Genomic DNA, 288,358 nt, shown 5'->3' on the forward strand with positions numbered 1-288,358 from the left:
CGTCTTCCCCATGTCCTTTCAGCATCCTTCTCTCCCCTCTCTTCCCATGTCCTTTCAGCATCCTTCCCCCCGTCTTCCCCATGTCCTTTCAGCATCCTTCTCCCCCCTCTGTCTTCCCCATGTCCTTTCAGCGTCCTTCTCCACCCCTTTGTCTTCTCCATGTGCTTTCAGCTCCTTCTCCCCCTCTGTCTTCCCCATGTCCTTTCAGCATCCTTCTCCCCCCTCTGTCATCCCCATGACCTTTCAGTGTCCTTCTCCCCCGTCTTCCCCATGTACTTTCAGCGTTCTTCTCCACCCATCTGTCTTCCCCATGTCCTTTCAGCATCCTTCTCCCCCTCCTCTTACCCATGTCCTTTCAGCATCCTTCTCCCCCTCTGTCTTCCCCATGTCCTTTCAGAATCCTTCTCCACCCCTTTGTCTTCCCCTGTGCTTTCAGCTCCTTCTCCCCCACCGTCTTCCCCATGTGCTTTCAGCATCCTTCTCCCCCTTCTGTCTTCCCCATGTCCTTTCAGCATCCTTCTCCCCCTTCTGTTTTCCCCATGACCTTTCAGCGTCCTTCTCCCCCCGTCTTCCCCATGTCCTGTCAGCATCCTTCTCCTTCCTGTCTTCTCCATGCGCTTTCCGTATCCTTCTCCCCCTCTGTCTTCCCCATGTCCTTTCAGCATCCTTCTCCCCCCTCTGTCTTCCCCTTGTCTTTTCAGCGTTCTTCTCCCCCCACCGTCTTCCCCATGTCCTTTCAGCATCCTTCTCCCCCCTCTGTCTTCCCAATGTCCTTTCAGCGTCCTTCTCCACCCCGTCTTCCCCATGTCCTTTCAGCGTCCTTCTCCACTCCTTTGTCTTCCCCATGTCCTTTCAGCATCCTTCTCCCCCCTCTGTCTTCCCCATGTCCTTTCAGCATTCTTCTCCCCCCTCTGTCTTACCCATGTACTTTCAGCGTCCTTCTCCCCCGTCTTCCCCATGTCCTTTCAGCATCCTTCTCCCCCTCTGTCTTCCCCATGTCCTTTCAGCGTCCTTCTCCCCCCGTCTTCCCCATGTGCTTTTAGCATCCTTTTCCCCCCGTCTTCCCCATGTCCTTTCAGCATCTTTCTCCCCCGTCTTCCCCATGTCCTTTCAGCATCCTTCCCCCCGTCTTACCCATGTCCTTTCAGCGTCCTTCTTCCCCGTCTTTCCCATGTGCTTTCAGCGTCCTTCTCCACCCCTTTGTCTTCCCCATGTGCTTTCAAAGTCCTTCTCCCCCCCAGTCTTCCCCATGTCCTTTCAGCGTCCTTCTCCACCCCTTTGTCTTCCCCAGTGCTTTCAGTGTCCTTCTCCCCCCTCAGTTTTACCCATTTCCCCTAAGCGTCTTTTTTTCTCCACTCCACCTTTCCTCCCTTTCTCCCTCCCTGCCCCTTACCTTCGTGGCGCTTCCCCGCCTGCCCGACAACAGAACAGGCCCGGTCCAACAAACCTCCCTGCCCTGAATCCAGCTGCTGTAAGAAGGTAATTTAGATTTGCGGCTACAGGGCAGGGAGTTTTATCAAGTTTATTATAACATTTGATTAATTGCTTATTCCGAATTCTAAGCGATGTACAAAGTGATAAAATTACAAAATATAGGAAGACAAACATAAAAGAGATGTACTATAACTTCTAATACATTGTAGTAAATAACATTACAAACATAAAACGACAAGTTTCATAACTACTAATACATAATAATAAATTAAATTACACATACATTAATAAAAACATAGGGAAAACTCGGGATGAAATACAATCTAGTTATAAAAGTAGAACAATTAAGGTTAAAAACAATAGGAAGGGGAATAAAAAACAATCAAAGTAGTTAAAATGGATTAAGAGCCAAAAGCAGTTCAATTAAACATTGAATGCATCTTGAAAAAGAAGACTCTTTAGTTTGCTCTTAAATTTTTCAAGATTCTTTTCATCTCTCAGATGAATTGGAAGAGAATAGTCTGCCGCCGCTTATTAATAACTTTAAGAGAAGGGATGACCAACAAATTTTGGTCACTTGACCTCAAGAGTCTAGGGCCTGTTGTCGGTCGGTCGGGGGTAAGCGCCACAAAAGTAAGGGTATCTGGCTGGCTCTGCACCCCCCTAAGGCTGCCCTGGGGTGGAGCGCCCCCCCTTGGTACGCCACTGCCTTGAGTTTTTCCTACCTGCCCTGCCGCAGCACACAGCCGACCGGAAGTCTTCCCGATGTCAACGCTGACGTCGGAGGGAGGGAAGGCTTTGCTTAAGACTTCCGGTCAGCTGTGTGCTGCAGCAGGACAGGTAGGGAAAAGAAGATGAGCCTCGCGGCTCAAGTACATCAGAACCCCGCAGGAATCCCCCGACCCTAGGTGGCATCCCCACAGGATCCCCGCGACCCTAGGGGGGTGTCCCCACGGGATCCCCATGACCCGAAGGGGGAACCCGGAGGATCCCCGTGTGTCCCGCGGGATTCCCATCGTCCCTGTTCCCGTGCAGCTCTCTAGATTGGAACATTTCGTTGAAGAAGAGCGTTGATGCTTTGAAGAAGTGGATCAACTTTTTGATGGAGAACGTCAATCTCGGAGAAGATCCAATGAGATGTAGCGTGATGCTCTGATGGATAGTTGACATCGGTATCTTGAAACCTCATAGCACTATGCTTGCGGGAGTTGATGCTAGCAGCAGCATTTTGTGCAAATTAAGCATATTACCGAACTCCCTCCGGAATAATTCATGGAATGTCTCCCAGAAAACATGCACTGGTACCAATGGTTCAACAGGAAGTACCTTTGATGCAGCAGGTTGCCTCGGAAAGGTTGCCTTGATGAGTGCACAGTGTGGAGAAACAACCTGTAAATGAAGAACGATGACATTGCTGTTTGGTCTGCATCAAAAGACTCAATGCCATTTAGACCTACGATGCCTTAAAAGAATGCACAAGTACTTATGGTTCAACAGCTGATACCATCGGTGCAGCAGGGTATCTCGGAGTGGATGACCTCAATGAGGATGCATACCATGAGGGAGAGACAACCTGTGAAGATGGAGAGCGGTGGCATTGTCAATTGGTCTGCATCAAGAGACTCGATGCTATAGAAACCTATGACGCTTGTTGGGGAGTGGATGCTTCTGAGCTGGCTCCCCTGATACTGGATGTTTGAAGTTGATATCGATGCCAGTGCCGAAGCTGTAGTTGTCGATGGCTAAGAAGATCTGGCGAGGTCTATGGTCACACCAAAGAACTGCTCTTGCTAAGTTCGACGGGCCTTAAGAGAGCGCAATTTTAAAGAGGAACACAGAATAGAAGCCTCGATGTGGAGTCCAGGGTTTAAACTCTGAAGCCACCCGTTATGAGGGTCAGTTACAGAAATGGACTGCTGGCACGTACTGCCTTTCTTAAAACCTGTGAAAGGTTTTGACATGGATGGAAAAATTCTTTATGCTATGAAACAATTTCAAAGCACCAAACTCACCGAGGAAAATAACCTGAGATACGGAAAAAAATGACAAAGATTTCTCTTCTTTCTTATCTGTAATGAAAGGAAATAAAAACAAATGAAAAAAGAAGAAAATTTCACAAAGCAGGAAGCCAACGCTGACTGATCAGAGTTCAGTCAAAAAGATACTTCTTTGCTTCACGGAAAAGAAGAACTGAGGTACCTCGAGCCTCTTTGGGCGGGAAGGCAGTCGCGCATGCGCAGTGCAGGTAGTCGTGAAGCTCTTAAAATGTAAAGTGACAGTTCACTTTTCAGACTGTCCATACCGGGCTCCGTGGATGATGTCGCCCATATGTGAGAATATGCTGCCTGCTTGTTCTAGGATAACAATTATACCCCAAGCTCGGTATTCAAGGCTGAAAAAGAGGCTTACATTGAGATGAGGCAAAATAAATAAATAAATAAATTTCTAAGCAACAGGATATATAGATTTTAACTGAAAATAAATTGAGGCACTGAGGTGACTGTGATGCAAAAACAGGTCCAATAGCGCCATGGCAAAGATTACACTCCGGAGATCACACACAACAAAGCGGATTTAGTTTTATTTATTCAATTTTCTATATCGTTCTCCCAGGAGAGCTCAGAACGGTTTACATGCGTTTATTCAGGTACTCAAGCATATTTTTCCATTCTGTCCCAGCAGGCTCACAATCTATCTAATGTACCTGGGGCAATGGGGGATTAAGTGACTTGCCCAGGGTCACAAGGAGCAGCATGGGTTTGAACCAATCCCAGGGTGCTGAGGCTGTAGCTTTAACCACTGCACCACACTCTGAACACAGACACACAAACACAATGAAATGGCCCAAATTTTTCTAGAAAAGTTGCTGGGGTACTATTTTCCACACCAGGTGCCATTGGTGACATTACCCATATGTGAGGATTCACAGCCCTGCTGGTCCCAAGAGAAACAAAAATGGAAGAGAACCTCAAGACAACGGAGTTAAAGCATTCAGTACAATCACTGTTTTATAGCAACTGTTCCAAAGTCCTTGAACAAACAAATACATTTATTTAGAAAAATTTCTATGCAGATACAAATATGTCCTAAGACATTCATCTGCAGCTCAAAGTTGCAAAAATAACCCACATCCCAATGATCTTCTGCTTACAACCAACTCTAACTGTGACATTTTGGAACCAGCTGCATGGAGAAGATTGTTCATCTTTGAGCTGCAGCTAAGAGTCCAACATTGCATTATATATTTTTATAGGTACAGAAATTTTTCTAAACAAATATAGACTTAAAAAAAAAGACTTTGGACCAATGGGATATTGGAGTTGCCTTTTTGCAGTTATTGAACTGAGTGCTTTAATGCCATTCTGCGGAGGTCTATTTTCTGCAAGTTTATTTTGGCTGTCATTTGTGATACTTTTTTGTGATTTGTCATTTGTGATATTTTTCTGTCACCATTTAAATGTAATGATATACAGTATAATATGGAGATGAATTATATTTTCAGTTATTGCTATAACACACTTGATAATATCAACTCTACTAGACTAATATAAAGATGGTAATAAAGTCTTTAGGCTGAACAAAACATTTCTAGGCTTATAGGCTTAAGCCTTTTAAGCACAAGCATTTAAATCACAAGTTGCATAAAATAGTCCAATTACTGTAACACACGTACTCTGTAGTTAAGGTTACTATGTGATAATAGTAACTCAATATTTTGGCCTAGAGTGTTTTAGTACTGCTGGTAGCTAGTTAGCTAAAGCATCATAAAGTCAACATATTATTTTACAAGGTTAAATAACAATAGACAAATTTGTGCTAGAACAGAAAAAAAAAAAAAAAAAAAGTGCTTAACTAAATTTTGTGACAGACCGTTGGAAAGTGCTGTAATTCTGAGACACTTGAGTGTCATCAGAGGAGGAAATTGGTAGAAAAATAATCCCTCTAGTGAGGTGAAGAGCTTTTTGAACAAGCTTACTTGGATAATGATGCTTGAGGGCAAAGTACAAGAGTAAATGAAATAACACCTCACAGCCTCAAGGTAGCAAGTGAAACAACTCACAAAGCACTTTACTAAGCAAGCGGAAGAGACATATGAACAGTCAAGGATATCTTTCACAATAGGACATAGCCCTTCTTAGACAGAGAGCGTCTCCAACAGACTGTAACTTTATCTTCCTTATGTCACTATAATTGATGGAATTTTAGGTCAGAGACTGAGGTTTTAAGACTTCACACAGTTCAAAAACTCATTCACCCTATTATTCTTCGTGGTGACTGGATATGAATGTGTCACATCTCAGATGGCAGGGTGCCATTTTTCCGTTATTAATCACATGTGGATTGGAAATCTAGAAGCGCCATTAAGAAGCTGATGAGACAGATGCTAAATTTTTCAACAAAGATACTTTTGTTCATAGCAGAATTGGTGTTTAGGGGTTTGTAGAAGTGGGGGAGGGTGGAAGTTTGCATCATCCCAATCATATTTTTTTGAAAGTGAAATTAAGTACCTTCTTTTTAAAGATAATAATTACAAAATAAAATAAGAAGGATCAGAAATGAAGAAAAAAATAAGAGAAAAAAAAGAAAATCACATCCCTCAGTCATATCATATATAATCTAGGAGAAGAGACAAAAGGTCTGCAAAACAAGTAAAATTCAAACATAACAACAGTGTATCGCAAACTGTGTGCCTCCTGAGATTTCAGCTGTGCTGAGAGACGCTGAGGAGGAGAGGTGCCAGCTGCCTTCAGGATGTGCCTCTCAAGGCTAGAGGCACATCCTGTAGGCAATCAGCTGGCGCCTTTCTCTTCCACACATCTTCCCTGCCGGCACCCCCCACTGGTGGCTCAGGGCCCATCTGGAGGGCCTTCGTGCATGCTCGGATGTTGATGTGATGACATCATCATGTCGACGTCCGCGCACTTCCAGATGCCTCAAGCCGTGGCCACTTCAGAGGATCTCTTCCTGCCTGTCTGAACACCCACCACACCCCCAAAGCCTACCCTGATACTTCATTGGAGCCAGACTCGCTCCCTCCTCCAGCAGCACTCCGTGCAGGGACGTAGCCAGCGACTCACATGCTGCGGAGCTGACCTGCAACATTCTGACGTCAGAAGGAAGGATTATAGGCTAGCCACGTGCAGCGTGTGAATGGTTGCACGTGCCGTTCGTGCACGGAGTTGCTGCTGGGAGAGGATGGAGTGAATTCGGCTCCAACAAAGTAACAGAGACCACTTCGGGGGAGGTGCAGCGGGCAGGCACACAGGCAGGGATACCCGGCAGCTTCTGTGGATGGGTCTCTGGGGGGCAGGCAGAAATCCCCAGCAGTGCCTGTGGCTTCTGTGGACAGGTCAGCTTCGGGGAAGGGAGGGGTGTGTGTGGATGGTGCAACTTAATTGTGGGACAAAGGCAGGAAGGCAGTGATGGGATGGGCACAAACTCAACAAAGAAAGGAGGCATGAATATGGGACACAGAATGGAGAGAGGAAGGGGGGCACTAATTTGGGAAATAGTGGGGAGGGAACAGAAAGGGAGAATTGTTGGGAATGAGTGTGAGTGAGAAATGGTGCACATGGGGAAAGGAAAATTGGGAATGGAGAGAGATGTGAGGTAGAGATGCATGGGGAATAGAAGGATGAGAGGGAGAAATGTTGGATACGGTGGTGGAGAGGGCCAGATTGAAGGGGATGCAAGGAGGAAGAATGGAGGGAGAGATGTGGCTTGATGTTGGAGAGAGGTGATAAGAAAAATGGGCATGGGGCTGGTGGTGAAAATGCTGCACATGATCTGAGGGATGAGAGAGAAAGAAATGTTGGATGTGGCAGAAGAGGGGATAGGAGATATACCTGGATTTCTCAAGACAGATGGACAGAGAAAGAGAGAGGGAGACTTGTTGCCAATAGGGGTGGAAGAGAGAGGAAGAAAAGTTGGACTCATGGAGGGATAGAGAGAGATGTTGGTTGGGGAATGGAATGAGGTCTGGAGGAGAGGAAGCATGCAGGAGGTAGAAAGAAAGAAATATTGGATGCAGTCAGAAGGAAATGCAACCTGAGACTCATGAAATAACCAAAGGTAGGAAAAATGATTTTATTGTCAATTTAGTGATCAAAATGTGTCAGTTTTGAGAATTTATATCTGATGTCTATATTTTGCACTCTGTCTATTTTTTTTTTTTTTTTTATAGTTGTTAGAGGTGACATTGCATATTTTAAAGTCATCTGCCTTGACCTATTTGAACCCCCCCATACATGATAATTAACATTCTTTACATAGTGTGCCTTGTGTTTTTTTTAATTTTGTGGTTACCATTATGTATATGAAAAATGGATAGAAGAAATTGCATTACAATTAGTACTATTATGGGGGTGGAGTTTGGTGGGTCTGGGGAGGAGCTTGGATGGGGGTACTCAGTTGGTATTTGTTAGGCTTAGGGGGTACTTGTTTTGAATTAGTTGAGAAACACTGCCCTAGGAGATCTAACCACTTTTGACCAGGATAACCCCTAGCCCTGATCACTAAGGCCAGAAGTAGACATCTCTATCCAAGGGTTTCAGACCCTAAGCCTTGTGAATCAGAAAGCAGGCTGGCTTAACAGGTACATCTGGGAGTTGTCCTGTGAGCTGCAGCTTGCCCTTGTGCAGTATGCATTCTCTCCCAGGCAGAGTAGCACCAACAATGGGGTCTTCTGGCAAACTGGAAGAAAAATACCCCAAAATAATTAAAAAAAAACCCCCGAATGGAGCAGATCAGAACACAACTTTTCAGTTTGCTTGCAGAAGGAAAAACTAAAGAGGGAACTATACTTCACTGGTAAAGGAGGAGGAGCTGAAAGATGTGACTGACACCCATCTGCAAGCAGTTTGTGAACAAGGATTGATCCCCTTATAGTTTCCTGTGTTTATGTAACAGAAACTGCTTTGTGAAAAGTATCAAGATGCAATAAAGCAAAAACAAAAGGACTTACTGCTTTGTTTTACACAAAAGAGTGTCTGTGTGTGTGGGGGGAGGGGGCGGCGGCACAGCACATCAGCTACAAGGACAATCAATTTATTAAAAGCATATAAATGGGTAAAACATACAAATAAATAAAGCATATACAGAAAAATAAATAATAATGCAAGCCTCTCAAAGTCTTTTATCCTTTTTGTACTGGACCCCAACATGGGTCTGTTTCGGCTATGAAAGCCTTCCTCAGGGGTGTGCTTATGAAATCTAAAAAGCAAATAAAAAAGAAACAATGTTGTGCCCCAGGATTCTTCTTAAAGCCCACATGCATTATGCACCTTGGCATTTTCACATGGCATGTTTTGTGCACTCATGTTTAAAGTCTTTCTTGCTTTATTCTTATTTCATAGCATTCCTTTGGTCTTTACAAGTATATTGGCGCCATCTACTGAGTATGTTTGGTTTAATTTTCCTTTTATTTACAGTGTTGGTTCTTATGTATGATCTTTTATACATGTTTTCATATATTTTTCATTATGTATGATTTTAATTTATTAAAATGTTTTAATGTATATGAATTCTAATGATGTGCATGTCTATATTTCAATTGATAATATTTTTGTTTTGGCATTTTGTCCTTTATGATAGCCTGGTCATTTTGTATGCCTCTGTTATGCTAAGAGACATCTTTTGATATGATTATATGTATTTTAATGTGAATGTTTAGTCCATTCATGATTATCCTTTCCTTTTTATTCAATGTATGATTTAATATGTTTAGATACATTGGGTTTTTTATTTGCTTTTTAGATTTCATAAGCACACCCCTGAGGAAGGCTTTCATAGCCAAAACACGGACCGTGTTGGGGTCCAGTGCAAAAAGGATAAAAGACTTTGAGAGGCTTGCATTATTATTTATTTTTCTGTATATGCTTTATTTATTTGTATGTTTTACCCATTTATATACTTTTAATAAATCGATTGGCTTTGTAGCTGATGTGCTGTGTCCCTTCCCCACTCTCTTTTTTGTCTTGCATCACTACACGTGGGGCAGTGCTTTCCTTTTTGTTGTGGATTACTGCTTTGCTTTACCACAAAATGATTGAGCAATGTTCAAATGAGAAAATCGTGTTAAGTTAAACCTATTTACTATGAGTCCAACACATTCAAACAAGAAAATGTGACTAGATTAAATTGACAGCAAAGTACCTACCAGTCTTTGAATTCAACAGATCAAAATGGTAGAACCGGAATTAAAAAAAAATTTTTTTTTTACTAAGTATCAATCTCCAATGAGCCATCATAGTTCATGTTACTGCAGATTATTTTAAAAAAAAAAAGCACATACGAAAAGGGAATTATAATAATTTTAAAAAAATTGGGGGGCCTTTGATAACTTATTGTAATGATTAGATGCTTTTTTACACTGAAGTATAATTATGGGAAGGGGTGGTATATAGTTATAACAGGTTTAATCAATATTTATGAATATAACACATGTATGATTTTTTTGATTACAATATTTGTGAGAAGGGTGGGTGGGGGAGGGAGATAATTTATATATTTAAGATGATAATAGAATGAATTTCAAGTGATGTGTATGATTCAGTTGATGTAATATTGTATACTTGATGTAAGATGAAAAATGAATAAAGAATTGGGGGGGGAGGGGAAAAGCACATCTGCTCCACTCTAGTGTATATGATTCTCCAAAGGCAAGCAGTTCTGATTGGCAGAATAAGAGTCTAAAAACAAATATTTTAATATAATTTATCTTTTATAAACATTTTAGTGACTTTTCTCCAGGCATTTTAAAGCAATTATAATATACAATGTACATATTATAGATTACATATTTCAGATAACAAATGTACTATATTACTTTTGTACTGCATCCAGTGGGGTGGGGTGATATTTATAGCAGAGGATTCAGTAGTTGAGCTAAACCAGAGGTGACCAACCTCAGCCCTTGCTAAGTCTGGTTTTCAAGGTATCTGCAATGAATATGCACGAGACCTATTTGCATACAGTGGAAGAATGCATGCAAATAATCTCATGCATATTCATTGAGAAATCCTGAAAACCTGACTAGATTGAGGCTCATGAGGCTAGATACTCCTGTGCTAAACATTAGTGCAATACATACCTGCAACCAAGGTTAATGTGCTCACTGTTTGTGCTAAATGTCACGTCTTGGTCTCCTTCATAGAGTCACCTATAACATTTGCTACTTCTTTTGACTTCTGTATTGATATGAAGAAACTTAAGTTCTGTATCGCTACCACCTTTCTGAAATCTATCCTTCAGAGTTATACACAGACTTACATTATGTAGTGTAAAACTGCAGATTGTATAAAAAAACACTTTTGAGCAAAACAGACTTTGTGATATTTTAAGGCTGAAGCAGAAAAGTTGCAAGTGCAAAATTATACTGAATTTTAGTAAAAGGGACCCTAAGAGGACAGATTACAGTTATTCTCTGGACTAAAATGAAACTTCTTCAAAAGCAAATCAGAGCCTACATTTTGAAAAGCTGTATATAGAGTACTCATTTTTCATATAACCTAAGAAATGAATATTAAACATGTTATTTGGACAGAAACCGATGAGCATTAATAAAGTTTTGAAAATATTCCCTTTATCAAAAGTCTAGCAACCGATGAAAATAAATTGGGCTAATGCTGTGCGGAAAAGAAACAGAAACCTATACAAATAATGTAATCATTAATAGCACAGACAGCTGAAAACCAGATCCCCATTATATCAGTAAAGAGCAGATTTGCATCAAATCCCTACAATGCATAAATATAGACAACTACAGGAAACGATTTTCAAAGGAGGAGGTCCAATGTATAAAGAGTGAAAAATAAAAATGGCAAATGAGATGAAGTAAAACCGATAGCACAAAAATAAAAAATTAAATAAAAAACAATCCAGTTTATCTCCATTTCAAGAATAGGTTTCTAAAAATATTATTTTCAAGCACTTCACAAAAAATTCCTAAAGTAGGATCAAATTCTCTTTAAGACAAATCAACATTAAGAAACACCCTCCCTTACAGAAAAAAAAAAAATAATAATCAAGGGTTCAATTTTCCCCCTAGCACAAGTATGAGATCAGAACTAACAATTTACCAATGAAATTGATTAAGAAGTCACTGTACAGCCTAATGTGCCAGCTTCTTATAATAATCAACCACTGGAATAAAGTTTTTCTAGGGGCTGCTCACATCCTCGGGAAAAGTTAAGAAAAAAGTCCGCACAAGGCAACAAAATCCATGTAAAAGTACAGTTCGCAAATATATATATCACCTCTATACAACTTGTTAAAAATGCACGTTTTATAATTATTTCAAAAGATGCAATTTCAGTGTATGCAGGATCATGCTGGAATCCAATTTCAACCATTATAGGTTCTCCATTGTCAGTACCAATCCACTATACAAAACAAAAAGGGACAATTGGACAGATCATTAATTTGGGACCAAGATGCTACTTTTAACAGTTACATCAGTTAATTTCCCGTTAGGCAATTACAGAACTAAGAAATGAACATATCTGTGCTCTAATAGTAATTGTTTGATATGGAGTGTCTGAGGTTTTGAAAACTAATATACTTACTACTGTGCAAAATTAGGGTGAGGAAACTACCTGTGACATACTATATTCCTAATTAGGGTGGAGCTTCAAAAGGCAAAATGGACTGAGCAACAGTTCAGCTACATTAAAACTTGTTCTAAAAAACACTTAAAATATTTTAATTGATACATTTTTTTTTCCTTGGTGAATATAGTGCTTGCATTTTATATCTCCGTAAAAAAACATGAAGTCAAGTCCCCAGGGCAAGATGTAAACAAACATAGTAGGTGGCAGAGCCTTCCCACTCTGAATGTCCCAGGGCCCAGCGGCTTCCAGAGAAGTTGGGGGTTAAAGCACAAGTTAACGCGCATGCACATACACTGTAGTTCGGGGGCACAGGCGCAAACATGAGGCAAACACACCCAACAAAACCTCCAAAGGAAATGCATAAATAAAAGCTTAGCAGCTCTTACCCATGTTATATTTTTCTTCCTTTTTGGTTGAGTCATTTTGGAGAGCAAGCTCAGCGCCCCCCTTCCTCCCAAAATCTAACCACCATTTTCCTGTCCTTTTGGGAGGGGAATAACTTCTTTGCAGTGTCATGCGATACAGAGTATCACCACCTGGAAGAGGGGGCTGAGGAGAAGGCAATGTTGGAATCCTGCAACCCCCCTCCCCTATTATCCCTGAAAGCATGGGTTGGGGACTACTGCTGTCTATACTTCTGAGAGTTCTCCAGAGTTTTTCAATTGTATAAATCTTTTGCCTGTCTGGATATTGCTGCTGCTTTTCAACTCCAAGTGTTCCTCAGCCCTGTGATAGAATTTTTAGTAGATAATGTGTTTAAATATAAAGAAAGAAAAGAACTATTTACAAAACTTCCATGAAACTCATGAAGGGGATGGCAATGTGCTAAAGGATGAAGCCCCACACTAGGGGGGGGGGGAAGAGAGAGGGGTGGAAGATATTGCCACCTGCCTCTCCCATAGAACAGTGCCTTAAGGGGATTCAGAGAATTTAGAGAATCTCCTGAGGGCAAGCTACTTTTGTCTGATGTAGAGGCTGCCTGCTTAACCAATCAAATTCAGAGTAGTGTAATCAAGGCCTTCAGCGGGCTGGGTGAATCTCCAGCCCAGCTGTGCGTTCTTTTTTACTTTTTGCTGATGCAGTTTGATTGGTTGAGTAGGCAGCTTGCTGCAGGGCTGGGGATTCACTGAAGGACCTGACCGCAAGCCACTGCAAAATCTCCAAAATAAATTCACAGAAATACTATTCAGATTGATTTCCATTTGCAAATTTATCAAATGTTATGCTTCATCAATTTCATATATGTGGCATTCTCTTTAAAAATGGTATAAGGGAGACGCTTTTCTTCAGCTTGGCAAAATTTAGTCAAAGTACAGTATATACATCAAAACTTGCTTTTACTACCCAAATGAACTGCTACACACTGTTAAAGCACTTCAAAACATTTATGTTATTAGGTATGTATAATATACACTAATAACTGCATTTCATACAGCTTCAAATTGCAAGCGAAATACTATAAAATGTTGGAGACTCTCTTGGTTTTGTCAAGCTCCCTTGATGTACACTAGTTGGGTAACTTGCATGATCATTATAGCACATAGAGATGTCTTCAGCAAGCTGGTATTGCCAGCCACAATTGGATGCAGATATTTAATTTGGCTAATAATGTATTTCATGAATGTTTTAATTGATATATCCCATTCATTTTTGGTTGGATCCTGCAAATGTTGCAAATCTAAATTTAATAGACCTTTATTACAGAAAAATACAAGCTGCTTAGTTGACTAGTTTTAACAGAAGCCATGTAATTTGTTTTGTTAGGTACTAACAATATAATGTAACAAAAATGTAATAAAAGGGTTTTTTCCTCTTTTGCTTCCTCTTCTATATGCCTCCAAATGCATTCAGTGGATCATCAAATATACTTTCCGCTTTAACTTCAGAAGCTGATTGAGAAGATCGATCTTTAGGTTTTGGCATTTTCATTTGGTTGCCAGATGTGAAGATATCATCTTTAGAGTAAACAAAGGGTAGATAAGCCTCAATTTAACAACAATCAAAAGATATATAAATACATTATGATTATCATATTACTTTGTTGATACAGGGAATCTCAACATATCAATGATAATGAGCTTTAAAGATAATGTGCTTTAAAAGACTTCAGTGATATCAACTATTATATGTAGTCTGGATATTACATTTAGGAAAAAATCTTTAATTTTTTAAGACGCCTCAGCCCCACCACTCCACCGCAGAAAAGAATCTTTATCACGCGGGAAGCCTAGTGTGGTGCTTCATCATTGGCTGTCTGTATTTGCAGTTATTGATATTACTTATTTCGTATTAGTATACTTTTAAATCCAATAGTGTTAATCTAACATCTATAATATTAGTACTAGTAGTAAAGGTAGTACTTATCTCAGCCTCAGCCAAACCAAGGGAGCCAGACCCGACATGTTTCGCACGGTGAACGTGCTGTATCAAGGGTCTCCCGAGGTCGCCAACGTCATCCGACTCCAAAAGTTAGTAAGTCAAAGATCTTTGACTTACTAACTTTTGGAGTCGGATGACGTTGGCGACCTCGGGAGACCCTTGATACAGCACGTTCACCGTGCGAAACATGTCGGGTCTGGCTCCCTTGGTTTGGCTGAGGCTGAGATAAGTACTACCTTTACTACTAGTACTAATATTATAGATGTTAGATTAACACTATTGGATTTAAAAGTATACTAATACGAAATAAGTAATATCAATAACTGCAAATACAGACAGCCAATGATGAAGCACCACACTAGGCTTCCCGCGTGATAAAGATTCTTTTCTGCGGTGGAGTGGTGGGGCTGAGGCGTCTTAAAAAATTAAAGATTTTTTCCTAAATGTAATATCCAGACTACATATAATAGTTGATATCACTGGTCATTTGTACAGGCTGGATTACTGTTAATAACTATTAGTGGCCATTACAATAGTTGCTTAAAAGACTTCAGTAGCATCACAATGTGCTTTGACCTCTATGTTTCATACATTTAGTGGCATGTTACATAGGCAACATTTCAAAATGTTTGTGGTTATCACACACAATACAAATTACACTCCTTGGACACAATGAAGGAGATTGCTCAATATCAGGGGTGCTTAGCACCCAATGGCACCACAGAGCAGTTTTCCATGCATGTGGCTATCCTATAAAGCATGTGATCAGAGACAAACATGCACTTACCAAGGTCATACCACAAAGTGATCCGATTTTCCAAAGATTACTATTGAACAAAACTGTCCATAACCAACTTCAATTCAGAAATCTAATCTAAAATCAAATATTGAATTTGAGTACAAGGGGTATCAAAATGTGAGTCTGGTATTCAAATTTGAATGAAACTGGATGAACCTAATATCCTTAGGAAGGGTCCCAGCCACACAGTAGTCTAAGATTTTTATAAACAATATTGTTGCAGGGCTGTCAGGTAAGATTTGCCTCTTTGTGGACGATACCAAAATCTGCAATAGAATAGACACCCAGGATGATGTGAACAACATGAAGAAAGACCCGGTAAAGCTTGAAGAATGATCTGAAATTTGGCAGCTAAAATTTAATGCTAAGAAATGTAAGGTCAAGCATTTGGGCTGCAAAAACCTGAGGGAACAGTATAGTTTAAGGGGTGAAGAACTTAAGTGCACGACAGAAGAGCGGGACTTTGGTGTGATTGTATGTGATGATCTTAAGGTGGCCAAATAGGTTGAAAAGATGATGGCGAAAGCTAGAAGGATGCTAGGGTGCATAGGGAGAGGTATGGCCAGTAGGAAAAAGGAGGTATTGATGCCCCTGTATAAGACTCTGGTGAGACCTCATTTAGAGGAAGGCTACTAAAATGGTGCGTGGTCTTCGTCATAAGGCGTATGGAGAGAGACTTAAATATATCAATCTGTATACTTTGGAGGAAGGGCGGGAGAGGGGAAATATGATAAGAGATGTTTAAATACCTATGTGATGTAAATGCGCAAGAGTTGAGTCTCTTTCATTTGAAAGGAAGCTCTGGAATGAGAGGGCGTAGGATGAAGTTAAGAGGCGATAGGCTCAGGAGTAATCTAAGGAAATACTTTTTTACAGAAAGGGTGGTAGATGCGTGGAACAGTCTCCCAGTAAGAAAGCCTGGGATAGTCACGTGGAATCTTTTAGAGGAAGAGATAATGGTTACTGCCAATGGGCAGACTGGATGAGCCATTTGGCCTTTATCTGCCATTATGTTTCTATGAGATGCTTTTCTAATAGGTTCTGTTCTGTGGATGTAGGTGCAAAGTGCACACATGCAGTCAAGAGTATGCAGCTGCTGCTCCTTTGGAGTAGCCTGTGGCTCAGGGTTGAAGGAAGGAAGCACGATAGCTGGATTGATGTGTACGTCCTAAATTAAATATTGTTTCAAAGGTTTCGGTGACTTCATGACCGGTTTTTGTTTTTAAAGAAACGACCCATGCATATTTTGACAGGATATCTATTACCGTTAAGATGTATTTGTAACCGTTGTTATAACGGGCAAAGGCTGACATGTCGACTAAGTCGCTTTGCCACTGTCTGTCAACTTCCGACACAATTGTTTTATTTCTTTTAAAATGGATTCTAGCCGGTCTGTGTAAATTGTATGCGTTTTGACCGGTGATCAAATCCACCACATCTTTTCTCCAGACTGTTATATCACTCTTTATCCCAGGACAAGCAGGCAGCATATTCTTTACGCATGGGTGACGTCACCGACGGAGCCCCGGTACGGACCTTTTTAACTAGAAAGTTCTAGTTGGCCGCACCGCGCGTGCGCGAGTGCCTTCCCGCCCGACGGAGGAGTGCGTGGTCCCCAGTTTCTTCGTTTCCGCGGAGCGAAGAAGACGCGTGTTTTTTCAACGGCCGTTGAAATCTTCCCTTTTGCCTTCCCGCTCGCGAATTTTTCCTGTTATTTTACTTTCTTACCTTCGGGTTCCTTTTTTCTTTTCATTTGCAAAAAAATTACTTTCTTTTTCTTCTTTTTCGAACCAGCCCCGGCGGGGCCTGTTGCCACTATACAGGCCTCCGGGTTTGATTTTGCGAAGGCCGTATTTCCATTCATGCCCCCGCAGCCAGGTTTTAAGAAGTGCCAGCGGTGTGCACGCCCGATCTCCCTCACTGACCCACACAATTGGTGCTTGCAGTGTTTGGGTCCTGAGCATCGGGCGGACTCCTGCACCCGCTGTGCCACTCTTAAAAAACGAACACTTAAAAATCGCCAGATCCAGCAGAACATCCTATTCGGCACCGGGTCTGCGATGGAATCCACGGCGTCGGCGGCGGTACCACCAAAATCGACTCCCACCACTTCGACGATGCCCGATCCGACATCGGCGCAGCTGGTGCCAGGTAAGCCGGCTAAGAAGCCTTCCTCTTCCCTCGAGCGCCCCCCAGCCACAGTGGCGGCACCGACCTTACCGGCTTCACGCCGACCCCGGAAACGCTCCGCCCCGATCTCGGTGAGTGCCTCGTCATCGGCCTCCTCATCGCCAGGGCGTGGAGCGGCACCTATGGAACCGAAACAAAAGAAAGCGGTTCCGGTGCCACCCCTGGATGACCGCATCGCGGCCATCCTCCAGAAGCAATTACAGGAACAGCTGCAGCATCAACTCCAGCACCTGTTACCCACTATCCTGGCACCGCTCCTTTCGGTACCAGACCGGCCCGAGCCCCGCACCGAACAACCGGTATCCACCCTATCGGTGCCACTTAATACATCCATGCCGATTCTCTCAGCTGAACAGCTCCGTGCCCATCCTGTAGTTCCCTCACATACCACTACAGATCCACCTCGGGACCGGGCAGGGCACCGTTCTTCCCGAGACCGGGACCGACACCGATCTTCCTCTCCCGGTACCGTTTCGGTGCGCTCGGGCAAGTCTCTATCTAAGACCCACCATACCGAGCCTTCCACCCCGGTTTCTCGGCATGTGCAACCGGAGGTCCGGGACCCGGACTTATGGGAAGAATCCCCTCCCGGTACCGAGGAGGATGTCTCCTCATCGGACGAGGAACCCTCAGCGCCCGATACCACTTCCAAACCTGAGCAATCCTCATTCTCCAAGTTCCTCAGGGAGATGTCAGCGGCTTTGTAGCTCCCTCTAGAGTCAGACTCCAAAAAATCCCAAGCCTTTCTGGAGGCCCTGGATTTTGAACAACCGCCTAAGGAGTTCCTCAAGTTACCCGTGCATGACATACTACGGGAAACCTTTTATAAAAACTGGGAGAATCCCCTCACAGTCCCCGGGGCCCCCCGTAAGTTAGATAGCCTTTACCGGGTTATCCCTATCCCGGGGTTTGACAAACCTCAATTGCCCCATGAGTCTTTCCTTGTTGAGTCCACCTTGAAGACGACTCAGGGCGCCAGTGTTTATGCCTCCACCCCTCCTGGCAGAGAGGGCAAAACTATGGACAAGTTTGGCAAAAGGCTCTACCAGAATGCCATGCTGGCCAACAGGGCGAACAATTACACCTTCCACTTTTCATTTTACATGAAACACCTGGTCCAACAGCTGTCCGCCCTTCAAAAATATATTCCAGAGAGAAAGATTCCACTTTTTCAGCAACAAATTTCCAGTCTCCTTCAACTGAGGAAATTTATGGTACGCTCTATCTACGATTCTTTTGAGCTGACCTCTCGTGCCTCTGCCATTGCTGTTGCCATGCGCCGCCTGGCTTGGCTAAGAGTATCTGATTTGGACATCAACCACCAAGACCGTCTAGCCAACGCTCCCTGTCTTGGGGATGAACTTTTTGGGGAGTCCCTGGATTCAACCACCCAGAAACTCTCGGCCCATGAGACCAGATGGGACACCCTGGTTAAACCCAAGAAAAAGGCTCCACCTGCTCGACCTTACAGGCCACAGTCCTCATATCAACGCAGGCCGCTCAATCCGCCTTCACAACAACCTAGGCGGCCCCGTCAGCAACAACACCACACCCAGGCTCAGTCTCAGTCCAACCAACCTGCCAAGCCTCTTCCACCTTCCAAGCCCTCTCAGCCCTTTTGACTCTTCTCTCCAGGGCATAGCCAGTCTCCCGCCTTCATTGCCTCTTCCTCAACCAATCGGAGGCCGTCTCCACATCTTTCTCAGCCGTTGGGAGGTCATCACATCGGACCAGTGGGTCCTCAACATCATTCGCCACGGCTACTCTCTCAACTTCCAGACTCTTCCACCGAACAATCCTCCCGTAGAGTCTGCTTCTCACTCCTCCCAAACCCCCCTCCTCCTGAGGGAGGTCCAATCCCTCCTTCTCCTCAATGCCATCGAAGAAGTGCCTCCGGCCCAAAGGGGTCAGGGTTTCTACTCCCGCTACTTCCTGGTTCCCAAGAAGACAGGAGACCTTCGTCCCATCCTCGATCTCAGGGACCTCAACAAGTGTCTGGTCAAGGAGAAGTTCAGAATGCTCTCCCTTGCCACGCTGTACCCTCTTCTCTCTCAACACGACTGGCTATGTTCCCTGGACCTCAAAGAGGCCTACACTCACATCCCAATCAATCCGACTTCACGTCGCTACCTCCGTTTTCAGATACAGCACCGTCACTATCAGTACAAAGTGCTACCTTTTGGCCTCGCTTCATCGCCCAGGGTGTTCACCAAGTGCCTTATTGTGGTGGCGGCCTTCCTCAGGTCTCACAACCTCCAGGTGTTCCCCTACTTGGACGATTGGTTGGTGAAAGCACCTACATCACCACTTGTGCTTCAAGCCACTCATCACACCATCTCTCTCCTCCATCTCCTGGGGTTCGAGATCAACTACCCCGTCGCATCTACTTCCTATGCAGCGACTTCAGTTCATTGAAGCAGTTCTCGACACCACACTAATGAGGGCGTTTCTCCCCTCCGATCGTCAACGGAACCTGCTCCACCTCTGTCGTCAGGTGCTCCTTCATCACTCCATTCCTGCCCGACAGATGATGGTCCTCCTGGGCCACATGGCCTCGACGGTACATGTGCTTCCCCTGGCACAACTCCACCTCAGGACACCCCAATGGACTCTTGCCAACCAATGGTCACAGACCACGGATCTTCTTTTTCATCCCATATCTGTGACATCGTCTCTTCAGCGATCTCTTCAATGGTGGTTGAACTCCTCAAATCTTTCCAGGGGTCTACTCTTTCATCTGCCCCCTCACTCCATGATCATCACCACGGATGCCTCCCCCTATGCGTGGGGAGGTCACCTCGGAGATCTACGCACCCAGGGACTCTGGACCCCTCAGGAGCGTCAACATCACATCAATTTCCTGGAACTCAGAGCCATGTTCTATGCTCTCAAGGCCTTCCAGCACCTTCTCTGCCCTCAGGTTCTTCTCCTGTGCAATCAAGTCGCCATGTACTACATAAACAAGCAAGGCGGCACCGGATCTCGCCTCCTTTGTCAGGAGGCTCTCCGCATCTGGACCTGGGCCATGGCCCGCAATCTCTTCCTCAAGGCTGTCTATATCCAGGGCGAACAGAACTCCCTGGCCGACAATCTCAGCTGCATCCTTCAACCTCACGAGTGGACTCTGGACCCTTCAACACTCCACTCCATCTTTGCTCGCTGGGGCACTCCGCAGGTGGACCTCTTTGCAGCCCCTCACAACCATCAGCTGCCCCAGTTCTGTTCCAGACTCTTCTCTCCTCATCGTCTGACCCCAGACGCATTCCTGCTCGACTGGACGGATCAGTTCCTCTATGCCTTTCCTCCACTACCTCTGATGTTGTGCACGTTGTCCAAACTCCGCAGGGACAGGGCCACCATGATTCTCATCGCTCCTCGGTGGCCTCGCCAACACTGGTTCTCCCTCCTTCTTCAGCTCAGCTCCAGGGAGCCCATTCCTCTTCCTATGTTTCCTACTCTACTTACGCAGCAACGTCAGTCTCTACTGCATCCCAATCTGTCTTCGCTCCACCTGACAGCTTGGTTTCTCTCGGGCTGACCTCGCCAGAGAATCTATCTCAGCCTGTCCATCGCATTTTGGACGCTTCCAGGAAACCGACCACCCTCCAATGTTACCATCAGAAGTGAACCCGGTTCTCCTCTTGGTGTCGACGGCATCATCACGATCCCACCTCATTGGCGGTGGAAACTGTACTGGACTATTTGCTCTCGCTATCCGACGCTGGCCTCAAGTCTACCTCAATCAGAGTCCACCTCAGTGCCATCACTGCGTTTCATCTGCCTATCCTCGGAAAACCTCTGACGGCTCATCCACTGGTTTCCCGGTTCATGAGAGGCCTCTTCAATTTCAAACCACCTCCGAAGCCTCCTCCTGTCGTCTGGGACCTGAATGTGGTTTTATCAGCCCTCATGAAACCTCCTTTTGAGCCTCTTGCCACAACTTCGCTCAAACTTCTAACATGGAAGGTGCTTTTCCTCATTGCCATCACCTCTGCCAGGAGGGTTAGTGAGCTGCATGCACTGGTCGCCGATCCACCGTTCACTGTTTTTCACCATGAGAAGGTGGTTCTGTGTACCCATCCTAAATTCCTTCCCAAGGTGGTCTCGGCTTTTCACCTCAACCAGTCCATTGTGTTGCCTGTCTTTTTCCCTAAGCCCCATTCTCATCCTGGGGAACAGGCGTTGCACACGCTGGACTGTAAGCGTGCCCTTGCATACTACCTTGACCGTACCAGGGCTCACCGCTCGTCCCCTCAGCTCTTTCTGACCTTCGATCCTAACCGTATGGGTCGTCCTGTCTCTAAACGGACGCTTTCCAACTGGCTGGCTGCCTGTATTGCGTTCTGTTATGCTCGGGCCGGTCTATCACTGGAAGGTGCTGTCACGGCCCACAGGGTTAGAGCTATGGCTGCTTCTGTGGCTTTCCTCCGTTCCACGCCCATCGAAGAAATCTGCAAGGCTGCCACTTGGTCCTCAGTTCACTACTCACTACTGTCTGGATGCCTTCTCCAGACGGGATGGGCACTTCGGCCAATCTGTGTTACAAAATTTATTTTCCTAATGGCCAACCATCCCTCCTCCCTCTCTGTTAGCTTGGAGGTCACCCATGTGTAAAGAATATGCTGCCTGCTTGTCCTGGGATAAAGCACAGTTACTTACCGTAACAGGTGTTATCCAGGGACAGCAGGCAGATATTCTTATGTCCCACCCTCCTCCCCGGGTTGGCTTCTTAGCTGGCTTATCCTAACTGGGGACCACACACTCCTCCGTCGGGCGGGAAGGCACTCGCGCACGCACGGTGCGGCCAACTAGAACTTTCTAGTTAAAAAGGTCCGTACTGGGGCTCCGTCGGTGACGTCACCCATGCGTAAAGAATATCTGCCTGCTGTCCCTGGATAACACCTGTTACGGTAAGTAACTGTGCTTTTTAGCCGCTTGAAGTAGAGGGTTAATGCCTCCATAGCTTCCTGCCGCATATGGATCATAATAAGTTTCAAGTTTATTAGGATTTTATATACCGCCTATCAAGGTTATCTAAGTGGTTTTTACAATCAGGTACTAAAGCATCTTCCCTCAAATTTGCTTCAATAAAGATTCCTTCATAGCTCTGCCTTTTTAACAGAGCCCTGTTAGGCGACAGCTGCTTTTGTTTTGATTTTTTTTTCAGATTGTTAAGACAACAGTAGGGGGCCGGGACAAGTTCAGACATGTTTAAACACACCTCCACCTCTCTCCCCCTTGGCTTTATCAGGGGAGGGGTGCTACAAGGGGCTTATCAGCTGTTACCATGACAATAGGGGAGCTGGCCCATTAACCATTAGCTCAGAATTCCTACTGAAAAGTGTGTTAAAAGCAAATGCAACCTTTTCTCGTTTGTTTCTGCCCCTGCTCTGTTTTAAAAGCAGGAAAGATTTTGTGAATGCCTTTTGTTTTGTGATCTGCTCTATCCGTGAGCTCTTAAACCCTGTCTTTTAACTAAAAACTGTTAAAATAAAGACGTTTCTTTTCTGGCCACATCATTTCCGGGTGGGGGTTTTGACTAAGTCTGTTTCCCCTATTTCCGCCTACGTGGTCAGAAAAGCGCATTTCCGCCGCATCATTTACCCTATTTCCGCCTACGTGGTCAGAAAAGCGCATTTCCGTCGCTTCATTTACCCAATTTCCGCCTATGTCATCAGAAAAGCGCATTTCCGGTAGGGGAAGGCACTCCCATTTCCGGTGATGTCATCAGAAAGCGTATTTCCGGGGTCAAACACGCCCCCATTTCCGGTGATGTCATCAAAAAGTGCATTTCCGGGGTGGGACATGAGGGGGCGGGGCAATGGGAGGGGCGGGTCCATGGGCAGGGTCATGGGCGGGGCTACCACCAATCATTCCTATGGGAGGGGAGGGGCCATGGGTGGGGCGGGGCCATGGGCGGGGCTACCACCATTCATTCCTATGGGGGGTGGGGCATGGGCGGAGACTAAGGTGGGACAATGGGCGGGGCTTAACCCAGAAGTGAACGCTGATTGGTCGATCCTTATCTCTGACAGCTGTCAATCATTTTGACATGAGGTGTACCCATTATACTACTGTTATGGAAAGGGAGATGCTGGACTATGGACAGGGGAAGGAGCATGGGTGATGGCTCACCTAGGACATGTTACTCTTGAGTATTTTTTTTTTTTGTGAATTCAAATATTATGGGATAGACAAACTAAAAAGTACTCATTAAGCAAGACCCAGAACTGGACAGTGTTGGGTGTTTTCAGTTATGAGTATACTTTACTGTTCTGACAAATCAGTAGAACCTACCCATTTCATCATCAAATATCGACTTGGCTTCCACTTTTATCTTCTTCTTTTCTTTTGGTTTTACAGTTATGTCAGCAAAAATATCTGTGCCATCACCAAAGAGAGTAGACTTTGCTGTCTTCTCATTTGTTTTCCTCATTAGTTTAGTTGCTTCTGTAGCAAATATATCATCCTTATAAAAGCAGACACAAAGGAAATTGTAAGTATACCAAGTGCCATAAAAGTGCTGAGCAAAATAAGTGATGCAAAAAAATATGTAGATTAAGAATTTTTTTGAATTTTAATTTTCCTTTCAAACACTGAGCTATAATCTCTCACTATATAATCCATTTTAAGGAAAAATTTGGTCTCACCTATTTTCTTTCTTTGATAACCACCAGACAAGTCTAGAACTGATGGGTTATGTCCCTGAGCCAGCAGAAGAACTAATGAGCTGTGAACTCTGCATTATAAGTAACATACAACGAAGAACTATTAAACAAGGATCACAGTGCAATCATAATCCAATTCGACCTAAGCAGCAAATTTAACCTAGCAGAAGGTCTGAGATCTTCAGTGATTTAGGGGCCCAATCCTCTCCTGGTTCCAAGGCTTCCTAATCACGTAAGGATGGACAGTTACCACCTCCCAGTGGGGTCCCCTCCAAGGATCTCCACTTTCACCATCAGTGTTCGACCTTCTAATGCAATCCTTGGGAGACAACCTAGATCTCGCATAAATAAAACATTTTTTCTATGCAAACAATGATCATGCTACTATGAACGACTACATTAACCAACGCCCTCACCACGGTCAAAAAATGTGTCTATATCATTGAAAACTGGACTGCCACCACTGCCTTAAACTAAATAAGAACAAAACCAAATTCCTTTGGCTAGGACCCTCACCTGACCCATGCTCCTTGCCATGGATTACAGTATACAGCATAGACTTTACATTAGAACTACAATCATGAATCTTAGGAGTAGAAATTGATAACCACCTATCCATTAAGAGCCACATACAATCAATAATAAAACAATCTTTCCTTGTGATGAGAAAGCTAAGATCAATCAGAAAATACTTTAAAACAGAGGCTTTCCGAATCTTAGTGAAATCCCTAATCCTAACTCAACTAGACTCATAATGTAATACAGTGGTGCCTCGCATAACGGACGCCTCGCACAGCGAACGCTGCGCACAACGAACTTTATGTCTTGATCCGTACAACGAACTTCGTTTCACACAACGAAGTCGCCCGAGCTGCATCCTTCCGCGCAGGCACTGCGCTTAACTGCCCTCTCTCCGCCTGGTTCCCTCTTGCCCCCCCCCCCGACTCCCCGACACGATCGGGGCAAAAAGGAGCCCAAGCCCTCTTGCCCCGCCGATTCCCCAACTCCCCACACAATATCGGGCCAGGAGGGAGCCCAAGTCCTCCTGGCCACGGCGACCCCCTAACCCCACCCTGCACTACATTACGGGCAGGAGGGATCCCAGGCCCTCCTGCCCTCGACGCAAACCCCCCCCCCCCCCAACGACCGCCCCCCCCCAAGCACCACCGACCGCCCCCCCAGCCGACCCGCGACCCCCCTGGCCGACCCCCACGACACCCCCAACCCCCTTCCCCGTACCTTTCTGTAGTTGGCCGGACAGACGGGAGCCAAACCCGCCTGTCCGGCAGGCAGCCAACGACGGAATGAGGCCGGATTGGCCCATCCGTCCCAAAGCTCCGCCTACTGGTGGGGCCTAAGGCGCCTGGGCCAATCAGAATAGGCCCGGGAGCCTTAGGTCCCTCCTGGGGACGGGGCCTGAGGCACATGGGCCCAACCCGACCATGTGCCTCAGGCCCTGCCCCCAGGAGGGACCTAAGGCTCCCGGGCCTATTCTGATTGGCCCAGGCGCCTTAGGCCCCACCAGTAGGCGGAGCTTTGGGACGGATGGGCCAATCCGGCCTCATTCCGTCGTTGGCTGCCTGCCGGACAGGCGGGTTTGGCTCCCGTCTGTCCGGCCAACTACAGAAAGGTACGGGGAAGGGGGTTGGGGGTGTCGTGGGGGTCGGCCAGGGGGGTCGCGGGTCGGCTGGGGGGGCGGTCGGAGGTTCTTGGGGGGGGCGGTCGTTGGGGGGAGGGGGGGTTTGCGTCGAGGGCAGGAGGGCCTGGGATCCCTCCTGCCCGTAATGTAGTGCAGGGTGGGGTTAGGGGGTCGCCGTGGCCAGGAGGACTTGGGCTCCCTCCTGGCCCGATATTGTCGGGGAGTTGGGGAATCGGCGGGGCAAGAGGGCTTGGGCTCCCTTTTGCCCCGATCGTGTCGGGGAGTCGGGGGGGCAAGAGGGCTTGAGCTCCCTCTTGCCCCGATCGTGTCGGGGAGTCGGGGGGGCAAGAGGGCTTGAGCTCCCTCTTGCCCTGATCGTGTCGGGGAGTCGGGGGGGCAAGAGGGCTTGAGCTCCCTCTTGCCCCGATCGTGTCGGGGAGTCGGGGGGGGGGGGGCAAGAGGGCTTGAGCTCCCTCTTGCCCCGATCGTGTCGGGGAGTCGGGGGGGCAAGAGGGCTTGAGCTCCCTCTTGCCCCGATCGTGTCGGGGGTGCCAGGGACCACACGGAGTCACCCACCGTACCACCCGATTCGGGTAAGCGCAGGTATCGGTGGGTGGCTTATTTGCGGGGGGGTGCCTTATTTTACATTTTTTTCTAAAAAGGGGGGGCTGTCTTATTTGATGGCCCTGCCTTATCATCGGGGAAACACGGTAGAAAAAAAAAAAAAATGAACAGTTAAGTCCCAGTTTTTGCCGCTGAGACTCTGCCCTCTCACTGTAAAATTAGACTCTACTTAGTCTGTCTTTAAATTTAAAAAATGTGTGTTGTTTTAAAAAACAATTATGTTTTTAGATGTATCTAAATAAAAATAATAACCAAAAATTTATCTTTTTTTATGTCATCTTAGCATATTTTATGCTACAGAACGAATTATTTTTTTTAACATGTATTGTTATGGGAAAACGCGTTTCACACAACGAACGTTTCACATAACAAACTTGCTCCTGGAACGGATTAAGTTCGTTGTGTGAGGCACCACTGTACTAGATCTTTATTCTAAAACGTTGTTATCGCGTCTATAACTAGTTCAAAATGCAGCAGTAAGACTCGTATATGGACTATGGAAATTAGAATACCTAGAGCCCTACTATATGAAACTACATTGGCTACCCATAAACCACAAATATCAAGTTTAAATTAGACATCACTGCCTTTAAGATCTTGACTGGCAACGTCCCCAACTACATAACAGTCGGCCATCCTACTCCAGGATGCCTCCAACAAATATTCCACCAGAAATCTTCTACTTAAAATCCCAGCATGCAATAATATAAAGTATACCAGGCAAATTATCTTATCCATCCAATATCAACTAGAAAAATGCTGAAACCAACTACTCCTTACATTACAATCTTGTGACCACTATCTCAGATTCAGAAAACTTTTAAAATAATTTCTATACCAAGACAAGTAGACAACCCTGAAATAACTAAAATGGTAATTATAAAAGCACATTTCTAGACTGTCTAAGACAATGGTGAGCCAATGATGACCTACTTGAACTTTTAACTATATATTTGTAACTATGACCTAACTGTATTAGTAACTATACTGATCTACCTGTACTAGCAACTCTATTGAATGTCTGTGTCAAATTGTCCATTGTAACTTCCTGGATAACTGACCCAACCTCTTGTAATGCAATCTGACTTTGAACTGAATAAGTAAACACGGAATAGAAAATTTAATTAACCAAAGAGCCCATGAGCAGCCGCCATAGCTCAGTATTCTTGAAAGCAAGCAGATAGGACCCTCCTATTTTTCTTCACCTTTATGGTAAAAGAAGGGATCTGATCTCAATCTGGGAACATCCAAAGTCCTATGCCCTTCTGCACTGCAAAGGCTTTTCACTGCTACTGCTGCTAGACATACCCAGAGTTGTACATAAAACATTCAAGTGACAGACCCTGCTCAGCAGAGCTTACAATCTAACCAAGCAGACAAACAGAACAAGTAGGGTGTTAGAGTGTTTCTCAGAGAAGGATAAAATAAGAGTGAGTGCTTTACACATGAGAGGGAATTAAAAACAATCTCGAAAAAGTAGCTTTTAGCCTAGTTTTGAATACTACCAGAGACAGAGCTTGATGTATGGACTCAGGCAGTCTATTCTAGGCATAAGGTACAGCAAGAGACTGCGGGAATTCACAGCAGCCATTCAGTTAGCGACTCTGCAGGAGCATAGGAAGATTGCTCCTGTTCACCACTGGACCACCAAGGATTTAAAAGGTGCACCAGTGAAAGTTTTTAGAGTTGGCTGGGAAAGGAGGCGGGAGGGATCCCTCCTGTCCCAGTCCACCACTGGACCACCAAGTCTTACAGCAGGTCAGGTGGAGGCCTATAAGGCATCGGGAGAGGGGGGAGGTGATGACAACGACAGGGTACAGAGCCTGACAGTGAAAAGGGGGCTGGGTGTAGAGCCTGGCAGGGCATGGTACTTGAATAGTAACTCCCCTTGTTTATATTCTAGTCAACCTTTTTTCCTCCTTTTTTGAAGGAAAAAGGTTGCCTCTGTTTATATTTGGGTCAGTTTATATTAAGAGTATATACGGTATATTGCTTGGTGTTATTGATTTGTACATTCTCCATCCCAGACATGCCCCCTGTGTCAAAAAATATTTTTAGTGTATGGGTAGTGCATGTACATAGCAAAATTACTGTGGTACGTCTCAGTGCGGAATGTAATTTATTTATTTTTTTTGCTATTGCAGCTTTGAACAAGAGTCCCATTTTATTTTGACAATTTTATTTGTGAACCCGTGATACATTTGTTTGATTTATTAGACTACAGCTTGGCAGAGAACTTCCCTCTTTGGCAGGAGTATAGGAGATGACCTACTGAATACAGGAGACTTTGCAGGGAGTTTTGTGGTTATTTGTGAATTACGCAGTTTCTCTCACTACTGCACACTTGCAGAAGTTCAAGAGCACTTAACATATTCAGACCTCATCAATAATTAAGGGTTTAAGTCCTACAATAAGCAAATCTCTCCGAGCATACAACCAATTGATTCATAAGATAGAAATGGTGTATCTGGGGCAAAGAAAACAAACAAACAAGCTAAGTCATCCACCCTCACTATCTCTTTTTTTTTTTTCTTTCTTTATGATTTTTCATTTTAACAATCAAGCATATCACATCTTGAATACAAATCAAACATTTCAAATCAGAAAAATAGTTAAAATAGGAAAATAATTCTATTTAGTTATTTAACATAGAAACATAGAAATTGACGGCAGATAAGGGCCACGGCCCATCCAGTCTGCCCACCCTAATGACCCTCCCCTGCCTTTACTTTGCGAATAGATTCCACGTGTCGATCCCATTTGGCCTTAAAATCAGGCACGCTGCTGGCCTCAATCACCTGAAGTGGAAGACTATTACATTACATTACATTACGGATTTCTATTCCGCCTATACCTTGCAGTTCAAGGCGGATTACAAAAGATTTGACTGGACATTTTCCAGTGAAGATACTTTTTTTTTTTTTTAAACATAGGGAGATAGCTGGATAGAATCATATGGGAACTTAAGGGATGGATATTAAACTGACAGTGCAGAACTGTGAGAAAGAGACAAATGGAATACAGTTAGAGAGGGTAAGATTACAATCTATTTTTGGGGTTTGTTTACTTAGAAGGTGTTTAGGTGATTAATTTGGGGGAGAATTATCTGGAGGTAGGTGAATCTTCTGGAGGTAAGAGAGGAGGGGTTAAGATATTTGGATGTATTTTTTGAAAAGCAGGGTTTTGATTTCTTTTCGGAATGTTTTGAAGTTGTCTGATATTGTCATCAGATTGGAGATGGAATGGTTGAGTTTTGCTGCTTGTGTTGCCAGAAGGTTGTCAAACATTTTCTTGCGTTGTGTGCCTTTGAGTGGAGGGAAGGCGAAAGGGTTCGAGGTTCTTCTGTGTCTTGAGGTGGAGATCTGGTTTAAGCGGTTGTTTAGATAGGAGGGGGAAGAGCCGTGTAACGCTTTGAATACTAGGCAGTGGAATTTAAATTGAATTCGTGCTTGTATGGGTAGCCAGTGAGAGTCTAAGAAGGCAGTTGTTAAGTGATTGTATTTTCTAAGTGAATAGATCAGTCTGAGGGCGGTGTTTTGTATGGTCTGGAATTGTTTTATCATGGTGGCTGGACAAGGAAGATATAGGGAGTTGCAATAATCCAGCAGACCTAAGACTAGGGATTGGACGATTAGTCTGAATTGTGCTTGGTTGAAGAATTTTCTGATTTTACGTAGATTTCTCATGGTTAGAAAAGCTTTCTGGGTCGTCTTGTTGATCTGGGACTGCATTGTGCAACATCTGTCTATCGTAACTCCGAGGAGTTTTAGTTCGGGTTGTATTGGGTATTTGGTATTTTTGATTTTCAGTTCGGTGATGGTAGGAGTTTGGGCCTTTTCGAGCAAAAGGAATTTTGTTTTTTCTGAGTTTAGTTTTAGTTTGTGATCCATCATCCATTTTTCTACTGTATCTAAGGTTGTTTCTAGCTTTGTTGTGGTGGCGGTCTCTGATGGGTCGAAAGGGAGGAGTATGGTGATGTCGTCAGCATAGCTGAAGGATGTGACATCTAGGGTATCAAGAGTGGCTCCTAGGGAGGAGATAAAGAGGTTGAAGAGCGTAGGTGAAAGAGGTGATCCTTGTGGAACTCCGCAGGGATTTGCCCATGGCTCTGATTTGATATCATTGTATTTTACCCTGTAGGTTCTAGATTTGAGGAACCCTTGAAACCATTTGTAGACCTTGCCTAAGATTCCTATGGCGTCGAGAATCTGTAGTAATAAGGTGTGGTCAACTAGGTCAAATGCTGCGGAGAGGTCTAGTTGTATTAATATCATTTTTTTTCCTTTGCTAATGTGTTGCCGGGCTGTATCTAGTAATGTGACAAGTAGAGTTTCTGTACTATGGTTAGTTCGGAATCCTGATTGTGATGGGTGGAGTAGGTTATGTTTTTCCAGGTATTCGGTGAGGAATTGTGCAACTAGGCCTTCTATTATTATAACGTACATTGGTATTGAGGCAATAGGTCTGTAGTTGGAGGGGCTATCTATTGGGCCGATCAACCACCCTTTCGGTGAAAAAGAATTTCCTGGTGTCCCCGTGCAGTTTCCCGCCTCTGATTTTCCACAGATGTCCTCTTGTTGCCGTGGGACCCTTGAAAAAGAAGATATCCTCCTCTGCATCGATGCGGCCCGTGAGATACTTGAAAGTCTCGATCATGTCTCCCCTCTCTCTGCGCTCCTCGAGCGAGTATAGCTGTAATTTATCTAACCGTTCTTCGTACGGGAGATCCTTCAGTCCCGAGACCATCCGGGTGGCCATTCTCTGGACCGACTCCAGCCTCAGCACATCCTTATGGTAATGCGGCCTCCAGAATTGCACACAGTATTCCAGGTGGGGTCTCACCATGGATCTATACAGAGGCATAATGACTTCAGGCTTATGGCTGACGAAACCCCTGCGTATGCAACCTATGATTTGTCTTGCCTTGGAAGAAGCTTGCTCCACTTGATTGGCAGCCTTCATGTCCTCACTGACGATCACCCCTAAGTCCCGTTCTGCTACCGTTCTTGTTAGGATCTCGCCATTAAGGGTATAAGTTCTGCATAGATTTTGGGTACCCAGGTGCATAACTTTGCATTTTTTGGCATTGAAGCTGAGCTGCCATGTCTTAGATCAGGTCTCTAGTAAGAGTAGATCGTGCATCATATTGTCGGGCATTGAATTTTTTTCTATTGTACTTTTGCCCACTACATTGCTTAGTTTGGCGTCATTGGCAAATAATGTTATCTTACCTTGGAGCCCTTCTGCCACAATATGAAGGAAAATCAAAAGGTAATAAAAATTTTGGGGGGGAATTTTCATATAATATTGAAAGCGGCAACACTTATCAATACCTAAAACCGGTACATCAAATTACATATCATTTGTTATGGACATTCCTTTTTCCTTAGATTGAACAAATTCTACCAGCTGTTTGGGTTAAAAAAAGGTAATTCTTGATTTGATAGGTAACAAAACATTTTACTGGAAATTTTAACACAAAAGTTCCTCCCATGGCCAGGAATCTTGGCCTCAAAGCCAAGAATTCCTTTCTCCGTTTCTGGGATTTTTAAGACATATCTGGAAATATACGAATCTTAGAACCCAAAAACTGATCATTTAAGTGCCAGAAATATAATCGTAGTATATAATCCCTATCACTTTCCAAAGCTAAAGTAACTAACAGAGTTCTCCTTTCTGTTACAACCTCCAGCGAGCTCTCCATATCCACCTTTTTATATCCTTGATTTTCATTGGGAGTAGAAACTCATACAGAATTTTTTATCTGACGGTAATTAACTCTGACAATGGGAGGTAAATTTTCTATTGGAATAGATAATACTTCTCTGAAATATTTCCTAACCATCTCTATAGGAGCAATCACTGGAGATTTAGGGAAATTTAAAAGTCTCAGATTATTTCTCCTTAATTGGTTTTCAAAACTCTCCATTTTCCATGAAATATATGATCTCTCCTTCACCAATTCTATGTTTCATTTCAGAGAGTTTTGTCTCCTGTTTCTCTACTTTGTCTGTTAATTGTGTAATATTCAGTCCCTGTTGTTCCACTTTGAAAAAGATAGTCCCATAGTCAATTGATAATGTAGAAAAAGATAGTTTTAAATTGGCATCCATAACAGATATGGCTTGCCATAGTGCTTCCAAATCTATCTTTGCGGGCTTTTCCAACACCCCAAACTGTATGGTGGACCCTCCTGAAGCACCTCTCACCTCTGCACTGGGGCCGAATCTTTGTTGGTCCTTTCCCTGCACTCCTTCTCCTAACGGGACAAGTGCTGGGCTCCCTCCTAAGCCGGGGTCTGAAGATTCCATCTCTGAAGTCGTCAGCTCCAACTTGCTTCCGGGTTGGGGTGGTATCATCTGCTGTTCAGGGCTCAATGACGCAGTCTCTATGTGCACGAGTTCACCCAATGTAGTCTGGTTCTTCCCCGAATTAGGTATTGAAAGGTTGTCCGAGTGGGAAAAAGCCTCCATGATCGTTGTCTGCACCAAACGCTGCTGGGCTACTGCCGCTGAAGGGTTATAACGGAGGACTCTCTTTCTCTTCCCCATCAATCCGCGTCAGCCAGGCAAGGTAATGGAGCTACCCGCTCAGGCATCTGCTTCCGACGCCATCTTGATTTTCCTCCCACCCTCACTATCTTAGATTAAAGGAAACCACTGGAAGAATGTTACTACAGAATAGGGAAAGTGTATGTAGAATTAATAATCTGAATATCTAAATTTCTGACAATTATGCAAGTAGACAAACTCGAATATATAAACAGACAATAAAATTAGACAATTTAAACTTTTCTTGCATAAAATTTTCTTTACCTCAAAAATATCTTGAGTATTTAGTTTCAAATCTTGCTGTATTTTGGATTTTAAATCCTTTTTCTGTGTAGATTCCTGACCACCAAAAGGATAGTTTTCACCTTCCTCAGCCTGGAAAGGAACAGACTTAATTTTTTTTGAAGGCTTGTATTTTGCAGGCTGGAAAAGGTCACCGTCATAGTCTTGTTCATTTAAACCTGAAAGGACTATTTTCTTGCCATCTTTTTTTACTGTCTTGGTTTGTAAACTGTCAGCTGGTCTCTCCTGTGCTGTGTCATTCAGAGTTGATGTTGATACCAAACATTTTGCAAAAAGCTCATCAGAATCAAATATGTCACTGATGCTCGGAGTTAGGGATTTCGTGGAAGAACTTATGCTCATTTCAGGAAATAAGTTGCCAGTGGGTCTCACTGTGGAAACCTTTTGCACTGCATTATTTTTTGCAGTACTTCTTTCAGGCTCTGTAGTCTTAGACTGTGTTACGCTTGGGATCACAGCGGTCACTTTTGACACTGGTACATGTAGATCTCCCACTGGGCTAATTTCATCTGTCTCACTGGAGCTCTGAGAAATTAATCTCCTTCCTGCCCTTGTAGGTGGTCTTCGTTTTCCAGTAACTTTGACTCGATTCTGTAATTAAAAATTAAACTTATTACCTGATAAGAAATATTTAAAATCAAACATGCTTTAAAAGATATGCATTTTAAACCAGTAATATGTTAGCTAAACTGTCCTTTTAATAAGTGTGTAGCACAACTAATGCTGAGTCTTAGAAGATGAAAAAGTAGCATGCATGGTTAATAGCTAGATTATAAAATTATTTATGACCTAGGCTATGTGATCTTGTCTAAAATAGATGGTGATAAGCCAATTATACAGTGCAGAGAAAGTTTATGAAACCCCTAGGATAATTGGCCTTTTAAGCACAATATAGACCCAAATTAGATCCTAACCTAACCCAGAGAAGAGAGGTAGGGCTAGATTCACAAAGCAAACCGATCGTGTACCGATCGGTTTGTGAGCCCTTAGCGAGCAGATTTCTCTCCAGCCCAATTCACTAAAGTGTTTAGCGATCCCCTCCTGATCCATGCATGTAAATGAGGGAAATAGCATGCAAATTTGGGAGGGCTGCGATTCACTAAACACTTTAGCTAACACCGATTGGGCTTGCTGATCAGAAAAGAAGCAACTGCTGAAGACCAGTCGCTTCTATCCTGGCTGACTCTCCTGCCCTTTAAAACCACGGGCTCCCTAAGGAGGTCCATGATTGGCTGAGGCACCGCAGGCCCCTCCCAAGGGAGGAGACCAAGGCACCTCATGCCAATCCAATCTTATCAGCTTCTTTGACTGGGTGACAGGAAAGCTAGACTCGGGAGAGTCTCTGGACATAGTGTACTTGGATTTCAGTAAAGCTTTTGACAGTGTTCCGCACCGTAGACTATTAAACAAGATGAAATCGATGGGGTTAGGTGAGAAACTAACTGCATGGGTCAATGATTGGCTGAGTGGAAGACTTCAGAGAGTGGTGGTCAACTCGGCATCGGAGGTGACTAGCGGAGTGCCGCAAGGATCAGTCCTGGGACCATCCCTTTTCAACATATTCATAAGAGACTTGACCCGGGGGCTTCAGGGTGAAGTAGCACTGTTCGCCGACAACGCCAAACTGTGTAATATAGTAAGTGAAAGCAATCTCAAGGATAGTATAACCCAGGATCTGATCACATTGGAAAACTGGTCCTCGACATGGCAGCTGGGCTTCAACGCTAAGAAGTGTAAGGTCATGCATCTCGGCAGCAGAAATCCATGCAGAACATACACCTTGAATGGAGAAGCACTAGCTAGGACTTCAGAAGAACGGGACTTGGGAGTAATCATCAGTGCAGACATGAAGGCTGCCAAACAAGTAGAGAAGGCCTCATCCAAGGCAAGGCAAATGATGGGATGTATCAAGAGAAGCTTCGTCAGCCGCAAAACTGAAGTCATAATGCCACTTTACAGAACCATGGTGAGACCTCATCTGGAATATTGTGTGCAATTCTGGAGGCCACATTACCGTAAAGATGTGCTTCGAGCCGAGTCGGTCCAGCGGATGGCCACTAGAATGGTCTCCGGACTCAAGGGTCTCTCATACGAAGAAAGACTGGGCAAATTGCAGCTCTATACTCTAGAGGAGCGCAGGGAAAGGGGTGACATGATTGAGACATTTAAATACGTCACAGGTCGTGTCGAGGTGGAAAACGACATATTCGTTCCCAGGGGACCCTCGGTCACAAGGGGGCACCCGCTTAAACTCAGAGGAGGGAAATTTAGTGGTGACACCAGGAAGTACTTCTTCACAGAAAGGGTGGTGGATCACTGGAGCAAACTTCTGGTGCAGGTGATCAAGGCCACCAGCGTGCTCGACTTTAAGAATAAATGGGACATCCACGAGGGATCCCTACGAGGGACGAGCTAAGGAACTAAGTCATCAGCACTCAGACTAATGGGGTGGGTCAGTAGAGTGGGCAGACTTGATGGGCTGTAGCCCTTTTCTGCCGTCATCTTTCTATGTTTCTATGTTAATCAAGGCCTTAGGCCCCACCCCATGCATCACATGGGGTCTAAGGCGTGGTCTAAGGCCTCAGACTTGTCGCGGGAGGCATTGAAACAGGAGGGATTGAGCACCCCTCCTGCTCCGTTAAAGGTATGGGGAGGGGGTGGGGAGACGACCGGGGCTGGGGAGGGGGCGTCCGGGGGTGGGGGATGGCATCAGGGAGTTAGCATCCCTCCTGCTGTTATGTTAGTTTTTGGGTGGGACCGATGGCAGGAGGGAGTGTGAACCCTCCTGCCATAATTTTTTTTAACACGAATGCGGGGCAAATTTTTGGGGGGGTTCGGGGCACTTGTTGGGAGGGGGGGGGTAATTTTTTGCATGTTTAAAACATGTAAAATATCTGCCCGATTAAAAAATAAAAATAAAAAAGCCGGTAGAAGCCCTGACAGAAGGCTGTTTCTCCTGTCACAGCTTTAGCGATCCGCGCAGTCAGTTGGGGGGTGTGCCTCCGATCGCCTCCATTTGCATGCAGATGGTTGGCGAATAGGTCAGCCTGCCTCCAATCGCACACAGATCAGAGGGTTAGTGAATCTAGCCTGTAGTTCATACTAGATATTTTGACTTATTAAACAAAAAAAATCGAATAGTAAGCATCCTTGTGTGAAAAGTGTGTGAACACCTAGCTTCCTTAGCACAATTAATAGGCTAATTAGAATTAAGTATTTAAATGGTCTAACAAGTAACCACTGTGCAAAGTACATCTACACAACTTTTTGGGTATTTTGTTCTGCAATCTCATGAATTAACTGAGCAGCCTAGACTCCAAGGTGGTAAACTGGATTAGAAGTTAGCTGCTTGACAGATTGACAGGTGGTGGTGGTAAAAGGAGGAAATAGATGAGCAGAGAAGTACCTTAAGAATTAATACTGGGACCAATTATTTTCAATATCTTTGTAGGTGATAGTAAAAAGGTTAGAAGGAAAAGTTTGCCTTTTAAACTAAACTAAACTAAACCTTGGGTTTATATACCGCACCATCTCCACGAATGCGGAGCTCGGCACGGTTTACAGGAAGAAGGATGAGAGAGGAACTACAGTGGAGAGATTAAAGAGTTAGGTGTAAAGGGGAAGGTGAGAGGCCTAAGAGGGGGGGAAGTGTTACAGTTTTGAGAATAGCCAGGTTTTTAGGTGTTTGCGGAAGAGTTGGAGGGAGCTTGAGGTTCGGAGTGGGGAGGTGAGGTTATTCCAGATCTCAGTGATTCTAAAGGGGAGGGATGACCCAAGTTTGCCTGCATGGGAAATACCTTTTATGGAAGGGAAGGATAGTTTAAAAATTTGGGAGGATCTGGAGGAAGTAGGGGTTGGGGAGTTCCAGGATAGAGGGATAACGGCAGGAAGGATGCCATGTAGGATCTTGTAGGCCAGACACGCACATTTGAAGTGGATCCTGGGGATTACTGGGAGCCAATGGAGCTTAGACAGGAGTGGTGAGACGCGATCAAATTTGCTTTTCGCGAAAACAAGCTTAGCTGCGGCGTTCTGAATCCGCTGAAGTCTGTGGAGGCTTTTCTTGGTTAGGCTGAGGTAGATAGAATTGCAATAATCCAATCTGGAGAGGATGATGGATTGTACTAGGACTGCGAAGTGTTTTTGGTGAAAATAGGGTCTGACTTTCCTTAGCATGTGAAGGCTGAAGAAGCATTTCTTCACCAGGGATTGGAGATGTTCGTTGAAGGATAGAGAAGAGTCTAAGGTGACACCCAGAACTTTGCTTGAGAACTCGAGCTGTAATGGGGGGCCGGAGGACAATGGGATGGAGGAAGGTAGATGGTCTAATATTGGGCCGAGCCAAAGGAGTTTTGTTTTGGACTCGTTTAGTTTCATATGCATTGTGAATGCCCAGGATTGGAGGTTCTTTATGCATGAGGATATGTTCGTGGAGAGGTTAGTGAGGTTCGAGTCGGTCTCAAGGAGGACGAGGATGTCATCAGCGTAAGTGTAAAGAGTTTCAAGGGGGATAGTTGGAGTAGTTTCAGGGAGGACATGTAAATGTTAAAGAGGATTGGGGAGAGGGGTGAGCCTTGTGGGACACCACAAGTCGGGGTCCAGGGGGAGGAGGAGGTGCCGCTCATGTTAACCATGTAAGAGCGGGAGTGCAAGAATTTGGAGAACCAATCAAGAACTATGGAGCTAATGCCTATCTCGGAGAGTTGGAAAATTAGAATGTCGTGGTGGACAACGTCAAAAGCTGCGGAGAGGTCGAATTGTAGAAGGACAGCAAACTTGTTACGAGAATGCAGTTGCTGAACCTTAGAGATTAGAGAGGCCAATAGGGATTCAGTGCAGAAGTTGGATCTGAAGCCATATTGGTAAGGTAAGAGGATGGAGAATCTTTCTAAGTAGGAAGAGAGCTGGGTAGATATGATAGACACGAGCAGTTTGGTGAGGAGAGGGATATTTGCTATTGGACGGTAGTTGGATGGTATGGAGGGGTCTAGGTCAGCTTTTTTCAGTAAAGGGGTCAATGCGATGTGTCCCATTTCAGTGGAGAATAGGCCTGATAATAGGGCAGAATTTATGAGTTTGGTAAGAGATGTGATGGCCTGTGCAGGGATTTTCTCAAATAGGTAGGAGGGAAATGGGTCCAGGATGCAGTTGCATGATTTTAACTTGAGGCAGAGTTTAAGGGTCTGAGAATCAGATATGAGCTCGAAGACAGTCCAGGATCTGTCGGCAGGGATGGGGTTGAGAGCAGCTAGGGTGGGGTTGGGTTCGGGGGGCACCAGAGAATTGTAGGAGATTGCGGGCGGGAAGGATCTTGCAGCAGAGTGGACATCTGATAGATAATAGACAGCATTAAAAGTGCTTGGCAATGAATCTTTAATATGAAGAAATATAATGTGATATATTTGGGCTGCAGAAATTCCAACGAACTATGTGCAACAGGGGGAGAAAGCCTGACATGGAAAGACCAGGAAAGAAACTTTAGGGAGATGCACAAATTCTGTCCTTAAAGGCTGCAAGCAGGTAATGTTTTGAGAATATACCTAATGAATATGCATACTAAAACTTTCAAATCAGCTATTAATTATTTAGTACAGAAGTGGAATGGAATCTGTTATAACAGAAAATCTGGAATCGTCAGATCAGGGATAGGTATTGATATGGCAGGATATAAGGATGGTGGAAAGGAAGTGAGGTCATGCAGTTTGAATCTCCTGGTAGACAGTGTGTTTCCTGTTTGTCAGCTGATCCCAGTTTGTGCCGAACCCTGGGTCCCCTGCTTGAGTTATGCTAGATTTACTGGTAGGTGACAAGGTTTATTAGAGATTATGGTGGGGTGTGTTGCATACATTATGAATGATAGGGAATGAATGTGAATTATTTTGTATTGTAGGTGAGCGTTTGAAGTTGGTGAGCCTTGCAAGTACAGCTTCTGAAGACGAAATGCGTCGAAACACAGTCTTGTGTTGGGCTGAACACTTTATTTGAAGAGAAGGACAGCTGTGAAGAAAGAAGGGATCGACGGATGGTGATAAAGGAATCGCCATATATATTTGTTGGACTGTTTTGCAATTTCTGGTCTGATACCCCTCGATTCGATTTGATGAGTAACGACTAATGAACTAAAATCCATCTTAGGATAAAAGTGATCACAATGACTGTAGTATGTATATTTGTGAATGGTGTATGAGTTGTTTGATGGGATATAGGTTCACCAATCTATAATAATAAAATGCTAAGCGCGCATGTGCACTCTTAAGCCGTGTTCCCTGAGATCTGATCTGTCGGGAAGTGACCACAAGAGTGCGCATGCGCGCTTTTTACATCACACGTGGCAACTTGGCTCACTCAGGAAAAGCGAAGGGCCCGACATGGTGGAAGAACAGCAGCAGCCCCCGAAGCTCCTCACCAGTCCAATCCCTCTCCAACATCACCGACGATGAAGAAGCTGCAGCTGGGGCAGTCGGAGCCTCCCCCGCCGCGAACAACCCGCTCCCTCTCCTGCAGCTCAGGCACCACAGAAGCCGCAAAATCTACTGAGCTTGAAAGCGTGCAACCCGGTCCCCGCGCCTGCCTACCCCCCACCCCAACACAGCGCATCTAAGCTGCCGCCGCGGCTACTCTCTCGAACCGCACCAGGCGGGGATTGAGAGAGAAGCCGCGGCGTCGGCTTTGAATTAAAAAAGGGAAGCGCGGGGGCGCTAGCGAGCCGGTGAAGAGATGGCAGCATAACTTTTGAGCTCCAGCTGCACCATTAAAGAATCGATAATTAACCCTCTTTTTGACGACAAATTTTGGTGTATTCTTCTCGCGAGGATCTTTAATAAAGATATGGCAACTTCCAAAGTAGGAAAAAGGCACAAGCCTGACCCACCGTCTCCCAAAAAATCAGCTGAAGATGCCAAAGACGAGGAAGGCTCCCAGAACATCATGGCGGAGCTTAAAGCATTGAGATCCATGCTCTCTGATGTGGGAACCGACGTGACTGAAATCAAATCTGAACTAGCTGACATGCGAGAAGATGTCAATCAATTTCAGCAGCGGATTCAGGCTATCGCGGATAAACAATCAATCCAACAGTCCACTATTAAAGAACTCCAGGTACAAGTTAAAAAAATTGCTAATTTGGAGCGTGAGCTTGAGGACGCAAACCTCCGCTCTCGGCGAAATAATCTTAGAATTCTGGGAGTGCCGGAAGGGACAGAGTCAACAGATATGATTAAGTATTTGGAAACTTTTATTCCGAAAATACTAGATCTTAAATTTGACAAACCGCTAGAAATTGATAGGGCACATAGGGTCCCTTCACATAAGCTAACCAATGCCCGTTATCCGCGCCCGATTGTGCTCCGACTGCTAAGATATAGTCAAATCCCTGAAATAATGGCAAGAGCAAGGGTAAAGTCTCCTCTGAAACTTGATGGGTATTCTATTTTATTTGTGCCGGATCTAAGCAAGAAAACTGCACAACTACGGAAACAGTTGTTAGCCTACCGGCCTAAATTAAAAGAACTAAATGCAAAATATGGGATGATGTATCCAGCAAGGATGAGGGTAACACTCAATAACAGCACTAAAGACTTTACAGAACTGACTGCACTAGCGGATTTCATTGAGGAGATGAGCCCTTCCACTATAGATGCAGTATGACTGAAATAATTGAAGTTCTTTTCTTCCTACACGTTTACTGTTATTTACAGAATGAGTGTCCTGTTTAAGACAATGGTGGAACCTACAATGTCTCATTCTGTTGTCAGCGTTTGTGTGCATACACTACTGGAGATAAGGACAAGTCTTGTGCATTGAAAATCTTTCTCATTTGCTATTAACGGTGATTTGCTTACTGATATTTCAAGGAATCAACTCAACAAATATGGCGTTACCTTCTTCTTCTTCTTGAGGATGAACCACGTGGCAAGTGGCGTGAAACTTTCGCGCCTTACAGCGGTAGCGTCATCATGTCAACGTAAGAGTCTGCAGTAAAGTGTTGCATACTTCGCTGCTTAATCCTGGATTGCAAATCCTGAATGTAAATTGGAATCCTGATACAGACTCATAAGCGTGATTGCTGCTTCTCTTAATTCCTAACAGTGCCTACATTCACTTGTCGTGCCTGTTCCAATAGTCGGATGGACAGCGCTACTGTTTACGGGTTATTTCCTCCACAGGATATTAGTTGTTATAATGATTTACAGATGTTTAACATGAGCATAGACGATTAGCGTCAAATAGAGATTTTTATTTTCTGGTATCGACTGTTACATCGGAGTTGTGTAAAGCTCGTTTCTTCTTTCCAGTATTATTTGCAGATTATTATTAGTTAGAATCTGTCAAAACTTCATTTATAGATTGCCTACTTACTTACAGTAGAGGCTATGTTGCACTGATATTCGATCGAGCTTTCCATATCTCACTATTAGTTTGTCATTTACATAGCATTATGCGTTAGCGCAGGATGCACTGATTGTATATGAAGGTATATATTATCAGCTCCCATATTCAAATTCAAACTATTAGTTGTGTTGTTAACTCCTGGAATTATTTCTACTTTATTCACTATTCTGGAGATTAGATGACTGTTTAATCCAGGATTTACATAAGTCATAATTATATAGTACAGACTCCATCTACGTAACGTTAGGGGTATTATTATCACAGTTCATTTCACTGTAAATAAAAGTACATGTCACTCATTCTTTTAGTGCGTCACATGCATTATTACGAATGATGACATAGCTCAGACACTAGTGGATTACTTTACAGCCTACCTCTCACCATTTATATCATTCATTATTCTATTGCCTACATTATTACTCATATCTACTATTACATACAATTACACTGAACTGATGTAATAAGTTTATTCGGTTCATGTTACACTACTCTGAAAATCGACATTTACTTTAGCACACATCACTCCCTTGGTCAATTCATTGTTATACATACAATCATATACACTTGCACTGAATTGTGGTTATAAGTTTATTCAGTTCATGCCCCACTGGTTCAAAAACTTGACATCTACTTTATCATACATTACTTCTATGATTACATTATTGTTACACACTCACCCTTCATATTCCTAGTTAAATCATTGCTACACACACAACCATTTACACCTGCATTGAACTGATGTTATAAGTTTATTCGGTTCATGCTACACTACTTTGAAAACTGACATTTACTTTAACATACATTACTATCTTGTTATACATACAATCACATGCACTCGCATTGAATTGATGTTATAAGTTTATTCAATTCATGCTCCACTGTTTAAAAAAAAAAATAAAAAAAAAAAATTTGACATTTCCTTTATCATATATCATTTCTCTGATTACATTATTGCTATTCACTCATCCGCATACACCAGTATTGACTCAATGTTATAAACTATTTGGTTCATGCTTCATAGTGCTGTACACTGACAGTTTCTATATCATACATATTTCCTTTGGTTAAATTACTGCTATAAGTACATCACATACACTTGCAATGAACTAATAATATAAAACTATATGGGTTATCTTTTATTGTTGTGTACATTGCCATTTATCATATTATGCACTACTTTGTTTGAATCATTGCTACCTACATAATCACATACACCTGCATTGAACTGATGTCATAAGATTTTTCGGTATATGATTTACTGCTCTGAAATTATGGTTTTCTGTATTATATATCACATCCCTAGTTAAATCATTGCTATGCACACAATCATTTACTTATGCATTGAACTGATGTTATAAGTTTCTTCGGTTCATGCTCCTTAGATCTGTAACTTGACATTTCTTAAATGGTGCAATATTCTCTTGGATTAATTATTGCTACACATACAATCACATACACTTCAGTTGAACTGATGTTATAAGTTTATTCGGTTCATGTTCCATTGTTCTGAAAATTGACATTTCCTATATTACACATCATACATCTGGTTGCATCACCACTATACACTCATTCACATATCACTCTTTTGGTTAAGTCATTACAATACATACAATAGCACACATGAGCATTGAATTGATGTTATAAGTTTATTCAGTTCATGCCTCAATGTGCTGCAAAGTGCTATACCTTTATTATACATCACATTGAAATATTGTCATAAGATTATTTGATTCATGTTCCTCAGTTTGTGAATTGACATCTCCTACACTATACATCAAATCCTGGTTAGATGGATTCATTCAGTCCTTAACACAATATTGCATATACTCACATTGATTAGAAGGTATAGATTTAATTTGATCATGTTACCTTGGACTAGACTGATACAGTATGTTTCAGCTTATGTATCTGTTACATTGACATACCCACTTCCGTAAATGGTTGCAATGAACAACTACTATTGGTTTATTCTGTTAACGATATAATAATATGGAACGTGGCACCTCAGGTCACTGTATGCAATACCACATATCACTAATGAGTTTAAGTCATATATACACATAATCTTATAAGCACATGCATTGGAAAGACATTATAGGTTTCTTATGTTCCTTCTATAATGTACTGAAATCTCATAGTTTATCCCAATATGCATGAGAGGAGAGACTGACAATGTCCTTAACTAATTATTCTTATGGGCTTATGTTATACGTTATACATATATATTTGAGTGCTCTTATATTGCTGACTGGAGAGTACATGTTGTGGTTCGTTTTCCACCATGTCTCACGTACTACTTATTGCATTGACACTGTACTCTTCGTAATATGCTTTATTATAGAGGTTAATGTTAAGATATTATGTCACAATTTGCAGCTGGAAAAGGTTGTGCTGCTTCTCACCTGTTCGCTTCCCATAGATATACATACCATATTTTCGTCTATTCCTCTGTTATGGAGACGCAGATATGGTATTTTGGTACAGACGTGGTTTACTTATGTGATACACATTACTTAGAGATGGGGCTTGGTTGGGTTCGCGGGGGCTACAGCAGACTAAAAAACTATGTACTTACACTCCTATGTCATTGAAACTACTCTCTTTGAATGTAAAAGGGTTTAATAATCCAATTAAGAGAAAGAAAATTCTCACCTATGCTTCTCGCAAATCCCCTGATGTTCTTCTATTTCAGATATTGAAAGTCAAAAATTAAAAGTTCCTTGGGCGAATGATGTTTACTATTCGCCAGCGGTAAATAAGAAGAATGGTACCGCAATGTTGATTAGGTCGTGTCAAAATCTAAAAATTCTTGCCCATAAAAATGATATGGAGGGAAGGTGGAATATGGTAAAGATCCAAGTGGTAAACTATACTATTGCTATATTCAATATTTATGCCCCTAACATTGACGACCCGTTATTCTTTGATACTCTTACTTCACTAGCACTGGCAGAACATGCACAAGCATATGTTATAGCTGGAGATTTCAATTTAGCCTTGGAACCCTCACTCGATAGGAAATCTACTGTACCCTATAGAATTACAAAGGCTTGGCATAGCTTACACAATATGTTGTCTCAACTAAATTTAATAGATTCTTGGAGATTTCAGCATCAAATGGAGTTGCAGTACTCTTTCTATTCACCCCCCATAACTCCTACTCTCGAATAGATTATTTCCTCATATGTAAGTGTTTAGCTCCATGCTTATTAAATGCATTGATTAACGAGATATCGATTTCAGATCACGCTGCAATAGAACTGCACTTGGATAATCTATTACCTAGATAGGCTTCCTGCACATGGAGGTTTAATAATACCTTACTTGAGGACCCACAGTTCACCCTTTACATAAGGAATGCCTTAATTGAATATTTCGAGTTGAACACTACTGACCAAGTTGACAGGGTTACATTATGGGACGCATGCAAGGCATATATCAGAGGTTGTATAATTGCCTATCAAGCAAGAATTAAAAGAAACACTCAACAATCTCTCCTTGATCAAACATCAGATATTAGAAATTTGGAGATATTACACCAATCGAATCCAACAAATATGCAGTTTCTACAACATCTTCAGGAAAGTAGATTAAAATATAACTTGACATTAAGTACTCAAGCAGGGAACACGTTATTCATGCAATCCGCATCCTACCATAGCTCAAATAATAGAAGTGGACACCTCTTAGCTCAATATTTGAAGATGCGCGAGGAGAAATCCCATATTTATGCCATTTTAGATGAATCTGGTAACAAACATACTGACCCAAAATGAATTATTCAACATTTCAAAGTATTTTATGATTCTCTATACACTACAGAATTGCCCCACTCTGACTCGACAGAATTCTTGAAGCCCCTACTTCAAAGACCACAATTAAATTTAGAAGATAACATTCCTTTAGAAGAAGAGATTACGGACCGTGACATTATAACGTCTCTGTCTTTAATGGCTAAGAAAAAATCCCCGGGACCGGATGGGTACACGGTTGAATTTTATTCTACCTTTCAAGACATTTTAGCGCCTCAGTTGTGTCAACTGTTTAACTACTATTCTACCACAGGGGATATTAGGGGAACTTTTACAGAAGCGTCCATAATCGTTTTACCCAAACCAGGAAAGGATCCGTTGAAAATACAGAATTATAGACCACTTTCCCTAATCAACGTAGACGCAAAAATATATGCTAAAATATTGGCTAATAGAATTCAAAAAGTACTACCTGCACTGATAGGTAAAGAACAGAATGGATTCATGCAAGGTAGACTCGCCAGTGATAACACCAGATTATTCACCTCAATTATTCAAATTGCCCAGCATTCATTGCATCCTTACCTGGCTTTGGCGTTAGATGCTGAAAAAGCATTCGATTGAGTTGAGTGGGATTTCCTATTTCAGACAATGGCATGGTTTGGGTTCTCTGATAAATTTATATCGATGGTTCGGTTGTTATACACTAACCCTTCTACTACTGTTAGAATAAATGGTTTAATGTCAGGAATGTTTTACCCCACCCGTGGTACTCGTCAGGGATGTCCATTATCTCCGTTATTTAATTTGGCGCTGGAGCCTCTTCTCATCCACATTCGTCAATCTTCTGAAATAATGGGTTTTCGCTGTGGATCAACTGAATTCAAACTTTCTGCGTATGCGGATGAAGTGTTAATTTACACCGATCCAGACTCGTTGTCAAATTTGTTACGAGTGATAAGTTCTTATTCCAAATATTCTGGTTACAAACTTAATACTTCTAAGACAGAACTGCTCCCACTCAATAAACATGTATTGCAACATTCTTTAGCGGACCATAACTTTCAGTGGACTCAAAAGAAACTTAAATATTTAGGTATACACTTCGGATCCACAATAGAGGATACAATAAAATTTGCAATTGAAGATATAGTGTACATGATTACCACGCTTACTGCTAGGTGGAGTCCCTTAAACTTATCATGGTGGGGTCGAATGGAAACAATCAAGATGATGATAGCTCCAAAAATTTTATACCCTCTTAATATGTTACCAGTTTTACTTCCCCCATCATTCTATAAAAGAGTAGACCAATTGTTGACTAAGTTTCTTTGGAATAATAAGACTCCCAGAATAGCTCTAAACAGATTAAAATTACCCAAAAATGAGGGTGGCACTAATTTCCCTAACTTTATGGAATATCATTATGCCTTTTTACTTAGACAAGGCGCTAAATTGATTTTACACAATACTAATGAGATGCCTGTTAGTAATTGGATAACACTAGATGTAGAGACATATAAATGGACGTCACTTTCATCACTGGCTTTCGTTTCATCTTCGGGATTTTTGTCTCATAAAGACTATGTGTTAGAGGCCACTGTGGCTGCTATTCATACAATAGAAAAACTTGTATCTCATAAATGGAACAATTCACTCCATATCCCAATTTGGAACAATCCCCTTATACAAATTCAGAATACTACAGTTAATTGGAAAAGCTGGAAATCGGCAGGGATACAAACTATAGGACATCTATATGATGGAAGCAATTGAATACCTTATGATATACTAAGAACTCGGTATTGTCTTCCCCCATCTACATTTTTTCAGTGGCTGCAACTCAAACACGCTTTTCGCGACCTTATCCGTAATAATACAGACAAATGGGAAGACCCTGACCTTCTGAGTTATTGTACAACATTTACCTTTAAGAAAAAGGAAGCATCTAATTGGTATAAACTGATTCAATCGTATAGATTACCTTCCCAACATTCCACCCAATTCAAATGGCGAGAAGAATTAGGGATACCCATAGATGAAGTAGATTGGACTAAAATGTGGACTGTGAGCTATAAGATGACCAGTTCGGCAGCATTATATCAGACCTTTTTCTTCTTGATTTATCAAGCTTTTTGGACTCCTAGAAAACTATCGAAATTGCAAAAAGAACAGATTGATGGGCTTTGTTGGTCCTGTAAACTCTCCGTAGGGACGTTACAACATATGATTTATGATTGCCCCTTATTACATGATTATTGGCATTCAGTCTGGACACAGATCTGCTCTTTTCTAGAGATTAAGGAACAATTATCATATCCGAAATTACTTATTAGCTTAACTAGCTCACATATGTCAATTCCTTTAGACAAAGTTCCATTACTTCAGTTTCTCTTATTAGTTGCATTGCGCATCATACTTTCTAACTGGAAAGACTTTTCCAAAGTATCGCATATTGAATGGTGGAACACTGTATGTCTCTATGCCAAATATGAAAGAGTGGCTGCTACTCGGAGGGGATTCTTATCTAGATTTGAAAAAATGTGGGCATCATTACTTATTTTTACGGAGTATGGGATGTGAGTCATGAGCTGCTGTGGCCCCTGCGGACCTAACGACTCTAACAACACTAATGACCCTAATGATTACATTGATGACATTGATAATGCTGCTGTAGCTACTGTGTTACTATGATGGTAATGTTACTAAGCTGATTAGTACTTCTCAAACTAGCCTCTGAGATGACATATACAGCCTTATATGTAGAATTTTATTGTACATTCACTACCACGTCTGACCAGTACTATTAGTTCTGGTTTTGTTAGTTGTTCCTGTTACTTCATTGTTATTTTGATTATGCATTGTGGCATGAATGTCAACACACATGCTTTTTGTTGTCACTGTCAGGGATGCTGGCATTCGTGCCTTTGGATGTATATTTTAAAATACTAATAAAGATGATTGAACTTAAAAAAAAAAAAAAAAAGGGAAGCGCATTACTGAAAGGGAAGTGCTAAGGGCTAAGAAGAAACTGACCCCCCCCCCTCGGTATAGCTGGAGTATTTGTGCCTTTTAAAGCTTGAAGTTGCCACATCACCGTTCCTATGCCTGTATCGAGTTTGACTTCCAGTAACACGTTTTAATTCAGCACACTGGAAAGCGATCAGGTAAGAGTTAATCTGTCCCAGCCTCCTTGCATCAGGTCTGCTGACGGCTGAAAGACCCGCCTACTGTAGAGCACAGACAAGACTTGCAACCAGTGCTGGGTCACTGTCATGCGGCAGGGGGAGCAGGAAGAGGTGCTGATGGACAGGGGTGGAAAAAAAGGAAAGGAGGCCTACTGCTGGACAGGGGGAGCAGGAAGAGTTGCTTATGGACAGGGGTAAAAAAAAAGGAAGGGAGGCCTACTGCTGGACAGGGGGAGCAGGAAGAGGTACTGATGGACAGGGGTGGAAAAAAAAGGAAGGGAGGCCTGCTGATGGACAGGGGTGGAAAAAAAGGAAGGGAGGCCTACTGCTGGACAGGGGGAGCAGGAAAAGGTGCTGATGGACAGGGGGGGAGGTAAAACAAAGGGAGAAGGGCTGCTGCTGGATAAGGGGAGCAGTGAAGGGGTGGTGGTGGACCCAGGGGAGGTAAAAAGAAGGGAGAATGGACAGGGGGAGCACGCAAGAGGTGGTGGTGGACAGCTAAAAGAAAGACAGAAAGTAAGAAAGAAAGACAGAAATACAGAAAACGGCTAAGGAGACAGAGAGAGAAAGAAATAAAGACAGACACACACACATATATTCTAGCACCCGTTAATGTAACGGGCTATAAAGCTAGTTGTAGAATATTTATATATCAATTATTTATAACTTGTGAAAATATTATTTACAATTGATTTTAGGTAAGAGGTGATTTGTGGTGTTTGAATTATTGAATTGATTAAAACAACACTGGTTTTGTACTAAATAAATAATAGTTGATTTGAAAGATTTAGTAATTAATTGGCAGCTATTTAATTAAATAGAATACCCCAAGTCTAGGTTTTATGTTAATGAATATGCATGAGATAAATCTGCACATCTGGGAGAAAGGGTGCCTATTGGGGTGGTTCTGGATCACAGGAGGGATGTATAGGTTGTGTCACCTCTGCACCCTAGGTTTTTGGGATTGCACTGGGGCCTACATTACATTATGTGGCAGATCTGTCAGGGCACGTAGCATGGGCTTGTCTAATATATGTCATCCCTGTGCAAGGCAGATGCCCAGCATTTACTACACTATGGTAAACGTGCCCCATTATTTATATTCTGCCTTTAAACAAGGCAGATTACAACCAAACATACACAATTAAAATAACAAAACAATCATGATTTAATGGGACAAAGCCAACATCCATTTTTAAGGCATGCATTAATGTGTAAATAAAGGTAAGCCTGTTTATAGTGAAAATAATCAGATAAAATTCTAATCTTAATCAGAAGAGAATTTCAGACTTGCACAGCTAAATATTGAAAACTGGAAGAGATTATCTTGGAATGAATTCCTTATGGACTAAGAAACTGTAAAAGCAGTGGATTTCTTGATAAAGTATTACCTGACAGAGATGACAAAACAGCAAGACTCTTCACATACAATGGAGCATTACCATGGAGAATTTTAAAATGAAGCCGAGCTTCCACAGGAAACCAATGCAACAAAAGTGTAACCCTTTCAAAATTTATGAACTCTGAACTGTCTAAATTTTTTTCCAATAAAAGCTCAGAGCAGCTCAGATAGACACAATCCAGCTCATTTTCAAAAAAGATAGATGTCCAAAAGAAGAATAAACTGGCACTTGGACATCCTACTAGTCAAAAACGTGCAAGTGGGCATTTTCAAAAGTGATGTCTTTCTGGTTGTTTTGTCTCCAGTGCATCTAAATCTTAAGGGGGCGTGTTTTAGGTGGGCTTAGGACTTGGACATTCTGCAGGGATAATCAAAATTTTTAACAAAATGTCCGGGGCACCATTTAGACGTTTAGGGTTAGATCTGTTTTAAAAATTGAATAAGGATCAAAACGGTGTTCAAACTGACCAGATAACCACTGACGGGATTAAGGCATGACCTCACCTTACTCCCCAAGTGGTCACTGACCCCCCTCTCATCATCTAAAGATGTGAAACCCTCCCCCCAGTACTTTCCAGCCTGTATGACAGATTCACATGGCTCACATACATCTGCACAGTAGAGCCACATTAAAAGTCCCAGGTACAGCTGTCACTACTGTACCTACATAAAGATGACACCTGCAGGCATAAGGGCTATTGCTGCAGTGTACAAGTGGGTATAGTAAGCTTTGAGTGGGTTTTGGAGGGCTCACTATACAATATAAGCAGGTTATAGTGACACCTTGGACTTTTTTATGCGACATTCACTACACTACCTCTTAAGAGTGCCACTACATTCAGATACTAGGGAATCTCAGTGTCCTGAGGTCAGGTATATTAACGCGCTTGGGGTGGGTAAGAAATTTTTGGAGCTAAAATGCTCAGTAATTTATCTTGGAGCATCCTTTCAAGTTTAGATTTCCTTGTAAATCTTCACCATTGAGATTTTTGGGCAAGGTGTTACTTTTTTTTTTTTTTAGTTCTAAATTTTTTTTATTGATTTAGTATATAAAAGTACAATAAATGAATGTTAACATGGCAAGAGACATGCACACTGCATCAATACAAAGAAGGTGTTACTTTTTAATTAATATCTGAGCCCTAAGTGCTTTGTTATTTCAGGACAAATTAATTTTCATCAAGGGTATATAAATATATAAATTTCATTGAAGAATTGTTGGGTGGGGGGAAAGAGTTATAATTTCTACTTTAATGGATTATATGTATAAGAATGTCAAGTGCTGTATATTTTATTAGTAATGTAATGTTTTAATATTAATCACTTGTTTGTCAGTTTTAAAATGAATAATGAATTTAAAAAAAAGAATATATAAATGTTTGTTAATACATTTATAAGCAATTTGTAAAGCACTAAGATCAACATGCTGCTATGTAAGCTTATTGTTCATTAAAAAAAATACAAGATAAGTAGAAAAAGAGGCCGTTAAATTTTTCTAAAGTGGTAGTTCAAAAGCTAAAAAAGAAATGGTTAGTGTTCATAAAACTACAAGCATTTGTAGAAAGAGATTGAACAACTTCAATAACTGGAAAAACTAAGAAAAAGCTGGGAAAGTAGTTACAAGTGTAAAGTTAAAAATATAAATAAAGATACCTAATACAGTAAAAAAAATGGGAGTTTAAAATTTTATATTAGTCTAAACTTTTTGGCGAATAAATTAATGGAATTGCTGTTAAAACAAAGGACAATGCAGTTTTAGGATCTGAGGTAGCATGATTTGAATCATATGCATCTTGACAGTGGAATCAGATCAAGTTTTTTTGATTGGATGACCACTGAGGTGGATTGGGGAGAGTACTAGATGTAATGTCCTTGTATTTCAGCAAACTATTTAACAAAGTTTTGCATAGACGCCATAGATCTCAATGCCCTTAGTATAGGGATGCAACAAATGGTAGTTTTAAGTGGAGTTCAATGTGAGAAAAGAATGTTACAGCAATGTGCCACAAGAATCTGTCCTTGGACTGGTTCTTTTTAATATCGCTGGAATCAATATTGCAGAAGGTCATTAGGAAATATTTGCCTTTTCCCAAAAAAGACCAAAAAGTGTGACTTTGTAGATATCCAAGATGATATGGAACTTTAGGAGTGATCTACAGAAACTAAAGGAATATTCTAGCATCTGGCAATTAAGATTTATGTTAAGTATTATAGGGTCATGCATTTGGGCTGAAAAAACTCAAGTAATATAGGATAGGTGGTGAAATTTTATGCTTGAAACAAGAGCAGAATCTTAGGGTCAGCAAAAGTGACAGCAAAAGCTAGGTTTGGGTGGAGAGAGAAAAGGTCCATAAGATAAAGGAGGTGATAGTCATTGAACAATTCTGGAGATTACACCTGAAAAAGAATTTGAACTGGATGGAGGCAATGCAGATGGAGGCTACTACAATGGTCTTTATCATAAAGCATATGGAAAAAAAACAAAAATATCTAAATGTGTGCAACCTGAAAGAAAGGATGGATAGGGGACTTGTGAGACATTTAAATACCTCCAAGGTGTATATATACACAGGAGTGAGGCTTCCATCTAAAGAAGGACGTGCTGGAATGAGTATAAAAGGGGTAGACCCAGGAGCAATCTAAAAAATATTTCTTTACAGAAAGGTTGGTGGATACATGGAACAGCCTCTCAGTAGATGGAATGACAAGAGTTATCTGAAATCAAAGATTGGGAAAAGCACTGAGAATCCCAGAGAAGAAGAGACAATACGGTTGGGCAGTTGGTATGGAAGGATAGACTAGATAAGCTGTTATGGTCTCTCTCAAATGACACACCACTTTCTGTTAACAAAAATATTTCTCATCACTCAGTCAGGTTGCAATACCTTATTAGCGCTGTGCAAGGTGCCAGCCTGTGGAGGGGTATCGAAGCTCACACCATGCTCTTCTTTCTTACCCACAGCAGATGTCACAGCAATCTGCACATCATCAGGCTGTGATAAGCTGAAATCTGGAATGGCTGACTTTGGTCCAGGAATTTTCAGAACTGCACCAGGTAATAGGGAAGCTGGGTTAATTGCCAAATTAGCCTAGAAAAACAGAAAACCAATTAACCACTGATAAATATATACTTCTTTTAAATGAATAAAGAAAATAGGCATTACCATATGTAGTAGGCTGCTGTCAAAATCAGAAACTGTTAGTGTACAAGAGAAAAAAGAAACATGCTAGAAAGTCAAACAGAGCATGCTAAAGAATATACTACTGAGCACACATTCAACAGAATTGTCATGACAAATGATACTCAAGAGCAAGGATATAAAAGGCAAAAAGAACAGTGCTGGAAAGGTACATAATGGCACCAACACATATTTCAAAACTTGGAAAAGGCTGGGGAAAAATATCAGAATACTAATGATTACAGTTGCACAGAGAAGAAAAACAGCTTGTTCTGATAGCTAATAGTGTTTTGTTTTTTGTAAATAAAATAGTTACTTGTAGTTGTCCAATCCGAGAAGAAGGCTCTTTTGTTTTAACTGGAACTGGGTTTGTGTATTTCTGCACAAAATTATATTATACTAGATTAAGAAAGGTTGAGTAAACAAAAGTAGTATTGACATTGCTTTCTAACAATGCACTAAAAAAAGGTCCACTATAGTATATCTGCAATAAAAATTATTGGAACCTCCTCTCTAGCATGGACAAATGAAGAAACAGATAATTCTCCAGATGCTACATCCCTCTCTTCTAGTTCTACAGTAGAGTTCAGTTAATTGACCTTTGGATTAATTGAAGGTTGATTCACCAGGGGCTGCCCACTTTCCCTCCTGAACTCCCCTCTCCCCCCCAAGTGCCTTCTACCCTGTCTACCCTCCCCAACAGATGCAGCTCCCTGATCTTCCCTTAAGTTTCTCCCCACTCCTCAGCTCAACTACAGCCATTGGGGGGGCGGGGGGAGCAGGAGCAGTTCAGAGAACATCGGTGGACAATCTCTTTGGCTGGTGGGACTTTGGGATCCCCACCAGCCACAGAAGCAGGCACTGAGGGGGTCCAGGCTTCGAGACCCCCACCTCTGTGGATGTAATGGAGCTTGAGAGTGAGGAATTTAAGGGAAATCTGGGAGAAAGGAGCAGCATCGGTTTGGGAGGTGGGCAGGTTGCAAGGTGCAGCAGGAAGGAGAGAGTGCACAGTAGAGTCTCAGATTATCCAATTTTTTCACTCATATGACAATGGGACTGTCCTGTTTACATCAGATAATTGAGACTCTACTGTATTTCTAAAAAAGGTCAATTTATTTGTACAAAAGGATTCTCTAATCTAAAATAATTATAGTAACATAGTAAATGACGGCAGATAAAGACCTGAATAGTCCATCCAGTCTGCCCAACCATACATGTTCCATAAATTAATTTATATGGTCCCTTTTCTTAAGATATTTCTGAGTCAGAAACCCAGAGCCCTGCCCAGTAGTGTGCTTAGGTTATATCTACTGGAGTCTCTATCAAAGCTCACTCAAGCCCATCTTAACCATCAAAGCCCTCCCCAGTCTGTCCTCAACTGAATGTCCATATTCAGGACACAGACCGTGCAAGCCTGCTCAGTACTAAAAAATAGGAGCTCAAATTTGTTTACAAAATTAGATCACACAGATTATTTTATTAGTTTACAGAATGCATCATATGTAAAACTTCATTCAGTTTCAACTGAAAACTACAGAATTATACAGGAATGAAACTGAGCAGACTATAGGGTCCTTACATGCCATTACACTTCTCCCTCCGTATTCGCTGTATAGGGGATTAACAGAACCGCAAATACAGAAAAATTGCAAATAACTTTTTCATATGTTATTTGCTGTTTTCTATTAAAAACTATCGTGAATATAGTGAAACCGCGAATAACATGGTGGGAGACCTGGTCTGTTCCTGAAGGAGAGGCAAAACACGGTGAAGAAAGTGCTGGGAATCAGCGATTTTCTCTGTAAATGCTTGGAATCAGCAATTTCTCTATGCAAGCTGATGTAATTTGGGGAGGGGGGGGAGAAGCCAGCAAGCTAAAAACTGTGAATAATCGAAACCGTGAATGCTGAAACCGCAAATACGGAGGTTGAAGTGTATATTCTATACTACTACCACCCTGTGTCTGGAAGGAGTCAATTAATCAAGGAGCCTGACTATTAATATGCTGTTCATAGAGGCAGTAAGTATACAGCACAAAGACATTTCCATAATGCCTTGAAGTAAACTATAGATGAAATTTCCAGTTATAGAGCTTCTGTGCTTATATCCTTGAATCCGATCAGTTCCCCATTCTATGTGACGACCTGATTCCCTTAAACCATTCAGTTTTAAAGGAGTCAAGTTCTGTGGGCTACAACTACACTGTTGTCTGTTTTTTTTCTGTAAACCGCTTAGAATCCTAACGGAGTTTAGCGGTATATAAGAAATAAATTACATTACATTACATTACTGTTGTCCCCAACAAATTCTTTCATCTGTAAATTTTGCAGTATAAACTGTCCCTGATTTCTGACAAAGTCCCAAGAGGGACCAATTCCTGTATCAGGAACACAAATACTCTGTATCAGGAACACTTAAATCCTCTTCAATTAGGTATTAACAAATTGTCCATTGATAAAATGTTTATATACCATTTCTTAAAAAAAAAAATCTGATTAGCAGTATAATGTTTCAGAAAATACCTAATCTAAAACCAGTTTCTTCCAGAAACCTGCTTCAAGCAAATTTAGGTCAGTCAGTAGGCAGTGGGCTCTGTCAGGCACACACAAGCTAAAATGACACAAAAAGTGGCTACTGGCTAGACAGACTGGCAATCTTCTTACTGGATAGCTCAGAGACATTTCCATGGGAAAAGCAATAATGACAATTAGATATATGATTACAGTAAGATAAGTATAATTAGTTTAATACATGCAATGCTCTGGTTTTGAAAAGTAGATCAACACCTACCTCGTTCACATCTGAGATGGGTATATTTGGGTCATGCTTAATGTTTTCAGGACATTTATTACTATTGTTAGTGTCAGATCCACTTTTTTTAACTGTTTTCTTTTCTGGAGTCTTCTAAAATATATATTAAAAAAATAATTGTTATTAAAATTAGAACAATTACATTCTTCCTCAGGGCTCCAATTCAAACTAGCTGCTAAAACGTGTTAATCTTAGATCTGAGAAGAAAACAAGCAACCCATGTGATTTTTTAGCATACCTCAGTTCATTGAAAGAAGAAAAAGAAAATCTTTCATAGCACCTGATCAGGGGACAAAGGAGGAAAACACAGCTAGGGCCTGCATAAGACACTTATGTAGGTCCAGGATCCTCATATAGGGGTTGGTTGGATCTCTGTAAGTTCTCCTTCCCCTCTCCCTCCCTTCAAGAGCATTGGGCTTTCTCCCAAACAACCCCAAGGGCATTGGTCCTCCATCCCCACCAAGAGTAGCCCCACACCTGGACCCCACCAACCAGTCCTCCCCTTCTCCTGAAGCAATACTCCCTACCACTCTATCCACCTTTTATGTCCTCTAGGCCTACCTTGCGTGGGGGTAGTCCAGGCAGAAGCAATCCCCAGTTGCTCCTGCCTTTGCTGACTGGCCTTAAAATGACTGCTGTATTCTCTAGTGGGCGTCTCATGGTACTATAGTACTGCAAGTCTACTGTTAGAGGTTACAGCAGCCATTCTGAGGCTGGTGCCCAATTTTATTCTGGGGTATGAAGGGTCATCTTAAACTGATACATGTGGTTTTTAGAATAAAAGAGAGGAAGGATTATTTCATAATAATAAAAATGTGGCCACCTTTGGCAGGAATTTAGGGTAAGTATAATGGTCACCTATCAGTCTTACACAAAAGCTTAAAATTTACAGATTCTTTTGGCTGATGTACCAGAAAGAGCACTTCATTACATCTATGTCAGGCCAGTCCAGTCCAGAGCGAATGAGCTATGTCCATCTATCAGTGGATGGAGACAGAGAAAAATAGGCCCAAGAGCTTCTCCTGGATGGTCAGTATTTTTCTCTTTCTCCAAGAGGCCCAAAGATGGGTGGGAGGGCCAGGAATGGCCGCGTGGTCGGCAGTCCCAGTAGAGAGAGGGATGTTCAACCAGTCTCTTCTAGAGAATGACATGGGGACAAATTTTTCTCTGTCCCCACGGGAACTCATTTTTCCTATCCCGTTCCTGTAAGCTCTGTCCTCATCTGCACAAGCCTCAAACACTTTAAAATCATAAGTGTTCAAGACTTATACAGTTAAGGCAGAGCTTACAGGAATGGGGTAAGGACAGGGACAAAACTCACAGGGACGGGATGGAGAAATTAAATTCTGACGGGGAAAAATTTGTCCCCATGTCATTTTCTAGTTTCTTCCTCCTCTCCCTGCTGGGGCTTGGGTGCATTGGTGTCCGGATAGTCCTCCCTGCCTGCTGCCTGTATGTCAGATGCAGATGTTAAGGCAGCAAGTATGTTTCTGGAGTCACCTGGTGGTCAGTGTAAGGAGAGGAGAGGAGCAGAGGACATATTTTTCTCTCAAACTGTGCTGTGGCACTGGTACTGTGAAAGGGGCATGTTTTGGTATAACACCAAGGAAGTTATGTCACTAAACTAACTGCATGCACTTTGTTCAGTACTAGGTTTAAAAAAAAAAATAAAAATAAATTATTTTCCAAATGTAAATTGGTCTTGATGTACTGGGACTGAAGTTAAAAAAAAATTGGCAAAATTTTACAAAGACACGATTCTGAGGGATATAGTGCAATGCTGAATATAACCTGAACAATGGACTAATCAATTCATTCACCTTTACTTAACAGTGCCCAATGAATGAAGAAAAAAAAAACCCCCAAATATTTTACCGGAGGTTTTTTAGATTTAGGTACACTGAAAAGATCTTCTTCTTCTTCATCCCCAAATAATCCAGACCCAGATGATAATTTTTCAAGGCCAGATTTTTCAGTCTGAAATGAAGACAAAAGCCAAGAATTTTATATCATCGTTAAAGCAGACGTGAAACATTGTATGGTCACACCAGGAGTTAAAGATGAATTTGCAGTACAGCCTCCATAACATTTTTCAAGGTTTCTATCTCTCATTAACCACATTTAGCCAATCACATTTTATTTATTCAAAAGGTTCTGTAGTCCCAAAACTGTTCAGATTTCGTTCCAACTCTACAGTTTCTGGGCCTACTTAGGTGGTTTAAAACAGACACAAGATTTATTATTCCATATTTACGCTTTGTATCCCCACTAAAACACAACCACTTCAAACTAGACTAGATTACATATTTACTTGTTCTCTTAAGGCTTCCATTGCTGTCAAGTAAACATGTATCTTGAAAATTTCAGCATCTTACTGACCCTTCCTGCACATCTGGCTGCAATATGGATTTGCATAAATAGCATAGTTACTAACCTGTGGCAAGTGTTATCCAAGGACAGTAGGCAGATATTCTCACATATAGGTGATGTCCTCCACGGAACCCGGCATGGACAGACAAAGAGTGTACTGTCACTTTAAATCTTTAAGACCACACGCATGCTGCCTTCCCGCAAAACATCGGCTTGTGGTACCATCAGTTCAGTAAGAAAGCTAAAAGGCCAACTAGGGGAGGTGGGAAGGTTGTGAGAATATCTGCATGCTGTCCTTGAAAAACACCTGCTACAGGTGAGTAACTGTGCTTGATCCAACGACAAGCAGGCAGCATATTTTCACACATGGGACTCACTAGCTGCCAGGATCATGCATCTGAGAAGAGGGTTATTGACAACTACCATGAGCCTGGCGAAACCAAAAGGGTTGGAGGGAAGTTGGTATCTAAATGGAGAATAAATTTTGAAGAACTACATTACATTAGTGACTTATGTTCCGTCTTAACCTTGCAGTTCTAGGCAGATTACAAAAGAGGTAAGCTGGACATTACCAGGAAAGTTACAGGGTAAGGTACTAATTACAGGAATAGAGATAAATTATGGTACTGCGATAATTTGTCCTGACAAATTTTCTGAACAACAAGGTTTTATTTCCCTTCAGAGGGTTTTGTAATCAGGCATTGTTATCAGTAAGTTGGAGAGGTGGTGGTCAGGTTTCGCTGCCTGAGTTGCTAGAAGGCCATTGTACATCTTCTTGCGCAGTGTGCCTTTGATTGGGGGGGGCGAGTAAATGGAGTCTGAGTTCTTCTTGGCCTGGTTGAGTTGTTACCAGAAGAGGAGATTGTTCAGGTAGGTGGGGGCAGCACCATTTAGGGATTTGAATAGTAGACAATAAAATTTGAATAATATTTGTGCTTTCATTGGGAGCCAGTGTGAGTCTAGGTGTGCAGTGGAGATGTGGTCATATTTATTTAGTGAGTAGATCAGTCTGAGGGCTGTGTTTTGTATGGTCTGCAATTGCTTTATTATGCCTGAGGGCATGGTAGGTAAAAGACATTCCAGTAGTCTAGAAATCCAAGGACCAGGAGTTGGAATTGTTCCGTGTCGAAGAATTGGTTGTGCATGACTGCGAAGGATTTCTGGATGGTCTTGTTAATTTGTAGTTTCATGGTGCAACATCTGCCTTTCATCACCCCAAGAAATTTTAGGGCGGATTGTATGGGATATCTGATGGAGTTTACTTCTATTTAACTTTATGCGCTGGCAGCTAAAATGTTTTTTACTGTCTGTGCTTAGTCTGTATTGTATGCAATGATGTTATAATTGTGTATGTATTTACTGTGATCCTCTTTGTATAACACGGGATACAAATAAATAAGCTATAAACTATTTCTGTTGTGGTTGTTTTGTCTTTTTCGAGCAGTAGGAATTTTGTTTTGTCTATGTTCAGCTTTAGTTTGTGGTCTGTCATCCAATTTTCAACTGTTTATAATTTATTTTGCAGCTTTTTTGGGAGTTGGTTGGTTGAAAGGAAGGAGTATGGTGATGTCATCTGCATAACTGTATGATGTAATGCCTAAATGGTCCAGGCTGGTACCAAGGGAGGCGACATAGAGGTTGAAAGCATTAGAGATACGTTGGTACGTTGCAGGGTTTGGACCAGGATTCTGATTTCTCTCTGTTTGTCTTGACTCCGTAGGTTCTAGATTGCAGGAATCCTTGGAATCATGTGTGTACTCCTACCCGTGATTTCTGTGGCTTCCAGTATTTGTAATAGGATGGCATGATCTACCAGGTCAAATGTTGCGGAGTGTCACCTGCCGGGGTCTTAGTAAAGTTCAGAAGACCTCCGGTAGAGGGTAGCACACTCCTGACGTGGCTCCCAAAGGGGGAGACCTCACTGGTGTCTCACTATCTTGGGCTTTGCTAAAAATAAAGCGCCGTGAGTCAAGTTGAACAAAATAATGTGCAAAGTTTAATTAATCACTTGCCACATAAATCATATCACCAATTATTATAGTCCAAGTTTCCTTTCTCCCCAAACAAGGCAAAAAGAAAGAAAACAGAAAACAAAAAGCCTTTTAACTTTCCCCCAGTCCAGTGAAAGCACAGCAAGCTTGCTATCAATTATACTTCCAGTCCAGGTTTTAGTGCTTGCTCTACCTGATCCCACAGGCTCTGAAAAACACTGTACAATTAGTCTCCTAAGCACTTATCCAGCCTTGAGCTGGAGTCCTGGGCTTACTAACCAACACAGTCCAAAGTTCTTCACCAGGTAAACTTGAAGCAAAAACACAAAAGACAAAAACTGAAGCCTTACTGCAGGCTCCTAAATTTCCAGCCCTGATTAGCTCACAGTTCTTTGGGCTTCTCCTGAGTTCCTGCACAGCTGCAATGTAGCAATCCAATCAAGCTGGTGCAGCACTGCTCTGAGCTTGTCTTTACAGCACAAAACAATCAAACAGTTCTGCCAAAAATCCTCTCCACTATTATTGCTGTACAGCCTTGTACCTGTAGTGTTTAGTGGAAAGTTGCCAAGCTCACATCCATGGCTTCTTCCATATCGGTCTCCAGCATACACCCTTCATCCAGGTCCATGCTTTCTGGTGTCTCCAGCTGCTCTGCTGGTTCCTGAGGCATTGGAGCCTCACACTCCATTGGCTCTGGAGTGAGGTCTGGCCTTCTCCTGGCCCGGAGAACTCTCTCTCCCAGACTCTCTTGGGCAGCCTCCTTTAATGCTCTGGAGAGCTGCTTAACAGGCTTAGGGCCACGCCCTACACTGGGTGATTGTGTGCCTAGCTTGTGTGTTCTTGGGCTCCCCCTCAGGCTACAGGGTAGAATATCACTGGGAGCTTGATTAAATCCCTTAGTGTGACTGGAAGCTTTTCTGGGCCGGGCAGTTAACCTATACTCAGGGCACTGCTCTAGGCTAGAAGGCTCAGGATAGGCAGCTAGGCTTTCAGGATCTTCTTCCTGATACTTCTCAGTGAGAGTCTGGTCTCGAGTAAGAGACTGAGACCGGGGTTTCACTCTGACATGACCGTCTCGGGGAGCGGAAATGTCACAGGAGAGATCAAGTTGTATGACTTAGGTGCTGTCGGGCTGTGTCCAGGAGAGATCCTAGTAGTGTCTCTGTGATGGGGTTGATCCTGAACCCGGATTGTGAGGGATGAAGTAGAATTGCTTGGCCGAATCAACTATCCTGTCTGGAATGATTCTCTAAATAATAATGGGATGTGAAGGTGTGAATTGAGGACTAGGTGGCTACTTTACAGATGTCCTCAATGGGTGTGGAACATAGATGAGCTACTGAAATTGCCATTACCTGAACTTTATGTGCAGTGACACGGCCTTCAAGTATTGGCCCAGGCTGAGCATAGCAAAAGGAGACACAGTCCGCCAGCCATGTGGAGATGGTTCTCTTGGTGACAGGAGCTCCAAGTCTTTAGGATCAAATGATAGAAGCAGCTGAATGAAAGTTCTGTGAGGTTTAGTCCAATCCAAGTAATAAGCAAGAGTACATTTACAGTCCAATGTGTAGAGTGCAGCTTCAACATGGTGAGAATCTGGTCTTGGAAAACAAAAACGGGGAGAACTATAAACTGGTTAAGATGAAATTCTGAGACAACCTTTGTGGGGAATTTCAGATGAGTATGAAGAATTATCCTATCGTGGTACAATGTTGTATAAGGTGGATCTAACACAAAAACCTAAAGTTCACTGACTCAGTGAGCAGATGTAAGAGATATGAGAAATATTACATTACTTTCCAAGTGAGATACTTGAGAGATGTGGTTGAGAGTGGTTCAAATGGAGACTTCATCAGAGTGGAAAGTACCAATTAAGGTCCCACACCACTGGGGGAGGTTTGAGAGATGGCTTGGTATGATAAAAGCCTTAGTGTGGAGCTTGGATGAAGAACAATTTTGCATATAAATTGCTTCAGAGCTGAACACTTCAGGAATACACCAGTGTCCTTTCATGTTTCTCATATGTGCAGAAAGTTGCTGTAAGAGTAGTGAGACTGTTGATCTCTGTCGTTATAATTACTTATGAAAGTGCATTTAAAAGGATGGAATGCTCTTCCGGAGGCAGTCGTAAGGGGAAACACCCTCCAGGGATTCAAGACAAAGTTAGACAAGTTCCTGCTAGACCAGAACGTACACAGGAAAGGCTAGACACAGTTAGGGCTCAGGTCCTTGACCTAGGGCCGCCGCGGGAGCAGACTGCTGGGCACAATGGACCACTGGTCTGACCCAGCAGCGGCAATTCTTATGTTCTTATGAAATCTAGAAACTACTACTACTTATTATTTCTATAGTGCTACCAGATGCACGCAATGCTGTGCATTAAACCAGTGGATGAACAGACAATGGCTTTTTGTCTAGTGATATATGGAAAGCACTGATAGCACCGAGGTGAACTCTGACTGAAGTAGTATTTTTTGAACATTTTTTATTTATACAATATTCATTTTACAATGACAAATCTGTCAAGCAGAAATTATATAATGTTTTCAGAAATCAAATTTCTAAGAACAATATATGTTCTTCCAATTTATAGCAATCAAGGAAAATAAATCCCTACATTGTTAACTATTAGTCCACAATCTTGGGAGAAGGAGTTAAAAGAAAGGCAGAACTATAATATTAAACTAGTAATGATAATGATTTGAGGAAAATAAAGATGGAGATTTTTTTTTAAGGGACTGGGACATGTATTTACATACAGGTTTACTTACAGGTTTACATACAGGTACTTCAAGCATTTTCCATATCTGTCCCGGTGGGCTCACAATCTATCTAATGTATCTGGTGCAGTGGAGGATTATGTGACTTGCCCAGGGTCACAAGAAGCAGTGCGAGGTTTGATCCCACAACCTCAGGGTGCTGAGGCAATAAGCTCTAACCACTGCGCCACAGTTCTGGAAAAATTCCTAGAGCATAATGAAGTCAATTCTCATGGTGTACTTGTTACTACTTATCCTTTACTAGCAATAAATTTAGATAATTGTTGAGGCTCAAAGAAAACATATCTTATCTCAGAATGAGTAACTACACCCTTACAAGGGTATCTCAGGGTAAAAGTAGCTCTCAACTGCACTGAGGCCTTAACAACAAAAATTGCTTCCTTCTCTTTTGGGTTAACCTAGATACGTCTGGATACATTCTTATTTTATGTTTCATAAACAGAGTTTCTCTATGCTTAAAAAAACAATTTAAGCAGCCATTCTCTGTCAGAATCAATAGCAAATTGCACCAAAAGAGTAGCTGGAACTAGTGCCTCTGTATCTGATCTCTCTCGGAAATTTGTTAAATCCAATTATGCAGACAAAATATGCTGGTTAGGACTCCATTTCTTTTTCTTCTCAGGCAAATAATAAATTTTTGAGAGAGGTGGATATGAGACCTCTGGAACATTCAAAATCTCTAATACTTATCTTCTAAACATATCCTGAGCATTAACTGAAAATGCTTTAGGAAAATTTATAATCCTGAGATTACACCTTCGGACAGCATTCTCCTGTTTCAAATGTAGATTCCAACTGTCTTTCACCCATGTTAAAGATTGAGTCTCCAATGAATTCAGCCTAGTCTCATAATCCAAAGATCTATTTTCCAAAGTTAAGAGTCTGTTTTTAATATCTAAGTTTTCTGAGAACCAATGTACAGCAGGAGGAGAGTGTTTGTATCTGATTACCCAACCAAAGTAGCTTTAAGAACAGAGTAGGAAAGGTGCAGGAGATAGTAAAGCACCGATAGTAATAATTATAGCTTTATTTATATCCCATCATACCTTTCAGTTCAAGACGGTTTACAACAAGAGGGACTGCATGAATGCAGCTAAGTTAGTAGAGGGCATGTGATCAGATACAGCAAGTGATGATTACATCAGACTGTGAGGCGAGTCCACTTGAAATGATAGAAGTGCTGAGTTGAAGGTTTTCTAGAAGCTTCAATAATGGTTGACACTGGTGCAGATAGTGGGAAATCATCTACTTGTTGGGAGAGAGATACTATGCTGAGTGCTAATGAATGTAGATTGGGAAGAAGGAGAGAACCCTCGTTCTGTGTCAACAAGGTTGGAAAGATTTGTAATGTAATGGGCTCCCTTTAGAACCACGGTTGACATATCCGCTGAGGTGCTATGAGAATCATGGTGGCCTGTTCTTGATGAAGTTTGAGTAGTTTTCCCGACTAGAGGAATTAGGGGGAAGGCCAGTTGAGGAAAAAGGCATCTGACTCATAAGTCATTGATTAATAGTGAGTTAAAAAGTCTAGAAATTCCAGTGAACAGAATTTGGAATTATTTTGAATATGTAACATATCAAGATGTTCAGAAGTTATTTAAGAAATATGTCAAATCACACTGTATGTTAGACATAGTCATCCTCAAATATTTCAAATTTGTCTCCCTAGCTTTTTAATGGCCCTTAAAGACTGGCTAAATGAGGAATTGCAAATAGGAAAATTTGATGTTTCGTTCAGCAATATTATTTTAATTCCTATACAGGAGTACAGGATACTACAAATTATAGGCCTGTTGCAACTATTCTGTTTTGTACAAAACGTACGGAAGGTTGGGTTACAACCAAATTGACTGAATATTTAGAACATTATAACTTGCTCCACCTAATCCAATCTAGCTTTAGAGCGGGTTATAGTACGGAAACATTGCTTTGCTCTTTAGTATCTAGAGGCAGATCTATTTTAGAGTTTAGGTCAAACCTCAATACTTATTCAATTTGATCTCTCAAGTGCGTTTGATCTTGTTGATCACAAACTATTATTACAGATCTTACAGGATTTGGAAGGTACAGTATTAAACTAGATTAAATGATTTTTATTCCATAGATCATACAGGGTTAAAATGAATAGTGGCTTATCGACCAGTTGGTCATTGGATTGTGGTGTACCTCAGGGCTCTCCCCTATTCTCAATATTGTTTAATATTATGATGCACTCATTAGGTTTAGAATTTGAAAGATATGTTTCCAGTTATATTTATGCTGATGATATACGAATTCTCATTGGAGGATGTTGAAGTGTTTGCACACTACAGTTGAATTGAACAATGGATTATTGCTCATAAATTGAAGATAAATACAGAAAAAAACCAAATTCCTTTGGTTGGGTCCGGCAGGTTTGGCTAGATCAGATCTTTTGTCCTCTTTCTAATCTAATCTAATCTAAACCTTAAGTTTATATATCGCATCATCTCCATGAGAATGGAGCTCGACACGGTTTACAAGCCATAATAGTTATAGGTTCGAAATGCAAACTAGAGTTTTGGGAGTTCAACTAGACCAGTGGTTCCCAAACCTGTCCTGGGGGACCCCCAGCCAGTCTGGGTATACTATAAGCCTCCTAAAGAGATTACAAGCTGTTCAAAATAAGTTATATTCTTGATTCCCAAATATGAAAGGATTACACCTTACTTTGTTCAATTACATTGGCTACCAATTTCTGCTAGGATAACTTATAAGCTCTGTATATTAATGTTTTAATATTTTACATGGCCTAGCTCCTCCTTATTTGCTGGATTTAGTTTCCTTAATGATTGGTAGACAGGGTCATACACAACAAAATCAATTTTGCTTACAATTTCCATTGCCTAAATCAATTAAGCTATTCCGTCAACTTAGTGCTTCTTTTAGTTATCAAGCTCCGATTATTTGGAATAAACTTCCTCTCTAAAAATGAAACTAATTATTTCATTTTTAGAAAGCTTTTAAAAACAGTTTTATTCATGAAATTTTTGAACCGATTGTTTTTATGATTTTTTTCAATATTGCCTATTTAACCGGGTTTGTTTCCGGCAATCTGCTTTATAGTAATCCGCCTGGAACTCTAAGGCTATGGAAGAATATAAAAAACTTTGTAATGTAATGTAATGTGGTTGGGAGTATAGAGTCTGGAACAGAACAGCGGAAATTTGTGGTTGTGTGGGGAAGCAAAGAGATTCACTTCTGGGGTTCCTCAATCCTTGAATATCTGATGTACAACGGTTGAGTTAAATGGCCACTTGTGAGGTTGTTTACTAAGATATTCTAATTCCCTGCTAGGTAGTCTGCTGTCAGAAATATGCTGCACAGAATTACCCAGAACCAGATTTAAATTGCTTCTTGGTAAAGTGTGCGAGACCCTGTACTCACTTGTTTGTTCATGTAGTACATAGCTACTTGATTGCCTGTTCAAATGAGTACTATTTGATTGATAAGGTGATCCTGGAATGAGTATTGAATATGACAAATTGCTCGAAGCTCGAGAAGGTTGATGTGGAGAGTTTTCTTGTGAGGACTCCAGGTTCCTTGGGTATGGAGGCTGTCGAAATGGGCTCCCCAGTTGAACATTGAAACATTGGTTATTAATAACTTCTGATAAGGTGGAATATAGAATAGTAGGCCTCTGGACAGATTGGCTGGCAATAACCACAACTGAAAGAACTGTTGGAGGGTTGAGATCACCTGTAAGCACCTGGGGTTCTCTGAAATGGAGACCGGCAAAAAGAAGTTACGTATAACTGTGGAGGCCACGTGGCAAGAAAGTACAGCATTTGGTGTGCAGTAACTCTTTGAAGAGAGGAGAATGTCTGGTAGATATGAACGAGTGTTGAGTCCCAAGCTTGAGTCATGTGTAGAAATGTCCCAATGAACTCAAAGAGTACGAATGGGTTGTAAATGGAATTTCTCGTAGTTCACTACAAATCAGAGAATCTCTAAGAGACTGTTGCATTCATGGCTTGATGAGCTTGTTAAGGTGTGGGGGCCTTGTTTAACCAGTTGTACAGGTAGGGGAACACATGGAAACTGTATGAGCTAAGGAGTGTAGCTACTACTATTAAGTACTTTGTGAAAACTCTGGGTGCTGAATTAAGACCAAATGGAAGTACCTTTTATTGGCAGTGGTGTGCTCACTCGAAAGCGGAGATATTTCCTATGAGCAGAGTGGATGGAAATATGTGTAAGCCGCCTTGATGTCTAGAGAGCAGAGGCAGTCATTTTTCTCTAAAAGAGGTAAGGGAGCTCACAGGGAGACCATGCAAAACTTCTCCTTCAATAAGTATTTGTTGAGAGCACAGAGGTCCAGAATTGGATGGAGACTCTGGTCTTTTTGGTATGAGGAAATACTCTGAGTAAAACTCTTGACCCCTCTCCTGCAGAGGAACTTGTTCTATGGCATTGAGCTGGAGGAGGGCTGAGAGATCCTGGCAAAGGAGGGTCTTCTGCTATAAGTTGAGAAAAGACTCTTTTGGAGGATGATTTGAAGGTGTTTTCTGTAAATAAAAAGCATAGCCCTGACTCACCACCTGAAGAACCCAATGATCTGATGTTATAATGGACCATTGTTGATAGTAGTGGGTGAGGCAACCTCCAATGGGTAGAGTTGGAGGGAAAGGTTGAGAAATGCTGACCATGTTCTCTAGATTGACGTCAAAAGGACTGCTTTCGAATGAAACTGTGCTTGGAAGTCTTTTGTTGTCTTTGCTGCCTGGGTCACTTCTGATTAGATTCAATAGAAACATGATGGCAGATAAAGGCCAAATGGCCCATCTAGTCTGCCCATCCGCAGTAACCATTATCTCTTTTTCTCTCTGAGAGATCTACATGCCTATTCCAGGCTCTCTTGAATTCAATAGAAACATAGAAACATGATGGCAGATGGCGAGTGGATGTAGATGATTGGAGGTATCTCTGCTTGGAATAGTCGGTAGAGCGCTTTGAGGTATTAGAATATCTCCTGGGTGCCTGAAACTGAGTTGATTTAGTGGAAGACAAGGTGGTCATACAATTGGTATTGCTTTTAATTTTTTTTGTGATCTTTTCTATACAATCCGTGAACAAATAGTCTTCTACACAGGGTATGTTGGAGAGGTGATTCTGAACGCTAGCGTTTAGATCTGAGATTCTAAGCCATGCTTGCAGTACATGGTAACAGAGATCGACAAAGTGCAAGAGGTGATATCAAATGCATCTAAGGCGGAATGGGCCATGTATTTTCTGGATTCTAGGAGATTGTTCATTAAATATTGGTAAGAACCAGGAGTGGTATTACTTGTTGAAATCTTGTTGCCAGTATCTTGGCGTAGATTTTAGCATCCACATTAATCATGGAAAGCGGTCTGTAACTGGTTACAAACTGGGGATCCTTTCCTGGTTTAGGGATAACTATAATGGTCATTGGGAACTCTCTTCTATTCTTTTCACGTATACTTTCAGCTGAAATTATATGTACTGGCCCTGCTGGATTTGGTTGACATGAGACACTGGTTGTATTGACTTATAAATAATACTATCTTCCCGCTTATTAACTGTGATACGTACAACTAGTCTGTTTCATGTTTAAGTTATCTTTTGTATATATGTATATTTGGATATTTATAATAATTATTTGTATATTTATTTTGAAAAATAAAAATTTAAATTAAAAAAAAAAATTGGTAAGAACAGAGATGTTCAGGTGGTATTTACTGATCATAACGAGACATTTTCTGGACGAGAGATTTCATGTAAAATGTCAAGTAAAAGTTGTAGTTTAAAATTCTGTTAGCCAGCATGGAACCCTGGGACACTCTGCGCCCAAACTTACCAAACATCATGTACTTTCTTCCTGGGGGAGTGCTTTTTTCAAGACTGTTTTTAGAACCAAGGTCTGGTGCTATAACTGAGGCCAGTCAAAGCCTTGGCAAGACTGGATGTGGTAAAGTGTGTCCAATTTGCATGAAGCCACTGGGGCAGAGAGTGGAGAGTCCCAGTTTGTTAATAGAGACTTTTCTATGAGGTTATGTAAAGGAACCTTTATGCAGTCCTTGGGACACTCCTTGTAGCTGAGTGCCTTCATAAGCTCAGACTCCATATTTATTGAAGTGTCTGTCTCATTTGTCTTATGAATTTTGTGAATGAAAGGCTTTCTGGGGTTTCCTTCGGGGGTGTTGAGGAACATTGAAATGAATGTCAAGAATAGTATGATGAACTGTGCTCTCTCGACGATGATAGGCACCTCCTTGAGCTGGATGCTCAATGTCACGGTGTCCAAAAACAATGCCCTAATGGAGTCTTAGGGCGGTGCTTGGGCCGATACTGATGTGTGCTTGGAGGGGGGAAACATATTTATGCTTCTTAGCTTTTTATTTTTGAGGTTCCTCTGATGATGGTAGCATCAACAAAGAGGATGTCTGTGTTGATCAATGTTGGACATTGGCATCTGAGTCTCCAGGCATAGTTGATGTTGAAGTTCAACTGAAAAGTTTCTCAAATTGCAACTTTCTGGCCTTAAGCGACCTCTTCTGCATATGAGAGCAGAGGGTGAAGGAAATATCTCGATGGACAAGACCTAGGCACTGGACATACCAGTTATGCGGATCCTTGCCTGAAAAGATCTTGTGGCATCGAGTGCACCTCTTGAAGCCGCTAGGAGACTTGGACATCAAAGGAGAAACTGCTGATGCAAGGTCAAAGGACTTTATGGTCTGGAGATGTTGAATAGATGGTAAACCAAAAAACAAAACAAAACATAAAAATAGGCTGAAGAGAGTTCAAAGGCTCAAAAATGAAAAACAGTAAACTGTAAATATTTTTTTATTGAAGGAAATAAGGATATAAAAGGAAGGCACAAAAATATCAGAAGTTTGACACTTAAGAGAGATTCTAAAGAATAACTTAAGAGCTCTAAGAAAAATGATGGTCCCATGTGCCGATGTTGGGTGGGAAGGCACCAGCAGCACGCATGCGGTATAAGCGTTCTAAAAGATTTAAAGCGACAGTACACTTTTTTATTGTCCGTGCCAGGTCCGTAGATGATGTCACCAATATGTGAGAATATGCTGCTGGCTTGTCCTCGGATAACATACTAATTTATAAATATAATGAACCAAGAGAAAGAGGTGAGAAATATTTGTCTCTTATTCCAAAAGATCCGATCTTATTCGTTTCTTATAGTGTTTTCTCATCTACACTTATCTAACTTAAAAAGGATATCCAGAAATTGAGGAGCTAAAGAATTTTTACTTGTGCATGTCAAAAATTTTCATCAGTCCTATATTTCTAAAAGTCAACTACACAGTACAGAAAACCCAGATTAAAACCTTGAGGCGAAGGCTATATTATCAGCAAGAGCTCAAGCAATAGAATGAAAAATTATTCACTTTACTAAAATTCTCTCATGTAATAATTTAAAATTATTTTTATATTTTTTAGGCATGGTTTTGACAATGTGTGATCTATTTTATGTATGATTCTGTTTTGAAATTTATGAATATACTTTTGTACAACTACTTTGAACTGACATTTGTTAGGATAAGTATAGAAATTTTTGATAACATAAAAGTGGACTTCTTACACTTGGAATTATGCCTCTAGGTATGATAATTTCCAGTAAGCTGTAAAGATACATTTCTACAGTGATTATGCATGCATTCTTCAACATAAGATATAGAAACTCTGGAACTGTATTTCTAATAAACTGGATAAGTATTTTATACTAACCACAGGCTTTATGGTGCTCGCAAAGAGGTCAACATCAGGATCATTGTCTTTCTGCAACTTGTGACTGAAAAGTAGCTCTTCATCTTGAAAAACTCCAGTGCTCTTTGAATAAGTGCTTTTTTCAAAGGACTGGAAAATACAAAAAGAAAAAGAAAAATCTATATATTTCAGTTTACAAGCTTGTACTCATCCAATTTTACCTGTCAATACCAAGCAACTAAAAGTTGCTAATTAATAAATGAGTCAATCTAATTGCAACAAAAGAGACTCAAGTTTGGGAACAACTCAATGAACTGAATATGGACTCCAGCCTCTCATACATCTGCAACTATGAAAAGGGCTGCAAAATCAAGCTCTTCGCATGGAATTCCTATGGCAGATGAAGAACCAACCAGCTGCTCTGTCCTCGGCATCTGGAAGAGCTTCATGTTAAGTTTCACCCTTCTCTATCTGCTATCTATTTTGTTTAATTTTTTCCTTCACGTCTTTATTTTTTTTTAATTTTCATTTTTTAAAAATTTGATCTCAATTATGCATTTTTTTGAGTTGGTTTTATTTTTACTCTTTTGAAATGTACCTTATAGTTCTACTAGCATTTTAGCCCGTTACATTAATGGGTGCTAGAATATATGTCTGTGTCTTTATTTCTGTCTCTCTCTCCCTCCCTCCCGCTATCTGTCTCTCTCCCTGGCCCCCTTTTTCTTCTGTCTTTCTGTGTCTCTCCCTGCCCCTGTGTCTTTCTTCTTTTCTTTCTATCTATCTGTCTCTCTCCCTGCCTCCTATGCAGCACCATTTCTCTCCCACCACTTCCCAATGCAGCAGCCACAGCAGCATTCCCTCCCCCTCCATGTCCCTCCCCCTGCACCACTTTCTTGTGCAGCAGCAGCGTTTTCCCTACCCCCTCTTTCCCTTCCCGTGGTCTGGCCGGCTCCCTTAGTCCCTTACCGCCCCCCCTTTCCCTTCCCGCGGTCCCGACAAACCTTCCGATTCCAGCAGCGTCTGCAGTACTCTACACACGCTGCTTTGGGGCCTTCTACTGCCCAGCAAATCAGGGCAGTAGAAGGCCCCAAAGCAGCGTGTGTATAGTGCTGCAGACGCTGCTTGAATTGGAAGGTTTCAGGACCCGCAGCCCTTGCCGGACCCGAACGAGCTCTGGGGGGTTTTAAGTCCGTTGGGGGAGGGGAGGAGAGCAGCTCCTCTCCCTTCCAGCTCCGTGCTTCTTGGCTTTATCGTTCAGACAGCAAGAGCTGCCGCGGCCGACAGGACAAGACTTCAAGAACGGCGAAACATAAAAGAAAATACAAAGTATTTAACAAAAAGCTGAAAGCTATAGCACTGAAATGAGGTCTTCTATTAGTCAAATTATAGGGCTCGAGGATTTCTTCCATCCAGATGAGACATTGCCACAAAAGTTGTCAATTGAGATGGTTCAAAGAACACATACTTAACAGTACGGTAACACACAATACATTTACACGGATGTCTCAAATAAAAAGTCACCCCCAAAGATATAACCCAAGGTTTCAAAAGAAGAAATTCATGGCGGCGCTTTTGCATCTCCCGTGCTAAATCTGGAAACATCTGTATTTTTTGACCAAGGAAAATTTTTGTCTATTTTTAAAGAAAAGCTTTAACAACGATGTTTTATCAATTGGTAAGGTCACAGTGATAATCATAGTAGCTGACGATGCTAAGTCCTTCTCAGATGTCTCTAAGATTTCTGAAATATTTAAGGGTTCTTGATCTGAGAATTTTTTTCTTTTTATTGTTGATTATGTCCAATCTCAATCATTTTGAACCAGCATCTCATGACGAGCTAACAAAAATAATTACCATGCTATGACCCTCTGGATCCATCCTCGACCCCTGCCTGCCAAATCTCCTGGCGGCCACAAAGGACACCTTCATTGAATCGATCCTACCTCTAATAAATTTTTCTCTGCAATCAGGAGTGGTAAAGCAAAGCTGGAAATCAACAATTGACAGGCCACTCTTTAAAAAACAACAACCTGGTTTCAAACGAACCCAGCAACTACAGACCAGTCTCCAACCTTCCCTTCATCTCCAAAATCCTTGAAAAGGCTGTACTATCCCTACTTTAAGCCTTCATCAACAGATGGAATACCCTCTTCCTCCTACCAATCTGGCTTCAGAAAATTCCATAGCATGGAAATAGCCCTAGTGGACATTATCAATGACTGCTGGAACATACCAGACAAAGGAAATGATGAATTTTTTTTTTTAATTTTATAAATTGTATTTCTACCCTTTACCTATTTGTTCCAGTTTGTATTAATAGAACAAAATGATTAGTCTGTATAACTATGTCTTATTTGTATTTGTCATCCCTGGCTTTTATTGTATATTAGAATTATGTAATACGCATTGAAATACTGGATATTGCGTACAATCAAAATTTATTAAACTTGAAACTTGATTACTGGTCCTTCTATATCTCAGTGCTGCCTCCAAAACCATCTATCACCCCCTGCCTCCTTGCCAGACTCACAAATATTGGAATCGGCAATCAAGCGCTCTGGTGGTTCTCGTCATTCTTGACCCATAGGACCCAAAGCATCCTAAGATCTACCGGGACATATAGGGAAAAATGCTTGAGTACCTGAATAAATTCATGTAAATAGTTCTGCGCTCCCCTGGAAGAATGGTATTGAAAACTGAATGAATAGAAGAAATAAATAATATACTATTGGCCTGATTCTATAAACAGCACCCGAATCGGTAGGTGCTGTGGAAAATGGCACCCAACACATGCCATTCTAGATTAGGCGCCACTTTATAGAATCGTAGTGCTAGGTGTCTCTAACATGGGTACCAGTATATTAGGGCAGCGTTTTCTTGTCCTAAAATACCAGTGCCTAACTCTTTCCACATCCAAACTCCATTCTTAACCCTACCTACTTTTCAGGTAGGGACAGGTAGGAGCCTTGGTGTAAGCGTCTACATGAAAATTAATTTTAAAATTAATTTTTTAAAATAGCGCTGTTCAATTAACAGTACCAATTAAACCAATTAAAAAATTAAGTTAGGCGCCTAGATCAGCTAGGCATGCCAATTTAGGTGCCTCATGGCAGACACTTTTTAATAAAATCAGGGCTTATGTGAACCCATATCAACATTTACATATATATTCACTATATATGTGAAAACCTTATTTACAGAATTACTCCCATGGTGTCCAGTGTTCACTGCACTGTGACATAGGAACATGGATTTGATATACTACCTTCATATAGTACAACCTTAGCAGTTTACATATATTATATTTAGGTACTATCTCTGTCACCAGTGGGCTCACAAACTAAGTTTGTACCAGGGACAGTACAGAGTTAAGTGGGTAATGCAGGGTAACAATGGGATAGCACTAGGCGAACTGTGTCCTCCAGGCTACCAGGCCCTAGCCTGCTCACGCACCACAGGGAGAGGAGACGGAGTGGCCACCATCACCAAGACCGCCGCAAACACCAAAACTGATAAATACTATCAACGCTCCCACCCTAGAAGCTCTTGCATTCACCATGGGCCACAAACACAAAATTGCTTTCATTCTACTCTACAGAGCCCCACACTCCCCAGCAGAAGCCCTAGAGTCCCTCCTCAAATTCATCACCGAGCTATCCATCTCACACAAACATGTGACTATCCTGGAAGACTTCAACTTCCCAGACTATCTCAACACCTCAGGAATGAATGACAGCTTCCTCTCCTCCCTCACCTACCTGGGATTCCACCAAGCTGTAGCCACTCCCACACACTCAGCAGGCAACACTTTAGACTTAATCTTCACCCATGGGGACCTGACTGCAGAGCCTCAACAAACAATCTGCACCACTACACCTGTCCCATGGTCAGACCACCACCTCATTGAGTTCCAACTCCCAAATGAAACTATCCCAGCCCTGCTGAAAGGCCCTATCCCACCCATCCAACGTCGAATCCCCAGTCATGGTCGCAGGCATTCGCAATCTAAACAAAACCTGCACCCAACACCCACACTCCATTGACCTAGCAAGCACTCCAACCTCCAGTCCCTCTATAACAGCCCTGCTCAAACAAAAACAACACGAATAACCACAAACAACACCAGTGACCTCCGATCCATAAAGAGATCACTGAGGAAAGCGGAAAGAACCTGGATCAAACACCCAAATTCAGAATCCAAAACTCATTGGGAAACACAGTCACTACCTACAAATCCGCCATCCTAGAAGCAAAGAAAGCCTACTACTCTCACATCCTAAAGAAAGTCCCAGCTAGGTCCAATCAACTGTTCGCCCTTACAAACCAACTCTTCACCAATGCCCAAGGCAAAAAAACAAAACAATCCAACTGAACTTGATAGTGAGCTCTCTTGGATTTCTTCCAGTCCAAGGTACAAATCATCCGCAATAATCTTGCCACCATCACCAGCATGAACCCCCCCCCCAGCATACCCCCAACCTAACCCCAATACTTCATCCTCTACCACCCTATCCCAATTTCACATGGCCACCCATGCTGAAGTTTTCGAAACCCTGAGAGAACTCAAGCCCTCCAGCACCATCTTCAACCTCTGCCCATCCAGCCTCCTACTATCCACAGAAGACGCCATGGCAGAATCTATCCTTCCCATCATTAACTCCTCCCTCTCCACGGGGACAGTACCACTCAGCTGGAAGTTGGCTAATATCAAACTCACACTCAGGAAACCCACCCTCGATCCTAATGAACCCAGCAACTACAGACCAGTCTCCAAACCTCCCATTTGTCTCCAAACTCCTAGAACAAATAATGCTCTGCCGCTTACATCCTTTCATAGAAGAACAAGCGGCCCCGTCTCCCGCATAATCTGGCTTCTGAAAAGGCCACAGCACAGAGTCAGTACTCCTGGATATCATGGATGACAGTTGGTCAATACTCGACAAAGGCAGCGATGCCCTACTGGTCCTCCTTGACCTCAGCGCTGCCTTTAACACTGTCGACCATCACCTCCTCTTATCCAGACTCTTTGACCTCGAAATCAAGGACTCAGCCCTCCAATGGTTCACCTCCTTCCTTCACCAAAGAACCCAAACAGTCCTACTAGAGCCGACCAAATCTGACCCCAAACCTATCAAATACAGTGTTACCCAAGGCGCCCTTCTATCCCCCTCCTTTTTAACCACTACATCAGACCTGTCCTAGATATAGCCCAAAAGTACATCTTACGCCGATGACATCCAGCTGCTCCTCCCAATAGGCGAAAACCAGTCATCCCAAATTGGTAACCTCTAACTCTGCCTCTCCGACATGAAAACCTGGATGTCAAACAACAAACTACAACTGAACGCCTCCAAAACCAAACTCTTATGGATTAGGGAAAAAAGTACCAAATACACATGCCCAACTATATCATGGGACTCCACCTCACTAACAGCAGCAGAACAGGTACGCAGCTTAGGAGTAACATTAGATGGCCATCTGTCCCTGTCCACCCACATATCTCAAATAGCCTCCACCTCCTTCTACTACCTCCGCCAACTGAGAAGAATCAAACCTTACATCTCTAAACCTGATCTAGCCCAACTCCTCTATGCCTATGTTCTCTCCAGGATGGATTACTGTAACTCCCTATTTAATGGAATGGCCAAAAAAGATCTCAAACGCCTCCAGCGCGTACAAAACGCATCAATCCGTCTCCTATACAACCTCAACTACCATGACCCTATCTCCCCAGCCCTCTGCGCAGAGCACTGGCTCCCGATCAACCAATGCTGTGTTTTCAAGGCCTTGGTGATAGCACATAAAAGAATCTACGCCACCACCCAAGCATACATAGGATCCAAGCTAACCCGGTACACCCCCACCCACCTCCTATGTACCCCCCCCCAAGAAGGTCTCTCCTGTCAAAAACTGCCCGCAAACGCTCCTACAGCCACTTCATCCCACATCTCTGGAACTAAATCCCCCCACAAATCAGACTACAGAACTCTCTGATGACCTTCCAGAAAGCAGTAAAGACCCTCCTCTTTAACTGAAATTCTAACTGCAAACTACCCCTTGACCCCCTTATATTCCCCCTCCTTTCTGCACTCTCCTGTACTTAAGTTGCTGTATAGTCTTGTACTGTCCAAAATGTTTTCCATTATGAATGTTGACTTGTAACCCATTCTGAATTACTGGGAGGATGGGAAAGAAAATCAAAATAAATAAATAAATTAATTAATTGACTTGCCCAGGGTCACAAGGAGCCACAGTGGACATCAAACCCAGTTCCCAAGGTTCTCAGGCCACTGCACTAACCATTAGGCAACTTCTCAGTCAGTTCATCAGCATTGTTTTTCTTAAGCAACAGACTCCTGCATCAGAAAGTTATCTGACTGGATCACCCAGAAGAGATCAGATAATTTGTGATAAAGTTATGGTGGTATTCTGTTAGTCCACTTTAAAGATTACCAATGATATCAGTCATGGTACATGAGCTTGTCATACCTCTGGGGCTTGTGTGAATCTGTGAAGCTGAAAGCTATGCCACCAGTAGTTTCACTACCAGCAGGGCCTCCCAAGGTGGGCAGGTTTCAGCGGAGATGTCAGACTAACGATGTAATACCCATCTGGGTAGCAGCAGTTGGGCAGTGTTGGAGGCAGAGGATTGTATTTAATGCGACAAAGGTGACAACATCGAATTTAAACTGCACAGAAAAAAGACCCGGCAATCTACTTCTGTATTCTGCCATGAACACGAGTCGATGGCATCTAACAATGGTGGTGTTCTGTTAGTCCACTTTAAAAATTAAATGATAGAAAATCAAAACAAACAGAATATACAGTACTTTAACAACTAGACAAACATAATATATGTTTTCACTAGCTTTTGGAGTTTAAACACCTTCTTCCTAAGGTCAGGATTAGTATCTGTAAGAGATTGATGAGAGACTGATGTCAAAATGTGGTGTTTACCCCATGCTCTACTTTGACACTTCAGTCCTGGTCAAAAGATCATGACATTAAAATCTGTTAACCTTCACATATAGCTCTTTATAACATTTTAAAATTTGCATACCTTTCCTTCTTTCTGTGGATTCCTAGTGCTCAGTTGATCTTTAGTAATCTCATCCTCCTCCTCCTCAAAGAGGCTCAGAATATTTTTTGTCTTGCCCTTCATCTCCTTATATAATGGTGGTGAAACTGTAAACAAATCTTTACTCCTAATATCTTCCTGCCCTATGATCTGTATAAAACAAACACCAAAATCAACAACTTTAAAAAAAAAAGTTAATATAAAAAACATGTACAATTTAAACAGCAGCAGCTTAAGAATCAAGATAACCTGGTAATAGTAGTTATGGGTTTGGTAATAATGTCCAGGATCTTACAAATGAATAAAAGAAAATAACATAACGGATCAATAAATAACTTGACCAAAAGAGAAGTAGATCACTAGAAAATAAGAACACGAAAAAAATACAATATTGGAATAGTGATAAAAGCAATAGAAAAGGCACAGATGGAGTATACATATCAGTTCTTCTAATATCACTTAAAAGGTAAAATTATGAGCCCAGATTGCACTTATATATTAGCACCTATTTTCCTTTGCAGAATACTAGCTGGGTACATATGCATCTATAACTTAGGTAGAAGAACTTATGCCAACTACAGAACTGGTAAAAATGCTTCCAATAAACGCTAGAGAAAGCACAGTTACTTAACAGGTGTTATCCAAAAACAGCACGCAGATATTCTCACATGTAGGTGACGTCAACCATGGAGCCCAGTACGGACAGTGCTAAAAGTGTACTGGCACTTTAAGTTTTGCGAAGCTTCGAGACTATCCACACTGCACAGCCGAGCTCGAGGCCTATCCCGCAGGATCCATGGGGCCAAAGAGTTGGAGAATCTTGGCCACCCTCCGACGAAGAGCCCGCGGTTGCAAAGTCACACAACGTGGACACGACTCAGCGCGGTGCTCCGCACTCAGGCACTCCACACACCAACGATGAGGATTGGTGATAGAGATAACCCGGTTGCACTTAGTACAATTTTTAAACCCGGAACGAGGCTGGGACATAAGAAAAAAGACGGCCGCGGTCAAAAATATAAGAACGGAAAAAAAGAAAAATAAAGACGCGGGCACAGCAACTTAACTGAAATAAACCAAATAAGCCGCGGTGAAAGAGGGACAACGAGATCACGTGAAGCAAGGGAGCAGTGCTTCTGGCTCCGCAGAAAACATAGAACTGAGGCCATGCTGAGGAGACGCATACCCAAGGTCGGGCGGAAGGGGCATGCGCGGGCCAATCGCAAGCTTGAAGATCTTCAAGCAAGTCTGCTTGCGAAAACATCCGCTAGGGGGCTCCGTCGGTGACATCACCCACATGTTGAGAATATGCTGCCTGCTTGTCCTGGGATAAAGAGAGATTGTTCACCCTCTCTGAGGTGAAGAGAACCAGAGGGCACTCGCTAAAGTTAAAAAGTAAGAAAGTTTTTCTTCACCCAGAAAGTGGTAGAAACCTGGAACACTCTTCCAGAGGCTGTTATAGGGGAAAGCACACTTCAGGGATTCAAGAAAAGTTTGGATAAGTTCCAGCTGGAACAGAACATACGCAGATAAGGCTAGACTCAAATAGGGCACTGGTCTTTGACCTAATGGCCGCCATGTGAGTGGACTGCTGGGCACGATGGACCACTGGTCTGACCCAGCAGCAGCAAATCTTATGTTCTTATTACATAATACATTGCTACCCGATTTTCTGTATGGACAAGGACTTGGTTGGAGAGGCGTTCCTGAAACGTTTTGAGTGCATAGCATATCGCTTGAAGCTCTAACAGATTGATGTGGGCAGACTTGTCCCAATGAGACCACATACCTTGAGACCATAGACCAGCCAGGCATACATGGAGGCATCCGTGGTTAGTACCTTCCGATGAGGAGGAATGTGAAATAGGAGACCTATGGAGAGATTCGTTGAGAATTCATCACCACCAGAGAGACTGACGGAGAGGTGAAGTGACTCTGATTTGTTGAGACAAGGGATGTGTTGCTTGAGACCATTGAGACGCCTGCGTCCACTGAGTGGTTCATAGACAGAGTTATGCAAAGGGGATGATGTGCACTGTGGATGCCATATGACTACGAGACTCATCATTTGCCTTGTGGAAAATAGGATATATGACTGGAGAGAAGCAACAAGGTATCTTGTCTTTGTTGGGGTAAGAAAGCCCTCTGAAGTTTGGTATTGAGGAGGGCTCCTATGAATTCCAAGACTTGGGAAGTTTGGAGATGAGATTTGGGGAAGTAGACTTCGAAGCCCAAAAGCTGAAGAAAAAGAATTGCCTGTTGTGTTGCAGTGTTTCATCAGTCAATCATTTAGATATGGAAAGACCTGGAACCTGTGTGTTCATAGAGTTGATGCCACTACTACAAGGCACTTAGTGAACACTCTTGGAGAGGAAGCCAGACCAAATGGCAGAATCTTGTATTGAAAATATTGGTGAGCAATCCAGAAACAAAGAAACTTTCTGTGACCAAGATGGATGGATACGTGAGTGTAGGTCTCTTTGAGATCTAGAGAGCAAAGACAATCGTTTTGCTCTAGAAGAGGATAAAGACCTGCCAGCGGAATTCAGGATACCCAGGAGTGTGATCTTGAGGCCCAGCGGAAGACCCCGGCTCCAGAAGCAACGGATCAGCACCCCCCAAGAAGCGCACAGTGGTTGTCATTGAGGACTCTCTGCTGCAGGGCACCGAGGGACCAGTATGTAGACTGGATCTACAATCAAGAGAGGTTTGCTGTCTGCCAGGAGCCAGGATCTGGGATGTGACACCTGCTTAGGAAGACTGATCAAGCCCCAAGACCACTACCCGATGCTCCTCATCCATGTTAGGATGAACGACACTGCCAGGAACACCCCGGAGAAGATACCTGAAGACTTTAAAGCCCTGGGTAAGAAGCTGAAGCAGATGGAGGCGCAGGTGGTCTTCTCCTCCATCCTTCCAGTAAGAGACAAGGGGAGAGCTAGGGAAGAACGTATCCAGAGGACAAACGAGTGGCTATGCGGATGGTGCAAAGAGATGAACTTCGGCTTTCTGGACCACGGAGAGGCACTTCAAGGACTGCAGGAATCAGACGGGCTACACCTGACCAGAAGAGGGAAGAACGTCTTTGGACGACGTCTGGCTCGCCTGCTCCGGAGGGCTTTAAACTAGATAAGCTGAGGGAGGGGACCAACTCTCATCCTGGTAGGGTAAATAACCACCTATGAAACTGTGGATCATTGGGTCTCCTCATTTTTCTTTGTTGTGCTGCACTAGGGTAAATAACCACTCCATCTTTGAGTATGAGGTAAGTATTTGCGTCAAAGACAATATTGAGGGGGACAAACTAACTCGAACGGGAAAATCTCCATGCAGACCAGACAAACATAGAGAATGGATGGCTATGTATGTTAATGCACGTAGTTTGATCCTGGGGCAGCAAAGCATCCCCATACCATCACCACCAAATCTATTAGTATGTTGTTCTTACTGGAACACTTTACTTTGGATAAAATGGAACCTATGTTGTCTAAAAAGTTCCTCTTTTGACTCATCTGTCCATAGAACATTATCCCAAAAGGCTTGGGGATCATTCAAGTATGTTTTTACAGCAGTTTCCATCTTGCTATTCTCCCACGAATCCTGTTTGCTCAGTCTCTTTCTTATTGTGGCGTCATGAACACTGACCTTAGCTGAGGCTAGAAAGGCCTGCAATTCTTTTAGAAGGAGGAAGAGAGCATTGCAGGTTTTGCTCTCTGAAAAGCCCCTGCACCTGGAGCAATTTGGCGACCCCCATCCTGGGATACTTCCAAGGGTGGTTCCTGCCTCAGTCAAGAGTCTTGATGAAACTGGTGCACTTCCTTCTACAAACCACAGCTTTGAAGGGGTGATGTTGAGCCCTGAGGACCACATAGCTCTCTCATGACCTAGAACTGGTGACCTTAGCAGCTGGAGCCACACCAGGGTTAAGAGATGTCTCCTTTGCTGCCCCTAGAGAAGGAGACTTCTGCTTTGGCAACTTCTCTCCTTCAACATGCAGAATTGGAGTCAGGAACCATTGTGAGTTCCTCAGTGGAGGTGGTGAGTATGGGGAAGGATTTACCCAGCATTTCAGGACAGCTAGTGGTAGTGATGCTTAAGGACTCTGGGATGATATGCAGACTCTAAATAACTCCTTTGTTTCTGTGGTTCGAAAGAAGGTGGGTGACATTTCAAGTATTTCAGTTACAGTATCTCATACTCAAGTGCTAGATGAACAAGCTACTATAAGTTCAGGAGGTAGAACAAACTGATTCATGAACAGAAAAGTGTAATGATTAGAGATCTCGTTATGTCCATTGGAAGACTGATAGATAATTACATTCTCAGCACCAAAAGCAAGAAATTCAATACTGAAGGAGCTGCAGCTGGTTGACACATGCTGCTTTGCACTTCTCTCATGTTTACCACATCTGCTATTCACCTTTAGTATTCTTAATTGAAGACTGCAAAGCCAAACATGTGATTACACACAGCCAGTTGACTACCTTTCCTCATAGATTCTTCAAGAGCACCGAAGGCCTGATGTGGAATTTCCAGATGCTAAACCCCATGTGCAGCTAGAGAATGGTGAGAAGTTTGTAAAGCTACCAGCTCTCATAGCAATGTGCCAAACATTTTTGCCCAAGTTTCTATACTATGATCAGTAAGTTCTCACCCACATGCTATGCTAGGTTTCCACAATCTTACAAACATTAGGCTGAACATCAATAACCATACTCCAAACAATTTCTAACTTAGTCTTAATTGAGCAAGCAACAACCCTGAGACAACATAAAGCATGAAAACTCTACATCAGCATAAAACTATTTACTGCAAAATTCAATTAGTACATTAAAACGTTTTTCTTAGCACTTTACATCCACTGCCACAAACCTAATTAAGAAAAGAAGAACGTGGAAATATTTGAAAACTATTTCAGAAATATTAAAAAAAAAAATCAATTTTAAATTTGATAATTCTGAACCATAGTGAATCTAAATGTAAGATGATCTCCTTTAGTTAAGCTGCTTCAAATCCTAGTGGAAGAGGCAGGTTATAAAACCTTGGAATAGAATAGAAAACATGCTTAGGTGAAATCAAAGGATTTTTGTCAACCCAAGACTGATGGGCCATCAGTCTTACTTCATGGCCAGCAAAACTTGCTACAGTAGCAAAAGCCAACTTCCCCTCTCCCTGGACCAAAGTACACATCTACTGCAATCAAGACTAACTTACTGAAATGGGTGAAGGATCTGGCCCCCAATCCTTCTGTTGCAGAATTGAGCATTATGATTTTAGTGACAGGGGTATCCCAAGCATTATTTTAATACAATGAAATATGCCAAATAATGAAGCAAAATATGGGATGTTTCTTTATGTTTGTAAATCTGTCCTCACCTTTCCCTTTTGTTCAGGCATATTAGTTCCACAGAACACCCCACCAGTTCCACCATCATATCCCTCTTCAGAACTTGCTTCTTTTACTGCTGTCGTTTCAGATTTCTCATACTGAAACTGTTTTTCCTTTTTTTCATCTAACAATGCCGGAGCCACTTGATCCTATAAAATGTAATATGCAAACACTTGAAAAATATTCATATTCAGAAAAAAGAAAACTAATAATTTAGCAAGAACTTTTTAGAAAACAATTTTCAAAGAAATTTGTCAGGGTGAATAAAAATTTACCTGAGTAAGTTCCTATCCTTGCCCAACCCGAGGCTGAAAACTGTCCTTTGCCAAAGTAGCTAAAGGAATTATTGCACATACTTTCTGCTGCAGTTAAAAGAATCAGGGCTGGTATAAGCAAAGTGTGTACTTTGAATTTTGTTTGGAAACCCCCAAGTATACTTTCCATCTGCTATACAGTTTGAACTACATTATCAGAGCAAAGAAACATTGAGAGTTCCATTAGAAAAGCTTTTAGGACTGGTGAATCTCCAGGCTAATTACTCTCTCCGAAACGTCGGAAGTGATCAGTGGAGTGCCGCAGGGCTCTGTCTTGGGTCTGATCCTATTTAATATCTTTGTAAGGGACCTGGCTCAGGGGCTTCGAGGTAAAATTACATTATTCGCCGATGACGCCAAACTATGCAACATAGTAGGCAAAAGAACAGTGCCCGACTGTATGACGCAGGACCTACTCTTACTGGAACAATGGTCCATAACTTCCACTGCAGGTAGTTGAGGCCAGCAGCGTGCTAGATTTTAAGAAAAAATGGGATAAGAATGTGGGATCACTTCAAGGAAGAAATTAGGGGGGGTGGGTCATTAGAGTGGGAAGACTTGTTGGGCTGTGGCCTTTTTCTGTCATCATTTCTATGTTTCTATGTCCAGTGGTGAACTGGAGCAGGAGCAGTCATCCTGCACTCCTGCCTTGTATAGAGCCGCTAGAAAATGTCTGCCACGAGTTCATACTGGACTCACTAGCGGTGCTGCACAAGGCAGGAGTGCGGCAGGGTCTTTCCTCAGAAGTGACATGTCAGAGGAAAGGCCCCTATGGGGCTGGCAGCGAGCAACCTGTTTTGAGGCTGTGCTCGGGTAAGGAAGGGAGAGAAGGAGGGAGCAAGGGAATTTGCAGCTCAGGACTGCCGCCTTCTGCCAATTCAGGGCTTGAGGGAGGGAGGGCTTTTCAGCTCAGGACCGCTGCTGCGCTACAGGTTCAAGGTGGGAGGATGGGAATTTGTAGCTGCTTCGGGGCTTGTGGGAGGGAGGGAGGATTTGCAGTTCAGGAAGCTGTCGGGGAACTTTTTTTTTCCCCACCAGCAATTTTTTAGCTGGTTGTGTGAGAATCCCAGTTAACTGAGACCTGGTTAACTGAGATTCTACTGTATACCCCCATTTTATCTGATTTGATGTTATCATGCAATTAGGTATGGATAAGGGAGAGATATAAGAGGGTGGTTGGGGGGAGGAGAATTTGAAACCTTTTTTTTTAATGATGGTTGTGTAAATTTTGGCTGTATTTTCTGTTTTACATACTAATGTTCAATAAAATACTATTTGAGCAAAAAAAAAAATTTTGATGGTTGAACAGAGAAAAAAACCCCAAAACCCCCCAAAACTTACCAATGTTTGGGAGGAAGGGGTATCACTTGGTTTAATGCTAAACCGAGACCCTTCATCATTACTATCCTCTTCAAACAATAGGGAAGCTCTGTGGTGCTTCTTCTGACTACATTATAAAAAAAATGAATATTAATTTTGTAAATCGTATCTACTGTTTATTTAAAAGCACCAATACTCTCCCTTCAATTGACATTGCAAATATGCTGTAAAATAGGGACAGAACTGATTTACTCCTCACTCCCCCTTTTAATCAAAAAGCATTAGGGGTTATCACCAGCCACGGCAGTAAAAACTTCAACACTCATAGGAATTCTATGAGTGTCAGAGTTTTTACCGTCGTGGGTGGCGATAAAAAACACTAATTCAGCTTGATAAAAGGCAAAAAGTTAAAATAAAGCATTAATAGAATAAATTGCAAAAGAACAGGGAAAATTCAAAAACACTAAGGAGTTACCAAATATAATACTTGTGTTAAAATGTAAATGCTAGAAATATTCCATAAGTTAGTAATTGCACCAAATTAATGAAAACCAATTAAAAATGTATGTATAAAGTGCAGAAAGTGCTAAAAAAGTGCTCAGTCACCAACCGATAAGTGCTAGAAAGATTTCATGAACACGGGGGCTATTTAGGGTGATAGCGGAAACAGATATAAGTGCAGGAAATTACATTCTACCGCCTTCTCACTTCATTCTGAAGATAAGTGGTTCATTGATTATATTTTTGTGAACGTAACACTTAAAGCTATTTACATACTGTTTTTGAAGGCTGGATGAGGGACGTTTAACAGTGCCATGATGGTCCCCATATACAACCAGCGCTTGTACTTTTATTAGTATTTTCTAGCACTTATCGATTGATGACTGAGCACTTTATTAGCACTTGCTGCACTTTATACATACATTTTTAATTGTTTTTCATTAATTTGGTGCAATTACTAACTTGTGGAGTATTTCTAGCAGGGAAAATTCAAGCCAGACATTGGGAAGAATATTCCACCAAATCAAATTACTCAAAGAGTGATAAAATCACCATAGCATTTAAACCTGACTGTTCCTCTTGCTTCTCTGGACTTCTAGCTCAGCAGAGCCTATGGCAGTGTGTCTCAAACTTTTTTAGCTCTGGCACACTAAATGGAGCAAATGTTTTTTCGTGGCACATTATAATTGAAATTATAAAATTGCAAAACCAACAAAAAATAAAATTTGAGATTTATTTTTTATTTAATGTTCTTTAAGTTATGTATAGGTAATTGTAACAACAATGAAACTAATGTAGATAGAATAGAATTGCTAATCAATACAATGGATGAGCTTGTTTTTGAGTGCAAATTAACTCAAAACATGGCTGAATAGTCAACAAGCAAACACACATTTCATCATCCACCATCTGCAGTTATTCTCTTTTTTTCAATTTAATTTCTGACAGAGCTGAAAATCCAAGTTCTACAGCGGAAATTTCACCTAAACTCCAAGAAAAAGTCTTCTTGTTTGGCTGACATTGCTGCCTGGATGTCCTGCACTTTTCTCCTCCTCCTTTCTCCATCTCAGTTAATAATACTATCATTGTTCCAATCTCCTCTGCTCACAACCTTGGAGTGGTCTTCAATTCTGACCTCATTTTCTATGTACATTTTCTATGTACATCTATGTACCTGTCACTTTTATCTCTTCAATATCACCAAAATTTGCCCCTTCCACTCTGAACACACTACCCGGACCCTTGTCCAAGCTCTCATAACCTCACGCTTAGATTACTGCAATCTACTTCTAACTGGTATCCCACAGTGTCATCTCTCCCCCTTGCAATCCACTTCTAACTGGTATCCCGCAGTGTCACCTCTCCCCTTTGCAATCTACTTCTAACTGGTATCCCGGAGTGTTGCATCTCCCCCTTACAATCTACTTCTAAATGGTATCCCGCAGTGTCGCTTCTCCCCCTTGCAATTTGTGCAAAACTCTGCTGCTCGACTCATCTTCTACCAACCTCGCTACGCTCATGTCACCTCTCTCAAGTAACTTCACTACTCCCTATCCACCATCACACACAGTTCAAGCTCCTATTGCTGATCTACAAAGTGTGTTTATTTTGCTGCCTCTCAATATTTCTCCTCTCTTCTGATAAACCTTCTAGAGAACTCCGTTCCTCAGATAAGCTGCTCTTATCATTACCCTTCTTCTCTACTGCCAATTTCAGACTTCATTCCTTTCATCTAGCTGCCCCCTATGCCTGGAATAAATTACCCAAGTTTATCCACCAAGCACCTTCCCTTCTTTAAAAGGAGACTAAAAACCCTCCTTTTTGATATAGCCTTCAATCCTTAACCCTACTCCTCTGCCCTCCAACCCAACCAGCTGATTAACCATTCCCCTTAACTGTATCAATGGCATCCTGTTGTCTGTCTTGGCTGTTTAGATTGCAAGCTCTTTCGAGCAGGGACTGTTTTCTTCTTCTTTGTGACTCTGTGCAGTGCTGCATATGTCTGGTAGTGCTATAGAATTAATAGTAGTAGTAGATAAGAAGATCCAAATGGTAACAAAGCCTTGATTGCTTTGTTGCTCAAGTTAGGATAACTACTGCATAAAAAATAAAAATGAAATTATATGCCATTAGTTTTCAAGGACCAATCACATCAAAGAATGATGCTTGTCTATGCAGTTGTATCCTTATGCAGGCAGACACTAATAACATTGACAGACTCTTGCGTACATGATGTACAAGCCATCTATTCTAATGTATACTTATGAAGGGAATTTTTAAAAATAAAGTAAAATTCTGGAATCTCTCACTGTATACCTGGAATCTCGGGGAGACAGTCGTATGTATGCGGTCGGTGTCAGGAGCTGGAAAGCTTGAAGAAGGAAGTCAAGCGACTAGAGGACAAGATACAGGAGCTAGAAGGACTTTACACCACGGAGGACCCAATCAGGACAACTGAAGACTTCATGAGCGAGAGGCACATCGAGGAGGAAGTCAGGGAACTTGAGAAATTCATTGAGGAGGCATACAGAAAGAGGGTGGAAGAGAACGAACTTCAGATGAAAGAAGAAGTTACAGCAACATCGAAGGGAAAGCAAGAAACAGAAGACCACAAAGAAGACACCGCCGGAGGAAAAACGCACGAAGGCGAGAAATTGACCAGTCGATGCCCAGAGGAAGAAAGAGAGAAGCATACCGAGGACATCGACCTGAGTCCGAAGCGAACATTGAAGAAGGGAAGGTCAGCGATCCTAGTGGGGGACTCGATCCTGAGGCATGTGGACAGCCACATAGCAGGAGGGAGAGAGGACCGACTGGTGACCTGCCTCCCGGGAGCGAGAGCCAAGGACATCGTGGACAAAATTGGAAAGATCCTGGAAGGAGCGGAGACGGAAGAGACTACAGTAATGATCCACATCGGGACGAACGATGTCAGCAGGAGGGACTATAGAAGAAACACACTGATAGAACAGTTCAAGATTCTGGGAAGGAAGCTGAAGATGAGGACCCAGAAGATAGCGTTCTCAGAGATCCTACCGGTGCCGAGGGCAGATGTGAAAATGCAAGAGGAACTACAATCAATAAATGCATGGATGAGGAGATGGTGTGAGGAAGAAGGATTCCACTTCGTGAGGAACTGGACGACGTTCTGGGGCAAGAGCAAGCTCTACAGGAGAGATGAACTGCACCTGAGCGCAGCGGGAACTAGACTTCTAACAAACAACATCAAGAGAGGAATAGAACAGGCTTTAAATTAACAAGAAGGGGAAAGCCGACAGTCGACCAAGCGTCGATGATTCGGAAAAAGGTATCTTGTGAAGATACTAAGGAGAAAAAAGGCTGGGATGAAACAAGGGACAAATTACAGGAGTCGACTAACAAAGGAGAGGAGATTAGAAAGATCATAACCAAAGAGAAGAATCTAATGACCGAAGCACAGGGAAAGGAAATGAAGGCAACAAAATTCCAGGAGCTAAATTGCATATATACTAATGCAAGGAGCCTAAGAAACAAAATGGGAGAATTAGAAGCCATGGCCATTGCAGAGAACATAGACATCACTGGAATCTCCGAAACATGGAGGAATGAGGAAAGCAGATGGGATACAGCACTGCCGGGGTACAAACTCTATCGCCAAGACAGATTAGGACAGAAAGGCGGTGGAATAGCACTATACATAAAAGAAAACATACAATCGACAAGAATGGACATAGCAGAGACGGCCAACAAGCTAGAATCGCTATGGGTTAAAATACCAGGAAGGAAAGGGCCTGAAATAAAGATAGGTCTATACTATCGTCCACCCGGACAAACCGGAGAAATCGATGAAGAAATGGAAGCCGAGATGAAGCGAGAATGCAAAAGCGGTAACACAGTTATTATGGGAGACTTCAACTACCCTGGGATAGACTAGAGTCTTGGAAGCTCAAGATGCGCCAGGGAGGCAGACTTTCTGGAGGCTGTACAAGATTGCTTCATGGAGCAGCTTGTTAGAGAACCGACGAAAGGAAATGCCACTCTGGATCTAATCCTAAATGGGCTAAGGGGACCTGCAAAGGAAGTGGAAGTAGTGGGACCGTTGGGAAACAGGGATCATAATATGATCAAGTTCAAGGTGGAAATAGGAATACTGAAAGGAAAGAGAACCATAGCGACAACTTTTAACTTCAGGAAGGGAAACTACGAAGCAATGAGAGGAATGGTAAAGAAGAAACTTAGGAACACTTCCAAAAAATGGCATACGGTAGAACATGCCTGGTCCTTTTTCAAGAATACAGTGAGCGAGGCGCAAAATCTGTATATCCCCAAATTCAGAAAAGGGTGCAACAAGAGTCGAACAAAAGACCCGGCGTGGATAACTAAAATAGTGAAGGAAGCGATAGGCAATAAGAAAAACTCATTCAGAAAATGGAAGAAGGACAAATCTGAGGGAAACTGGAAAGATCACAGAAAGTATCAAAAAGAATGTCACCGTGTGGTTCGAAAAGCCAAAAAAGAGTATGAAGAGAGGCTAGCCAGGGAAGCACGAAATTTCAAGCCGTTCTTTAGATATATTAAAGGGAAACAGCCGGCTAGGGAGGAGGTGGGACCATTGGACGACGGAGACCGGAAGGGAGCGGTGAAGGAAGAGAAAGAGGTCGCAGAAAGACTTAACATGTTCTTTGCATTGGTATTTACAAGCGAAGACACAACCAACATACCGGAACCTGAACAAATCTTCAAGGGAAATCAAGCACAAAAGTTAACATCCATGGAAGTGAGCCTTGATGAAGTGCGCAGGCAGATAGAAAAACTAAAAACTGACAAATCGCCGGGTCCGGATGGAATCTATCCAAGGGTTCTGAAGGAACTAAAGGAGGAAATAGCGGAACTACTGCAGCAAATTTGCAACCTATCTCTGAAAACAGGTGTGATTCCGGAGGATTGGAAGATAGCCAACGTTACGCCCATCTTTAAAAAGGGATCAAGAGGGGACCCGGGAAACTACAGACCGGTGAGTCTGACCTCGGTTCCGGGGAAAATGGCGGAAGCACTGATAAAAGAAAACATCGATGAACATTTTGAAAGAAACGAACTTCTGAAAACCTGCCAACATGGTTTCTGCAGGGGAAGATCGTGCCTGACTAACTTACTGCACTTCTTCGAAGGAATTAACAAACAAATGGACAGAGGAGACCCCATAGACATCATATACCTAGATTTCCAGAAAGCCTTTGACAAGGTGCCTCATGAACGTCTACTCCGGAAACTGAAGAACCATGGGGTGGACGGAGACGTGCATAGATGGATCAGAAACTGGTTAGAAGGTAGGAAACAGAGGGTAGGGGTGAAGGGCCACTACTCAGACTGGAGAAAGGTCACGAGTGGTGTTCCGCAGGGCTCGGTGCTCGGGCCACTGCTTTTTAACATATTCATAAATGATCTAGAAACAGGGACGAAGTGTGAGATAATAAAATTTTCGGACGACACCAAACTATTTAGTAGAGCTCGGACAAAGGAGGACTGCGAAGAATTGCAAAGAGACTTGGACAAACTAGGGGAATGGGCAGAGAGATGGCAGATGAAATTCAATGTTGGGAAGTGTAAAGTATTGCATGTGGGAAGCAAAAACTCGAGGTATAATTATGCGATGGGAGGGATGTTTTTGAATGAGAGTACCCAAGAAAGGGACTTGGGGGTGATGGTGGACATGAAATTGAAGCCGACAGCACAGTGCGCAGCTGCCGCTAAGAGAGCGAATAGAATGCTAGGTATAATCAAGAAAGGTATTACAACCAGAACGAAAGAAGTTATCCTGCCGCTGTATCGGGCAATGGTGCGTCCACATCTTGAGTACTGCGTCCAGTATTGGTCACCGTACCTTAAGAAGGATATGGCATTGCTCGAGAGAGTTCAGAGGAGAGCAACACGACTGATTAAGGGGATGGAAAGCCTTTCATATGCTGAGAGATTGGAAAAACTGGGACTCTTTTCCCTAGAAAAGAGAAGATTAAGAGGGGATATGATAGAGACTTACAAGATCATGAAGGACATAGAGAGAGTAGAGAGGGACAGATTCTTCAAACTTTCAGAAAATAAAAAAACAAGAGGGCATTCGGAAAAGTTGAAAGGAGGCAAATTCAAAACTAATGCTAGGAAGTTCTTCTTTACACAACGTGTGGTGGACACCTGGAATACAATTCCAGAGGAAGTTATAGGGCAGAATACAGTACTGGGGTTTAAGAAAGGTTTGGACAAATTCCTGCTGGAAAAGGGGATAGAGGGGTATAGATAGAAATTTACTGCACAGGTCCTGGACCTGTTGGGCCGCCGCGTTAGCGGACTGCTGGGCGCGATGGACCTCGGGTCTGACCCAGCGGAGGCATTTCTTATGTTCTTATCTCTTCAGGGCACACAATTTGAGAGACACTAGACTATGGCATTCATCTATAACTATACTTTTACTCCTATTTGTATCTCTTGCAACTCATCTAACCCAGTCACTGCAAAGAAAGTCACAAACCAGGGCTCCCTTTGGAACCATTCAAATATAGACCTTAAGTTTAGCCACTAGGTGTCACTGCTGTGCAATGTCTGGGATCTCAAACCCATACAGAGGATTATTTTCGATATGACATCTAAATCCGAGTTTAGACATTTTGGGATGTGTGTCCAAAAATCAGACAAGTGCCACTTTATGCTGTTTTAATGTGTGTCCAAAAATCAGACAAGTGCCACTTTATGCTGTTTTTTGGGGGGGAAATTTATGTTTTGGAAACGAGTCCCATAGTGTGCTAAAGTAGCCACAGCAAAATGCTTCCATCCTCCCCCCCCCCTCAACCCCAACCAGCCTAGAAAATGCTACCCAGAGTCCTGGCCCAGGAAATAAACTTAGGTACCACTGATACTGAGTCACTAGGTTAGCTCCTCTTAATTTCTGCACTCCTTTGTTTGTCCTCCATCTTCGATTCCTCTCCAGACAGCATACTCAGGCTCAAATGCACTAAAACCGTGTTTAATTCCTGTGGGTCGTTGTGGGGCCGACAATTATCCGATTTCAAAATGACGACTAATGTTCAAATGGCATCCTATGCAAATGAATTATGAGAAGGTCTGCCGTAATCTTACTCCATCAGTCATTGGTAAAGTGACTGCGCAGAGACGGCAGAGGAATCTCAAACAGCTGAGTGGCAAGGGAAGCCCCGAAGTAGTCACCTGCCATTGCTCGGGGCAGGAAAATTTTCTTTTTTAATGGGTACAGATGTTGTTCATGTTACCCATGCGCAATATCTGTCCCCATTTTAAAAAAAAAGGTTGTGTTGCTCCCTCCCCTGAAGACAGCCCCCCCCCAAAAAAAAAAAGAGCGAGGCAAGAGGGATGTCCAGTCCCTTCTGCCTCAACCTGGAACCCCTGCCCACAAAATGGCAAGCATTCCCATTCCCAGTGCATTCAAGGTCTAAGGCCTCAACTGGCTCAAGTGCCTATGACAGCTAGGTTTTTGAGTTGATCAGAGCCTTAGGCTCAGATGCTTAAGGCCTCTATCCTTAGCCAATCAAGGGCTTTAGGCCCCTTCCAGTGTATCCCAGGATGTACCAGGAAGGGGAAGGTCTGCCATTTTGGAGAGGCAGGACTACTGGCAGGAGGGACTGGGCATCCCTTCTGCTGTCTTCTTCATTATAAGGTACAGGGGCGGGTTAGGAGATGTGTGTGTGTGTGTGGGGGGGGGGTCTGGGTGGCTGAGGCAGGAGAGAATGGGCATCCCTCCTGCTGACGATCTTGTTGGTGGGGGTGGAGTCCAGGTGGCCATGATCTTTGGAGGGAGAGCATCCCTCCCGACACTCTTTTTTTGGGGGGGGCTGTCATGGCTGACAATAGTGGTGCACAATATGGCAGACCTGTCAGTAATTTCGGGTCATTAGTAGTCGTTGCTAGATTTAGTGCATGCCTAAACGATGTTAGGGCATCAATTGGATGCTTGTTTTAATATTAATGAGTCATAGGCTGCAACAAATGCACGGAAAAGAACAAGGTGATTACTGTGTACATCGATCGGTAAATTACATCCAAAGCTAAACCGGTTCAAATGGTTTAGTGACCATCGTTAGATGCCTGGTAAGTTTTAGTGCATCCAGGCCTCAGAGCTTTGGGGGTTTTTTTTTACTTTCACAATTGACTCTAAGCAGTTATGAGCACACCAAACTAAATGTCTGAGGTTTAAGTAGAGCAGACCTTCTTCAAAATGCTGAGTAACGATGTTCTAATCATGTGCACCTGATGTGATACAACTGTGTATTTTAGCCACTTTATGTGGGAGGATATATGGAGGTGTCCTAATTTATTCCTCAGTTAGAATGCACATTTTCGTGGATATCTTTTATTTCATGAGTAAACCAAGGAAAATTTTAGTTGTTTCCTGCAATTACATCATTTTCTTTTTCAGAGATAATTTTTAAAAAAGATTTGATATCAATATGTGAACATTTCTTAAGAAAGAACTGAATATTTCATGGAGTGACCTAATTTTTTTCACATGACTGTTTGCAGCTCTAGTCTGCATAGAGATGCTGCAATGACTGCTAGAGACTCTGAATACTCATTGTTGATGTGAGGTCAAATGGCAGTGGGCAATACTGGAACTGATATTTCCCTACTCTGAATCTCAGATACTTCCGTGACTTGGATATGCCTGTATATAGATATAGGAAAACTGGTACTACAAAGTTTCACTGAAGGACAGGGAGCATCAAAAACAACAAATTGGAACAGATGACCTGGATGAAGAGATCTTTATTAAACGTATAATATAATCTAGTATTTTTGCTCAAAGAAATAGGATGATACTGGGCCCTAAGTTGTCTGTGTTTCAGCCAGAGGGCTTTATTCAAGGGTCCTTAAACACTGAGATAACATGAAGAATTAGACTTGAGATTTGAAAGAGAAATATAAAAATTATGAATGTTATGAAGTGCACAGGACCGCTTTGGGCTAAATATGTGAAGTGAAAATGTGAATATATCTAAATGATAACTGTGAATGCTTATCAGTAGTGATGAATGAAATTGAAGGAACTGCGACTAATGCATATGCTCAAAAATTATTATTATTTTTTTTTACTGAGCTCCAAAGGCTACTCAGTTTTGGCACTGTAGAATAATGTGACCTAGCTTGCATGGCTGATTAATACTGTTCATCAGTGGGATAAAAAGGTCATATTTCCTTCAGCCCCCTCTCGTCTAGAAAATTTAAATTTAAAGAATGGGGGCAGCACTGTTACTTTAATCCTGTTTAGAAGGAGATCTGCTGCTTTAATCAACATTCACCCTAACAAATGAATTGTGAATAATGTAAATGTTAATTAATCTCTTTTCACCTGTCCTTAGTGATTGCAAATAAATCATCTTCCTCATCTTCACTGAACAGACTTGTCTTTTTCACAACTTTTCCACTCTGATCTTCAGCAATTCCAGCTTTTGTAACCTCCTTTTTCTCTATTTGTTCAGTGGTTGTTTTAGCTTGTTCTGTACTGTTCCAGTGATCCTGCATAAATCACAGAAATTTTCTTAACATTACATTTCTTAAATTTGAGGCAATTACTTTCTTTCATATTTTAACTTTACTAATAAAGCTCTCAGTAACCATTTTGTTGCACCCTTGGTCATCAAAAGAAATGTATATTTCAGGACTCTTGCTCAAATTTAATTCTACACATACAAACCTTTGCTATTTGGCTGTAACCAAGGCATATTACAGTAATAAGAATGGTACGAAATAGAGGCATATTGGAGAAATTCCATAGATGTTCCCAATGCATAAAAGGGCTTCTTATAAAAGTAGCCCTTAGCTCATAGCCCAAAAGTTACATGTTGGTGTTTTTTGAGGTGGAGGTGTGACATTCTTTATAAAATACTTGCAGTCACAAAGATTATACATATGTACAGTTACGCTGCTCTCTGAATGGCCGCTGCCAATTCTTGCGGGATGAGAACTGGCGGCGGTCATTTAGAGAGCAGCGCGGGGCCGAGCAGGAAGCACGAAAAGCTCGGCCCTGTCGGGTGTGCCGCTGGCCACAAAATGGGAACCAGGGACAGAGAGGCTCAGCACGGGGCAGGGCGCGGAAAGATTGTGATGTATCCATGTCCTAAGATGTGGGGCAAACCTCCAGATCTTTTAAAGTTCTATTTGGGGAACATCGTAGCTGTTTATCCTGCATGAAAATGGATGAACCATTGGTACCCCACTGCACATCCTTGAACCATCCTCCTAATGTGTTGAAATGTTTTGTCATTGATCATGTGCCACCGATGACCAGAGTGGGGAATAGGAAACTAGCCCTTCTCAAGAAAGAACAATGGATATACCGCTTACATACAGAGGAACCTAATGGTTTGAACCTCAAGATTGAATGGCAATTCTTTTTTTAATATAGCACAACACACCCAAGCCAATATGAGAAAAATAACAATATCAAAACCACACTCTCATAAAAGTTTTCAGCATAGTAACACAAAAACCATGTGAAACCTACAGAGCTATCCGCAAATGGTGATGGAATTCTTTTTTTAATAACACCATGAACAATAGCCCCTAATTAATCAGGAATTCACGTCTTGATTAGTTTACTCTTGTTTATAATATTATGAACATCAGTTCTTAATTCATTAAGAGTATATATGTTCTGATTAGCACAAATGTTTAATCATTGTGCAAAGTCGGCAGTTAACGCTCTGACTAATAGATTAGCTGAACAGCTGAGCCAGTAATGTCACTTTTTTACACCACTGAAGCTTTTAAAACTGAGACTATGCTGCCGTTGCGGCCATCTTTGCTGCTGTGATTGAGCACTGACGTTGCATGCCGACCAGCAGTAAGTTGAACTTGTACCAGACTGTTACATGAAGTTTAGACCATTACTGAGCTTATTTTTTGGATTTATTATAGAAGAATACGCTTCATCTTCCTATCCTCCCCCTGGCACAGCCAATAGTGAAACGCTGGTCACTATTGTCGGAGAAGGAAGACTTGAATATTCAGCTCTGCACAAGTTAATAAGCTGTATATCCAGAGTTTTATATGAACTGTGACTGTTTTCAAAGCAAAACTGCATATTAAGTTAAGCTAGAGTCTCAAGACGCTTTTTAAGATTTATAAGAACTTACATTAGCTTAACAAGAAGGTTTTTTACAAGCCTTTGTAGTGCTTACCCTTTCTAGTCTTTCAGCAAGACCTGTTCTGGCTGAAGACAGGGATCTGAGCTTTTTTCTCCTTGTAATAAGGATTGCTATGGTACATAATTATTTTTTGTTTTTTGGTGTTTCAATAATTCTAAGAGAATAGAGCAGGTATTTTTTGAAGCATTGAATTGAACCTTCTCAACTGCATAATTTTGATAGGATTAAGTGACTAGACCAAGGGTCACAAGGAGCAGTGTAGGATTTGAACCCACAACCCCAGGAACTGTAGCTCTAACCACTGCACCACACGATCTTTTATATTCAGGGTTTTTTTTTTCCCCAAAGAGGTCAAGGCAGAGGACTTTAAAATATGCAATGTCACCTCAGTAAAAACTATAGAAAAATAGATAAATATAGTACAAAATGTGTAGACAGCAGATATATAAATTCTCAAAACGGACACATTTCAATAACTACCTATTTTTTGCTCCATAAGATGCACTTTTTCCCCCAAAAAAGTGGGTGGAAAAAAAGGGTGGTACTATGGAACAAATACCCAAACATAGAAATAGACGGCAGATAAGGGCCACAGCCCATCTAGTCTGCCCACCCCAATGACCCTCTCCTACCTTTCTCTGTGAATAGATCCCATGTGTCTATCCCATTTGGCCTTAAAATCAGGCACGCTACTGGCCTCAATAACCTGAAGTGGAAGACTATTCCAGCGATCAACCACCCTTTCAGTGAAAAAGAATTTCCTGGTGTCCCCGTGCAGTTTCCCGCTCCTGATTTTCCACGGATGCCCCCTTGTTGCCGCGGGACCCTTGAAAAAGAAGATATCTTCTTCCACCTCAATGCGGCCTGTGAGATACTTGAATGTCTCGATCATGTCACCCCTCTCTCTGCGTTTCTCGAGTGAGTACAGCTGCAACTTATCCAGCCGTTCCTCGTACGGGAGATCCTTGAGTCCCGAGACCATCCGGGTGGCCATTCTCTGGACCGACTCCAGTCTCAGCACATCCTTACGGTAATGCGGCCTCCAGAATTGCACACAGTATTCCAGGTGGGGCCTCACCATGGATCTATACAATGGCATAATGACTTCAGGCTTACGGCTGAATAAACTCCTGCATATGCAACCTATGATTTGCCTTGCCTTGGATGAAGCTTGCTCCACTTGATTGGCAGTCTTCATGTTCTCACTGACGATCACCCCTAAGTCTCGTTCTGCTTCAGTTCTTTTTAGGATCTCGCCATTAAGGGTGTAAGTCTTGCATGGATTTTGGCTGCCCAGGTGCATGACTTTGCATTTTTTGGCATTGAAGCTGAGTTGCCAGGACCTAGACCAGCGCTCCAGTAGGAGTAGGTCGTGCATCATGTTGTCGGACATTGAATTTTTATGTCTGTTGTGCTTTTGCCCACTACATTGCTTAGTTTGGCGTCATCAGCGAATAATGTTATTTTACCTCGTAGCCCTTCTGCCAAGTCTCTTATAAAGATGTTGAATAGGATCGGGCCCAGGACCGAGCCCTGCGGCACTCCACTGATTACCTCCGTCATTTCGGAGGGGGTGCCGTTCACCACTACCCTCTGAAGCCTACCTCCAAGCCAGTTCCCAACCCATTTCGTCATGTGTCGCCCAATCCTATAGAACTCATCTTGCTCAGCAACCTGCGGTGTGGTAGGCTATCGAATGCTTTACTGAAGTCCAGGTATACGATGTCCAGGGATTCCCCAACCCCCCAGCCCCTCCCCGATTACCTTATGTAAATCAGGGTTTCGCAATCGTCGCTACTGTTACTCGTCGCTCACTTGCTGCCACAAGTAGAGGAAGGGAAAGGCCAGGCGGGTGCAGCGATTGCACGCCACTGGCCCAGAAGCCTTACCCTCGACGGACCTTCTCTCCGACGTCAGAACTGACGTCGGGCGTAAGACTTTTGGGCCGATGATGTGCAATCACTGCATCCGCCTAGCCCTTCCTAGCAATCTGTTCCATTCGGAGGGCGTGAAGCGCTGCTGCCTCCCTCGCTCTTGGGCCGCAGTGAGACCATGGCTTGCAGTGCCACGCTAACTGGAGTTTGACCTGCTGCTGAGCCAGGCGTCGTCCCCTGCCTGCTACTGCTGCTTCGTCCCGCCTTGAGCCCTCACCCTTTGGCGACGTGTCTTCACAACAGCGGGAGGTAATTAAATCCAGCAGGTGGGCAGGCTTGGGGGGGCGGGAAGAGGACAAAGGCTGGAAGGCAGTGAGGGGAACATAGGAGGGAGGGAGAAGGGGCAATTTATGGGCCTGAGGAAGGAAAGAAAGAGAGAAAGAAAGAAAGAGATCACCAGACAATTTGGGGGGGGGGGGACTTGGAAGGAAGAGGACAAAGGCTGGAAGTCATTGAGGGGGACATAGGAAGGAGGGAGGAAGGGTCAATTGTTGGGCCTGAGAAAGGAAAGAAAGAAATTACCAGACAACAAAGGCAGGAAAAATGATTTTATTATCAATTTAGTGATCAAAATGTGTCAGTTTTGATAATTTATATCTGCTGTCTATATTTTGCACTATATTTGTCTATTTTTCTATAGTTGTTTGTTACTGAGGTGACATTGCATATTTTAAAAAGTCATCTGCCTTGACATCTGTGCCCTGTCCTTGCCTGCCCTGTCCCTGCCTTGTGCCCTGTCCCAGCCTACCACCAGAGGGGGAATAGGGTACACAGCCTGGCAGGGAGGGGGGGACGGGGTGCAGAGCCTGGCAAGGAGTGTGGGGTTGGATGCAGAGCTTGGCAGGGAGAATTTGGTTCAGAATGGTTTTTTTTCTTGTTTTTCTCCTCTAAATCTAGGGTGCGTCTTATGGAGCGAAAAATACAGTAAATTGAAAATAAAATCATTTTTCCTATCTTTGTTGTCTGGTGATTTCATGAGACTCCATGTGCATCCAATATTTCTTCCTGCCTCCTGCATGCATCATCTCCTGTGGACCTCATTTCCTTCCCCAATCAACATTTCTCTGTCCCTCCATGAGTCCAACTTTTCTTTCTCTCTCCTCCACCCCTATTGGCAACATGTCTCCCTCTCTCTCTCACTCCCACCCTTTCTACTCCCACATCCAACATTTCTCCCTCTCTCATCCCCTGAAGCATATGTGAAATTTTTCACCACTGCCCACCAGCCCCATGCCCATTTCTCCTTTTATCATCCCTCTCCAATATCATGCCATATCTCTGCCTCCATCACTATGTCCAATATTCCTCCACCTTGCATCCCCTTCAATCTGTCCCTCTGTTCCCTCTCCACAACCATATCTAAAATTTCTCCCTTTCATCCTTCTCTCGCCCATTAATCTCTACGCCCAATTTCCCTCTTTCTTCCATTCCCATGTCTTTCCCTCTCACTCCACACTTATATCCAATAATTCTCTTTTCCTGTTCCCACACCCACCGGCAGCATCTCTTTCCCTCCCTTCCTAACCCCCAGCCCATGCAGCATCTGTCCTTCCCACCCACCCCTGCAGCGTCTGTCCTTTCCTTATTCCCAACTCCAGCCCCCACTCCTCTGAAGTGGATCCGATATCTCCCCAGTTACCAATTCCCCTACCTATCAGCTCCCTGCCACTGCATTTTAAAATCTTCAGGCAGCCGGAGGCGCAACAAAGTCAGCCTCCCGCCTACTGCCTCAGATGTATTCTTTCTACAGTGTTCTTCTATATCTATCATTCTAATTATTTTACATCATTATGTTATAACATGCATATTGGGCTCACAAACCATCTTATTTAGATTTATAAAGTGATAAGAAATTAAAAATGGGTGTCAGGTTGATGGAGGTTTGGGAAAGAGAAAGCTGCAGCTCATGAAAAATCACCACAGAAAAAGCAAAACCAACCAAACAAACAAAAAACAACCCAGACTTGTTTTTCCTGTTTAGTTTGGATAGGTATCCTTAAAAACACAGCACACTCAAAATGATTGTAAATCCAAGGCAGACCCCTGACTTCTCATTTACCTCATCATCACTGCTGAACAATACATTTGATGCCAATGGCTTTTTGGCAGACTGTGTCATTTTTTTATCAGGTGGTTTTATATTTGTTAATTGCTTCTTAGCTGGCACAGCATTAAAAAGACTGTCCTGGAAAAAAAAAAAAATCAAATAGCAAGTTAATATAAAATTAAGCTCAAATGTGCTGAGCTACATTAAAGGACTAGATTTAATAAATAATTGGCAGTCGTGAAGTTTCTTAAAACTTAAAAATGACAGCACACTTTTCATGCTGTCCGTACCGGGCTCTGTGGATGACATCACCCATATGTGAGAATATGCTGCCTGCTTGTCCTAGGATAAGAATTTATACATGCTTATCCTCATAGAAAAAAACAACACGCAAATCAATAAAGGGGGAAATTCTATAAACGGTGCCTAAACTTAGGAGCCTGATTTAAATGACAACAAAAAAAATGGGGAGACCCAATGATCCACAGTGAAAACAATCCATCGATGAAATCAAAAACAAAAACTGTGGATACAGATGTTCTGGAGATAATTCATTAAACACTGACATATAAAACCATGAAAATTCAATTAAAAAAGTACAATGATAAAAAATACTGTGATAAAAATCCAACCGGATCCTACACATTTAAATGACAAACACCGTTTCAAATGACAATTAACATTAATTTTAAAGCACCTACTGGCACCTGTGCCTAATGCCACTATGGACGTGACTAACACCGGAAGTGGTGTTAGACGCCATAAAGCACCTATGTAGGCACGATTTATGGCAAATATTGATGTTGGAAATGTAGGCCTAGAAAACTCTGGTCTACATTTCCAGTGCCTATCTTTCCTGGAGGCGTTATTCTTTATACCGTGCCATCGCGTGATTGACACTCAATCAGTAGCCGCTTTTTAGGTGGCTGACAATATTGGCGCAGTATAGAGAATCTGGGCCATAGAGCCTATAATAAGTTCTTCTACTGGAAGCTAGCATTTACCTCTTCATCTTCATCAAAGAGGGAAGGTGTATTTATTGTCCTTGCTGGTAGTAATGACTCATCTTTTGATTTAGGTGCATTTAGTTTTGGAGAAAACAAATCTTGCTGTAATCAAACAGAAAGTGTTTAACAAGACAATACATTATATCAGATTTAGTATAAAACCTGAATATTCACGAATGTGTTTTGCTATTTTTAACATAATAGCAAAAAGAGACAAAATGCTCCCTATCTTATAGAGTGCATCAATTCAAGTGTCATTTATGAGATAAAGCATCAGAGGCTGAAACAGCATATGAATTGTAACTTATCTTCTGGCAGGAAACGTTATGAAGTCCTTCTACTAAAGGGCGTTAAGCCCTAATGCACACTTGCTACAGAAATAAAGCAGACTACCACAAACACATTTTATGTATTTATTGACAATTATGTCATTTTATAATTTAAAGTTTTTATGTGTCCCCTGAAGAAGGCAAATCCCATTGCTGAAACTTGGATCCTTGTTGGGACCTACACAAAGAGTTATTTTAGACTGGAATTGATATCTTTCTTGCCTTTTGTTCTCTGGACTTTGACATTGTATAAGGCAGGGGTCTCAAAGTCCCTCCTTGAGGGCCGCAATCCAGTCGGGATTTCCAGTTCAGGATTTCCCCAAAGAATATGCATGAGATCTATTAGCATGCAATGAAAGCAGTGCATGCAAATAGATCTCATGCATATTCATTGGGGAAATCCTGAAAACCTGACTGGATTGCGGCCCTCGAGGAGGGACTTTGACATCCCTGCTATAAGGCAAGATTTTTCCCTCCTTTCTTCTGGATTTTGCCTGTTTGCACATGATAACTTGCACATTAGCCATTTTTCACCAAAATATTGTTTTGGAGGCATGCCATGAGTGGAGAAAGGCATCAAAGCGTTAACTACCTTTATGGCAAAAAACGTACGGAGCCTAGGAATTACTCTTGACTCAAACCTATCACACTCCAAACACATCTCACAAGTAATCTCTTCATTCTTCTACTACTTCCCCCAGTTCTAAAAGATAAGAAACTACTTCACGGAATAAGACTTCAACCAACTACTCTATGCCTTTGAGCTTACATGCCTGGATTACTGTTAACACTTTATTCAACGATCTTACAGCAAAAAACACAATCAACTACAGTGAGTTCAAAATGCAGCAATAAGACTACTGAAAAACATACAAGCTCATGACCCAGTCTCTCCAGCACTGATATCGGCCCACTAGCTACCCATAACCAAATGCTACATTTTCAAAGGCCTAGTGTTGGCATATAAATCCCTCTATAACATGACACCCAAATAATTCTCAAATTTCCTCTCTACATCCCAAAAAGAATGCTATGTTCCCAGGATGAAATACACCTACATACACCATGAGGACACTCCCTCCAACTCCAGACTATCTGGGAACGATCCTATTCCCATTTCTTACCAAACCTCTAGAACAGCCTACCTCCTCTATCAGAGTCCTTAAAGGACTTAACTTTAGAAAAGCTTTAAAAACCTACCTTTTTGCTTAGTCACTCCCTCAATCCTTCACAGCATAAGTAAGTAATCCTATATGACGATATATTGCAACATACTGTATGTAAACCCTATATTGTAACACTATGCATGTAAACTGTAACCTGTTCTGAGCTCTTTGGGGAGCATGGGAATAAATCTAAATACTGTACAGTTATGCAGAATTCCACCAGGAGTAACAGTGGATTAAAAACTGGCTGGAGCATAGGAAACAGAGAGTGGGGGTAAAAGGACAATATTCGGACTGGAAGAGCATCACTAGTGGGTTACCGCAGGGCTCGGTGCTTGGACCCGTACTCTTTAACATCTTTATAAATGATTTGGACATAGGTATGACGAGCAAGGTGATTAAATTTGTGGACAATACGAAGCTATTCAGAGTAGTGAAGACACAGGGGGATTGCGAAGATCTGCAATGTGACATAATCGGGCTCGAGGAATGGGCATCGACATGGCAGATGAGGTTCAACGTGGATAAATGTAAAGTGATGCATGTCGGTAACAAAAATCTCATGCACAAATACAGGGTGTCTGGGGAGGTACATGGAGAGACCTCCCAGGAAAGAGACTTGGGAGTTCTGATTGACAAGTCGATGAAGCCATCCACACAATGTGTTGCGGCGGTGAAATAAATGCACACTAAAACCCTCACCCCTCACTGGACTCCCTCTTGGCTGTCTTCTCCCCCAACTCACATTCAGACACACACACATTCATTCAAATAAATCACATGCTTGCTCTGCTTTGGGAAAGTCACATGTTTTCCTATACACACACATAATCAGTTATATAACAAAATATCTTTCTGTGCATTAGTAACAAGCATATGTATGGTGTATCTTTCTTCTATCTCTGTAATAACAAGCCTAATCCTATGAAATATACTTTTTAAGCAACCACTTGGCTATTATTGTTATTAATTTTACTTCCCGCTGCTCCTCTGAGGTCTGAACCCAGGACCTCTCGGAACACCCACAAGACTAGCTAAATACATACTTTAAACACAAAAGATTATAAAAAAGATTACATTTCCTAGACTGACATTTGGGGAGCTGCTCGTCAGATTATAGCAGTGTGCTCAGAAAGGAAACTCCAGATTTCAGCAATGTTGTATAGAAAGAATCAACAAGTTTTGGTGGTTTGTTGGATACGTGAAGGATAGAGACAATTCAAAGATGACCCCGAGGTTGTGAGCCGACAAGACAGGGAGGCTGAGACTATCATTCACCAAAACAGAGAATGTGAGAAGAGGCAGATTTAGGAGGAAAGATAAGGAATTCAGTCTTGACCATGGCGGCGAAACATCCATGTAGCAATGTCAGACAGGCAGACCAAGACTTGGGCCTTGATTGCTATAGAAATTTTGGCCATTGAGAAGTAGATTTGCGAATCATCAGCATAGAGATCGTACCGGAAGGCATGGGAGGAGATTAGAGCGCCAAGGGCTGCAGTTTTTGTTTTTTTTTAATTGAAGGGCATAGCCCTGTCTCACTATTTGTAGTACTACTACTACTGCTATTTATTATTTCTATAGAACTACCAGATAAAAGCAGCGCTATACATTAAATACTTAAGAGACTATCCCTGATCAAAAGAGCTTACAATCTAATTAAGATAGACACACAGGACAAACGGTGAATATATGCATACTGTTCAGATAGGGATTTACAAGGGGTCTGATGAGACGGATAGGGTAGGGGACTATAGCGGGAATGGCACAGATATTGGTGTTTTACAAGTTGTTGGGGTTAAGATTTAAATGCAGTTTCCAAAAAGCAGACCTTTCTGGAAAGAACTTTTAAGTTTCAAGCTGCCAGACAGCAAACCTGGCTAGGCAACTTCACCGACAAAGTCAGGCAGACCTATGGCGCCTTTCGGAAAGAAATTAATAGATTTATATCCCAGCCAGATAACCCCCCCCATCCTAAAACCTTTCTCTTTATGCTGATACTACACTTCTTCACAAATGTATTCTGTTCTTCTCTCGACTATTCAGTGTCTTCCTCACCAATTGTACTCTGTAACTCGCTGACCATCCAGCCCCTTTGATGTAAAATGCTTAAGATTATACTGTAACCTATTTGTAACCTGTAAACACTGATTACTCAGCGACCTGTTCTCACCTTGTAATTCGCTGATTGTACAGCTCTCTTTCACTGTAAACTGCCTAGAAGTCGCAAGATTATGGCGGTATAGAAAAAATAAAGTTATTATTATTATTTAACCTGGATTTGAATACTGCCAGGGAGGGAGTCTCACTGAGTCAGGCAGGTTGTTCCAGGCATACATCACAGCAAGGTAGAAGGGATGGAATCGGGAGTTGGCAGTAGAGAAGGGTACCAACAAGAAAGACACCCTACGGCGTTCTCAGGGCGGACTGCAGGAAGAGATAAGAGAGGAGAGGAGCTGCACAGTGAATACACTTGTAGGTCAGTAAGAAGAGTTTGAACCATATGTGGAAATGGACAGGGAGCCAGTGAAGTAACCTGAGAGGGGTAATGTGAGCATAACAACCCTGGTGAAATACAAGACGTGCAGCAGGGCTCTGAACAGATTGAAGGTGAGAGAGATGGCTAAGTGGAAGACCTACGAGAAGCACATTACAGTAACTCGGGATTTTAGCAATGTTGTAAAGAAAGAATTGACAAGTTTTGGCAGTCTGCGAAGAGAGGGAAAGAGATGAGTCGAAGATGACCCTGAGATTGTAAGCTGATGAGACAGGAAGGATGAGAGCATTATCCACTGAAATAGAGAATGGGGAGAGGTAGATTTAGGAGGAAAGATAAGGAGTTCAGTCTTGGACATTTAATTTTAGGTGACGGCAAGACATCCAGGTGGCAATGTCAAACCTGGGCCTGGATTCCTGTAGAAATTTCAGGCATAGAGAGGTAGATTTGCGTGTTGTCTGCATAGAGGTGGTACTGGAATGTTGTGAAAGGAGATTAGAGCACCAAGTGTAGATGAAGAAGTCCTAGGACAGAGCCCTGAGGTACTCCGACTAATAATGGAATAACAGAAGAGGAGGATCTTCCAGAGCTTATGCTAAAAGTGCAATGGGAAAGATAGAACCCAATGATTGATTATTATAAGGGTCCATTGGCTGTAAAAATGAGTGAGATGACCTCCTATAGGGAGAGTGTGAAGGAGAAGGAGAGACATGCTGGCTAGGTTTCCTAGTATAGAGTCAAAAGGATTGCTGGAACTTCTGTTGAGTTTGGGGTTGAATTTTTTTGAGTGCTCTGTTGACTTTTTTCCCACCTAACATAAGTTAATTAATAATAAGACAAACTTATCAGCCAAAGGTATTGCACCGTCTAAGAGTGGGGGATTAGTGTATATATAGTTATTGTTTATTAGTCCGCTTGGTCAGACAAATTCCTATTTATTGCTAGATTTAGAAGGGACCAGGGGGATCTCAGAACAGGGCCAAAATGTATCCAGATTACAGAAACATCAAGTCGTTATCTGGATAAATCAATTCATTTAGAATTACTATTTGTGCAGTATGCTAATTTGATCTGATAGAGTCACCAATATTGGGCATAAATCTGTTCTTTACATTGCTCTGAATACTGCCCTCATAGCATGCATCATAAACAAATTACTTTAACACAATGCTAGTGTTAAAATATGATTTGCACAAGCCTACCTCAGAATCTTCCTCATCAGAGAAGAGACCTCTAGTTTGTTTCACAGGGTTAGGAACAGAGAGAGGTTTGACATGTTGAGGAGCTTGCTCAATCTAAACAAAACAAATACTGCCATCAGTGTTACTGTATCAAAGGTGTCTTTAATCTAAGCTTACTCTGCCATATTAACCAATATAGCGGGAAAGTTACTAACATATTTTAGGGGACTAATACACATTGTTTTGCCAAGCATTGTATATTAAATGACAAAATCATGCATTATTTGCCATTAACCCATGATTTAAAATTTTTTTTTTTTTTTAACCACAACACACATTTACAATGCCGGTTCACGGGAGGAGGGGGGCTGACAGCTGCAGAAGTCTGTCAATTCAAGGAGGGGGGCACCAATGGTGGGAGGGGGCAGTGGAGGATCACTATCGGGAGGGAGAGTGGTAGGAATGCTTGACACTACAGAATGACACAATGATAAAATTCATCACTGTTCCTGTCCACGCAGATAACTACGGGAAACAATTCCGTGTTATTCTTTAGTGTATCTCAACCCCAGTCTTTATACACCAGCATTCTTTACTTGAGGGTCAATGGTTGTGCCCATTCATACTGATTCTTCCCTTTCTCCTTAAAGAATGACATGGAGATGGCTTCCCGTGATTATCCACGGGGACAGGAACAGTGATGAATTTTGTCACCGTGTCATTCTCTACCTGACAACACAGAAAAGGTAAGGTGGAATATAATAAGCCCTCAGTTTATACTCAAGTGGAAGATTAGGGTTGTATCTTTTTGGTTAATCCATGGAGGAGTCTATATAGTAGGTGTTCAATCTGTACCCACAAACTGGATCTTGCAGAAAGCTACACACATTGGTTTTCTGTTCCTCCTACATAGCCGAGGTACACAGAGCCCCCTACAGTTGAGTCCAAAAGCAACTGAACATCACTGCATGTGTTCTGCACTTTCGCCAAAAATTGATACTGGGTGAGATTTTTTGCTCAATTGCTGGACCCACATCGATTCCCCAGCCCTAGAGGACCTGGAGGGGGCGAAGCCCAAAGCTCCCACTCTCTCCCTATTTGTGCCAGCAGTCTGGCATAATCCACACATGAATTCATCTGATCAGAGGCTGAGGAGTCCATCCTTAATGTTTTTTTGCAAAATTGAGGGGTTAAAAAGCAGAAAAAAGAAGCTGTAAAAAAGATCAAGGTCGAGGCTGAGACCGGAGCCGAAGCCAGGGCTGTTCCACAGCAAAAAGTTCAGCCTTGCGGGCCCGACGACTCTGAAAAGCAGGGCACGGTTCTGAAAAGTCGCACACCTGGGACAAGCGTCGGTCGGATGGTCAGCCCCCCAGGCACAAGATACACCACTGAGGCGGGTTGGTGATGGACCGCACTGGGTGCACTTTTTAAATCTGGTAAGAGGCCGGGACATAGGAAAAACAGGCTGCAGCCGATCGAGGCCCAGCGGCCACGGTAACCCAGAAGTCCCCGGATGCCAGGTCCGAACGGATGTTATACTTTTTTTTTTGACGAACAACGAAGGCAAAAAGGCGCACAGCGACTCCCAGTACAAAACAAAGAAGCCGCGGTGCTAGAAAGGCACAGAACACATGGAGAGAAAAACGACAAGGCTTTCTGGCTCCGCGGAAAACTAAGAACTGAAGACCACGAGGAGGGGATGCGCCCTCTAGTGGAGCAGGAAGGCACACACGTGTGGTGCAGCACCAGCAAAGTTGAAATCTTCAATCAAGTTTGCTTGAAAAGCTGTCCGCATCGGGGCTCCGTGGATGACGTCACCCACATGTAGAGAATATGCTGCCTGCTTGTCCTGGGATAAAAATTGTACCAAAAACGGTCCATGGAGACTATTTGAAAAAATTAAAAAACGTTGAAATAGGAGTTTTGGAGGTGGGAGACCTGAACCCTACCCCCAGAAATTGCCAAAAATGATGTTTTTAGAAACCCCCCCTTTTCCCATAGGAAATAATGGGACTGTACTCACAGTCTCAGCCATGTCTGCTTGTCAGCTCTGTCTCTACAGCTGAAGTGAAGGGAAAGGAATTTCTGCCTCAAATTTTATCCAAACAGTCCAATCTTCAGGATCTTCTGGCTGCCAGTTGGACAGGCCCTGACTGAAACCTCCGTCCCCTTGGAACCTCGACACGAAGGTAAAGAATAGGGCAGGTAGTTTCGAAGAGTCAGGAAGAAGATAGGAGGAGTTCGTGATGTTAAGACTTATTCAGGGATTTCTTGAAGAGTATGGTTTCTATTTCTTTTCTGAATAACTTGTAGTCTGTGGTTATTGTCAGTAGTTTGGAGATTTGGTTATCTAGTTTTGCTGCTTGGGTGTCTAGGAGGCCGTCGTAAAGTTTTTTCCATTTAACTTCTTTGATTGGTGGGTGTGTGAATGGGTTGTGAGTTTTTCTATGTCTGGTTGAGGTATTATGGATGAGTTGGTTGTTCAGGTAGGTTGGGCTGTCTCCGTTAATAGTTTTAAATAGTATGCAGTAGAATTTGAATAGTATTCTTTCCTGGATTGGGAGCCAGTGTGAGTTGATGAATGCTTCAGTAATGTGGCTGCAGGAGTCACTTATATAGCAGTACAAAAGGGTTTGGGGGGATGCACATTTTTCACCATGAACGCAGTGATTAGAGTGGCTTATGGGCCTGGGTCCTCCTCTCCATGGTTCACTAACCCACCCCCAAGACCACTTAAGCCACCTCTGTGCAACTCTACTATATGCCAGGCGCTGATGTTCTGGAGGCATATATGTAAAGTTGTTATTATGATTTTTATGGGGGTGGGGGGTGGCAGTGATCACTAGGGCAATGTGTGGGGGTCTGTACTTTGTGTCTGTAGTGCTTATCTGGTCACTTTGGATACTTTCTGTGGACTTAGTCCTGGTTTTAGATGGCCTAAGTCACGATATCCAAGTTCTGTCTTGGCAGTGTTGTAAAACTTTCGGTTATACATGCAGTATAAATAAGTCTTGGACGGCCATCGTCCCGCCCAAATCCCGACCTCAACACTCCTCCTGAAATGCCCTTTTTAGTTCTGGCACAGGAAGCAGATTTTTGGGCACAGGACTTGCTGGTGTCGATGCCGATGCAGAGGCTACACTGGAAGTAAGAGGGTTCAGGTGGGTTGGGGGATCTCAGGTTGCGGCGGGGGGGGGGGGGGGGTGGGGGGTACCCGATGGCGGCGGTGGGGTGCCGGATCGCAGGGGGGAAGGTGCCGGTTCGCGGGGGGGGGGGGGGGGGGGGAGTGTGCTCGTACAGCAAGGCAAGCTCGGTTTACTAGGCACCAAGTTTGCGAATGTTTTGCTCGTCTTGCAAAACACTCGCAAACCGGTGCACTCGTAAACCGAGGTACCGCTGTAAATGTATTTATTTAAATTTAAAAGAATTAATAGTCTGTTTAAAAATTAAGTGGATTACAACTATACATACATAAACTATTAAATAAACATAGTAACATTAAAAGCACAAACAAAAATTTTAAACTGTATGTTGCTGCTTGTCTCTTATTTCCTGCTATATAAGCCTGTAAATCCAGCAACCTAATCCACAATAGGACATTGCCTTCTATTCCATAGCCGTTTAATTTCTTCAAGAGTGTCTCTTGAGGGACTTTTATCACTTTGAACATTGTCTCCAAATTCCTGATCTTTCAAGTCAGTCATTGGATAGGGTTTGTACCCTGATTTCAGCAAGATGAAAAAACAAAAAAATCAATGATGGCAGTGAATGATGAGATCATTCACTTGTGAACCTGACTCAACCCTGCTTGCCAATGGAGCAAAATGATGCTACTAAGTGGTACATTTCATGTTATATTCACATTTTTTATTGCTTGTTGATGGAGATCGAAGTGTCAGAAGACCTGGAAGCAAGTGTTGGCTATTAGAGGGCAAAGAGAAATGGAGGGATAGGGGGAGCTCAAAAGATGTCTCAAATGTTAAGAGCAAAAAAAAAAAAAAAAAAGCCACCTGGAGATCCTTCTTGTTAAAAATTAGTGTGCCTAATACTGCTGATATGCTAAACATTAACCACTAATCCCCAACTTGATGCTAAATTTACCATAGCCCCCTGGACTCACTATTATTTACCCCTTAGATAAGAAAAAAAATTGGATAAAAGCTAAATGAGCCTTTCTGAATGTGTTTGTGCATGCACTTATGACCAATTTCACAAGGTTTCTCACCCATCTAAAAACAGTGAATCAGTTACTATTTAAAAAAGGTAGACTAGGCTGAGAGACCAAGTAGCTATCTATTTTGAAGCTATTCTATAAATATACATAGGTGTCTAGGTATATTTATATAATAGCAGCAAAAAAACTTCCAAAATTATAGTTAAAATGCAGCCACGTATATTTACATCTGTTTTAGAGCTGATGTTAAGTGTACACAGCTGAAATATGTATGCAGAGCATATTTTAGAAGTTACATGCTTACTTTATGACTCCACTCTGGTTCCAAATCTAAACCATACTTGGGTTAATTTTGTATATATACAAGGTTTATACATGAAAACCTTTATAAAATTACCCCTTATAAGACTAACATACAAGCTGTTAGAGAACATTTATTAATCACATCTTAGGCTTTCAAGTTTTGTTGGGAAAAGATTTGCTTTTTTTTTTTTTTTTTTTGATAATTACCTTATTCTTCGTAATATTTTCTTTAGGCCGTTCTCTTTCCTTAGCTGTGTCCTCAAGGGCAGTAGGTGGGACACTGACCCTTCCCTGGAACAAGTTACTATTCGCATCTTCATCCACAAAGAGATCAGCTATGGGGTTATTGTAAGAGGACACACCAATAAATCAAAAGCAAATCTGAGGCAGTACTAAACTGCACTAAAGCATACATTTAGCAAATATGATATTATTACAAGGAAGAACTTTTGACAGCTAGTCTATAAGTGCTCTTGGCTTTTTACATCACCAGGACCAGCACTTGTATGACTTTTCCCCAAACTCTTGTCTCATTTGATTCTAACAAGTTAGGGACTTTTTGTTTCTGAGGAACCGATTTCTCACTGTTTGGTTATCTGTATTTTGTTCTCTTTTTGCTCAACCTGGTCTGTACCTGGTGAGTCAGGTCACAGCCTATACAGTCTGAGCTAGGGCAGTTTTCTGTAGTTTTCCTTGCTTTACTTCTCTTTCGGATTTCTATACAGCTGTCCCTTGGTCCTCAGTTCACCCATTCACCTCTCATTAATGTCTGGAATTTTTACTCCAGACGGGATGAGCGCTTCGGCCAGTTTGTATGATAATATTTATTTTCTTGAAGGCCAACTCTCCCACCATCCCATTCTGGTTAACTTGGAGGTCACCCATGTGTGAGAATATGCTGCCTGCTTGTCCTGTGATAAAGCACAATTACTTACCGTAACAGGTGTTATCCAGGGACAGCAGGCAGATATTCTCACAATCCACCCTCCTCCCCGGGTTGGCTTCTTAGCTAGTTTATCTTAACTGAGGAGACGTGTACCCTGCGTTGGGCGGGAAGGCACTCGCGCATGCAAGATGCGGGCTATCACAAACCTTCTAAAGTTTTAAAGTGGCGAAGCACTTTTAAAGTGGTCCGTACCGGGGCTCCGTCGGTGACATCACCCACGTGTAAGAATATGCTGCTTGCTTGTCCTGGGATAAACCAGGACACTGTTGTCAGCAGTGCGTGTGTGAGCAGTATGGAGTGTTTGTGCCGTACCCCTCCTGAAGAAGCCAGCGGGTGAAACCTAGGTTGGGGGGTCGGTATTGTGAATAAACGGAGGAGCCCGGAACAGTTATGTGTATCATCCACACCATTCAAAGTTAAGTTGCTGTCAAATTTATTATTTTCTTTTCTTCAAGTTTATGTGCTGTTATTTAGTCTTTGTTTGGTGGAGGAGACTGTGAACAACAATGATGGTCTCCTTAATAGCTGCTCCGTGAACTTGTTTCACCGGACCTCAGCTGTGGGTCTGAGTGTTCACTTAACCACATCAACTTGTGTTGTAATTTGTGCTTGAAGTAAAACAAAGGTGATTAGTACAACAATACTAAACGAGTACCATGAGCTGCTGCTAGAGGTTGGGCAGCTGTGCTCTTTTAGCAGCCACAAGGGGCAAGAGCAAATGGTCTTCGCTCCTGCTCGCATCAACCCCACTGGACCAGCATGTATATTAGGGAGGCCTGTGGGAGGGAAAGACAACTGATACAGGGGATGGAAGGAGGTTTGTGACTCATGGGTTGGAGGGAGGGGGAACTTTCTTGGGGGGGATCAGGGAACTTAAAAGTTATTTGGGCCCTGGCTGAATATCGGCTAGGACCCACATAGGCTCCAGCAGCCAGGGCCCTTTCAGTTTTCCCCAGATATTTAGTGCTAGTGCCAGTGAGGGTAGGCATTTAAAAAAAAAAAAAAAGATGACCGCCCCAGGATGAATATCAGTTGGTATGTTTTAAATGGTGTTCCTGTATGTTCTGAAGATGTCCTGTTAGGTGTCTCAAATGTTCTGCTATTCAATGATTTCATGCAGCCTCTCTGGTTTCTAGGTTATTCCTAATATACAAGAAACTGCTACATATGTAAGTCTTATGCACATTCATTCTGGAAACCTTGAAAACATGACTATAAGTAGATTCCTGCCCAGCCAATGGAGAGAAAGCCTTGCCATGAGAAGGAAAGATCTGCTGATTACAGAAGAGACTGCACAAATATAAAAAATCCACAGCTAAAGTGGAATGTACACAACATAACATCCTATAGGCCATACACAAAAAATTACCAGGATTTGAAGTTTTGGTATTTGAGTCACCAAAAATGTCATCATCATCAAAAAGACTGGAACTTCCTGCTTGCTTAGGAACCATGTCATGTTTCCGTGCCACTGGTTTCTTTTTTTCTTTCTCTGCTAGAACTGAAGAAGACCTAAAGACATCCTCACCACCTGTGATAAAAAGGAAAGTAGAAAGTTTTGTGACTATGCAAGGGAACCTTGGCACCCAGATGCTAGTAGAGCTCAGCACGCTGTTATCTAGTCATCTAGCTTGTGGCACCCAGCTACAGAATTGCGACCCGAAAGGGTAATTCTGTAACTGGATGCACACATTTACCTGCCACTTGCACCTATAAATTTACAGAATACTAGCACTTTAGCGGTTAAGCATACACTTGCACATGCTAGCAGGCAATTATGCGCTATTCTGTAAGGGTAAATATTAAATTTTATAGCATGTAAATACAAAGGCTGTACACATAGGCAGTTAATGGATGGGACCCTTATTTTTATATGCAACATATAATATAGCAAGTTATGTGGGCCCTTGCCACATTTATGTATTGGAAGATTAGGTTCTTACCTCATTAATCTTCTTTCTGTTATACTACATAGGATTCTGTGCTGTAACTGTTGCTTCCCTGTAGTTACGAACTTTGCAGAAGGGTGTCACTAAAATCTTCCAACTCCTCTTCAGCGGTGGAGAATAGCGCTCCCTTCAGTTAGTGCCAAAGCAATCAAACTCCACTGAAACAGAGAAGAAAAGGAGGGACATAGGGAGCTTCACCAGCAACAAACCAGATTCTGTTCCATTCTATAACTTAAGACAAGAGAACAATGATTTAACTACAATCAACAATAAACCACAAATTAACCTGAGCAGCAAGGAACCAGCTTGCTAAGTGCACCCAGGAAAACCCCTCAAACCCCCAAAGGATAAAGGGAATAGGTGTCTTCATGTTTCTGTAATTGTCTCTTATGAATCTTAAAGACAGGAGAAGTAGTCTTATAAGGGACACTGGCAATGTCTGAGAAAGAAATCAGGCAAATCAAAAATCTGCATGGGGTGGGCCATACAGAATCCTGTCTTATAACAGAAAGAAGATTAATGAGGTAAGAATCTAATCTTCCATTCTGCTGCAAAGACATAAGATTCTGTACTGTAGATAATGTACCAAAGCAGTGGCAGACGTTTAGGGAAGGACTAACGAGTCTGCCCACAGTACTGAGAACCCAAAAGTGGCATCCTCTTGAATCACCATATCCACTCTAGAACCTCGTAAAGGTGAGGAGAATAGACCAGGTAGTTGCTCTACAGATTCTATCAGGTACAACAACCCATGATTCCACCCAAGAAGCAGCCATGTCTATAGTTGAACGAGCTGCGATAGAAATTGGGGGCCGTTTCCTATAAACAATATAGGAAGAAGAAATTGCCATACGAATCCATTTAGCACTCGATGCCATAGAAGCTGGTTTGCCTTGCCTTGACTGACTGGTTAGCACAAAAAAGGTGGAAGGAGAGCTGGGAATCATTGGTCCTCTCCAGGTAGTGGAGTAGGACTCTTCGCATATCCAATCTCAACAAAATCCAGTCCTGCTTTGCCAAATTGGTGGAGTGAAAGGTAGGTAAAACGAATCTCTTGATTGACAGAAACCACCTTCATCAGAAAGGAAGGTACCGTCCGCAGAGAAACACTGGACTCCATAAACAGAAGAATGTTTCTTTACAGGAGAGAGCTTGTATCTCTGAGATCCGCCTCGTAGAAACAATGGCAACCAAAAACAGATTTGACTGTAAGATTCAAGAGGGATGCATCCAGCAGAGACTCATCTGGAGCCCAAGAGAGACAAACAGAGCAACAACATTAAGATTCCAAAACTAAAGCAGTTGATGCAATGGAGGATGCAAGTTGAGTGCCCTACTCAAGACTCGTGTGACAGCTGGGTGGGACACCAGCAACTGTATAGCCATCTGAACCTTGAGAGATGAGACTGCTAGGCCTTTTTCTAGTCTGACCTGCAGGAATGCTAGAATCACTGGGATGGAAGCCCTATCAGATTCCACTTGCACCTTTGCACACCATAACTGAAAAGCTTTCCAGGACCTGATGCCTGACTGCATCTCCCCGCTTCGGCCCGATAGGCATGCAACGGGACGGGTGGAAGTGAGATGATGTAGCCAGCACCCTTTGAGACACTGACAAGCCTCCTAAGGGTGCCTAATAGCCTGCACTCAACTCCTGCTTAACAGTAGGCGAGACAACTTCAGGGATGGCCATGAGCTCCAAAGAAAACTAAGCAGGCTGGCTAACAGGTACCCACTGGGATTGGCTTATCACCTACAGACTGAAGTTTGTATTCTCAATGCAGGCAAAGCTCACAGCACAAGAATCCCGAAAAATAAGGACTAAAAACACCAAATAAAATAACAAAGAGAGAGCAGAATACCACAACTAGAGAGCACAGTGAAGTATAGCAGAGGCACAGAGAAAAAATTCGGAGTAGATTCCATCTGCAGATGGCATGCGGCCATGGGGGCACTACCCATCTGTCTGAATGTCCCGCCTATTGCACCGGAAATAATTGACTGGGGGCAGTAGAAAGCAGGGAGGAGGAGGGGGAACTGAAAACAGTGATCAGTATTTTGCTGCAATGAAGCAAAGTAGATGGAAAACTCTTGGTTCAGCATACCATCTCTACTGCACTAGAATATTAATTCATTGTAAAAGAGAATTTTGGCTGTACAAAGACCTGAAAGATTTCCATGAGAGGAGTAAGATGTTTGTCTCATTCAGTAGACTTAGGGGTCATTGCCTGAGTGAATGTGAGCCACACTTACTCTTTCCATCTGCTAAAATTATGGACATCCTCATATTATTGCACTTAATTTTAAAATTAATTTAGGGGTCGTGTATTGCACATTACCTGTTGCACGGCACATAGGAATAAAATATAGTCTGAGGCAAACAATGCAAGGCAACAGCATTACCTGGTGCCAACCATTAGTAAAAGACCCCCTTAAAAAGTTTTCTTTAGATTCATTTTTAATTGATTTATCTATACTTAATTATAACAAGCTAGCCTTTAAGTAAAAACTACAGGTAAATGAATCATACCTGGGAAAAGTGACACAGCACCCACAGGCACCTTCTTTAATGGACTGGATGGCTTTTGTTCTTTATCTATTGAAAAATATATATATATTATATACCCATGAATATCTATACAGCTTCTTTCTGAATTTAATTCACTGGTGACTAGCTTGAATATTATATATAACTGTAGTCATTAATATATATTGAGGGCAATTTTGAAACAGACTTTAAGACTTGCAATCAGACCACAATATCATTCTAAAATGAAGCTCCTTCAGCCATTTCTCTCTAAAAATCCACCCAATGTAGAAGTATGAGCATATGAAACAATAAATTGAAATTTTAAGCTAAAACTTTCATGCATACTTTGATCTGTCTAGCAGTTCATACCATGTATATTTTATCCATTGAAGGTGGATTTTCTTTCAAAGGATTTTCTTCTAGATAAACTAATGCTTATCCTTTTCCCTTGGTTCCACAAAATGATTTCTCACCTGCAATTTACTAGTTGACCTTTACTTTCTATACAATTTAGGGTTGTCCAGAAAAACCTAAAGTTGGAAAAACTGTGTGACTTGAAGTTTTTCCTATGAATCTGATTTTGCTTGATCAGAAAATAATTTTAAAAAATTTTTTAAAGCCCATTCTGGGTTTGCTCAAAGCCACTGATTACACAAAGCTCAATTTTTCTTAAAATTTGCTATTTTTGCTTAATGGAGCAAATTTCTTGGTATTATAGCTATAACTTTTATGTTTTCACACTCAGCATTGATGAAAAAAAAAATTTTATGCAAAAACTAGCAGTATTTTATTAAATAACCCTTCAATATCTGCACTTTATTGTGGAATATAACAAAAATTTGACATACTTTGCTAATAATGCTGAGGAGGAGCCAGCTGTCCTGGTACATCTTTTTCCTCTTCCTCCCCCTTTCCTATCCAGTTGTCTTAACATCTCTCTCCTTCCCTCCTACCCCCTCTCATAGTCTGGCATCTCTATCTGCCCCTTCCCTTTCTTCAACTCCTCCATCCCCACGGTCCAGCATCCAGGGCTATGGAGTCGGTAGATAAATGTTTCGACTCCGACTCCTCAGTTTTTTGTACTTCAGACTCCGATTCCGACTCCAGGTACCCAAAATTTCCTCTAACTCTGACTCCTCGACTCAGACTCCACAGCACTGGTTAATTTTCAGATTGTTAAAATGGAATGTCAAGTTGAGAGAAATGAGCATTTTTGACACCACCTTCTTTTTGCTTTTAATCAAGGTTCTAAGGCCGCAGAAGCTGCTCGCAACATTTGTGCTGTGTATATAGTGGGTGCTATAGCTGAAAGAATCGCTCGTGATTGGTATGCCAAGTTCAAAAATGGAGTCGGTAGATAAGTGTTCCTACTCCGACTCCTCAGTTTTTTGTACTTCTGACTCCAACTCCAGGTACCCAAAATTTCCTCCGACTCAGACTCCTCGACTCCGACTCCACAGCCCTGCCAGCATCTGTTACCCTCCCCACCCCAGGATCCAGTGTGTGCTCATACTTCTTCCCGGTGGTGCTGCTCTAATTCTTTGGGCCGCAGGCAGTGTAAGTGAAGTAAACATGCTGCCTCCTGCGACCTGAAAGCTTTCTCTCTGCAACTGCTTCCCACCTATTCAGGGGCAGGAAGCAGTAACAGAGGAAAAGCTTCTGGATCACAGAAGACAGCATGTTTACTTCATTCATGCTGCCTACAGCCGAAAAGATCGAGCAGCACTGCTGGAAGAATGGTGAGCAAGCATTGGATCTCACGGGGGTGGGGGTAAGGGACTCCAGATAGGTGTGCAGGCCTTGCAATGAAGATGAAGGGGGGGGGGAGGGCAGGGCAGGGGGCCTTGCAATGTAGGATTTCCAGATGTCCAGTCTCTCTGGACAAAAATAGCAAAATAGAAAAGTCGCCCAGACTCCCTTCCAAGTCCTCAAAAAGAGAACATGTCCAGGGAAAACCAGACATCTGGTAACACTAGGCATTTGAAAGGGAAGGAAATGAGAGATGTGCTCTGAATAGGCAAAAGAAGAAGAAAGTGTGAAGGGGGGGTTGATTGGCTTCTTGTGAGTGTTTGCTAGTGGCTCCAGGAGGTGGCAATAAACGATACCTAGGACAAATAGAGGCAACTGACACACGGACCAACGAGTAGGAATTAAAAAAACCCACCAACAACAACAAACAACTGCAAGGAAGAAACAGGATAGTAGAAAGGCCATGCCCCATTACCCAAAGAAGAGCTGGAATCACTAAAAGAAGAAACAAAGTGGGTAGTGGTAGGGGTTGTAAGGAACTCAAACCCTGTGGGGTACATGAGGAGAAATGAGCAGCTGCAGTGACATCATGTGAACCATCAACAGTCCCTCACCCCCCTTCCTGCATTGAAAGAGAAAAAGAGCAATCTGGCGATAGGACTCAAGCCTTGCCAGTAGTGAAAGAGGAAATGCATGGTGGCAAAATCAGCTGTGAGCTAACAGTGACTCGAACCTTAGAACCTGAAGATACTTGAATCCTAATCACAAACTACAGCAGGCCCTCAATATTCGCAGGGGGTTAGGTGCAGAGCCGGTCTGCGAATAGGGAAAAACCGCAAATAAGTTTTTGGACCGGCTCTGACCCATCCCAGCCTCCCTCCTGTGTCCCTGACCTTACCTGGTGGTCTAGTGGTGATGAGGGGCAGGAGCGATCTTCCTACGCTCCTGCCCCGTGCAGAGCCATCATGAAAATGGCTGTCGTGAGTTCCCGTTGTAGTCTCGGCAGTCATTTTGATGACGGCTCTGCACGGGGTAGGAGCGTAGGAAGATAGCTCCTGCCCCGTGTCACCGCTAGACCACCAGGTAAGGTCGGGGACACAGGAGGGAAGTAAGATCTGGGGGCAAAAAATCCGGCACAAAAAAAATCACAAATAACCAAATCGGGAGGGGGAGCTGAACTATGCAATTCTATTTTAAAAATGTCTCTTTTCAAACTACCAGTGAAGGCTTTAAAAGAAAAGCGTTAACTAATTCATCCTTACTTTCATTCACTATGAACTTGGCTTCTTTTTCTTTATCATCTTGTTTTGGAGCCTCAGCAAAAAGATCACTCTGGTTAAAATAAAAAAAGGTACAGACAACAGATATGAAACAATTAACTTTTTATAAAGGAATTCAGAGGTACCAATTAGAGCAGATGTTCTCAAACCTGTTTTGAGGAAACCCAGTCAATTAGTTTTCAGAATACCCATAATGAATATGCATGAGAAATATTTGAAGGCAAAAGCAGCAGTGCAGATTTAGGAGCCTCTGAATTAGCATGCAATGACAATTCATCTTTGAAACTTAGGCTTCTTAAGCCTCATTCTGTTATAAGGCTCTGCAGTTTCCTGACTTGGGGCCTGATGCACAACATTCCAGTGCCATGTGAAAAATTACAGTGGCGGGAATTCTTTTTCCCAACAGACAATGCTCAGCACAAATAGCATGAACATGTTATTCATGTGGAACATGCTATTCATGTGGAGCAGTGCCAGTAAAAGGGGGAGGAACTGTGCCCTTGCTTGATCAGAAGAGCAATCGCTAGCACAGCTCCTCATACTTAAAACAACAACAACAAAAAAAAAAAAACCCACCACCCACCACCATTCTCAGCAGCTAACCCAGTTAGGGATAAAACTAGTTAGTTATGCAGATGATTTTACGATCATCATCCCATTTGTTAATTCTATCTCTGAAACTATTCCTAAAGCTTCAGAAGCCATAAACGTGATGGAGCACTGGATGACAACCTTTAGGCTCAAACTTAATTCAGAAAAGACAACTTTCTTCGTTGCTTCGCCACATCCGCTTGACACCAAATCACCACTATGTATCAATAATCTTAATTACCCTATCCAACCTACCATAAAGATACTAGGTGTAACTTTGGATCAGTGCCTAACCATGAGAGACCAGGTGGACTCCTTGATCAAAAAGGGATTTTTCACTCTCTGGAAACTCAGATCCATTAAAGCTTATTTTGATACAGCGGCATTCAGAACCCTAGTCCAATCCCTCGTACAGAGTCTACTTGACTACTGTAACATCACCTATTTAGCAATTTCCCAAAAGAACATGCAGCGTTTACAATTGATGCAAAATGCAGCGGTCAAACTGATCTTTGGGCTGAGGAAGTTTGACCACGTGACACCCTACTACCGGCAGCTGCATTGGCTGTCAATGGAAGCACGCGTAAAGTTTAAATTTGCCTGCTTCTGCTTCAAAGCACTACACGGACTTGCCCCTAAATATATAACTGACCTTTTCGTCTTCTCAGCCAACAGACACAAGAGAAGCTCACATTCCAACTTAGTTTCCCCCCCAGTGAGAGGTTGTAAACTGAAAAAACACCATGAACATCTTCTCTCGCACCAAGCAGTATCATGGGGTAAAGACCTAGAACAATTGCTTTCGCCCACTACTTATGAGGAATTTAGGAAACGTCTGAAAACACACCTGTTCCTAAAGTATCTAGACAACTGATCCTCTCTTCTCTCTCCCCTCTATAGCGATTAACTTGTTCTATTGATCACTCTCTCCTCACAAATGGATTTCCTGTCCTATTAACCCTCTTTCTTCCTCCCCTCTTAAAGTCAATCAATTTGTACCTTTGCTTAATCTTTGTAAACCGCATAGAACTTCACGGTATTGCGGTATATAAGCTGTTATTATTATTATTATTCTCCTTTCTTCTCAGTTGATTTGTGGCTTCCCCTGCAGACTCCGAAGCTGCAATCAGCAGGGCAAGGCCTTAGGCCCATTCCAGTGCATCTCAGGATATTCCAGGAAGGGGAAAGCCTGCCATTTTGAAGAGGCAGGCCTGCTGGCAGGATTGAGTTGGCATCCCTCTGCTAGTCTTCCAAATAAGGTACAGGGGGTGGGGTTGGGGTGTCAGGGGCCATAGAGCCTGCCAGGTGGGAGGGAGGAGGAATGGTCAGTTCCTTAAGCTGGGGGGGGGAACATTTATTTAAGGAGGGGCCAGGTCTTTGAGGGGGGCTTGGTCCATCCAGCCCTCTAGATCAGTGGTATTCAACCCAGTCCTCAGGGACCACCTGGCCAGTCGGATTTTCAAAATCTTTGTCATTCATATTCATTGTGGATATCCTAAAAACCTGACTGCCATGGCATGACGGGGGGGGGGGGGGAGGGGTGAAGAGCAAGCAGAAATTAGTGGGGGAGGGGGATGTTTCCTCCCAGCTGATTCTTGGCTTCCCCTACTGGCAGAGCCCTAATCGGCTTATTGCAGCTCCAGAGTCAGCAGGGGAGCCATGAATCATCTGGGAGGGAAGGAGAATGGCAGCAGGTGTTTGCTTTGTTTTTTAAAGAGGCACAGCTATTGTGCTGCAGAGTAGCCAGAAATTAGTGACCCTAAAAGGGATTCCCTTTTGAGCATCGCTGGGAGAGCTCATTTAAATACTAATGAGCTCCTAACAATGCATTTACTTAGGTTTCTTGGTGGTTGCTACTACGATGGGTAGCAGCCACAGAGAACCCTTTGCAAGTAAGACTGGTTAAAATCAATCTTACTTGCAAGGAAACCTTTTGTGCATCAAGGCCTTGCTCTCTTTCAGCATGTTAGTAATTTCCTAATTTTAACTAAACATTGTTATGATTTTGGAGCAAAAAACCTATATTTTGAATCTGAATATTTGCATCTGTAGTGATCCCATTTTTAGTTTACCAACCTCATTATCATCATCAAATAGTCCTCTCCCTCCACTGAAAAGGCCACCTTTGTCACTGAAGGGTGAGAAATCCTCATCTGTCAGTTTAGGAGGTTTAAACATATCATCATCTTCATCTAGCGGAAAAAAAACCCCAAATGAAATAACCAATATACTCAGTGATTGTAAAACATATCAAAGAAGAGACAAGTTAATCTAATCATGCATTTTTAATGGGTATAACTTATGGGCAGACTGGATGTTCAAGTCTTTATCTGCTGTCATTTACTATGTTACTAAGAGAAAAATCATTGCTTATTTTAATTAAAACTGGATACTTGCATTCCACATTGACCCAAAAAATGAGTTCAAAGCAAATAATAAAAACAAACATATCAAATACAGAGCAATAAAAAAAATGAAAAATAATGAAAAAATAAAACCACTGTTACTCAACAAAATGCATTCCAATATCTCTCCTTGTGATCACTTAATCCTCCAATGCCTTGGATACAAACTTATATTGTAAGCCCTCCAGGAACAGGAAAATACCTACTGTACCTGAATGTAAAATGCCTTTAGCTACTAACAAAAAAGTGTAAGCTAAATCCAAAAATCAAAAAAGAAAGCATATCAAACAAGAAATGCATTAAAAATACAAGTACATGTATACACAAAAAAGCAGATATTCTCATGTGTCTGGGGGTGATGTCATCCGCTGAGCCTGGTATGGATAGTTGGCCGAGACAGGTGGGATCCCTCCTGTCTTTTGTCCAAGCAAACTCTTATCAATTTTTTTTAAAAATCTCCCTGCGTACCTTTTTGAATCCCTGATGGTCCAGCGGTGTACTGGGCATGAGTGAGTTTTCCGCGTTCCTGCCCCACGCTGAGCCCCTTCCTGAATGGCCGCCTCATATTCTGGCGGCCCAGCGGTATACTGGGCAAGAGTGAGCTTTCCTCGCTCCTGCCCGGCAATGAGTCGCTTGCTGAATGGCTGCACAGAGTTCTCGCGGGACTCATGAGAACTTGCAGCAGCCATTTAGTGAGCGGCTCAGTGCCAGGCAGGAGCAAGGAAAACTCGTTCATGCCCGATACACTGCTGGGCCACCAGAATTCAAGGCAGTAATTCAGGGAGGTGCTCGGTGCGGGGCAGGTGTGCACTCCTCCCGGTATACACACTGCTGGACTACCAAGAATTCAAAAAGGTAAGCGGGGGTAGGCGGGAGGGAGGTAAAAAAAAATAAAAATTGGCATAGTCGGATGGGACAGGAGGGAGCCCTCCAGTTCTGGCCTACCAGGTCATATAGCAGGCCAGATGGAGGCCTGCAGGACATCAGGAGAGAGGGGGCGGGCTGGGTGCATAGCCTGGCAGGGAGGGAGAAGGAATAGGGTGGAGAGCCTGGCAGGGAGTGAGGGGGGTTGAGTGCAGAACATGGCAAGGGAGGTAGTGAGGGGGGGCAGAGCACAGATCCTAGCAGGGCACATGAATATTAACCCCCTGTCTTATATTCAAATAAACCTTTTTTCCTCCTTTTTTGGGGGAAAAAGGGTACCTCATCTTATACTCGAGTATATACGGTAAGTATTTCATGAATACTCTTGGTGTAGAAGCCAGCCCAAATGGGAGTACTTTGTATTGGAAATGGCGTGTTCCCACTCAAAAGTTAAGATATTTCCTGTGAGCTGGGAGGATGGGAATGTGCATGTAGGCTTCTTTGAGATCTAGAGAGCAGAACCAGTCATTTTTCTCTAACAGTGTAACAGAGTCCCAGAGAGACCATGCAAAACTTCTCCTTCAAAGTATTTGCTGAGAACACAGAAATCTAGAATTAGACGAAGACCTCTGTTATCTTTTGGTATGAGGAAATACTTTGAGTACAATCTTCGTCCTCTGTCCTGCAATTGTACTTGTTCAATGGAGCTGAGCTGAAGAATGGCTGAGAGCTCCTGGGGGAGGGTGATCTGATGGGAGTTGAAAGAGATGATTTGGAGGTCTTTTCAGTAGGTGAAGGGCATAACCTTGTCTCACTACTTTGAGGACCCAGTGATCTGTTGTTATAAGCGCCCCAGCATTGGTACAAGTGAGTGAGATGACCTCCTACAAGGAGAATCTAAAGGATAGGTTGTATTATGCTGGCTTGGCTCTCTAGGAAGGTCAAAAAGAGTGTTAAGATTTTGGCCGAGTCTACAATTGTTTGGGGCATCTTTGTGGAGGAGCTCTGGAAGACAAAGGGTGGAATATATCTGTGTTTGGGATAGTAAGAGGAGTGTTTATATTGTAAAAATGTTTTAGGCTTGGACAGCTTTGAAGATGCCAGTGTAGTCAAGTCCTCATGCCTTTTGATTTTTTTGGGTTGCCTCCTCTATTTTTACTTCAAATAACTTGTCCCCAAGATATGGAATACAGGCTAAACGCTCTTAGACACTGGCATTTAGGTCAGACACTTAGAGCCATGCTTGCCTTCTCATAGCGATGGATACTGCCAGTGCTCATGAGGTGACATCAAAGACAAGAGCATGCTATATATTTCCTCATTTCCAGAAAATCATTGGAGATATACTGAAATGCATTTAATTGGTCTTCAGGTATGTATTGTTCATAGAGAGACAATTTTTGAACCAGAGATTTCATATAAATGTCATGCAGAAATTACAACTGAGTATTCTACTAGCTAACATGGTATTTTGAAAAACTCTATGTCCAAATTTATCTAAGGTTCTGTCCTCTCTGCCGTAAGGAAGTTCTTTTTCACCCAGAGAGTGGTGGAGATCTGGAATGCTCTTTCTGAGTCTGTTGTAGGGGAAAACACCTTCCAGGGTTTCAAGACTAAACTGGACAAGTTCCTGCTAAACTGGGACGTATACAGGTGAGGCTGGACTCATTTTAGAGCACTAGTCTTTGACCTGGGGGTTGCTGCGTGAGTGGACTGCTGGGCACGATGGACCACTGGTCTGACCCAGCAGCAGCAATTCTTATGGTTCTTGAACTGCTTGCTTTCTTCAATGCAGAATCTACCAGGAGGGATTGGTGCTACAATTAAGGCGTATCAAATTCTGGGCAAGATTGTATTCTATAAAGTGTCCAGCTTGTGTGGAGCCACTGGGATTAGAAGGTGTGCTTCCCAGTTTTTGAACATAGTATCTTTCAAATTATGGAAAGAAAGTTTGAGACAATCCTTTGGCCATTAATCATAGTCTAAAGCATTGAAGAGCTCTGCTCTAGGCTCAGTCTCCAATTCCAATTTTATTGGCAGAGATTGTTCCATCTGCCTAATGAATTTCATAAAAGAGACTTTCGAGTGGTGACCTTCTGCAAGGAGATGGAGGAGATGGATCCAATGGAATTCCATAAGATTCTTCAGCAGATAGGTCCAGGTAATCAGAGAAGGAATAGTGAGATAAATCAGTCATATTTCTCAATGTCTTGCCTCCAAGATGGAGAACATTGAGATAGACATTGAAGTGAATGTCCAAGTTTTCAAGTTTATTCAAAACTGTCTATCCCGCACCAAGAGTAAAAACCATCTGGGTGGCTTACAATCTAAAATCATATTCCAAGATATAAAAGATTCACATGCACCTTGAGAGCTCACTGCCAGGTTCTTCTCCAAACCTTCTTGGAGAAACACAAGAATATCTCGAACGGAAGTTGTGCAGCACAGCATTCCTGAAACGACTTCCAAGCCTTCGCATAAGGAGCCATAGCCATAGCTTAAGTGTAACATGAAAAGGCTGAAGCTTATTCAAAACACAGCAGCCAAACTGATATTTGGTAAGAATCCATGATCACGTTACTCCTTTGTTGAAAGCCTTGCACTGGCTTCCAAATTTATTGGAGAATCCAATTCAAATAAGAACATAAGAAGTTGCCTCCGCTGAGGCAGACCAGAGGTCCATCCTGCACAGCGGTCTGCTCCCACGGCGGCCCATCAGGCCTAATTGCCTGAACAGTGTCCCTGACTAATTTTGTAACTGCCTCTAATCCTGTCCCTATTACCTACCTCTACTCCTATCTGTACCCCTCAATCCCTTTGTCCTCCAGGTACGTGCCCAGACCCTCTTTGAAGCCCTGTAGCGTGCTTCTGCTTATCACATCCTCTGGTAGCGCGTTCCATGTATCCACCACCCTCTGAGTGAAAAAGAACTTCCTGGCGTTTGTTCTAAACCTTTCCCCTTTCAATTTCTCTGAGTGCCCCCTTGTACTTGTGGTTCCCCGTAATTTGAAAAATCTGTCCCTGTCTACTCTTTCTATGCCCTTCATGATCTTGAAGGTTTCTATCATGTCTCCTCTAAGTCTCCGCTTTTCCAGGGAGAAAAGCCCCAGCTTCTTCAGTCTGTCAGTATATGAGAGGTCTTCCATACCCTTTATTAGCTTAGTTGCTCTTCTCTGGGCTCTCTCAAGTACCGCCATGTCCTTCTTGAGGTACGGCGACCAGTACTGGACATAGTACTCCAGGTGCGGGCGCACCATTGCACGATACAGTGGCAGGATGACTTCCTTCATCCTGGTCATGATACCCTTCTTAATGATGCCCAACATTCTGTTTGTCTTCCTTGAGGCTGTGGCGCACTGCGCCGACGCCTTCAATGATGTGTCTACCATCACTCCCAGGTCTCTTTCAAGGTTACTCACCCCTAGCGGTGATCCCCTCATTTTGTAAGTGAACATCGGGTTCTTTTTCCCTACATGCATGACCTTGCATTTTCCTATGTTGAAGCTCATTTGCCACTTTTTGGCCCACTCTTCCAGCGCTGTCAGATCTTTTTGGAGATTTTTGCAGTCCTCCTTGCATTCAACCCTGCTGTATAGTTTGGTGTCATCCGCAAATTTAATAACCTCACATTTTGTTCCTGCCTCCAGGTCGTTAATAAATATATTGAACAGGAGCAGTCCCAGCACCGACCCCTGCGGAACTCCGCTCGTGACCCATTGCCAGTCTGAGTAATGGCCCTTTATTCCAACCCTCTGTTTCCTGTCCGCCAGCCAGTTTTTGATCCATCGATGGACCTCCCCTTGCACCCCGTGGTTCCATAGCTTCCTTAGCAGTCTTTCGTGTGGTACCTTGTCGAAGGCTTTTTGGAAGTCAAGGTAAATGATGTCTATAGATTCCCCTTTATCCACCTGGCTGTTTACCCCCTCAAAGAAGTATAGTAAGTTAGTGAGGCATGACCTGCCCTTGCAGAAGCCATGCTGGCTCGGCTTTAGCTGCCCAGTGTTTTCGATGTGTTCCCAGATGTAGTCTTTAATCAGCGCTTCCATCATCTTTCCCGGGACCGAGGTCAAGCTCACCGGCCTGTAGTTTCCTGGGTCTCCCCTTGAGCCTTTCTTGAAGATGGGCGTGACATTTGCTATTTTCAAGTCTTTCGGAATCTCTCCAGTTTTTAAGGATAGGTTGCATATTTGTCTAAGTGGCTCAGCTATTTCGTTCCTTAGTTCCTTGAGTATCCTTGGGTGAATGCCGTCCGGACCTGGCGATTTGTCGCTCTTTAGCTTGTCTTATCTGCCAGCATAACATTTAAAATTCTATATGGGATTTTTTTCCCCATTGATCGCTCTTTTGTTTAATTCTCAACAGCCTCTGTTTTCCAGGGGAATTCATAAATATAAATTAGCCTTCCCTTCTATTAAGGGAATTAAAGCTTTAGGCAAGATCTGTCAATCTTTTGCCTTCTCCTTTGCAAAAATTTGGAATAATCTTCCTGCTGAAGTTAGATTAGATTAGATTAACTTTTTGGAAAACTTTAAAAATTCATCTATTTCAGAAATTTGAGAGATGCTAAAGAAACATAAGATCAGCCTTACTGGGTCAGACGAATGGTCCATTAAGCCTAGAAGCCTGTTCTCACAGTGGTCAATCCAGGTCACTAGTACCTGGCCAAAGCCCAAAGTGTAAAAAAACATTCCATGCTACTGATCCAGGGCACGCAGAGGCTTCCTCCATGTCTTAACAACAGACTATGGACTTTTCCTCCAGGAATTTGTCCAAACCTTTTAACCAGCTATGCTATCCGCTTTTACCACAACCTCTGGCAATGCATTCCAGAGCTTAACTATTCTCTGACTGAAAAAATATTTCCTCCTATTGGTTTTAAAAGTATTTCCCTAAAGTTTCATCAAGTGTCCCCTGTTCTTTGTAATTTTTGACGGAGTGAAAAATCGATCCACTTGTACCCGTTCTACTCCACTCAGGATTTTGTAGACTTCAATCATCCCAGATCTCCTCTGGAACCCTTTTTAAAAAATCGTACATTGCCTGTTGGATAGTTCGTCTACGTATAGTCCAGCGCTCAGCCTTTAGTCATGTGGCAACCATGAGGTCAGAAACACGGATGCTCCATTGCAAGATTGCAGCATTAAAGAACAATGTGCAGTAGTGTGCTTTCTTTGGGAAGAGGGAGTAAAACCTATAGAAATTCATCATCAGCTATCGACTCAGTATGGACATAGCACCATGAATCAATGAAAGGTTAATGAGTGAGTAAATAAATAAGTTTAAAGCAGGAAGAACAGGTGTAACTGACGAAAGTCAATCTGGTTGCACACACGCGCACATTGGCAGGGCAGATACCTTGATTAAAGAAGACCGATGGATAATGGTGTCTCAATTAGGTACAAATTTGGATATGAGCTATGGATTTGCATTTGACATAATGCATGATGATTTGGGATACAGGAAAGCCTGCACATGATGAGTTCCCAAACAGCTTACTGATCTGCACAAGCAACAGTGTTCAAAGGTTGCGACCTAGTTCCTGAGACAGTATAAAGAAGATCCAAGAATTCTGGAGAGAACAGTCACCGGCAACGAGACACGGGTGCATCACAGCAACCCGGAGAGTAAAAAACGAAGCATGATGAAGTAAAGGAAGTGGTGCTCATCTGGCTTTGGGAGCAGCCAAAAAACTTCTCTGTAGAAATGCAGAAGCTAGATGAATGATACAACAAATGCGTCATCTTCTAAGGTTGAGTGTGTGGAAAAGTGATATGTTCAATTTCTCACAGTTACTTCTATTAAAGTTGTTAAATGTATTTTGTCTTTAATTTTTGATTTGCCCTCTTCTTTACTTTATCATTCTAATATGACTTGGGAGATCTTGATAAAATTTTACTGCCTGGCATGCAAAAGTGAACTGAAAAAGTTAAAATATTTTGTGTTCTCATTCTTTTGTCAGGGTAACTATAAAATATGTTTTGTCCTTTAGCACTCAGTAATCACAACATCTAAATGCCAACAATCAGGCCTACTTAGGGATTAAGCTCAAGGGAACATTTACGCATTTCCTGAAACTGAGGTAGTGTCTAACATTATAATTTTAAAAAATGTTTCAGAATCTGGATTCATGTTTATTCTTGACGGCAATGAAACAGTGTTTTCTAGCCTTGCAGAACTTGTTATATAGAAAACAGTCTTACCATCTGTTGAAAATTTTCTTGCTTCTTTTTTCTCTTTGACTTGCTTTTTAGATTTGCTTTCTGCTTGGAGTACAGCTTGACAGAAATTAGAAATAAAACAAGCAATTACACACCTTTGTGATCACTCTATACATACTGCTAGACTCCTCAAGGTAGCTTCAAATAATGCTGATTTTTTTTATACAGCTGATTTTCTAAGGTGAGCAAAGTTGCTTACCTGTAACAGGTATTCTCAGTAGATAGCAGGTGAATGCAGCCACACTAATTGATGACATTACCATAGGAGCCAACATGCTAAAGTTGTCCTCTAGCTAAGCTAAGCTGAATTTTAGTCCATTATGAGCATGTACAAGGGTTCCTATACTAGAGGAGCCCACCAGTTAGGCCATTTGATCAGGCTGCCCTACAACTGTTGTTACTGAAGATGATGTTTGTCCACAGAGTAGGTGGACAGGAGAATGTGTATGCATTCCCCTGATGTCTACAGCAAACACCTGTTACAGGTACAAACACCTGTTATAGGTAAGCAACTTCACTTTTTTGAGATACACACAAATTTTACTTAGGAAGCATACTATGATATGGACTCATACTTGAAAAAAAGGACTTGCATGCTTTAGTAACATGCATTAGCAGCAGAAAAAAAGAATGCCACACCTGGGTTGATATTAAAATAAATCTTCTACAATTCAATGATACAGTCTGAAATTCAGAAATTGCTTTTTTCTGTTAGTGCTTATTCCCAGAGAAGGAAGAAAGATGTCTACTTTGTTAGCCACTGTTTATCACAGCAAGTGATGCTCAGGGACAATCATGGAAAAGGCATATCCCAGTCCACGGAGCCAGGAAAAGTTCCCCAAACCACCAAAATATGCAGTATAGTGGAAGATTTCTAAAATAAGGGAGATGGGAAAGACAAAGACAACCAGAATAAGGTAGTCTGCTCATCCTCCCCCACCTATTGCAATATCAGGTTCTACCTGATCTTTACTTATACCTTTACTTCCCCAGAGTTAAGGATTCTTTTTGATTGCCCTATACTTTCTTGAAAATGTGTTGATATTAGAGAAGACTTGACTATTACTTTAAGACTGATCATAGCTTTTCAAAGAGCCTAGTACTACTATAGTAATGCATAAGATACACAGAAACTTACATGCTTGGTTCTTATGCTCATTAGGTGCATCTCCTTTGATGCGTGCTGCCAACTCATCAGCAAAAGATGTTGGTCTTATTCTTTTCTACAAAATAAAAGCATTTACGGCAAAGTTCATAGCACTTTTAGCTAAAGCATTTAAGTGTGGTATCTATCAATCAGGTATTTATATTTTCAAAGTTTAGAGCACAAGGAAGCAGAACCAGAAGACTAGAACGAGAGAAAAATAGAATCACCAGAGAACAAAGGCAAGATAAATGATTTTATTTTTAGTTTAGTAAATGGGGAACTGGGATTTGATATACCACCTTTCAATGGGACAATCAAATTGAAATGTGTCAGTTTTGAAAATTTATATCTGCTATCAATATATTGCACTATATGGGAGAAAAAGTGAGGGGGGGCACTTTATGCAATTAAAAATTTTGATCAATTTACAGCCCTAGTTAAAGGATTTGAACCTGGGTCCCTTGGTTTAAAGTCACGAAACTAACTGCTAGGATGCCACTCTGCTCTGAAAAAGTGTCCGTGTAGCCATTCTTCTAAGAATAAAGCCACACAGAAGTCCTTATATCTGCTATTTTTGTCATTTTTGCTGGATATTTCAGTTTGTAAAATGGCTATTTATGCTGGATGTCTTCAGCACGTGGACATCTATTCTTCTCATATATTTTCAAACAAGAAATCCTGACATATTTCCTATTGGAAAATATATGTGAGATAAACATCCATTTTGGACATTATGACCTGGACATTCTTTCGAAAATGCCCCTCTATATAAGCCAAATCAAAAACCAGAAGAGTAAAAATTGGAGTAGGGAATAGTATGATGATAAATGGCTGAAAGCTTGATTCAGACAAAATTATATCTTTTCTGAAGGGTGAATACAAAAAAGAAGATGCACACCTGACTTTATGAGAGTTGATAATCATGAGCTGGGTGGGATATTATAAATTTCAGAAGTGAGAGCTAACATAAAATCCTACTTAAAGAATGCATATTATTATTTTTTTTTGGGGGGGGAGAAGGGAATAAAGAGTAAAGAGGGGAAAACCCATCAGGATAGCTGCAAATAAAAGTATCATGGCACTGCTGATCCCAATAAAGATGTGGATTTGAAAGGTTTTATTGGTTTCAACCATCAACTGAGATTTCTAAACAAAAATATTTACCTACAAGTATTGCAATTTTAAAATTGCTCAATGTAGCTTTATTTGCTCTACTTTAAACATGGGTACCAGGTTTGGTTTTTTGTTTGTTTTACTTCTTCCCAGGTCATAGTATTTTCACAGAAATTCACTCTGACAAACCTTAGCTACTAGGAATCAAAGCTAAATCTCCTATAAGGCAATACAGAGCTGTAACCCACAAGACTACCTTGAAGAGGACACTGGAATACAAAAGAGAAAGGCATTAGCTAAACTTCTGTTTTCTGTCTTATTCTTCAAACACTTACAGACTTTAGATTTTCTTTATATTCTGCCTCATCTTCTTTCTCAGAATCACCAAAAATATCAGAGCCATCATCCTCTTCCTCATCACTTATTGTGGTTCGCTAATTACAGCACATACAAAAAGAAAACCAATATTCTCAAATCAGAATAACTCAAGAAAACAAAGGCAACATTTACAAATTCAACTTTAGCATTCTCACCAGACCAGTCCAAATCCTGTGGGTTATAGCTACTCACCAGCAGATGGAGACAGAGAAGACAAATCTCCATACTTTACCCAATAAGGGCACCGCACAGCTTCAGATTTTCAATATTTCTCCGTCTCCAGTAGTTGGTGGCAGACAGACTGAGGCTTCTGGACTGATGACTGAGGCAGCTCCTGACCTTTATGAAGGTCTTGAGCTCCTTAAAATATATAAAATAAATATGTTTGATGACCTGCAGCGTGAATGAAACTCAGAAGAGTCCAAGTTATTCAACCCTTCCCCCACTGCTTCCTCCTTTTCCCAGAGAGGATTTTTTTTTTAAGTCAGCAAAAGAAGAGAGCTGGTAGCAGTTTATTTCAGTATACAGTACATCAGTAGCAGGTGAGAACTTTCACCCACACAATGATGGGGGAAGGGGCATTGTGAATATCCAATTCTGAGTAAGTTCAGACATTGAGCTGTGAATCTTTACTGGTGTAAACATATTGTTCAACAGTCCTTAAGCCAAAACACTGGTCTTGCTTAGAGAAGCTGCCCATGTGCCTGAGGATCATGTTCAAAATATAAGCCCCTGCAGAGCACGAGTACTACTCAAAATCCTGGCATATGGCTAATTGCAGGTGACAAGGGTTTATATTATTCCAGCAAGCTTGATTTGCCTCAGGCCCTTATACAGAGCCCTTTACTCCCTCACTAGTAGCTTATTTGTATAGTTACTTCATCAGTTGGCCGGCTTAAGTCCTAGCAGCGAAACATAGACCTGTTTTTTAGGTGGATCTACCTGGCTGAACTTAGTCAGTGAGTCACACGACATAGCCAATCATTGGGCTATCTGCAGAATGAGATATTGAGCAAGAGATAGACAATGATCTCCCACTGAATATCAACACATAGCTGCCTAAATAGCATTGAATATTGGACCTTGAATATTTATGGCTGCAGGTTACCCTTATTAAGCAAAGCATGCAAAACTTTCTCCATCTCCATTTACTGGTGGGTGAGCAAAACCCACAGGTTCTGGATTGGTCTAGTACGGTGGGATTAAAGGAAAGAAAAGTTAAGTCCTAATAGCTCCATAAAATATACTGACATTTTACTGTTAGGAATGACTCAATTGTTACTACCATTTTTAACCTATTTTCTCATGTTGAACTTTGATAACAATGCATTTACTTTTTTCAGAGCATGGATTCTTATACAAGAAATTCCTTACATGGCAGCTATTAACAGCTAACCATTTCATTTTCACTTAGTTTTCCATTCAGGTCCTGGTAAAGGATGTTAGAGAACACAATGATATATAGAAATATATATTGGACACAGTGAGTTTTAAAAGAACTGATGATTTCAGAAGGACCGATGCCTGAAGACAATAGCCGAAAAACACAGCATTGAAAAGTTGTTACTGCAGCTAACAGTATAACTTTGATAGTCATTTTCTGTAGTGTTTTAAGACACCAAACATTTTTAAATTGTGGATATTGCTATACATCTGGTTGCATTTTGCTATTAATTAAATATTAGGTTCTTACCTTTGATAATCTTCATTCTGTAAATCCACAGAGGAGTCAGTGTGATACGTTTATCTGTACCCACAAACCGGGTCTTGCAGAAAGCCACACATTATTTTCTGCTCCTCCTATTTAGCAGAGGAACACAGAGCTCCCTATAGTTGAGTTCAAAAGCAAATTATCATCACTGGAATAAAGTAAACACACAACGAGGGCATGAGGAACTTCCCCACAATTATTCTGTTCTGCTCTGGAGTACATATAAGAAATAATTAATAAACAAGAAAAAAAGGCAAGAACATGGCAGCAAAAAGAACCAACCTGTTGTGTGCAACGAACACTAACTGAACATAGCCTGCAACAAAGATATGTACTCACATATGTAAAACATTTCCCTGCAGGGCCTGTCTGCTGGTTGGAAGATACTTAGGCCTGAAAGGAGAAACATCCGAAGCAGAAAATGCAGGCAATACAGAAATAATCAGAGTAGACAGAGGGCAGGCTGTACTGACTCCTTCATGGATTTACAGAATGAAGATTATCAAAGGTAAGAACCTAATCATTCTGTTACATCCATTCACAAGTCAGTATGATATGTGATGTACCAAAGCAATGGCAACATCTAGGCTGGGACAGAAGAGCCTGCTCGCAACACTGAAGCCCAAAAGCAGCGTCAGACTGAGCTGCCACGTCCACTCTTAGAACTTTGTGAAAGTATGAATCAGGTGCCGAGTGCAGAAGGAGGCAGCGTGCTCGTGTAGCCAGATCGAGCAGGGGAGAGCCGGAGAGACAGAGTTTGGAGCAGGAGAAGAAGGCAGGAAGAAGCACAGGGCTCGGGGATGCGGCGAGAGTACACTCCGCCCACCCCCACCGCGTCAGAGGCAGCGTTGGACTCCCCCTTGAAAGGGGGCGGAGCCAACGCGGCGAACACTGAATCGGGTGCCGAGTGCAGGAGAAGAAGGCAGCGTGCTCGTGTAGCCATATCGAGCAGGGGAGAGCCGGAGAAGCAGAGTTTGGAACAGGAGAAGGCAGGAAGAAGCACAGGGCTCGGGGAAGCGGCGAGAGTACGCTCCGCCCACCCCCACCGCGTCAGAGGCAGCGTCGGACTCCCGCTTAAAAGGGGGCGGAGCTAACGGCGCACAGCCATTCGGCGCGCGGCGAAGGCGAACGGCGAAGGCGCTCGCCTTAGCGAGAGCGCCTTTGCAAAGGGCATTTGCGAATGGACAAGGCACTACTATCAAGAACAACGGAGTAAGTCAGAGGGGTAAAGAAGCGACGAGCACAAAAGGAAAGCACAGAAGGTAAGAAAGAGACAGACACAAAGGGCCAAGCCATTCACACAAGTATACCAAGGAGGCAGCAAGCAGGCAGAGGGAGAGAGGACACCAGTGGCTGGTAGAGAGCGAGAGGACACCAGCAGCAGGTAAAGAGAGATACCAATACAGAGCACCAATACAGAGAGAGAGGACACCAGCACAGAGAGAGAGTCAGGGAAGACACCAGCAGCAGATAGGGAGAGAGAAAGGACACAAAGCAGACACAAATCACAAGTAATCTCAAGTCACAAGTAATCTCAACTGGTATCTTAAAGTAGGAACAACAATGGAAGCAGAGGGAAGCCAGAAGATGAGCTTTCCAGTGTTCTGCACAGACTGTCATATGTATGACTATCTCCCCTCGGGGAGACAGTCATATGTATGCAGTCGGTGTCAGGAGCTGAAAAGCTTGAAGAAGGAGGTCAAGCGACTAGAGGACAGGAGCTAGAAGGATTTCACACCACGGAGAGACACATTGAGGAGGGTCAGGGAACTCGAGAGATTCATTGAAGAGGCATACAGGACGAAAGTGGAGGAGAACGAACTTCAGATGAAAGAAGAAGCTACACGGATACCAACATGCAAGGGAGAGCAAGAAGAAGATTACCTCAAAGATGACACCCACAGAGGACCACCGCAAGAGGGGGAGAATTTGGCTAGTCAAGGCCCAGAAGTGGAAAGAGCGAAGCACATTGAAGACATTGACCTGAGATCGAAGCGAAACCTGAAGAAGGGGAAGTCAGCGATCCTAGTGGGAGACTCAATCCTTAGGCATGTGGACAGCCACATAGCAGGAGGGAGAGAGGACCGACTGGTGACCTGCCTTCCAGGAGCAAGAACCAAGGACATCGTGGACAAAATTGGAATGATACTGTAAGGGGTGGAGACAGAAGAGACCGCTGTAGTGATCCACATCGGGATGAATGATGTCAGCAGGAGAGACTACAAAAGAAGCACGCTATTAGAACAGTTCAAGATTCTGGGAAGGAAGCTGAGGATGAGGGCCCAGAAGATAATGTTCTCAGAGATCCTACCAGTACCGAGGGCAGATGTGAAAAGGCAGGAGGAACTACAATCAATAAATGCGTGGATGAGAAGATGGTGCGAGCAAGAAGGTTTCCACTTCGTGAGGAACTGATCGGCGTTTTGGGGCAAGAGCAAGCTCTACAGGAAAGATGGACTCCACTTGAGCGCAGCGGGAACTAGACTCCTAGCAAACAACTTCAAGAGAGGAATAGAACTGGCTTTAAACTAAGAAGAAGGGGAAAGCCAACAGTTGACCTAGGGTCGACGATTCGGAAGACGGTATCCTGTGAAGATACTGAGGGGAAAAATGGCTGGGAAGATACAATGGATAAATTGCAGGAGTCGACTAACCCAGAAGAAGAGGTTACAATGTTTACAGCAAAAGAGAAGAAAATAAGGACCGAAGCACAGGGAAAGGAAAGGAGGGCAACAAAATACCAAGATCTAAAATGCATATATGCTAATGCAAGGAGTCTAAGAAACAAAATGGGGGAACTAGAAGCCGTGGCCAATGCAGAAGACATCGACATCATAGGAATCTCTGAAACATGGTGGAATGAGGAAAGCAAATGGGATACAGCACTGCCGGGATACAAGCTCTATCATCAGGACAGGTCAGGACAAAAAGGAGGTGGAATAGCCCTGTACATAAAAGAAAGCATACAATCCACAAGAATGGACAAAGCAGAGACGACCAACAAGCTGGAATCTCTATGGGTTAAAATACCGGGAAGGAAAGGGCCTGAAATAAAGATGGGCCTATATTATCGCCCACCCGGGCAAACCGGACATATCGATGAGGAAATGGAAGCCAAGATAAGCGAGAATGCAAAAGTGGCAACACGGTTATTATGGGAGACTTCAACTACCCCGGGACAGACTGGAGTCTTGGAAGCTCGAAATGCGCTAGGGAGACAAAATTCCTGGAAGCCACACAAGATTGCTTCATAGAGTAGCTTGTTAGAGAACCGATGAGAGGAAATGCCACTCTGGATCTAATCCTAAATGGGTTAAGAGGACCTTCAAAGGATGTAGAAGTAGTAGGGACGTTGGGAAACAGCGATCATAATATGATCAAGTTCAAGGTTGAGGTAGGAGTATCAAAAGGCAAAAGATCCATAGCGACAACCTTTAACTTCAAGAAAGGAAACTACGAAGCAATGAGGGAATTGGTAAGGAAGAAACTTAGGAACACTTCCAAAACATGGCTAACGGTAAATCATGCCTGGTCCTTCTTCAGGGACATGGTGAGCGAGGTGCAAAATCTGTATATCCCCAGATTCAGAAAGGGGTGCAAAAAGAATCAAACAAAAGACCCGGCGTGGATAACCAAAATAGTGAAGGAAGCGATAGGCAATAAGAAAAATTCATTCAAGAAATGGAAAAAGGACAAATCTGAGGGGAACTGGAAAGAGCACAAGAAGTATCAAAAAGAATGTCACCGTGAGGTTCGGAAAGCTAAAAGAGAGTATGAAGAAAGGCAAGCCAGGGAAGGAAGAAATTTCAAACCGTTCTTCAGATATGTTAAAGGGAAGCAGCCAGCTAGAGAGGAAGTGGGACTGCTGGACGACGGAGACAGGAAGGGAGTGGTGAAGGAGGAGAAGGTAGTGGCAGAAAGGCTTAACATGTTCTTCTCGTCTGAATTTATAATGAAAACACGTCCAACATGCCGGAACCTGAACAATTCTTCAACGGAAGTCAAGCAGAAAAATTAACATTCATAGAAGTGAGCATTGAGGATATTCGCAGGCAGATAGAAAAATTAAAAACTGACAAATCCCCGGGTCCGGATGGCATACATCCAAGGGTTCTGAAGGAATTAAAGGAGGAAATAGCGGAACTACTGTAGCAAATTTGCAACTTATCCCTGAAAACAGGCGAGATCCTGGAGGATTGGAAGATAGCCAACGTTACGCCCATCTTTAAAAAGGGATCAAGAGGTGATCTGGGAAACTACAGGCCGGTGAGCCTGACTTCGGTTCTGGGGAAAATGGCAGAAGCACTGATAAAAGAAAACATTGATCAACATTTTGAAAAACACGAACTTCTGATAGCCAGCCAGCATGGTTTCTGCAAGGGAAGATCGTGCCAAACAAACTTATTGCACTTCTTCGAAGGGATTAACAAACAGATGGACAAAGGAGACCCCCATTGACATCATATATCTAGATTTCCAAAAAGCCTTTGACAAGGTGCCCCATGAATGTCTACTCCGGAAACTGAAGAACCATGGGGTGGAAGGAGACGTACATAGATGGATCAGAAACTGGTTGGAGGGTAGAAAACAAAGGGTAGGAGTGAAGGGCCACTACTCCGACTGAAGGAGGGTCACGAGTGGTGTCCCGCAGGGCTCGGTGCTCGGGCCGCTGCTATTTAATATCTTCATAAATGATCTAGAAACAGGGACGAGGTGCGAGATAATAAAATTTGCAGACGACACTAAACTATTTAATGGAGCTCGGACTACAGAGGAATGCGAAGAATTGCAAAGGGACTTGAACAAACTAGAAGAATGGGCGACGAGATGGCAGATGAAGTTCAACATTGAGAAATGTAAGGTATTACATGTGGGGAGCAGAAACTCGAGGTACAACTATACAATGGGAGGGATATTATTGAATAAGAGTACCCAGGAAAGGGACTTGGGGGCATTGGTGGACATGACAATGAAGCCGACGGCACAGTGTGCAGCGGCCGCTATGAGAGCGAATAGAATGCTTGGTATAATCAAAAAGGGTATTACAGCCAGAACGAAAGAGGTTATCCTGCCGTTGTATCGGGCAATAGTGCGCCCGCATTTGGAGTACTGCGTCCAATATTGGTCGCCGTACCTTAAGAAGGATATGGCGTTAGTCGAGAGGGTTCAGAGGAGAGCAACACGTCTGATAAAAGGTATGGAAAACCTGTCATATGCTGAGAGATTGGAGAAGCTGGGTCTCTTTTCCCTGGAGAAGAGGAGACTTAGAGGGGATATGATAGAGACTTATAAGATCATGAAGGGCATAGAGAGAGTAGAGAGGGACAGATTCTTCAAACTTTCAAACAATAAAAGAACAAGAGGGCACTCGGAAAAGTTGATAGGAGACAGATTCAAAACAAATACTAGGAAGTTCTTTTTTTCCCAACGTGTGGTGGACACCTGGAATGCGCTTCCAGAGGACGTAATTGGGCAGAGTACGGTACTGGGGTTCAAGAAAGGATTAGACAAATTCCTACTTGAAAAGGGGATAGAGGGGTATAGATAGAAGATTACTGCACAGGTCCTGGACCTGTTGGGCCACCGCGTGAGCAGACTGCTGGGCACGATGGACCTCAGGTCTGACCCAGCAGAGGCATTTCTTATGTTTTTATATGAAGGAAAGACCAAATAGCCACTCTACAAATCTCAGCCAGATGAACTGCTTAAGACTCTGTCTACAAAGCTGCAACCTCTCTGGTCGAGTGAGCTTTGAGAGAAACCGATGGCTGCTACGGATCCATCGGGCAAGAGAGGCCTTGGATGCCGGCCTACCCCGCCTGGATTTGCTAGTCAGGACAAAGAGATGGCTAGAAAGATGGAATTAGTTGGTCCTCTCCAAGTAGAAGAGTAAGACTCTCCGCACATCTAGCCTTCATAAGACCTTATCCTTCTGCTCCAACCCCATGGAACAAAAATCAGGCAGACAAACTTCCTGGTTGACATGGAAATCCAAAACCACTTTTGGAAGGAAGGAACTATATGGAGGGAAACCCCAGCTCTGTTATCCGGAGAAAGGGCTCTCTACGAAAAAGAGCCTGCAGCTCAGAAATATGCCTTGCCATCACTATGTTTCCATGTGTTCAAAGATTATTATTGATTAAGGGGGAGGGGGGAAAATAAATTCTAAATTTATTTTTTGCAGATTATTAAGTGTTGTATTTAAGTTAAAAATATTTTTATTTGCTTATACACTTATGTAAGTTATAAAAATGAATAAAGAATTAAAAAAGAAAACAAATATGCCTTGCCGAAACAATCACAACAAGGAACACTGTCTTAACTGTAAGGTCCAGAAAGGATGCATCTTTAAGCAGCTCAAAAACGGCTTCTGCCAGACCCTTCAGCATAAAATTGAGATTCCATATAAGAAAAAGCTGCTGCAGGGGTGGCCGCAAGCGAAGCGACCCCCTGAGAAATCTGGTCACATCTGAATGAACCGAAAACAAACTGGAACCATTGTGTACCCGGAAACAGGAAAGGGCAGAAACTTGTACCTTGAGGGAAGCCACTTCCAGGCCTTTCTCTAGACCGGCCTGAGAAAAGCCAGGACCAGCAGAATGGGAGCATGCTCCAGTTCCACCTGGCCCTTGGTACACCATTGTTGGGAAGTCTTCCAAGTCCTCATGTAAGTTGCCATAGTAGAGGGCTTCTTAGAGCTCAACAGAGTGGCAACAACTACATCAGAGTCACCCCTCCAAATCAAGGCCTGGTGCTCAAGAGCTATGCCATAAGACCAAAGTGGGGGGGATCACCATGGGAACCAGACCATGAGTGAGGAGGTTGCAATGAAGAGGCAGCTCGAGCTTTCTGTCCCAATGAAGACAGACAAGATCCGCATACCATGAACAGTAAGCCCAGTCTGGGCCACCAGGATCACCAGGTCCGGATGAGTTACAATCCTGCAAATGACTCGACCCACCATGGGCCAAGATGTAAACGAGTTCCTGAGATGGCCAGAGCTGAACCAACGTGTCTAAACCTAAGCTTCTTGGCTCTGCTCTGAAACTGAAGAAGCACTTGTCTTTTGAGTTTTTGGTTGAAGTCATCAAGTCTATCTTTGACCTGCCCCAAAGACACACAATGAAGACAAAATGCTCTCCGCAAGAGACACCAATCTCCCAAGGTCCAGGATTTGGCGACTGTGAAAGTCTGCTTGCACTTTTTCCATTCTGACCACGTACACTGTGGAGAGAACCTGAAGGTGCCGCTCTGCCCACTGGAATAGCATCCGAGCCTCCCAACTCCAGTGCACACTTCTGGTGCCTCCTTGTCAATTCAAGTATGTCACTGCTGCGGCACTGTCAGAAAACACCCTTACCGCTTTTCTTTCCAGGGTGTTTTGAAGAGTTATCAAAAGCAATCGAATAGCTCTAAGCTCTAGATGGTTTATCATCCAACCCTTTTCACAGAGAGTTCACTGGCCCTGGATGGAGCCATCTCCACAATGAGCATCCCATCCTGAAAGATTGGTGTTGGTCATGAGAACAATCCAGTCTGGGATTCAAAGAAGCATGACCTGCACCAGAGCTTCTCCTTGAAGCCACCAGTGCAGGCTACTTCATGCTGGCTAAGTCCAAGGAAGGGGCATCTAAAGGGGATGATGCTGAGGGAAGCACAAGTCAGGAAGGACTCTTGTAGAGGCCATTTGTTTACCCTAGCCCAGGGCACAACCTCTAAGGAGGCCGCAATGAACACCAATATTTGAAGGTAATGCCAGGGAGTGGGGTTTAGGTGCGCTAAGAGATCCATGATCTATTTGTGTGGCTCAGGAAGAAAAACACATCCATGAATTGTGTCGAACTGAACTCCCAGATATTCCAAAAGTCTGAGAAGGCGTTACCTGGCTTTTCTTGAAACTGACAATCCAGCCCAAGCACTGTAGAAGAGACACTACCATCTCCACTGCTTGCTCACACTCCAGTCTGGAAGGAGCCTGATCAAACAGTCATCCAGATAGGATGAATTTGGACCCCCATTCTGTGAAGATATGCTGCCACTACCACCACCTTGGTGACGGTGTGGGGTGCTGTCACTAGTCCAAAAGGGAGGGCTGCAAACTGGAAATACTATGGAGAACATGAACTCTCAGATACTTCTGGTGCCCCGGGAATATGAAGATAAACTTCTGTCAGATCTAAAGATGCAAGAAATTCCCTCAGAGCCACTGCTGCGATGACTGAATGCACTATCTCCATTCAAAAGTGCAGAATCCTCAGAAAGGCACTGACTGATTTGAGATCCAGAATGTGTCTCCAGTCCTCTGAGCCTTTCTTTGGCACAATGAAGTATAAGGAGTATCTGTCAGAGCAAGATTTGCTTTTGGGAACTGGCTCCATGGTTTGAATGTGCAAGAGAGATATTGGAGAGTCACTCAGACCTTTAACACCTTCTTCAGCCTTCCCGCTGGAGAATCTAGAAATAAATCTGGAGGGAGACAAATAAGTCTATCCTGTGTCCCTTCCGTATGATGTCCAGCACCCACTGGTCCAAGGATAAACTTCCGACAACCTGCCTCTAATGTGAGGAGGCACGGCTGAAGTCTTGGCGTCACTGGGACTTCTTAGAAGCAGGGCTGGTACGAGAACCCGAAGCCTGTTAGCACCTGGGATTTCTATATGCTATCTGTACCTCTGGGAATATCTCTGGGCAGATGAGCACATGGAATTCTGGAAAAACCTATGTGAGGGATGAAAATTACTATGACGCCCACAAGGAAGACAGCGAGGTGTGCCATCCAGGAAAGACAGGACAGCAGTCTGCCACGCTAGCCATGAGATCATCCCTTGAAGGGGAGCCTGTTTAGAATCACCTTAGAGGCCAAATCTCCAGCCAAGTGGCAGATCCAAAATGCCCTGCAAGCTAACAATGAATAAGCCGAAACCTTGCCTAGAAACCTTATGAGGTCATATAAGGTTTCTACTACATAGTCCATGCCTTCCAGCATCAGCTGGGGGCAGGTGTCCTCCTCCATTGATGGATCCCAGTACAATCTCATGTGACAGGCATGTGCCGCAAACGAGGCAGCTGCTGCAGGCTTAATGCCCAAAGAAATCACTTCAAAAAGAACATATCAATCCTGCGATGCTGGGAATCTTTAAGCATCACTCCTCCTTCACTAGGGAGAGCTGTGCACTTGATAATCTGAGCCACTGCTGAATCCACCTTTGGTTTTTCAAACAGCTGCTGAAACTCCGGCACCATAGGATAAAGCTTAGACATAGCTTTAGTCAGTTTGAAAGAACACTCTGGTGTCTCCCACTGTTCTGTAACCAGAGCAGTGAAATCTGATTTACCGGAAAAAAAGATGTCAGAGCATTAGAACAGCTCATGACTGTACATTGGAACATGGAGGGCTGACCTTCCAACTTCAAGTTTTCTTGGCGTCCGTAATAAAATGGTGGACAAACAGTTGGAGGATGGAGGGATCATCACCAGATCATGGTTCCTCGAGTCATCCTGTACTGTTCCACAAAGGGAATCAGTGTTATCCATGGTGAAGCAGCATCTGGTGATAAAAATGGCACGGTATCAGTGTGCCAACCAAGACAGTCTGGGTCCATAGGTAACTGGGCACTAGGGACCTGTGCAGTGTCCTCCGCAAAGGGATGCACTGGCTTGGAAGCCTACAGCGTGCCCATCGGAAATGCTGCGTGAGTTGGGTCCATAAGATATGCTCTCCACATGAGCTGAACAAATTCTGGGGAAAAGCCACACACCGGGGCCAACACTGGCTCTCAATGGACCCCGGAAAACACTTGCAAGGTGTCCCCAGACTTGACGTGCTTGCGTTTTGCAGTACTGCCAAAAACAGGTACCAGGCAGGATTTTCTGCCTATTTCCCAGACCCACATTGGTTCCCCAGGCCCTAGAGGATCTGGAAGAGGCGGTCCAAAGCTCCCACTCCCCTCCTCACACATGCCACAACATGTGGTACATGGATGCTCCTTCACCAGTAGTCCAGCGCAAACCACACAAGAATTCAGCCAATTAGGGGTTGTGGAGACCATCCCTGATGATTTATTGCAAAATCGAAGGGTTATGAATCAGAAAAAAAAGAAGTTGAAAAAATGTTTGATAAAATCAAAGATGGCTGCCGCCAGTAAATTTGTGTCAAAAACGGCTCATGGAGACGATTTGAAAAAATAAAAAATGCTGCAAAAGGGGTTTTAGAAGTGGAAGACTTTGTCCCTATCTCCAGAAACTGCTAAAATCCACATTTTTAGACAACCCCCCCTTCCTGAATTTCCATAGGCAATAATGGGATTGTGCTCACATTCTACTAAGTGTCCGTCAGCTCTAGCTGTGCAGCTAAAGTGAAGGGAAAGGAATTTCTGCCTTAAATATTCTCTAGTAGAAATAACGTAACGAGGCAAATCAAGTCACATCAGGGTTTGTTTGAAGGGCGCTCAGGAAGCTGAACCTATGTTCACAACTCACAACCAGAATCGTGTGATTATAATATGTGTGAAGGGTGCTCTCAGTGTGAACCATCAGCGATAGGAGTCCAGCTCCGACACTTCAACTCCTATCGCTGATGGTTCACACTGAGAGCACCCTTCACACATATTATAATCACACGATTCTGGTTGTGAGTTGTGAACATAGGTTCAGCTTCCTGAGTGCCCTTCAAACAAACCCTGATGTGACTTGATTTGCCTCGTTACGTTATTTCTACTGTAGGATTTTTGGCAAAAATTGAGTGTATTTGTTGTGTTTAAATATTCTCTAAACAGTCCAATCTTCAGGATCTTTGGGCTGCCAGTCGGATGGACCCTGACTGAAGCTTCTGCCCCTTTGGAACCTCAAACATGCGACCGGGGGTGGAAAAAACACAGCCTGCGCCCTGTACCCAAAGGGCTCTTACTCAGGATGCAATCAGTCTGTGCTTAAACCTCTGACAAGGTCAGAAGGAAAGCTCACTCCCAGAGGGACGGAACCTGAGCTCTGATGGTGGCACATAGCAGGCTTGCTCCATAGGTATACCCGAAGCTTGCCCTGTGAAGCTGCAGCCAAGCCCTGCGAGACTGCTTCCTTTCTCAGGCAGAGAACTCCTGAATAAGAGGTCTCAAGGTACCAAAGCCACTGAAAAGAACGAACACTTCTGCACAGTTCACTTGCCAAAAGAAAAAACTATAGGAGGCTCTATATTCCTCTGCTAAGTAGGAGAAGCAGAAAACAATGTGTGGCTTTCTGCAAGACCCGGTTCATGGGTATAGATAAAACACCTATCATACCGACTCCGGAGTGGACATAACAGAATGATAACCTAAAAGGTTGTATTACAAACAGAGAAAAATGAAGGCAAATAAAGACCATATGGCCTATCTAGTCTGCCTAACCATGTACTATCACCTCCTCTACTTTAGGTAAACATATTTCCCTTACCATTTTTTGTTCATCTTCAGATTGATTTCCAAACTCATCACTACATTCCTATTGCACAAACAAAAACACTCAATATGAAATTGGGTGCACATCTGAAAATAGCACAAAGTCACTGCAGGTAATATAAATATATAGCAACTTTGACTTTCACATTTTAATGGTATTTCTTTTCTTGCGGTAGTAATACCTTGAAACCTGACAAACAACCCTTGCCTTCAAGGACTACAGACAAGCTTAGTTTTTTTAGCATATCTACAGTAAAAATTCAACTGGCATACTTGCTTATGCTTACCAGATTAACTTGCATATTTTGGTTTGTGGGCAAGGACTAGATTTATAGACCTATAAGCCAGATTCATTAGAATACCAACTTGTCATATACTTTATCCTGGCTGATTCTTTCTGATCTGAATCCTAAATAATCTGTTCCAATATATTTTATACTTTTGGATGGGACCAATTAGGTAGGAAGGACCGGGGATTACTCCTGCTCCTCACTAGCCACCACAAACCCATGTTAAGAGATAGGGAGGGGAACAGTGGGAAAGAGTCTTCTTGCTGATTCTGATGTGGATTCACCTATACCAGCACCAGCACCCTAAAGAGACAGCAGACTTAACTTAGGAGGCAGTTATTTGTATTTTAACAATGTAGGTATTTAAATCTCTCTATCACATCTCCCCTCTCCTGCCTTTCCTCCAAAGTATACATATTGAAATCTTTAAATCTGTCCCCATACACCTTATGATGAAGACCACACACCCATTTTAGTAGCCTTCCTCTGAACCGACTCCATCTTTTTTATATCTTTTTGAATTGCACACAATATTCTGAGTGATGGCTCACCAGAGTCTTATAAAGGGGCATCAATACCTCCTTTTTCCTACATGCCATTACCTCTCCCTATGCACCCGAGAATACTTTCAGTTTTGCCGTCACCTTTCTCAACCTGTTTGGCCACCTTAAGATCATCACATACAATCACACCCAAGTCCCGCTTTTCTGTCATGCACATAAGTTCTTCACCCCTTAAACTGTAGTGTTCCCTCTGGTTTTTGAAGCCCAAATGCATGACCTTGCATTTCTTAGCATTAAATTTTAACTGCCAAATTTCAGACCATTCTTCAAGCTTCACTAGGTCTTTCTTCATGTTGTTCACACCATATAGGGTGTCTACTCTATTGCAGATTTTGGTATCATCTGCAAAGAAGCAAATCTTACCCGACAGCCCTTCTGCAATATTGCTTATAAAAATGTTAAAAAGAATAGGCACAAGAACAAAACCTTGAGGCACAACACTAGTAACATCCCTTTACTCAGAGCGATTTCCACTGACCACTACCCTCTCTCATCTTCCACTCAACCAGTTTCTGTCCCAGCCTGTAACTTTGGGGCCCATCCTGAGGGCACTCAGTTTATTAGACACCTGTGTGAACACTGTCAAAGGCTTTGCTAAAATCTAAATACATCACATCTAGCACACTCCCTCTATCAAATTCTCTGGTCACCCAGTCAAAGAAATTGATCAGATTTGTCTGAGAAGACCTACCTATAGTGAATCCATGTTGCCTTTGGTCCTGCAATCTCCCAGATTCCAGAAACTTCACCATTTTCTGTTTTACATGTATTTCCATTAATTTGTTTATCACAGAAGTCAGGCTTACTGGCCTGTAATTCCATACTTCATCCTTCCACTTTTCTGGAGATGGACCATATCCGCCCTTCTCCAGTCTTCCGGTACTGCTCCCAGCTCTAGAGAAGCATTAAAAAGGTCAGTCAGCGAAGCCACCAGAACTTCCCTAAGTTTCCTCAGCACCCTTGGATGTATACCATCCGGCCCCATTGCATTGTCTACCTTTAATTTAGCTAGCTTCTCACAAACAACTCTGAAAATCGATCATGGTTTACCACTGCTCCATCCCTATTTGAGTTTGTCTTCTGCGGTCCTGCTCCCGGCACTTCAGTCATGAGCACAGAACAGAAATATTTGTTACGCAATTCAGCCTTTTTTTTAAATATCAGCTTCTACATATTTCTCCCCTTCGAGTCTCCAATGCCACTTTTGAACTTCTTCCCATCATTGATATATCTAAAAAAAATGTTGTGTCTCCCTGTTTTTAATGTGTCAGCAGTTTTTTCTTCCATTTGCATCTTTGCTTTCCTGACTACTCAACCAGCCTCTCAACTTTCCTAGATATTTTTACCTGCCTTCCTCTTTCTGTGATCCTTTGTAGCTTATGAAAGCTAACTTCTTAAGAACTTAAGAATAGCTTTATTGGGTCAGACCAAAAGGTCCATCAAGCCCAGTAGCCCATTCTCACGGTGACCAATCCAGGTCACTAATACTTGGCCAAAACCCAAAGAGTAGTAACATTCCATGCTACCAATCCAGGGCAAGCAGTGGCTTGCCCCATGTCTTTCTCAATAACAGATTTTGGACTTTTCCTCCAGGAAATTATCCAAACTCTTTTTAAAACCAGCTACGCTATCCACTCTTATGACAACCTCTGGCAATGCATTCCAGAGCTTAATTATTCTTTGAGTGAAAAAATATTTCCTCCTGTTGGTTTTAAAAGTATTTCCCAGTAACTTTGAGTGTCCCACTAGTCCCCTCTTATTCCTTACCTTCTCAGCTACTACTTTTGAGAACCAAAATGGCCGCCTTTTCCTCTTACTTCTACTTACTTGCCTCAAAAGAAGGTCTTGTCACCTTTACAATAACTCAGTTTCTGCTCCTTCCAGACGTTCCCACCCAGACAACTCCTTGACATAATCCCCCATCTGAACAAAGTTAGTTTTTTTTCAAGTCTAGAACCTTTACTTTTGAATAAAGCCTCTCTATAACAGTCTTAATATTAAGCTGTACCATGCAGTGATCACTGGATGCCAGATGATCATCTACTATAGCATCAGAAACACTTTCCCCTTTTGTAAGCACTAAGTCTAGTTTAACCCCATCCCACTGGGTTCCATTACCAACTGTTTGAGCAGTTCTCCTTGTAGAGAAACCAGGATCTCCTTACGTCTAGGACAGGGGGAGGCAATTCCGGTCCTCGAGAGTCGAAGCCAGCTCAGGTTTTCAGGATAGCCACAATAAATATGCATGAGATAGATTTGTATCTCAAGGAGGCAGTGCATGTAAATCCATCTCATACATATTCATTGTGGATATCCTGAAAACCTGACCTGGCTCTGGCTCTCGAGGACTGGAATTGCCTACCCCTGGTCTAGGATATACCACAATAAGGATACCCCAATCAACATCTGGCATATTAAAGTCTCCTATTAGCAAAACTTCCCCTTTTTTAGATATTCTGAATGTCTACTATTAAATCTCTGTCCACTTCTTCCTTCTGTGAAGAAGACCTGTATATCACACCGATGTAAATATATTTACCATTCCCTTTCCAAGTTGATCCACAGTGCCTCTTCTTTGCCCTGCAGATCAGGCAGTTGTGTGGCTTTAATATTATCTTTAACATATAATGCTACTCCCCCTCCTTTTCTTCCTACCCTCTCTTTCTTGAACAGATTATAACCTGGTATAACTACATCCCAATCAAGGGTCTCTGTGAACCACATCTCTGTGATTGCTACTATATCCAACTCATCTTCTTCCATCACAGCTTCTAAATCCAGAATCTTGTTTCCCATACTTCTAGCATTAGAATATACTGTTTTCCAGACTTTGCCCCCTTTTTCCATCCATGTAGAGGTATTCAGTGATTTACTTACCCGGGGTCTTTGATCACCCTGCCCCATTGTTTCTAGTTTAAAGCTCTCTTCAGTAGATTAGCCATTCTGCTGCCAAAGACACTTCTTCGATAGATGCATACCATCTCTGCTCAGCAGTCCTTGGAAAATGATCCCATGGTCCAGGAAGCCAAAACGCTCTCAATGACACCATCCATGTAGCCACACATTCATCTCCAGGATGCAAGCTTCTCTGCCCTGGCCTTTACTCTTGACAGGGAAGAAGGACGAGAATACCACCTGTGTACCCGACTGCTTCACCTTCTCTCCCAGAGCCATGAAGTCACTTTTGATACGTTCGCTGGGGTGCCTGGCAGTATCATTGGTGCCAACATGGATGAGCAGCATCAGATAATAGTCATCAGGCTTGATGAGTCTCTGCAAGCTCTCCGTAACATCTTGGATTCTGGCCCAGGCAGACAGCACACCTCCTGGGACATCATGTCTGGTCTGCCGATGGACGCTTCTGTACCCATCAGAAGGGAAATGTCAACCACCACTATCTTACACCTCCTAGTGGTCACAAATCCAGTAATTTTTTGGATTTCAAGCTTTGGTTCTTCCTTTCCCTGGGATGCTCTCACATTGTTCACTCCTGCAACATGCATCAAGTGTGCTTGCAGATGTGCAGCAAACTACTAGTCTGTTCTTCGACTGGGCTCTGATCAGCAAATCATCCAGCTACAGATGGATTTCTATGCCCATCCTGCATAGGTGAGCTGCAAACACCATCATCACCTTAATAAAGATCCATGGAACAGTGGCCAGCCTGAAGGGCAAGGCTGCGAACTGGAAGTGTTGCTACAACAAATGAAACCCATTGGTCTGTGCCAATCTGAGACCAGACTGACCAAAATGCCAACAGCCTGCCTCCTGTTTGGGGGAGCTCAGCTTCTGATTCATTGTGCTTTCTTCACAGCTGGTGAGGGGCGAGAGCCCAAGATTTATTTTCTCATGCTCCTGATAAATCTCTCATGTGATCCCTGAAAAAGGTCTTTGCATTGTTTGGCCTTCTAAATATGTATGAAATCTTTGGGAGCCTAAAAAATTGCCCTATCCAAATTCTGGGGCGTCCAGGGTCTGCTGTCCAGCAATGACTTGGGGCAAGGGCCCGTCACATTGGCCAATAAATTATTCAAAGTGGAAACAGCCGTATAGCAAAAATAAAAACTAATTTCACCAGTGAAAACGCACTGTTTGGTAAGTATTGGGGGGAACCACAATAATTCAAACAAGACTCCCAACATTGAAATCATAAGTACATAAACAGTGGAGAAAAACAGCCCTCAATACAGTGACTGCCAGGCCGAAAGGTACCCAAAACAGTCTATCAACACTGGTCTGTGAAAAAACTCCACACGTGAAAATAATTAATCATGCATTCTCATAGTTTTTTAAATACATCTGTACTGGAAAATTTTTTTTTTTTAAATATAATTGACAAATTCTCTGGCTCCACACCAACAAACTTGAGAAAGGGTGGCTACAACTGGGTAAGTTATTATAAACAAATCTAACAACAAAAAGAATTGGCATGAAAACAAATAGTCACTTACCATATTTTTCGGATCATAAGACACACTTTTACCACACCCCAAAAGAAGGTGGAAAAGGGGGTGCATCTTATGGATCAAATACACCACGCCTCCCCCGGTACCTTTTTTAAGTGGCGGTGGTTCTTCACGGTCTCCTGCTGGACCGCTGCCTCTTTGCAGAGCGACGCACAACGGAGGAGTGCAACCTTTGTCGCTTCCTGTCTGGTCCTGCGCCGCTCTGTGATTGGCTGCAGTCAGTTACAGAGCAGCGCAGGACCAGGCAGGAAGCACAAAGGTCGCATTCCTGCGTTGTGCGTTGCTCTGAAGAGAAAGGCAGCTGTCCATCAGGAGACTGCGCTGGACCACCGCTACTTAAAAAAGGTACCGTGTAGTGGGAAGGGGCTATGGGCTGCATACTGCTTCGGGCTTCCCAGCACCAGATGCACTTTTGTGTAGAGGAGGAAAAACCAAGAAGAAAAAAAATTCTGAACAAAACCAATTTTTTTTCCTTGGTTTTTCCTCCTCTACAGGTGGGTGCGTCTTATGGTCCGAAAAATACGGTATCTATAACAGTCTCAAGAATGTAGTCCTTATGTTGTCAATATAACATTCAGGTGTGGCGTGCCATCCATCTGAATTTCCATCTGAAATTTATTTTATTTTAATTTTTTTATTTAAAGTATTACAGTATTTCTTTGATTTTTTTTTTTTTTGCTGGTTGCCTGAAATTTCCAGTTAACAGAGACTCTACTGTATAGTGTATATCCAATTAAACCACGGTATTTAAAGTTTCTCTTTTTAAAACATCTTATAATTCAGTGATATATACAGTACTATATACAATTAATCTTCAAAAAGACAGAAGACAAATATCCTAAGAGCCAACTCAATTAGCTATATCAAGTTTGAAACAAAAAAAAAAACCAAAAAAAAAAAGAAAATCTATTCATGAATGAATACTTAGGGGTCCTTTTACTAAGGCGCGCTAGCCGTTTTAGCGCACGCTAACACGTCTTACTGGCACACCAACTGGCAACCCACGCACATGATGCTCTTTGGGATGTACAAACTGCATATACCATCGCTAGTTGGTTTACGACATTTCCTCCACTACACGGTACTACTGAGGAAGAAAAGCATCTTCCAGTTCTGGTTATCTGCTTCCCCTCCTATCCTGGCACAATGGCCTTCGCTTATGATTACTCAAGCCTCCGTGGATTGACGGGGCTTTTTGGTTTACAAATCTAAACTAGGGAGACAGTTTGTTCTCACCTGGGAACCTTTCTGTAACACTTTATCCCCAACAGCCTGCAGCCGTCTACTGAACAGGTAACCGGCCTTTACTAATTTAATATGTGACTTTCTGCTAGATTGTATGTTAGTTATTGAGTAGGTTGTGGGAGGGAGGGTGTTTTCAAGCACTGATCTTATTCTTGTGTTAAACCTGCTGTACTCTTTGGTAATAACTCCTAAAAGGCTTTACGGTATTTTTCCTGATGGCTGAATTTATTTTGCCTCTTACCTTGCATATCTGTTCAATTTGTTGGTAGTTATCACTAAAATCAACAAAGATACTATAAACAAATATTAAAAATTTGTATTCCCTTGGACTTCGTTTTTGGGATATACTTTGGTGGCCTAAGGTTCCTTTATTTCATTGTTTTTCATTTTGGTTTTGTATACATTTAGGGGACCTTTTAATAAAGCTTAGCGTGTGCTAATCACATTGTATGCTTCCACTAAACACAACATGACCTGGCAATTTCATCAAGAAAAGAGCTGAGCCTGCAGGCTGTTAGAGTGGGGGCATTTTCATGTTGCGGTCCAGAAGAGTGGAACAGACTCCCGTCTTACATTGAACACCAAAAAAATTTGGATGGCTTTAAGAAACTGTTGAAAAGACATCTGTTTTGTTGTATGAAATACACAGTATGAGTTGTATTAGGTTGCTTGAGATTGATTCTTGGTATAGGAAAAGTAATTGGTATTGCTAAAATTGTCAGGCTGGTATTTTATTTTGATTTTATGCTGAATATGACGTATATTGGGGGGGGGTTGTTTGTTTTTGCAAGATGTCTGAAATGTCTGTGAAGTACTATTATGTGTGTGCTGTTGTACTTCGCCTTGAAAAAAGGCGGATTATAAATAAACAAACCATAAAACACTAAAAAGGGGCTCTTAAGCAGCTAAAGAATTTTGTCAAAATGAGACTCAATTGAAGCAAGATGGATCACATTTATAAAGCACAAAGGGTTTTTTCTTACCGCTTCATCCTTCTCTTCACTGTCAATAACACTGCCACGATCACTGTCTACTGACCCTTCTGGTTAGGGATGAAAAAAAGAACTCAATACATATTCTAAGATAGAATGGCATCTCATACTATAAGCCTGCCAAAAAAATCATTCCTGTAGTGATAATTTATTGGTCTAAAAAAAATGGAATTCACCTTCACTAGAAATATCACCAAGACCAATATCCTCTTGCTCCATGAACAGCTGTGTACCAATTAAATATGGCAAGGGTCTGTCAATGTATAGATCCTATAAGAAAGTAAAAACAAACAAAAAAGAAGATCGTACTAGATATATTTACAATAAGTACATATGACACAAAAGAACTAAAAATGTTTAAAACAAACTGGATCCTGGAGGGGTAAGGGTGACTCATCTTTATTTTCCACTCTACTCAGACTTCTTCTCTTCCTCCCTTCCCACCAAACCAGCAGCTAAAAACCAAGAAGCAGGCAAGCAAATGCCTTCCCAACTCCAGCAACTTCATTAACAGCTCTATATTCAGTGGCTAGGAAGATATCCCATCTCCACACTGTGAGCATTTTTAAAACTTGAAAGTTAAAAACTTAGGGGGTTAGGCAACAGCACATCTCAATACCGGCAGCCATTCCCGCATTCTGAAAATGCTTGTAATGTCTTGGAATATGGCACTTTTTCCCTGTGGCAATTTATATAATTTCTAATTTGCCAAAGTATGAAGCAGTCTAGCCAGCAAACTTATCTGAAACTGTATAAAATTACAATTATAAAAATTACCCACCCTTCTTCCTTAATAAACTTTGCACATAAGATTGTGCAGGCTTTAGTTAACTTTCAAAACAAAAGAATGCCCATACATCCATTTTAAAATTACCTCAGGTAATGTATGAGCTTTATACATTCTTTGAAATATACACACATTTCTGTATTAATTTGTATGAAATGCAGATGTTTTCAAAAGTCTGTGCATAATCGAATCCCTTGCCAACCTTGTTCCCAGAAATAGTACTGTGTTACGTAAATTTCCTTTTTAAAATTATCCTCTATGAAATAATTACATAAAAGGTTTTTTTTATTAAGTAAATCATGTTTAACACGTGGAAAAGGACTTTCATACACTTACATACCCACATAAATATTTAAGTACAAGCACCATTGTCTTGCAAACTGAAGAGGGAATTCAGTAATTTGGGCACAAAAGTTTGGCCATGGACCACAAATCCACACATTAACTAATTAGCTGCAAACCAGGCGCTGGAGGGAGAGGCAGCTGGCACACCAAGAACTCTCACCCTACTCCGCAGCTTTCCTGAATCAGCAGCAATATTCTTAAATGAGCCATTGTAGGTTGCAGTTTCCCCATGACTGCTAGTTCATCTTCCTTGTTTCAGAGAGCAGGCAGCTGTGGGAAAGGTCCCATGATGGCTGTATTTAAGTTTACTGCCATGGCTTTGGGAAAGCAGCAGTTGAGGAGAGAGAGAGAGAGAAGGGGAGCAGACGCTGAAAGGAAGGAAGGAAGTGTGGAGAGAGAGAAAGAGAGAGGGGGAGCAGACACTGGAAGGAAGGAAGGAAGTGTGGAGAGAGAGAGAGAAGGGGAGCAGACGCTGGAAGGAAGGAAGGAAGTATGGAGAGAGAGAGAGAGCAGGGGAGCAGACGCAGGAAGGAAGGAAGTATGGAGAGAGAGAGAAGGGGAGCAGACGCTGGAAGGAAGGAAGTGTGGAGAGAGAGAAAGGGAGCAGACGCTGGAAGGAAGGAAGTGTGGAGAGAGAGGGAGAGAAGAGGAGCAGACGCTGGAAGGAAGGAAGTGTGGAGAGAGAGGGAGAGAAGAGGAGCAGACGCTGGAAGGAAGTGTATAGAAAGAGAGAAAGAAAGACAGAGAGAGAACGAGAGAAAGAGAGAGAACGAGAAAGAGAGAACAAGAGAGAAAGAGAGAATGAGAGAGAACGAGAAAGAGAGAACAAGAGAGAAAGAGAGAATGAGAGAGAGAAAGATAGAGAATGAGAATGAGAGAACAAGAGAGAAAGAGAGAACGAGAGAGAGAAAGATAGAGAATGAGAATGAGAGAGAGAACGAGAACGAGAGAGAAAAAGAGAGAAGACGCTGGAAGGAGAAGAGAGAACACTGGCAGCCATTCAGGAAGCGGTGCAGGGCCAGGCTGGTGTGTGAAAAGCTGCCTTGTGTGCTGCTGGTCTTGACATAATGAGGACTCAAGAGGAAGCCATCAAGCGAGGGAGAGGCAGGAGCGCGGAAAACTCACTCCTGCCAATACACCTCTGGACCACCACAATTTAAAGGTGCCGGGGGTATAGGGTAGGGCGGAGAGACAGTGTGCAGAGCCTGGCAAGGAGTGAATAGGGTTGGGTGTAGAGCCTGGCATATATTAGTAAACAATTTGGTTCAAAATGGGTTTTTTCTTGTTTTCCTCTTCTAAATCTAGGGTGTGTCTTATGGTCAGGTGCATCTTACGAAGCGAAAAATACAGTATTTATTGGAAGCATTTTTTTGAAGAATACCATTTACGATTATAAAGTAGGCATTTTATTGGATTTTCCACACAGATGCCCTGTCACCCTGTTACACATTATGGGGAAAATTTTATACCTTGCACAATTGTACAGCTGAAGGAAAAGCATTTTTTTAAAATGTAATAAATAAATCCTTAAAAAGGAGCAATTATTTGTCTTTCATGTATTTCTTGCAAGTGCTAGTTTTGCAGTGAAAAAAGTGAATTGCTAGGTCAAAACACAGATTATACTGCAGGAGAAGGAGAAAACAACAATTAAAATGACAGGCAAGAAGTACTATTAACCGCTAAAGGAAAACATACTAATTTATATTTAATTTACCTTTGGTTCAAGTATTAGTTCTATGCGTTCATTTCTTTCCTCCTCTTCTGAATCTGAATTACCAGCTTTAATATCCAATTGCTCAAATGCAGTGTCTAAAACTTGCAATCCATAATTCACAGCTTCTTGGATCTTAGGAATCAACTCTGCTTCTTTTTGCTCACGGGTTTTCTCCTTCAAAGTACAAAATACACCATGAATATAAGGTTTTATAAAGGAGGCACCTAATTCTAAGCACTAACAAATGGAAACATTTTGTTGAATGTGTGTATGAGATTAGGTTCTAATCTGTTAATACTGTGGAGTCTGTACGTTAGGTTAGGTGATCAATCCATGCTCACGAACTGTTTGCAGAAAGGTGTCAATCACATCTTTCAGCTTCTCCGCCTTCACTAGTGGAGTATTAGTGCCCTGTTCAGTTTGTACCAAAGCAATCGATCTCCACTGTACCAGAAGAAAAGAGGAAGGGCACAGGTAACTTCCTTGGAAATATACATTTCTATTCTGCTCTGTACCTCATGAAAAAGAATAATTAGCATGAACTTGCAACATAGCTGTATCCATGAACCAACCTGCTCTATGCAACTAGCACTAACATATGAGTTTCAAAACTCAACAGACTCATTATTTTATAAATAATTCATTCATACACGTTCATCCAACTGACAGGAGAACAACTCTAGTTCTGGACTGTAGAGCTGTCCGAGGCAGAAAGCAGATGAATTGCAAAACCAACAGGGGGAGCCATATAGACTCCTGAGTGTATTAACAGAAAGATTATCCAGGTAAGAACCTAATCTTTCATTCTGTTGCATAAACACAGGAGTCTGTATATTAGGTGGCATTCCAAAGCAGTGGGTGGGACGGATGAGTCTGTTCTACAGATCTCCTCAGGCAGAACTGTCTGGGACTCCGCCCCTGAGGACACCACACTTCTAGTCAAATAGGATTTGAGAGAAATAGGATGTTGTCTGCCACAGCCAATACTGTATATATCGACGAAATTGCCATGTGAATCTATCTGGAGATAGAAGCCTTAGATGCTGGTCTGCCTCTTTTGGACTGACTGGTTGGAACAAAAAGATGGTCAGAAAGCCGAGAATCATTGATCTTTTCCAGGTAGTGAAGAAAAACTCTTCACACATCTAGTCTCTGCATATCTTATTTTGCTTAGTCAAACTCAAAGGCTGAAAAGCTGGCAAATGAATCTCTTGGTTCATGTGGAAGGCTGAGACAACCTTCAGTAGGAGGGACGGTATCTTATGCAGGGAAATCCCAGCCTCTGTGATCCTAAGGAGAGGCCCTCTGCAGTAAAGAGCCTGCAATTCTGAGATCCATCTCTCAGACACTATTGCCACTAAAAATACCATCTTCACCGCAAAATCCAGAAGGGACGCATCTTGGAGAGGCTCATATGAAGGCTTAAAAAGCCATTCATAATGATATTAAGATTCCTGGATTGAAAAACCGGGTCTGGATGAGATGCCAGAAAAAGCTTAAAGTCCTCTTGATCTCGGAAGCACGAGAGACTTGCCACTAGGGATGTGGAGTCAGTAGATAAACCTTCGACAGACTCCTTTATTTCTGGTATCTCTACTCCAACTCCTTTATTTATATCTATACAAGTGTTGTACTACATGAAAGGTGTGGCTTCTTGGAATTTTAGTTCAATTTATGTTTATCATTTTTGGTCAGCTATAATGGATTTGGCATCTGTGATCTGACCAAGTTATTCTGTTAGCATGATTTTTCTACGCAGCATTTTGTAGTAATTTGGCTCGTCTCAATAGTGGAGGGAATATTTGTGAGGGGGAAAGGACACAAGGGTTTTGTTGATCCTTGTTCTGTATTTGTGATTTATAAAATGACAGTTGTAGATTATTATTTCTTTTTATACTTTAATAAAATGATTTCAATATAAAAAGCATAACTTTTCGAGGCTTGTGCGGATGGGATCAGACAGAGTTTGGGAATAGGGACAAACTTTGTCCCAAATCATTCTCTAGGTGACACTTTCACTAATATAAATTTAAAATATATTACGATTTGTAATCAAATAACTTTATGTCAAAATCTATTCTAAAAGTAACCCATTTTTTTCAGGATCTGTTTTAATCAAATTATTATCTGTGAAATAAGAAATTTAAGCATTATAATATTTGCATGACATACAATTTAACTCTCTTAGAAGTTGGAGTCAGCATATTTTCACCGACTGACTCCAACTCCAATAACCCCAAAATTGTTTCCAACTCTACAACTCCGCCTCCGCAGCCCTGCTTGACATTTGGGGGAAGATTCTCAAAACTTAACATGCCTTTAAACGTGGTCGCTAAACCTTCTGCAGCCGGCTTAACGGGGCAAGTCGGTTATTGGCCAATTATCAGAAAGGCTCACTATGGTCTTTTCCAAGCTTCCTAGCTGTCTCCGACTGACATGCAAATCTCTGTGGGAAGAATTACCGGAGACTCTGCCCATGAGGATGTGACACTCCTGGTCAAGTGCGCCTTGACAGAAACCAGAAGCTGCTTGCTACAGGTGATGTATGCCGATGAAATGGTCATTCGAATCCATCTGGCTATAGAGGCCTTGAAGTCAGTCTGCCATGCCTGGACTGGCTGTGTAGCACAAACAGATGGTAAGAAAGATGAAAGTCATTGGTTTTCTTCCTCAAGTAGTGAAATAAAACTCTTTGCATATCCAATTCCTTCAAATCCCATCCTACTTGCTCAAGCCTGTAGGTTGAAAAACAGGAAGACGAATCTTCTGGTGACATGAAAATCAGATATAACTTTTGGGGAGAGAACAGCCCAGAGAGATACACCCGCCTTCATGATTCTGAGTAGATGTAACAGAATCTGTGCTATGCACACTGAAGTGTGTGCGTCTACACTTTAGGGGGAGTATGTGGTGCAGTGGTAGAGCTACAGCATCAGTATCGAGATTGTGGGTTCAAATTCCATACTGCTTCTTGTGACCCTGGGTAAGTTACTTATCGTTTATTAAACTTGATATACTGCCTTAGCTGCCACACAATTCAAAGCGGTTTAAAATAAAATGCATCATTAAAATTGAAATGGATCGCCATTAAAAAATAGGATAGCATACTTCATTCATACAAAAAGAAACATAAAAAACATTTAAAGACCAACACTGTAAAAATGTGCTCTCCACTAATTTTTTCAATTAAGCAAAAGCTTATTCAGAAAGGTAAGTATTTAAAAAAGTACACAAATCCAATTATATGAAGATTCTAAATGTAAATTTGCGGGTAAAGAATTCCATAGTGCTGGCAGAATTTCGGGTTCTCTCCCATTTCGTTTTCAAAGGATGCGTTATAACCAATCTATTATCTATCAAAGATCAAAGAGTCTTTCAAGGAGAATGAGTAATACTTAATCCCCTATTGTCCCAGGTATATTAGATAGAGTGTGAGCCCACCAGCTCAGACAGGGAAAAATACTTGAGTACCTGTATATAAATACTAAAAATAAGAACATAAGAATAGCCTTACTGGGTCAGACCGATGGTCCATCAAGCCCAGTAGCCCGTTCTCACGGTGGCCAATCCAGGTCACTGTACCTGGCCAAAGCCCAAGGAGTAGCTTTACCATTGATTTTATATACCAATACATAACAAAAAAAAGAAAGATGATATTTATTTAAGTGGCAAACCTGGTCTTGCTTTTCTCCTGCTTCATGTCTGGGGATGGGTTCCTCAACTTCATCATCATATACCCTCTGTAAAAAAGTTAATTGTTAAATATCGAGACACAAACAGTTGCAAAGTTGGACAATGTTACTTTACTGATATTAAGCAGTATAATATTCTGTGATAATTCTATGTACCTACAACTTAAGTAAATATCCCAGTCACTTCTTCAACATTGGTCCATACTTTATGTACAAATTCAAAGGACTAATGTCTCTAACATCTCATCAACCTCTATGTAATTATTTAATTGTTTAGGGCTTCAGACATGCCATTTTTTGTTCGCCCGTTTTTTTCGGCGATACAAAGTAGTCTTAGTGGCTATGGCTGTGGCTTCTTCATTCGCCCATTCAAAGAATTTTTTAAAATATTTTAATATTTTTAATAATTTTTATATATTTTTCCTTAATTTGTTTTCTTGTATAAAGTGCATAGTGCTCTCATAAATATTTGCAATAAAAAATTTTTTTGCAATAAAAGTTTTAACTTATCTTAAGTGTATGTTGTTTCCTTTATAGGATCGGGTAGGGGCTTGTCACATCGACATGTTTCGCCGTGAGGCTTTTTCAAGATTATATCCCCCCTTTTCAGTTTAAACAGACCATCCCGATATCCGAATTTTCTGATCTAACAAAGATGCTATAAAGGAAACAACATACACTTAAGATAAGTTAAAACTTTTATTGCAAAAAAATTTTTTATTGCAAATATTTATGAGAGCACTATGCACTTTATACAAGAAAACAAATTAAGGAAAAATATATAAAAATTATTAAAAATATTAAAATATTTTAAAAAATTCTTTGAATGGGCGAATGAAGAAGCCACAGCCATAGGCACTAAGACTACTTTGTATCGCCGAAAAAAACAGGCGAACAAAAAATGGCATGTCTGAAGCCCTAAACAATTAAATAATTACATAGAGGTTGATGAGATATTAGAGACATTAGTCCTTTGAATTTGTGCCTACAACTTAAGTGACACACGGAGGGCCATTTTTTAATAGGACGGGAAAGTCCGAATTTGGACATTTCCCGCAAAACATCCAAAGTCTGAAGCAGAAAAGCGTCTATTTTCAAACGGGATGTCCAAATAATTTTTTCTTTTTAGTTCAATCTTTATTAAATTTTAACATCTTACAGAATAATGCAAGTCACAAGTAGATCATAACATACATATACATACACTAAGAATCTTTGCAAAAACAAATCAATATCTTATTAACCCAACCCTCCCTTACCCAAACCCCTCACCCTACCTCCCCTCCCATTTGTCTGGCAGGTCAATCATAAACAAAACTTAACAAAGCCCTCTAAAGGGCCGCACACATCTACAAAGGAAGCCATATTCCCAAACCTTTCACCTAAATTAGCTTCATATCGATAAAGGCATACTGTTTCCCACCAAAAATGAAAGTTCAAAAGAGTGAAGTTTTTCCAGTTTTTGATTATTAACTGTAATGCATGTAGAGTTCCTATGAGCGTTGGAGAGCACAGAGCAGTCAGTGCGCCAGCTGGCGCTAAAAGCATCTTGCACAGTTTTGTCAAAGGGGAGAGGGGGTTGTTTGATATATATTTCATGTAAGTTTTTATAATGTATTTTGACTGAATGCAATAAGCTTATTTTTAAATATGATTTAAGTATGTTATCTGTTGGATGTTTACATGTTTTATATAGTTCTGCATGGCTTTCTTCAATTATTTATGATTTTATTGATTTGATATATATTTGGTAATTTATCTTCATTTCTGCCCTATTTTGTCTCCGAACAGCCACCAGGGGAAAAACACAGCTACGTTAGACATGTTATTTTATTAAATTTTTGTTTTTGACCTTATACACTTGTGGGTCTGCTGTTTGTTTTTGCTGTATTAGCATTGCAGATCTTCTACCTCTCTTGCACCTTTCTATATAAAACTTTATAATAGTGTCCATAGAGACTCACATGAAAGTTTCACAACTTGTTATAATTTAATGATTCAGCAGTTACTTATCTGAACAGTCCATTGCTGTTTGCATTCAAAGATATTTAACAGGATTCCATCCAAGTAGTCTTAGAAACCCAACTCATTGAGTTTCATTTGAATGGCTTTGGGGGTTCGGTAACTGGCTAAAGTGTATTGTGCAGATTCTGCTTTTCACAGATTAAGGTGGATATACTGAACAAGTAATTTTCACAGTCCATAATGTTGCCACTTCACTCAGTCCAAACAGAAGATTGTGATCCAGTACTGGTTTTGCCCCCGAAGCATGAAGTGTATCAGTTGGAGTGTATCAGTTGTAATTTTCTTTAATAATAGTACAATCTCAGTACATGCAATGGGAAAAATACAAGGCAAGATCAGTAATTTTCAGTTGACCTAAGTATGCTGGTAACCTTACAAAACACATCTTTACTGAAAAATGCTCTCTCCATTTCACTTACATTCTCAATAAACTGAGTATTGGACAACATAAGGAAGTCATTGAAGACACTGTGTAGGCGACAATCAGAAGCTTTTGTCTCATGAATCAGCTTGTCCAACTGCTTCTCAATTTCATGTGTCCGAGATATGGTTTGCTGAGAAAATTCTTGCAGAAGACGTAAAAGCTAAATAGACATAAAAAGCCAAAATACACATTAAAATAACAGGCATTTGAGGTAAAACACAGTAGCAATAAATATTGTGCATGAGTAATTTGTTTAAATACGTAAGTACATTAAGGAGGACGATTTTCAAAATCATTTCAATTCCATGCCTGAGAAATGGAGATAAAACTCTGACTGTTCCGTTTCTGTTGCTAAACACCAGTCTAGCTGAAGAGGGAACCTTCCCTGAGAAACAGTGGGGAATGTTTCTGGACTAATGCTGGTAAATGAACTGTGTAACTCACCAAAGTACTGGCTCCATAAGAATATTGCTGGCTCATTCTCCAAGCTACCAAGGTCAGTAGTTCAGCAGTGCTGGTTTGATAATTACCACTATAAAGGTCTCTCCCATAGCTCAAGCTTAGTGAGAGGTTTCATGCTAGCTGTTCTCAACAGGAAATTACTAAAGCTGAAAGGACTATGGACTCTAATAGTCTAAAACTCTGGTGAAGAGAAATGTATGTGATTTATTTAACAAAGCCCAGAGCAGATTGAATTATAGTTTGGTTTATAGTTTTCTGTTTTGTAAAGTTTCATGCCACCGATGAAACCGAGACTGCATTATGATTTTGAGGCCAGTGGCCAAATAAAACTTATAATTTCCACTGAAACCATTCTGACTGATTCTCTAAAGAAACGGACACAAACTGTGCTAGGCAGTAGCCTAGGGCAGTGATTCCCAACCCTGTCCTGGAGGAACACCAGGCCAATCGGGTTTTCAGGCTAGCCCTAATGAATATGCATGAGAGAGATTTGCATATGATGGAAGTGATAGGCATGCAAATTTGCTTCATGCATATTCATTAGGGCTAGCCTGAAAACCCAATTGGCCTGGTGTTCCTCCAGGACAGGGTTGGGAACCACTGGCCTAGGGGTATCCCATTTGAAAGGTTCCCCTAACTTCAAAGGGGACCACGCCGGAATTAAGTCATGTGTCGCTGCCTGGCTGCCTAAAGCACTCAGTTGAGGCACAGGGGGGTGACAACCTCGATCACTGAATGACTTGGCCTATCATGGGACAGGGAGGAAAGAAATACAGGAGAAGCTCCCGAGGCCACGTCGGCACTACAGCGTCGAGACCCTCACTTCCGGGCTCAGATCTTTGACAGAAGAAACGATCTGCTTTCTTGTTCTTTGCTGTGGCCATGAGGTCGAAGATTATGCTCGGAAAGCCGCTGTAGACAGCCCCCCACTTCCCCGGATCCAGAAAGTCTGCTGAGAAAGTCAGCTTGAACATTGTTGACTCCCGCCACATGCGCTGCTGATAGCGCCTGGAAGTGATGTTCCACCAACAGAAAAAGAAGGCGGGCTTCTTGAGCCAGAGGAGTGCTCTTGGTTCCTCCCTGGCCAATCAGGGACTTCCTTAGACTCTTCCCTAAGGAAGTCCCTGATTGGCTGAGGTGCCCCGGCCCCTCCAAAGGGAGGAGCCTGAGATGCCTCAGCCAATCAGTGCCTTAGGCCTCTCCCTGTGCATTAGATGATGCGCTGGAGCAGGGCCTAAGGCCGCTATTGGATGGCAGCGGGCAGCAGAGTAGGAGCTTCCTCCTGCTCCTGAAGATTTTGGCGGTGCATAGGAGCAGGAGGGTCTGGGCACCCCTCCTGCTCCTGAAAATGTTGGTGAGCCTTGCCCAAGGAGCAGGAGGGATCGGGCACCCCTCCTGCTCCCAACTATTTTACAGGTACCGGGGTGGGTGGGCCGGGCCGGGCCCGACCAGAACCGGGCCGGGAGACCTAGGAGCAGAAGAGACTGAGCACCCCTCCTGCTCACAACTTTTTACTGTCAGGGGTAGGCAAGGGCTGTGCCGGTTGGCGGGGGCAAGGGTCATGCTGCATGAATGCAGCATTTTTTTTTTAAACGCCAATGGCAGGAGGGAATGTATCCCTCCTGCTTTTTTCTCTGGGGGGAGGGGGGGTGTGAGGGGCACAGCAGGGCAGGCAGGAGAGATCGGGGCCTGGGGGGGGGGGGGTCAGACAGATCTCTCTTGCCTGCTCCTGGATTCTCCTCCTCTCTGCTGCCATTCTCCGCAGTGAAAGCCTGCTTTAAAACCACAGGCTCGCACTGCAGGGAACGGCGGCAGAGAGCAGGAGAGTCCGGGAGCAGGCAAGAGAGATCTGGGCTGAACCCTGACAGCAGGCTGCTTCTCCTGTCACTACTGTCAGGGTGTGCGCATGAGCGGGGATCGCGCTAATGATCGTCCCCATTTGCATGCAGGCCTTTACTGAATCAGTCGGCTGGCATGCAATAGGAAGCGGATCATGCACAGTTTGGAGGTTTTGTGAATCCTGCCTTTAGTGCATTATGCTCTCTCTTCTGGCCATAATCATAGCTTGTGTAAAGACTGATCTTTCTGAGATTGCTTTTAAATCTTAAACCTTGGCCTTAGCTTTGATGCTAATTTGTCCAATAAATTCCCTACGATCTCCAGTCCTATCTATGTCTATACAGCAGAGCTTCCCAAGCTGAGGGCAGAGATCAGAAAAGGGTCACAAATCTTACATTTGGTGTCAAAACCTGGGATGGGCTTTCATAGAGGCACATCATTTTTCTGCATTACTGGGGGAACACAGCTACAAAACGATTGACAAGCGCTGCCATATAGCACTACCATTGGCATAATTTGCCCCATCATTTTGGGAGGGCAAAGAGTAAAGAAGTTCAGCATTAGAATCCACCACGTCTGATCTAAAGAAGAAAGTATTGCCTTCAAAAGCTATTTATTACTTGCAGTTTGGTATTACAGAACCACCGACCTTATTACGCTGGTCTCACACTAATACAAAGTACAGTAAATGTTTCTGACCTTTGCACATAAGACAGGGTCTCCCAAATCTCAAAGCCCCGAGACTCACTCTTCGGGCCCAGATCTCACGGACTCACCCCAGCATCAGCCGCTAAGGACCAATTCTGACTGGTTTTGCGGACCTCCTCCACCGACCAAGCCCGTTCCCAAGCTGGGTCTCTGGGGCTCGCATCGGGCTCGCCCGGGCCATTCATTTTTTTTTTTTACCAAGGAACTGTACAGCCACGGAAGAGCAGTAGGTTGCGCAGAAGCGGCGATAAGCCTCTTCTTCTAGGGAGACGAAAGCAGACAGAGCGAGAGAGGTGGCGTCACGACCTCGCGCTCTACCAGTTTCCAAGCTGTGGCCGAGTAACGGCTCGCGCTCCTCACAAGTTCTGTATTTCTTTAGAGGTTCCTCTTAGGATACCAACAGCGCCATACTTTTCCCCTCCGCCCACTAGACGTCAGGTGGTCTTTAGTCACGTGAAGCAGCACATGATCCGCCCCCTCCCTCTCTCTTGACGGCAGGCGGAAGTTGCGGGCAGTTGTTAATACTGAGGCGTTCTGGGTTCGGGAAATTGTAACTTTGTAGAGCAAGTTTTACAGAAGTCAGTTGGTAGCGCGAGTCCTCTGCGAAAACGCTGACTGCCACCGTGGTGCAGGGAAACGAGAAATAAGAGCAACTGCAAAGTCATTTCTTCAATGCCCATATATTCGCTTTCAGTCAATATCGTGTTTTATAACGCTCGTGCTTTTGTCTGTAAGAACACACTGGGACAGTGGCCAATCCAGGTCCCGAGTACAGGGCCGGTTTTATACAACGCTGGGGCCCAGGGCAGAAATTAAGGAGGAGGTCCCTGATCCCCACCTCCTATTACTACCACACATAAAACAACTTTAAATGACTTATTTACACACAAAACAAACAAAAAGAGGCACTGGAGATGTCCGAACCAACCGGCAGTTACAATTACCTTATTTGACAGTTTGTACCAAAGTTCAATTGTGAATCCTGGAAGTGCTAAATAAATATAGTCCCACACACAAACCACAGACAGTCCTTTACCAAAGGATCACAAATGGAACTAGGAAACCCAAGAAATTGAATTGTTAAGACTGAAAGATTTGGGGTGGGTGGTACAGTTCTCAAATGGCTTAATTCATATTTGATAGATCACTCAAGTAAGAAATGGGAATAAGATCTCAAGAGTAAATTTCAGGTGAGAAGCAGAGTCCCCCAGGGATTGGCGCTTTCAGTATTATTATTCAATATTTATATGGCCACAATTGGTCAGTTATTCCAATCTTTAGGGGTTGAATACCACATATATCGGATGATACCGCATTTTTCATTCTATAAGACGCATCCGTTCATAAGATGTACTCCCCTGCAGAGGAGGAAAAACCAAGGAAAAAAAAATTTACTCTTCTACAGGGGGGTGCATCTGGTGGTCTGGTATTGGGAAGCCCGAAGCAGCCCGCAGCTAAAGGACCCCCCCCCCCCCGAACCTTTTTAAAGTTGCGGTGGTCTAATGCGCTCTCCTGCTGGATGGCTGGCTTTGGTAGCAGAGTGGCGCGACGCAGGAGCTGCTTAGTGATTGGCTGAGGTCAGTTCTTCCAACTTCAACTTATCAAATTCAGGTTTTCAGACCAACGCTGTATGCCTTCATTTTTCAGCTATATTGACCAACCACTATTGTTGTGAATGGAAAATCACTTTCACAACATCCTCAGGGTTTCTCAAATTTTACGAGGTCTTCACAATCTTTGACCTCCATTTCGTACTCCACCTTCAACCTGGGATGTCACCATGGTTTTGAACCAGTTGCTGAAAGATCCCTTTGAATCCTTGGGATCTGCTGCACTACAGTTCTTCACATGGAAAACAGCTTTTTTAGTGGGCCAGAAGAGTTAGCAGCTTGCAAGCACTGGTCATCTAAGGCCCATATCTTCCATTTTTTTTCCCAACACAGTACTTCTTCGTACTTTTCCAAAGTTCTACCAAAGGTAGTTACAGATTTTCACTTCAATCAATCCACTTCTTTGCCATCATTCTTTCTTCCTCCACATCATTCTTCAACGGAGCAAACTCTTCACACATTGGACTGCAAAAGAGCGGTACTTTACTACCTTGACAGGACTGCTATCTGTACCACCAGTCAACTATCTGTTTCTTTCAATGTAGGTATTCAAAGACATGCAATTTCTAAACAAGCTATATCTTCATGGATTGCTCATTGCAGCTCTTTTTCTTACAAGATAGCTTCCATGTCTCCTCTGGGTCGCATTGAAATGTATCAAGTAAGAGCGATAGCTTCATCAGTTGCAGGCTTGAGAGCAGTTCCCATACAAGATATCTGCAAAGTAGCAACTTGGTCATCAGTTAATATGTTTTTATTAAGCTTTATGGTTTAGACCAGAGTTCAGCACAAGATGTTCAGTTTTGACAATCTGTTCTTATCAATTTGTTTCCACTTTAAAAACAAACAACCAATCAGAGAATGGATTTATCTCCTCCCATTTTTCTTAGTCAAGCTAGGGACTTTTTTTTAGATAAGTGTACTCTTGTAATGCCAGGTAGAGATCTTGAATTTCTACAGGCGAGGCAGTTGCTGTAAATGGAGTGTTGAAATTGTAAAAACTGCAATTGATTCTAAGATTTTTGATGCGAGCATGGCTCCTTGATAAACTTTACATCTAATCAAATCCAGGAAATGAAAATTCTTCCCCGGAGGTGATTTGAATTGGATCTTTGAGGATTTGGACTTATGAATGACTGACCATGGAGTAATAGGTCAGTTGTTGAAGATCATGTCCAGGTGCCAACTTCAAAGGCTCAATCATAGAATAAATGTAAAGAAGTGGCCTGTGAAAGTTACCATAAATTATTCAAACATTCACTAGCTGATTATCAAAACCGTACTCAGAGTTGAAATGCAATTTTTCAGACCAGACGCTGGACATGCTGGATGTTTAAACAGGCTGTAACTTCACTCTTTAATCATTGCACATGTTTTGTTTTATAAACTGCACGTAAAAAATTTTTAACAAATGAGACATATGATCAAACTTTCTTTTTTCAAAAATCAATTTTGCCGCCGTGTTCCTAATCAGTTGGAGTCGATATAAGCTGCCCTTGCTCAAACTAATCTACTATAATAAAACCCTAAGTGCGCATGCGCACTCTTACCGGCGTGTTCCGTGATCCCTGATCTGTAGGTCCATGGCCGGCAAGAGTGCGCATGCACTCTAGAAGACACCAGGACTCTTCCTCCCGAGCACCAGCCATGCTGACCGACTTCGGCCCCGCGGGCCTCTCATGGAGCCCACCTTCCCCCCCAGCATGGGTGGCGGTGGTGACAGCGATGCCGGGAGCAGGCCAGTACCAGGGCAACTTGAGGCAGCTGTCAGATTGAGGCGCGTGTGGTGGCTGTCGGCACGTGAAGGCCGCAGCGTCTTGAGGCAGCTGTGCAGGCAGTTGAGCTGTGGCGAAGTCGGATGCTGGACAGGGGGAGCAAGTAAGAGGTGCTGCTGGACAGGGAGAGCATGAAAGAGATGCTGCTAGACAGGGGGGAGGAAACAGAAAGGGATGCCTACTGCTGAACAGGGGGAGCAGTGAACGGGTGGTGGTGGACACAGGGGAGGTAAAAGGAAGGGAGAAGGGCTACTAATGGACAGAGGGAGTAGGAAACAGGTGCTGATTGTCATGGGGAGGTAACAGGAATGGGGTAAAAGAAAGGGAGAAGGCCTACTGCTGAACAGGGGGAGCAGGGAAGAGGTGCTGCTGGACAGTGGGGGAGTTAAAACGAAGGGAGAAGGGCTGCTGCTGGACAGGGGGAGCAGGCAAGGGGTGGTGGTGGACAGCCGAGGAAAGAGAGATACAGAAAGAAAGACAGACAGCGGGAGGGAGAGAGAGACAGAAAGAAAGACAGACAGACTATATTCTAGCATTCATTAATGTAACGGGCTATAAGACTAGTATAGACAGAATTGTAATAATCTAATTGTGCTAAGATGAGGGCCTGTATCAATACTATAAAATGTTCTTGATGAACCACTAGGACAATCCTGCATAAGATTCCAATAATAGTCTTCTTTTTAAACATTTTCCTCATCCTCTTGAGATTCCATCATCGTCATCTACAGGAATGTTTGGTTGAGCTTCCCTATGATACTTATGCTACTAAATGGTCTTTGGACCTTCCCTGTACAGTGACTGCTCAAATGATTAAGACAGGGATCCCTACTACGGCTCGTCTGACCTCTAGTGTGATATTGATTGAAATGAACTATAAATTTTTGCTCCATCTTTATAGGTCTCCCTTTTACTTATTCTGGGCGAAGATGTGTGCTTCTGATCAATGCCTCAAATGTTCCTACTCTCCATCCACTCTTGGACATCAGTTTTGGTCTTGTGTGCAGATACAAACCTTTTGGCAGCAGCTCCGTCGGCATATCCAGAATATGTAGAATTACAAATTTGTTTCCAGTCCAGTAATGTTGTTCACTTTGGACCATCTTCCGCTCACTGCTCTGAAGGGGTTCCGGAGTTTTTTGGCTCGCTCGGTGCTGTTGGGGAAAAAAGTGATTCTGCACTGTTGGATCTCCTCGGATTCTCCCACGCTCTCCCATTGGTGCACTTTGATGTTGCAACAGGCCTCTATAGAACGTTTACGATTTTCCTCTTTGGACACAGTTTTGGGACGAACCTTTAGCCTTTGTTGGGAACCCTTTTGGCACACTTTAACACCCAGAGCTCCTAGTCATTTGTTGAATGTATGATTTTTCTTTAGGTAGTTTGCTTTCTGTGTTTCTTGAATTGGAAGTGGGGTGGGGGGGAGGGTGGGTGCTCAGGTATATGATGAAGTTTGGGAGAATATTGGTACTCAGGTATTTTGTTGTACACCATGTATTTTTGAGTGTTCTGTTTTTCTTTTGTAAAATTAATAAAACATATTGATATAACGTCAAAAAACAACAACAGAAAACATTTTCCTCATTTTATCATAGTCTCCCTTTCAAAAATTAAATGCCTCTATAGCAGATTTCTTTTGCATTGTCACTCCAGGTATCAGCTCATATTTGATCGCGTTATGATACATGTCATAAAAATCTGCAGTGCCTAGTGCTCCCCAATTCAGACTCTATAGATTTGTGCCTATTCTAAATAGTTTTTGTATGCTCACATCCTTGCAAGACTTTTGGTCAGGCTGGTCCCCTAGACCAGTGTTCTTCAACTGCTGGTCCGTAGAAATTTCTTGCTGGTCCATAGGGCCGGCACGGCCCAAGACAGTGTTCTTCAGCTGCCAGTCCACAATGCGATCGATGCGGTGTTGTCTTCCTCAGTGCTGCAGTGCACAAAGACACGGCCACCTACGCGCTTCCCATGCCTGAAACGGAAGCCTTCTTTCTCATGTCTGCCAAAGCTAGAGGGGGGACTTTCCAACTTTTCATCTGATTCATTGCACCTGATGATCACCAGTGCAGCACTGCCTGTGACTGTGGCCTGCAGTTCCAGTCATCCCTTGGAGAAAGAAACTTGCCTCTTCTCTAGATGTCTCTCCCACTGGAGTACAGACAGGAGATACAAATTTTTGTGTGTCTCTGGGTAAATGTGTTTGTCGAAATATTTAATTAGTGATTATTCTTGCATTAAAGTGCCTTTTCTTCTACACTGTTTCATTATAAGTGATTTTGTTATCCTAATTATTTCTACTTTTGGACAATATTCCATTTTTCTAAATAGTTCTATTTATAATAATCTTTTTTTCTTTGTTTCTGTTTCATGTTTTAGTGCCTCTTTTACAAAGCCACGCAGCACCAGCCCCAGCTCCGAATCCCTTTAAATCTCTGGGCTTCGGAGCAGTTGCCATGCGGCAGCCGCTAGCGCGGCTTTGTAAAAGAGGCCCTTAGTTTGGTGGTATAAATGTAGATAAAGAGTGAGAACTTAGGCATGAATATTATTTTCTAATTTCCAGAGTGCTACAGTATTGCACATCTCTGCCTACACTGACCGGTAGGGGCCAGTGTGATTATTGTCCTACTCTTATAATCTATCATGCAAGAAAGCCTAATCATTTGTAACTGTAATACTGAAGAGTCCTTTCTGTGATGGATGAAACTGTTTGGGTTTGTTGAATTCAACAACTCCCTGAGATGTGGAAGTCTTTTCTGGTGCAAGTGACCTAATGCTATGTAAAATATTTTAAATGTGTTTTACTGCTGTGTTGACAGTCAGTGTATGTCTCTTGAGAAGTGGTCAGTAGCCTGGGTGCAGTATTATGGAGCAACTGGTATGCCTAATTATTTTTGGAATAATTTTGTATTATTTAACATTCAAAGAATATGTTGGGTAAACTGGTGAAACAAACTCCTACCTTAATGCATTTTAGATTATATTTTTTTAGCTAGCAGAGTGTGAAAACTGCCTGATGGTGTGAAGACTTTTACAAAGCACTTTTATCTCACCTTCATTGTCCTTTGTTCTTAAGCCCTAACCTTCCATTTATGAAGACAATTGCACAGGAAAGAGCCACATATGTATTATTTGAATGACTGGAATATCTTGGTTCCTTTTTCTTTTCTTCAGAATGAATAAGATTACCATAGGTTAAATATCTCCAGAAATGAGACCATTTGCATGGCTCAGGAATTTTACAGAATTGAGGCTTCTTTAATTATAGTAAAATACTGCATGACTGGTTTTATGCACACTGTAAATTACTGCAAAGATGATCCTATAGTTATTTTACTGTATTATTCTAAAGTTATTGTAAAGATGTTAAATGTTCCATCTTTTCTTTCCTTTTGTCTGCTGGCAAAAACAATTATCCATAGCCTAGCATATGTATCAGTGTGTTCCACATGGAGCACACCTTTGTTACTGCTTTTGTTTAATTTATAGTTCAGTTCATAAGAACAAATTTTGCACTGTCTTGGTGTGTTACATATGCTGTTGGAATTTACTTTACAAGAAGTCTACAGTATGACTAAATGGGTAAAGTTTTTGAAAAAGTTCAGAATTGGATGCAAAATAATAGTTTAAAGATAAACCGTGAAAAAACTAGCTTCATGTGTGTAGGGGATCGGCATGTGTAGATAAAATAGCCAAGTGTGGATTGCATTGGCACAACTTTGTGTTGCATACTGAGATAAAAATGTTAGGGATTATTGTGGATTCTTGGCTGCACTCACTTCTCAAGTGAGTGCAGTGCTAAAGAAAATTCTGAGACTAGTTTGACAGATAAAACATTTTCTTTCTATAATAAATAATTATGCAGGCTTTGATGTGCCACCGGAATTCCTACAATACTTATGGGTCTTCTAGAATGGCAAATGCATGGGCTATAGGTTTTATAGATAGAATATAGCAGCTAAATTGGTTTTGGGGGTTAGCTGGGGAAGATTGAGCTACCTATTTATGGATTCAGCTGCATTGGCTCCCTTAAAAAGCCAGGGTTTATGGTTTATTTTATTTAATATACTGCCCTTCCTTGGATAACAGGGTGGTTCACATAATCAATAAGGCTGGTGAAAGACAAAAAAAAAAAGCTCAAGTGAGTTCATAGTGGACTGTACGAACAGGAGGAATATGAAGACGCTGGTCATTCAAGGAACATAAAGCTCTTGTTGGACAGTAAAGGTTAATAAGCAAAGAAAGATAAGCTGGGTTATTACAATGGATCAATTTGAAGGTTAATGTTAGGATTTTAAATTTGATTCAAATGGAATTGGAAGCCAGTGATGCTGGAGAAATAAAGGAGTGAGATGTTTTAAGTTAAGCGCCTAAATCACCAATTTAGGTGCCTAGCCTAATTGCCAAAATTACCTTAATGGTTCAATTATGAGTTTTATTTATTTTAAAAGATATAAAAGATATATTTATTTTAAAAGATATAGTGAGCCGCATCGACAGGATCATCGACAGTGTGGAAGAGGAAGATACAGCGGTGGTGATTCATGTGGGGACAAGCAACATGAGCAACAGGACCAGTTCTGGATGCTAGGAGGGAACCTGAAGACCAGAATGCCAAGGGTAGTGTTCTCAGAGATCCTCTGGTACCCAGGGCTGACGAGAAGAGGCAGACGGAGCTGCAAGCAATCAACGCATGGATAAGGCACTGGTGTGAGGAAGAAGGATTCCACTTCATGTGCAACTAGATGATGTTCTGGGGGAAGAGCAAGCTATTCAGGAAGGATGTACTCCACCTCAGCAAAAACGGAACGAAGCTACTTGCAAGCAAAATCAAGAGAGAAATTGAGAAGTTTTTAAACTAAGAAGACGGGGACAGCCGACAGTTGACCAAGTGTCGATGGTTCGGGAATCAGTATACCCAGAGGATACCATGCAGGAAGATAGTGGGGAAGATTCACCGGATCATAGGCAAGACAGAAATCCTGATGGATCGAAAGGGACACAAGAGGGAAGGAAATGCGAGAAAGTAACAGGCCGCAAACTCAAGTGTATGAACACGAACGCAAGGAGCCTAAGGAATAAGATGGGGGAATTGGAAGCTATGGTACAAAAAGATAACCTTGACATCATCGGCATCACAGAAACATGGTGGAACGAGGAAAACGTCTGAGACACTGTGCTACCAGGATACAAGCTATACCGCAGAGACAGAGTAGGTCATAAAGGTGGGGGTATTGCCTATATATCAAAGAGGGAATTGAGTTTACCGGAGAGAACATGCCGGAAACAAAAAATAAGGTAGTCTCTATGGGTCAAAATTCCGGGAACAAATGGAATGGAAACGAAGATCGGCATCTACTACCGACCCCCAGGGCAGTCTGAAGAAATTGATGGAGAAAAGAAGGACGAGATTAAACGTAACTGCAAGGGAGGCAATGCAGTTATCATGGGTGACTTCAATTATCCGGGGATAGACTGGAACCTAGGCACCTCCGGCTGCAGTAGGGAGACCAAGCTCCTGGATGCTGTAGGCGATTGCTTCCTGGAACAACTTGTCAAGGAAAATACGAGAGGAAATGCAATTCTGGACTTAATTCTAAATGGACTATGAGGACCAGGTCAAGGTGTAGAAGTAGAAGGGATGCTGGGAAGCAGTGATCACAATATGATCCACTTTAACCTGGACACAGTTGCAAAATATCGATCCAGAAAGACGGACACGGCACTGAACTTCCAAGAAGGGAATTGCGAAGGGATGAGATTCATGGTGGGGAAGAAGATTAAGAAGAGGATAAGCACTGTAAAAATGCTAGAGCAAGTATAGTCCCTTTTTAAGGACACAGTCACCAAGGCGCAAAATCTATATATACCACGTATCAACAAAGGATCCAAGATGAAAAAGAACAAGGAACAGGCGTGGCTCACTGTAGTGGTGAAGGAAGCAATCAGAGACAAGAAGACTTCGTTTAAAGAATGGAAAAGGTCAAGAATGGACGAAAACTGGAAAAAGCACAAACAACATCAAAGCAGGTGCCATAAGGCGGTAAGAGGGGCCAAAAGAGACTTTAAGGAAAAATAGTCAAGGAGGCAAAAAACTTAAGCTGTTCTTTTGATATATTAAGGGGAAACAACCCATGAAGGAAGCGGTGGGGCCGTTGGCTAACCATGGAATAAAGGAGGACAAAGCCGTCACCGATAAACTGAACACGTTTTTTTGCGTCTGTATTTACCGAAGAGGATATACACAACATACCAGAAGCTGACAGGCTATACACAGGAAACGAAGATGGGAAACTGACAGGAGAGGTATGCAGGCAGATTGATAGGCTTAAAAATGATAAATCCCCGGGACCGGATGGCATCCATCCGAGGGTAATCAAGGAACTGAAAAGGACTATAGCTGAACTGTCGACCAAATCAGGAAGGATTCCGAAGACTGGAAATTGGTGATTACGCTGATCTTCAAGAAAGGTTCGAGGGTAGATCCAGGAAACTACAGACCGGTGAGTCTGACCACGGTACCTGGAAAGATGGTAGAGGTGCTGATAAAGGACCGCATCATTGATCACTTTGACAGACACAATCTGATGAGAACCAGCCAGCACGGCTTCAGCAAAGGAAGATCTTGCTTGATGAATTTGCTGCACTTCTTCGAGGGAGTAAACAGGCAGATAGTCAAGGGTGACCCGGTCGACATTGTATATCTGGATTTTCAGAAGGCTTTCAACAAGGCCCCGCATAAACGACTACTTTGAAAAATTGCGAGCCATGGAATCGAGGGTGAAATACGTGGATTAAAAACTGGTTGGCGGAAAGGAAATAGAGAGTGGGGGTAAATGGACAATACTCGGACTAGAAAGACTAGAAAAGCGTCACGAGTGAAATGTCACAGGGTTCAGTGCTTGGACCCGGGCTCTTCAACATTTATAAATGACCTGGAAATTGGTAAGACGAGCGAGATGATTAAATTTGCAGATGATACAAAGTTATTCAGAGTAGTGAAGACACAGAAGGATTGCGAAGACCTGCAACGTGACATAAACACGCTCACAAAATGGGCTGCGACATGGCAAATGAGGTTTAACGTGGATAATTGTAAGGTGATGCATGTCGGTAACAAAAATCTTATACATGAATACAAGGATGTCCGGTGCAGTACTCAGAGAGATCCCCCAGGATAGAGACTTGGGAGTACTGGTCGACAAGTCAATGAAGCCGTCAGTGCAATGAGCGGTGGCGAAAAGGGCTAACAGAATGCTAGGAATGATCAAGAAGGGGATCACAAACAGATTGGAGAAGGTTATCATGCCACTGTACTGGGCCATGGTACGCCGCCCCCCCCCCCCCCCCCCCACCTGGAATACTGCATCCAGCACTGGTCACCTTCAATGAAGAAGGACACAGTACTACTCGAAAGGGTCCAGAGAAGAGCGACCAAAATGGTTAAGGGGCTGGAGGAGTTGTCGTACAGTGAGAGATTAGAGAAACTGGGCCTCTTCTCCCTTGAAAAAGGAGACTGAGAGGAGAAATGATCAAAACATCCAAGATAATAAAGGGAACCTATACACTGGTGGTGAGAGAGCTGAAGAAGTAGCTGGGGACCCAGTAGAGTCTGGAGTTGAAGGGCTTAGGCTTGATGACCGGAGGTGGGACTGGTGAAGGAGAATCCTCAGAGCGTGCTTTGGCGAGACGATGGCTGATGGGCTAGAAGACCCCTCAGTGTGTGTGTGCTGGATAAGATGACTGGGTGATGGAGCAGCTAGGTGTCCTCAGTGTGTGTGTCAGAGAGAAGACAACTGAGGGGCTTGGAGAGTCCTCAGTTCGTGTGTGCCAGATAAGACAACCGAGCGACGGAGAGCTGGGAGAGTTCGAGGACCCAGGGAGCATTGGCCAAAGGACTGAGAAGTCCAACAGAGGGACCAGCTGGGACAGTGGCAACCAGTGGAGGGACTGGTAAAGGCACCGGATGCTGCCAAAGATCTGGAGGGCTAATGGAAGGTCAGGAAGGACTCTGGAGAAGCCTGGAGAGATGAGCAGTCCAAGGAGGACCTTGGGACAACCAGGAGATCAGGAAGACCTGGTCAGGGATTTTATGGGAATGAATGTGGAATGTATGTGTAACCCTGAATTTATGTTTTTACAGAGAACTATGGTGCCTGAGGAGTGTGGATTTGTGACGGGAATACCACTTGGCCCAGTCACAAGATGACATATAGTGGCAGTGGTGGGATAATGAAACTGCCCATCAGATGGAGTAAGTAGATTCTGGAACTGCTGAGAGAATCTGGGAAGAACACCCCCCTCCCAGGTGAGAGGAAAGGGGTGGCTGTAGGGGAGGAGGAGGAGGCCACAAGGGGCCCCATGGGGGTGCCCACACAGGGGGCATATTGGGGAGCCTAGGAAGGAGGCTAAGAGCTCTCTGTACTAGGGGAGGAGGGCTAGGTTTTAGAAAGGCTAAGGGGACACACCTCATTTTAGAGAGGAAAACCTGAAGTGAACTAATAAGAGATGGATATGCAGGATTTTTGGGTTCTAAGGGAACACCCACCCTTTTAAGGGAGGGGGAGAGTGTGACAGGGTAGAGTACCTGTCGCTGGCCAGCAGAGAGAGCCCAAGCAGTGCGATGGAGCTCAAGCAGTGGAACTCATTGAGCTTGAGAGAAGAGCTAATCTCCATTGAGCTGCAAATTCTGCTGGGAGCTGTCTACTCATCCTGAGTGGATTGTGGTGCTGAAAAGAACTCCCAGAGAGCTCAGAAAGCAAGAAGCTTCTTCGGGAGCTGGGAGATCCTTAGGACACGCTTTTCCAAAATAGAATGCTCTCTTTCAAAAGAGTAGGCACTATAGGCCTGATTCTATAAATTGCACCTAACTCAGTAGGTTCCTAGGAAAATGGCACCTACCATATGTCATTCAAAGTTAACTCGAGTTAGACACCAGTAGACATAAAGGCCCTGATTCTCCAAAAGTGCGTCCCGATTTTAGGCAGCTGTAGGCGTCCTACAGCTGTCTAATCAGCCAATCGGGATGCACGTTTTAAAAAAAAAAATGCTCCCCAGGCAGGCCGCCTATATTGAAGGCGAGGCCCGCAAGACATCTAGGCCCTGATTCTGTATAGGACGCCCGGGAGAGGCATCCTATTCAGAATCGGCCTACACTAAAACCCCGATTCTGAAACTGGCGTCCATGTTACAGACGCTGGTTAGAGAATTGGGTTAGATTAGACACGGCCCGCTACACTTATCGCGGCAAGGGATCTCTCTGCCGCTATAAGTATAGCGGGCCGCGGCCTGTCCGATCGGATGCCCCCCCTCCGACACTACCGACCGCCCCCCCAACACTACCAACCGCCCCCCCTGACATTACCGATCTCTCTCCCACCCCGACACTACCAATCGCTGGCAGGAGGGTGCCCAAACCCTCCTGCCAGAAGATGCCCCCCCCCCGACAATATGGATCGCTGGCAGGAGGGTGCCCAATCCCTCCTGCCCGAAGATGCACTCCCCCGGGCGCTAACAACCCCCAAACCTCCAAACTAACCTGTTTTTCAGGCCAGACGGTTCTTGCCTGTCCAGCTGGTAGGCCCGCCTCGTCAAAATGAGGCGGGCCCGCCCCTTCCCGGCCCATCCCGCCGAAGCCTAAGGCCTGATTGGCCCAGGCTCTAGAAGCCTGGACCAATCAGGCCTTAGGCATAGCGGGTCCACCCATCCCCACTAAGTCTAAGGTCTGATTGGCCGCAGCCTGTCCGATCGGATGCCCCCCTCCGACACTACCGACCGCCCCCCCCCCCCCGACACTACCAACCGCACCCCCCCCGACATTACCGATCTCCCTCCCACCCCGACACTACCGATCGCTGGCAGGAGGGTGCCCAATCCCTCCCCACTAAGTCTAAGGTCTGATTGGCCAATCAGGCCTTAGATTAAGTGGGGATGGGCGGATCCGCTATGCCTAAGGCCTGATTGGTCCAGGCTTCTAGAGCCTGGGCCAATCAGGCCTTAGGCTTCGGCGGGATGGGCCGGGAAAGGGCGAGCCCGCCTCATTTCGACGAGGCGGGCCTACCGGCTGGACGGGCAAGAACCGTCTGGCCTGAAGAACAGGTTAGTTTGGAGGTTTGGGGGTTGTTAGTGCCGGGGGGGGGAGGGTGCATCTTCGGGCAGGATGGATTGGGCACCCTCGTGCCAGCGATCGGTAGTGTCGGGGTGGGAGGGAGATCGGTAATGTCGGGGGGGGGCGGTTGGTAGTGTCGGGGGGGGGGGGGGGCCGTCGGTAGTGTCGGAGGGGGGCATCCGATCGGACAGGCCGCGGCCCGCTATACTTATAGCGGCAGAGAGATCCCTTGCCGCAATAAGTATAGCGGCTGCGTCTACTTACAATGTAGACCATTTTGCTGGCCTACATTTTAAGCGTTTCTTCCTCTACTAGGGAGACGCGTAGGGCTGCCTAGGTTCTCCTAAGGCCCTTAGGCGAGCTTAGAGGTCTTGCGGGTCTCCCTAGGCTCCCGGAGGCGCCTTCAGGCCTGCCTGGGGAGCATTTTTTTAAAAAACGTGCATCCCAATTGGCTGATTAGACAGCTGTAGGACGCCTACAGCTGCCTAAAATCGGGACGCACTTTTGGAGAATCAGGGCCAAAAAGCTTAGGCACTGGTTGTACCTAACACAATCCATATCCAAACTCTGCCCCTAACCACACCTACTTTTTGGGTAGGTGTGGGTAGGTGCCTCGGTGTAGATGCCTACACAAAATTAATATTTTAAAATTGTTTTTTAAATTTGTTTTTAATGATGCTGTTCAATTAACAGTGCCAATTGAATCAATTAAAAAATTAAGTTAGGTTCCTAGATTGGCTAGATGCGCAGATCCAGGGGCCTAACTTGTGGCTGGTTTTTATCACTTTAGCTAGTATGTTTGTTTCGCACCCAGAATACTTATTTTTTTTCACAAGATGAGGTTAAGGATTCCTTGATGTCATACATTGCTATAGTTCATCTAACCTGCAATATGAATGTATGTTTCAAAAATGTGTCCATGTACACTGTCAGACTGTTCTATACTAGTGACAGTGGTCTAAAGGGAATTCAAAATAATTGCTGGGGTTTCAGCTATAGCACTCATCTACAAGCTGGGAGCTCTTCACTGTCCTCCTTTTCTGTCAGTTTCTCAAAAGGAGCAGATATTCCAGCCAGGCCCCCCAAGAGGTGTATTAGACATTGACATTGAGCTACTCCTTTTATTGACTCCTACAGCATCACATCCCTCAGTAGCCACAAATGGAACTTCTGTCCCTTCATCAGCTACACCAAGGTTTAAAGTGACTTCAACTATGCTTGGATGATACGGTTCGGGCTTAGGGACACTGCCATCCCCAATGGTGTGGCATTTAATTCCACACTAATTCCGCAGAAAGGACTACAGGGTGAAACTGAAAGAAGCCAAGAGAGAGATACGTTTGGCGAAGGCACAGGTGGAAGAACAAATGGCTAAAAATGTAAAAAAGGGAGATAAAAATTTTTTCAGATATATTAGTGAAAGGAGGAAGATAAAAAATGGAATTGCTAGGCTAAAAGATGCTGGGAACAAATATGTGGAGAGTGATGAGGAGAAAGCAATGTGCTAAACAAATACTTCTGTTCTGTGTTTACAGAAGAAAATCCTGGAGAAGGACCGAGATTGTCTGGCAAAGTTACACGAGAAAATGGAGTAGATTCTGCGCCGTTCACGGAGGAGGGTGTTTATGAGCAACTTGAAAAACTGAAGGTGGACAAAGCGATGGGACCAGACGGGATCCATCCCAGGATACTAAGGGAGCTCAGAGAGGTTCTGGCGAGTCCTATTAAAGACTTGTTCAACAAATCTCTGGAGACGGGAGTGATTCCTGGGGATTGGAGGAGAGCGGATGTGGTCCCTATTCATAAAAGTGGTCACAGGGATAAAGCAGGAAACTACAGGCCGGTGAGCCTCACTTCAGTTGTTGGAAAAATAATGGAAGTGTTGCTGAAAGAAAGGATAGTGTATTTCCTTGAATCTAATGGGTTACAGGATCCGAGGCAACATGGCTTTACAAAAGGTAAATCGTGCCAAACGAACCTGATTGAATTTTTTGATTGGGTGACCAGAGAGCTGGATCGAAGACATATGCTAGATGTAATTTACTTGGATTTCAGCAAAGCCTTTGATACAGTTCCTCATAGGAGGCTGTTGAACAAACTTGAAGGGCTGAAGTTAGGACCCAAAGTGGTGAACTGGGTCAGAAACTGGCTGTCGGACAGACGCCAAAGGGTGGTGGTTAATGGAAGTCGCTCGAAGGAAGGAAAGGTGACTAGTGGAGTCCCTCAGGGTTCGGTGCTGGGGCCAATCCTGTTCAATATGTATGTAAGTGACATTGCTGAAGGGTTAGAAGGAAAAGTGTGCCTTTTTGCAGATGATACCAAGATTTGTAACAGAGTAGACACCGAAGAGGGAGTGGAAAATATGAAAAAGGATCTGCAAAAGTTAGAGGAATGGTCTAATGCCTGGCAACTAAAATTCAATGCAAAGAAATGCAGAGTAATGCATTTGGGGATTAATAATAGGAAGGAACCGTATATGCTGGGAGGAGAGAAGCTGATATGCACGGACGGGGAGAGGGACCTTGGGGTGATAGTGTCCGAAGATCTAAAGGCGAAAAAACAGTGTGACAAGGCAGTGGCTGCTGCCAGAAGGATTCTGGGCTGTATAAAGAGAGGCGTGGTCAGTAGAAGGAAGAAGGTGTTGATGCCCCTGTACAGGTCATTGGTGAGGTCCCACTTGGAGTATTGTGTTCAGTTTTGGAGACCGTATCTGGCGAAAGACGTAAGAAGACTTGAGGCGGTCCAGAGGAGGACGACGAAAATGATAGGAGGCTTGCGCCAGAAGACGTATGAGGAGAGACTGGAAGCCCTGAATATGTATACCCTAGAGGAAAGGAGAGACAGGGGAGATATGATTCAGACGTTCAAATACTTAAAGGGTATTAACGTAGAACAAAATCTTTTCCAGAGAAAGGAAAATGGTAAAACCAGAGGACATAATTTGAGGTTGAGGGGTGGTAGATTCAGGGGCAATGTTAGGAAATTTTACTTTACGGAGAGGGTGGTGGATGCCTGGAATGCGCTCCCGAGAGAGGTGGTGGAGAGTAAAACTGTGACTGAGTTCAAAGAAGCGTGGGATGAACACAGAAGATTTAGAATCAGAAAATAATATTAAAGATTGAACTAGGCCAGTTACTGGGCAGACTTGTACGGTCTGCGTCTATGTATGGCCGTTTGGAGGAGGATGGGCAGGGGAGGGCTTCAATGACTGGGAGGGTGTAGATGGGCTGGAGTAAGTCTTAACAGAGATTTTGGCAGTTGGAACCCAAGCACAGTACAGGGTAAAGCTTTGGATTCTCGCCCAGAAATAGCTAAGAAGAAAAAAAAAAAAAAAAAATTTAAATTGAATCAGGTTGGGCAGACTGGATGGACCATTCGGGTCTTTATCTGCCGTCATCTACTATGTTACTATGTTACTATGTTACTATGTAGTAACCGTATCTCAAAAAAGATATGACAGAATTAGAAAAAGTTCAAAGAAGAGTGATCAAGATGATAAAGGTGATAGACCTCATCTAGTTTGAAGAAAAATAAAGAGGTTACTAGGGGAATTTTCAAAACACTTGGAGGGGCATAATCGAAAGGAGCGTCTAAGTCCGTTTTCGTCTAAGTCGCAAGTCGTCCAAAGTAAAAAACAGCCTAAGACACATTTTCAAAAAATACGTCCAAAATTTTTTTTGTTTTGAAAATCGTCTAACTATACGTCCTGCCGATCTGATCGTCCAAGTAGCTAAATCGTCCATCTTTATACCACATTTTTGTTCAACTTTTCGTCCAAGTCAAAAACACCTAGAACAAGCCCTGTTGGACGTGGGAGGGGTCTGCAAAGTGATGGACTGAACGCCCAGACATGGCACCTAAATAGTGGGGTACCTTACAGAGCACTGCTGTGAACTTTACAAAAAGGGTGCCATGTCTTCTCCTCACTACAGCTCCCTTATAGGTCATGGTGATCCCCCCAAACCACCTCCAGAATCCCTTAGACCCACTTATCTACCACCCCAATAACCCTTATGGCTGCAGGAGTCACTTATATGCCAGTACAAAAGGGTTTTGGGGGTGTATAAGGGAGTGCACATGTTTAAGTATCAATGCAGTGATTACAGGGGCTTATGGGCATGGGTCCTCCTCTCCATGGGTCCATAACCCACCCCCAAGACGGCTTAAGCCGCCTCTGTGCTGGATGACTAGGCTTTCCTATGCTAGGCTGCCAGGTGATGATGGTCTGGAGGTTGAATTTTAAAGGTGTGATTATGATTTTTATGGGGTTGGGGGTTGATGATCACTGGGGTAGTGTATATGGGTCTGTATTATGTGTTTGCATTGCTTATCTGGTGAATTTAGGTGTGTTTTTGTGACTTATACCATGTTTTAAATAGTCTAAGTCATAACGTCCAAGTTTCATCTATGCTGGGCTGTATAACTTTTGGTTATACATGCTGTACGACTAAGTCTAAGCCAGCCCACGTCCTGCCCAACTCCCGCCCTCGACACTCCTCCTGAAACACCCCATTTAGTTTTGGTCGTTCAGCGGCTCTATGAAGGCCTAGGTCATTTAGAAATACGTCCAAAACCCGTTTTCATTATCGGCACTTGGACATATTTTGACAATGTTCGTCCAAGTTCCAACTTAGGCTGGTTTTTGGACATTTTTCTTTTGATTATGAGCCCCTAAGACATCAAAAACAGCATAAATAGTCACTTGGACTTTTTCTAACCAAAATGTCCAAGTGCCGATTTTCAAAACTGTATTTCTAGATGTCTTGTGAGGCATCCCAGCCCCTGTGCATCCCGAACTAAAGGGGGCATATTGGAAGTGTGTTGTGGGCTGGCTGTGGACATGTTTACACTTAGACGTCTTGCAGTAATAATTGAACCTTTCCCAAGACATCCTGGACGAAACTTAGACATTGTGAGCTAGACCTGTTTTAAAAGCATCTAAGTGCCAAAAAGGTACCCAAACCCCAGATGACTACTGGAGGGGTTACATTATGACATCCCTCACATTTTCTCATTGGTCACTGACCCCTTTCACCTCTCAAAAATCTGAATGAAACAGTACATACCTGACTTCAGAACAGCAGCACCTAATATGGGAAATCCTAGTAGAACATCACACAGATATCTTAAGTAGCCTGGTGAGTGCACTAGTGAATCATAGGAGGACCCAGGCCCATATGCCACTCTAACCACTACCTTTATGGTGGAAAGTATGAGGCCACCAAAACCCACCACATTCTTACTATACTGTCATGTAGGTGCCACCTGCAGCCATAAAGTCTGTTGAGATGGTACATAGGTGGGCATAATAGGTTTTGAGGCTCACCATACATTAGAAGAGGGTTATGGTGAAATATACTTCTGACATCCTTTATGTGAAGTTCACAGCAGTGCCCTCTAAAGTGCCTCACTGCTCGATCGACTGGCATGTCTGTGTGGCCAGTCCATTATAATGGTGGCCCCTCCCACATCTAAATGGTCTGGATTAGGATTTTTTGACTTGGATGGTTTTATGGTCTAAAATGGCACACAAAGTTGGATGTCCTAAGGTAGGATGAACTGGCAGCCAAGATGTTTAAGTAGGTGATTTTCTAAAAATAAAAAAATTCAGACATTTTGCTGTGTTGCCGGTTTTTAAAATGGCCATTTCCCTGTTTCTGACTTTGGATATCTAATGGGAAACATCCAAAGTTATACTTAGATGTCCAATCGAAAATGCCCCTCCATGGCTCTTCAGCTTGGAAAAAAGACAGCTGAGGGGAGATATAATTGAAGTCTACAAAATCCTGAATGGTGTGGAATGGGTACAAGTAAATTGATATTTTACTCCATCAAAAATTACAAAGACTATGGAACTACAAAATAGCCTAGAGAGCTCTGAATAAATGAAGATCTCTGTGAGGGCTTAGAGTGGTAAGGTGTCCTTTAGATTTCTCCAGGTTATTTAATCCTTTTTACTAAATGCCATCAAAAAATCTCCACATATGCATCCTATTCCTCCATCATATTTGATCCCTCAGAAAAGCAAATGTTATTGCAAGGGAGGTGGATTTACAAGTCTGAGTGGTGAGCAAATCTTCACCATCAAACATATTTCCAAGCCCCATATCTCAAAAGACAAGTTAGTGTGGTAGATTATTCATGATTTTGAGCATGTGTAAATTTTGGCAGGTAAACGTGCCAAGGTATACTGTATGTGTATTTGTCATTATAAAATATGCTTAACACATACTTGGAGGAACCTTGAGAACATATCTAGAACATGCCTACTTTCCAAACAAGTAAGGCTCTACATCTGCAAAGTTCACATATAAATTGCATCATTTATAAAATCACTTGTGCATATTTTGCCGTCTATACATGTAACACTTTTTATTTTAATATAACTATCCAAATTGTTGTTAAACACACTAAAATCTTTAAGACTTGGCTAAAGTACAAGTCACAAGTACCCACAACAGGTAATGTACAAAGGTAGGTACAAAGGATCTCAAGCGCTCACAGCTAAAAGCCCGATGTTTTTTTCAAGGCTAATAGCTACAAAGTGAGCTATCATAGATCCAATATGCTCTCAGAGATTTTTTATATATATATTTTTTTTTATTTGTTTATAATTTAGTGATTTTTTTATGCAAATACTCTCACATTATAAGAGTTAATATAGAAGTACTTAGCTTCAATGTATAACCTTAACGACGGAAGATCTCCGTTTCGCTCCTATCATTTATGCAAGAGCTTCATCAGGACAGGCGCCAAAAGCAGCACTGTGAATAAAACATATAATTTCACAATGTATCACTACCTTGTCAAATCAAAATATAATAAATCCTTGTGCTAAAAAAGGCTCCATGGAATTATCTTTGGTTATGCTCCTAAATTTTTAAATAGTTAAGTCCATATAACTCTAACTGTCCTGAGCGAAATTTCTTTAAAATATATATGTATACAAAACATTTCCCACATTATTGATCTGATTGATATTTCACAAATGAATGGATTATCCTAAACCCAATCCCTTCAGCAGTAATGAAACCTGATGTGAATCTCAAACAAAAATAGATCAATATATAGGATCAACCCTCTTAACATACCTATTCTCACTGCCGGCGCTGCAAAATCACATTTGCTCATTTAAGAAAGAATCTGTATGTAACCGGAACACTCACTACAGTGTCCAGCTCCGACTACGAGCCTGATCAAATCGTTGTGGAACATCATGAAATTTAAACCCCAGGAGAGCGTCTGACGTTACTTCTGGTCGGAAATCTGATCGGCATAAAGCACTGCCCAATTTAAACACCCTGGGTTAAAAATAAGCAATACTAAGAATTATAATCACTTCCAGGTATCATTCACACAAACAAAGGCCCATAATGACCTCTATAGGTATATTCAAAGCAGAAATCATATGTAATCACTTCCGGGTGGCATTCACACAAACAGAGACTCATACAACCCTCTATAGAATGTATCCGAAGCAGAAATGAATCGGAACTCAGTCTCGTTCAACCAACAATGCCTGAAGATAGCTTTTATCTAAAATAATAGAAGTAAGATGACAACTTCCTAAAACTTGTTAAATCAAAAAAAGTTGTTAAATCAAAAAAAGACCTGCCAATTAATTGCTACATTTAACCCCTGTGGTTGTAAACTATGCAGGCGATCAATCCATCTTTGCTCAATTTGTAGCAACTTTTTCCCTCTATCCCCTCCCCTTACTGATGCCTCTACTCTATCAATAATCATGCATCTCAATTGATCAAATGAGTGTTTGTATTCTAAACAATGCGCTATCAGCGGAGCTTCTTTTCTCTCAAGATTTAAACAAGATTTGTGTTCCGCCATTCGTATATTGAATTGCCTAGTAGTTTTGCCTACATACATTTTTTGGCACGGACATTTAATGAAATATATGACATAGTTAGATCTACATGTGGTGGTATGTCTTAAATCATACTGTCTATGATTTAAAGGATTTTCAAACTCAGCTCCCTGAATAGTTAAAGGGCAAATTTGACATCTGCCACATATTGAATGGAACCCTTTATTAGTAACCCCTGTTTGTATTAAATCTGGTTTTAATCTCAAGTGTTCTCTTAAATTACATGACCTTGAATATGCCAAATGTAATTTAGAATCTTCAAAACAAGGGCTACTCTGAACTATTCGCCAATGATTATGAACAATATTGGCTATATGTTCAGATTCCACATTAAGCCTTAGCATAAAAGTCTGGAAGTCTTCAGTATTATTCAGCCCAACCCTATCCCCTGATGTTTGGGTATTAATAGAACTTGCTACAGTAGAAGATTGTAAAAGCCATTCTGGATGGTTACATTTTGCCCTACGATATGACTTTCTCAATATTTTTTCGGGGTACCCTCTATATCTTAGATTTTTTGCTAACCTGTTAGCTGAAGATTTAAAATCAGCCGTATGGGTACAAATACGCCTAAAGCGCAAAAATTGAGCTAAAGGTAAACTGTTTTTAAGAGAAATAGGGTGACAGCTATCATATTGCAGCAAACTGGTATCAGTGGGTTTAACATAAAGTTTAGATTCAAGATGATTACCTACGATACTAACCCAGGTATCTAAAATGTTAATTCCTATGGTTGAGTGGGTCATTGTGAACTGAATATTACTGTCCTTGGTGTTAAGCCAGTCAGTGAATTTTAAAAGTTGATCACTTGAACTCTGCCATATCATGAAGACATCGTCAATGTATCTTTTCCAGCCCAAGATATATTGACTCCATCGATAAGATACTAAATATGTTTCTTCATAATTTTTCATATAAAGACAGGCTATTGAAGGTGCCCCCATGTTGCCCCCATAGCCACCCCTTTAATTTGTAAATATAGATTCTTGCCATCAGTAAAAAAAAAATTTTTGTTAACGCTAATTCTAATAAGGCCATAATAAATTTAGTGGGACTTTGATGAGGGCGACTACGAGTGTGTAATGCATTTTTTTGCAACCTCCAAACATTTGTCTTGAGGAAGAGAAGTATAAAGCGACACTATGTCTAATGTGACCAAAATAGTAGGTTTATTTACTAGAACTATTGTTTGCAGCCACAACAGAAATTGACTCGTATTGCAGCCACAACAGAAATTGACTCGTATCTTTTATATAAGAACTACTCTTCACTACTATAGGTTTCAAAAAGTAATATATATATTTAGAGAGGGGCTCAAGGATAGCGTTAATTGAAGATATGATAGGCCTCCCAGGAGGTTTATGCAATCTTTTATGAATTTGGGGGGTTAAATAGATCCATGGAATGGTGCTATGTTCTTTATTCAAGAATTGAAACTCCCGCTTTGTAACATAGACCTCATCAAACCCATCTTGAGTTTAGGTCAAAATTTGGGCTTTTAACTGTAAAGTAGGATCAGCATCCAACAGTACATAGGTGGTATTATCAGACAATTGTTCAGTTAATTCCTTTCTATAATCTGTGGTATTCCAAATCACCGTAGCACCACCCTTGTCAGCTCTACTGATGACAATTGACTGATCTTGCTGAAGGGTTCGCAAAGCTTGATGTTCATCTTTAGTCAGATTGTAAGTTTCAGTCTTCTTATATTGCAATTTTTCAACATCTTGAAGCACCAGCTGTTTAAATGTATATAAAAGAGGATCTCATGGACCTGGTGGTGTCCAGATAGTTCTTTGCTACCACCGATCTATCATGTGGAGACTCTTTACCCCAAAAGAATTTTTTCAAAAATAATGATCTTACAAATCTTTCTAGGTCAACTTGAAATTGGAAGTAGTCAAACGAAGTAGTAGGAACGAACGACAATCTTTTTGATAAAACGTTATTTTCTTCTTGGGTCAAAATCCGATCAGAGATATTAATAACAGACGAGAAAAGACTCCTTTGGGCAGATGTCAATAATTGTTGCGAGTGTTCCTGCGACCTCTGCTTCTGCCTCTGGGTCTTCCTCTTCCTCTGCCTCTTTGAAAGTTTTTTTGTTGTTCAGGATAGTTACTATCTCCTTGATGAACTTGATAATGTCTCTGTGCTGTGATTCAAAGATCTATCATCAGGTTTCTGCTGGGTGGTATACATCCACCTATAAACTCTGTTATTAATATAATCATTGGCATCTCGATTAGCTTTCTTCTGTTTTTGTTTTCTAATGAATTAATAATTTCATATATATTCGTCATTTTTTGTTCAAACTGCTCTGGTGTCATTGTTCCTCGTTTATTTTGCAGTAATTCATCTAGAAGACCTTTTTGATGTAAAAGTTATTTTTTGCTCCGCTCGATGATAAGGAGCATTAAATCTAAGGAGCATCTATTCAAGATTTTATTCCAGGTATCCACAAATGTTTCATCTGTTTTAAAAATTTGTGGAGCCGTCAACATACGAAGGCCTCTAGTATACGCTCAGATTTACAATATTCAATCAGTGTTGATCCATTCAGCTCAAGTCTGGTGATGTATTTCAAATTGGTCACTATATTTGAAAAATCTTGCTGTGTATTCACACCCATCATAGTGTCTGAAATTGAATGTCCTCCAAATACCGCTGTATCTTGTAATAATTGATTTGTGGTTAATGAAGAGAAACCAAAAGCCGAACGCCATGTGCCTTCTGCCATATTCCAATATAACTATCCAAATTGTTGTGAAACACACTAAAATCTTTAAGACTTGGCTAAAGTACAAGTCACAAGTACCCACAACAGGTAATGTAGAGAGGTACAAAGGATCTCAAGCGCTCACAGCTAAAAGCCCAATGTTTTTTTCAAGGCTAATAGCTACAAAGTGAGCTATCATAGGTCCAATACGCTCTCAGAGATTTTTTATATATATATTTTTTTATTTGTTTATAATTTAGTGATTTAGTGATTTTTTATGCAAATACTCTCGCATTATAAGAGTTAATATAGAAGTACTTAGCTTCAATGTATAACCTTAACGACGGAAGATCTCCGTTTCGCTCCTATCATTTATGCAAGAGCTTCATCAGGACAGGCGCCAAAAGCAGCACTGTGAATAAAACATATAATTTCACAATGTATCACTACCTTGTCAAATCTAAATATAATAAATCCTTGTGCTAAAAAAGGCTCCATGGAATTACCTTTGGTTATGCTCCTAAATTTTTAAATAGTTAAGTCCATATAACTCTAACTGTCCTGAGCGAAATTTCTTTAAAATATATATGTATACAAAACATTTCCCACATTATTGATCTGATTGATATTTCACAAATGAATGGATTATCCTAAACCCAATCCCTTCAGCAGTAATGAAACCTGATGTGAATCTCAAACAAAAATAGATCAATATATAGGATCAACCCTCTTAACATAACTATTCTCACTGCCGGCGCTGCAAAATCACATTTGCTCATTTAAGAAAGAATCTGTATGTAACCGGGACACAATCACTACAGTGTCCAGCTCCGACTACGAGCCTGATCAAATCGTTGTGGAACATCATGAAATTTAAACCCCAGGAGAGCGTCTGACGTTACTTCCGGTCAGAAATCTGATCGGCATAAAGCACTGCCCAATTTAAACACCCTGGGTTAAAAATAAGCAATACTAAGAATTATAATCACTTCCAGGTATCATTCACACAAACAAAGGCCCATAATGCCCTCTATAGGTATATTCAAAGCAGAAATCATATGTAATCACTTCAGGGTAGCATTCACACAAACAGAGACTCATACAACCCTCTATAGCAGGGGTGCCTACACTTTTTGGGCTTGCGAGCTACTTTTAAAATGACCAAGTCAAAATGATCTACCAACAGTAAAATTAAAAAAAAAAAACACACCGCACACTGTACGCATAGAAAATGTTAATTATCATTCCTATTCCAGGGTTTTTCAAAGAGGTTAAAGCAGATGACTCTATGCACTATCACCTCAGTAACAACCATACAAAAATACCCCCTCCCTTTTTATTAAACCACGATAGCAGTTTTTAGAGCGCAGGGAGCTGCGCTAAATGCCCAGCACTGCTCTCGACGCTCATAGGCTCCCTGCGCTAAAAAACTCTATTGCGGTTTAGTAAAAGGGGACCTTAGTGTAAAATATAGACAGTAGATATAAATTCAGACACATTTTGATCACTAAATTTAAAATAAAATCATTTTTCCTACCTTGTCTGGTGATTTCATGAGTCTCTGGTTGCACTTTCTTCTTCTGACTGTGCATCCAATCTTTCTTCCCTTCTTTTAGCCTGTATGCTTCCTCTCCTCCAGACCTCGTTCCCTCCCCCAACTTTTCCTTCCTCTCTCCCTGCCCTTTCTTTCTCTATGCCTCCCTTTCTTTCTTTTCTGTTTCTCTTCTTTCCTTCTGTCTCCCTGCCTGCCCTTTTTCTTTCTTTCTCCCTGCCCTCCCCCAAGCCACTGCCATTGCCATTGCCATCGGGGACCAGGACTCAAACGCCACCAATAACAGGCCCCAAGCTCTCCCTGCTTCGGCCAACCAGCATTCCTCTCCCCGACGTCAATTCTGCCGTCGGGAAGAGGAAAGCTGATCAGCCCAAGATCGTGATCAACCTATTGGGGGAAATGCTGCCGGGTCCTGCCTTCGCAGAAACAGAAAGTAGGCAGGACCCGGCAGGAAGAAGAACAAATGCTTCACTAACCTGTCTCCCGCATTAGCCCGTAGCGAACGCTTGCTTCAGGGCTCTCAACATGTGCGTGCCGGCTTCCTTTCTCCCCCCCTCCCCCCCTCGGACATAACTTCCGGTTTCGGTGGGAAGAGAAGGGAAGCCGGCATGCACACATTAGAGCCACGGAGCATAAGTTCGCTACGGGCTGAAATCTCCAAGCCGTTTTTTTTTTTTTTTTTTTTTAATGTTCAGCAGTGGCGGCAGCAGCAGATGATAGCTGGGCAGACCGCCCAGCTAATAGGCCCTAGAGAGAACACTGGAGAGGAAGGCTGATCGGCCCTGTAGATCAGGACGGCAACACGAGTCTATCACGGAGCCCGGGATGGGCTCCTCGATCGACTCGCGTTGCCTTCCTGAGCTACTGGTCGATCGCGATCGACGTGTTGGGCACCCCTGCTCTATAGAATGTATCCGAAGCAGAAATGAATCGGAACTCAGTCTCATTCAACCAACAATGCCTGAAGATAGCTTTTATCTAAAATAATAGAAGTAAGATGACAACTTCCTAAAACTTGTTAAATCAAAAAAAGTTGTTAAATCAAAAAAAGATCTACCAATTAATTGCTACATTTAACCCCTCTGGTTGTAAACTATGCAGGTGATCAATCCATCTTTGCTTCATTTGTAGCAACTTTTTATTTTTACATACTGCAACTAGAGAATGACATGGGGACAAATTTTTCCCCGTCTCCGCATGAACTGATTTTCCCTTCCTGTCCCTGCAAGCCCTGTCCTCATCTGCACAAGCCTCAAAACTCTAAAATCATAAGTGTTTGAGGCTTGTGTGATTAAAGCAGAGCTTACAGGAATGTGACAGGGATAGCAACAAAACTTGTGGGGACGGGATGGGGAATTGAGTTCCTGCGGGGTCAGGGACAAATTTGTCCCCGTATCATTCTCTATACTACACCAAGAGTATATAAAATAATTTCCTTAAACTTAGTTGAAAGAATAAAGAAGTGAGACTACAGTGAATTCCTTGTATCAAGATAAACTCCACATAGCTTACGTATCTACTTTTCTTAATCATAGATGAATAAAGAATCTTAAGACTGGAAGTAGCTCAAACAAAGGAATTAAGGTCCCCAGCATAGTTTACCTGTTTACTTGAGGGGAGATAAGGAAGTCATATGGAGAGGAGACAAATTCAGCATTACTACCCAAAACATAACCTTTTGGGGGGTGCCATCCCCCCCAGTTCCCATCCCAGATTACCCTTATGAATAAAGTTGCAACAGTAGCAAAAACCAAGGGTGTGTGGTCATATGTCTCTTAGGAAGGGAACTTCAAAAATACTAGATGAATTAACTAGAATTATCAGGATGCATGTAAATCTAAGATGAACATAGAACACGACATAGGTATGTGTGCAAATAAGTAGAATTTAGTATGAACATAGTACATGATAATAGTATTATATGTTTATATACATAGGAAGATTGATTATGGTATAAATGTGTCTGTATTGAAAACCATCTCAGAAAATGCTAACTCTGTATTGTAACACCTTTACAAAAGCTCATGTAAACTGCTCTGAATTGACTCCCCAATCATTAGTAGCGGTATAGAAGCTTCAATAAACTATAAACTCTTGCTAGAAGTCATCAAGTAGCCTGCAGCTGTACTCAGTATTTTTTTCTTGTAGTCTTAATTTCTCAGGTGTCCTTTCTTTTAAGTAGTACATCTTCAGTGATCTTTGTTATTCTGATTAATGCATTAATATATATTGGTCTGGTGATTAATTAATAAAATACAGCTTGAAAACTAGCCTACAGCTCACTCTGATAATCTGTTATGCTGTTCCTCTCAAGCTAGCTATGTATAGGAGGAAACAGTCTGGTAATATATTACACAGAAGATGGCTCTGTTCAAGGACAAAGAGGCCCATGAACTGGAAGGATGATCATTGGTTCTAAATGTCTGGTAGAGTACTGCAATGTAGTTTGTCAAATGATCATAATATTGGCAAAGCTGTTAGATGTTTGAAATAAAACCGTGTTGAATTATGACTTTGAAGATAAAGAGTGGCTTAAAGATCAAATAGCTTAAATCAAACTGCCACCATTGCTTGAAAATATAAGAACAGCTCAGCAACTATATGGTTGATGAGCTGATGCTGCTGCACAGTTGTACTGGCAGAGACCTGAATTTATATCTACAATGTGTTGACAGGATAAGGGCTGATGGGAATATCATATTCTTGTACAAAAAGGCCAATGAGAGAGAAGTTTACAAGCACACATGCAAACAATTTAGCCATTGAGTGCTAGCAAAAGGATTTTGTTATTTGCCCAGGTGTCAATAATGTATAAAGTAATAGATTTATGATTACAAATTTCAGGGCCAATGAAAGAACGAACACTCAACAGATCCCAAATTAGTGCTGAAAATTTTGGACTATTCTGATAATGTATGTAGTTTATTCTGAGGGGCATTTTCACAATGATTAAATCTGATTTTGGATGTTTTGCTTACACAGTGTGGCATAGTGGTTAAAGCTACAGCCTCAGCACCCTGAGGTCATGGGGTCAAACCCACAATGCTCTTTGTGACTCTGGGCAAGTCATTTAATCCTCCCATTGCCCCAGGTGCATTAGATAGATTGTGAGCCCACAAGGACAGAGAGAGAAAATGCCTGAGTACTCTAAATAAATTCATGTAAACTGTTCTGAGCTCTCTGGGGAGAATGATATAGAAAATTGAACAAATAAATAAAAACAGTTATGCTTCCAAACCAGTGGTTCTCACACCTGTCCTGGGGGACCCCCAGCCAGTTGGGTTTTCAGGATATCCCTAATGAATATGCATGGGAGAGATTTGCATATAATGGAAGTGACAATACAAATCTGTCTCATACATATTCACTAAGGATATCCTCAAAACCCAACTGGCTGGGGGGGGTCCCCTGAGACAGGTATGAGAACTACTGTTCCAAACAATTAATGGTGCACAAAATATATCAGCCAAGTGCATGGTTCTTTTTCCTTATTTAGTTATCCTCGTGCAAATATATATATATATATATTTATTATTTTTTTTTGTTAAAATCCCAGAACAATTTGGGTACCATATTTTGCAATAAAGTCTGTAGTACCATTTTTTAATTTCCCAAAGTCCAGGATCATTATTTACAGTTACAGTAGGAACTGGAAGTGGTATCAATGTTTTATCTTGATCATTTACTTTGGGCAATGGCCCTGGGCAAGCCACTCAGTCCTCTATAGCCCCAGGTATGTTAGATAGATTGTGAGCCCACCAGGACATATAGGGAACATGCTTGAGTACCTGATTGTAAAACCGCTTAGATAACGATATGATAGGCGATATATAAAAACCTAATAAAACTTGAAACTTAAACTTGAAACTTCAGATTGCTCATCATTTTGTCATCATCTTAGTTTTCACTGTACTCAAATGATAAAACATTCATGGATACTACTTCTGTAAATGCTGAAATTGAAGGCGACTCAGGCTTACCAAAATATTTCTGCAAATAACCTTCCAATTTTCTTAATGACTTCAGTAGAGCAACTTTGTTTTGGCAACATTGTTTTCCATGTTTTCCCACCCACTAAGGGGTTCATTTTCATAGCACTTAGACATGCAAAGTATCATAGAAACATTTGCTTTTAAAATGAACCTCTAACCCCCTCTTTTACAAAGCCGCATGGCAACACCCCCAAAGCCCTTTAAATCTCTATGGGCTTCGGGGCCATTACTGCAACAGCCTGCGCTAAACAGCTACATAAAAAAAGCCCTAAGGGCTCCTTTTACTAAGGTGCACTAGTGGTTTTAGTGCACGTGCTAAACGCTAATGCCTCCATTGAGCTTGTGTTAGTATTTTTCCTTTAGCACGTGGTTAGCGTGTGCTAAAAACGCTAGCGTACCTTAGTAAAAGGAGCCCTAAGTCTCTCCTTGAATGGTGGCATTTTTTACAATGCACATGAAAAAACATGCAGTTGCATACAGGATAATAAAATTATGACAGGAATACGCTCTATCAAATATTAGCTTTTGTTGCATTCAATTCTGATAAAGGGGATGGATTTGCTTCCTTATAAGGAAAAGCTAAACAGGTTAGGGTTCCTCAGCTCAAAGAAGAGAAGGCTAAGAGAAAACTTAAACCAGAGGACGTAGTTTGAGGTTGAGGGGTGGTAGACTCAAGAGTAGTGTTAGGAAATTCTTCTTTATGGAGAGGGTGGTTGACACCTGGAATGTACTCCTGAAGGAGGTGGTGGAGAGGAAAACGGTGACAGAGTTCAAACAAGCATTGGATGAACACAGAGGATCTCTAATCAGAAAATAATGGGTATAAATTGAAGGAACTAAAGCCAGTACAGTCAAACCTCAGATAGCGAGTAACATGATTTGTGAGTGGTTTGCAAGATGAACAAAACACTTTCTTAATTTTTAACTCAATAAACAAGCATTACTGCGCTAAACGAGTGCGTACACGCATGTCACGCACAAGCATGTCACTACTAGAGCACTAAAATGAGGCTTGGAATGCACTACGAGGTGGTTGAAACAGCAGATTGAAGCAAAGAATGCTTATTGGTGGACTGGAAAAAACCACACCCAAAAAAACAACAACAAAAAGTACAGTTTTTGGTATATGGAAAGAAGAGAGCCAAGTTGCTGGAGAGGAGGGAGCCAAAGGCAAGACCGGGCCCCTTAAGCTGTGACTTGGCATGTCTGCTATTTACATCCTCTCCATTCTTTTTTCCTGCTATTTTTCATAGTTTCTCCATTTTCTCCTCGCTTTTTTCTCTCTTGCTGCTTCACCTACTACATCTTGTCACAAGCTCAACTCCCATACCAGCCTTGTGCCAGTTAGGAGACCCAGAAACAACCCTGTTAAGCTGGTTAGGGCTGATCAGTGTGTCCCTGCAGCCCAGGATCAGGAATATAGAGATCAGGCTGAGCCCCAACAGAACTCATGTCACAGTCAGGGAAAACATGGTTATGCCCCTTTAAGGATGTCCATCTTGAAATTGCTGGCTAAACAAGCTGTGAGGCAGTCAGAGCTGATCAGAGACCATCCCCCATGCAGGGCTTGGCGTGGCTCTACAGCTCTGCAGCATTTAGGGGGCTGGGAAGCTCAGTCAAAGAGGCAGCTCAGGGAAGCTCCTATGCTGGAGGAGCCTCCACAGTCCCAGCAACCGGAGGATATTGAAATGCAGTCACCTGACACAGACAAGGATTATCAAGAGGACAGTTTACCTGAAGCCATGGAATAGAATGCCCTGCCTGAGCTTCCATTTTCTGAAGCAATGGAAGTGAGTTGAACTGACTGTTTATTTGTTTTTGGCCAAGGTTTTTTTTTCTCTCTCTGCAAGAGTTTTTGGTGTTTACTGGGGTAACTACTTGCTGCTAAGGAAGTTTGTTGGCTGAAAGTTTCACTGGGATTGTGTGAACCTGTTGGGACTTTTGGTAGGGAAAAGTTTATCCCTAGAAACCTGGCAGTGAATTGTTTTTTTTTTTTGCTGAAGGTTTTTTTTGTTTCAAGATGGCTGCCGCCGCATGCAGGAGCTCTGCTACAGTTAGGCAGAGGCAAGACTAATGTTGCCTGGATAGTTTGTTTGGTCTTCATTGGAGCTTTAGAGACCTTAAGGATGGGGGGAGGATTTGCCCGTCATCTCTGTGGAGGGATTTTGTGGGTTATTGCATTTTGTTTTGGCAAAGTGCCGATTTGATAAATCCACCAACCTTGCGCTCCTTGGAGCATTGAGAGGAGTGGAAATCCTCAATGCCTAAGATGAAATGTTATTTTTTTTTTTTCTTTTGGCTAAAGAACTGAATAATGATGATGTGATTCATGCTTTTGCTGGAAAATTAGCTGGACTTACCTGGACATGAACAGAGCACTCAGGGTGTTTACCAGACCAGGCTGGTGAGAGAAACTTTGTTTTTGCTGGGTTTTTTTGTTGGTTGTACTTCAGGACCCATTTTGTTTTGAATTCTCATACAAACCTGAAGGCCAAATAAATTATATTTGATTTTTGAAAGCTTACCTGTGGTGTGCCATTCTGACTGCTATAGACTAGGTAAGTCCACCACTACAGGGACTTCCTTCTACTTAGGGAAGCACGCCTAGGCTATATTGTGGCTGTGAGTTGGTCCCTGCTGTACCCAAAGGACTGGGGATCCCCAGTCCACTTGGCTGATATATTTTGTGCACCATTACCGTAATTGTTTGGAACAGTAGTTCTCATACCTGTCTCAGGGGACCCCCAGCCAGTTGGGTTTGAGGATATCCTTAGTGAATATGTATGAGCAGATTTGTATTGTCACTTCCATTATATGCAAATCTCTCCCATGCATATAATGACAATACAGTCTGCATCCCCAGTCCTATTACCAGTTGGGTGAGCTTCCTAATAAATCGGACGATGTTTGAAGGCCAGCTGCAGAAATGTTGTTTTCCTTCCTCGAGCTGTCTGCCTTTGTGCTCCTCCAACTTTGTTTGTGGCAGTAGCGCTACAGCGAAAATGCTTCAGACCGATGTGGGGAACTTTCTTCTGCTGTGTCCTTCCACTTCTGCGTCTACTTACTACAAGTTTTTGGTATGTGCAACGAATCATTTTGAGTTTCCATTATTACCTATGGGGAAATTTGTTTTGATATACAAGCACTTTGAATTACGAGCATGCTTCTGGAACAAATTATGCTTGCAAACCAAGGTACCATTGTACTGGGCAGTATGTGGACATTCAGTTGAGGATGGGCTGGGATGGTTTAGATGGGCTAGAGTGAGCTTTGACGGAATATCTAAGAAAAAGGACCATTTCTAATCTAATCTAATCTAAATTTTGGATTTATATACCATGTCATCTCCCCAAAAGGAGTTCGACTCGGTTCACATAAAAATCGATAATCAAAGTGAAAGTAGTTAGATTAGAGAAAAAATAAATTATTAATGAAGACCCTCATCCAACATCATAGAGAGAAGATAACTAATTTATAGAGCATGTACGGAGGGCAGACTGGATGGAACATTCAAGTCTTTATCTGCTGTCATGTGCTATGTTACTATGTTTACCCTTTCAAATAGTGCTAGGACTAGGTGCCGCTCCATGAAGATAAGAGGTAGTATTTCTACAAAAAAAAAAGGAAAACATATTTTCCACTTAGCATACCGTTAAACTGTGGGATTTGACTTATTCTTTCTTCTCTAAATTGTGCTACAAGCTGTCATTTAATTATCATATACTTAATTTATGTAATTTCTGTTTCGTTTGATTTTGACATTGTATATTGCTCTGTTGGACTCACTGAAGGGTAGTATATAAAGAATATTATTAATATCATTATACGGTACTTAAACTTAAGGTGACAAAAGTATACAGCTGGGTTTCAAAAGAGTTTAGACAAGCTTTTGGAGGAAAAATCCATAAATCACTGTATTAGCTCTGTAGACTTAGGAAAGCCACTGCTTATCCATAGATATGAACAAGAAAGATACGAGCTATTTTTAGGGATCCTACGGGTACAGTTCACAGTTTAACTTTGTTTAATATATCATAAGTAATAAATACCTAAGCAGTTCAGAAACTAGTATATGAGAATTATTGCATTAGGTAAAATTAGGTTACTTAGGGATTCAATAAAATCCAAAAAAGGATTAGTAAGTTGACAATCCAAAATAGTGAGCTTTTAAAATACAGTATATCCTTGAAGTTATACTGTTGTAGAATCAATATTAGTATTAATTTTTAGTGTTTAATAGCTAGTCTGAACAAGCAGGTCAAGGCGGTTTAAAAAATTTAGTAGCATGTGGAAGCTTGAAGTCTTTTGGTGACTCTCAGAGTTTTCTCCTATTCACACTGCGGCCCTTTACATGAAAAAGGTTGGAGAACACTGGTTTACAGTTAGCATGGCCAGCTGAAAGTTATAGGTAATAATCAGGTTCAGTTTCACAGTCATTAAATTGCAGTCCTAAATTTGCCCAGCTAGCTGTGTGACTATGGCACTGAATATTGGCTATACCTGCTTAATTTCTGGGAACTGCTGTTAATCTGATTGTTCCAAGCAGGTGGTGGTCATATTTCACTGCAAACATACCTCCTTGATTGATTAAAAAAATGTTAATTGCTGAAATAACAAAATAACACAATAACCCCTTAATTCTACAAAAAGTACATACCCAAATTACATGCTAATTGCTGATAACTGGCATTTTAACAAGCAATTATTGGTGCTAACTAAAATTAATTACAATTTATGCACATAAATTTAAATATTGCCTTTTGCACTCCTCTCTTCCCTCTTACCTGACCTTACCTCGACCACAAGAGGACATCCACTCAAACTCAGGGGAGGGATGTTTCGTGGAGACGCCAGGAAGTACTTCTTCACAGAGAGAGTGATTGAGCATTGGAACAAGCTTCCAGTGCAGGTGATCGAGGCACGCAGCATCCCAGACTTCAAGAATAAATGGGATACCTATGTGGGATCCCTACGAGGGTCATGCCAAGGAATAGGGTCACTAGGGTATAGACTTGAAAGAGCGGGTCAGTAGAGTGGCAGTATAATTACAATTATACTTAAGGGGGTCAGTAGACTAAAAAGGGTGGGTCAATAGTGTGGGCAGACTTGATGGGTTGTAGCCCTTATCTGCCGTCATCTTTCTATGTTTCTATGTTTCTAACTGACCTGGCATGCAGACCCTGCCTGGTGCATCCCCAGGATGCTGCCATTTTTCATGATGGTGGCATTAGAGGCAAGAGTGAGTGTGCATCACTCCTTCCTCCTATGTTAAGATACAGTGGGTGGGCTCAGGTGGGTCTGGGGGAAAGATTGGGATGGGAGGGTGCCACTACACCCCAGGGATTTCATTTTTAAAGTTGGGGAAAGAGGGCCCCTAGATTACCTGGGAAGATATTTGTATTGGGTCTGAGAGGAAGTGGGGAACATTAGATTATCAGGGAAATGTTTTGAAGTGGGTAAGGGTGGACCAGGTTGGATTATAAGGGAGGGGGGACCGCTAGACCATCAGGGGGTGCCAATGTAAGATATTTGGGTCAGGGAGGTCAGGTTGAGGAAAAAATGGGGTGCAGGTAGTCTCTACTTCTTTCAACCAATCCTTCTACGCCGCCGCCGCCATGGACCTGGTGAAAATTTTCCTATAGTAGACACAGATTGAGATTTTTTTTTTTTTGTATGCTACTGAATAGCAAATCATTTCATTTCCATTCATACAGTAAAACTGTGTTAAACCTGTGGTAACTGTGTGGAAAGTTTTCCGCATTTGCTCTTCTTTTTCTTCCCTCCTTCCTTTTTCCTTGTGGTTCTCTCTTCTCTCCCGCCTCGGGACAGTCAGGGAACTTCCAAGTACTTTTCTTCACTTATTTTATTTTATCGCATCTTTTTGTATCTTTACTGTCAACCGCTCTGAACCTCACAGTATAGCGGTATATAAGAAATAAATTATTATTATTATTATATTATCCCCATCTGCAGAGGTCCAGCACCTCCCCATCTTTCCTTCCTCTTGCACTTTCTCCAGGAATCCAGCAAGTATTCCTCTCTCTTCCTTTTTTCTGTCCCCCACTAGGGCTATCAACTCTCCCTCTGTCTCAAATTGCAGCCAGACAAAAGGTATTTTTCATTATTTATTTTATTTAATTATTTTAAAAAATGTATATACCGCATATAACCTAAACGGTTTACATAAAATTTGACAATAGAACATATTTGTTATTAAAACAAATCATACATATCATAAAATAACATAAAAAGCATAAATCAAATCCTTGGCCATGCACAAAGCTTCACATCTTGATCACATTCACACTCCATTACATAAAAAACTTTTCATCATTTTATGCAACAGATTATTTTTGATTGCCAGTACCAATGCGTGCTGACTATTAGAACCAATGTAGTGAAAACACTCAGTAAGTATAAATATCCCCATTAGACAATTCACTTTCATGTTCATCAGTTCCTTTGCATGTCCAGCAAACATTTTCAGTTCAGGCAGCAGCAAATTATGTGGCTGCTTTTCAGCAAACCACTCATGTGCTTTATATCTGATGTTTAAGGGGAACACTAATTGCATTAAATGATAGCTGGCATAATTTATTACCTGCACTCATGCCTGCAAATGCATTTTTTGTAATTTGCTCAAACCAAATAAAAGAAAAAATATCTTAAATTCAAAGACTGAGATTAGCACAAGAATAATAAATAGCACGACCATCATGCTGTCAAAACAAAACCATTTTTATAAATATACAAATATAAGGAAAACTGTAGAAGTGTGTGCTTGGTGAACTGGAATGACTTAGGGCTCCTTTTACTATGGTGTGCTAGGGCATTAACGCGTAGAATAGCGCACACTACATTGCCACGAACGCCAAGAAACCTACAAAGAGGCAGGAGAGATCACTCGGTTCCCAGAGGGGCGACTTAAAGACCAAAAACACTGTGAATACACACAAAATGGTGCAAAATCTATAAATTAATATCCTTTGATACTGGAGCTGGCGTTAGTTCTAGAAGTGTAGTGTGCGGTGTAGCACGCAGTAATTTCTTGTGTGCGCTAAAAACGCTAGCGTATCTTAGTAAAAGGAGCCCTTAATCCATGATGCATTTCACACAAAACCACTTTCTCAAAGGGATCATATTAGTCTAAGCCAAGTGTTCTCAAACCAGTCAAAAGAACATAAGAAGTGCCCCTGCTGGGTCAGACCAGAGGTCCATCGTGCCCAGCAGTCCGCTTGCAAGGTGGCTCAACAGGTCCAGGACCTATGTAGTAGTCCTCTATTTATACCCTTCTATCCCCTTTTCCTTCAGAAAATTGTCCAATCCCTTCTTGAACCCTAATACCGTACTCTGTCCTATCACACCCTCCAGGTGTCCACCACCCGTTGGGTGAAGAAAAACTTCCTAGCATTGGTTTTGAATCTGTCCCCTTTCAACTTTTCCGAATGCCCTCTCGTTCTTGTAGTTTTCGAGAATTTGAAGAATCTGTCCCTCTCCACTTTCTCTATGCCCTTCATAATCTTATAGGTCTCAATCATGTCTCTCTAAGTCTTCTCTTCTCCAGGGAAAAGAGCCCCAGTTTTTCCAGTCTCTCAGTGTATGAAAGGTTTTCCATACCCTTTATCAAACATGTCGCTCTCCTCTGAACCCTTTCGAGTATCGCCATATCCTTCTTAAGGTACGGCGACCAATACGCAGTACTCCAGATGCGGACGCACCAACTCCCGATACAACGGCAGGATAACTTCTTTCGTTCTGGTTGTAATACCCTTCTTGATTATACCTAGCATTCTATTTGCTCTCTTGGCGGCAGCTGCACACTGTGCCGACGGCTTCAGTGTCTTGTCCACTGTTACCCCCTAGTCCCTTTCTTGGGTACTGTCACTCAATAGTATCCCTCCCATCGTATAGCTGTACCTCGGGTTTTTGCTTCCTACATGCAAAACTTTACATTTCTCTACATTGAACTTTATCTGCCATCTCGTCGCCCACTCCCCTAGCTTGTTCAGGTCCCTTTGTAATTCTTCACAGTCCTCTTTAGTCCGAGCACCACTAAATAGTTTGGTGTCATCTGCAAATTTTATTATTTTGCACTTCGTCCCTGTTTCTATATCATTGATAAATATATTGAATAGCAGCGGTCCGAGCCTGACACTTCCATGCCTTGCTGCCTTTTGCTTGTGTGGGCTGTCTTTGCTATACCTTACCTTGTGTGTGTGTTCCTTCTGTGCTTGTCTCCCCTTTACCTTCTGTGCCTGCCGCTTTCTTACCTTGCTGGCCTTCCCTGGTGTCATTGGTTGTGGTGACTTGGCTCTTCTTGAGGCCCTTTGCAAAGGTGCTCTCGCTAAGGGGAGCGCCAAATGGCTGCGCGCCATTGGCTTCTCCCCTTTTAAGGGGGAGTTCAGATGATGACTCTCCGATGCTGTGGGGGTGGGCAGAGCTTACTCTCGCCGCTGCCCCTGGCTTCCTGCTCCTCTTTGCCTCCTCTCCCGGCTCCTTTCTTGCTTTTACTGTCCTCCTTCTGTCACCCCCTTCTGCCTGCTCGCTCTTGCTAGTTCCTCCTAGCTCCTTCTATCTCTGCACGGCGTGTGCCCTGGCTCCTCCCCTTTTAAGGGGGAGTTCAGATGATGACTCTCCGATGTGGTGGGGGTGGGCGGAGCTTACTCTCACCGCTGCCCCTGGCTTCCTGCTCCTCTTTGCTTCTTCTCCTGGCTCTTTTCTTGCTTTTACTATCCTCCTTCTGTCTCTCCCTTCTGCCTTCTCGCTCTTGCTAGTTCTTCCTAGCTCCCAGCCAATCAGATTTTCAGGAAATCCAGAATAAATATGCATGAGGTAAATTTGCATGCACTGCCTCCATTGTATGAAAATATACATATGCATAGTCATTGTGGCTATCCTGAAAATTTGGAACAGACGACAACAAGCAGACCATATGGAGTTAAAAACAAGATTTAATCAAGACGTTCCCAGTAACAATGCCGCCTGAGTTTCGCCAACAAGGCTGCCTCAGGAGCATATAACTGGCTGTAATAAGAGAACAGCTTCCAAAAACAATAGCAGTTAGCTAAAAAGCTTCTGCCAATTCTATGTTTGACAGGTTGCCATGGGAACTTGCAGCAGCTATTTTTACCAACGAGACTGCATGGGCAGGAGTGTAGGAGAACCACTCCTGCCCCTACTCACCCCACTGGACCAACAGAGTTTAAGGTAGGCCTGGGGGAAGGCCTAGGTTGGTTCTGTGAGGGGGAAAGGGCTAGTTGAGACAGGATCCAACACCTCACCTTGGGGGAGTGAGGGATCACTCCCATCCCAGCTTGGCTCACCATTGGACCACTAGGATTTAAGGTAGGCCCGAGGAGAGGCCAGCACTGGGTTTGGTAGGGAAAGACTCAAACATAAACTGAGACCCTCATTTTTGGGCTATTTTTTAGGCCCCCATATCTCGGTTTATATTTGAGTATACTGTATGTGATATGTAGCTACATGGGTATATTCTTTTGAAAACAGCCCTAATAATGCCTCCACCCTGCCTATATTCTTTCAGACTGAAGCACCAAAGGCTAAATATTTCTTATGCTTCCTTCATTTTTGAAGCTTGTTTGACACAAAATTTCCTATATTTATACCTCAAATACATTGCTTGTCCACCCTTGCCATCTCTGGTTCTCAGTCCACTGTTCTAACACTAGGCCGCTCCATTGAAAGCATGTGCTTCCACACTGGTCATACCCAGAAAGAAACTGCTACTGCTACAACACCCAGAACCAGATCTGATTGCTTCATGTTACTTTGGGAAAGATGAAATTTGACTGCCTTTGCCAGGGGGAGAAGGAGAGGGAAGACATGTCGTAAATGAAGATCCGGAGGTGTCAGGGAAAGAGTTAATGTGACTGTATAAGGAGCTGATAAAATAAGTAAATGGTAGGACACTACTCTTGTATGTTTTCCTAGGGCCCAATGTAATGTTTATCTGATCCTGCCTGCAAGAATTAGCAATTCCAAGGGAAAGCATGGCTGTCTCATGGTCTCATTCCTAACTATGTATATGGAAATACTCATATGCAATAGAAATTCCCCATGGAGCATATATTTACTTATAAACATTTATAGGTAAAGACAGTTTTTGTTAACAGTGCGATAGAACCATTCAGTCAATGACTTAGGAGTCCTTTTACTATGCCACAGTAAAAAGTAGCCTTAGCATGACCTTATGCTGATCATTTCTGTATGCTAAAGCTATTTTTACCGCTTCTGGAAAATGGGCAATTTTTGATTTTTTGATTTTTGATTTTTTTTTTTAAATTAATGGCCTTGTGTTAATTTTGCCATTAGCACATGGCAATTAAAAAAAATATTAGCACATGATCATTTACTGCCATCTATTTTGTAGATGATAAGGACCCATGGGCTAATCCTGTGCTAATTTGCACATAGAAACAAGATGGCAGAAAAGGGCCAAATGGCCCATCCAGTCTGCCCATCCCCAGTAACCATGGTAAGTTAGGTGCACTAATTGATAAGTGCAGAAATGCCCTCTCTCCATGTCCAGACAAGCCCCTCTGTGCTAAAAAAAACACAAAAACAACCAACACATTTTTTAGTACATGGTACATGCAAATCCAAAAATGACTGCAGGCCACCTGAGCGTGCCCCAGGTTAAGCTATTTTAAGATGCAGTAAACATGTGTTAATGCTTTCTGTAGCTTAATAAAAGGACCCCTTAAAACAGTTAACAGACTTACGGTAGTAATATATAACAAGATAATACATCTTCGTTCTAGCAAATTGATCTATGTGCCTTTCTATTAGGAAGTCACAGGAAATATTGTTTTCAACGTTGGAAGACTTTGATATTTCCAAGTGTTTAATGCCATGTAATAAACAGTAGCATGCAGCAGCAATGAACCAGTTTCCAAAAACCAATGGCAACCTTGCTTTATTGCCTTAAATTAAGTAAAAAAAAATAATGAATGTCTGTTGGAACCGTTAGTCATCATTAATGGGATCTTACGGCTCATGACAATTTATTACTTTTATAATCTACTTTACTTATATAATTCAAAGTGTCAAGGAGAAAATTAAGCTAGATGGTTTGAATTTAACATCTGTACTGCAGCAGCATCTGCCAGTTTTTTCCATTTTCTTTTGCCTTAGAGAATAAATGTATCAATGGCATTCAGTTGGGAGAGATGCAGCAGAGTATATAAAATGTTAAAAATGTGAGTGAGGAGCAAGATACTCAATGATACAATAATAAAAAAAAATCACTGGTCATAAATATCACAGTTATTAGATCAGGGGTAGGCAATTCCAGTCCTCGAGAGCTGGAGCCAGATCAGGTTTTCAGGATATCCACAATAAATATGCATGAGATAGATTTGCATCTCAAGGAGGCAGTGCATGCAAATCTATCTCATACATATTCATTGTGGATATCCTGAAAACCTGACCTGACTCTGGCTCTCGAGGACCGGAATTGCCTATCCATGTACTAGATGTTGAACAAAACTGAACAAATCAAATATCACCTATCTGTATTTCTTTGCCCATTCAAGAGGGAGAGAGTGTGGCACAGTGGTTAAAGCTACAGCTTCAGAACCCTGAGGTTGTGGGTCCAAACCCACACCATCCCCTGTGACCCTGGCAAGCCACCTAATGCCCCCATTGCCCCAGGTACAATAGATTGTGAGCCCACCAGGACATTCAGAGAAAAATGCTTCAGTACCTGAATAAATTCATGTAAACCATTCTGAGCTCCCCTGGGAGAACAGCATAGAAAACTGAATAAATAAATAGTGTGACAAGTTTCAACCTCTGATAACAAGAGCAGGTATTGTGACATCATAATGCCTCATTCCACCAATGCTTAAGAGCCAACCTCATCAGTGATGTCACAATGGCTTGATTGTCCTATACTTGGCTACTTTTACTACATTTTGATTTCTAGAGTGGCACAGTGGTTAAAGCTACAGCCTCAGCACCTTGTGGTTGTGGGTTCAAACCCACACTGCTCCTTGTGACCCATGGCAAGTTACATAATCTCCCCATTGCTCCAGGTACATTAGATATATTGTGAGCCCACCCAGACAGACAGGGAAAAATGCTTGAGTATCTGAATAAATTCATGTAAACCATTCTGAGCTCCCCTGGGAGAACAGTATAGAAAAATAAGAAAGCTTAAAAAACTTAGATCTGAGGTGTTTTTTTTTTTGGTTTTTTTAAAATTCTTTATTCATTTTCAAAATTACATTAAGTGTAAAATATATTCATTCACATTAACAATAAATACATCACTTACAAACAATCATTGGTACATTACATAAATTCTTATCCCTTCCCCATCCCTCCCTCCCATATAATCCATTATCATATAAAACCTGTAATAATAAAATACCCCCCTCCCTACACTTTAAATTGATAAATATAAGTGAAACAATTTCAATCAATCTTTACAATATTTTGTTAATGGTTACCACACATCCTGAAATTTCTTAAAATAACCATGTTGTAATGCAATAAATCTTTCCATTTTATAGATATGGCATAAAGAGTTCCACCAAAAGTTATAATTTAATCTCCTCCAATCCTTCCAATTACATGTAATTTGCTGAATGGCAACACCAGTCATTATAAGTAATAATTTATTGTTGTTCGCAGAAATCTGACTTTTTGCTCTCATTTCCATACCAAATATCACAGTATCATAGGATAATGCCACTGGGTTATCTAATAAATTATTAATTTGGTCCCAAATTGATTTCTAAAAATTCATAATAAATGGGCAATGAAACAATAAATGATCTAAAGTTCCTGCTTCCAGATGACAATGCTAACATCTATTAGACAAAGAACTATCTAATTTTTGCAATCTAACAGGGGTCCACAACGCTCTATGCAACAAAAAAAAACAAGTTTGTCTCATAGATGCTGACACTGTACATTTCATCCTCCAAGACCAAATTCGTGGCCATTGAGATGCAGTAATTTCATGCTTAATCTCAATGCTCCAAATATCTCTTAAACCAATTTTTAATTTCTTTTTAGTAAATCCACTTAACACTTTGTACCACTGGGCGGCCTGGTGACCCAAGAAGTCTGTCTGAAAACAAAGAAACTCCATACTATAATGATTATTAAGGTTTTTCCAATCAGGGAACCCTCACCTGAATACCGGTATTGTTCTGTGAAATGGTTTGAGAGCCTGAAGAGCTTGGTGGGTCTGGATAGAGCGTATGTGAAGCAGTGAAGTTGAAACCCCTGACGCAGCAACCAGAGCGAAACGGAGGGTTCCCCGTCGGGTTCAGTGGCTGCAGGGCCCAGGAGGCGAAGGACTGAGAGATCCTGGATGCCGAAGCAGCTAAGTTGTTCTCTTTTTTTGCTGTGTTCCATGCTGAATCCTGGACTATTTTGCTATAGTGCTGATTTACCCATTTTTTCACAACTGAGGGCTGTGTGTCCCGGTGTGTTTTGTAACATCTCCCTGCAGGCTACCATAGAGCTTTTTCTACTGGTTCTATATTTTGGAGTACAGGGTTAGCCTTGAAAGGTGGAGTTTTTTGCCAGATGAAGCTGAACTGAGGCTTTTTCTCCACCTTTCTTTCTCCCTGTTACTACTACCTGTTGTGTGATTGGCTTGTGTGTGTGTGTGAAATTAAAGCCTGTTAGTGTTGCAAAGGGGAGGTTTGTTGTCCATATGGGGTTCTGATTTAGAGGTAATATTATTGGAGTTTAACTAACCCTTTTCCTGAGAGTATATATATTAGAGTTGCTTACACCCCCATAGATTGCACGTTTGCACTGTTTTTCACTAATTTGATAAATACTCACATCACCAGTTATTTGGAAATATAATCTGCAGAGCCACAGCAGCAGACCAACTCATAAGATAAGTGCAATATATTTATTATTTCACGTTATTTATAGCAAATAGAAATTATTACCGGTAATATCAGTCAGAAAAATAATTTTCATCAGGGACTGAAAAGTGATATGATCTCTATGTGGCTCGCATGCAAGAGATAAGACACTGAGCACTTTTTATTATCTTATATTTATATTTATATAGATATTTATTTATAAATTTGTTTTATAAATTATTTAAACTATTTTTGAAGTTAAAGAATTTTTGCATTTAAGATATTTTAGTAGAAGCTGATACATAACTTATGTATTTTGTTTATGTAACTGGAGACAGAGGTGAGCCCTTGGGAACTCAGACTGGAGCCCAGAAATGCAAGAGTTCACCATAGACTTTAACTGCATATGGATGGTTCTTTAAAAAATTTTGGAACCAGTTCAAGACTGCACTTCCTACTCCCAAGTTAGCTAAAATGAATAACAACTTATGGTCCATTCCACCATATCAAACTCTGCCAATGGGTCAAACTGTAACAATATGGTTTGTTTGCCTCAGCTAAGTAGTTGCTTCACTCTAGAAGTTAAGGCTAGGAACAAGGATTCCATACTATGCGATGGATGAAACCCACGTTGATATGGCTGTAAAATAGAAAACTGATCTAGACACATCAGTTGTTTAGGGACGATAGATTCCAAAAGCTTGATCATGATTGGGATATTTGCAATTGGTCTATAATTGACAGATAATGGTGGATCTAAAGAAGTTGCCTTAATAAGAGGGGTTAACACTATTTTACCCATGCTTAGTGAAAGAAAACCATGATCTAAAAAATGATTCAGCAACACAGTTATGTATAGTTTTAAAAACTGAAGATGGACAAGGGTCCAGAGGACAAGATGATGAACTCAATCTAGTCAGCAGCAAAGTCACTAAGGGGTCCTTTTACGAAGGTGCACTAGTGATTTTAGGGCACGCTACGCTAACGCCTCCTTACAGCTGATGTTAGTATTTTCCATGTAGAGTGGGGTTAGCGTGCGCGGCATTGTAGTGTGCGCTAAAAATGCTAGCGCACCTTTGTAAAAGGAGCCCTAAATTTACAGAAACCTTCTCAAAGGTCAGCCAGGTTATATCAGCTGGTACAAGATGACCATCCCCAATACAGGGCATATCAACCAGTGATGAAAAACTAGATGTAATATGTATGTAATTCAAGAGAAAAAAAAGATGTTTAGGGCTATTTGAGAGTTGTAGCTTTAAGAATTCAGAGCTGCACGTGACACCTTTAGAATTCTGAACAGCACAGCTCTCTCCAGGAAGTGTTCTAAAGTGCCAAGGAGAGCTGTTAAGTTGTCTATCTTTGATGTCCCTGTAAAATTTGTCTTTTGGAGATAAATTTTCCTTTTGGTGACTTTGAATAAGCTTGGGATTTTTAGATTGGAGTTATGCTATTTCTGGTGTGGTGACTTGATTTCTTTTTAGAAAATTTACTTGAGGTGAGAGTTATTATATTGGAGATATTAGCAAAGTTTTTATTATAAAGGATGGAGGGGCATAATAAAAATATACGTCTGTGATAAATATTGTATTTATGTAATAAAACTTAATTTGTATACTATTTTGATCTCCTGGCATTCTTCCCAGTGAGGAAAGTGACTGAAGGTCTTTGGTAAGCCTTTTTAAATAGTAATACAACGTCTAAGTCTGTTTTGGGCCTAAGTCGCTAGTCACCCAAAGTCAGATATGTCAAAAGTCGATTCTCGAAAAATAGGTCCCCAAATTTTTTTTTCCAAAAATCATCTACTCGTATGTCCAGCTGTTTGATTGTCCAGACCGCTAAGTTGTCTATCTTTATACACCATTCTCATCCAAGTATTCATCCAAGTAAAAACCGCCTAGATATAATGGACTTGTTAGCACGTGTTAACATTTAGCGCGCACTAAGATGCAGTAGCGTACCTTAGTAAAATGACCCCTAAGTCTAGGTCAGCCCATGTCCCAAACAAATCCTGCCCTTACCAGTCCTACTAAAATGCTCATTTCAGCTCTGGGCGTACAGCAGCACTGAAAAGGCCTAAGCTGTTTTTAGATAACGTCTAAAACCCATTTCGATTATCGGCACTTGGACGACCTGTCTTTAAGGTCATCCAAGTGTCGATTTGGGCAGGTTTTTAGACATATTTCTTTTTTGATTATGAACCCCTTAGTGTTTTGCTAATTGAATTAAAGTGAATTTGGTTAAATAATTTTCTGAGTTAAAGAAAATTTTGACAGATCTTTTGTGGGGACCTGGTTTTAAGGCTTCACACTAAAGATAAAGTGAACATTTGTCATTTGAGTTTCATTGATTTTGAGAAATTGTTTGCTTTGATTGAAGTCTTTTACTTCTGATTAAAAAAACAACCCCAACAAGCCTGTTTAATACCTTGAGCTGAAGATTCTAAACAGAACTGTGCACTAGTGCTGGCAGGGCTGTGCGTTGCTATTTGATATTTACAGATCCTGTGAAAGAAATTGCATTCAATTTTAATTAAACCTTGGTTTGATAAAAACGTGAGTGGGAATAGTTTTAGGGAAACTTAATTATCTTTTTTTTTTAAGAAAGTTTAGTATAGGGAAATATATATATTCAGTTAGAGGGAGGTTTCTTTCCTTTTAGTTTTTTATAGATAGGGAGTAGGTGAGATTCTTCAAGCAAGAACAGAGAAAGAAAAAGGTTCCCACTGCAAGAAAGACTGAACTGAAAACAAGAAAGAACCAGAAATATACTTACCTGAATCCATCTGGCCGAGAAATTGTAAGAGAAGAAAAAAGAAACACAAAGGGCTCTTTTTACGAAGCTGCGTTAGTGGTTTAACGCACGTAATAGCGTGTGCTAATTTGCCGGCCGCGCTAGCCACTATTGCCTCCTCTTTAGAAGGTGGTAGTTTTTCGGCTAGTGCGAGGGTTAGCGCGCGCTAAAAATGTGCGTGCGATAAAGCCGCTAACGCTGCTTTGTAAAAGGAGCCCAAAGTATCAATTCTACTGTTTAGTTGGAACAAAATTTTGGTATAAATTTATTAGAGAACAGAAACAAAAGTACTTATCCGATAGATAGATCTTGAAATTGAAAATCCTAAAATTGTGATTTAGAGGCTCTGAAACAAAAACAAAATCATTCTGTTATTATTGTATACAACAAAATTTTAAATACTAGTATTTTCAAACTTAAGTGCAAAGTTTATATTAAAGATTATTGCACTTATCAGATGTGTTGAAGTTTTTTTTTACTCAGGGCCGGATTAATCACTATGCCAACTAGGCATGTGCCTAGGGCCCGAAACTGTGAGGGGGGCCAGGTGAAGGAGGGCGAATCACCTTGCTATTTTTCAATGGCAATGGCCCCCCCATGCAGTAACGGCAACGCCCTCCCAAGAAGTAACAGCAACGGACCGCACGCCCGCAGCAACGGCAATGTGGCCTGATGTGTTACTGGAAGGTCCCGCGATGACTGCTTCTGCCGGTCCAGCCCCTTCCGACTTGCTCTGGAAGAAGTGACGTCGGAGGGGGCTGGACCGGCAGAAGCAGTCATCGCGGGACTTTCCTGTCATACATTCGGCCGCGTTGGTGCTGCTGTGGGTGGGCCCGTTGCCATTGCTGCGGGGGGGGGGGGGCGTTGCTGTTGCTGGGGGGCGATGCTGTTGATGCGGGGGAGAGGCGTTGCCCTGGGGTAGAGAGAAAGGGGGCAGGGTGGTATGGAAGGGTCCCGGTGGAAGGAGAGAAAGGGGCTGATGGGAGAGATATAAAGGGAAGGATACTGGATGGAATTGGGTTGAAGAGAGAGAAAGGGGAAAGATGCTGATGGAAGTGGGAGGAAGGGAGAAAAGAGAGTGAAATGCCCTACCATGGGGATGTGGGAGAGGGAAGGAGAGGAGAGAGATGCCAGACCATTGGAGGAGGAAAGAGAAGATGATGGATGCCACACCAATGGGGAGGGGAGGGGAAGAAGAGATGGAAGGGAGAGGCAGACAATTTCTGGAAGACGCACAGAAGGACAGAAGATGAAAAGAAGAGAGTGACAAGAAGATGAGGAGAGCAGAAACCAGAGAAGACAAAGGTAGAAAAAAAATTTATATTTATTTATTTGTTTGCTTTAGGGGACATCGCTGCTTCTGTGGTGTTGCATTGTATGCAGAGTCCAGCTTCTTGGTGGTTTTATTTAACCTTTGTCTACGTATTTATATTTTATTCCCCCTTTTACAAAACTGTAGAACATTTTTTAGCACTGGCCGTGGCTAAAAACCATACTACAGTTTTGTAAAAGGGGGAGAGATTAGTTTGTGATCATATATTCCATACTAGGCAAAGGTGTTTTCTGTGTTCTGTTTGTATGAAAGACATGTTTTTTTTGTTAGCGTTGACTAGCCTTGTTTGGTGAAATGTATCAGGCATGGTTCTTGGAAGCACCTTGAATTAACCTGATTTGAATTTCCTTATTTTTCTGTCAATCTTCTTTTGTTTCATGTTGGATTCTTTGGTGGACTGCTTGCCTTGTTGTTTCATTGCAAGTTAACATACATGGAGTGGAACGTGCTAGATGAGTTACAGATTTGATTGTTTATACATAGTAACATAGTAGATGACGGCAGATGAAGACCCGAATGGTCCATCCAGTCTGCCCAACCTGATTCAATTTAAATTTTTTTTTTAATTTTTCTTTTTAGCTATTCTGGGCAAGAATCCAAAGCTCTACCTAGTACTGTTCTTTGATTCCAACTGCCGAAATCTCCGTCAAAATCTACTGCAGCCCATCTACACTCTCCCAGCCATTGAAGCCCTCTCCAGCCCATCCTCCCCAAACTGCCATATACAGACTGTGCAAGTCTGCCCAGTACTGGCCTTAGTTCAATATTTAATATTATTTTCTGATTCTGGATCCTCTGTGTTCATCCCACGCTTCTTTGAACATATGGGTTACAGTTGGTTGATGTAGAGTGAGGCAGTTGAGAGGCGTTGTAAACTTGGTTATTAATATACACATATTTCGGATAGTATTACTGCTTTACAAATATTTGAACACTTTTATATATGCATGGAAAGGGTTCAGAGTTAAAGTCCTAGGTAAGTAGGTGGGAAGGGAAGGAAGGGGGATTTGTTCAGAGATGTTTGGGGGTTGCATAGAAGAAAAACTGTGCACTGGTATGCTAATCTTTGTTTTGAATTAAAAAAAGAAAAAAAAGAAATACAAGGGGAAATAAAGAAGTAAATAAGAAAATAGATGCATGGATGGGGTGGGGGGCCCAGAGCCTAGGGGCCCTCGAAGAATTAATCCTGCCCTGCTTTTACTTATTTATTTCATCCCGGTATTAAATTTATGGGATGAGGAATTTTTTTTAATGTTAATCTGTTACTTCCCTAAGGAAACATAATTAAACCGTTGGCTAACATGACTAGATTGTTGAGAATTGCACCTTGGGGAAGCCACAGGTTACATTTTTATTCAGATAGGCAGGAAACTCTCAAAGATTTGAAATGTAGCTAAGCACTCAGACCTCCTGTCTCTCAAATGGCAAGTCATGAAAACCCAGCAGAGTGAGTTCTGACTAGAGGTCTGCACGGGAACAGGGATTGCGTGAATCCTGCGGGGGTCCCGTGAGAATCCCTCCCTAACCCACGGGACTCCCACGGGGACCCCCCCCTCTAACCAACGGGACTCCCATGGAGATGGAAGGCTTTGGAAGCAGGGTTCGTCCATATAATATAATTGACACGTTAGCCTTAGTAAAAGAGGGTGTTTATAAGTTAATTACCTGAACTGAAAACAAAAAAAGGGTTCCACCAAAGAGATTCCACAAGGAAAACAGCAGCGCAAAAGAAACTGTGGAATTGATGATCCTGTCAGAAGTAATTGCTGCTTTTTATGGGGACGGGCGGGGATGGAGGTAATTCCTTGCGGGGATGGGTGGGGACGGAGAGGATCATGACAGGGACGGGTGGGGACGGAGAGAATCCTGGCGGGGACGTGTGGGAACGGAGAAGATCCTGGTGGGGACGGGCGGGGATGGGTGGGATTTCTGTCCCTGCGCAACTCTTTAGTTCTGACCAGAGTAGAACTTTCTGTGCCCAGTGGCGTACCAAGGGGGGGGGGGGGGGGCGGTCCGCTCCGGGTGCACACCTTGGGGGGGTGCACAACCGGCTGTTCTCGCTGCCTCTAACGCTGGCCCTGCAGCTCCGGATTTCCCCACACCTGCTCCCCCCCCCCCCCGATCGCTATTATTTTAAATGTTATGGCAGCCGTGGCGCTGTATCAATTGGAGGAGACTTCTAACCTCGGCCTGCCCCGGAACTCTTCCTGCAGCCACCGCCCGCCTAGGCGGGAACAGGAAGTTGCTGTTGCAGGAAGAGTTCCGGGGCAGGCCGAGATTAGAAGTCTCCTCCGATGGATACAGCGCCGCGGCTGCCATAACATTTAAAATAATTACGCTCAGGGGGGGGGAGCAGGTGTAGGGAAGTCCGAAGCTGCAGGACCGGCGTTAGAGGTACTAAGAGATGATGGTGCCGCAGGGTCCTGCGTTGGGGGGAGGAAGGAAGAAAGAAGAGTAACCGAAGCATTGGCAATTTGGGGGGAGCAGATGTGGGGAAGTCCAGAGCTGCAGGGCTGGCGTTAGAGGGACTAAGAGATGATGGTGCCACAGGGTCCCGCGTTGGGGGGAGGGAGGAAGAAAGAAGAGTAACCGAAGCATTGGCAATTTGGGGGGAGCAGGTGTGGGGAAGTCCAGAGCTGCAGGGCCGGCGTTAGAGGTAATAAGAGATGATGGTTAATGGAAGTCGCTCGAAGGAAGGAAAGGTGAGTAGTGGAGTCCCTCAGGGTTCGGTGCTGGGGCCAATCATGTTCAATATGTTTGTGAGTGACATTGGTGAAGGGTTAGAAGGAAAAGTGTGCCTCTTTGCAGATGATACCAAGATTTGTAACAGAGTAGACACCGAAGAGGGAGTGGAAAATATGAAAAAGGATCTGCAAAAGTTAGAGGAATGGTCTAATGCCTGGCAACTAAAATTCAATGCAAAGAAATGCAGAGTAATACATTTGGGGACTAATAATAGGAAGGAACCGTATATGCTGGGAGGAGAGAAGCTGCTATGCACGGATGGGGAGAGGGACCTTGGGGTGATAGTGTCTGAAGATCTAAAGGCGCAAAAACAGTGTGACAAGGCAGTGGCTGCTGCCAGAAGGATGCTGGGCTGTATAAAGAGAGGCGTAATCAGTAGAAGGAAGAAGGTGTTGATGCTCCTGTACAGGTCATTGGTAAGGCCCCACTTGGAGTATTGTGTTCAGTTTTGGAGACCGTATCTGGCGAAGGACGTAAGAAGACTTGAGGCAGTCCAGAGGAGGGCAACGAAAATGATAGGAGGCTTGCGCCAGAAGACGTATGAGGAGAGACTGGAAGCCCTGAATATGTATACCCTAGAGGAAAGGAGAGACAGGGGCAATATGATTCAGATGTTCAAATACTTGAAGGGTATTAACGTAGAACAAAATCTTTTCCAGAGAAAGGAAAATGGTAAAACCAGAGGACATAATTTGAGGTTGAGGGGTGGTAGATTCAGGGGCAATGTTAGGAAATTCTACTTTACGGAGAGGGTAGTGGATGCCTGGAATGCGCTCCCGAGAGAGGTGGTGGAGAGTAAAACTGTGACTGAGTTCAAAGAAGCGTGGGATGAACACAGAGGATTTAGAATCAGAAAATAATATTAAATATTGAACTAAGGCCAGTACTGGGCAGACTTGCATGGTCTGTGTCTGTATATGGCCGTTTGGTGGAGGATGGGCTGGGGAGGGCTTCAATGGCTGGGAAGGTGTAGATGGGCTGGAGTAAGTCTTAACAGAGATTTCGGCAGTTGGAACCCAAGCACAGCACTGGGTAAAGCTTTGGATTCTTGCCCAGAAATAGCTAAGAAGAAAATTTAAAAATTTAAATTGAATCAGGTTGGGCAGACTGGATGGACCATTCGGGTCTTTATCTGCCATCATCTACTTTGTTACTATGGTGCCTCAGGGTCCCGCGTTGGGGGGAGGGAGGAAGAAAGAAGAGTAACCGAAGCATTGGCAATTTGGGGGGAGCAGGTATGGGGAAGTCCAGAGCTGTAGGGCCGGCATTAGAGGGACTAAGAGCTGATGGTCCCGCAGGGTCCCGCATTGGGGGGAGGGAGGAAGAAAGAAGAGTAACTGAAGCATTGGCAATTTGGGGGGAGCAGGTGTGGGGAAGTCCAGAGCTGCAGGGGAGAGTGTTGCTGTACCCAGCTGGAGGGAGAAGGAAGATTAGGGAGGGAATTAAAGGAGATGCCAGGGCTTGGAGGGAAGGAGGAAGGTATGTCAGACTAAGGGAAAAGGAAGGGAGAGATCTCAGAGCATGGAGGGGGAGGGAAAGATGGAAGGAAAGGAGAGAAATGCCAGCGAATCAGGAAAGGGCAGATACCAGACTGTGGGGTGCGAAGGAAAGAAAGGAGAAGAGAGAGATGCCAGAGCATAGGGGATGGGTTGGTGACAGAGAGAAAAAAAATGGAGAGGTGGCAGAGCTGAAATCAATCATGTACAAAGGAGAGAAGGGGCACAGGATAGATAGTTATGAAAGGAGCACAGAAAGAAGGAAGATGTTGTATGGAAGAAAGAGAAGGCAGACATTGGATGGAAAGGGCATAGAGGGCAGTGACTGGAAGGGGCGAGACAGAAGGTGAACAGTAGATGGAAGAGGTAGAGAGAGGGACAGACACTGAATGGAAGTGTGGGGGAGAGGAGGGACTGCCACTGAATGGAAGTGTGAGGGAGAGGGGGAGTAGATGCTGGAAGGAAGTGAGGAAGAGAAAGAAAAAAGGGCACATGCTGGATTGAGGGACGAGGATAGAGTTAGATACTGGAAGGGGTGAGGGAAAGAGGTGGCAAGCTTTAGGTAGACAGTAAAAAAGGACATTGATGAGAGGGTACTAAGAACGTAATCAAGACAGATGCAGAAAATAAATTGAAAAGGAAAATGAGAGAAAAAAGGGAAAGGGATTGCAGAGGAGAGGTGTGGGAGAGGGAAGGAGAGGAGAGAGATGTCAGACCAATGGGGGTGAAAGGAGAGATGGAAGGGGGAGGCATACAGTTTCTGGAAGGGGCATAGAAGGAGAGAAGATGCCTTATAGGGGAAGAGAGACGGCAGACAGTGGATGGAAGGAAGAGAGTTACAAGAAGATGAGGAAAGCAGAAACCACAGAAAACAAAGGTAGAAAAAAATTTTCTATTTATTTATTGCTTTAGGAGACATGTGTCACTGTTTCTGTGGTGTTGCATTGTATGCAGAGTCCAGCTTCTTACTGGTTCAATTTAACCTTTGTCTATGTATTTCTATTTTATCCCGCTTTTTACAAAACTGTGGAGCGTTTTTTAGCGCCAGCCATGGTGGTAGCAGCTCTGATGCTCAGAATTCTATGAGCGTCAGAGCTGTTACCACCGTGGCTAAAATCCACACTACAGTTTTGTATAAGGGGGAGGGGTTAGTTTGTGATGACATACCATACTAGGCGAAGGTGTTTTCTGTGTTCTGTGTGTTCGAAAGACATGGTTTTCTGTTAGGATTGACTGTGTTATATTGATCTGTAGTAGTTTAGTTTTACAATGGGTGTATTTTTATTTATTTATTTATTTATTTTATTTATTTTTATTTATTTTTTTATTTATTTATTTATTTAGATTTTTATCCCGTCCTCCCAATAGCTCAGAACGGTTTACAATTGAACATACACAGTGGGGAGTAATTAGACATATAAGTGGTACAACAGGTTTAGTGATTGGGTTTATAGTTTTTGGAGAGAATTAAATACAGGGAGAGTAATCAGAGAGAGAGAAGGGGGAAATACAGTAGTTTAGCTTAAGGAAAGTTATAAGCATATAGGTACACTTTGTTAGTGGATAGAGTAAGGGAGGGTCATACTGGAATTTCGGGAAGGTGATAGGAGAGTGGAGGGTGGGGCCTAAGGGGGGGAGAAGACAGAGGAGATCTTTAATTGAAGAGGAGGGTCTTTACCGATTTACGGAATGTTTTGATGTTGTACTGCTCACTGCAGTATGTAAGATGCTGCCTTTTCCTAGGTACTCATGTGTGACATGTGGCTTGTTACTAAAATCATGTTTTCTGTACAGATGGGGGGGGGGGGTCAAAAAATTATGGGCCCTGGGTGTCACATATGCTAGGTATGCCACTGTGTGTGCCCACTATGCCAAGGGGCTTGTGACTATCATTATGATCGGCTGAAGTCTGCGCCTGAAGCCTGCGCAACACTTTTCTGGTGGGGAGTACAGGTCTCTGCTGAAGTTATGGCCTGCAATGACTGTGGACGGGGAGATAGACAATGGAGGGGAGGGAGTGCTAGCTGACAGGGTACTGCTGAAACTGACAGTGCTGTAAGGGGAGCCCACTTTATTATACGAGTTGCCCTTCTCCCTCTTGCATTCACATCCCAGCACTCTAGCCATCAGCACCTCATTCCAACATGTTAGAGTTGTCCAACCTAGGGCCCACAGCAGGATTCCCGCTTCCCTGCCACAACTTCACTCTCTGCAAGCATGAGCTGTGCAGTGCCAGAAGTTTGGTTGATCTTGAAATTTAAAATCTCATGAGACTTGCAACCATGAGATCAGCACGAACTTCTGGCACCACATGGTTCAAGTTTTCAGAGAGTCAAGTTGTAGTGAAGAAGTAGGAATCCCGCTGTTTCTCCTGTAGTTGAAGCCAGATGAGGGAAAAGAAACTGGGCATAGGCTGGGGGGGGGGGGTGAGGTTTCATAAGTGAGAGAGACTGGATGAAGGCTGGGGGAGAGGTTACATGAGCAAGAGAGTGGGTGAAGATTAGGGGGTTTACATGAGTGACAAAGATGGTGAAGGCTGTGGGGATGTACATGAGTGAGTGTGAGATGGATGAAAGGTGGGGAGGATGTACTATCATATTTTGCCACTATTTGGCAAAGGTAGCAAAATGCAACAGTTTTGGCCCTCCAAGTTTTATAAAATAGAAAATGTAGCCTCTGATAGAAAAGGCTGGACAAGCCTGAACATTGGGCTGGCTAGTGATAAGACCCTTTCATCCATGGATCACACAAGATGACCAGGGGCTGAGCCGCTTTTGCAGTTATAGCTGCAAGCTCTACAGAAGCTCAAACACTGCTGATACTCCCTGCTTGATAGTTCCAGGAAATGAGAAACCTTTAAGTTTAAAATAAGAATTTAAGTTGCTCAAATGCTCTTGAGAATATATGCCACCTAGTTTCTGCTTTACAAAAATGAAAATTCAGTTTGATGCTATGTAAGAAAAAAAAAAAAACTGTTAAAAATTATTTTTACTTCAGAAGAAAAATGCAGTCATTACAGCTGGCTGAAAAACCAAGATGACGGAAACCTAGCAAGATGGGGGGGGGGAGGGGGAAGAAGGGAATGAAAGCTATAAGAAAGGACTTGGGTGGCCTGCTGAATCTCTATTTCACGGCTCTGAGTGAATAGAAATAATAGAAGTGCCAGTGGTGATTCTGCTGCTAACTACTATAATCAGAAGCCACAAAAAAGCGTTTACTTGCAAAGTGCTACAAATTTATATTGTTTTGCAGCCTGCCTTTCACAGTGGGAGAAAAGCTATTTCATTTTAAGTGTTCTTGGGACAGTAAAAGTGAAACTTTATAATTACTATTCTTTGCCTAATCTGTGAACGTGAAATTCTCTGCGAACAGGAGGAATAACAAGCAAAGCTGGATTAAGAGTTTGTTGGGCAGGGCCCAAGGCAAACATATGTTTGGGCCCTTACCATAAATCCCCATTTACTTTTATTACCCGGCCTTCTCCAACAGTCGCATTTATTCTTTTCCTGCCCTCCCCCTAACATCTTCGTTCATGCCCCCCCCCCCACCCACAGGCTGTCACACTTCACCTCTCCAGAAGTAGGAGTCTAGTTGTGTATATTGTGACAGTAGCAGGTTATGAGTGAGTATGTGGACTGTGCAAGCACTTGCTGAATGGTTAGAACAGTAGGCGGAGACCAGGGAAGCTGGGCAAATCATTTGCACCTGAAAAACCACAATCTCACAAACCAAGGGGTACCAAATGATCCAATCTTCCCCAGAACAATTTACAATCCTACCTCCCAGGAGACTGCTGTCCTCTGATTCAGCCCTAAAGGCCTACACAGGTTTGTTTGTTTGTTTTTTTGTTTTTTTAATATATTTTATTGAGCAAATCAAAAAAAAAACAAAGAATACAACAAAAGGCAGCCGTGCCAAAAGAGCAATAATACACCACGGCAAACCCTAAGTACAAGGCATCAACTAAGAATACAACAGTCACACAGTGCCATAAAGAATCAAGTGCTCAGAAAAGATTTTACAAATATCACCCCTAAATGTTTAACCTGGAGAGGTGTCGCTCTCAGTGGAAAAAGAGGCCACACCGCATCGATATCAAGATGTAAAGCCATAGCCTCCGATTTAGAGACATTAAGCTTCAATCCAGAGAGCTCCCCAAAACTATGAAAGAGATCCAATAAAGGACCTAGAGCCTTCTTCGGGTCCGTAAGGATAACCATACACAGGTTTGTTTAAGAAGGAGGAAAAAGCCTCAGACTCTAACCTGTCGCTGACACTTCTGTAGGCAATCAGCTTTTTAACCATGGAGATACCTCATTGGCATAAAAAAAACCTCCTCCTTTCCAAACCCAGAGTAGATGGACCATGGTAGTCCTTATCTGACTTCTACTGCCATGTTACTCTTGTTGTCTGATTGATTCTCTATTGTGTTAGGCATCTGAATGGAAAGGCTCAAGGTTATATATACCATCTACCCTATTGCGGATTTGGGTATCATTTGCAAAGAGGCAAACATTACCAGACAGCCATTTAGCAATATCACTTACAAAAATGTTAAAAGAACTGGCCCAAGAACTGAACCTTGCAGCACACTACTGGTGACATCTTTTTTCCTCAGAGTGAGCTACATTTACCACTTCCCTCTGTCGCCTTCCATTCGTATTATGATAAAGATTTCCAAATACTAGTGCTGCCCGATTCACGATTCAAATCGATTCACCAATTCACTTCGGGTGAATCAATTCATATTTTTTAAAAATTGGCCTGGCCGATTTGGTGACTGACCCTCCTCTCCATGCCTTCAGATTGCAATAGGGCTTTTCTCCTTTCATTGTCACTGGTTTTTTTTTTTTTTTTTTTAAATTACATTTTTTTAAAACGTACCTTCCCGCTGTAGTTAGGCCTCTGCCTAGACCAGGAACAGACTCTCGTTCAACGCCACCGGCCCAAAGTAACCGAAACAGGTGATTTTTGTGCGCACCCTGCAGCCATTTGTTCTGGCGTTACCATGGCCTCTCGCTTCGGCCGCTGCTGTGGCCCAGATGTAGTGAAGATTATCACTCTCGTGCTCTGTCCTGCTAAGAGCCCAGATGCGTCAGGATGAAACGCCACTGGAATTTCAGCAACAGTTCAGCGCTGCCTCCTTTACTAAACTGCCGCACTGCGCTAGTGGTTTTTAGTGCCAAGAGCCGCGCTGAATGCTCTGCGTTACTCCCGATGCTCATAGAGTTCCTATGAGTGTCGGGAGCAGCGTGGGGCATTCAGCGTGGCTCCTGGCGCTAAAAACCACTAGCGCGGTGCGGCGGTTTAGTAAAGGAGGCAGCGCTCAACTGTTTAATAAAAGGGGAAAGAATTTGCTTCTTTTTCTTCCTGTGCTAAATACAGGGGTAAGTCAAAACCCTCAGCAAATGAACAAAAGAGATCCGCAGAGGTATTTCGGAACGACCTAAGTGCCATGAAAATTCCAAATTCTCAGCAAGAATGGGAGAAGGGTGTTCAAGTCCCAGCCAGTCCAGATATAATCCTGAAACCTTCTCTCCGGGTGACTGCTGAAAAACTTAAGGAAGTACTGTATTCTCGACCCAGAAAGTATATTCATTGCTCCAGTCCAGAGCCTGCAGAATATGGCTACATCAACATTTTGGAAAGGGCAGAGAACACATGTCGGTAAGTCTTAGATGATATGGATATTTTTTGGTTACAAGAACTCAATGATGAGTTTGTAAAAATGGGATGTGGGGCAGTGGGTGAAAATATGATTAAGACCATTGAAGTGTTGGAGCGGCAGTGCTATGAGACTATGAACCATGCTATAGAGACTGAGAAAGGGCTAGGTATAGAGTATGATGAAGTTGTGATCTGTGGTGTAAGAAAGGAACCAACATGATTTGAATAATGACCAAACAACAAAAGGAAGAAAAAATAATTTTGTTTTCTGTTTTGTGATTACAATATGTCAGATTTGAAACGTGTATCCTGCCAGAGCTGGTGTTAGACCGCGAACGTGAGTTAGGATTTAACAGAGAGAGGAAAAGTTTTTTTGTCTGTTTATTTTGTTTACACCACAGTGCCAGTGTGGTTAGGAGAAGGCAAAGGGAGTGAAGAGGCTATAAAATAAACCCACCAGGATGTTTGAAAAAAACATCCAATTGGGCAGGAAAATTAAATTGAATCGAAAAATCGATTCAATAGGCTGAATCGAATCAAATCAAAATTTTTTTTCCTGAATCGGGCAGCACTACCGAATACTATTAGTTAGATCTATTTCATAAGAACATTTTTAAAAGTTGCTAAAAATCTTTCTCTTTTCTAAATTTCTGAATAATTAGATACCTTTGTATTCTTTATAAAATTTTTTGTTTTTTTTCATTAGTATAATCTTTTGTTAATCGCATTGAACTTACGGTTATGCAGTTTAGAAATTTATGTTATGTTATTCAATTAGTTTCTACCCAGTCAGTCACTTTAGAGCCCATGATGAGGGCACTCAGTTTTTAAAAAAAATTATTTGTCTGTGCAGAACCGTGTCAAAAGGCTTTGCTAAACTCTTTAATTAGAGCACATCTAGCGCTCTCCCTCAATCCAACTCTTTGGTCAGCCAAAGAAATTAATCTGTTTTGTCTGATAATATCTGCCTCTAGTGAATCCATGTTGCCTTGGGTCCTGTAATCCAGTGTTTCTCAACTCGGTCCTGGAGTACCCCCTTGCCAGTCAGGTTTTCAGGATATCCACATTGAATTTGCATAAACTTGATTTGCATGCACTGCCTCCATTATATGCAAATGTCTTTCATGCATATTCATTGTGGATATCTTGAAAACCTGACTGGCAATGGGGTACTCCTGTACCGAGTTGAGAAACATGGCTGTTTCCATTAATTTATTTACCACAGAAATCAGACTTAGAGACTTTTAATTCCCAACCTCTTCCTTACGTCTGCTTTTGCTGAGAGGAACCACATCCGTTCTTCTCCAGTCCTTCAGTACCACTCCTGACTCTAGAGAAGCATTGAAAAGATCAGCCAGTCTAAGTTCTTTCAGTACCCTCAGTATGCCATCTGGCCCCATTACTTTGTCCATCTTTAGTTTAGCTAACTCCTCATGAACACAGTTCTCTGAAAATCGATCAGGGACAACCACATCCCCCTTTTTGTATTTGTTTTCTGTGGTCCTGCTCCAGCCATTCAACTATGAACAGAAATATTTGTTAAGAAACAACTTAACTTTATCAGCTTCTACATATTCCACCCCTTCACTTTTGAGTCTCACAATGCAACTTTTGCACTTCCTCCTAACACTAAAATATTTTACAGCTTTGGCTATTTAAATTGGATCTAGGCATTCATTGGCAACCAATGAAAATCATATAGTACAGGTATAAGATTCCAAAAATCTCATTGCAGTATTCTGCAGAAAGGTCCACTACATAATTTCACCTAGGTAAGGAATATTACTGTATTCCAATTGATTCAAAATAAAAGATTGAATCAACATTTGGAATTGAAGTACGGAAAGAAGGGACATGGGAGTGGCCTAAGGGAGCTGGGCAATTGGAATCTTAGGCTACTCCCAGTGCATCCCAGAATGCACTGCAATTTGGGCCTAAGATTCTGTTTGGCCCAGGGGCCTTAAGCACCTGGGCCAATCAGGGCCTAAGGCCCCTCCCTGGTGCATCCCATGATTCACTGGGAAGGGGCAGGCCCACCATTCTTGAGAAGGCAGACCAACTGGCTGGAGGCAGGAAGGATGCCTCTGGTCAGCCAACAATTAAAGTGGGGGGTTCCGGGGGGGGGGGGGCTGGGGCGGTCCTGGGGGTGGGGGAGGGGAATCCGGTGGAGGTGGGCTGGCGGGGTCCAGCAGGGAGGATGGTCCACTATGTTCAGGGGGGAGGGTTCCAGCAGGAGGGACAGGGCATTTCTCCTGCCCACAATGTAGGGGGGAGGTTGGGGGATTCCAGCAGCAGGGACTGGGCATCCCTCCTGATGGCAATGTACAGGGGGGACGGGCAGCAGCTATACTTATCACAGCAGGGAGATTCCTTGCCGCGATAAGCTCAGCGGCAACCCGATTCTCTAACCATCGCCTGTGACATGGACTTTGGTTAGAGAATCAGATTATTAGGCGGGCTTATACGTGATTCTCAAAAGCCGCTTAGGCGGATTCTGAGACGGGGCGTCCTATACAGAATCCGGGCCCTGGTGCTTTGCCTTTCAAAAATAGGCATTTTCTTACTGCCAACTTTGGACGTCTAGTACTACACATCCAAATCAGACTTAGACATATGTTTTGAAAATGCCCCTCTACGTGACTGATACTCTGACAAGGAACCATTTGCTGGAGGTGTGTGGCATTTGCCAATGACAGCTGCAATACGGTGTTTGTTGAACTCTAGAGAGAGAAAGAAGGAAGGTATTTTTCACTAAGCTGAAGAAGTTGATGCAGTCAGGAACTTTAATTGGTGTAGGTTGCCCAAGACACATTTTAAACAATTTTGTCCATCATGGGGCAGACCCACATGGTATGGGCCCAGAACATTCTCCTGAAAATTTATAATTGCATCCACATTTGCACTGTCTGGACTGAAGCCCTCAAAAAGGACTGTGAAGAGGAGATAGTGGATGCTGTGGATGGGCAGACTGGATGGGCCAGTTTGTTTTTGCGCGATCAGCAGCTGACATATACAGTTTGGTAAAGAGTGTATGGGGTTTTTTTTTCTTTTAAACTTTTCAATATCAAGAACATTGTTAAGAAGACCAATATTCTAGTTGACATTTTTCAGTTTCTTTTATAAGAATATCATTCAGACTCCTGAGGCAGGCCGTAGGGACAAAACACGTACGTGTTGAATCTAAATAGTTACAATAAAGAAATTGAGCACCGAAGGTCACTTTCATTGTTTTTCTTGTCACTCATCTTGTGGCACATCAGGTAAGATCCCGAACCCTTATCCCTATCCCTCATTGTTCCTCTAATACTTATTATTTATATTTTGTATTTACTGTATATACCACTTACAGCCTAAGTGGTTTAGATTCCATCATATTTTAGATTGGCCTTTTATATACCCAATCTATGAGCCTCCACTCCCTCCTGACTCCACCTCCCTCCACCAGAAATACCCCCTCTCTCGGTGGCAGCCCCCTCCTGAACCTACCTTTTCATTGGTGGATAGTGGGTGCAGAAGTGTCCCCATTCGCTGCTGGGCGTGGCTGTTTTAATTTTTATAGCCCTTCCTCCCCAGGAGCCCAGAACGGGTTTCAAGGATACATACAGAAAGTTTTCAGGAACAGAGTCAATAACCTGCTACAGGGTATTAAAATCACATTGAAAGGAAAGGAAAATGGAATGGGAAAGAAAGCAAAATGTAATAAAAAATTAAAGGAAAGCTAAAAGAAAAAATAAAAACAAGTTCAGTTCAGCTCAATCCAATGTAAGGCAGGCAGGCAGTAGACAGTTCTTCATTATCAGTCCACCATAAACTACCATCAGCAGAAGGAAGAGTTGAGCCAACAATGAAGTCCGCTGTCAAAATCGTTGACGCCGGAGGAGGGACAGCCGCAGGGCCCAACAAGCAACTGCTTCCTGTTATGCCGCACAGAGGGAGCATCAATCTCCCCGTCACTGCCCTGCATCGCCTCAACACACCACCGAATACTGGCGGACAAGTCTGCAGGGCTCCCCCCCCCCCCCTCCCCAAGCAAGCAGGCTGTCTCCGAGGCAGAGTGACCGCGCCCTCGGCATGATGGGAGAACCTAAGTGCCGTATCCTCCGTCGACTCGCACCTTCCACGTCCTCCACGATGCACCACTCTCACATTGGTAAGCCATACATAGGTAACATGAATATCCCCTTCACTACTCTCCATCGCTTCAGCACCACCAAATGTTTGTCTAATTACAGGACACATAACTAGCAGTGGTCTTTGATGTAATGTTTCAAAAAAATTTGAAATACAAAATTTTTTAAAAAGTAAGTCATTACCTTTATACAAAGGAAAGAAGCAGACAAAGGGCCTGATTCATACATGGGGCTCCTTTTACTAAGCTGCGGTAGCATTTTTAGTGCGCGCTGCAGATTAGCGTACGCTAACTCCCGCGCTACGTAGAAAAACTAACGCCAGCTCAATGGAGGCTTTATTTAATTATTTATTCATTCATTCAATTTTTTAAACCGTTCTCCCAGGAGCTCAGAACGGTTTACATGCTTTATTCAGGTACTCAAGCAGTTTTCCCTATCTGTCCCAGAGGGCTCACAATCTATCTAATGTACCTGGGGCAATGGGGGGATTAAGTGACTTGCCCAGGGTCACAAGGAGCAGCATGGGTTTGAACCCACAACTTCAGGGTGCTGATGCTGTAGCTTTAACCACTGCACTACTCTAGAAATCAAAATGTAGCAGAAGTGAGCCAAGTATAGAACAATGAAGCCATTGTGACATCACTGGCTCTTAGGCACTGGTGGAATGAGGCATTATGATGTCACAATACCAGCTCTGGTTATCAGAGGCTGCTGAATCTTGTCACACTTTTTGTTCATTCAATTTTCTATACTGTTCTCCCAGGGGAGCTCAGAATGGTTTACATGAATTTATTCAGGCACTTGAGAGCATTTTTCCCTGTCTGTCCCAGTAGATTTACAATCTATCTATTGTACTGGGGCAATGGGGGGATTAGGTGACTTGCCCAGGGTCACAAGGAGCAGCATGGGTTTGAACCCACACCCTCAGGGTGCTGAGGCTGTAGCTTTAACCAGTGCGCCACACTCTAGTGTCTAGCATGAGCTAAAACCGCTAGCACAGCTTAGTAAAAGGAGCCCGTGGTTTTCTCTGTTTTTGTCTTTGTAGGGGAAGCTCAGTGAGCCAGGCCCTAGCTCTGGCTAAGAAAGTTTATGGTCAGCAAGCAAATGATTTTATTTTCCGAAGTTAATTTGCCTTTCTGAGACCCTCTTGATAAATTAAAACTCTGACGATCAACCAGGGTAAACTACGCTTAGGGGAAAGTAAATATTTTGGGACTCTATTTATCCATATTTTTTTTAACTAGACAATGAGATCAACAGGGAAATAAAAAAAAAGTTCTGTGAATCCACCAATGAGAATGATTAATTTGAACATACATCAGCATGCACTAGAAAGATGTGGCACGTGCTTCTTTGGGTTGAATAATAAACCTAGAAGAGCCCTTAGGGACGTTGGTGCACTGCACTGAACCCAGCATTGCTTGCAGAATGGTTGAGATCATTTAATAATGTATCACTATCTCTTGCTAAAGCCAATAGCATGAATTATTTAAAGCCGGGATATTATTAAAGTGTCAAACTGATTTGGTATTGAGAGGGTAAAGTTGGCAGAAGCCACGTGTTCAATAAAAGTCAGAAGCAGCCATGCGCCCATTTTTTTTTTTTTTTTTTACAGTAGGAATGCACCTTATTTGAATCCTCAGAAGTACGGTAGATATTGTACAGATATTCCTTTGTTTGAGGAGTGGTCCAATTCCTGTTCACTATAGTAATTTCTTGGGATTTTTTTTTTTTTCTTCATAATGTCTGCAGGGTTGGTAAATAGTTTTCCTTATCACTGGATTGTACAACTTTGTTTTTAAAATCAAGTTAATTGGTTTAATAGTATGTTCCCACTGTCATAATATTTATTTATTCAGTTTTCTATACTGTTCTTCCAGGGAGCTCAAAATGGTTTACATCAGTGGTCTCAAATTCGCGGCCCGCCAGGTACTATTTTGAGGCCCTCAGTATGTTTATCATAATCACAAAAGTAAAATAAAACAGTTTCTTGATCATATCTCTTTAGCTATGAATGACAATATTATTATTAAGACTTAGCCAAAAGGAAAGATTTATAAACTATAAAGAGTTTTACCTCATGTAAAATTGTCATTTCTTTAATAAGACATTAACTATTTTTTTCTGCGGCCCTCCAAGTACCGACAAATCCAAAATGTGGCCCTGCAAAGCGTTTGAGTTTGAGACCACTGGTTTACATGAACTTACTCAGGTGCTCAAGCATTTTTACCCTGTTGGTTCTGGAAGGCTTGCAATCTCTCTAATATAGCTGGGGCAAAGGGGGGATTGAGTGACTTGCCCAGGGTCACAAGGAGCAGTGTGGGTTTGAACCCACAACCTCAGGGTATTGAGGCTACGGCTTTAACCACTTTGTTACACTCTCCCCTTTATTTTGCTATTTATACCCTGCTTATAGCCTAAACAGTTTACATTCAGGTACTGAAGTATTTCTCCGTATCTGTCCCAGTGGGCTCACAATCTAACAAGCCAGGGGCAATGGGATGTTATGTGGTTTGCCCAAGGTCATAAGGAGCAGTGCTGAGGCTGCAGCCCTAACCACTAGGCCACTCCTCCAGCATTAACAGATCCATTATAGAAACCAACTCTGGCCTTCAAACGGCAGTGGCGACTGAAGATTCGAGTTAGAATTTTGTATGTCAGTGTTTCTGTATTCATGGACTGGATCGACATCAGCTTCGAACTTGCCTCTGATTCCAGTTTTAGAGGATCAGTGCAAGTTAAGGCCTGAGGCAGAAGTCCTCCGTGACTTATTTATCATCTCTTCTACCTTGCTTTAGGCCTGGCTGCTTCTCCTCCTCATAAGAGGAGTTGATTATGTTTCGGACGCTTGCAGACGTCGTGGGTCTGATTCTATAAAGGGCACCTAACCACGCTTAACTTGTAGGTGCTGGTCTGCGCAGTTGAAATCAGCCGTTAGGCATCCTTTAAGAATCATAAGAACATAAGAAGTTGCCACCACTTGGTCAGACCAGAGGTCCATCACGCCCAGCGGTCCTCTCCCGTGGCGGCCCATCAGGTCTGTGACCTGTGAAGTGGTTCCTGACCATTTCTGTAACCTACCTCTACATCTATCTGTAACCCTCAATCCCCTCATCCTTTAGGAACCTATCTAAACCTTCCTTGAAACCCTGTAGTGTGCTCTGGCCTATCACAACCTCGGGAAGCGCGTTCCATGTGTCCACCACCCTCTGGGTAAAAAGGAACTTCCTCGCATTTGTTCTAAACCTGTCCCCTCTCAATTTCTCCGAGTGACCCCCTTGTACTTGTGGTTTCCCACAGTCTGAAGAATCTGTCCCTGTCCACCTTCTCTATGCCCCTCAGGATTTTGAAGGTTTCTATCATGTCTCCTAGGTGGACTTAGCTGTTGCTGGGCATCGAGGTTATACCTGGCCTAATTTACTGGCACCTATCTTGCACGCCTGGTGACACCTAAGTTTACCACGCCTATTCTCCGCCTCTAACCTTGTCTACGTTTCATAGAAATTCTTCGAGCGTTGAAGTATGGACCTTGCTGGCCCACACTAAAATCTTCTAGGGCCATTTAGTAAAACCCAGCGTTAAGTGGTAATTTTTTTTTTTTTAAAAAAGGTTTTTAATCATTTCTTAATGGCATGGTCAATCACCACGTCAACGTGGCAGCAGTCCTGAGCCACAAAACCCCCTCCCGCCACAAAGCACTAGAAGCAGCAGCAGTCCTGAGCCAAAAACTCCACCTCTCCCTTGTTTCCCATCCTGACCTGCACAGCAGCGGTCCTGAGACCCTGCCAATCCCCCTCCCTCGAGCACCCAAAGCCCTGAAGCAGCTGAGACACGATCCCCTCTCCCTCTTGCCCCAAAGCACCGGTGCAGCAGTGGTCCTGAGCCACAAAGCCTTCCTCATCCCCAAAAGCAGCCAGTCAGCAGGAGGCTGCGCTCAAAACAGGATGCTTACAGCCAGCCCCAATAGGGCCTTTTTTTCTGATACATCACTTCCAATGCATTGGAGGAAAGGCCTTGACAGGCTGGCCACAAGCAGCCTGTTTTGAGCGCTGCTTCCTGCTGACCAGCTTCGGGTAAGGGAGGAAGCGAGGTGGTTCGCAGCCTAGGAACACCGCCTCTGCTGCATCAGCGCTTGGGGGAGGGGGAGGAGGAAGGGGGAAATTCAGATCTGTGTTAGACAAGCTTTCTAACACACTCTTAATGAGCCAGAAAACCAGTTATCTGGCATCCACCAATCCCCAAGGGTGCCGGATAACTGAGATTCTACTTTAGATAGATTGTGAGCCCGCCAGGGCTGATATGGAAAATGGCTGAGTAACTGAATGTAAACCACTTGGGCTATAAGTGGTATATAAATACTAAAAATAAATGAGGGTCCTCAGAAGTAACAGCAAGGAAAAGAAGAGTTGATGTACAAAGCAGCAGACAGAATGCCCGATTGATGCAAAGTTTTCACGTTGTGTACTGCTTCAATTTTAGGGATTATACCAATGAATACAATGCCTTACGTTAGTTGCTTCGGCATGAGTAAAGAGTTTGGGGAAAATTCTAGAGACAGCATCTACACTTAAGCACTGGAAGGCACCCTACCGGCACCTAAATTAATTAACAAACACAGTTTAAAAAGCATAAGAATAGCCTTACTGGGTCAGACCAAAGGTCCATCAAGCCCAGTAGCCCGTTCTCACAGAGGTCAATCCAGGTTCCTAGTACCTGGCCAAAACCCAAAGAATAGCAACATTCCATTATCTCAGAGTAAGCAAGATTCCGGAACCCCAAATAGTAGCAACATTCCATGCAGAATCCCCAGAGAGTAGCAAGATTCTAAAATCTCAAAGAGTAGCAACATTCCATTATCTCAGAGTAAGCAAGATTCCGGAACCCAAGATTCTAGTATCCGAAAGAGTAGCAACATTCCATGCTACCTATCCAGCGCAAGCAGTCGCTTCCCCTAGGTCTTTCTCAAAAACGCAACATTAAATCGTCTACTGGTGCCTAAACAATGCCTGCCAGAATTGCACCTACATATGTGCTTTAGGCCACCTAATGCCACTAGGGGCGTGGCTAACACCAGAAGTGGTGTTAGGTGGCCTAAAACGCCTACATAGGCACAATTCATGACAAAGGTAGGTGTTGGAAATGTAGGCCTGGAAAACCCTGGCCTACATTTCCAGGGCCTATCTTTCGCAGAGGCGTGATTCTCTATAGGGCGCCATCGCGTGATTGTCAATCAGTGGCCGCTGATATCGGCGCTCTATAGAAAATCCATCCCTTTGTTCATGTAAACCTTAGCTTTCAAAATACATGGGGCTTGAAGTGTTCCCGCTAAGCTGCGTTGGCCTGCGCTCGCGCACAAAATATTACATCGCAGCGCAAAGTTTCTCTTCACAGCGCACACACGCGTCGGTAAGGTAAGGGGACGCATTGGGGGGATTGCACTTCCCCACAATTGCCATGCTTCGGTTCCTCTTCTTCCTTCCTTCCTCCCCCCCCCGCGGGACCCTGCGGCACCATCAACTCTTACTCCCTCTAATGTCGGCCCTGCAGCTCCAGACTTCCTCGCACCTTCTCCCCTCCCCCTTTGGATCGCTATTATTTTAAATGTTATAGCCGCGGAGCTGTATCCATCAGTGGAGATGTCTAACCTCGGCCTGCCCCGGAACTCTTACTGCAACAGTGACTTCCTGTTCCTGCCTAGACGGGCGTCTGCTGCAGTAAGAGTTCCGGGGCAGGCCGAGGTTAGACATCTCCACTGATGGATACAGCTCCGCGGCTATAACATTTAAAATAATAGCGATCCAAAGGGGGAGGGGAGAAGGTGCGAGGAAGTCTGGAGCTGCAGGGCCGACATTAGAGGGAGGAAGAGTTGATGGTGCCGCAGGGTCCCGCGGGGGGGGGGGGGGGGGGAGGAAGGAAGGAAGAAGAGGAACCGAAGCATGGCAATTGTGGGGAAGTGCAGAGCTGCAGGGAAGAGTGTTGCGGTACCCAGCTGGAGGGAGAAGGAAGATGAGGGAGGGAATTAAAGGAGATGCCAGGGCTTGGAGCGTAGGAGGAAGGTATGCCAGTCTAAGGGAAAAGGAAGGGGGAGATGTGAGAGCATGGAGGGGGAGCGAAAGATGGAAGAAAAGGAAAGGAGAGAGATGCCAGAGAATCAGGGAAGGGGAGATACCAGACTATGAGGAGAGGTGTGGGAGAGGGAAGGCGAGGAGAGAGATGCCAGACCAATGGGGTGAAAGGAGAGATGGAAGGGGGAGGCATACAGTTTCTGGAAGGGGCATAGAAGGAGAGAAGATGCCATATAGGGGAAGAGAGACGGCAGACAGTGGATGGAAGGAAGAGAGTTACAAGAAGATGAGGAAAGGAGAAACCACAGAAGACAAAGGTAGAAAAAAATTTCTATTTATTTATTGCTTTAGGAGACATGTGTCACTGTTTCTGTGAAGCATTGTATGCAGAGTCCAGCTTCTTGCTGGTTCAATTTAACCTTTGTCTATGTATTTTTATTTTATCCCCCCTTTTACAAAACTGTGAAGCGTTTTTAGCACCAGCCTTGGTGGTAGCAGCTCTGATGCTCAGAATTTTATGAGCATCAGAGCTGTTACCTCCGTAGCTAAAATCCACACTACAGTTTTGTAAAAGAGGGAGGGGTTAGTTTGTGATTACATATTCCTTACTAGGCGAAGGTGTTTTCTGTGTTCTGTGTGTTCGAAAGACATGGTTTTCTGTTAGGATTGACGGTGTAGGATTGATCTGTGCTGGTCTGGCTTGTTTAGTTTTACAATGGGTGTATTGATGTACTGCTCACTGCAATATGTAAGATGCTGCCTTTTCCTAGGTACTCATGTGTGACGTGTGGTTTGTTACTAAAAATCATGTTTTTCTTACAGATGGGGGGGGGGGTGCCAAAAAATGATGGGCCCCGGATGTTACATATGCTAGGTACGCCACTGTATGTAAAGATACCAGAAAGCTGGCGTAGCAAAAACTTCTAAGTTTTGAGTATTTAACCCTCCCACAATCTCACGGGCACTCGTTTCAAGTTTATTGAGATTTTGATTTAAACGCAATATCAAATATTTTCAATGCGTATAACAAAAATAAATTTGGGGAAATAAATAAAACCATTTGAACCAGTGTTCCCGCTAAGCTGCGCTGGCGTGCGCTGGCGCACAAAATATTACATCGCAGCGCACACGTTTCTCGTCACAGCGCACGATCGGAAGAGGCGTACGGCAGATGGCAGGGCGGCGAGAGGAGAATCGGGCGAGTTGGCTCATAACTTGCTGGCGCCCGATATTTTTGGCTCACGGTGAAAAAAGTTTGCTCACAACACCCGCCCGCTTAGAGGGAACACTGGGCTTGATTCACCCATATTGAACAATTTACACATTTGCCTCTTTGTGATCTTCATTATCAGAATTTTAAAATGCTGTAATGAGATATTGCTTTATGCTATTTCTGACATTAAAATGGTTACTGCGGATGGGAAGACTAGATAGGCCATTTGGCCTTTATCTGCCATCATGTTTCTGTTTCTATGTAAAAGAACATACTGTATATTCAAGCAAAGAGGATACATAGAGAACTTTTGCCCACACCTTGAACTCAGGAGACAGAATCTTCTCATCTTATGTGTGTTCTTCCATAATCCCAATTGAGGCAATATAAAATACAATATATATACACATTTAAACGTTTGAAATCTTCATTTTTGAATTTCAATTTTCTCCTGTGCTTGCATTTCAGAAAGGCAAAACTACCGTATTTGCCGGCGTATAAGACGACTGGGCGTATAAGACGACCCCCCAACTTTTACAGTTAAAATATAGAGTTTGTTATATACTCGCCATATAAGACTACCCCTTCTTCCGCACACCTTCTGCACAACAAATAAAACTTAAAAGAACATCAGAATTTATTTCAACAATTTTAATTAATTCACTAAAGCTGAATAGAACAATAAACCCATGGGAGCTGCCATGCTATTTGTTTTCTAAACTGTTAACCAAACTGAAACTGTCAATGATAGAAGGAAGATAACACATAGAGGGAGAGTGCAAGTGCCGGGCAAGTCCCTAGCAAGTTTGCTGGCATGACAGTTTCCCTTTAAAAGCCTTCAAAAGCCTCCTGTTCGCCCCCGCAACTTCCTTAAGGGCTAGACTCCACACACGGCCGCATGTGCGAGAGACGTAGTCAAGAGAAAAGGGGTGGGGCCAGAGCGCCGCTGCTTCCCGCTGCGCAGGATGAAGGAGCTGGCACCCTTGTCACACTGATGTCCCGGCAGGTTTACTAGTACCGTAAGCACCGTAAGGAGGTAAGGAAGGAGATGTTAGGGCATGTAAACAGTACCCGGCGTATAAGACGACCCCCGACTTTGGGGAGGATTTTAAGGTACTGAAAAGTCGTCTTATACGCCGGCAAATACGGTACTTGGAATTACATGGATAACATTCTCCAGGGGCAAATGATTCCTGGACTTTGTTCTGTTTGTGCTCAGTCTTTTAATGGACACATTTTGACATTTCCAGGAAACAGACCTATTTCTCTTCATTTCTTTGTCCAGCAAATGGACCTACGTCTCAAAGGTTTGTTTATTTGTTGTTGATTATTTTAAGTAATTATTTATTTGGATTTAGCTCACCCTTTTTCAGTGGTAAGTGAAGGTACATTACATTCAGGTACAATAAATATTTTTCTGTCTCTGAAGGGCTCATAATCTAAGGACTCCTTTTACTAAACCGTGGAAGAGCATTTTGCTGCGGGCTGGCGAGATAAATGCTCCAGGACTCATTCGATTCCTATGAGCGTTGGAGCATTTACCTCGCCGGCCCGCAGTAAGAAGTTCTTCTGCAGTTTAGTAAAACCCAGTGTGTTTGTACCTGAGGCCCAGGATCGCAAGAAGCAGCAAATGCCCCCTAATTCTATAAACTTGTGTGCACAGTTTGAGGTGCACGTAAGTTATAGAATAGTAATAATTAGCTATTGGCATTAATAACCAATTATTCACTATAAGTGGTGGTAATTGGTGCTAATTAGCAATTATAAGCAGATTCACTAACCTTACTTTTCGGGTCCGATTGCATGCAGGCCGACAATTTCACAAAAGGCCTGCATGCAAATTGGGGCGATCGTTGGCACGCCCCCCCCCCCCCCCCCCCACCGACCGCACGGATTGCTGGAGAGCGATCCTTGAGCATGTGCAGACCATCTTCCTTGACTGTAGATGGTCTGCGCATGCGCTGGCCCTCGTTGCTCGGCAGAGCAGAAAACCTCTTTTTTTCTATGCAAGCCTGTGGTTTTAACCCGCTTTAATCCCGCAGGTTAAAACCACCGGCTTGCACTGAGGGAAAGGGCAGGAGAGGCAGGAGAGATTCGGGGCGAGAACAGGAGATGGGGCAGAGAGCAGATCGTGGCAGGCAGGAGATCAGGGCTGAGAGCAGAGAAGCAGGGCAGAGAGCAGAGCGGCAGAAGGCAGGGCAGTCGTTTATTTTTGGATCGGTCAGCCCAGTCGGTGTACCTCCCTTTTTTTTTTTTTTAGTGAATCGCGTCCCTGCCTACTTTGCATGCCGTTTCCCCTCATTTACATGCATGGATCGGAATTGGATTAGAGGAGAGGTTAGCGAATCGGGTTGGAGGGAAATCGGGTCGCAAAGGGGTCGCCAACCGATCGGTGCACGATCGGTTTGCTTAGTGAATCTAGCCCTAAGTTTGGATTTTAGCAATTTAGCATGCAATCTAAATTACTAAATTAGTAATCTGTAGCGTGCAACTGTGAAGGTGCATGGACCTTGGAGAGGAATGGACTCTGTGCTGTTATTCTGTTTGCTTGTTGCGATTGCAATTTTTTACTGTTTGCATCAGTTTGTATCTGTGACCCCCTGATGCAGGTATTTTCTTGCTGAAACACAGCTGTGTCAGGTCCAATTATCTGTGCCACCAAATGCTGGATATAATACACTTGTTTTGGTTCTATACTTTGGAATCACCAGGTTGGGACGTGGCCAGCACTTACATGGATATGTTATAAAACACCAGCAGTTATGCATCTAAGTGTCAGCAGTAAGGTGCAAGCATTTACACCAGCCTATGCCACTAACTTCAGACTTACAATAGTATTCTTATAATAGCAATTACACTTGGTATGGAGTATCCCAGCTTCTAACGTTGGAAACTTGTAGAGACTTAGCCTCATAAGATAGAAAATATATGAACAGCACAAAAAATAGGAGCCATATTAAGATGATAGAAACACATCTTTGATGGATAGACAGATAAAATCTTTTAAGTAGATCAGGGGGGACCACAAGTTCAATACTTGATGTGTTGTGGGTGATTAAAGGGACTATAGCAAATATAATGCAAAATCACTCACATATATTCAATAATGTTTCTTGAGAATCATATCAACTTATAAAGAAAACACTGCTCAGAGACACAGAGGTGAAAACATGGGGCGAACCCCCAAAACTATCACCTCACCACTCAATCATCGCATATTTAATATATTTAGTTGACACTGAAAAGTCTTTGTGTAGCTCTGTACCCACAGGTTGGGACTTTCTCATACAATCATTAATCAGAAGTTGTTCAAAAAAAATTCAGAAGGCAAACTTATCTTGAATTACAGGTTCCGACGTAGCCCGTTTCGATCCTGCGTCAGGGAACCAAAATCTGAATTCAAAGCGTTACCTTCAAGGGTGAAAATGTCTCAATAACTTAGGGGTCCTTTTATCAAGCTGCGGTAGGGGTTTAACGTATATAATACCGCCTGCGTTAAACTGCCTGCCGCGCTAGCCGCTAACGCCTGCACTGAGCAGGCGTTAGTTTTTTAGCCAGCCGCGGGGGTTAGCGTGTGATGAAATGTCCGAAGCGCTAACTCGCTAGCGCGGCTTGGTAAAAGGACCCCTTAGATTCATTTAGCGCTGTAACCGGAAAATTTCCTCCCTACACCAGATTCTGGTTCCCTGACGCAGGATCGAAACGGGCCACGTCGGAACTTGTAATTCAAGATAAGTTTGCCTTCTGAATTTTTTTTTGAACAACTTCTGATTAGTGATTATGAGAAAGTTCCAACCTGTAGGTACACAGCTGCACGAAGACTTTTCAATATCAACTAAATCCTATATAATAAAAGGTTAGCGGCGAATGCGCTTTTAAAAAAGCGTGATTACTGTGGCCGTGGTGTGTGATCCGTGGCCGTGTTCCATTTTAGAACCCGGCCAATGATCACTCTGGCCACTCCCCTCCTCCCACCCTCACTAACCCGAAGCAAGCTGGACCATACCTCCCACCCTCGCTCACTGCTGCTGTCGCTGCCGCTGATCCTCCTCTTCGGGGCAGCCTGCGATCATGGCCGGCTTTGGCGGGCCTCGCGGGCCGCTTTCCGGCCTCGGTGGCACGTTCCCTCTGATGCACGGGATCGCGTCGGGGGGGAGTGTGCGTCTGGGTTGGGGAGCGGCCTGCGAAGTTCGCTGGGGCCGGCCACCACGATCGCGGCCTGCTTTGAAGAGGAGCAGGCCAGAAGACGCCAGGATGGAGGGAGGGTAAGCAGGGGGATTAATTCAGGGGGCCAGAGGGAGAGGGAAAGGGGCCATGGAGAGATAGGGAGAGGGAAAGGAGGCTGCTTTGGGGGGGAGGTGTGCTGGGGACACTCTGGGGGGGAGACAGAAGGGGCCATGGAGAGACAGGAAGAAGAAAAGGGGGCTGCTTTGGGGGAGGGGTGTGCTGGGGGGAGACAGAATGGGCCATGGAGAGATAGGGAGAGGGAAAAGGGGCTGCTTTGGGTGGGAGGTGTGTGCTAGGGGCAGACAGCTTTGCTCGGGGGGGGGGGGGGGGGGAGGGGGAGACAGAAGGACACAGACAGTGGCCAAAGAGAGAGAGATAAAGAAACACAGACAGACAGACACTCTATTCTAGCACCCGTTAATGTATCGGGCTTAAAGACTAGTATAATAATAATAATTTATTTTGTATACCGCCATACCCAGCGAGTTCTAGACGGTTCACATCAGTTAATCAGAGGTACAAGCAATGAAGTCATTGAAGTTAACAGGTTAGGAATGTACAAAAAAAGGAGTAGGAAGAATATGCGATGATTGGGTGGTGAGGTGATAGTTTTGGGGTTCGCCCCTTGTTTTCACCTCCGTGTCTCTGAGCACTGTTTTCTTTATAAGTTGATATGATTCACAAGAAACATTATTGAATATATGTGAGTGATTTTGCAAGATAAAATCTTTTGGCAAATAATTTTTTGTTGTTCTCTTTAATGTGAACTCTCTCCTTTTAACTTTTTATTTTTTTGCCGTTCATCTGTTTTCCAACATTTCCATCTTGTGATGCAGCAATGATCTGTTCTACATAGAAACAGGTTGCTGTGACAGCCAATAGTTCCAAGAGATTCAAACTTTTTTCTAATACTCCAGCACAATTCTTCCGCCCTTGTCATTCGCAGCCCTCCATAGCACAGACCTTATGTACTAGAGCACAGGTGTCAAAGTCAGTCCTCGAGGGCCGTAATCCAGTCGGGTTTTCAGGATTTCCCCAATGAATATGTCTTGAAAGCAGTGCATGCAAATAGATCTCATGCATTTTCATTGGGGAAATCCTGAAAACCCGACTGGATTGCAGCCCTTGAGGAGGGACTTTGACACCCCTGCACTAGAGTGTTGTTATCCAGTGTAATTATTGCTTGTCAAATTTTCTCAAGTAAAATAGCATCAGGTTTTATCAGTATTGAATCCTTTGCTGTTGCAGAGCTCTCTGCAGTCTCTCCTGGGCCCAGCATCCTCCTTCCACCCACAGGGGCTTCACTCTCAACCTCTAGTGCTGAAAAGATCTTCACTTGCTGCTTTGATTACTCACTACATACAATTCCAGAGGAAGTGGAGGGCCAGCGATTCCTCCTCTCTGTCTAGAGCTGGGGTGGGCAACTCCGGTCCTCGAGGGCCGGAATCCAGTCAGGTTTTCAGGATTTCCCCAATGAATATGCATGAGATCTATTAGCATACAATGGAAAAAGTGCATGCAAATAGATCTCAAGCATATTCATTGGGGAAATCCTGAAAACCCGACTGGATTGCAGCCCTCGAGGAGGGACTTTGAGACCCCTGTTCTAGTTGGAGTGGCCAAACATACAAATCTCCAGACCTGCCTCCAAGTTCTGTAATTGCTGATGCTATTTTGGGTAAAATATAATTAGGGCTGCTGGCCCCTTTGACTCACCCAATTCTGCTGCCTATGCCTTTATCAACCCTACAGGAAACACTCACTAGATCCCAGAGCTGAGGGAGATATGTGACATTAAAATCAGGGAGACATTCCTCCATATCCCCAACAGCAAAGGCATTTGCTGAATTACTTCCCTCAGTCTCACCAACTTTAACTGTCAACTGTGGAATTAACTGTACTTGCTCAGAGAATACCAATATGTTTCCTATGGTTTCCCCTTTCTCTTAACCTTTATTACATGGTAAGAATACACAAAAAGAGGAAGAAAGGTTCCTAACACTGGGTGCAAAAGCTTGGAGCTGCGTCTTAAGCCTCTGGCACAAATCTGAATGGTAGCAGCGGCCATCTTTGTGCAGTCAGCTAGCATGTGAAAATAGTTTTTGCTCAAATTTTCTATTCCCTTTCTGTCATTTTATGTTGTTCTCTGCGTTGTGTGGTATAAACACTTTATTTTTTTTGTTTGTTTGCTCCTTTGAACCTGTTGTTAAGCTGGAACCTGAGCTGGGATCTGATGCTGTGAGCTTTCAATTTGCAACTACCCAGTGACTCCCCCCCCCCCCCCCCCCCCTGTATTTTATATCCTCTCCCAACTCACTCAGCCCAGTCATTGTGAGTCATAATTCTGGCCACTAGATGTCACTGTTGCACAATAACACGGATTCCCATGAGGGGCTGCAAACAATGTCTGCAGTATTCCCAGTCCTGAAAGGCCCAGGGAACAGAAGCAAATCCAGGTCCTCTGCATGGACACTGAGCCCACTGGACTGGCTCTGCTGTGTATATTTTCTGTGTAAGTTACAGATTGGAACCTGTGACCATGTGAAAAGGTGAATGACAAATCACAAGTCTCAACCCCACACCCAGTTGTGCCTGATAGTTCTCAGTGAAATAAATCAGTACAGCAGGTCTGGAGACATAGGAAAAGAAAACGCTACAGCTCTTATTCATACAATAATGTTCAGGATGCTTTTTTCACTGATGAGCATAATTTGTCTCTTTATCCCAAAGCAAATTTGGATGGATGAGAATGATAAAAACCACTTACCGGCCAACACAATGATCACAGAAAAGCTACATAATGCCACGAGCCTCGTCAGATTTTGTATGAGTTTCTAGGGTCATGGTGTCATTTTGTCAGAAAAGCAAAAAGGTCCAAAGAATAGGTCGGTGCATTTCTGTAATGTTAAGGGTATAAGAAGAAATTGATTTCGGCAGGGTTTAATTTTCTTTCATCTGTACAGTATTTTTGTCAGACGACTGTGGATAGTGAATGCGAGCAAGCTGTCTCTCCCCTCCAGGAAATACCTAGAAGGGACTTAACATTTAAGATTGTCATTGTGATCGAAAAATCAGCTCATTTTTATGCTGAATACTTTGCTGACTTGAAGGCTGGCGTGTCAGGGACTGCACTTTGCTACGGATCATTGTGCTGTTCTTGCCAATATCTTTGCATTCATTATTACCTTTCCTGTTTTTACTGACACCTTTGTACTTAAGGCAAAAAAAAAAAAAAAATTGCTTTTACTATCCTCAATATCCAGTTTCTGCTGTGAAAGCTTTCTACCCAAACATACGTACATACGTCAGCAAGAATATCAACACACACCTGTTCACTGGTAGGATTGCTGCCTCACCCAAATCAGACCCGAGGCTGATCCAATCTTTGTTTTGCCCCTTTGCAAACACGTAGGTAAGGTTTTTACTTTCTTAAGCAAGCTAGGACTGCATCTTCCTGCATGCGATGGGCAAATCCCTTAATTTTTCATTCAAAGAGTTTCAAACCAATCTTTACCTAAATAAAGCAGCAGTTCTCTAGCTGTGTGCAGCAGAAGTGCAGGTGAGCCAGGCTGCTGCTAGAGAAAAAGCAGTGCAGTCATCATCTCTGCTTCCTCACCCCTGACATTAGCCCTTTCAGCCAGCAGGAGGAGTCAGTACACAATTTGTTTCAAGGCTACTGCTGCTTTTTTTGCAGATTTCCCTCTTCACCTTGTCAAACCTTTCAGGGACCTGCCTCAGGGACTTCGAGGTAAAATTACATTATTTGCCGATGACGCTAAGCTATGCAACGTTGTGGACAGCGCAACCGTGCCCGACACTATGAGGCAGGACCTACTTTTACTGGAACAATGGGCTAATACTTGGCAACTGAGTTTTAGAACATAAGAACATAAGCAGTGCCTCCGCCGGGTCAGACCATAGGTCCATCCTGCCCAGCAGTCCGCTCCCGCGGCGGCCCAAACAGGTCACGACCTGTCTGTATCACCAGAAGGGGCTCCCTTGCCACCTTGGTTTTAATGCCAAAAAGTGTAAGGTTATGCACCTTGGTAGCGGTAATCCCTGCAGAATATACACCTTGAATGGTGAAAACTTAACAAGAACTGTCGCAGAACGGGACCTGGGTGTGAATATTAGTGAATATTAGTGAATATATGAAAACTGCCAATCAAGTGGAGAAATCTTCAGCCAAGGCTAGACAAATGCTGAGTTGCATCCAAAGAAGTTTTGTCAGCCGAAAGCCTGACGTTATAATGCCGTTGTACAGGTCCATGGTGAGACCTCATCTGGAGTTCAGTTTTGGAGGCCACATTATCAAAAGAATGTGAAGAGAATGGAATCGGTTCAGCGAATGGCCACTAAGACGGTCTCAGGACTTAAGGATCTCCCATATAAAGAACGTCTAAGCAGGCTGCAGTTATATTCTCTCGAAGAACACAGAGAGAGGGGACATTCAAATATCTTACAGGCCGTAATGAGGTGCAAGAAGATATCTTTTTCCCTACGGGTCCCACGGCAACAAGAGGGCATCCGCTCAAACTCAAAGGTGGGAAGCTTCACGGTGACCAGAAAATACTTCTTCACCGAAAGGGTGGTTGATTGCTGGAATGGTCTTCCACGTCAGGTAGTTGAGGCCAGTAACATGCTCGACTTCAAGGGACGATGGGATAAACATGTGGGTTCGCTCCGGGGAAATGCTTAGGGGGAGGGTTCTTTTAGAGGGAGGGTTCTTTGAGTGGGCAGATTTGTTGGGCCGACGGCCCTTTTCTGCCGTCATACTCTATGTTTCTATGTTTCTTGCAAGGTTCTGTCTGCAGAGGTAAGTCCAGAGAAGAGAAGAATGTACCAGCAAGTAAGAAGTGCTACTCATTTAGCTCCTCCTGTGTGCACACAGGTGTAAAATACCTGAGGGAGAGGGATGTTGGGAGGGGGCAAGAATACCACAAGGAAGGAGGGAGAAAAGATGATTGAGGGGAAGGGTGATTGCCAGTGAGAGCAGATTATATTTGTTGCTGGTGTACAATGAGTGGGGGAATGAATATTATTGTATCAGGGTGAGGCAGGGGAAAGATAATAATTGTGCTGGGAAAAGGCCGAGTTATTATTTTTTTTTTTTTCCATTGCCGTTCCCTTCTTTCTGTTGCCAGAGGTTGTAGTAAAAGCAGATAGTATAGCTGGTTATATGAAAAGTGTGGACAAGTTCCTGGAGGAAAAGTCCATAGTCTGTTGTTAAGACATGGGGGAAACCTCTGCTTGCCCTGGATAGGTAGCATGGAATGTTGCTACTCTTTGGGTTTTGGCCAGGTACTAGTGACCTGGATTGGCCACCGTGAGAATGAGCTGCTGAGCTTGATGAACCATTGGTCTGACCCAGTAAGGTCAGTGGCGTACCAAGGGGGGGCGGGAGGGGCGGTCCGCCCCGGGTGCGAGCCCTGAGGGGGTGCTCCGGTGTCCGTTCCCTCCCCTCACCCCCCGACGTCTGGTTCTTCCTCTCTAGCCTCCCCGCACCATTAAGAGTGCCGAAGCAGCCTGCAGCAAGATCGCAATGTCAGTGATCTTGCGCTGCTTCATGCTGTCCTCCGCCGCGGTCTCACCCCCTCCACTGACGTCAGAGGAGGGGGGCGGGTCCGTGGCGGAGGACAGCACAAACAGCTCAAGATTGCTGACATTGCGATCTTGCTGCAGGCTGCTTCTACTCTAAATGGTGTGGGGAGGCCAGAGGGGAAGAACCGAACGTCTGGATGGGGGGTGGGAGGGGGGGACGAGCGGTCCTTCAGGGTGGGGCGAGCAGGCAGGCCTTCAGGGGAAGATGCAGGCCTTAAAGGGGGGACACAAGCCTTCATGGGGGGAGACAGGCTTTTGGGGGGGACAGGCAGGCAGGCCTTCAAGGGGGGGACAGGCAGGCAGGCCTTTAAGGGGGGGACAGGGGGTGGGACAGGCCTTCAAGGGAGGGACAGGCCTTCAAGGAGGTGCAGGCCTTCTGGGGGGGTGCAGCCTTCGGGGGGTGCAGGCCTTCAAGGGGAGGGACAAACCTTCATGGGGGAGACAGGCTTTTGGGGGGGGACAGGCTGGCAGGCCTTCAAAGGGGGGGACAGGCAGGCAGGCCTTTAAGGGGGGGGACAGGGGGGTGGGACAGGCCTTCAAGGGAGGGACAGGCCTTCAAGGAGGTGCAGGCCTTCTGGGGGGGTGCAGCCTTCGGGGGGTGCAGGCCTTCAAGGGGAGGGACAAACCTTCATGGGGGAGACAGGCTTTTGGGGGGGGACAGGCTGGCAGGCCTTCAAAGGGGGGACAGGCAGGCAGGCCTTTAAGGGGGGGGACAGGGGGGTGGGACAGGCCTTCAAGGGGGTGCAGGCCTTCGGGGGGGTGCAGGCCTTCTGGGGGTGTGCAGCCTTCGGGGGGCAGGTCTTCTGGGGGGTGCAGCCTTCGGGGGGTGCAGGCCTTCAAGGGGGGTGCAGTCCTTAAAGGGGGGGACATGCCTTCATGGGGGGGAGACAGGCTTTCGGGGGGGACAGGCAGGCAGGCCTTCAAGGGGGGGACAGGCAGGCAGGCCTTTAAGGGGGGGGAACAGGCCTACAAGGGGGTGGGACAGGCCTTCAAGGGGGGGACAGGCTTTCAAGGGGGTGCAGGCCTTCGGGGGGGTGCAGGCCTTCGGGGGGGTACAGGCCTTCAAGGGGGGGGACAGGCCTTTGGGGGGACCCTGGTGTAGAAGTACATAGAGAGTTGTGCGGGGACAGAAATCGCACCCGTCCCCACCCGTCCCCGCCAAAGTCCCACCAGTCCCCACCCGTCCCCGTGAGGAATCCCTCCGTCCCCACCCGTCCCCGCGAGGAATCCCCTCCGTCCCCACCCGTCCCCGCGAGGAATCCCGTCCGTCCCCGCCCGTCCATATAAACTTCAGAAATAGTTATTTCATTTAATTATGCTACTGAATTAAAGGCTCTGGTAGAAACCATTTACAAATAAGCAAAAAGACTTTATTAATTTGAAAATATTAATTGGGAAGAATACATACTTTGCAAATGGGTTTCTACCAGAGCCTCTAATGTTTATAAATTTTTATCAACACAACTAATATACTACTTTATCCTGAAGCAAAATAAAAAAAAAGAAATATAATTCTTTTCCTACCTTTGTTGCCTGGTTTCTGCTTTCCTCATGTTCTCATTCAATTCCTTCCATCCACTGTCTCTCTTCCTTCTGCATCTTCCATTTGCTCTGTTACTGTGCCTCTCCCTTTCTTCCCCGTTCCAAATTGGTCTGGCACCCATCTTCTTCTCTCCGCTCCCCCCATAGTCTGGCATCTGTCTTCTTCCCTGCCAGCGTCTTCTCCCTACTCTCTCTTCCCCATTTCCTTTCAGCGTCCTTCTCCCCCCATCTTCCCCATGTCCTGTCAGCGTCCTTCTCCCCCCCTCTGTCTTCCACATGTGCTTTCAGTGTCCTTCTCCCGCCTCTGCTTCCCCATGTCCTTTCAGCGTCCTTCTCCCTCTCTGTCTTCCCCATGGCCTTTCAGCGTCCTTCTCCACGCCCCCCATCTTCCCCATGTCCTTTCAGCGTCCTTCTCCACCCCTTTGTCTTCCCCATGTGCTTTCAGCATCCTTCTCCCCCCTCTGTCTTCCACAAGTGCTTTCAGAGTCCTTCCCCCCCCCCCGCCCTTCCCATGGCCTTTCAGCGTCCTTCTCCACCCCTTTGTATTCCCCCATGTGCTTTCAGCGTCCTTCTCCCTCCTCTGTCTTCAAGTGCTTTCAGCGTCCTTCTCCCCCCCTCCTTCTCTACCGCCCCGGGTGCAGCACAGCCGGCCAGGTCCCCTTACTTTTGTGGCACTTCCCCGATCGACTGACAACAGCCCCGGTCCGACAAACCTCCCTGCCCTTAACTGCGAATCTAAATTACCTTATTACAGCTGCTGTAAGAAGATAATTTAGAATCGCGGCTACAGGGCAGGGAGGATTGTCGGACCGGGGCTGTTGTCGGTCGGTCGGGGAAGTGCCACAAAAGTAAGGGGACCTGGCCGGCTGTGCTGCAACCGGGGCGGGGTGTGGCGGGGCGGACCGCCCCGTCCCTTGGTAGCCACTCGAACCGCGAGGCTACTCTCCTCCTTACCTGCACTGCCTGCAGCACAGAGCCAAACGGAAGTCTTCCCGACTCAGTCGCGCGGCTCTTCTCTCTACCTTCTCTGCTTGCAGCACAGAGCCGAACGGAAGTCTTCCCGACGTCAGCGCTGACGTCGGAGGGAGGGAGGGCTTTAAGCTTTAAGCCCTCCCTCCCCTCCGACGTCAGCGCTGACGTCGGGAAGACTTCCGTTCGGCTCTGTGCTGCAAGCAGAGAAGGTAGAGAGAAGAGCCGCGCGACTGAGTACATCCAGCCCCGCAGGAACCCCGCGACCCTCGGAGGCGTCCCCACGGGATCCCCGCGACCCTAGGGGGCATCCCCACAGGATCCCCGCGACCCTAGGGGCGTCCCCACGGGATCCCCGTGACCCAAAGGGGGAACCCGCGGGATGCCCGCGGGTCCCGCGGGATTCCCGTCGTCCCCGTTCCCGTGCAGCTCTCTAGAAGTACACAGAGGGAAGGGGGTGTTCAAAGAGATGTGCATATGCCAGACTTTGGGGGGGGAAGAAATAATGAGTCTGAAAATAGAGGAGAGGGAGAGGGAGAGAGATGATGGACCATGGGATTTAGGAAGGGAAGGAACAGAAAGGGAGAGAAATTGGACACAAGAGATGGTTTGGAGGAGGGATAGAGATACTGGATAGGAGGGTAATTGGGAAAAGAAAGTGAGAGATGGTGGGCCCTGGGGTGGTGGGGAAGGAGGGAGAGATGCCGGATGAAAGGGTAGTTAAGAAAAGGTGGATCTGTGGAGGGAGATGAAAAAAAGGAAATATACCAGACTTCCTGGGGAGGGAAGGGAAATGGAAAGGGAGGACAGAGATGGCAGATGGATGGTTAGCATGAAGAAAGAAGGAGACCCTGGCAAGCAAGTTATCAGAAGACAACCAGAGCCTGGGACCAACAAGATTTGAAAAATAACCAGACAACAAAAGGTAGAAAAATTAAATTTATTTTCTGTTTTGTGATTACAATATGTCAGATTTGAAATGTGTATCCTGCCAGAGCTGGTGTTAGACCGCAAACGTGAGCTAGGATTTAACAAAGAGAGGAAAAGTCCTTTTTGTTTCTTTATTTTATTTACACCACAGCGCCAGTGTGGTTAGGAGAAGCCAAAGGGGGTGAAAAAGCTATAAAACCCACCAGGATTTTTGAAAAAAAATCACCCAACTGGGCAGGAAAATCGAATCGAAAACCAATTAAATAGGCTGAATCAAAATTTTTCTTCCTGAATCGGGCAGTTTGCGCTACTGTCTCAGACTTTAGGACCTGGGATTGGGGAGAGATGGCATCCTCAGTACTTTATAATGCAAGTGAAATGAGGATTTGGTCAGACTTTTGAAGGGTCTGCAGAAGAAAAATATTGTATATGCCGGGGACATGAGACAGCAGGAAATGGGAACTTTTCTTCCTTCTATTTTTGTGAATGGAAAGGCTGAGGATGTCAGAGAGTTCAGTTAAAATATGTGCTTTATAAAAAAATATTATAATGTGTTTTATAAAGTTTATAAGCATTGCTGGCCTACCCAGTGAGTTATTCCTAGTGGTGGTAGTGGTGGTGGTGGCAGTGTGTCAATGTGTTGAGAGGAAGAGGTGGTCTGGGAAATTCTCCTGAGCAAACTCCGGGCCCATTTCCACCCCCCAGTTAGTCCACTCCACTCAACTGGTTCACTCAACTGCCTAGGTAGTTGTTTTGGGATCTCTTCCAGTGGTTTGTCAGTATCTCCTTGTGGTCCAAGGAAGGAAACTTTGTTAACCTTAGTATTGACCTTTTGTAACAATGCTGCTTGTGTGGCATTAGGCTATCTAGTGATCGAAAGAAAAAAAACAGACCTTTGCACATTTTTGCACTATAGGTGGGTGTATGAGGAGATTCACATTTCCTGCACAGCTAAGTCGGTGTGAAGTTCCCTTGTGTTGTATTTGACATCTAGCAAGGTCTCTGTTTGGAAGGAGAGATCTAAGCTTAAAAATGAGGTGGCCAGAAGTTATGGTAAAAGCAGATAGCTTAGCTGGTTTTAAGAAAGATTTGGACAAATTCCTGGAGGAAAAGTCCATAGTCTGTTATTAAGACATGGGGAAGTGTCTGCTTGCCCTGGATCGGTAGCATGGAATGTTGCTACTCTTTGGGTTTTGACCAGGTACTAGTGACCTGGATTGGCTACCATGAGAATGGGCTACTGGGCATGATGGACCATTGGTCTGACCCAGTTAGGCTATTCTTATGCTATGTTCTCATCTGTAGGGGCCTTTGGTTTCACTTCTTATTTTAATGTATTTTTTTCTGGGAACTTTTCAGTGTTTTTTATAATGGGAACAAAAATGGAAGAGAATTAATGTGTGTGGAATGGGGGGGAGGGGGAGTAACTAATTTCTTCAGCTAAATAATTAAATCCACCTCAACCAGACAGGAGAACTCGCACACCATTCACACACCCTCCAACCAAAAACGTCAAAAGAAAAAAACTGTTCGACAACCTCCTAACACTCGACCCCCAACTCTACAACCTATTGACCTCGACCACAGACTACAAAACCTTCAAAAAAGAAATAAAAACCCTTCTATTCAAAAAACACAAAAAAACGAACTAACACAATCAGAACTGTCCTAAGCATCACCTGCAACTACTCCATATGTACTTCTGATGTCATGACAATTCAGACATAATTTATGTTATGTTATGTTTGGAATAATGGTTACATATATGAGGTTCAATAAAAGAATATTTTCACTCCCTGTTTCTATTCTGACCATTTATACCGTTTCATGGTTATTACAAAAAATATTTTTTACATGGAGGGTGGGTGGGTGGGGGGGGGGGTGTCAAAAAATGATGGGCCCCGGGTGCCACATACCCTAGGTACACCACTGAGTAAGGTTATTCTTATGTTCTAAATATGTTTATGTTTATTAAAAATGTTATATACTGCACAACAGCCTAAAAGGATCTAAGTGGTTTACACTAATAAACTCCTGGGAAAGACAAGATAAAGTTGAAAGTGAAAGTCCCCAGACATGGGGCAAAACCGGGACTGAATCAGCTATTCACTTCTTTTTGTATGAAAGACATGTTTTTTTTGTTAGCGTTGACTAGACTTGTTTGGCAAAATGCATCAGGCATGGTTCTTGGGAGCACCTTGAATTAACCTGATTTGAATCTCCTTATTTTCTGCCAATCTTCTTTTGTTTTATATTGGATTCTTTGGTGGACTGCTTGCTTTGTTGTTTCGTTGCAAGTTAACATACATGGAGTGAAACGTACTAGAGAAGTTACAGATTTGGTTCTTTATACATACATATGGGTTACAGTTGGTTGACATAGTGAGGCAGTTCTTGAGAGGTGTTGTAAACTTGGTTATTAATATAGATTTATATTTTGGATAGTATTACTGCTTTACAAATATTTGAACACTTTTATATATGCATGGAAAGGGTTCAGAGTTAAATTCCTGGGTAAGTAGGTGGGAAGGGAAGGAAGGGGGATTTGTTCAGAGATGTTTGGGGGTTGCATAGAAGAAAAATTGTGCACTGGTATGCTAATTTTTGTTTGTTTTGAATTAAAAAAAAAAAAAAAAGAAATACAAGTGGAAATAAAGAAGTAAATAAGAAAAAAGATAAATGGGGGGTGGGGCATGGGCGGGGCAGGGCAGGGCAGGTCCAGAGGGGCCCAGTGTACTTGTGTGCCTAGGGGCCCTCGGATAATTAATCCTGCTCTGTTCACCGCCGTGGACTTTGTAACTATCAGCAAGTAGAAAAATGCACTACAGAACTGCTTTCATCCTAGTAAATTCTGAATTTGAGCCATTTCCTATCCAGTTGGTGGCAGTGTTTTCATTTGCTTAAAGACTCTGCTCTCATTGTCCCTCCTAATCCATCTTCATCTGCATAGCGAAAACTGGACACAATGAGCTACCTCTCTTATCACACAGGAACGAAAAGAAGAGCAAAGACATCTCAGTTCTGTTTTGTCCACTAGTTTCTGAGTTCTTACAGACACAGACAATGATATTATTATCCCTTAAAAGGTTGCTCGAATTGGGTTAAACTGCCTGGAAGTGCTACTTGACAAGAAAAACTACTGCTGTAGATATATAATACAAGAGTGGCTTTCAAGCAGAAGAGCCATATAAGTAACATGTTTTCAGTGGCGTACCTAGAGTATGTGGCACCCGGGGCCCATAATTTTTTGACACCCCCCCCCCCCATGTAAAAAAATATTTTTTGTAATAACCATGAAACTGAATAAATGGTCATAATAGAAACAGGCAGTGAAAATTTTCTTTTATTGAACCTCATATATGTAACCATTATTCCAAACATACCATAACATAACATAAATTATGTCTGAATTGTCATGACATCAGAAGTACATATGGAGTAGTTGCAGGTGATGCTTGGGACAGTTCTGATTGTGTTAGTTCGGTTTTATGTGTTTTTTGAATAGAAGGGTTTTTATTTCTTTTTTGAAGGTTTTGTAGTTTGTGGTCGAGGTCAATAGGTTGTAGAGTTGGGGGTTGAGTGTTGCAGCTCGAATGGCTAGAGGTTGTCGAACAGTTTTTTTCTTTTGACGTTTTTGGTTGGAGGGTGTGTGAATGGTACGTGAGTTCTCCTATGTCTGGTTGAGGTGGATTGAATTATTTAGCTGAAGAAATTAGTTACCCCCCCATTCCACACACATTAATTCTCTTCCATTTTTGTTCCCATTATAAAAAACACTGATAAGTTATCAGAAAAAAAATACATTAAAATAAGAAGTGAAAACAAAGGCCCCTACAGATGAGAACATAACATAAGAATAACCTAACTGGGTCAGACCAATGGTCCATCATGCCCAGTAACCCATTCTCATGGAAGCCAATCCAGGTCACTAGTACCTGGTCAAAACCCAAAGAGTAGCAACATTCCATGCTACCGATCCAGGGCAAGCAGACACTTCCCCCATGTCTTAATAACAGATTATGGACTTTTCCTCCAGGAATTTGTCCAAATCTTTCTTAAAACCAGCTACACTATCTGCTTTTACCATAACTTCTGGCCACTTCATTTTTAAGTTTAGATCTTTCCTTTCAAACAGAGACCTTTCTAGATGTCAAATACAGCACAAGGTAACTTCACATGGACTTAGCTGTGCAGGAAATGTGAATTTCCTCATACACCCACCATATAGTGCAAAAATGTGCAAAGGTCTGGTTTTTTCTTTCGATCACTACATAGAGTAATGCCACACAAGCAGCGCTGTTACAAACATATTCTGTAGGTCAGTGCTAAGGTTAACAGAGTTTCCTTCCTTGGACCAGAAGGAGATACTGACAAACCACTGGAAGAGATCCCAAAACAACTACCCAGAAGCAACACCCAAAGACCCACTCAGTGTGTGAACCAGTTGAGTGGAGTGGACTAACTGTGGGGTGGAAATGGGCCCGGAGTTTGCTCAGCAGAATTTCCCAGATCACCTCTTCCTCTCAACACATTGACACGCTGCCGCCACCACCACTAGGAACACCTCACCGGGTAGGCCAGCAATGCTATAAACTTTATAAAACACATTATTATATTTTCTTCTGCAGAGTGCAGACCCTTCAAAAATCTGACCAAATCCTCATTTCATTTCATTATAAAGTACTGAGGATGCCATCTCTCCCCAATCCCAGGTCCTAAAGTCTAAGACAGTAGCGCAAACTAGTGCTGCCAGATTCAGGAAAAAAAATTTCGATTCGCGATTTTCCTGCCCAATTGGGTGTTTTTTTCAAACATCCTGGTGGGTTTATTTTATAGCTTTTTCACCCCCCCTTTGGCTTCTCCTAACCACACTGGCGCTGTGGTGTAAATAAAATAAAGAAACAAAAAGGACTTTTCCTCTCTCTGTTAAATCCTAGCTCACGTTTGCGGTCTAACACCAGCTCTGGCAGGATACACATTTCAAATCTGACATATTGTAATCACAAAACAGAAAATAAAATTAGTTTTTCTACCTTTTTGTTGTCTGGTTATTTTTCAAATCTTGTTGGTCCAAGGCTCTGGTTGTCTTCTGATAACTTGCTTGCCAGGGTCTCCTTCTTTCTTCTTTATCCGTGCTAACCATCCATCTGCCATCTCTGTCCTCCCCTTCCATTTCTCTTCCCTCCCCCGGATGTCTGGCATCTTTCCTTTTTTTGTCTTCCTCCACAGATCCACCTTTTCTTAACTACCCTTTCATCCAGCAGCTCTCCCTCCTTCCCCACCACCCCAGGGTCCACCATCTCTCCCTTTCTTTTCACAACTACCCTCCTAACCAGTATCTCTATCCCCCCTCCACACCATCCCTTGTGTCCAACTTCTCTCCCTTTCTGTTCCTTCCCTCCCTAAAAACCATGTCCATCATCTCTCTCTCTCCTCTATTTTCAGACCCATTATTTCTTCCCACCCAAAGTCCGACATATGCACGTCTCTTTGAATCCCTCTCCCTTCCCTGCGTGTACTTCTACACCAGGGCCCCCCCTCTCCTAAAGGCCTGTCCCCCCCTTAAAGGTCTGCATCCCAACCCTGAAGGCCTGTCCCCCCCCATGAAGGCTTGCCTGCTCCCCTTAAAGGCCTGCCCCCCTGAAGGCCTGTCCCCCCCTTGAAGGCCTGCACCCCCCCGAAGGCCTGCACCCCCCCCGAAGGCCTGCACTTCCCCGAAGGCTTGCATCCCCCCCGAAGGCCTGCATCCCCCTCGAAGGCCTGCATCCCCCCTTGAAGGCCTGCTTGCCTGTTCCCCTTGAAGGCATGCCCCCCCTGAAGGCCTGTCCCCCCCTTGAAGGCCTGCACCCCCCCGAAGGCCTACACCCCCCTCGAAGGCCTGCACCCCCCGAAGGCCTGCACCCCCCGAAGGCCTACACCCCCCTTGAAGGCCTGCCTGCCTGTCCCCCCCTTGAAGGCCTGTCCCCCCCCTTGAAGGCCTGTGCCCTCCCTGGAAGGCCTGTCCCCCCCCTAAGGCCTGTCACCCCCCTGAAGGCCTGACTGTCCCCCTTGAAGGCCTGTCCCCCCCCTTGAAGGCCTGCACCCCCCGCCAGAAGGCCTACACCCCCCTCAAAGGCCTACACCCCGCTCGAAGGACTGCACCCCCCCGAAGGCCTGCACCCCCCCGAAGGCCTACACCCCCCTTGAAGGCCTGTCCCCCCCTCCCGAAGGACTGCACCCCCCGAAGGCTTGTCCCCCCCTTTGAAGGCTTGCCTGCCTGTTCTCCATGAAGGCCTGTCCCCCTGAAGTCCTGTCACCCCCCCTCCACAAGGTCTGCCTGCCCGCCCCACCCTGAAGGCCTGCTGCCCCCCCCACTACCTCGAAGGACCGCTCGGCCCCACTACCACCACCACGAAGCACTGCTTATTCCTCCGGCCGCCCCGCTTCATTTCCCTGGGGAAACAGCCTGCAGCAAGATCGCGCGATGCCAGCGATCTTTGCTTGCTTCGGCTGTTTCCTCCGCCGCGGTCCCGCCCCTCCTCTGACGTCAGAGGAGGGGCGGGACCATGGTGGAGGAAACAGCCGAAGCAAGCAAAGATCGCTGGCATCGCGCAATCTTGCTGCAGGCTGTTTCCAGACGCGACACCCAGCGCAGGGGGGGGACCGGACCGGACCAGGAGCACCCCCTCAGGGCTTGGCACCCGGGGCGGACCGCCCTCCACGGCCCCCCCTTGGTACGCCACTGCATGTTATTAATATGTGTAATATGTTATATATGGCTCTTGGATTTAAAAAAAAAAAAGTCTGTATGTTAGATTTTGGTGCAGTCAGGGCAGGATTAACCAATAGGCCAAGTAGGCATGTGCCTAGGGCCCGAAATGGTCAGGGGGTCCCAGTGAAGGAGGGCATCAACATTATTTTTTCCAAACGGCGATGGGCCCCTCCAGCATCGATCGGCAACGTGGGCTCCGCCCCCATCGACGGAAAGTCAGACAAGCAAGCAACGCGGGTAAGAAAGGCAACGGGAAATGTAATTGCGCAAGCGGTGCTGCTTGCCCAAAGCTTCCCTCTGACGCAGCTTCTGTTTCCGCCCAGGCGCATGGTGGGGTGGGGCGGGGCAGGGGGGCCCCAGTGTACTTGGGTGTCTAGGGGCCCTCGATGAATTAATCTTGCCCTGGGTGCAGTGGTTAAAGCTAGAGCCTCAGCATCCTGAGGTTGTGGGTTCAAACCTATGCTGTTCCTTGTGACCCTGGGTAAGACACTTAGGGGTCCTTTCACTAAGGCACGCTAGCCGTTTTAGTGCGTGTAAAATAATTAGCACACGCTAAACGCGAGTGCATGCTAACGCGTCCATTATATCCTATGGACGCGTTCGTGCGCGTTAGCGTTTAGCAAGCGCTAATTTGAAGCATGTGCTAAAACGGCTAGCATAAAAGGACCCCTTTAATCTCCCCCCCTGCATTGCCCCAGGTGTATTAGATAGATTATGAGCCCGCCAGTACAGACAGGGAAAAACGCTTGCGTCCCTGAATAGTTTCATGTAAACCATTCTGAGCTTCCTTGGGAGAATGGTATAGAAAATTTAAACCAATCCATAAATAAATACCCCACAATTGATATTAAACCTTGATGGCATAAACGGATCAGCAAAATAATTTGAGGAGCCCAGTATATCTATATATATAAAATCGGAGGTATGTATGTGTGTATGTATGTATGTGCCGCGATCACGCAAAAACGGCTTGACCGATTTGAACGAAACTTGGTATGCAGATCTCTCACTACCCGGGATGATATGTTCTGGGGGTCTCGCGGCCCAACTGCACACGTGGGCGGAGCTACAAACAGAACTTCAGATTTCACCCACTCAAGTCAATGGGAAAAATGTAAAAAGCTGTGGGACCGATTTGAACTAAACTTGGTATGCTGATCCCTCACTACCTGGGGTGATATGTTCTGGGGGTCTCGCGGCCCACCTGCACACATGGGCGGAGCTACAAACAGAAAATCAGATTTCACCCATTCATGTCAATGGAAAAAATGTAAAAAACTGCCATTCTCACAGTAATTCCAACTACCTGGGGTGATATGTTCTGGGGGTCTCGCGGCCCACCTGCACACGTGGGCGGAGCTACAAACAGAACATCAGATTTCACCCATTCATGTCAATGGAAAAAATGTAAAAAGCTGCCATTCTCACTGTGACCAATTTGGACGAAACTTGGTATGCAGATCCCTCACTACCTGGGTTGTTATGTTCTGGGGGGTCTCTCGGCCCACAACTCTATGTTGCTTGCTCAAGGGTGGGTTCACCTAACAATTTATATGTTCTTGCTCCTGGAGGTGAAACTAAAAATGTTGTTTATAATCACGTTTTGCGTTAGTTGTATTGTATTCATTTTGTCAAATATTTCACATTATTATTTGAATATTGTACTTTTTATTAAGCTGTAAAACAATAATTTCATTCACCACTATAAAGTATCTTTATTTGAATCCATTTACAGTTTTATTGCTATAATTAAATACCCGTGCAATGCCGGGTCATCAGCTAGTATAGTAATAAAAAGAGAGATTCCTAAGGCAGTTTAAAAAGGTTTTTCCCCATTCTATTCCTATTTTGGAAACAACCCCCCCCCCCCCACATACACTTTAAAAAACAAACACACACACAAAAGGTTTTTAGCGCCAGCTGGCACGCTGAATGCTCTGCACTGCTCCGACAGTCATAGAGTTCCTATGAGCATCGGAGCAGCACAAATCATTCAAGGCACCGGATGGCACTAAAAACCTCTTGTGCGGTTTTGCAAAAGGGTGGGATAGAGAGAGTGACAGAATTTAAAAGGGTGTGGAATCAACATAAAAGTATTGAGCATATCTACTCAGAGTATTACTTAACTTTCACACTTAAAAGGAAAAAGGAAAAAAATAAAAAAGAGGCAGAGTGCACTGAGCATCAGTTACAACTCTAAAGACAAAGGGCTAGATTCTCGAACCTACCCGATCGGGCCCATTCCGGGCAGGTCCGATGAATTCAGGGAACCCTAATATGCAGATGGGGGCGATCGGAGGAATGCCCCCATCTGCCTGCCCAGATCGCTCGATAGCCGGGCCTGGCATAGATTTTTTCTTTTTTCTTAAGGAGCCCATGCACTGCGGGGAAGGGTGGGAAAGTTGAGGCAGGCAGTGATCAGGGCAGGCAGGCGGGCGGGCGTGTGTGTTCGGGGCCGCAACTTTTTTTGTTGTTTTAAATTTTTATAAAACTTTTGTAGACCAGCGAGCCCATGGTTTTAACCACGGGCTTGCAGTGCGGGGAAGTGCAGGAGCAGGCAGGAGACATCGGGGCAGAGCAGGGCGACATTCGGGGAGTGCAAGCAGGAGACACAGATCGGGGCAGAGCAGGGTGGCATTCGGGGAGAGCAAGCAGGAGACACAGATCGGGGCAGAGCAGGGCGGCATTCGGGGAGAGCAGGCAGGAGACAGATCTGGGCAGAGCAGGGCTTCTATGGAGCTTGGGAGTCAGAAAGACGTTTTCGACTGGTCTCCAGCAGTCGCTTCTTGGGTTAATCGGCCAGCCCAGTCAGTTTTAAATTTTTGGTTGATGAATCGCGTCGCTGTCCAATTTGCATGCGTTTCTCCTCATTTTCATTTATGGATTCAAAGCGGATCGCAGGAGAGGTTAGTGAATAGTTCAGGAGGGAAATCTGGTGACAAAAGGGTCACAAACCGATCGGTACACGATTGACTTGCTTTGTGAATCTAGCCCAAAGGAGGGCAGATTGGACGGGCCATGCTGATCTCTATCTGCCATAATTTGCTAGTTTACTGTGTATATATTTTTGCCTTAAACACAACATGTGAGACAATTATACCAGAATGGTAAGCAAAAAGATTATCCCTGCAAGCAATATTTGCTAAGTATTAACTAGGTATCAGTTATAACTCAAAAAACTACAGTGCTGTTTATCCGAAATAAAGGAATGGATGATCATAAACAAACTACAGCTAAATGCTTCAAAAACAGTTCCTCTAGGTTCACAAAGAAAACTGCACGTACCCTAATCCTCACCTCTCTTGGGGAAATAATACCAAAGATAGCGTCCGCAGCCTGGGAGTACTACTGTACTCAAATCTATCATTCATGGACATCGCCCAAAGAGTGTCAACCTCTATTTACTACCTCCGCCAGCCGAGGAGCATCTGTGCCCGCGGATAACCACGGGAAACCATTTTCATGTCATTTTTTAAGGAGAGAGGGAAGAATCAGAGTATAATTGGGAACAACCACTGACCCGCAAGCTTTGCTTTGAAGAATGCTGGTGTAGAAGGACCGAGGTTGAGATAGACACTAAAGAATGACAGTCTCTGGTATCCAGAGCAGATATTGTGATGTCATAATGCCTCATTCAACCAGTGCCTAAGAGCCAATCACATCAGTGATGTCACAATGGCTTCATTATCCTTGGCTCACATAAGAATGGCCACAACCACTGACCCTCAAGCTTTGCTTTGAAGAATGCTGGTGTAGAAGGACTAAGGTTGAAATAGACACTAGAAAATGACATGGGATTATTTCCCGCGGTTATCCACGGGGACGGGAACGGTGATGAATTTTGTCACCATGTCATTCTCTACTTCAAAGATCAAAGCCCTTTATGGTACTTACTGACTTTTGATCGGATCCTCTATTTAGCCTTTGATATCTATGTTAGGCATGGTTTATTAATCTTTATATAGCACCTTTTATAATGTAGCAAAGTGATTTACAAAAAAATATCATGAATCAGAAAAAGAATGGAACTGCAGTCATAATGACAGAAAAGGAACAAGTCAAGTCAAAAGCCAAGTCAAAGGTCAATTCAAACGCCATGCTACGTTGAGGCAAACTAAGGACAGGAAGGGCAATAGTCAAGTGGCAAGTATTGATTTAAATTTAGGATAAGAGAGTTCAAGACGCAAATGTGTAAGCAAAGAGTTCCAGAGAGAAGGTGCTGTGAAGTGAAAGGCAGATGATCAGTTAAGAAGCTGACAATCTTTCCCATGCAGCGTTTGGATTGAATCTTTTAGTGCAGTATCACAAGCCTGAGCCATTCATCCACATAAACCTCAGCAGCGCCATCTACTGGATCACCAGTTTACACTTCACAGTCTACCCCTGAGGAAGGCTTTCTAGTGGGAGCCAAAACACGGACCGTGTTAGGTCCAAAGATATGTGAAAGGACTCTATTTAAGGCTTGGTGTCTTACATATTTTATATATGTGATATGTTTTTTTTTTAAATTCTTTATTCATTTTCAAGCTTTGACAGTGTATTACAATTAATAAAACTTTAACAGATTGCATAAAATACACCATATTACATACATTATTAAAGAAAACATCCATTCCCCCCTCCTCCCAATTATTAATATATTAAATCATATTATTTGTTACAATATTATATTTAAATATTTTTAAACTCTTCAAAAATACTTTCCCCTCCCCTCCCCCTACCCTGGATATGTAAGGAAATCTAATAAATAAAAGATATATTTCTATTATTGTATGTTAACAAATGCAGTCAATGGGCTCCATACTTTATTAAATGTTTTGCTAAGACCCAAGCATTCCGCATTCATTCTTTCATACTTATATGTATTACACACACTTGCCCACCAGAATGTGTAGTTAAGTCTGTCATAACATTTCCAGTTCCTTGTGATCATTTGGATGGCTATTCCTGTCACAATCAATAAAAGACGGCTCTTGTATTTATCCAAAATAGGCTTTACCTGTAACAACGTACCACAAATTATGGTTTCATAAGATAAAGGAATAGATGATTCAAGAATAATATTTATCTGTCCCCAAATTGACCTCCAGAAATTAAATATCAGTGGACAAAAATATAACATATGATCAAGAGTCCCAATATTAATATGACAATGCCAGCATCTATTAGACTTAGAATTATCTATTTTTTGTAATCTAACTGGAGCCCAAAAAATCCTATGTAATAAAAATAACCATGTTTGTCTCATAGATGCTGACGCTGTATATTTCAACCTCCAAGTCCAAATTCGTGGCCATCAAGATACAGAAATGTACTGTACTGCTCCAAAAGTCTCTAAGACTATTTTGGGGGTTTTTATTCAAGAATTAAGAAATTAATTTGTACCACTGTGCAGCCTGATGTCCTACTAGATCTATTTGGTAGCAAAGAATCTGCAAGCTATAATAATTTTTTAAGTTTTTCCATTCAGGGAATCCACTCTGGATGGCCTGCTTCAGCTGCAACCCCCTATATTGTTGAGATTTTAGAATGCCAAATAATTGCTGTAGCCGTGAAAAATCAAACAATTTCCCATTAGATATAACATCATCTAATGTTCGAATTCCTGCCTGCATCCAATTCTTCCAAGCGATCCCAGCACCGCCTACTTGAATCTTGGAGTTTAACCATAAGGACTGTAAAGTAGATTTAATTATAGGAACATCTGTAAGTTTGTCAATAAATTTAATTGTTTTCCATGTATCCAATAGAATTACATTGTCCTTAGCATATCTGGGTAATCTGATACTTAATACATGGGATTATCCCAGGACAAGCAGGCAGCATATTCTTAACACATGGGTGACGTCACCGACGGAGCCCTCGGTACGGACCTTTTTAACTAGAAGTTTCTAGTTGGCCGCACCGCGCGTGCGCGAGTGCCTTCCCGCCCGACGTAGGAGTGCGTGGTCCCCAGTTTCTTCGTTTCCGCGGAGCGAAGAAGACGCGTGTGTTTTTTCAACGGCCGTTGAAACCACTTTTTGCCTTCCCGCTCGCGCTTTTTTCCTTATTTTTTCTTTCTTTACCTTCGGGTTTTATTTTCTCAAGCCGTTGGGAAGTCATCACGTCAGACCAGTGGGTCCTCAACATCATCCGCCACGGCTACTCTCTCAACTTCCAGACTCTTCCACCGGACAACCTTCCCGTAGAGTCTGCTTCTCACTCCTCTCAAACCCCCCTCCTCCTGAGGGAGGTTCAATCCCTCCTCCTTCTCAATGCCATCGAAGAAGTACCTCCAGATCAAAGAGGTCAGGGATTCTACTCCCGCTACTTCCTTGTACCCAAAAAGACGGGAGATCTCCGTCCCATTCTCGATCTCAGGGACCTCAACAAGTGTCTGGTCAAGGAAAAGTTCAGAATGCTCTCCCTTGCCACACTTTACCCTCTTCTTTCTCAACACGACTGGCTATGTTCCCTGGACCTCAAAGAGGCCTACACTCACATCTCCATCCATCAGAACTCTCGCCGCTACCTGCGGTTCCAGGTACTACACCACCACTACCAGTACAAAGTTCTACCCTTTGGCCTCGCTTCCTCCCCCAGAGTCTTCACCAAATGCCTGATAGTGGTGGCGGCCTTCCTCAGGTCTCACAACCTCCAGGTGTTCCCCTACTTGGACGATTGGTTGGTGAAAGCACCTTCATCTCAACTCGTGCTACAAGCTACTCATCACACCATCTCTCTCCTCCACCTCCTGGGGTTCGAGATCAACTACCCCAAGTCGCATCTGCTTCCCACCCAGCGACTTCAATTCATCGGAGCAGTCCTGGACACCACGCTGATGAGGGCCTTTCTCCCCTCCGATCGCAAGCAGACCCTGCTCCATCTCTGCCGTCAGGTACTCATGCATCCCTCCATTCCTGCCCGACAGATGATGGTCCTCCTGGGTCACATGGCCTCGACGGTGCATGTCCTTCCTCTGGCGCGACTCCACCTCAGGACACCTCAATGGACTCTCGCCAACCAATGGTCACAGACTACAGATCTTCTTTCTCATCCCATCTCTGTGACATCATCTCTTCAGCAATCTCTCCAATGGTGGTTGAACTCCTCAAATCTTTCCAGGGGTCTACTCTTTCATCTGCCCCCTCACTCTATGATCATCACCACCGATGCGTCCCCCTACGCATGGGGAGCTCACCTAGGCGATCTACGCACCCAGGGACTTTGGACCCCACAGGAGCGTCGTCATCACATAAATTTTCTGGAACTCAGAGCCATGTTCTACGCCCTAAAGGCTTTCCAACATCTTCTCTGCCCTCAAGTCCTCCTCCTGTGCACAGACAATCAAGTCGCCATGTACTACATAAACAAGCAGGGCGGCACCGGATCTCGCCCCCTTTGTTTGGAGGCTCTGCGCATCTGGACCTGGGCCACGGACCGCAATCTCTTTCTCAGGGCGGTCTATATCCAGGGCGAACAGAACTCTCTGGCCGACAATCTCAGCCGCATCCTTCAACCTCACGAGTGGACGTTGGACCCTCCGACTCTGCTCTCCATCTTTGCTCGATGGGGCACTCCGCAGGTGGACCTCTTTGCAGCACCTCACAACCATCAGCTGCCCCAATTCTGTTCCAGACTCTTCTCTCCTCACCGTCTGGCTCCGGATGCATTCCTGCTCGATTGGAGGGATCGGTTCCTGTATGCCTTCCCTCCACTTCCTCTGATGTTGCGGACCTTGTCCAAACTCCGCAAGGACAACGCCACCATGATTCTCATCGCCCCTCGGTGGCCTCGTCAACACTGGTTCTCCCTCCTGCTCCAACTCAGCTCCAGGGAGCCCATTCCTCTGCCTGTGTTTCCTACTCTACTTACACAGCAGCATCAGTCTCTACTGCACCCCAATCTGTCTTCCCTCCACCTGACAGCTTGGTTTCTCTCGGGCTGACCTCTCCGGAGAATCTATCTCAACCGGTCCGCCTCATTTTGGACGCCTCCAGGAAACCGGCCACTCTCCAATGTTACCATCAGAAGTGGACCAGATTCTCCTCGTGGTGTCTCCGGCATCATCAAGAACCCACCTCTTTGGCGGTGGAAACTGTCTTGGAATATTTGCTCTCGCTGTCCAACGCTGGCCTCAAAACCACCTCCATCAGAGTCCACCTCAGTGCCATCACTGCGTTTCACGAGCCTATTCTCGGAAAACCCCTCACGGCTCATCCTCTGGTTTCCAGATTTATGAGAGGGCTCTTCAACATCAAACCGCCTCTCAAGCCTCCTCCTGTCGTCTGGGACCTGAATGTGGTTCTCTCAGCTCTCATGAAACCTCCGTTTGAGCCTCTTGCCACAACTTCTCTCAGGCTTCTTACCTGGAAGGTGCTTTTCCTAATTGCCATCACCTCTGCCAGGAGGGTCAGCGAACTGCATGCACTGGTTGCCGACCCACCTTTCACTGTTTTTCACCATGACAAGGTTGTGCTGCGTACCCACCCTAAATTCCTTCCCAAGGTGGTCTCAGCTTTTCACCTCAACCAGTCCATTGTGCTACCCGTCTTCTTCCCTAAGCCTCACTCGCATCCTGGGGAACAGGCGTTGCACACGTTGGATTGTAAGCGTGCCCTTGCTTACTATCTTGATCGTACCAGAGCTCACCGAACAGCCCCTCAGCTCTTTTTGTCTTTCGACCCCAACCGTTTGGGTCGTCCTGTCTCCAAACGGACTCTTTCAAATTGGCTTGCTGCCTGCATTGCCTTCTGCTACGCTCGGGCCGGTCTCTCACTGGAAGGAACTGTCACGGCCCACAGAGTCCGAGCTATGGCTGCTTCTGTAGCTTTCCTCCGCTCCACGCCCATCGAGGAAATCTGCAAGGCTGCCACTTGGTCCTCAGTTCACACGTTCACTACTCACTACTGTCTGGATGCGTTCTCCAGACGGGATGGACACTTCGGCCAATCTGTGTTACAAAATTTATTTTCCTAATGGCCAACCATCCCACCTCCCTCTTTGTTAGCTTGGAGGTCACCCATGTGTTAAGAATATGCTGCCTGCTTGTCCTGGGATAAAGCACAGTTACTTACCGTAACAGGTGTTATCCAGGGACAGCAGGCAGATATTCTTACGTCCCACCCACCTCCCCGGGTTGGCTTCTTAGCTGGCTTATCCTAACTGGGGACCACGCACTCCTACGTCGGGCGGGAAGGCACTCGCGCACGCGCGGTGCGGCCAACTAGAAACTTCTAGTTAAAAAGGTCCGTACCGAGGGCTCCGTCGGTGACGTCACCCATGTGTTAAGAATATCTGCCTGCTGTCCCTGGATAACACCTGTTACGGTAAGTAACTGTGCTTAATCGCATAGGGGACATAATTTTCCATTCTAAATATAGCCAGTCTGGGAGATGCTCCATGAGCTCAGGGAGGATCCAGTACATTCCCTGGCGCATAATGTAGGCCTGATGATACCTAAAAAAAATTGGGAAAATTTACCCCACCCTTCGTAATTGGCTTTTGTAATGATACCATAGCAATTCTAGCATTTAATAAGAATACTATTTAATTTTTTATAAAAAGACCCCTGAAAGTAAACTGGTAACATACCCATTTGGGTTCCAATGCTCACACATTTCTGAGACCTTTAGCAGTATGGCTTTCTCATTTACTTGCATCGTTTCTTCCAATGTTCTCTGAATCCAAATACCTAAATATTTTATACCTCTTTCCTTCCACAGGAAAGAAAACTTTTCAAATAATCTCTTGGAACAGTGAACATTTAAAGGAAGGACCTCTGATTTACTCCAATTTATCTTATATCCTGAAAATTTTCCAAATTTCTCAATCAGCTCAAGTAAATGTGGAATGGTTGTTTCTGGATTCCTCAAATGAAGCAAAATATCATCTGCATAAGCAGAGATTTTGTATTCCCGACCTGCATAAGGAATATCTTGAATCTCCTCTGTTTATTGAATAGCTAATAACAAGGGCTGCAAAACAATATCAAATAGCAGAGGAGATAATGGGCATCCTTGCCTAATTCCCCTCTCCATATGAAAACGTTCTGAAAAAGTATTATTAATATATAATCTGGCAAAGGGTGAGCTATACAAGGTTTGAATCATTTGAATAAATCCCGAACCAATACCAAACCAATCCATAGCTTGATACAAAAAAGTCCATTCCACACGATCAAAGGCCTTCTCTGCATCCAAAGATACAGAGAAGGCCGGATCTTCCATATCTTTTGATAAGTTTAACATATGTAACGCCAATCTAGTGTTGTTTGAAGAATGTTTTTGAGCAACGAACCCTGTTTGGTGCATTCCGATGATATAAAGGAGAGCCTTAGCTAAGCGTAAAGCCAATAACTTAGCCAGAAGTTTACCATCTACATTTATCAAAGAAATAGGCCGGCCCAAAGGTTGATGTGCACAGTCCCTTCCCCACTTGTTTTTGGTTCTTCTTTGCTTTGCGTGGGGTCAAGTTTTCCTGCTTTTTTTGTGGCATGTGCATGGATGCATACCATGCTGCTGAAGGTAATGGAAGACAGAGTTGACGATAATTCACAGAGCAAAGCGTACGTGGGGGAGTGTATGTGACAATGGTGGAAGAGAGGTAGAGAGGGGTACTGGAAAAAAATGTATGGTATGTGAGAGGCTCTTGAACTGTTTACTCTGTGTGACTGTTTTAGCAGAGGTGTCACATGGTTGAAACGACCTGGATAGAGGTAAGCTGTGAGCAGCTAGTGGAAACTTAAAGATTAAACTTAAACTTAAAGATTAAACTTAAACTTAAAAACTTAGCCCTGATCAGAAGAACTTTGACATCTATGTCACAGCATGGGAGTGAACTTCTAAATGCCACATATCCTAAACCAGACTCCCAGCCCATTTCCCTAGTGGTTCCAATAGGGAAACTACAACAGGGCCATTACAGAACACCTGCAGGGTATTCTTTGGCTTGTTCTAAATAAACATAGTTCATCACACCATCTTTTGCTTATTGGAAGATTTGATTAGGCATCTACCCCTGTACCTAGGCCTGACAACTGACCTCCACTGCACATTGGAGAAATGATTGCAGTGGTTGACCAGCCACTGTTTGCCAATTCTCTGTTTTGGTGCCTTGAAATATTATTGCTGGTGATTCTGCTGCTTTGTGCCCCGTTCCCCCACAGATGCCTTTTTGATTTCTGCTTTTCTAATGCCATTACTGTAGTATACCAACAATTTTAGGCCGTAGCAAAAATGGCCCAGATACAAAATCACCGACACCAGCAAACTATGGCCCAGTATTGATCAAATGCCATCCTAAGCAAGAGCTTCAATCTGAAGAACCTGGGTGTTGCGTGAATGGCACTGAAGACGCTGTCTTCTTTGTGCCACATTTCCCACATTTATCAGATGAGAGGTGATTTGTGCCTCAGTTTGTCTGCTTTGTGCACCTCTTGGTGCCTTGTGGAGAATGACACGGGGACAAATTGTTCCCCGTCCCCAAGGGAACTCATTGTCCCGTCCCGTCCCCATGAGTTCTTATTCTGTCCCTGCCCCATCCTCATCTACACAAGCCTCAAACACTTTAAAATCATAAGTGTCCGAGGCTTGTGCGGTTAAGGCAGAGCTTACAGGAATGGGGCAGGGACAGAGGCAGCGACAAAACTTGCGGGGACGGGAAGGAGAAATTGAGTTCCTGAGCTGACATGGACAAATTTGTCCACGTGTCATTCTCTAGCGCCTTGGATTTCTGGTGTCTCTGTTGTTGAGGCCTGCCTGTAAGTTTGACAGTGGTAAAAAAAAAAAGTGGCCTAGCATGTCCTTACATGGGTCACTCCCAAGCACTAAGACCATTTTTATATCTGGGGTAAAATGGTTGATTTTTCTATTTCCATATTAATGGCCATATGCTAATTTTCCCATCAGCATGTGGCCATTAGGAACTGAGCCCCCACTTCCATTCATTATATAGGTGGTAAGTGCATGCTAATCAGTTAGGCCCTCTTTTATCAAGCTGCGGTAGAGGTTTCTACCGCGGTCTGGGGCGCTAAATGCTCTGACACTGCTCCGACGTTCATAGGAATTCTATGAGTGTTGGAGTAGCTTTGGAGTATTTAGCACTCCAGGCCACGGTTGAAACCTCTACTGTGGCTCAGTAAAAAAAAAAAGGGGGGAGAGGTGTTAGTGTTTACATCCCCAAATTACCAAGGGATGCCTCAGCACACCCCCCAATAAGCCATATTTTGCTGCAGTAAGCATACGTTAGTGCTTACTGCAGCTTTGTTAAAGAGCCCATAGGATTGCGATCCCAACGCTGTTATCCAAAATAGGAAGAAGTGCTTCTGTTGTTACAAACAAAATAAATGAGAGAGCGAAATAACTTGGAAAAAGAAACAAAATGACAGAAAAGGGCAAACAAAATGAAATGTTTCCCATGCACATTTCGACCCATTATTTATCAAAGCAAACATGCGCATTCACTCGAAAGTGCAAAGATAGACAAATTAGAGCCCTAAAAAAAAAAAAAAGCCACCGGAGTTCTCAAATTACAGGTTTTCTACTTAATCTACCACACAGCCTCTAGTCAAAGCTGTCTTTTTTTTTTTTTTACAACCAAATAGATACTAGATAAATGCTGGCATGAAATTTAGTAAACCTTTTTGATTAATTACTGTTTAATGTTTATTGCCTCTGAAATATAAGGAGTAAGGAGAAATGTGGTCTTATTAAAGTCTGCTTTCAGGCTATAATTAGAGGCATTTGTTGAATCTCAATGGATTGCATGACACTTTGCATTAATGAGTTCAGCTGGGCAGTGCAGACTAGTTTTAGGCTTGAACACCAGAAACTAATGAGTTCTGTCAAATGCACTGAGATATGAAGCATCTCAAAGGTAAACTATATATGCTTAGGATATTGATGGTGCCTTGCTTCAAATCCAGCTTTTGATCCTCCGTATCATAAAAGTTCTAGTACTCATTTGAGAAGTTGATTATAATAATTAGCCATTTTATTTCATGCCATTCATTCATTACAATTAAGAACTTGTATCTCCCAGGACGTGATGTGTATTTCAAAATTAAAATATGCACAACAGATACAACCATAAAATTACATTTCATATTGTAACATCACAGTAAACCTACATCTCATTAACAAAAGTTATACAAACGCTACAATCATGACACAGAGGGAAGCTGAGTCATTAAAATTATTAACACTCCAGATCATGATAAACCATTACCCAATGTATAGAAATTCATCCCTTAGCAAAGGTTATCAAGAAAAAGGAACATGAATACTCAAACATTTCAAGGGCAATTCTATAAATGTGCACCCACATTTACAAACCACTTGTATGTGTAAATGTACAGTAGCGGAGAGGGTCCAAACACACAGCACAAACGAACAGAATTTAGCACCAAGGGCCGCCAAGCAAGGGTTGGTCAAGAGTCCTTTATTTGTAAATATGACACGGGCCATGTTTCAGTGTGAAGCACCCACATCAGAGGTCCACAGAATTGCAATCTGCTTAGAATAAGATCAATGCAGTCTTTTAACCGTTAAAAAAAACCCCAACTTTAAAATTCCAGTGCAATAGAACTTGTTGCTATCCTAGAAACAGCTCCAAATAGATGCTCCAAAAATGTTCAGAATACTAGCACTTTCATGGGTACATGAATCACAAAATGTCAGAAATAAAAAAGGTTTTGCTCAACAATAAACATATTTCAGCACAAACTGAGTCAAATCAATAAAACAAATCATTCAGATATCATTCAATAAAGTGAATGATGAACCTCAAACATCCAGACACTGATACAATCATTGTGTCTTTCCCGGGGCAATGAATATTTGCATCGGTTCACATTTACTCAGTAGAAACTGATTTTTAAATCTTCATTCAACATGGAAATACTTTTTTTTTTTAAAAAACACTTAACTTCATTGCAATGGGAGCTCTGCCATTTCATTTTCTCTCCTAGCTTCGTCAGGGGTTAGCGTTTGAACAAAGTCACTCTTGGTATTTATGTGTCTTGTTGCAGTTTCAAAGTATCACGCTCAATAAGCCCTTAAAGATATAAAAAAATATATGTTTTATTAAAAACCTCATTCATATAAGTTCTGTAATTAAATCATGTTTTTTCAAGATGCGACTGATTCGCCCAATCTCTAAATTCTTAGAACCAAAATCCATTAACATTATGGTACATTCATTAATCATTGCGAAATTAGATTACTGTAATAGCTTATTTACACAAGTACCCGAGAAAGAATTAAAACATTTACAAATAATTCAAAATGCTGCAATAAAATTAATAACAAAATCTATAAAATACGATCATGTTACCCCCTACTTCAAAATGCCCATTAGCTGCCAATTAATCAAAGAATTTCTTACAAAATCTCTCTCTTAACATTTAAAATAATTCATTCTAAACAGCCCCAATTTATTGATAAATATCTTATCCCATATGACCCACCGTGCAGTCTTAGATCATCTAGTCATAAATTGCTGACAGTCCCTTCCCTTCATATATGAGGAACCAAAAGACATGACATTTTCTCAGTCATAGCCCCTCAACTTTGGAATACCCTACCAGCTCTTGTTAGAGAAGAAGCTAATCTCGAACGTTTCAAAAGCCTACTCAAGAGTCATTTATTTAAAGAAGCTTTTAACATTTGATTTAAATTTTACAGTATCCTTTTTAAACTCCTTTAAGGAATTAAGCAGCAACGAGCCCTTTCCTTTTATTTTTTTCCTTATTTGTCTTTCGTTCTTATCCAAATTGTATTTCTAACCCTATTTCCTTTTGTCACCCGTCTGTCTGTCTCATTTATCCCTTTTTAATATGCCAATTATTAGTTGCTGTTTCTTTGTAATTTGATTTGGTTTTTTTTTTTAAATTATTAATGGTATTGTTAATGGCATTTTTATTATGTTCATGCTCTTTTTTTATATATAGTAAACTCGCTTAGAAATTAGATAAGCGATCAAATCAAATTTTAATAAAACCTTGAACCTTGAAACCTTTAATTTATAATTTATAAATAAACATGTTTGCAATATTCATAATTACCTAACATCAAATCACCGCTATTTCTCAGCTTTCTTCCAATGCCATTTGGCTTAATGCAAAGATCAAAATGGTGGCGGCTATTTCAAAAGAATGCTGTCAAAAATAGCCAATCAATTAAGCTTATGTCATACCATATACTGGTTTTATATAATGACAAATGTTTGTATGTCCCCATTTTTTTAATAGAAATTTGATAAGCGGGATAAATTTTAATAAAACTTGGGAACTTGAATATCATCTCTATCCTATCATTGGGCAAGTCACAAAGGGGTCCTTTTACTAAGGTGCTAGCTGTTTTAGCATGTGTTAAACACTAACGCATGCCAACGCATCCATTATATCCTATGGACGTGTTGTCGCATGTTAGCATTTAGCGCACACTAAGTTGGCTACCACACCTTAGTAAAATGACTACTTAATCCCCCATTGCCCCAGTGGTTAAACTACTGTGAACAAAAATGGATCTTTGTCTTAGATACTGTGAGCCCTAGCGGGCTTAGTGCTGAATTAGAATGGAATACCTTGATTTAAATTTTCCCGCAGTTTTGAGGGCAGCCCGTCTGATTGGAGCATTATGATCATGTGACTTGGTACTATTTAACTGAGACGTTTTGACGACAACTCCATCTTTAAAAATCTGTTGAAGCTGACAGCAGGTCTATGTTTGAATGGTGAGTGTTTTTCACTATGTTTGATATGTGATACTTGAATAGAATAGACTTTAACTTTTAAATATCGGTCTTTCTGACACTCTTCTTTTTTGCTGATGCTCTACAGGGATTGCTCATTGAAACAGCAGGCCAGCGAAACATGAATTTCATGTCGGGGCACCGAGCAGTTTAAAAGTCAAGATAAGTGCTCCTCTTAAAAAATATTATCTAATAAGCTGTTTAAATTTAGAAGAAGAAGATATCTGAGGGACAACTGAGTATTATTTCTATAAACTTCAAATGTTTGCTAAGTTTATATGTAAAGTGGAGTTATTGTTGAAATGAATTGAGTATATTGCTTCGCTTAGACATACTATATCGATACAAATACTGTTTTAATAACCATCTGATATGGAAAATAAAAATCTGCATAACTATTGGCTAGCTAGATGTAAAACAGTGATAAAGCAGACCAAAGAGACTTTGAAAAGAAGCTTGCCACTGAAGTACTTATTCGAAATTGACAGGAAAAATAGCTTGCAGGAAAATGTTTTTCCCAGGAGTATCAAATCAAATAACGGGGCGTCTTCTTAAGAGAAAATACACTTTATAATCTTCACACAAACAAATTATTTACTCAATGAATAATGAAATTTTGGAACATATTAGCACTGAAAATGTTTATGGCTACATAATTAAATTCCTTCAGTATAAAATTGAATCTGAAGAAGGGATCAGTGGGTATGATAAAGTGAAAGTGAAAGGAAAATTTCTGATTCATAGACTTAAATAGTTCACTAGATACCGAAATGGGAAGAAATAATTTATCACTGCACTGCAGACTTGGCTGCAGGAACACTGTGAAAGATATAAAAAATAAAATAAAATAATAATAATCTTGCTTTGCATTACTACTTAAGTGTTAGGCATGAAAAAGGATGGATTTGACAGACCTCTGGTTATCTCTCAATGTAACTATGCAACCCTGATGGTATTTCTTTACATTCTCATGCTTAAAAGCCATAATAATAATCTTTGCTGCTATAGTTTTGCAGTATCTTGCTGCAGTATCAAATTTGTTAAATATTAGCTCATGGCATAAATAATTTGTTATATACTAATATCAGACATGGCCAACACACTAATTTATAAACTCTGTTTTATTCCAATAATAGTGTTTTAGATTAACCACAGTTCAGACAGTCCAAGGGCTGGTTACCATAAAAGATTTATGTTTATCCCATATAATGCAAACACTAATTAGCTGGGTTTGACTATAATTGCATTTTCAATGATGTTATTTACTGCTTATTTAGCTTATATTGCACAAATCTGAGAGGATATATTCCCTGTGCTATTTCCCTTTGTAGATTTCTATACCAAAGAGAAAAATTGGAGAAGCATAAAATCATGCGCAAGGCTAGGTATCATTTTTTTTTTTTTTTATAAAAAGACATGAATATGAATAAAATCTTTAAGTTTCCATCCTTTTGATTCAGGCATCTACATGGAAAGCAAAGAAAATTTCTCACTTCAGCTAATCAAAGACTTAGGGGTCCTTTTATCAAGCCGCGCTAGCAGGGTTAGCGCGTCAGACATTTCATCACGTAACCCCTGCAGCTGGCTAAAAAAACTAACGCCTGCTCAATGCAGGCGATAGCGGCTAGCGTGGCGGGCGGTTTAACGCGTGGTATTACACGCGTTAAACCCCTACCGCAGCTTGATAAAAGGACCCCTTAATGGGAGAGACAATGCTGTCCTTAACTTTCTTAAGGATGACATAATAACACCCCCTCTTTTACAAAGGTGTGCTATGCTTTTTAGCGCGCAGTAAATATTATTGTGTGCTAAACACGCACTAAACGCTAACGCTTGCATGTTATCCTATGGACGCGTTAGCAGTTAGCGGACTCATTGATTCAGTGCGCGCTAAATCCATGTTAAAACACTTAGCGCACCTTTATAAAAGAGGACCTAAATCGTTTATAATGGGAGCAATGACTGAATGTAGAATGGGGGACATGGCATGACCAAAGCAATCTTTGTCATGTCAATTGCTAATGTTCAAACTATAGAGTCATACTGACTATTTATTTTCAGGTAGCAAGTTCTTTGGTGTCTTTCATTTCTTTATCTGGCTTTTCTCAAAAACCTAACTCTCCCTCCTCTTCCGACATCCTAGCCCGCTAACACTCTTCCTTCTCCGATCTTCACCCAACCCTTCCTTGGAGTTCCTTTCTCATTATAATTCCTGTAAACCGTACCGAGCTCCACAAATGTGGAGATGGCGCGGTATATAAACCCAAGATTTAGTTTAGTTTAGTTTAGTTTATCTGTGTTGTAGATGACTGATTCTAGGAGACGGGTACATTTTACACAATTTTTCTGGTTGTGCAGCCAAATTTGAGATAAATCTTCATTTAAATTTTTTATCCAGTCTTCTTATTTAAATTCTGGTAGAGGATTATTACAATATATATTACATTACATTACATTCATGATTTCTATTCCGCCGTTACCTTGAGGTTCAAGGTGGATTACATAAGAATTGTCATAATATTACTAAATACATAGGCGGATTACATTAGAATTGTCGTGGTATTAGGAAATACAAGGGTTAGTTTGAACATTTTAGGTTTGCTAAGGAGTAGATAGTATTGTAGGTGAAGCTTGGGATGGATCTGGATGTGTTATATAGGTTTTATGTATTTTTTGAAGAGTAGGGTTTTTGTTTCTCTTTTGAAGGTTTTGTAATTTGTGGTCAAATACAGCAGATTGGTGAGTTGTCTGTCCAGTTTTGCTGCTTTGGTGGCCAGTAGGTTGTCATACAGTTTTCTTCATTTGACATTTTTGGTTAGCGGGTGTGTGAATAGTGTGTGGGTTCTCCTGTATCTGGTTGAGGTGGATTGAGTTAGTCGGTTGTTCCAGTAGGTTGGGCTGTCTCCGTTTATAGCTTTAAATAGTAGGCAATGGAATTTGAAGTGTATTTTTGCCTATATTGGGAGCCAGTGTGAGTCGTGGTATGCCTCTGTGATGTGGTCATATTTTTTCAGTGAATAGATGAGTCTTAGGGCTGTGTTTTGTATTGTTTGTAGTTGTTTTATCATGGTCGCTGGGCAGGGGAGGTATAGTATGTTGCAGTAGTCCATTAGGCCAAGGATTAGAGATTGTACCAAAAGTTGGAATTGTTTTCTGTCAAAGAATTTTCAAACTTGTCTTGGGTTTCTCATAGTAGCGAATGATGTTTTTATTATTTTATTGATTTGTGGTTGCATGGTACAGCTTCTGTCAATCAGTACTCCAAGGAGTTTTAGCATGGGTTGAATGGGGTATGAGATCGAGTTTATTACTAGGTTTGTTAAGGTTGTGGTTTTTGCTGTTTTCTAGGAGGATAAAGTTTGTTTTGTCAGGATTAAGTTTTGTGTTCAAAAAGTTTTTATTGAGTAAAACAGAAAACCAACAAGTAAGTAAACCAAATGGAACAAATTGTGGCACTCATGTTTCATTTTCACCCCATAGCACTCCCCCCCCCAACCCCCAGAAGCAAAAACAATGAAACCCAATGTCAGGATTAAGTTTTAGTTTGTGTTCTGTCATCCATGTTGCTACTGTTTCGAGTGTTCTGTGTATCGAGCCTATCATGGTGGACGCTGGTTGGTCGAAGGGGAGGAGAATGGTGATGTCATCTGCATAGCTGTAGGAGGTTAGGCCATGTTTGTCTAGGGAAGGGGCTGAGGGAGGCAATGTATAAGTTGAAGAGTGTGGGAGACAGAGGTGATACTTGGGATACTCCGCAGGGGTTGGACCATGGTTCTGATTTTTCTTTGTTTGTTTTAACCCTGTAAGTTCTGGATTGTAGGAAGCCTTTAAACCATGAGATTCCTATGGAGTCTTGTGTTTGTAGGAGGATGTCATGGTTTACCAGGTCGAAGGCTGCAGAGAGGTCTAGTTGTATGATCAGCATTTTCTTACCTGTGCTGAGGTGTTGTCTAGCTGTGTCCATGAGTGTTCCTAGTAGGGTTTCAGTGCTATAGTTGGTTCTGAAACCAGATTGTGTGGGGTGGAGTAAGTTGTGGTTTTCTAGGTATATGGTTAGGGCTTTAGCTATGAAGCCCTACTCATATACCATATGGTTGGTCCATTGTTCCTTTGAGGTCTTTTAGTATTGGAGTTATGATGATTATGCTGAGATCTTGTGGGAAAAGGCCGTCTGTGAGTAAAGTTTGTATCAATTGTAGGAGCAGGGTGCAGACTCACATGGGTGGGATATGGTTATACCAGGATACAATCTACTTCGTCGGGACAGAGAGGGCAAATTAGGAGGGGGGGGTAGCACTATACACTAAGGATAATATCAAAACTACCAGGATCACAGAGGTTAGATACACAGGGGAATCACTTTGGGTAAACCTTGCCAGAGGGAACGAAAAATGCCTTTACCTCGGTGTGGTGTACAGGCCTCCGAGACAAAAGGAAGACAAAGACAAAGAATTGATTGAGGACATAGAGAACATCACTTTGCGTGGTGACACAGTACTGTTAGGCGACTTCAACATGCCAGATGCTGACTGGAACACCCTCTCAGCAACTACGAGCGGTAGCAAAAGAATAGTAACCTCCATTAAGGGTGCACAACTAAAACAAATGGTATTAGAGCCCACCAGAGAAAAAGCAATACTGGACCTGGTACTCACAAATGGAGACAGTGTCTCGGAAGTATCAGTGGGAGACACGCTGGCCTCCAGTGACCACAACATGGTATGGCTCAACCTCAGAAAAGGCTTCTCTAAATCAAACACAGCAACGAGGGTCCTCAACTTTAGGGAGGCAGATTTCAACCACATGAGAGACTTTGTCCATCAAGAGCTGCAAAACCATGCAGAAACTGACAATCCGGAAACTATGTGGTCAAATCTAAAATCCATCCTGAACGAAGCATCTAGCCGCTACGTAAAAACAGTAAGCAAACGCCGGAGAAACAAAAAACCACAATGGTTCAACAAGGAAATTTCGGACCTCATTAAAATGAAAAAAGAAACATTTATCAACTACAAACATCTTGGGAAAAGGGAGGCAAAAGAAGACTATCTGGCCAGATCTAAGGCTGTCAAAAAGGCAGTCAGGGAAGCCAAACTTCAAACAGAGGAAGATCTAGCACGGAACATTAAAAAAGGGGACAAATCCTTCTTTAGGTACATTAGCGACAGGAAGAGAAACAAAAATGGAATAGAACGCCTTAGGCAATCAGATGGAAACTACGCAGAATCTGATACTACCAAGGCAGAACTGCTAAACGAATACTTCTGCTCAGTATTCACCTGTGAAGCGCCAGGAGATGGTCCACAACTACAAATAAGAGACAGCCAAAATGACCTGTTTCGCGATTACGAATTTACACCTAGTAGCGTCTACCACGAACTTTCAAGACTCAAAGTTGACAAAGCCATGGGGCCAGACAATCTACACCCCAGGGTACTCAGAGAGCTGAGTGAAGTTCTGGCTGAACCACTATCTGTACTCTTCAATCTTTCCATGCGCACGGGAAAAGTACCCCTAGACTGGAAAACAGCTAACGTAATTCCACTCCACAAAAAGGGATGCAGAACAGAGACAGGAAATTACAGACCGGTGAGTCTTACATCCATAGTGTGCAAACTCATGGAAACACTGATCAAACAGGAACTTGACAAAATTCTAGACGAAGAAAGTTTACGTGATCCACATCAACACGGATTTACCAGGGGAAGGTCCTGCCAATCTAATCTGATTGACTTCTTTGATTGGGTGACCAGACATCTGGATGCCGGTGAGTCCCTTGACGTGATATATTTGGACTTCAGCAAAGCTTTTGATAGCGTCCCACACCGCAGGCTGTTGAACAAACTAAAATCAATGGGATTAGGGGATACATTCACTACATGGGTAAAGGATTGGCTAGATGGTAGGCTTCAAAGGGTGATGGTAAACGGTACCCCCTCCAAAACGTCAGCAATGATGAGTGGAGTACCTCAGGGCTCCGTCTTAGGGCCGATTCTATTTAATTTATTCATAGGAGATTTAACCCAAGGATTTAGAGGAAAAGTATCACTGTTTGCCGACGATGCCAAACTATGCAACATAGTTGGCAAAAGCAGTGTGCCTGACTTTATGACGCAGGACCTAAGACAGCTCGAGCAGTGGTCATCAACTTGGCAGCTAGGCTTCAATGCTAAAAAATGTAAAATAATGCATCTAGGCAAAAAAAATCCACACAGAACTTACACACTAAATGGTGAAACCTTGTCCAGGACCACGATGGAACGTGATTTAGGAGTGACCATTAGCGACGATATGAAGGCTGCCAATCAAGTAGAGAAGGCTTCGTCCAAGGCAAGACAAATGATGGGCTGTATCCGTAGGGGTTTTGTCAGCAGAAAACCTGAAGTAATAATGCCACTGTACAGATCCATGGTGAGACCTCATCTCGAGTATTGTGTTCAATTCTGGAGACCACACTACCGAAAAGATGTGTTGAGAATTGAGTCGGTTCAGCGAATGGCTACCAGGATGGTTTTGGGGCTCAGGGATCTCACGTATGAAGAAAGGTTAAAAAAACTGCGGATGTACTCATTGGAGGAGCGAAGACAGAGAGGAGACATGATTGAAACCTTCAAGTATATTACTGGGCGTATAGTGGTGAAAGATGATATCTTCAGTCTTACGGGGCCCTCGGTAACCAGAGGACATTCGCTGAAAATCAGAGGAGGGAAATTTCAGGGTGATGCTAGGAAGTACTTCTTCACCGAGAGGGTGGTCGATCATTGGAACGAGCTGCCTCAGCGGGTGATTGAGGCCAGCAGCGTGTTAGATTTCAAGAGGAAATGGGATATTCATGTGGGATCTCTAGGAGAGTAAGAATCAGGGAGAGGGTCACTGGTATGGGCAGACTCGATGGGCTATGGCCCTTTTCTGCCGTCAATTTCTATGTTTCTATGTTTCTAATAGTGTACTGAAGGTTTTCAATAGGTATGGGGGGGGCAGTGGTTAAGGTCACAGGTTGCATGGCTGTATTTATTATATAGTTTGTTGAAGTCTGACCATTGTATAGGTGAGAAGTGGGACCAGGTTCTGTGTGCTGCAACTGATTTTTTTCTCTGTGGGGGGATTTGAGATCTCTTCTAGGTGAGTAGGAGTTCCATTGAACGTGGCTCTGATAGTTGAGTTCTTGTTTTTGAAGAATGTGGCTAGGACGGTGGCTGAGGGATGGGGGGGAGTTGCTATTGGTTAGATAGGGTATGGTGTCTGTGAGATCTTTTAGTAACTGGAATAGCTTTTTTGTGTCTTGGGATCCTTCTCCTATTTGCTTTGTGTAGTATGACTTTCTTTTTCCGTATGTATTTTTGGTTCAGTATTCTCCATGCTGTTTTTGTGGATTCTTGGCTACTTTTTCTCCATTTTCTTTCTAGTTGGCTGCATTGCCTTTTGAGTAGGAGTAGATTATTTCTCTCTTTCCAATATCTTCTTTTTATATCTCCCTAGGTATTTTGGATTATTATCGTTTATTTATTTATTTAAAAAATTTCTACACCACTTATGTCCTAAGCGGTTTACAATCTTCACATACACAAAACCAGCCTAAAAACAAATAAAACACATTTACCCTCCCATATTCACAGTCTCGTGGTCCGCGGTTTCGGTTATTCACTGTTTTTTGAGCAAAGGCCCCGCCCCCAAATTTACATCACAGGAAATCGCTGCTCTCGGCATTACACAGAGAAAATTGCTGCCCGCCGTTGCACAGAGAAAATCGCTGCTCCCAGCTGCACTTTCTTCACTGGAACAGGTCAGGTTATCTGCAGTTTTGGGGTTTTTTTTGGTTTTTTTTTAACAGAAAAACCACAAATAACATACGAAAAGCTATTCGCGGTTTTTTTCTATTTGCTGCCCTGCCGTTCCCCTATCACCACAAATGCGGAGGAAGAACTGTACATACATTTCTGTAATCAAGATGGATTCTTGAAGGTATTTGGGGGTGGCAATATTTAGCACTTTGGCTACCATGAACCGCATAAGATAGAACCAATTTTATGCAGTCTTATTTATGTGGTTCCCTTAGCCGGTTAAGGCCCTTTTTTACTAAGCCATGGTAGAGGTATCTACCGCAACCCGGGGCACTAAATGCTCCGACACTCATAGGAATTCTATGAGCGTCTGAGCAGCACTGGAACATTTAGCGCACCGGTCTGCGGTAGAGGTTTCTACCATGGCTTAGTAAAAAAAAATTGGGAAGGAATTCTGAATATTAGCATTTAACTGGCCAAGTGCTGACTCTGCCCCTGAAACATCCCCATAATAGTTGGCTTCACATTGCATACTAACCAGACAATTTCAGTGGCTCTAGTGGTCTGCGTATTTGAAAATAATGATAATTCACTTTTACAAAGCAAAGGAATGCAATAAAAATCTCTGATGTCTTCCAGCTACATAATGGAAATTGATAGAACTGCTGAAACCAAGGTAAGGTCTGGAAGAAGTGGTCAAACCTGCAAAATAGAACCCACAGATCATTGCAATGACTTCCTGACAGTTTAACTGTCTTTGGGGCCCCCCTTCCCTGGCCTCTCCTAGCCACTTAAATCACTTTGAATATTGACCCCGTAGAAAATGAAAGCAGGCAAAGACTGCATGGCCAATCCAGTTGAGGAGTGAACTTAAGGAAGTCTGTTCTAAATGAAATAATTGTATCGTGAATCAGCCAGTCCATGATCTGCAAAGAGGGTAATTATTTTAAACCTAACCCTATGTTATGCTGAATTTGGGGTAAGAGGTACAGCACTGGGGCAACTTAGCAGTAGTGATCATAACATGTGGCATACTCGTATCAGGAAGGAACTAAAGTTAAATATTTGCTAGCATTAACTTTGAAAAGGGATGCTTTAAGCAAATGAGAAAAATGGTTAAAAGACTAAAAAGAGCAATCATAAAGGTTAAGGGGCTAATAATCGAAAGAGAAAAACGTCCAAAAACCGGCATAAGTTGGCACTTGGATGAACATTTCTCAAAAACGTCCAAGTGCCGATAATAAAAACGGGTTTTGGACGTATTTCTAAACGACCTAGGCCTTCAAAGTGCCGCAGAATGACCAAAGCTAAACGGGGCATTTCTGGAGGCATGTTGAGGGCAGGAGTTGGGTGGGATGTGGGCTGGCTTAGACTTAGTCGTACAGCATGTATAACTGAAAGTTTTACAACAGAGCCTAAAGTCACCAGATAAGCACTGCAAACACATAAAACAGACCCCCACACACTACCCCAGTGATCACCAACCCCCCACCCCCATAAAAATTTTAATCATAACTTTAATTTTCAGCCTCCAGACCATCATCACTTGGCCGCCTGGTATAAGAAAGCCTGGTCGTCCAACCAAAGGCAGCTTAAGTCGTCTTGGGGGTGGGTTAGGGACTCATGGAGAGGAAGACCCATGCCCATAAGCCCCTGTAATCACTGCATTGATACTTAAACATGTGCACTCGCCTATACACCCCCAAAACCCTTTTGTACTGGCATATAAGTGGCTCCTGCAGCCATAAGGGCTATTGGGGTGGTAGATACGTGGGTCTAGGGGATTCTGAAGGTGGTTTGGGGGGTTCACCATAACCTATAAGGGAGCTGTAGGGAGGAGAAGACATGGCACCCTTTTTGTGAAGTTCACAGCAGTGCCCTGTAAGGTACCCCACTATTTAGGTGGCATGTCTGGGTGTGCAGTCCATCACTTTGCAGACCCCTCTCATGTCCAACAGGGCTTGTTTTAGGCGTTTTTGACTTGGACGGAAAGTTGGACGAAAATGTGGTATAAAGATAGACGATTTAGTGGCTTGGATGATCAGATCGGCAGGATGTATAATTAGACGATTTTCGAAACGAAAAAAAAGTTGGACGTATCTTTCGAAAATGTGTCTTAAGCTGTTTTTTACTTTGGATGACTTACGAGATGGACGTAAACGGACTTAGACATCCCTTTCGATTATGCCTCTCCACGAGTTTATATCAGGCATAGATGTTGATTAAAAATACTTCTTGGAAACCCAGGTCAAATTTATTCCATATAATAAAAATTGCAGAAGAAAGGTCAAACCACTATCAGCATGGTTAAAAGGATAGCAAAAAAACCTATCAAAGTTAAAAGAGCATTAAAAAAAAATGGAAAACAGATCCAAATGAAGAAAATAGAAAAAAAAAATCCATAAGTACTGGCAAGTTAAATGGAAAACATTGATCAGGCAGTCAAAAAGAGAATATGAAAGAAGCTTGCTACATTGGCAAAAACTCATAATAAAAATGTGTCCAGACACATTTGAACCAAGATGCTTATGAAACTGTCAGTTGTGGGATAAGATTATCAAGGAGTAAAAATGGCAATTTGTAAAGACAAGGCCACCATAATGGAGAGACAACATGGAAGAAGAAATAGACTAAAAGTAGCAAATCACCTGGACCAGATGGTATACACACCAAAGTAATGAAATAATTCAAAAATATAATCACAAAACTAGTATTAGTAATTCTGAGCTTCTGGGAGAATGGGATAGAAATCGAAATAAATAAATAATTTGCCATTAAAATCATCTATGATACTTGAAAATTGGAGGGTGGTCAACATAATGCCAGTTCTTAAAAAGGAATCCAAGAATGATCCAGGAAACTATAAATCAATGAACTTGATGTTGGTACCAACCAAAATGAGAAAGGAGATGGAACTATGTCTGATATGTTTGATTTGAAGAAAAACTGAAGGCTGTTGTTTCTGAAAAACTCTGCTATGCTGTAAAATAAGATTGAAATCATAATATGTTATTTATGATTGTGATTCATTTAAATTGCAGTTAAGTTTTACTTGTTTTTGTATTTGTTTGTTGCACACCTGTAAGTCTTGTGTTATAATGGTTGTGTGGCCTTTTTTGAAATTCACGGAGGATATTTGATTAGCTGGGTATAAATACGTACTAAACTATGAAGAAAAGCTAAGGGGTTGGGGTTCTAATTGGAATTCTACAGTTTGAAGAAAAGATAGCTGAGATGAGATAAAAAAGAGTTTTATAAAATCATGAATGGTATGGAATAGGTAAATGTGAATTAGTTGTTAAATCTTTCAATAAGTACCAACACTTGGGATACTCCATGAAGTTAAAATATGAGCTCTCAACACACAATGCCAGCTGTCAAAACCCTTTGAGAACAAGTAACCCAGCTCCATGGGGGGAGAGGGGGGGAACATCTTTAAACCCAATTTAAGAGACTAACTGACTTTTGCAACAAAATTCAAATTTCTGACCGACTCTCCTGCGAAAATTCAAATTGGTGGACTGCCCTGTTCCCAATCAGGTCAGTGAACCCACTATTTACAAAGATAAACTGCAGACCTCACTGCACACCCTGAAGAAAGCCACAGCATGGTGGTTGAAACGTCGTTTTCTACCTGACAAGACGCAGCAAGACCTGGAAACCTGCAGCAAGCACAATGCCAGCTGCAGAAACCCTAAGAGAACATGTAACCCAGCTCCACGGGGAGAACATCTTTAAACCGACCAGAGACTTTTTCCATTCTATGGAAAAAGAGTCCAACTGATGACTTTCACGACAAAATTCAAATTTCTGACCGACTTTCCCACTAAAATTCAAATTGGTGGTCTGCCTTGTTCTCAGTCAGGTCACCGAACCCACTATTTACAAAGACAAACTGCAGACCTCACAGCATACCCTGAAGAAAGTTACAGCAGGGTGACTGAAATGTCGGTTTCTACACAGCAAGACCCAGAAACCTGCAACAAACAAGATCTAGAATGTTTTGCTGGAGGATGTGGTAATCCTGAATATAAGAATAATGTGAAACTAAGGCAGCACTTAAGCCTACCATAGATAAAATAAAGGCCCCCTGTTATTAATTATTGCCAGGTACTTTGACTGATTTATAGCATGTTTTTTCATCTGCCAAAATATTAGCTGGCCAGCACATCATAAGTGTAATGTTAACTTGACTCTTCCACTCGTATGTCTTCACTTCCTGAATTCTTTTCAAAATATAATTTTGCCATAAGCAGTCTGTCCCAAGGAAACACATCCCTCCAACAAAGACAGTGTCTTTGTTTATGCATTTCATTTCACCTGCAAGTGAAAAGCTACAGGAGACTTTAATAGCAGGCTGTGCATTCTGATTGATGTTTTTCAGCAAGGTTTGTAAATGATATATTTTTCTTAGCAAAGTGAACTCTGCTGCCTTATTTAATGATGTGGGCTGTCATTTCGATTTCACGCTTCACAGTCTTAAATTTGCTTTCATGTTTGCAATATAGTGAACTTCTTGCTCTGTGTCAGGTGCTGTGGCATGTTAGTAATATTAGCCAAAGGATGTTAACTCAATCACATAATTAGGTGGCAATTCACACTGGCTTAAGTTCTCTGACTTGACACAGTGTCAGCATGCTAATCACTGAGGAGAGAAATGATACAGGAGTTTGTTTGGCATGTTTTGCTTAAGCGATAGTGCCTATTGGGGAGGCTTAATCCGTCCGTCTGTCTGTCCATCTGTACGTGGCTGTTTGCACATGCATAAATAAATGGGTAGGTGTCAGCAGAGCAGAGAGAAAAGAACCAGCGGGAATGTCAAGGTTCTGCCAGGAGTTCTCTGGTCCCACGGACAATAAGAGAGCAGTTTTAAAGATTTGGTGCTGGTGAAGAGCCAGTAGACGTCCCCAAGTCTCACTAACAGAAAGAAGAGAAAGCAGCATTATGGCAGATAAAGGCCAAATGGCCCATCCAGTCAACTCATCTGCATTAACCATTATCTCTTCCTCTCTCATAAGAGATCCCACAGGCCTATCCCACACTTTCTTGAATTCAGACACAGTCTCTGTCTCTACCACCTCTTCTGGGAGACTGTTCCATGCATCGATTACCCTTTTTTGTAAAAAAGTATTTCCTTAGAATACTGCTTAGATTACATCTTATGCTCTCTCATTCCAGAGCTTCCTTTCAAATGAAAGAGCCTCGATTCATGTGCATTTATGACATGTAGATATTTACACATTTCTATCATATTCCCCTCTCCTGTCTTTCCTCCAAAGTATACACATTGAGTTCTTTAAGTCTGTCCCCATAAGCCTTATGATGAAGACCACACACCATTTTAGCAGCCTTCCTCTGGATCGACTCCATACTTTTTTATATCTTTTTGAAGGTGCGTCCTCCAGAATTGTACACAATATTCTAAATGAGGTCTCACCAGAGTCTTATACAGGGGCATCAATACCTCCTTTTTCCTACTGGCCATACCTCTCTCTATGCACCCTAGCATCCTTCTAGCTTTCGTCATCACCTTTTCAACTTGTTTGGCCACCTTAAGATCATCACATACAATCACACCCAAGTCCCACACTTCTGTCATGTACATAAGTTCTGCACCCCATAAACTGTACTGTTCCTTCGGGTTTTTGCAGCCCAAATGCATGACCTTGCATTTCTTAACATTATATTTTAGCTGTCAAATTTCAAACTATTCTTCAAGCTTCGCTAGGTCTTTCTTCATGTTATTCACACCATCCGGGGTGTCTACTCTATTGCAGATTTTGATATCATCCACAAAGAAGCAAGTCTTACCTGACAGCCCTTCAGCAATATTGCATATAAAAATGTTAAAAAGAACAGGCCCAAGAACAGAACCTTTCCTCAGAGCAATCTCCATTGACCACTACCCTCTGAAACTTTCCACTCAACCAGTTTCTGACCCAGCCCGTCACTTTAGGGCTCATTCTGAGGGCACTTAGTTTATTTATTAGACGTCTGTGTGGAACACTATCAAAGACTTTGCTAACATCTAAATACACCATATCTAGCACACTCTCTTTATCCAATTCTCTGGTCACCCAGTCAAAGAAATTGATCAGATTTGTCTGACAAGACCTACCTCTAGTGAATCCATGTTGCCTTCGGTCCTGTAATCCACCGGATTCCAGAAACTTCCCATTCTCTGTTTAAAAGTGTTTTCATTGATTTGCTTACAACAGAAGTCAGACTTACTGGCCTGTAATTCCCTACTTCTTCTTTACTTCCACTTTTGAGTAGAGGGACCACATCTGCCCTTCTTGAGTCCCCCGGTACCACTCCTGACTCTAGAAAATCATTGAAAAGGTCAATCAGTAGAGCCCCCAGAACTTCCCTAAGTTCTTTCAGCACCCTCGGATATACACCATCCGGCCCCATCGCTTTGTCTACCTTTATTTTAGCTAGTTCCTCACGAACACAGTCCTCTAAAAATCGATCAGGGCCTTCCACTACTCCATCCCTATTTGCATTTGATAGTAAATATTCCAGTTACAAGAACAATGGAGTGTGCAGCCACTATGTAGTTTCAGTCTTATCTGGATGGTCATCAGCTTCTTGATCCAATGCAATTAGGCTTGTGCCCTGTGTTCAGTACAGAGACAGCTTTAGCTGGACTTCTTTCTGAGTTATGTTTAATTTGGGAGTTATTGGGCTTTTTTGATGCAACTGAATCTTTCCACTGCATTTGACCTTGTGATGCATGATATCTAGCTCACCAAGCTATCAAAAGTGGAACTGGCAGGTAATGTGTTGGCGTGGTTCACTGGCTTCCTTTGGAATTTCTTTGACAGGAAGATCTTTCATCCCCTTGGGATATGAAGCACAGTGTTCCTCGGAGGATCTTCTCTCTCCCCCATTCTTTTTATTTTTTTATACTTGAAAGGTATGGGGACATTTTGAATCTTTCTGATGTGTGGTACTTTACTTACGCAGATGATATTGTTCTTTTGGGTTTTCATTCATTTCTGATGAGGGTTTAGTACAGGGCTGTCCAAGTCCTGTCCTCGAGATCTACTGGCAGGCCAGGTTTTCAGGATCTCCACAATGAATATGCATGAGAGAGATTTGCCTGCACTGCCTTCTTGGTATGCAAATCTCTCTCATGCATATTCATTGTGGAGATCATGAAAACCTGGCCTGCCAGTAGATCTCGAGGACCGGACTTGAGCAGCCCTGGTTTAGTATATGCTTTTATGAATATGTAAAACAAAACAGTGATTTCTATGATGGATGATTTGCTGTGCTGATTTTCCCTCAATTCGTGGTGTTTATATTAAGGCCCTTTTTTTTACTAACTGATTAGCGAGCGCTAATTGATTTAGAGCGCGCTAAACGCTAATGCATGCATGTTAGTCTATGGACGTGTTAGCGTTTAGCACACACTAATTAGATTAGCGTGTGCTAATCGGTTAGCGCACCTTAGTAAAAGAGGGAGTAAGTGTAGCCTAAGGAAGGCAGATTTTGCCAAAACATGGACCATGTCAGGTCGAAATGTACACCATTCAACACTAAGATGTACTGTTTCATTCTTTTGGAATTTTAATAAATATATTTTTATACTTTTTACAGTAGTCCACTGGCATCATTCAGATACTGAGTGATTTTTTTGTTGTTGGTTGCATTTTTGTGTGGTTGTTTCTCCCCTTTGTTTTTTTTTCAGTCCTTGTAGAACTCTTTTCCATCAAATATTACAGTCATAACGAACTATACCCCCCCTTTTAAAAAAGCGTAGCGTGGTTTTTAGCGCCATCCATGGCGGTAACAGCATGGACCCACGCTACGCTTTTGTAAAAGGGGGAGGGGTATATGAGTTTTAGGTAAGCTGTAAAAATGTGGTTATTTAAAAAGTATTTTTGAACTGGGTTCAATTATTTTTATTTTTAAAACAAATGTCTATTCTGCTTTTATCATGGATATTGTTTGTATAATGTGTTTCTTTTTTTTTTGTTGCTGAAATCTGCCTAGAACTATTATTGGTTAAGTGGAATTCAAATGTTTAAATTTAATTAATATCCCTATGATACCTACCTCTGTGATGAAAGAGCGAAGGAATGAAATGAGGTAATAGGTAGGGGGAGGGAAGATTATAAGGCTGGGAGTGAGAGGAGAGAACAGTAGATCTGAAAACCAAAGGACACTGGAGCATGGATATCATGGACAGTGGCAAGCCCCTCCCCTCAGAAGAATCACTCTCTCCCAAAGACCTCCCAAGAGCATCTAGCCTCTTCCAGGCCCTCCAGGATCCTGTCCCTTAGAGGTAGAACCACATGATTTCTGCTAGAAGTCACAGCTACCATTTTCAACCTGGAGCCAGCATGGGCATGGGCAACTGGGGATCTTTCTTGCTTGTCTTACCCTAGAGACCATCAGAGTATCATTAAAGTAGACTATTGGGGGAGGGCCTACAGGAGGATGGTAGTCTTTGGAAGAGGTAGATGCTCAAGGGGGGATTTTTAGGACTGTATTTCTTTTAGGGGGTCTTTGGGAAGGGTAGTCTTGGGGGTCTTCAGGAGGAGTGGATGATTTTGGAGAGGGGGCCTTCAGGAACAACAGATTTTTGGACCAACAGATACTTCCTCCCCTCATATAGTCGACTGCTCCAAGAATACACTATTCTAGGCTGTGTGGAGGGGAGTGAGAGGAAAATTGCAAAGGAGTGACAATGAAAGATGGAGAGTGCAGGGGAGAGAGTGGCACTAGGAAGGGAAGGGGAATAGTTATGGAGGGTAGAAATGATAGATTGAGTGTAGAATGATGAGTGCCGGGGGAGAGGGGCAGTCCACCCTGGCCATCGTCTTGGTGAGAGCGCAATCTCCCCACTCCCCTTCCCCGTACCTCTGTAATGTTCCTGACGTGAGCAGCAACCCCCAACCTGCTGTTGTTCCAGCATAGGCTCTTCCTCTGATGTCACTTCCTGGACCCGCACCTAGGAATTGATGTCAGAGGAAGAACCAACGCTGGCATTGGCAGCTTAGGGGGGGGGGTGCTGCTCATGCCAGGGACATTACAGAGGTATGGGTGAAGGGAAGCGGTGCATGCGTGGTGGGAGGAGGCGGGTAAGGAGCATGTGAAGGTGGGGGGAGGTGCGGAGAAGAAGGTGGGGAAGGGGTGCCACTGCCTCGGGCACCTCTCACCCTTGCTATGCCACTGTTTATACCCACCCCACACATCCACTTCTACCCTTCATACATATCCACATATACAGCTCCATCCCCACACACCCCATCCACACATGGCTCCATCCATCTCCTCCTCATATCTAACACAGCATCTACCCATACACCCATCTCTTAATACACTCTAATCCCTCTACTATACCCATCCTTACATGCATACACACAGCACCTCCCACTGGTAGAACTGTAGGTGGAGGACTCCCGCTCAGCTCAGAGCAGGTCTGTCCAACTTATGGCCCAGGGGCCAGAATTTGGCCCACCAAGTACTTTATTCTGGCTCTCGGAAGCTTGGCAGTTCTTGTTCCTGCTTCCCTGTGATGACTTAGCTTTCTGTGGCTCAAGCTTGCAGAGAGCCAAATCATAGTGGGGAAGCAAGAATCCCACCATTTTCTTTTATAGTCAAAGTTAGGTCAGGGAAAAGAAACTGGGTGAAGGCGGGCAGGGGGGGAAGTTACATGATTCGAGACTGGGTGGGGAGTACATGAGTGAGAGAAATGTGGGTGAGGCTACATGAGTGAAGATAGATTGAATGAAAGCTGGAGAGTGGCTGATGCACCGTCATATTTTTCCACTATTTGATGAAACATATGCAAAATATAACGGTGCATGTTTTGGCCCTCCGAATGTTACAATGACCCTGGATAGAAAAAGGCTGAACAAGCCTGGCTTAGAGGGAACAGTGATACTCATGCCCTCCAACATTCTCACACTCACACACAACACCCTTACACCCTGACATCCTATCCTCACATTTCCACAGATAAACAGTTAAACTCACTCTGTGTAAATATACATATCATGCCACTGGTCAACATGGAATTCACAGACATCGTCAGTCACTACTCACACCCCATATCTACAATTCATACCGACCTACACATCCCCTGCTCCCTTACTGAGAAACACTTTACTACACCAACTGTGCTCATCAAGTCTGTAAATGGAGGATAGGGAAAACCTGCCATTATATCACACTGTAAGTGTACACTTTTCAGCCATTTCAACTTGTTATATTGTTGATCAGATATAGGGTTACCATATGGCTCCAGAAAAAGGAGGTCGGATTGAGACATCCGGGTTTTACTTCCAGATGTCTCTATCTGTCCTCCTTACTTCCATTGCTTTCAGTAGAAGTAAAACCCGGAATAGACTTAGTAGAGAAAGACAGACTGTTCACCCTCTCCAAGGTAGGGAGAACGAGAGGGCACTCTATAAAGTTGAAAGGGGATAGATTCCGTACAAACGTAAGGAAGTTCTTCTTCACCCAGAGAATGGTAGAAAACTGGAACGCTCTTCCAGAGTCTGTTATAGGGGAAAACACCCTCCAGGGTTTCAAGACAACGTTGGACAAGTTCATGCTAAACTGGTGAGACTGGACTCATTTGGAGCACTGGTCTTGACCTTGGAGCCGCCGCGTGAGCGGACTGCTGGGCAGGATGGACCACTGGTCTGACCCAGCAGCAGCAATTCTTAAGTTCTAAATTAGTCATATATCAACATTTATATCAAAAGAGAGGCAGGTTCTGATTGTTTCTAAGAATTTATGGCCCATGTCAGCAGTACAATTTAAACTAGACCTTACTATATCATCCTCTGGTTTAGGCTTTAAGCAGTTAACTGGATGTTTATGAGCAGATTAAAAAAAAAAAAGTTTCAA

At 42.8% G+C, this 288,358-nt stretch overlaps 1 protein-coding gene across 6 annotated transcripts; it reads right to left on the reverse strand.

Moving 5' to 3' along the window:
• Window positions 1–13,723: 13,723 nt before the first annotated feature.
• Window positions 13,724–165,509, reverse strand: LOC117359122 (WASH complex subunit 2A-like). Of its 6 annotated transcripts, none has more exons than XM_033941315.1 (30): window positions 165,095–165,508; window positions 162,013–162,177; window positions 159,551–159,616; window positions 155,877–156,050; window positions 153,207–153,300; window positions 153,022–153,080; window positions 145,470–145,517; window positions 132,289–132,387; window positions 130,832–130,916; window positions 129,676–129,750; window positions 122,283–122,398; window positions 119,598–119,667; window positions 116,587–116,652; window positions 113,477–113,638; window positions 111,369–111,496; window positions 106,706–106,798; window positions 101,509–101,613; window positions 100,517–100,642; window positions 94,726–94,892; window positions 84,897–85,002; window positions 83,229–83,390; window positions 77,835–78,002; window positions 70,796–70,924; window positions 57,796–57,897; window positions 55,900–56,013; window positions 53,426–53,488; window positions 52,816–53,019; window positions 33,159–33,788; window positions 23,710–23,881; window positions 13,724–13,999 (listed from the first exon to the last, which is right to left on the reverse strand). In XM_033941315.1, the coding sequence occupies exons 1-30, from the start codon at window positions 165,209–165,211 to the stop codon at window positions 13,872–13,874; spliced, it is 3,993 nt and encodes a 1,330-aa protein (XP_033797206.1). In that variant the 5' UTR covers window positions 165,212–165,508; the 3' UTR covers window positions 13,724–13,871. The 6 variants fall into 6 exon arrangements, with proteins under 6 accessions (XP_033797206.1, XP_033797209.1, XP_033797208.1 ...); XM_033941318.1 differs by having other exon boundaries at window positions 165,067–165,192; XM_033941317.1 differs by having other exon boundaries at window positions 165,018–165,127.
• Between the last annotated feature and the right edge of the window lie 122,849 nt (window positions 165,510–288,358).

The sequence above is a fragment of the Geotrypetes seraphini genome, chromosome 4 (genome assembly GCF_902459505.1).
Source record: "Geotrypetes seraphini chromosome 4, aGeoSer1.1, whole genome shotgun sequence".
NCBI lineage: Eukaryota > Metazoa > Chordata > Amphibia > Gymnophiona > Dermophiidae > Geotrypetes > Geotrypetes seraphini.

Coding starts and splice junctions, on each gene's coding strand:
- LOC117359122 (XM_033941315.1), bottom strand. CDS start 165,211: ATGAATGGCCCGGGCGAGCCCGATGCGAGCCCCAGAGACCCAGCTTGG. Junction 129,751..130,831: donor TGAGCATAAGAACCAAGCAT/GTAAGTTTCTGT, acceptor ATTTCTGTCAAG/CTGTACTCCAAGCAGAAAGC. Junction 85,003..94,725: donor TTTGCAATCACTAAGGACAG/GTGAAAAGAGAT, acceptor TTTATAATGTAG/TCAGAAGAAGCACCACAGAG.